At 43.7% G+C, this 246,183-nt stretch overlaps 4 protein-coding genes across 6 annotated transcripts; 2 read left to right on the top strand and 2 right to left on the bottom strand.

The window, feature by feature from the left end:
• Positions 1-10,518: 10,518 nt before the first annotated feature.
• Positions 10,519-14,681, bottom strand: cldn15la (claudin 15-like a). Its single transcript, XM_021612642.3, has 5 exons — positions 13,752-14,681; positions 12,193-12,357; positions 11,555-11,636; positions 11,278-11,391; positions 10,519-10,857 (listed from the first exon to the last, which is right to left on the bottom strand). Exons 1-5 carry the CDS (start codon positions 13,966-13,968, stop codon positions 10,773-10,775), a joined length of 663 nt encoding a protein of 220 aa, XP_021468317.1. The 5' UTR covers positions 13,969-14,681; the 3' UTR covers positions 10,519-10,772.
• A 25,823-nt stretch (positions 14,682-40,504) lies between these two features.
• il20rb (interleukin 20 receptor subunit beta) lies at positions 40,505-56,465 on the top strand. Its single transcript, XM_021612641.3, has 7 exons — positions 40,505-41,111; positions 42,236-42,359; positions 43,201-43,391; positions 44,264-44,388; positions 51,198-51,351; positions 54,818-54,969; positions 55,136-56,465. The coding sequence occupies exons 1-7, from the start codon at positions 41,048-41,050 to the stop codon at positions 55,313-55,315; spliced, it is 990 nt and encodes a 329-aa protein (XP_021468316.3). The 5' UTR covers positions 40,505-41,047; the 3' UTR covers positions 55,316-56,465.
• Positions 56,466-73,690: 17,225 nt separating this feature from the next.
• Positions 73,691-238,576, bottom strand: slc39a6 (solute carrier family 39 member 6). Of its 2 annotated transcripts, none has more exons than XM_090181750.1 (12): positions 238,410-238,576; positions 94,655-94,862; positions 91,425-92,061; positions 90,931-91,087; positions 89,222-89,329; positions 88,761-88,930; positions 88,243-88,431; positions 80,780-80,864; positions 79,836-80,231; positions 79,320-79,400; positions 78,611-78,801; positions 73,691-75,203 (listed from the first exon to the last, which is right to left on the bottom strand). In XM_090181750.1, the coding sequence occupies exons 1-12, from the start codon at positions 238,459-238,461 to the stop codon at positions 75,051-75,053; spliced, it is 2,427 nt and encodes an 808-aa protein (XP_090037876.1). In that variant the 5' UTR covers positions 238,462-238,576; the 3' UTR covers positions 73,691-75,050. The 2 variants fall into 2 exon arrangements, with proteins under 2 accessions (XP_090037876.1, XP_021468315.3); XM_021612640.3 differs by lacking the exon at positions 238,410-238,576 and adding an exon at positions 102,553-102,738.
• tmeff1a (transmembrane protein with EGF-like and two follistatin-like domains 1a) lies at positions 125,810-204,213 on the top strand. Of its 2 annotated transcripts, none has more exons than XM_021612636.3 (10): positions 125,810-126,631; positions 185,336-185,445; positions 190,279-190,408; positions 192,789-192,815; positions 196,382-196,478; positions 196,818-196,966; positions 200,723-200,776; positions 201,531-201,648; positions 201,898-202,059; positions 202,584-204,213. In XM_021612636.3, the coding sequence occupies exons 1-10, from the start codon at positions 126,478-126,480 to the stop codon at positions 202,666-202,668; spliced, it is 1,086 nt and encodes a 361-aa protein (XP_021468311.1). In that variant the 5' UTR covers positions 125,810-126,477; the 3' UTR covers positions 202,669-204,213. The 2 variants fall into 2 exon arrangements, with proteins under 2 accessions (XP_021468311.1, XP_021468312.1); XM_021612637.3 differs by having other exon boundaries at positions 125,891-126,631; positions 200,726-200,776.
• Positions 238,577-246,183: the final 7,607 nt, after the last annotated feature.

Below are 246,183 nucleotides of genomic sequence, written 5' to 3'. Positions count from 1 at the left end.
CTCGTTTCCAAAATCCCAAACTATCCCTGTAAAAAATGGGTCAGTCCAATTTTTTTATTGAACGGTGGAGAGAAGAGGAAAGGTAGGAGAAGTTTGCGATTCAAACCCCTGCCAACTCTGGTTTAGGTACACCAGGTCAGCGGCATTAACCTCTGGGTTGTTTAATGGGCCTTGTCGATTCAAACAAGGATATTTTGACTCAATCAATGTGAAAGCTAAATTGTGAAAATGTAAAAAAAGGCTTTGTACACTGCAATATATTCCTGTTTGCTTCACTGACAACATTTCAACCCTTCGTCAGGTCTGAGATGACACAGAGGCAGACTGACACACAGAAAGAAAGCTGTAATCCTGTGTTCTCTCTGTCTGCAGACTGAGGGCTAAGGTCTACGGGGAGGCAAAGGGGATTAGTGCCTGCAGAGGAAAATAATTATTGTTATTACACTGGGGATTACATTCACACACCTACACCTAGACACACCTACGCCAAGATGGCCCCCTTGTCATACTTTCACTTGCATAATCAGAAGCACACAAACAAACGACACACATATAAACACACTTCTCCACCTTAATGCCTCTAAAGCCCAGTTCAGATAGAACAGCTGACATGAGACGAGACAAAACTAGCTCGTTTTAGAATGTTGTGTTGTACAACAGCTGACTAAGAGCCAATTTATGCTTGATCCGAAAATGTGGTCGGAGGCGCCTTATGGATGGTGTGACATAATTGCGTAGCCTCCGCATCGCCGTGGGCCTCCCAAATGTTTTAACAATGCGGAAGGCTCCGTATAGATCCTCATTACGTGATTGGTTGACGATATGCGGGGGGTCCTGTATAAACACACTTCCTTGACAACTTCCTTCTCAACAGCTCTGCTCCACGAAGAGCAAGAAGTATGAATGTCCTGACTTCTGCAGAGGCCATATCACTGTAAATGCTGCACGGCCAATGCAGAACTCGGATTGACCATGCAGAGCCTTTAAAGACGGGTCATTCAGATCAAGAAGGGGCATTCAGATTAAAAAAAAGATGAGAAGTGCAGTTGAGACCGTTTCCATGGTTATGGTGCCTCTTTAAAATGACTGATGAAACAAAGTTGCCACTTGCTGTAGTGAAGTGTTATAGCAAACGAGTGTCCTGAAATAAATGCAACAGAAACAGGGCACACTTTGTGACTTGTCAGATAAATATCAGCAAGCTAGGCTAGCTGTGTGCAGCAAAATAGCTAGCTTGACTAGCTAGCTGCACACAGAACATTAGCGCACTGTTCTCTGATTGATCCATTTAGCCGGTCTTGTCGCAAGACTTTAAGCCCAAGCCTCTGCTATGCACTGTACATTCCACAAGCATTGCCTTTTTCACCTCGTAGCTGTGTAACCCAAAACCTAAGTTGCATTGTGATTGGACAAAAGCAATGACTGTACAGCCCCTCCCTAGAACGTATTACTATTATAAGGATTTGATGTTTGATGTTGAATCTTGGAAACTCCAGCCGACAACATGAGAGGTTCCTAAACTAGACCTTCAGATTAAGCAAACTTTGTTCTAAAACTCCTGAAGACCATCCCGTGGCGTCTTGTTTACGTATCTGAACTTGGCTTCAGACGCAAAATCTTTTGCACACGCACATAATGCATACAGGCCTAGAGAGGATCAGCTCACACTTAAACGGTCTCTCTATATCTTGCATGTACTGTGTGGTAAATACTTAAAGCGCCAATCAGAAGTAGAAACAATAACAAAGCGTACTCCCCATCCCTATTTCAGTAACATGCAAAGGGGTGGGGCTGGGGAAATGTAACCACTCAAATTCATAGAACTGTGGATGCAAAGACTGACCATCCATGATATCAAAATGATAGTTTTAATCATGTTTTGAGCCTATATGGTGTTTGTTTGTAAGTCTTTAGCTAAAAACATGTTGATTCTTGGAAACTCCAGCAGCCAACATGAGATGTTCTAAAACTAAAACCAAACGGCTCTAAAACTGTTCTAAAACCGTTCAGATCAAACAAACGTTGTTGTAAAACTCCTTAAAGGGACATTTCACTGCTACTCTATTTCACTGGATATGTTCTTAACATAAGGGTTTCTGCATCACAGCAGTAGAAACAGGCCATCTACATTGCCTGGTTGTAAGCAAACCACAATATCCTAAATTCATAGCGATTTCAGGACATAGTACCGGAAGGTGGATCCAGTTGATGTGGAGAAATATCAAAATGTCTGTATTTGTAGCCAGCACTTTCAGCAAGAGGATTTTCGAAACGGAACTGAATCTCAACTGATGGGGTTGCAAGGTCGAACATTGTAATGTGATGCTATTCCATCGATTTTCCCTTTTGTTTCAAGGTGGGGCGGCAGCGTGGCCTAGTGGTTAGAGCGGTGGACCTAATGGTTAGAGCCATGTCAACATCGCCACTGCGCAAAAGTCTTCTAAACCAGCTGCCATTACACAACACAATAAGACTAGATTCACCAGCTGAACTATTCTGAAACCTGCTTTGAACAAACAACTAACACAACATCCAAATGCAGTTAGACTTACTGTATGTTGTAGTACAATATAGAATGCCTAGTATGCTCACAACTGCATTGTGGTATAGATATTGATAACTCTTGTACATATGTTTTATATAATCTATTTTATATGTGTACTGACAAGTGACTAATTTCCTCCAGCTGCATCAGAAACCAATGAAGTTGACTTCAACCTCTGGATCAATTTATTGCGATATTCACTAAATGTATTTGGATAAACTAGCTACAATCTTACTGCTAAAATAAATGTTGCAGGGTATCACTTAAACTTTAATTTGTTGGCAAGTAAACTTGTTTCAATAAAACAGTAGATTTGTCATGTATTGTCATGTTGTGTGTTTCTGTCCTTTCCCTTCACCCTGTCTCCCTCTGCTGGTCGTTGTTAGGTTACCTTTTCTCCCCCTCTTTCCCCCAGCTGTGCCTTGTCTCCTCCTAACTACCCATTCACCCCGTTTCCCACCTGTTCCCTTTTTCCCTCTGATTAGGTCCCTATATCTCTCTCTGTTTTTGTTCCTGTCCTTGTCGGATTCTTGTTTGTTGTGTTTCATGCCTGAACCAGACTATCGTCATGTTTGCTGTAACCTTGTCCTGTCCTGTCGGAATCTGCCGGTCTATCTGAGCCTACCTATGTTTGGTTATTAAAGAAGCTCTGTTTAAGTTAATTCGCTTTTGGGTCCTCATTCACTCACCGTAACAGAAGAATCCGACCAAGAATGGACCCAGCGACTTCGGATCCTCTCCACTCAGCCGTCGAGATCCAGGGAGCGATGCTAGGCAGACACGAGCAGGAATTGTCTGCTGCTCGACATGCCGTTGAGACCCTGGCCACCCAAGTCTCCAACCTCACAGAACAGGTTCACCATCTCCGCCTCGATCCACCGGCCACTTCCAGGGCTTTCGAATCTCCGGAGCCCAGAATCAATAACCCGCCGTGTTACTCTGGGGAGCCCACTGAATGCCGCTCGTTCCTCACCCAGTGTGATATTGTGTTTTCTCTCCAGCCCAACACTTACTCCAGGAGCACTGCTCGTGTCGCCTACGTCATATCTCTCCTTATTGGACGGGCTCGTGAGTGGGGCACGGCAATCTGGGAGGCAAGGGCTGAGTGTACTAACCAGTATCAGGACTTTAAGGAGGAGATGATACGGGTTTTTGATCGATCTGTTTTTGGGGAGGAGGCTTCCAGGGCCCTGTCTTCCCTATGTCAAGGCAATCGATCCATAACAGACTACTCTATTGAGTTTCGCACTCTTGCTGCCTCCAGTGGCTGGAACGAGCCGGCTTTGCTCGCTCGTCTTCTGGAGGGTCTCCGCGCAGAGGTAAAGGATGAGATTCTCTCCCGGGAGGTTCCTTCCAGCGTGGATTCCTTGATTGAACTCGCTATTCGCATTGAGCGACGGGTTGATCTTCGTCACCGAGCTCGTGGAAAGGAGCTCGCGTTCTCCGTTGCCCCCCTCTCCGCATCACTACCATCTTCCTCTGCCGGCTCGGGAGCTGAGCCTATGCAGCTGGGAGGTATCCGCATCTCGACTAAGGAGAGGGAACGGAGAATCACCAACCGCCTCTGTCTCTATTGCGGTTCTGCTGGTCATTTTGTCACTTCATGTCCAGTAAAAGCCAGAGCTCATCAGTAAGCGGAGGGCTACTGGTGAGCGCTACTACTCCTGTCTCTCCTTCAAGATCCTGCACTACCTTGTCGGTCCATCTACGCTGGACCGGTTCGTCAGCTTCCTGCAGTGCCTTAATAGACTCTGGGGCGGAGGGCTGTTTTATGGACGAGACCTGGGCTCGGGAACATGACATTCCTCTCAGACAGTTAAGGGAGTCCACGGCCTTGTTCGCCCTGGATGGTAGTCCTCTCCCCAGGATTCAGCGTGAGACGCTACCTTTAACCCTCACTGTTTCTGGTAATCATAGCGAAACCATTTCTTTTTTGATTTTTCGTTCACCTTTTACACCTGTTGTTTTGGGCCATCCCTGGCTAGTTTGTCATAATCCTTCCATTAATTGGTCTAGTAATTCTATCCTCTCCTGGAACGTCTCTTGTCATGTGAAATGTTTAATGTCTGCTATCCCTCCTGTTTCCTCTGTCTCTTCTTCACAGGAGGAGCCTGGTGATTTGACAGGGGTGCCGGAGGAATATCACGATCTGCGCACGGTGTTCAGTCGGTCCAGGGCCACCTCTCTTCCTCCACACCGGTCGTATGATTGTAGTATTGATCTCCTTCCGGGAACCACTCCCCCCCGGGGTAGACTATACTCTCTGTCGGCTCCCGAACGTAAGGCTCTCGAGGATTATTTGTCTGTAGCTCTTGACGCCGGTACCATAGTCCCCTCCTCCTCTCCCGCCGGAGCGGGGTTTTTTTTTGTCAAGAAGAAGGACGGGTCTCTGCGCCCCTGCATAGATTATCGAGGGCTGAATGACATAACAGTTAAGAATCGTTATCCGCTTCCTCTTATGTCCTCAGCCTTCGAGATCCTGCAGGGAGCCAGGTTTTTCACTAAGTTGGACCTTCGTAACGCTTACCATCTCGTGCGCATCAGGGAGGGGGACGAGTGGAAGACGGCGTTTAACACTCCGTTAGGGCACTTTGAATACCGGGTTCTTCCTTTCGGCCTCGCTAATGCTCCAGCTGTCTTTCAGGCATTAGTCAATGATGTCCTGAGAGACATGCTGAACATCTTTGTTTTCGTTTACCTTGACGATATCCAGATTTTTTCACCGTCACTCCAGATTCATGTTCAGCACGTTCGACGTGTCCTCCAGCGCCTTTTAGAGAATTGTCTTTTTTTGAAGGCTGAGAAGTGCACTTTTCATGCCTCCTCCGTCACATTTCTCGGTTCTGTTATTTCCGCTGAAGGCATTAAGATGGATCCCGCTAAGGTCCAGGCTGTCATTGATTGGCCCGTCCCTAAGTCACGCGTCGAGCTGCAGCGCTTTCTCGGCTTCGCGAACTTCTATCGTCGTTTCATCCGTAATTTCGGTCAGGTGGCAGCTCCTCTCACAGCCCTTACTTCTGTCAAGACGTGCTTTAAGTGGTCCGTTTCCGCCCAGGGAGCTTTTGATCTCCTCAAGAATCGTTTTACATCCGCTCCTATCCTTGTTACACCTGACGTCTCTAGACAGTTCGTGGTCGAGGTTGACGCGTCAGAGGTGGGCGTGGGAGCCATTCTTTCTCAGCGCTCCCTCTCTGACGACAAGGTCCACCCTTGCGCGTATTTTTCTCATCGCCTGTCGCCGTCGGGACGTAATTATGATGTGGGAAACCGCGAACTGCTCGCCATCCGGTTAGCCCTAGGCGAATGGCGACAGTGGTTGGAGGGGGCGACCGTTCCTTTTGTCGTTTGGACTGACCATAGGAACCTTGAGTACATCCGTTCTGCCAAACGACTTAATGCGCGTCAGGCGCGTTGGGCGCTGTTTTTCGCTCGTTTCGAGTTCGTGATTTCTTATCGTCCGGGCTCTAAGAACACCAAGCCTGATGCTTTATCTCGTCTCTTCAGTTCTTCAGTAGCCTCCACTGACCCCGAGGGGATTCTCCCTGAGGGGCGTGTTGTCGGGTTGACTGTCTGGGGAATTGAGAGGCAGGTAAAGCAAGCGCTCACTCACACTCCGTCGCCGCGCGCTTGTCCTAGGAACCTTCTTTTCGTTCCCGTTCCTACTCGTCTGGCCGTTCTTCAGTGGGCTCACTCTGCCAAGTTAGCCGGCCACCCTGGCGTTCGGGGTACGCTTGCTTCCATTCGCCAGCGTTTTTGGTGGCCCACCCGGGAGCATGACACGCGTCGTTTCGTGGCTGCTTGTTCGGTCTGCGCGCAGACTAAGTCCGGTAACTCCCCTCCTGCCGGCCGTCTCAGGCCGCTTCCCATTCCCTCTCAACCGTGGTCTCACATCGCCTTAGATTTTGTCACCGGACTGCCTTCGTCAGCGGGGAAGACTGTTATTCTTACGGTTGTCGATAGGTTCTCTAAGGCGGCTCATTTCATTCCCCTTGCTAAGCTTCCTTCTGCTAAAGAGACGGCACAAATCATCATCGAGAATGTTTTCAGAATTCATGGCCTTCCGTCAGACGTCGTTTCGGACAGAGGTCCGCAATTCACGTCTCAATTTTGGAGGGAGTTTTGCCGTTTGATTGGGGCTTCCGTCAGTCTCTCTTCCGGCTTTCACCCCCAGTCTAACGGTCAAGCAGAACGGGCCAATCAGACTATTGGTCGCATCTTACGCAGTCTTTCTTTTCGCAACCCTGCGTCTTGGTCAGAACAGCTCCCCTGGGCAGAATACGCCCACAACTCGCTTCCTTCGTCTGCGACCGGGCTATCTCCTTTTCAGAGTAGCCTCGGGTACCAGCCTCCGCTGTTCTCATCTCAGTTCGCCGAGTCCAGCGTCCCCTCCGCTCAGGCTTTTGTCCAACGTTGCGAGCGCACCTGGAAGAGGGTCAGGTCTGCACTTTGCCGTTATAGGACGCAGACTGTGAGGGCTGCTAATAAGCGTAGAACTAAGAGTCCTAGATATTGTCGCGGTCAGAGAGTTTGGCTCTCCACTCAGAACCTTCCCCTTAAGACGGCTTCTCGCAAGTTGACCCCGCGGTTCATTGGTCCGTTCCGTATTTCTCGGGTCATTAATCCTGTCGCAGTTCGACTTCTTCTTCCGCGATACCTTCGTCGCGTCCACCCGGTCTTCCATGTCTCCTGTATTAAGCCCGTTCTTCGCGCCCCCGCTCGTCTTCCCCCCCCCCCCCCCCATCCTTGTCGAGGGCGCACCCATCTACAGGGTCCGCAGGATTTTGGACATGCGTCCTCGGGGCCGTGGTCACCAGTACCTCGTTGATTGGGAGGGGTACGGTCCTGAGGAGAGGAGTTGGGTTCCCTCTCGGGACGTGCTGGACCGTGCGCTGATCGAGGATTTCCTCCGTTGCCGCCAGGTTTCCTCCTCGAGTGCGCCAGGAGGCGCTCGGTGAGTGGGGGGGTACTGTCATGTATTGTCATGTTGTGTGTTTCTGTCCTTTCCCTTCACCCTGTCTCCCTCTGCTGGTCGTTGTTAGGTTACCTTTTCTCCCCCTCTTTCCCCCAGCTGTGCCTTGTCTCCTCCTAACTACCCATTCACCCCGTTTCCCACCTGTTTTTTCCCTCTGATTAGGTCCCTATATCTCTCTCTGTTTTTGTTCCTGTCCTTGTCGGATTCTTGTTTGTTGTGTTTCATGCCTGAACCAGACTATCGTCATGTTTGCTGTAACCTTGTCCTGTCCTGTCGGAATCTGCCGGTCTATCTGAGCCTACCTATGTTTGGTTATTAAAGAAGCTCTGTTTAAGTTAATTCGCTTTTGGGTCCTCATTCACTCACCGTAACAAGATTAGTCTGTTGATATAGCAAAGAAGTAGACATGGCTTGTATTCAAGACAAAGTATTTGCTCTGGAGACTGAGGTGAGTTTACACAGCAGTATGCAGGAACAGTTACGGCAATGTATGACATATATACAGTAGCGGAAAAAAATACTACTAACGCCTATAATAAATACTACAGTTATGCAAAGGGAATACTGATATTTGGTGTTTTTGGGTGGTGCAGTGAGGTGTGCAGAGTCATTTTTATTGTGGTTATGGGACCTTTCTCATCTCCTCTTGAGACTCATCAACTTCTTTGTATCCAAGCTGCACTGTCTGTGAGAGAAAGACTGGTACCAATTATATTCATATCCTGGCTTCTGGGCCTGATCATCAGGCAGTTTACTTTGGGCACGTCATTCAGACAGGAAGAGGAGAAAAAGGGGCCTAGCCCTAAGAAGTTATGGGACCTTTCACATCTCTTGAGAGTCATCTTCTTTGTATCCAAGCTGTATTGTCTGTGAGAGAAAGACAAAAAAACTATTAGACATTCATGGGCAATCATTGTGTACTGTCTGTATTCCTACTGTATCAGCATGATGTAGAATATGAGACATCCTGCACCTGTGTGTTCTCATAATTGAGAGAACCTTTGAAAGAGATGCCACGTTCTCCTGTTTCATCATTTATCCTGTGTTACAAAAACTATTATCTGCTGCACCAGTCCCAAAACTGGGACCTGTGACACTAGCTATAACACACAGGTATAGTCACTCCAAGACTAATATGAGTCATAAAGCCAAAGTCATTCCTTTATTCTTTGTCATCGTCATTAAAACATTTCTCCAGTTTCGCTTCTAATGAGATGTACTGAGGCTAGCTAGTCTAGTTAGCTAGCTAGCTATTCCAGTAGATTACATTTTAGGTATAGCAAACAAAGCTAGCTAGCTAAACTTAGCTAGCTTAGCTTGAAGTGGTACTAGCAAGCCCCGTTACGGCCAAACCGATCATAAAATTGTACTGTACTGAACAATACTGCCCCGTGTAAAAAAAATAGCTTATATTGCTAGTAGTGCTAAGCAGTTAGTGATTTTTGAGGTCGGTTCGGTTTCGTTACGATTGTTCAAAAAATATATCAAGGTTTTCAATTTAGGTTTCAATTATTATCTTCTACATTAAATGCTCTACGCATCATGTGGGTTGAATGCTGTAATAGCACAGAACATAACAACTAATAAAAGTCCCATGATGGTAGTTACTGTCCATTACAGCTTATCACTTATTAACTATCATCTATTCACAATCATTTACTTTAATAAAACATTTAAGTTATTGTGTATATTACATTTGTTTTCTTTGATTACTTTATTATATAATTACAAGTAATCACCCCCTTTCTATTGAGTTGCTGGCTATGATTGACAAAATCCCTATTTTAGTAGTTCTTCAAAGTAAATAAGGCATACTTTTATGACTACTAAATACTAACTCTCAGTCATTTAGAGCACGTATTTTCAGGTAACTGCTCCCCTCTCCATCGAGTATTATTCTGTCTCTTTTACATTGCAGGCATAAACTAAAATGGAAAGAGGAATCCTCAGAAGCAGCCATTGTGATTATTTAGCAATCTCGGATAAACAGTGCATGGTAACAAAGCTCCCGTTAACCTGTAAACTAGTACCACCCCATTTTGAAAAGCCTGCCTTCGAGGGTGGAAAGGGGAAGTAGGTCTCCGGTCAGGATGTAGTCTTTACAAAGCCAGGGAAAATGAGTCAACCTAGATAACATGCAATGTCCTGGAAGATAGGAACATCATTGAAATGTCCAATGGCTCTATTGAATAAGGACAACCATATCCATTAGCCGCTAGCGTTGTCCAGCCAACCTTTTGATACAAGACGCAGTATCAAAACTGTCACCTGTAACAAAATGAAACGCACTGTGGTAGAGGGCAATCCAAGGTTTAAGAGTAGTAGCAGAGGCACTTTGAGAAATAATATTACCATAGTCAAGAACAGATAAAAAGGTTGATTGAATAATCTGCTTAGAGAAAGACACGATCTGTTTCTGTAGAAAAAGACGACTTTAAATCTTAGCTTCTTAACCCCATCAATCACGATGGCCTGAGTTCTGTCACTAAGATAATCATGAAACCATGAGCAGGTCTATCAGAGCTCAGGCCTTATTCAATTAAATAGCATGATGAACAGTATCAAAAGCTTTTGACAGGTCCATAAACAAAGCAGTACATTTCAGTTTAGTGTCTAGAGCATCGACAAGATCATTAACCACTAATGTGGTTGCTGTAATAGTGTTGTGCCCAGGCCTAAACCCTGATTGGTTTACATTCAAAATACATTTCTCAGATAAAAAAAGAGCAAAGTTGTACATTTACCAAGGATTCAAGAATCTTAGCTAGACAAGGAAGCCTTGAAATGGGGTGATTATTATTAAAATCACTACTGTTATTAAGATCACTACTACTATGTAGTGAAACTGGAAAAACAGCCCAAATGGATTTCAAGCAGTGAAGTTTCCCTTTAAGACCGTTGCAGTGTGTCTCATCTTTTGTATCTGAAGTGGGCTTTATGCATTAACACATTCTATAGTAAGGCAGTTTAGTTGCATAAAATGACGACAAACACCAAAACATATATCAAATGAATGTTTATTCAGAGGATAGCAAATTCCACACAAACAGATCCCATTACCAATAGTTAAACTCCAAATTATTCCAGTTTTTTTTTGTTTGTTGCATCAACCTCAAAATCCTTCAAAAACAATTAGCAAAATTCATGGTGAAAGAGAAAAAGATAAACATGGGTAACAACAGTCAAATATGTGCTCTTAAATGTGAGCGTCACAAAAGTGGGAGAGGGGAGGTGAGGTGGTACGGGAGGGACGTCTTAGACGTAGGCTTTGGTGGAATCCGGCTCAGACCTGGCAGCAGGTGCGTAGATTGTTTTAGGCTGACTCGTTGCGTAGTACCCTCTGGATTACATCAAAGACAGAACAGAAAGTCAGAGAGGGGGCAGACAAACTAAACAACAGGTGAAAAAGCAAAAGGTGGCTGGCACAAAATGTAAATGAGACAAAACAAGTGGAATATACCAAAGTCAAAGTGAAGCTTAAGGAAAAACAAGGTAGGCAGACAAAACACATGAAACAAGTGAGACACAGAAGTAGAAGAAAGAAAAATAAAATGTGACAGTGAGGTAGGTTACAGTAGTGTTTTTCAACTCCGGTCCTCATGTACCCCACAGTTGAGTTTAATGAGGTATGTTTGAATGGGTCTAGAACAAAACATTTGTAACACGGGGGGGTAATCAGGAAGTGGAGTTTAAGAACACTGAACTACAGGGTATGTGAAGGTACTGATGAGAGGTGAAGGAAGTCGAATGAAAGACCTACGCTTTAGGCTTTTCACTTTTTGCCCTCTTGCAGGCACAGCAGAGAAGAGATCCTCCCAGCATGGACAGAGAGGCTGCGCCCCAGCCCAGGAAGAGACCAGTCCCCAACTCAAACCTGCACACAACAAAAATCAGTAAGGAACAAAACAATATGTATACAGTATGTAGTTATGTCTTATTATGTGCATCAAAGGGTGTGTCACATCTTCTATGTGTCTGAATTTAATTTATTTTTGTGGTTACTGAAAAAAATGGTTTTGTTTGGTCTTTCCACTTACTTCACCCCACCAAAGAATGGGTTGTTAAAGTCCTCTACAACTCGGGTGGCGTACCAAGAACAGCAGATCAGCTCGCAGAGACCTGTAGAAGAGAAAGACACTTTCTATGAGAGCGATGAAGAGCAGAAGAGACATGTGAGGTTAGGGAAGGAAAGAAAGAAAGAAAGAAAGAAAGAAAGAAAGAAAGAAAGAAAGAAAGAAAGAAAGAACGAAAGAACGAAAGAAAGAAAGAAAGAAAGAAAGAAAGAAAGAAAGAAAGAGGAAGGTAGACAGAAAAAGGAAAATGGAAGAGAGAACAGGGAAAGCTGAAACGAAACAGAATGAAGAAACAAGAGGTAAAGCTGAAAAGGGGGAAGGAAGGAAAAAAATGGGATGATAGTAAGATGAGAGAGAAGTGAACCACGGTGAACAAAATAAAGACGTGAAAAAGGGACTCAATGACAAAACAAGAAAAAGATTGTCAGATATCTTTCACCTCTTACTCTGACGCTATCACCATGAATGTGTAACGTACATCAGAACAGTTAGGGATATCAAATTATGTTAACTTTTCCAAACGTAACGAGTTTTTCAGAAAAACAGGAACCATAGGAAAGCTTCTGCAACTTTGCAACAATAGGTAGTAAATCTGAACTCACCAGCGAGTATAAAGAGGCATCCACCAGTGACGGCAATCTTGGCCTTTGCCTGCTCCGTGGCACTGCCAATCTTAATGCACTTTAGCCCCAGCAGAGACACGATCATAGACACCAGCCCTAAGAGCAGACTGATGACCATCAGGGCACGGCTCGCCTGTACATGGCCTGAGGGGAGGGGAAGGAAGGGAAGAGAGAGATGAGAGGAAGAGTTGCATATTAAAACACAGCTAGACATCAGCTACACAACATTAAGTTGGAGAGTAATTTGTTAATTTGGAAACTGTATACATATACATACATAATTACTGGTTTGTTGGTGGACTAGACTAAGACAATGGTAGACATTTTCAAAGGAATACTATCAAATGTCCCAAGAAATAGGCACAATGCAGAGAACATGTCCTTTATAGATGGCAAGGAACTGTATTCTGAACATGAAAAAATAGCATACTTATGCTAATGGTGAAACTTAACAAAACATCCCAGGATATGTCCATAGTGGTATTGTAATAACATTATTTTTTTTAAATCCCAGCCCATCACATTTCTAAATTGAATTTAATCTGACCAGTTTTCAGCAGTTAATCATAAGGTTGTTATTAGCTAGTTGATATTTTTGCAATTCAACAAAATACTGTAAACTGTATCAATCTACAAATAACCCTTTAGATTGCAGATAACTGCTATCAAAGCCAAAGACCTAATAACCCAGATTCATTTCTGCCTATAATTAGAACTGCTACTTTGACACTGGCCAAGGTGCAGTAGCTTCCTTGTCATAGGAGCACAAAATGTCCACCATTATGACCCACATCACTGGCCTTAGGAAGGAGAGAAAGATAGAAGAAAAAAACAAGAAGAAAAATAGAGATTCAATTCTTGAAGAGAGTTCAAATGTGACCAAGCGGTTAAAGCGTTGGGCCAGTAACTGAAAAGTTGCTGGTTCGAATACCCGACACGACAACATCTGTCGATGTGCCTTTGAGCAAGGCAGTTAACCCTAATTTGGACCAGGGGTGCTGTACTACTATGGCTGACCCTGTAAACTGCACCTTATCTGAAACTTTCATAAAGAGTTAACATTCTTTTTAAGTTGTAATATTAAAAACGCCTACATTTGAAGTTACATTTAGGCGGGAAAGAAGTGGGTCCGAAATGCACCCAAAGGATGTTCATATTAGCCTTTTTCATGGAAGCTCACAGAAAACAATGCAAAGATACATTTATCTTCTTTCCATGGTAGAAAGTAATTGGACATAATCATTGTTAATAGTTACATTATCTTAATTTAACCATATCAGATATAGCCACAGGTGTGCCCTGACCTCTCCCCACCAAAGATGCCAGTCACTCTAAGACTGGCAATGCTGGGTCTTGTTCAGTAAAGCACACCAACAGAAAAACATTTTAAAACATTTTGCAATTGACAACGAGAATTAGTGTCATTTGACCAATTCAGGTTGTACCTCCCATTACACTCCGTTTCAAAGCGTTTTCTCCCTGATTGAGGTGTCTGAGTTGGTGGTGACGGTTAGAACGGTTAGACTACAGTTTCTTACCGGGGAGGCCGAGCAGGGACTCGAAGTCGCGGCACTCAGCGATTCCAGAGCTGTCTTCGGCACAGGAGTGCCACAGGTTCTCATACTGTCGGGTGGAGATGATAACACTGCCAGAGACGGAGGACACCTTCCAGTAGTCGTTGGCGAGAGCCGTACCAGTGATCAGCCAGCCTGCGATACACATGAAGAATCCGGTTGCCTCCACAGCGGTTGACATGGTCGAAACCTTTCACAACACACGAGATGGAAAGGATTCCCAAAATACAGAGAAAATACAGAACTACAGGGCCAAATAGGTTAAAAAAATCCCAGAAAAATGTAATGACGCAAAAAACGACACTACAGACAGGGTATGACCTAAAAACAACCTTTTAAAATTTTCCAATGTATGCACAGAGGACAGAAGGTGATGTGTGGGGTGGATGTTAGCTAGTGTCTCTATTTGTTCGTTGTGCTTCCTATATCTCAGGTCCCTGGCTATGACATGAGGACTTTACACCCTACCAGGGGCCATAAAGTTAGTGGAGCCGCACCCATATGGGCCCTCTCTACCACCTCCCCCACTTCTCTCCAACCCTACTGATTATGATGACGTGATAAGGATGGAAGACCTTAGTGGCCACACCCAAACCAGGCCCTCGATACTCTTGCCTCCTGCTCTGCTCCATTCTCCTAAGTTTGTGTTGACAATGATGATGATGAAGATGATGATGAAGGGAATAGTCACTTCTTCTGTTGTGGTGACAGAGTTACAACATGCAGTCTATTTCCTGTCGTAAAGGGAAGACATATCTGGCACTTCCTCGTCATCTTTTGGTGTTCTGTAATTTAACCCCCAAATCAAAACTTTGGTGCTGTCACAATAAGTCTAGAAGTCTAAATACACGTTTAGTAAAAATGTTTTTAATCAATTATTGGACTTAGACATAAAACACTACTGAAATATCCTTGCTAATGATTGCCAAGAAACGAAGATAATGATTTTATGACCATATGAATTTCCCTCCTGTCGCTAAGCCACAAAAATGCTATGTGAAACAGCTACTCATTGTTGTGTGTGTGCTTGTGATTCCAACTGTGGGTGACCATATAATGAATTAATCAATTCTACTACACAGATGAAAAATTGTTTGGTGACCAATGAAATATGTTGCTGCACTGTAGTACATTGTTCTGATATTTAATACATGTACGGTTAAACTGTAACATAGTCAATCCGTCTTCAACTGCTCCTGCTCTGATAGCTTTCAATGTCAACTATCAATATTAGTTTGCCCTCTCTTATAACTCAAAGAAATAGTTGGACATGATCCAATATTTATTTTTTCGCACAATATGTGCATGCTTAATGGTGTCATTCTACATCAACGGGTGTTATTATCATTTGACCTTCCGCTGTTCATGTTTGGTATTAAAGAGGTTTCTCTTTTTTAAACCGTGGGTGTGCCCACTGTGGTTTCTGCTTGCAAAACTGATTAGACCTACATCAAGTTTACAACATAGGTTTCCACAACATAGGCTCAGAACAGGCATGGTGAATTAAATATTTGATACCACATACAATATTTGTTTTAAAAAAAATAGTTGAACCCTTCAACCGAAGAACCATGGTGACATGGTATATTTCTAGTTGTATAGTGAACATAAATCATCCATAGTCTTGATATTCAGACTATAAATATACAAATTGTACAGTACAATACATGTCCATGTCTGTTGAGGGAACTTAAAATGAGATCAGTAATCAGCTGAAAATGAAAAACGCACATATTTGGTTCTTCAGTTGAATGATTCAGTTTTTTGGAGTGTGTACCATCTTTGTAGATAATTGAGGAATGTTTTTTTTGCTTTTTGGGGGTGGCACCAATGCATTTGCAGTTGTTCCACAGGTCTCCATAAACACCCTTTCAGTGGTTCTTGGGAAACTCAGTATTGCTTGTCTTGCACATATACATGTGTACAGAAAAACAGGAAGTTACAAGATCATGTACTCTAAATATGAAGTTGGATTAATCACCTGAGCAATAAACATGATTATGTTCAGTCTCAGGTAAATAACTTGACTGAGTCTGAAAACATGTGGTCTAACCTAGAGCTATTCAAAATCCTTGAGCCTGTAATTGTTTCAGAAGAGACGATTTCTCTCTTAAGAACAACTTTTGAAGAAACGCATCTGTAAAAATGTATGTTGGACAATTTAAATTAGAACCATAGGGTGGTGGAGTTTAAAGTGTCCACTTTGGTTTAGGATATACAGTGCCTAGTGAAAGTCTGCACACCTCTTGCACTGCCTTCACATTTTACTGCATTTAAATGAAATAAAAAGGGACTCCATGTGTTTTTTTCCCTACAGAACTACACAACATACTCCCCATTTTCAACATTAAATAATAATTATATACATTTTCCCAAATAAAAAAAACAGCAACCTGAAAATATCTTGATTGTGTATGTCTTCATGTGACAGGAGTAACATTCACGCCCCTTGAGTTGATACTTGGTGGATGTAACAAGATTCTTCCTGGGAAGGATAGGAGGACCAAAATGCAGCGTGGTTGTAATTCATGTTTTTTTTTCAATAAGAAAAACTATACATGAATAGACTACCAAAAAAACCAAGAACCGTGAAACCCAAACCAGTCCCATGTGGTACAAAGACTGACACAGGAGACAACCACCCACAAAACACCCAAAGAATATGGCTGCCTAAATATGGTTCCCAATCAGAGACAACAATAAACACCTGCCTCTGATTGGGAACCACTCCAGGCAACCATAGACTTTTCTAGACAACTCTACTAAACACAACTCCATACATCTAATAAACCCCTAGACAAGACAAGACACATAAATCACCCATGTCACCCCCTGACCTAACCAAAATAATAAAGAAAACACAGAAGACTAAGGCCAGGGCGTGACAGTGGAAGTACCTTTGGCAGTCATTCAAACAATGTCTACTGAATTGCACAAGGCAAAGATTCAACTAAGACTTCGGACAAAACTTGTTCAATACCTGGTTTGCATAACCATTGCTGCCTTAGTTAGCATTTACTGCTAGATATCATAAGTTTAAATATCTTACCAACCCTACCGTCAACCGATGTTCAATTCTGTGAGCTGCTCCATGCTACAACCAGTGCTCTTGCTGCCTGATATTCTGCTGAAACTAGCTATGTGTGCGGCGCACATGTAAACATATTTAATGTGCTTTGCAATTGTGTACTTTATGCATGGTTTCTCTACTGCACTACATAATTGATACGGCATATACTGTACCACCACTATACTACTTTTATATGCATTGGGGGCATTAAGAAGTGAGTATATGCAATGCCCACAACAAAATGTGAGTATATGGGATGTACAGTGCCTTGCAAAGGTATTCGGCCCCCTTGAACTTTGCAACCTTTTGCCACATTTCAGGCTTCAAACATAAAGATATAAAACTGTATTTTTTTGTGAAGAATCAACAACATGTGGGACACAATCATGAAGTGGAACGACATTTATTAGATATTTCAAACTTTTTTAACAAATCAAAAACTGAAAAATTGGGCTTGCAAAATTATTCAGCCCCCTTAAGTTAATACTTTGTAGCGCCACCTTTTGCTGCGATTAAAGCTGTAAGTTGCTTGGGGTATGTCTCTATCAGTTTGACTTGGCCATTCTAACACCTGGATATGTTTATTTTTGAACCATTCCATTGTAGATTTTGCTTTATGTTTTGGATCATTGTCTTGTTGGAAGACAAATATCTGTCCCAGTCTCAGGTCTTTTGCAGACTCCATCAGGTTTTCTTCCAGAATGGTCCTGTATTTGGCTCCATCCATCTTCCCATCAATTTTAACCATCTTCCCTGTCCCTGCTGAAGAAAAGCAGGCCCAAACCATGATGCTGCCACCACCATGTTTGACAGTGGGGATGGTGTGTTCAGGGTGATGAGCTGTATTGCTTTTACGCCAAACATAACATTTTGCATTGTTGCCAAAAAGTTCAATTTTGGTTTCATCTGACCAGAGCACCTTCTTCCACATGTTTGGTGTGTCTCCCAGGTGGCTTGTGGCAAACTTTAAACAACACTTTTTATGGATATCTTTAAGAAATGGCTTTCTTCTTGCCACTCTTCCATAAAGGCCAGATTTGTGCAATATACGACTGATTGTTGTCCTATGGACAGAGTCTCCCACCTCAGCTGTAGATCTCTGCAGTTCATCCAGAGTGATCATGGGCCTCTTGGCTGCATCTCTGATCAGTCTTCTCCTTGTATGAGCTGAAAGTTTAGAGGGACGGCCAGGTCTTGGTAGATTTGCAGTGGTCTGATACTCCTTCCATTTCAATATTATCACTTGCACAGTGCTCCTTGGGATGTTCAAAGCTTGGGAAATCTTTTTGTATCCAAATCCGGCTTTAAACTTCTTCACAACAGTATCTCAGACCTGCCTGGTGTGTTCCTTGTTCTTCATGATGCTCTCTGCGCTTTTGACGGACCTCTGAGACTATCACAGTGCAGGTGCATTTATACAAAGACTTGATTACACACAGGTGGATTGTATTTATCATCATTAGTCATTTAGGTCAACATTGGATCATTCAGAGATCCTCACTGAACTTCTGGAGAGAGTTTGAAAGTAACACTGAAAGTAAAAGGGGCTGAATAATTTTGCACGCCCAATTTTTCAGTTTTTGATTTGTTAAAAAAGTTTGAAATATCCAATAAATGTCGTTCCACTTCATGATTGTGTCCCACTTGTTGTTGATTCTTCACAAAAAAATACAGTTTTATATCTTTATGTTTGAAGCCTGAAATGTGGCAAAAGGTCGCAAAGTTCAAGGGGGCCGAATACTTTCGCAAGGCACTGTACCTGTGCAAGTATTCCCAAACTGGGGTACCCCCAGGAGTACGCGCAATGCCGTCGGCATTGACCCCAGCGGGGCTATACATTTGGGTGAGTTTTTTTGCTGTTGCCTGAGTAATCTCGTTTCACTGCCAAAAATAAAATTAAAACATCTAGTGTTCAGCGAAATAACAACACAATGTCAAATCCAGGTAGCCTAGTCAAATAATGAACAACCAATCACATTAACTATTACTCTCTCAATGGGAATTCAACTAATGGTCCGTATGAAGCCAAACATAGCTTCTGTTCATTCTGTTTGCTCGAAAATTGATAAAAGATCCACGTCCATAGAGACACATACCAGCTCTACTGGTAGTACTGCTACTACCAGCAGTACTACATCGGCACCTTTCGATGACACAAGCTGTTCTGCTTCCATGAGCACATCCAATGCTAGCATCAGTAATTCTACATTTGTTGTTAGCCCAGCTAGCATGGACACTGACAGTTGTGAATCTGATGCAGCCGAAGAGCTACTGCCCCCTTACCCGGGAAAGCACCAAACAACAGACAGGGATGTTGGACCATCGAAGAGGTGCAAATATGATGAACTACATTGATTTGGGGTTCACTTATATTGGGAGTATTGCCTTTCCTCAGCCACAGTGTGTTATATGTGCAAAAGTACTATCTCACAACTCGATGAAACCTTCACTCTTGCACAGACATTTAGAAACAAAACATACCAATTCGAAAAATAAGCCATGGGAGTTTTTGGAGCATGAATTAGGATGACTTTCAAGTAGTAAGACATGTATAAATCCAACAGATACCATTAATAAGAAGGGGCTAGAAGAGTCTTTTATTGTGAGCTACCGAGTGGCTAGGACAGGCAAGCCCCATACCATTGTGTAGGACTTAATTCTTCCTGATGCCGCATTCTGGTGTTTTTTGACAGCTCTTTGGTCTTGGCCATAGTGGAGTTTGGAGTGTGACTGTTTGAGGTTGTGGACAGGTGTCTTTTATACTGACAACAGGTTCAAACAGGTGCCATTAATACAGGTAACGAGTGGAGGACAGAGGAGCCTCTTAAAGAAGAGGTTACAAGTCTGTGAGAGCCAGAAATCTTGCTTGTTTGTAGGTGACCAAATACTTATTTTCCACCATAATTTGCAAATAAATTCATTAAAAATCCTACAATGTGATTTTCTGGATTTTTTTTTTCATTTTGTCTGTCATAGTTGAAGTGTAACTATGATGAAAATTACAGGCCTCTCTCATCTTTTTAAGTGGGAGAACTTGCACAATTGGTGGCTGACTAAATACTTTTTTGCCCCACTGTACATACTGCTTAAAGCTATCCAGATTAAATAAATTATGTTTGTAAATGATATGACAATGGTGGTAACTGTTTGGTTTATTATCAGAGGAATTCAATTGGTTTCAGAATAGTAGCTGTAGAGATTGGTAAGAAATGTCACTTCTGTTGCCAAATATTTTATTAAACCATTTTGTTACTTTTAAGCATTAAATTACCTGGAATGTTGATCAGTTATGCAATTTAAAGCCAATATTTTTGACTTTTTGCCCAAATTTGACCTTTAAAGTAATTGTCAAGTGTTTCCAGATTTCTATGAAATATGACCTCGAATTTATTACAACATGAGTGAAATAGTTTTCCTTCACAAAAACTGTTATTAAGTATTTTAAAAATAGCTTTTCTTCATGAGTTTTAGTTTAGAAAACGATCTCTTCGTAGAAGCTACAGTTATAGGGATGGTAAAAACAGCTCGATTGCCGTAGAAATATCAGGGAAACTGGGCAGAAGGGAGGAGTGCTTTAAATACAGCAGTTCTGAAACATATTTAATTGAGCCTCTTATTCTCTTTAATAGCTGGCCTCAACACATTACGGAAAGAGATTACCTGTATAGGAAGCTCTGGGACCAGGGCGTCTGGATACCATAAAACACGCATATTCAGACAAACAGAATGTGTAAACAGGGAGACCAGAAAAGCCACATCCTTGATTGGCAGATGAGTGGCATCCCTGATTAAAAGCACCTGCTGCTCATCGGTTGTTCCCTACAAACGCTGTTTTGAATTAAAATAAAATTTTACCTACACACAGAAGAAGGCTATGAAGCCGAAACATCTGGGTATGCTATCCCTGGTGAATTGAAAAGAATAACAAAATCAAAAGAGCTTTATGCAACATATTTTTGAGTGTGGACCCATTACATCTTTTGTTTGTCAGGATTAAAACAAACACAACCTTTATTTACGTTGTGATGTAGACACGACCACAAGTCTCACAAAACTCCGTTTTGGAAGAGACTGACTTTATGACCAAAATTATCCTATTTACACTTTGTAGTCAATTCTGACACTGAATAAATGTTTCTGAGTCATATCGATGCCACATAGGCTGTTTTCTAAATGACAAGTTCTACATTTTGACAAAAACCATGGATATAGTTTGCCTTAAGAGTTGTGCAAAGTTGGTAGAATCTTATAAAACATTGTTCACAGCCATAATGGCTGCCATAGGTTGTTTCACCAAGTATTTACTCTGGGGTGTGAAGACATACACAATCAAGACTGGTTTGTTTTTTATATTCATTTGGAAATATTTTCTATAATTTTTCCTTCGTTTTGAAAATCTAGAGTAGGTTGTGTAGATCGGTAGGAAGAAAATCGAATGTAATCTCTTTTGAGATGGACTTTTAAGGCAGAAAAATGTGAAAACTGTGCAAGGGTTGTATAGACTTTCACTAGACATTGTAGGTAACGTTAGGGCAACAGGTATTTTTAGGGTTTAGGTAAAATCAATGTACAAGTTTAAGACAAGGACTGAGGTTAAGAATAGAACAAGGTCAAATAGTTTTTTTAAGGCCACACTGAACCTGAGCACAAATAGTAGCCATTCTATGTTTATAATGCAATATGCATGCACACAGTAACTATAAGCACCCCATAGTGCATCATAAGACATGCTATAAGACTCCATAATAGCTCATGGCTCAAGATTAAGCCTAATACTGGACGAAAAAGCAAGCGAATGTCCATTGAAAATGCTTTTCAAATAAATTGTGACCAGACGCAGATGTTAGCCAGCAGCATGCCACTCTGCATCACACTGCTGGCTTGCTTCTGAAGCTAAGCAGGGTTGGTGCTGGTCAGTTCCTGGATGGGAGACCAGGTGCTGCTGGAAGTGGTGTTGGAGGGCCAGTCGCAGGAGGTTCCGGACCGTGGACCGTCTCAGGAGGCAGGAGGTTCCTGACCATGGACCGTCTCAGGAGGTTTCGTACCGTGGACCGTCGTTGGAGGTTCTGGACCGTGAAATGTCGTTGGAGGTTCCGGACTGTGAAACGTCACCAGAAGCTCTGGACTGGGAACTATCGGCGGAAGCTCTGGACTGGGAACTGTCGCAGGAAGCTCTGGAATGGGGATCGTCGCGGGAAGCCTGGTGCGTGGGGCAGGCACTGGTGGTACCAGACTGGTGACACGCTCCTCAGGGAGAGCGCAAGGAGCAGGCACAGGACGTACCGGACTGGGAAGGCGCACTTGAGGGAGAGTGCGAGGAGCAGGCACAGGACGTACCAGACTTGGGACACACACTTGAGGGAGAGTGCGAGGAGCAGGCCCAGGACGTACCGGACTGGGAAGGCGCACTTGAGGGAGAGTGCGAGGAGCAGGCACAGAACGTACTGGAGACCTATTGCGTATCAATGGTACCGGTTCGATGACCCACCTCACCTCGTAAGTGCGAGGAGCTGGGACAGGACGTACTGGGCTGTGGAGGCGCACTAGACACCTGGTTAGCATAGCCGGCATCAATTGTACCGGAACTTTAACACATTTCACACGGCAAGTGCGAGGAGCTGGCACAGGACGTACTGGGCTGTGAAGGCGCACTGGAGACCTGGTGCGTATAGCTGGCATCAATTGTTCTGGAACTTTAACACACTTCTCAGGACGAGCATGGGGAAATGACTCAGGTGGCATCGGATGGCTAACATGCTCCTCAGGGCGAATGCCGTGCATACTACGCCAAACCAACAGCTCTCTCGCTTCACTCCCCTCCAATTTATCCAATAACTCTGTGGTCTCTGACTCACCCCTCAACTTCGCCGACCACCCTGTGTTCCCACCCCCCCAAAAAAATTGTGGGGTTGCAATGTGGCCGCGAACCCTGTACTCGTCGCTGTCCTCCATTCTCTCCTTGCGTCTCCCGCCATGGAAGGCGATCCTGTCCTGCCTCGATTTCTTCCCAAGTCCAGGATCCCTTCCCATCCAGAATCTCTTCCCAAGTCCAGGATACTTCCTCCTCCTGGGCACGCTGCTTGGTCCTTTGTTGATGGGATATGCTGTCACGTTTGTTCGTAGAAACGGACCAAGTAGAAACAGACCAAGTATGTTGAGTTCCACATATTTTTTAAAGAAGTGAAACTTAGCAAAAACAAAAAACAAATAAACAACAAACAAACAAAAATTACCAGCTGCCTCTAATTGGGAATCATACCCAATCACCAACATAGAAAAACAAACCTAGAACCCCACATAGAAATAATAAACTAGACTAACCCCCCAGTCACGCCCTGACCTACTCTACCATAGAAAATAAGGAGTCTCTATGGTCAGGACATGACACCCCCCCCCTCTCCCCTGTAACTATTCCCCAGGTTGTTGCTGTAAATGAGAATGTGTTCTCAGTCAATTTACCTGGTAAAATAATGCTTTTAAAAAAGTTATTCTGGGTGTAGTGAAATGCTTGTGTTCCTAGCTCCAACAGTGCAGTAGTATCTAACAAATCTAAAACATTGGAATTAATAAATATATAAATATTAAGATGAGCAATGTTGGAGTGGCATTGACTAAAATAAAGTAGAATAGAATACAGTATATACATATGAGTAAAGCAGTATGTAAACATTATTAAAGTGACTAGTGTTCCATTATTAAAGTGTCCAGTGATTCAATGTTTGGATTGGTCCAGGATTGGACTTAATTGCTGTGCACAAAGCCGCTCCTATAATGCGTACATACCTATAATCTATTTATATTGTATTACAAATCATGTGTCTCAGAACTAACAAACTTACTTTTCTGAATGAGACACAGATATGATTCATTCAGGAGACCAGAAAACTGCTGCCTTACAGCAACAGCTCATACTTTCGTTCATCACTCATGTGATTGCACTTAGGTAACAGGGAGAAGGTGACTTATGACACTTTGGTCCACACATTCCACCCTCCTGTCTATGTCCCCCATGGCGCCCTGGTGCACTACGTAGGGAATAAGGTGCCCTTTGAGACGTAACCGGCCTCTCAAACTAGTTTCGCTGTAAAGATCTGCTGTAGGCAGACGGTGAATGTGTGTGTTTATGGGCTGTGAGTTTTTATGACTTTATAGATTCATGGCTCTAGTTAATGGTTGATAATCATCAGAGTCCAAAGTCTCCAGTGTTGTTTCTCTCTCTCTCTCTCTCTCTCTCTGTCTGTCTGTCTGTGTGTGTAACGGGATTCTTCCGTCGAAGGAGAGGAGGACCAAAATGCAGCGTGGTTGAAATTCATGTTTGTTTTTAATAAGAAAACTATACATGAATAAACTACAAAAACAACACACGTGTAAACCCGAACCAGTCCCGTGTGGAACAGAGACAGGAACAATCACCCACAAAACCCAACACCAAACAGGCTACCTAAATATGGTTCCCAATCAGAGACAATGACTAACACCTGCCTCTGATTGAGAACCATATCAGGCCCAAACACAGAAACAGACAAACAAGACATCCAACATAGAATGCCCACTCAGATCACACCCTGACCAAACAAAACATAGAACATACAAAGCAAACTATGGTCAGGGTGTGACACTCTCTCTGTCTCTCTCTCTCCCTCTCTCTATCTCTCTCTCTCCCTCTTTCTCTCTCTCTCTCGCTGTTTCTCTTTTAAATCAAAATTCAAACAGCTATAGGGTACTTTTCACTACTACAATCATGAGATGTGGGATTACAGATGTGAAATTACGTTCACACATATCATGTTAATGCTTTCAGCTAACTGTGTGAAACGTGCTGAAAATAATGTATTACTATTGGTATTGCGTACATTGGAACAATTAATTGAAACCAAAAATGTAAGGAGGAACTAAAATGTATGTGTTTGCAAATAATCACAACCCTTAATGTCCTACACATACATAATGTAGTGTAATAATTGACATCCATTGCCAATAATGTAACCAAATACTTCTACAATACCAAAAAACACCACCTATTTATCCATCTGTCCTTCTATCATCCTACATCCCACTCTTCCTAACTCTCTCAAAATGACTCTTATTACCGATCCAGTCCTTTTTTGTCCTTATCTGTGTGAAGGATATAATAACAAGGAGAGAGGAAAGGGTCTGAGTTTCATTCCTCCTATACCCCATGAAAGTCCCGTCTACTTCCTAGTGCAAGCTTCCAATTGATATAATCATTAAAATTATATAATATATAATTATATAATTATAATTCATTAAAACATGGTCGTTTAAAATATATGTAAAATTATCATTTATTTATTTTGAATTAATTTACTTCTTTCTACCTGACGTCTTTCATGAAGGTTTTTGATTGCATATAATTGTTTTCGGAATCGAAAGCCTTCATGAAAGGCATTGGGTAATATTAAATTAATCCACAAATACGAATATAATTTTACAATAACTGTAACTTAAATGACCCAATTTTCATGAATTTCATGTTATGAGCTTGACACCTATTCAAAAACGGTACGAGACTTGTACCAGGAAGTAGGCAGGACTTTCATAGGGTATTTTCTACATGTGTCTCACTGCCCACCTGTTGATACAGTGGTTCCTCCTTTAAAAGTTGCTTCATACTGCAGCACACCTTGCAGGCTGCCGCAGAATTCTATGGCACGTTATTGAAGTGTCACCCATTGTTGCTTTAATGCTAGTTAGTACTAGTTTGACCACCAGAGGGCATATTTGAGCAGCATTTGTCTCCTTTCACTATTTGCTGTACTAGATCATTTTAAACATTTTTTGGAAGAACATAGTATATGGGATTGATTTGAAGACATGTAGCTTCATTCATTTGATTAATATTATGGTGTTTCTATTCCAAGAAAAACAAAACCCTCAGGGTTTCCGCTAAGAAAATATGGTGCTGTACAGTACAACGTGACCGTTTCCACACCCTAATTGTAGACTAACCAATACCCAAACGGAGATTCAGTGAAAATAAAAAAATCTCATTATTTTATCAACACCAGTCTCCATGCTTGTCTCAGAGCAGCGCGAAGCGGTTGCTCCAAATCCTATTGTAACAATTGGATGACTTTGGGTGTTCCAGTAAGCAACCATTTGTTGCCTTCATTAGCCGACTTTATTCTTAAAAGAATTCCAGCACAGAGAAGAGAAAGGAGCCTTGAATAATTAAACATGTTGGTAAAATACTGTTAGACTTGGGGGATTATGGTTACGAACAGTGCTATTCGCCTGTGTTAAGCCAAATGCAAAAACCCAGGAAAATGAACAGGAACAGTAGGCTATAATACTGTAAAGTAGGCCTAAAATTGCTAAAAAATAATACTTAAATAAATCGACTGCTGGTCTTTACTGTATGCTGCACATTTTTACATTGTATTCCATTTCCAGCGAGACTATTCAAGCCATCGACTCACTTATGGTTGAAGGTGATGGGCGATCGGCAAATGTAGTCTGGAATCTGCTGGAATCACAGCACAACATCAGTATCGCTCTAATCACAGTCAGAAGACAGTTGAAAAACTTGAGTGGACTTACGGAAAATCTCTGTAAGACATACTTTATATATATATACAGTGCCTTGCGAAAGTATTCGGCCCCCTTGAACTTTGCGACCTTTTGCCACATTTCAGGCTTCAAACATAAAGATATAAAACTGTATTTTTTTGTGAAGAATCAACAACAAGTGGGACACAAATCATGAAGTGGAACGACATTTATTGGATATTTCAAACTTTTTTAACAAATCAAAAACTGAAAAATTGGGTGTGCAAAATTATTCAGCCCCCTTAAGTTAATACTTTGTAGCGCCACCTTTTGCTGCGATTACAGCTGTAAGTCGCTTGGGGTATGTCTCTATCAGTTTTGCACATCGAGAGACTGAAATTTTTTCCCATTCCTCCTTGCAAAACAGCTCGAGCTCAGTGAGGTTGGATGGAGAGCATTTGTGAACAGCAGTTTTCAGTTCTTTCCACAGATTCTCGATTGGATTCAGGTCTGGACTTTGACTTGGCCATTCTAACACCTGGATATGTTTATTTTTGAACCATTCCATTGTAGATTTTGCTTTATGTTTTGGATCATTGTCTTGTTGGAAGACAAATATCTGTCCCAGTCTCAGGTCTTTTGCAGACTCCATCAGGTTTTCTTCCAGAATGGTCCTGTATTTGGCTCCATCCATCTTCCCATCAATTTTAACCATCTTCCCTGTCCCTGCTGAAGAAAAGCAGGCCCAAACCATGATGCTGCCACCACCATGTTTGACAGTGGGGATGGTGTGTTCAGGGTAATGAGCTGTATTGCTTTTACGCCAAACATAACATTTTGCATTGTTGCCAAAAAGTTCAATTTTGGTTTCATCTGACCAGAGCACCTTCTTCCACATGTTTGGTGTGTCTCCCAGGTGGCTTGTGGCAAACTTTAAACAACACTTTTTATGGATATCTTTAAGAAATGGCTTTCTTCTTGCCACTCTTCCATAAAGGCCAGATTTGTGCAATATACGACTGATTGTTGTCCTATGGACAGAGTCTCCCACCTCAGCTGTAGATCTCTGCAGTTCATCCAGAGTGATCATGGGCCTCTTGGCTGCATCTCTGATCAGTCTTCTCCTTGTATGAGCTGAAAGTTTAGAGGGACGGCCAGGTCTTGGTAGATTTGCAGTGGTCTGATACTCCTTCCATTTCAATATTATCGCTTGCACAGTGCTCCTTGGGATGTTTAAAGCTTGGGAAATCTTTTTGTATCCAAATCCGGCTTTAAACTTCTTCACAACAGTATCTCGGACCTGCCTGGTGTGTTCCTTGTTCTTCATGATGCTCTCTGCGCTTTTAACGGACCTCTGAGACTATCACAGTGCAGGTGCATTTATACGGAGACTTGATTACACACAGGTGGATTGTATTTATCATCATTAGTCATTTAGGTCAACATTGGATCATTCAGAGATCCTCACTGAACTTCTGGAGAGAGTTTGCTGCACTGAAAGTAAAGGGGCGGAATAATTTTGCACGCCCAATTTTTCAGTTTTTGATTTGTTAAAAAAGTTTGAAATATCCAATAAATGTCGTTCCACTTCATGATTGTGTCCCACTTGTTGTTGATTCTTCACAAAAAAATACAGTTTTATATCTTTATGTTTGAAGCCTGAAATGTGGCAAAAGGTCGCAAAGTTCAAGGGGGCCGAATACTTTCGCAAGGCACTGTATATATATATATATATATATATATATATATATATATATATATATATATATATAAATGATTTGTGGGTAGTTATTTTCTGTTTAGTGTTTTTGTTGCACCTTGCAGAACTGTTCGTTTGTCGGTTTGTTGTTTTTGTTCCAGTATTCATCTTTATTAAAATCATTATGATTAAGTACCACGCTGCACTTTGGTCCTCTTCTCCTTCTCCCAATGACAACTACCCACCACAAACGGGCCAAGCAGCGTGGTAAGGAGGAGCAGCGCTATAAGGAGGAATGGATATGGGAGGACATTCTGGACGGCAAAGGATCCTACACATGGGAGGAGATCCTGGCTGGAAGGAATCACCTCCCATGGGAACAGGTGGAGGCAGCCAGGAGAGCGGAGGCAGCAGGAAAAGGGAGTCAGCGATATGAGGGAACACGGCTGGCAAGGAAGCCCGAGAGGCAGCCCCAAAAATGTATTGGGGGGTGGCACAAGGGGAGATTGGCAAAGTCAGGTAGGAGGCCTGAGCCAACTCCCCGTGCTTACCGTGGTGAGAACTTGACTGGGCAGGCACCGTGTTATGCGGTGAAGCGCACGGTGTCCCCAGTGCGCACGCATAGCCTGGAGCGCTACATCGCAGCTCCTCGAATCGGCCGGGCTAGAGTGGGCATCGAGCCAGGAGGGATGAAGCCGGCTCAGCGCATCTGGTCTCCAGTGCGCCTCCTCGGCCCGGGTTATATGGCACCAGCCCTACGCACGGTGTCCCCGGTTCGCCAGCACAGTCCAGTGCGGCCTGTTCCAACTCTCCGCACATGCCGGGCTACATGGGGGATCCAGCCAGGGTGAATGGTGTCAGCCCTGCTCTCCAGAGCCGCCCGTCAGTCAGGAGCTGCCAGAGCCGCCTGTCAGTCAGGAGCTGCCAGAGTCGCCCTTCACTCCGGCGCTGCTGGAGTCTCCAGCCTGTCCGGTGCTGCCGGAGTCTCCCGTCTATTCGGGGCCCGCTGCAAGGGTCCCCAGTCCGAGGTCGGTGGCGAGGGTTGCCGCTCCAAAGGTGCCACTTAAGTGGGACAAGATTATGGTGGCACCTAGTACCGAAGCTATTCCCTGAGGCCCACCTCCCGGCCTACTCAGCTGTTCACCCGAACCCCACTCATACACGGCTAGAGCCCAAGACTCCACCGGATCCTTGCTGTAAACTCTGAACTTTGGCACCGGATCACCGCTGCTACCGTTTGGATATAGTGGCTAACGATATAGTGGCTAACGCCACTGCCACAAAGCTAGCACCAGTTAGCCGTGAGCCAGGCACATCTCCCGGCTAGCAAACTAAATTCCACAATACCGCTTTCGCCATCTGGCTTGGATTCTCTGTCGACACGGCGCCCCGCCGCACCACCATGACTGGTCTGCCGACGAATACTCCATCCGCTGTGCCTTCATCCGGACTCCGTCGAAGCAGACGCTACTAACTTTAAACGCCGTGTCGCTAGCATAGTGGGGCTCCCCTGTTCCATCTACTGCTGCCCCCTGGACACTATGATCACTTGGCTACATAGCTGATGCCTACTGGACTGTCCATTAATCACGGTACTTCACTCTTTATTTATTTTTTATCTGTCAGCCCCAGCCGCGATTCAGGCTCTGTGTGAAGTTAATCCGACCCTCTCTGCCTAGTCATCGCCATTTTACCTGCTGTTGTTGTGTTAGCTGATTAGCTGTTGTTGTCTCACCTGTTGTTTTAGCTAGCTCTCCATATCAACACCTGTGATTACTTTATGCCTCGCTGTATGTCTCTCTCAAATGTCAATATGCCTTGTATACTGTTGTTCAGGTTAGTTATCATTGTTTTAGTTTACAATGGACCCACTAGTTCCACTCTTCATACCTCTGATACCTCGTTTGTCCCACCTCCCGAACCCTCATTCTACTCCTCCTCTGTTTCGCGGGTGATGTGGAGGTAAACCCAGGCCCTGCATGTCCCCAGGCACCCTCATTTGTTGACTTCTGTGGTCGAAAAAGCCTTGGTTTCATGCATGTCAACATCAGAAGCCTCCTCCCTAAGTTTGTTTTACTTACTGCTTTAGCACACTCTGCCAACCCTGATGTCCTTGCTGTGTCTGAATCCTGGTTTAGGAAGGCCACCAAAAATTCTGAGATTTCCATACCCAACTATAACATTTTCCGTCAAGATAGAACTGCCAAAGGGGGAGGAGTTGCAGTCTACTGCAGAGATAGCCTGCAAAGTAATGAAATAAAATAAAAATAAATAAATAAAATATTTTACAAGACATGACAGTGATGGGGAAAGGCCGTTGATAGAGAGCTGACGTTTTCCAGTAGTCCATCAGAGTTTTCAACTTCACGAGCCCCATGTAAATGACCATTGAAAAGTAGCAGAAAAGGTCTGACATGGAAATGGTCTTCCATGCCTCTTTCTTTCCTGCCTGCTTCTTAGCACCATACTTATTCTTCTTAGACACCAGGGAATCAATAATAGACGAGGTGAAAAACAGTTGAAAAAGTTGAAAGGGGCTGTATTTTGCAACCATGTCTAGTTGAGGTCCTGATGGCCTTTTTGGTCTAAATACTGGTGGAATTGGTTCCACATCATCTTCTAGCACAGAGTGCCAACGACCCTCTGCCCCTGTATCAAATCAGTAAGAATACTTTCACGTTTGAGCCATGTATCAACACGTAAAATAAACAGATATGTATTATGTATAGAGTACAGGGAACAGTGCTGTTCCATTCCATGTTTATATAAAATAAATGTAAAAAATATATCATCACACACACACACACACACACACACATACACACACACACACACGCCAGAGTTTACAACAAAGGCTGGTCTTCGAACGTACAGTGGGGCAAAAAAGTATTTAGTCAGCCAACAATTGTGCAAGTTCTCCCACTTAAAAAGATGAGAGAGGCCTGTCATTTTCATCATAGGTACACTTGTACTATGACAGACAAAATGAGAAAAAAAATCCAGAAAATCACATTGTAGGATTATTAATGAATTTATTTGCAAATTATGGTGGAAAATAAGTATTTGGTCACCTACAAACAAGCAAGATTTCTGGCTCTCACAGACCTGTAACTTCTTCTTTAAGAGGCTCCTCTGTCCTCCACTCGTTACCTGTATTAATGGCACCTGTTTAAACTTGTTATCAGTATAAAAGACACCTGTCCACAACCTCAAACAGTCACACTCCAAACTCCACTATGGTCAAGACCAAAGAGCTGTCAAAGGACACCAGAAACACAATTGTAGACCTGCACCAGGCTGGGAAGACTGAATCTGCAATAGGTAAGCAGCTTGGTTTAAAGAAATCAACTGTGGGAGCAATTATTAGGAAATGGAAGACATACAAGACCACTGATAATCTCCCTCGATCTGGGGCTCCGCACAAGATCTCACCCCGTGGGGTCAAAATGATCACAAGAACGGTGAGCAAAAATCCCAGAACCACACGAGGGGACCTAGTGAATGACCTGCAGAGAGCTGGGACCAAAGTAACAAAGCCTACCATCAGTAACACACTACGCCACCAGGGACTCAAATCCTGCAGTGCCAGACGTGTCCCCCTGCTTAAGCCAGTACATGTCCAGGCCCGTCTGAAGTTTGCTAAAGAGCATTTGGATGATCCAGAAGAAGATTGGGAGAATGTCATATGGTCAGATGAAACCAAAATATAACTTTTTGGTAAAAACTCAACTCGTCGTGTTTGGAGGACAAAGAATGCTGAGTTGCATCAAAAGAACACCATACCTACTGTGAAGCATGGGGGTGGAAACATCATCCTTTGGGCTGTTTTTCTGCAAAGGGACCAGGACGACTGATCCGTGTAAAGGAAAGAATGAATGGGGCCATGTATCGTGAGATCTTGAGTGAAAACATCCTTCCATCAGCAAGGGCATTGAAGATGAAACATGGCTGGGTCTTTCAGCATGACAATGATCCCAAACACACCGCCCGGGCAACAAAGGAGTGGCTTCGTAAGAAGCATTTCAAGGTCCTGGAGTGGCCCAGCCAGTCTCCAGATCTCAACCCCATAGAAAATCTTTGGAGGGAGTTGAAAGTCTGTGTTGCCCAGCAACAGCCCCAAAACATCACTGCTCTAGAGGAGATCTGCATGGAGGAATGGGCCAAAATACCAGCAACAGTGTGTGAAAACCTTGTGAAGACTTACAGAAAAAGTTTGACCTCTGTCATTGCCAACAAAGGGTATATAACAAAGTATTGAGATAAACTTTTGTTATTGACCAAATACTTATTTTCCACCATAATTTGCAAATAAATTCGTTAATAATCCTACAATGTGATTTTCTGGATTTTTTCTCTCATTTTGTCTGTCATAGTTGAAGTGTACCTATGATGAAAATTACAGGCCTCTCTCATCTTTTTAAGTGGGAGAACTTGCACAATTGGTGGCTGACTAAATACTTTTTTCCCCCACTGTATATACACTGAGATCATGTGACAGATCATGTGACACTTAGATTACACACAGGTGGACTTTATTTAACTAATTATGTGACTTCTGAAGGTAATTGGTTGCTTCCAGATCTTATTTGGGGCTTCATAGCAAAGGGGTGAATACATACCTACGCACCACATTTTATATAATTTTTTATTTTTTGTTCTTTTATGAAACAAGTAATTTGGACTATTTTGTGTATATCCATTACATGAAATCCAAATAACAATCCATTTAAATTACAGGTTGTAATGCAGCAAAATTTTAATAACGCCAAAGGGGGTGCAATACTTTTGCAAGTCACTGTATACACTGGATTTGCTTACCAAGATGACATTGAATGTTCCAAGTGACAGTTTTGACTTCAATCGGCTTGAAAATTCATGGCAAGACTTGAAAATGGCTGTCTGTCAATGATTAACAACTAACTTTACAGATCTTGAAGAATTTTTTAAGAATAATGTGCAAATATTGTACAATCCAGGTGTGAAAAGCTCTTAGAAACGTACCCATAAAGACTTACAGTTATAATCTCTGCCAAAGGCGATTCTAACATGTAGTGACTCAGGAGTGTGAATATTTATGTAAATTAGATGTGTGTTTTTATGTGAGAGACATATCAATTACATTTTATGATCCGTATCGTGTGGGTGTGAGTAAGTGGCTATGTAGGTAAAGCTGTTTATAAAAGTGCGTTAAAGATTGGAAGAGTGTGATGTGCTGATGCGAGTCTAAAAGAATGACTGGTATGGCTTGGCTGGATGCTGAATGTGAAATTATGGTTAAACCTGTCAGACTGGTTATGATCACTCCCTCCCATGACTGTACTGTGTGTGTGTGTGTGTGTGTGTGTGTGTGTGTGTGTGTGTGTGTGTGTGTGTGTGTGCGTGTGTGTGTGCGCGTGTGTGTGCGCGTGCGTGCGTGCGTGCGCAGGCGGGGCAGGGCTATAAAGTGTGGTCGCATATGCTTCTAAATATTTTGTTGGGCGACCTGGAATTCTAATTTGGGAGCGCCAGTGCACCTAGAAAAAAAATTGCCCAGATAATAATTGTTGTAATGAAAAAGCAACCGCAGATTCGCTAGCGTCATGGTTGCATCCTTACCACAGCTGAAACTCCTAGTTTCTAGCCCAAACAGTTAAAAATATATGTATGGAAGCTCATTCCTTCCATGTTTTGTATTTTTTTATTGTCGATACTACCTAAAATTGTCAAGATAATGTCTCAAAACATTTTGGTATACTAAGTCAAAATTTGGAGATGCTAACTTGACATTTCGAGACACTAACTCAACATTTTTAGATAGTAGAGCATACTTATAGGATACGTTTCTTAATTTGTAACATTGTGTGATTTCAGTGGTGGAACTACAGGTCCAAGATGTGGACCAAGATATCAGCTGTAAAACGGTTTTAGATGGGCTATAATGGTATCAGATTTTTTCTAATCAGGTCATATGGTAAAAAAAAAAAGTAGACTACTGCAATTGGACAATAAAAATAACAGGACTGAGTTTGCTTAATGCAGGGTTGCATGTAGGCCTTTGCATCAGTGATTGAAAATGTACTCACGCAGGATACCATCCCTTTTGTGTTAATACTTGCAGAATTGTTTACGTGCTGCTGTGCGTTTTGTTACTAACCTTACTTTGCTACCTGACAACTTTACGGTTTTTACTTTTTAATTACCTTTTATATTTTTAGTTTTTCCCTCATTCAACTTTTTATTTTATTTTATTTTTTTAAATTCTCTCCGGACGCTTTATCTGGATGTGGTTCGTCAGGACCTCCACCAGCCGAAGCTAAGTAGTAACATTAATATGATGCCTTCTAATTGCAGTCGCTGCACTCATAACATGCAGGAGAACGATTGCCTTACAGCGATGATAGCTGTGCTGCAAGCCCAGCTTCAGACGCAATCATTAGGCAAGGGTAATTTCAGTGTAGGAAAGGATGAAACAGCGTCTGTGCCACCAGTAAGTACAGATAGTAGTATAAATCCTCTCGCACGGTCCCCGCAGCCGGACAACTTTCTCATGGCTTCTGGAGGGAAATGCTGTAGGAATGCTCAACCGGTGTCGCTCATTCAGCCGACAGAAACTTTCAACCGGTTATCCCCATTAAGCAGTGAGTGGGAGTCAGAGGCCGAGCCTTCTCTGGTCTCTACTCCTCCCGTTATGGGGTCTGAGAGGCCGACGCTTCCCACCATTAGCTCTGACAAATTGAAAACCCTAGTCATTGGCGACTCCATTCCCCGCAGTTTTAGACTTAAAAAGAATCATGCAGCGATCATACACTGTTTACCAGGGGGCAGGGCTACCGACGTCAAGGCTAATCTGAAGTTGGTGCTGGCTTAAGCTACAACTGGCGAATGTAGAGAGTATAGGGATATTGTTATCCACATCGGCACCAACGATGTTAGGATGAAACAGTCAGAGGTCACCAACATAGATTCAGCGTGTAAATCAGCTAGAAAGATGTTTTGGCATCGAGTAATTGTCTCTGGCCCCCTCCCAGTTAGGGGGAGTGATGAGCTCTACAGCAGAGCCTCACAACTCAATCGCTGGTTGAAAACTGTTTTCTGCCCCTCCCAAAATATAGAATTTGTAGATAATTGGCCCTCTTTCTGGGACCAAGCCTGGCCTGTTGAGGAGTGACGGGCTCCATCCTAGCTGGAGGGGTGCTCTCATCTTATCTACGAACGTAGACAGGGCTCTAACTCCCCTAGCTCCACAATGAAAATGGGTGCAGGCCAGGCAGCAGGCTGTTGCCCAGCCTGCCAGCTTAGTGGAGTCTGCCACTAGCAAAGTTAGTATAGTCAGCTCAGCTATCCCCATTGAGACCGTGTCTGTGCCTCGACCTAGGTTGGGCAAAACTAAACATGGCGGTGTTCACCTTAGCTATCTCACTGGAATAAAGACCTGCATTCCTGCCATTATTGAAAGAGATTGTGATACCTCACATCTTAAAATAGGGCTACTTAATGTTAGATCCCTCAAATCCGAGGCAGTTTTAGTCAATGAACTCATTACTGATCATAATCTTGATGTGATTGGCCTGACTGAAACATGGCTTAAGCCTGATGAATTTACTGTGTTTAATGAGGCCTCACCCCCTGGTTACACTAGCAAAGGCGGAGGTGTTGCTAACATTTACGATAGCAAATTTCAATTTACAAAAAAAAAACAGATGTTTTCATCTTTTGAGCTTCTAGTCATGAAATCCATGCAGCCTACTCAATCACTTTCTTTTAGCTACTTTTTTATAGCTACTGTTTACAGGCCTCCTGGGCCATATACAGTGTTCCTCACTGAGATCCTCACTATCGGACCTTGTAACAGTATAACTTTAGACCGTCCCCTAGCCGGGTGCGAACCAGGGACCCTCTGCACACATCAACAGTCACCCACGAAGCATTGTTACCCATCGCTCCACAAAAGCTGCGACCCTTGCAGAGCAAGGGGAACCACCACTTCAAGGTCTCAGAGCAAGTGACATCACCGATTGAACCGCTATTTAGCGCGCACCACCGCTAACCAGCTAGCCATTTCACATTTCACAATAGCAGATAATATTATAATTTTTGGTGACTTTAATATTCACATGGAAAAGTCCACAGACCTACTACAAAAGGCTTTCGGAGCCATCATCGACTCAGTGGGTTTTGTCCAACATGTCTCCGGACCTACTCACTGCCACAGTCATACTCTGGACCTAGTTTTGTCTCATGGAATAAATGTTGTGGATCTTAATGTTTTTCCTCATAATCCTGGACAATCGGATCACCATTTTATTACGTTTGCAATCGCAACAAATAATCTGCTCAGACCCCAACCAAGGATCATCAAAAGTCATGCTATAAATTCTCAGACAACCCAAAGATTCCAAGATGCCCTTCCAGACTCCCTCCACCTACCCAAGGATGTCAGAGAATCACCTAACTGAGGAACTCAATTTATACTTGCGCAATACCCAAGATGCAGTCGCACACCTAATAACTAAAAACATTTGTCATAAGAAACTAGCTCCCTGGTATACAGAAAATACCCGAGCTCTGAAGCAAGCTTCCAGAAAATGTTAACGGAAATGGTGCCACACCAAACTGGAAGTCTTCTGACTAGCTTGAAAAGACAGTACCGTGTCGTTTCGAAGAGCCCTCACTGCTGCTCGATCATCCTATTTTTCCAACTTAATTGAGGAAAATAAGAACAATCCAAAATGTATTTTTGATGAGATTCCCCAAGAGAGGATGGCTTTCACGGTTTTGGCCTTTCTAGGGAGTTTTTCCTAGCCACCGTGCTTCTACACCTGCATTGCTTGCTGTTTGGGGTTTTAGGCTGGGTTTCTGTATAGCACTTTGGGATATCAGCTGATGTAAGAAGGGCTATATAAATACATTTGATTTGATATGGATTAATTTATAATTCCAGCCAATCTTTTTGGATTGATAAAGACTAGCTAGCCTCGCCACCTGAAGTTTTTTATATCACATTCACATTTAACACAAATAAAGAGGACTATTTTGCACTAAATACATAGCTTAGGCTATAAATACCGTGCCTTCAGAAAGTATTCACACCCCTTGACTTATTCCACATTTTGTTGTGTTACAGCCTGAATTTAAAATAGTTTAAATGGATGTTTTGTTTCACTAGCACATGCCATAATGTCAAAGTTGAATTATGTTTTTAGACATTTTTACAAAAAAAATTAAAAGCTGAAATGTCTGGAGTCAGTAAGTATTCAATCCCTTTGTTTAAATGTGCTTAACAAGTCACATAATCAGTTGCATTGACTCACTCTGTGTGCAATAATAGTGGTTAACATGATTTTCTAATGACTATCTATGTCACGCCCTGACCATAGAGAGCCTTTTTATTCTCTATTGTGGTTTGGTCGGGGTGTGACTAGGGTGGGTAATCTAGGTTGTTTATTTCTATGTTGGCCTGGTATGGTTCCCAATCAGAGGCAGCTGTTTCTCGTTGTCTCTGATTGGGGATCATGACTGGAATTGACTGGAATTAATCAATCAACACAATAGGGATGGCATACTGTGCGAGCAACTTTTCAATTACAGATGCAAAGGCCTACACGATGCAACCCTGCATTAAGAAAACTCAGTCCTGTTAGTTTTATTGTCCAACCGCAGTTGTCTACTTTTTTTTTACCATATCAAATCCAATTTTATTAGTCACATGCGCCGAATACAACAGGTGAAATGCTTACTTTACAAGCCAATGTGCGGGGACACCGGTTAGTTGAGGTAGTTGAGGTAGTATGTACATCTAGGTAGAGTTAATTAAAGTGACTCACCATAGATGACAAAAGACAGTGGCAGTGGTGTGGAGAGGGGGGGGGGGGCAATGCAAATAGTCTGGGTAGCCATTTGTCTAGATGTTCAGGAGTCTTATGGCTTGGAGGTAGAAGCTGTTTAGAAGACTCTTGGACCTAGACTTGGCGCTTCGGTACCGCTTGCCATGCGGTAGCAGAGACAACAATCTATGACTAGGGTGGCTAGAGTCTTTGACAATTTTTAGGGCCCTCCTCTGACACCGCCTGGTATAGAGGTACTGGATGGTAGGAAGCTTGGCCCCAGGGATGTACTGGGCTGTTCGCACTACCCTCTGTACTGCCTTGTGGTCGGAGGCTGAGCAATTGTCATACCAGGCAGTGATGCAACCAGTCAGGATGCTCTCGATGGTGCAGCTGTAGAACCTTTGGACCATACCAAATCTTTTCAGTTTCCTGAGGGGCCTGAGGGGTTCATCTGAGGGTATAGCGGGATTTCTTGTAAGCTTCCAGGTTAGAGTCCCGCTCCTTGAAAGCGGCAGCTCTAGCCTCTAGGTCAGTGCCAATGCTGCCTGTAATCCATGGCTTCTGGTTGGGGTATGTACGTACAGTCACTGTAGAGACGTCGTCATCAATGCACTTATTGATGAAGCCAATGACAGATGTGGTGTACTCCTCAATGCCATTGGAGGAATCCCGGAACATATTCCAGTCTGTGCTAGCAAAACAGTCCTGTAGCTTAGCAACTGCTTCATCTGACCACTTTTTTTATTCATTTCGTCACTGGTGCTTCCTGCATAAATGTTTGCTTGTATGCAGGAATCAGGAGGATGGAATTATGGTCAGATTTGCCAAATGGAGGGCAAGGGAGAGTTTTGTACGCATCTCTGTTTGTGGAGGATTGGTGGTCCAGAGTTATTTTCCCTCTGGTTTCACATTTAACACGATAGAAATTTGGTAAAACAGATTTAAGTTCCCCTGCATTAAAGTTCTCGACTACTAGGATCGCCACCACTGGGTAAGTGTTTTCTTGTTTGCTTATGGCGGAATATAGCTCAGTCAATGTTATCTTAGTGCCAGCCTCTGACTGTGGTGGCATGTAAACAGTTACAAAGAATATAGATGAAAACTCTCTCGGTAGGTAGTGTGGTCTGCAGCTTGTCATGAGAAACTCTACCTCAGGCGAGCAATAGCTCGAGACTTCCTTGCATATCGTGCACCAGCTGTTGTTTGCAAAAATACATAGACTGCCGCCCCTTGTCTTACCAGACGCTGCTGTTCTGTCCTGCCGGTACATCGTATAACCAGCCAGCTGTATGTTGATATTGTTGTCGTTCAGCCACGACTCCGAGAAGCATAAGATGTTAAAGTTTTTAATGTCCCGTTGGTAGTTTAATCTTGCCAGTAACTCGTCCATTTTATTGTCCAAAGATTGCATGCTTGATAGCAGAATTGAGGGAATTGGGGGTTTATTCGATCGCCTCTGACTTCTCAGAAGGCATCCCGCTCCCCGACCTCGCTTTCTCTGCCTCCTCTTCAAGCAGATCACTGCGGTCTGGGGGCCTGTTCCCGAGGGAGCTGTATATCCTCCGCCTCAGGCTCGTCAGAGTCATGAAAGAAGAAAAATTATTCTGCTAGTCCGTGGTGAGAAATCACAGTCCTGATGTCTAGAAGTTATTTTCGGTCATAAGAGATGGTAGCGGCAACATTATGTACAAAAAAAGTAACAAAAATAAGTTACAAACAACGCAGATAAACAAACAAAAAAAACACAATCTGCCTTCCGCTCCAGTGACATCTTGACCTGATTAGAAAAAAATCTGGTCCCATCATAGCCCATATAAAACCGTTTTCCAGCTGATTTATTAGTATGTCATACCTTCCTAGGAGGGTCCTCAGTTTTGCCTGTTTAGGTTATCCCAATGGTTCTCAAACCTCTCATCGGTGACCCCCAGATATTTCACAATTTTGTTTTAGCCCTGAAATATATTGTTTTAGCCCTAACCCTATGATATGTGAGATGATGTATCCATGACTGTTTATTGAAATAAACTTAGTATCTCCAAATTAGTATATTTTTATTACATTTATTTAACTAGGCAAGTCAGTTAAGAACAAATTGTTATTTTCAATGATGGCCTAGGAACAGTGTTCAGCCTCAGGAACAGAATGACAGATTTTTACCTTGTTAGCTCGGGGATTCAATCTTGCAACCTTTCAGTTACTAGTCCAACACTCTAACCACTAGGCTACCTGCCACCTCAAAATCAAAATGTTTTGATAGTATCTTGAAATATCGACTTAGTATCTCTGATTTTTTAAAACATTTTTAGATAGTAAAAAAAATGGTGCTAGAAACTAGATGTTTCCTCCATAGAAATGGTGCAACATTGACGCTAACAAATCTGCGTTCGTTTTTTCATTACAACAATCATTATCTGGGTGATTTTCTAGGTGCACTGGCTCCCCCAAATTAGAATTTCACGTCGCACCAAAAAAGTAATTAGGAGCATATGCGACCAAAATGGTCACACTTTATAGCCCTACGTGCACGCACACACGCACACGCACACACACACACACACAGTTATGGGAGGGAGTGATCATAACCAGTCTGACAGGCTTAACCATATTTTCACCCTCAGCATCCAGCCAAGCCATACCAGTCATTTTTTTAGACTCGCATCAGCACATCACACCTTTCCTCTCTCAAACACACACACTTTTATAAGCTTTACCTACATAACCACTCTCTCAGACGCACCATAAAATGCTATTGATATGTCTTTCACATAAAAACACACATTTATAACAAAACTATTTATGTATTCTCGCAAACACATTCTGAGGTCATATGACAAGCCTTTTACAGGAGACACAGTGGGACAGCAAAGGAAGTGTGGCAGAGGAACCATCACAAGGACAGAGAAGAGTGCTAGGATCACAGTCATAGGAGAGGTCCCACTCCGTCTGAGGAAAGTTTGAGTTACAGTTGGTATAACAGTCTGCAGTGATCATGTTACAGTCGCAACAAGAACGATCAATGGACAACGAGATGACTATATTGCAAACATAAAAGCAGTGATCACACTATTCCTGGGATTGTTTGTATTACGATCAAATTAGTGGTGAGAGACGGTCAACACAGTGATTGCACACTTGATCACAGCAGTGCTCCTACTCTTCTCCATACAGAGGGGCTATGAGACTGAGAAGGAGCTTTTTTGACAGCCAGTTAATACTTGTCCTCAACATCGTCACAAACTGTAAGTACTGCAGCAACACACACTGTCCTGCTGTTTAACAGCATAGGAAGAAGTTTCCCCAAACTGCTGATGTAGGATCAGATATTATTTTCATCCCCCAATGGTTAAGGTTAGCATTGGGGTAGTGTGATTTGATCCTAGAGCTGCAGTTAGGTGCAACTTCTACCTCAAGCCTATTTATCAGTCATCCTATTTACAGTATGTTAATTTCTAAATGTTATACTGTACATGGAACCAATGGAAAATAAAGTAACAGACAGCAGAAGCATAAGGTGTAGTGTGCTTGTATCCTGATAGGGGTATGTCATCCAAGGTGGTGGACGATGACCATTGGAATACATTTATGTTCTCATGTGCCAGATTCACGTGTGCCAGATCCACGTCCTCCCCAATTAAGGTGCCACCAACCTCCTGTGGTGCATATATATATATATATAACATGTCCATTAAAGGTAGATGACAATTAACAAGTTCTTGAAGGAGAAAAACAGAATTTTGCCTGAGGGAAAGGGTGCAACATACCGTTAATGCCCTGGCTGACATACTTGGAAACTTGAGACTCCTCTGTGTGTGTGTGTCACAGGATACATAACACTTTTTACCCTAGGCTAAACCGCTTGCAAGTGGGTTTAGAATGCTGTGAATGTGTTTACATGTGTGCTAAAGCATTTGTGCACTTAAATCTACAGTATGTGTTTGTGAACAAGACAACAGGGCTTCTGTGTGCTTAGAACATGTATTCATATAAAGACTGGATTCTGTCAAACTTGCACTGATCAAGGAAAGATAGACACATAGCACTCACTCATACCAAAGACTAAAAATGGGACCTGATGCATCTTTGCTTTGCACTCAGCATTCCCCTCCTGTCCAGGGGGTGTACTAGTACATCCAGCTGCCTCACGCTACAGAAACAGGAGATAGGCTTCTGCTACTACGAGCTGTTCCGGCTCGCACAAGCTAAAGCTTGACACTTAATCAGCTTGGAATATTGCAGTTATTTGTTTTTAGCAAGGGGCTATGTTTTAATAGTGAATTTGATCACTGTTGTAGGCATGTCTGTTTGTCAAACACCTAATCACATTGCATAGTTTTACATTGACTGTTTATCTGTTTAATTTCAGATGCCTGGCTGCTGCCATCGCCGTGGGGAATTTCCATGGAGTCTGTAAATATGAGGCACTTGCTCAAGTGGCGGCGTCAACAGTCTCCTTGCAGTTCTGTCATCTACTCTGTGCAGTTCCAGGGGTGAGTCAATCACTTCTGAAACATTACAGGAATGTTCACACACATTGACGAGAATACTGCTGTTCCCAATTCTGCTAAATGGACTTTCTCTGACTTTTTCACTTTCACTCATCCTTTTACTCTCGCTGATTGGCGGTGAACTGTACACTGAGAATGCAGCCCAGGCAGTGGGCTAAAAACCTGTAACAATTGAATTAGATGAGACACCCCCCCTTCTAAATTACTATCCCCTGTTGCTAAATAGCACCAGTTGTGACATTTGTCTCTTCTTAAACCAGACGCAATGTCCTCTAAAATAGTCATAAATCGTGTGATGTCTCAAAAATGTCAGTTTTATCAATACCCAAGAGAAGGAGGAAATTATACAAATATGAAGTAAACAGAGCAATGTTACACTTGCTAATTGCAAGCTGCAGTTTTTTAATTTACAAGACACTTTTATCCAGAGCGACTTATAGTTTAAGATAGCTAGGTGAGACAACCACATATCACAGTCATAGTGAGAAAACCTTTTCCTCAATAAAACACCTTTCTTACTATGACTGTGCTATGTGGTTATCTCACCTAGCTCTGGATAACAACATCTTCTAAATTACAAACATGTCAAATGTAAATAAAAAAATTTGAGACATCACACTATTTGTTTGTACGTTTTTAGGGGACATTGCGTCTGGTTTACGAAGGGGGTGGTAACTGAGAAGATGTAAAGGGTAGTTAACCACAAGCATGTGAAAATATGAAACATTCATGTCAAAAATATTTATCATGTAGACAATAAACATTGGCTCTGGGTATAATGTGTCAATATGAGCTGGCTAATGTATTTCCATGTGTTCTGTAGGGAATTTGAGCTGAGGATCTTGAATGGAAGTTGGGAGGACGCGGTTGGTTGTCAGCGGGTCACACGGACGGAGTGCGACCTGACCTTTGACCTTGGTTCTGACTCAGACTACAACATCCGCGTGCGGGCAGAGTGCGGAAGGCGTGTGTCACCGTGGGCTGAGCTCGGGAGGCCATTCAACAGGAGAGAGAGTGAGTCATTGTGGGATATCTACGTCCATATACTCTTTTTTGATGCCATGGCAATAGTTGTTTTTATGTTTTTTTATTTTTATGTTCATTTTATGTTTCCTTCATCCATCCAAGGAAAAAACGACCAACTGGAGATATTATAAACATGAATGAATCTATACAGCATTTGTACTAACATTAGCTGAAGACAAAACACTTACCCAAGTGCACAACAGCCATACAAAATGCCAAAACATTTAAACAAGCGGCCTTCTGGTCATCATTATGACAATACCGTGTCCGATTAGTATGTGAAAATAAAAAATAATTGTACATTTTAAATCCAGGATATAATACTTATTTTCAACCCTGTATCACAAAGAATTGTGAAATAGACACAAATTGCCTATTGGAAATGGGTGTAATGTACACAAATGCTTTATGAAGAAAGAAAATTGCGTTGTGATGAAAATCCTGTAATAGACATGAAAAAGTGGACTTTTTCATGTGCCTGTCACGAATTTCAATAAGTAATTTGTGTCTATTTGTGATAGTGTGTTGCTTATTTCGGCTTTAATCTAGGATGAATTTGCTGCACACTATTGAGGAAGAGAGTTGTCTTTTCAGACCCACATGTGTTTGACTACAGCTGATAATCAGACAAGAGAACGCTGACAGGCTGTACCAAAATTAACGAATGGCGTGGAACAGCCTAATTGCACATTAGATGAAGCTTTCTCAGTATGCATGAGCGTAGTATGTTTCTATTTCTTCCGTTTTTACTAAACAGTATGTTCTAGGTAACATGGTTAGCACACAGTATGTAGTAGGCAAGAATGATTTCAGACACAGCCTATGTTTGTAACTTACTATGACTTTCATCTTTCACACAGCAATCCTGACGGTGCCAGCTATAACTGTGACCACCATGGGTGATGCTCTTCAGGTGACTTTCAAAGGCCTTCCCCTGACCGTGGGAGTGACTGTGACTATCTGGAAGAGAGGCGAGTTGGTCAGGGTGAGGATATTACATGTACAGTATATTATAGTCTTGCAGGGATTTTTCTGCCATTGAAATCCTTGGGCGGGCCTCTAAGCGTTTTTTGGGGTCACCTAAGTTCAAACAGTGTAAAAAAAATAAAAAATAATAAGATACAAAATAAAAGCTAGACAGTCAGGGAGAATTGAAAATACAAAAAGCAATGAATTTAGCAGTTTTGATTTTGTTGTTATGTTTGTGCAAAATAACACAATATCAGCTATGGAAAAATGCATAGAATTGCAGGAAATTAGCTTTAAAACAGAAAAAAAAATGCTCTCCTCTCCATGGCAGAATATGTAGTATTACAGGAACTGTGCATTAAAACAAAACAAACCTTATCTCAGCTCCATAGAGAAATGTGTAGAGTTGCAGGAAATTGGCATAAAAATGTTAAAATGTATATCAAATCAAATCAAATGTTATTTGTCACAAACACATGGTTAGCAGATGTTAATGCGAGTGTAGCGAAATGCTTGTGCTTCTAGTTCTGACAGTGCAGTAATAACCAACGATTAATCTAATATAACAATTATACAATTACTACCTTATACACACAAGTGTAAAGTGATAAAGAATATGTACATAAAGATGAGTGAGTGATGGTACAGAACGGCATAATGGCATAAAAGTGGCATAGTTTAAAGTGGCTAGTGATACATGTATTACATAAAGATGGCAAGATGCAGTAGATGGTATAGAGTACAGTATATACATATACATACAGTGGGGCAAAAAAGTATTTAGTCAGCCACCAATTGTGCAAGTTCTCCCACTTAAAAAGATGAGAGAGGCCTGACATTTTCATCAAAGGTACACTTCAACTATGACAGACAAAATGAGAAAAAAAATCCAGAAAATCACATTGTAGGTGTCACGTTCTGACCTTTATTTCCTTTGTTTTGTCATTATTTAGTATGGTCAGGGCATGAGTTGGGGTGGGCAGTCTGTTTGTTTTTCTATGATTTTGGGATTTCTATGTTTCGGCCTAGTATGGTTCTCAATCAGAGGCAGGTGTCATTAGTTGTCTCTGATTGAGAATCATACTTAGGTAGGCTGGGTTTCACTGTTTGTTTGTGGGTGTTTGTTTCCGTGTCTGTGTTTTTCACCACACGGTACTGTCGTTCGTTTCACGTTTATTGTTTTTGTATCAGTTGTGTTCATGTTGAGTATTTCTTATTAAAAGAACCTTGGACACTTACCACGCCGCATATTGGCACTCCGATCCTTCTCGCCTCTCCTCTTCAGACGAAGAGGAGGAAAACCTTTACAGTAGGATTTTTAATGAATTTATTTGCAAATTATGGCAGAAAATAAGTATTTGGTCACCTACAAACAAGCAAGATTTCTGGCTCTCACAGACCTGTAACTTCTTCTTTAAGAGGCTCCTCTGTCCTCCACTCGTTATCTGTATTAATGGCACCTGTTTAACTTGTTATCAGTATAAAATACACCTGTCCACAACCTCAAACAGTCACGCTACAAACTCCACTATGGCCAAGACCAAAGAGCTGTCAAAGGACACCAGAAACAAAATTGTAGACCTGCACCAGGCTGGGAAGACTTAATCTGCAATAGGTAAGCAGCTTGGTTTGAAGAAATCAACTGTGGGAGCAATTATTAGGAAATGGAAGATATACAAGACCACTGATAATCTCCCTCGATCTGGGGCTCCATGCAAGATCTCACCCCGTGGGGTCAAAATGATCACAAGAACGGTGAGCAAAACTCCCAGAACCCCACGTGGGGACCTAGTGAATGACCTGCAGAGAGCTGGGACCAAAGTAACAAAGCCTACCATCAGTAACACACTACGCCGCCAGGGACTCAATTCCTGCAGTGCCAGACGTGTCCCCCTACTTAAGCCAGTACATGTCCAGGCCCGTCTGAGGTTTGCTAGAAAGCATTTGGATGATCCAGAAGAAGATTGGGAGAATGTCATATGGTCAGATGAAACCAAAATATAACTTTTTGGTAAAAACTCAACTCGTCGTGTTTGGAGGACAAAGAATGCTGAGTTGCATCCAAAGAACACCATTCCTACTGTGAAGCATGGGGGTGGAAACATCATGCTTTGGGACTGTTTTTCTGCAAAGGGACCAGGACGACTGATCCGTGTAAAGGAGAGAATGAATGGGGCCATGTATCATGAGATTTTGAGTGAAAACCTCCTTTCATCAGCAAGGGCATTGAAGATGAAACGTGGCTGGGTCTTTCAGCATGACAATGATCCCAAACACACCGCCCGGGCAACGAAGGAGTGCCTTCGTAAGAAGCATTTCAAGGTCCTGGAGTGGCCTAGCCAGTCTTCAGATATCAACCCCATAGAAATTCTTTGGAGGGAGTTGAAAGTCCGTGTTGCCCAGCAACAGCCCCAAAACATCACTGCTCTAGAGGAGATCTGCATGGAGGAATGGGCCAAAATACCAGCAACAGTGTGTGAAAACATTGTGAAGACTTACAGAAAACGTTTGGCCACTGTCATTGCCAACAAAGGGTATATAACAAAGTTTTCAGATAAACTTTTGTTATTGACCAAATGCTTATTTTCCACCATAATTTGCAAATAAATTCATAAAAAATCCTACAATATGATTTTCTTCTAATTTTGTCTGTCATAGTTGAAGTGTACTTATGATGAAAATTACAGGCCTCTCATCTTTTTAAGTGGGAGAATGTGCACAATTGGTGGCTGACTAAATACTTTTTTTGCCCCACTGTATAAGATGAGTAATGTATGGTGTGTAAACATTATATTAAGTGGCATTGTTTAAAGTGGCTAGTGATACATTTTTAACATCAATTTACATCAAAATACATTATTAAAGAGAGCTGGAGTTGAGTCAGTATGTTGGCAGCAGACACTCAATGTTAGTGGTGGCTGTTTAACATTCTGATGGCCTTGAGATAGAAGCTGTTTTTCAGTCTCTCGGTCCCTGTTTTGATGCACCAATACTGACCTCGCCTTCTGGATGGTAGTGGGGTGAACAGGCAGTGGCTCGGGTGGTTGTTGTCTTTGATGATCTTTATGGCCTTCCTGTGACATCGGGTGGTGTAGGTTTCCTGGAGGGCAGGTACTTTGCCCCCGGTGATGTGTTGTGCAGACCTCACTAACCTCTGGAGAGCATTACGGTTGTGGGCGGAGCCGTTGCCGTACCAGGCGTGGATACAGCCTGACAGGATGCTCTCGATTGTGCATCTGTAAAAATTTGTGAGTGCTTTTGGTGACAAGCCGAATTTCTTCAGCCTCCTGAGGTTGAAGAAGTGCTGCTGCGCCTTCTTCACAAAGCTGTCTGTGTGGGTGGACCAATTCAGTTTGTCCGTGATGTGTACGCCGAGGAACTTAAAACTTACTACCCTCTCCACTACTGTCCTGTCGATGTGGATGGGGGGGTGCTCCCTCTGCTGTTTCCTGAAGTCCACGATCATCTCCTTTGTTGACGTTGAGTGTGAGGTTATTTTCCTGACACCACACTCCGAGGGCCCTCACCTCCTCCCTGTAGGTCGTCTCGTCGTTGTTGGTAATCAAGCCTACCACTGTAGTGTCGTCCGCAAATTTGATGATTGAGTTGGAGGCGTGCATGGCCACGCAGTCATGGGTGAACAGGGAGTACAGGAGAGGGCTCAGAACGCACCCTTGTGGGGCCCCAGTGTTGAGGATCAGCGGGGTGGAGATGTTGTTACCTTCCCTCACCACCTGGGGGCGGCCCGTCAGGAAGTCCATTACCCAGTTGCACAGGGCGGGGTTGAGACCCAGGGTCTCGAGCTTGATGACGAGTTTGGAGGGTACTATGGTGTTAAATGCTGAGCTGTAGTCGATGAACAACATTCTCACATAGGTATTCCTCTTGTCCAGATGGGTTAGGGCAGTGTGCAGTGTGGTTGCGATTGCGTTGTCTGTGGACCTATTCGGGCGGTAAGCAAATTGGAGTGGGTCTAGGGTGTCAGGTAGGGTGGAGGTGATATGGTCCTTGACTAGTCTTTCAAAGCACTTCATGATGACGGAAGTGAGGGTAACGGGGTGGTAGTCGTTTAGCCCAGTTACCTTAGCTTTCTTGGGAACAGGAACAATGGTGGCCCTCTTGAAGCATGTGGGGACAGCAGACTGGGATAAGGATTGATTGAATATGTCCGTAAACACACCAGCCAGCTGGTCTGCGCATGCTCTGAGGACGTGGCTGGGGATGCCGTCTGGGCCTGCAGCCTTGCGATGGTTAATACGTTTAAATGTTTTACTCGCGTCGGCTGCAGTGAAGGAGAGTCCGCAGGTTTTTTGGTAGCGGGCCGTGTCAGTGGCACTGTATTGTCCTCAAAGCGAGCAAAGAAGTTATTTAGTCTGTCTGGGAGCAAGACATCCTGGTCCGCGACAGGGCTGGTTTGCTTTTTGTAACCCGTGATTACTGTAGGGCAGGGTCATACCGCTTGTGTCTGAGCCGTTGAATTGCAACTCTACTTTGTCTCTATACTGACGCTTAGCTTGTTTGAGTGCCTTGCGTAGGGAATAGCTACACTGTTTGTATTCGGTCATGTTTCTGGTCACCTTGCCCTTGTTAAAAGCAGTGGTTCTCGCTTTCAGTTTCGCGCGAATGCTGCCATCAATCCACGGTTTCTGGTTTGGGAATCTACACCGGCAATACAGAGACCTCAAAAATGTTCTCTAAAATTCAGCCGCACCTATGGGACAACAGCGGCCATTGCCACTCCCCCCAGCCACACCTAACATTCAAGCCCCTTTTTAATCTAGAGCAGGGGTTCCCAAACTTTTATAGTCCCGTATCTCTTTAAACAACCTCCATTGTGTATCCATCCCTTCAAACATTCAACCTCCAGCTCTGTACCTCCTCTAGCACCAGTGCACTCTAAAGTGTTATTTTTTGCCATCATTGTAAGCCTGCCACACACACACTATACGATACATTTATTAAACATAAGAATGAGTGTAATAATAAATAATAAATCATGTTGCTCTTTGTTTAACCATCTTACATATAAAAGGTGAGCCTGATTGGGCTTATTGGGTTCACCTGGTGTATGACTATTTAGGTCCTCTGTGGACTGGGCTGGTTGCTCAGGCCTCTTGTTTTGTTTAGTGATTCATGTGCCAGTGCGTTGGTTTTTAAATATTTTTTTATATATTTTTATTTATTTATTTTTTCTGTGTAAGCTTCAGTAAATGTTCTGGATTTATCCTCACCTCTGCCTGCTGTGTTTCTCTGGACCTGGGTCCAATTTTGTACGAGACTTATTGTCACAATTTCGATGAGGCGCTCTTGTTCAGATATCGGTAAGTGGACTGGAGGCAGGGCATGAAAAGGATAACGAATCCAGTTCTTTGGGTCATCCGTTATGGGGAAGTACCTGCGTAATTGCGCACCCAACTCACTCGGGTGCTTTGCTATATCACATTTGACATTGTCCGTAAGCTTGAGTTCATTTGCACACAAAAAAATCATACAATGATGGAAAGACCTGTGTGTTGTCCTTGCAGACAGAGAAGAGCTCCAACTTCTTAATCATAGCCTCAATTTTGTCCCGCACATTGAAAATAGTTGCGGAGAGACCCTGTAATCCTAAATTCAAATCATTCAGGTGAGAAAAAAACATCACCCAGAAAGGCCAGTCGTGTGAGAAACTCGTCATCATGCAAGCGATCAGACAAGTGAAAATTATGGTCAGTAAAGGAAACTTCAATTTAAAAAAAACGTGTCAATACTTTGCCCCTTTGAAAACTAGCGCATGTTGTAAAAGTGTTACATGGTCACTGCCCATATCATTGCATAGTGCAGAAAATACACAAGAGTTCAGGCCCTTGCTTTAACAAGGTTAACCATTTTCACTGTAGTGTCCAAAATGTATTTCAAGCTGTCAGGCATTCCCTTGGCAGCAACAGCCTCTCGGTGCATACTGCAGTGTACCCAAGTGGCGTCGGGAGCAATTGCTTGCACGCACGTTCGTGTTACCACTCCACTATGTCTCCCTGTCATGGATTTTGACCACCAAAGTCCATTTGATGTCACAAAACTGTCCAGTACTTTAAAAAATATATAATCTCCTGTTGTCCTGGTTTCCAGTGGTTTGCAGAGGTCTTCCTTAATTGACTCCCCATAAAAGTAACAGACTTATACCAGGAGCTGTGCCAGGCCCGCCACATCTGTTGACTCATCCAGCTGTAACGCATAGAATTCACTGGCTTGTATGCGAAGCAGTAATTGTTTCAAAACATCTCCTGCCATGTCACGGATGCGTCGTGAAACAGTGTTGTTTGATGAAGGCATTGTCTAATATAAATGTTTTTGGCCTTTTCACCCCAGCATTGTCCCAGCCATATCCGCGCAGCAGGAAGAATTAAGTCCTCCACAATAGTATGGGGCTTGCCTGTTCTAGCCACTTCTTATTAATGGTATCTGTTTGTTTTTTTATTCATGTCTTACTACTTGAAAGTCGTTTTATTCTCGCTCAAAAACTCCTGTGGCTTATAAATGGACTGTTTGAAAATGTGAAAAAAAAAGTTTTACGTGTGAATCACATTTTTATTTGGCGTACCCCCGACGGTGTTGCACATACCCCTGGGTTGGGAATACCTGGTCTAGACAACCCTGTCATGTATTGTGTGTTGGGAGAGATTGGAGCTTGATGTGTGGGGGATGCCTAGGGATTGGAGCAAGGGATTGGTTTGGAATTGGTCCTAAAGGTAGGTAGAACAATAATGATCTCCTCCCTATAGAATTCACTTCAAGCAGTGGTTGAGTTTTCTCTTCAGCAGCGTCTCACTGTGCTCTGTTTTCTAGGGCAAGTCCTCCTTGCGTGTGATCACAGTGCAACAGAATCCGCTCCACATCGACGCCCTGCAGGAGGGAGCAGTGTACTGCGTCAAAGCCCAGGCCCATCTGGACACCCACAGCAAAAGCAGCAGCACTGACACACAGTGTGTCTCCATCACAGGTGGGCTGCAAATGATAATACACACTCATAGACACACACATACAGTACATCTGCATGTGCTCACACGTTCTATTAAATATATTGATCATTTATTGATCCTTCAAACCAGATAGACCTTTGGCAATTGGTCCTTCGAGACAGATATGGCCTTTTTTTTAACACACACAATGATCAGGCAATGGCATACTTTACCATTATGTGTACCGTGGAAAGAGATCCAAAACATAACGTCTTGTATCTATTTCACGTGCGCATACATTTCAAACACACACCAACCACACACACATAGGGATTTTCAATCGTCTCTGTGCACTTTGTAACTGTTCTAGCTTTATACTGGAAGAGTAATGCATAAAAAAATCTGCAAATCATGGAAACCTTGCGATGGATACAGACGCCTTGACTTTTTCCACATTTTGTTACCTTAAAGCCTTGTTCTAAAATTGATTAAATAGTTTTTTTCCCTGATTAAAAATAAAGAAAATAAAAATAAAAACCTTATTTACTATTACTTTGCTATGAGACTCAAAATTGATTGCAGGTGCATCCTGTTTACATTGATCATCCTCAAGATGTTTCTACAACTTGATTGGAGTCAACCTTTGGTCAATTCAAATGATTGGACATGATTTGGAAAGGCACACACCTGTCGATATAAAGTCCCACAGTTGAAAGTGCATGGCAGAGCAAAAAAACAAGCCATGAGGTCGAAGGAATTGTCTGAGCCCTGAGGGTAAGGGTACCCAAAACATTTCTGCAGCATTGAAGGTCTCCACATTCCTGCAGTAAGCCTGAAAATTCAAATCAAATTGTATTAGTCACATGCGCTGAATACAACAGGTCAAATCAAATCAATGTTTATTTGTCACAAATACAACAGGTGTAGTAGGCCTTACAGTGAAATGCTTACTCACAGACTCTAACCAATAGTGCAAAAAAAGGTATTAGGTGAACAATAGGTAAGTAAAGAAATAAAAATCACAGTAAAAAGACAGTGAAAAATAACAGTTGTGAGGCTATATACAGTAGCGAGGCTATAACAGTAGCGAGACTACATACAAGCACCAGTTAGTCAGGCTGATTGAGGTAGTATAGAGTAGCTGTAGCGTAAAAGAGGGGTTGGCGGGTGGTGGGTGGCGGGACACAATGCAGATAGCCCGGTTAGCCAATGTGCGAGGGCACTGGTTGGTCGGGCCAATTGAGGTAGTATGTACATGAATGTATAGTTAAAGTGACTATGCATATATGATAAACAGAGAGTAGCAGCAGCTTAAAAGAGGGGTTAAGGGGGGGGCACACAATGCAAATAGTCCGGGTAGCCATTTGATTACCTGTTCAGGAGTCTTATGGCTTGGGGGTAAAAGCAGTTGAGAATACTTTTTGTCCTAGACTTGGCACTCAGGTACCACTTGCCATGCAGTAGTAGAGAGAACAGTCTATGACTGGGGTGGCTGGGGTCTTTGACCATTTTTAGGGCCTTCCTCTGACACCGCCTGGTGTAGAGGTCCTGGATGGCAGGCAGCTTGGCCCCAGTGATGTACTGGGCCGTACGCACTACCCTCTATAGTGCCTTGCAGTCGGAGGCCTAGCAATTACCATACCAGGCAGGGATGCAACCAGTCAGGATGCTCTCGATGTTGCAGCTGTAGAACCTTTTGAGGATCTCAGGACCCATGCCAAATATTTTTAGTTTCATGAGGGGGAATAGGCTTTGTTATGCCCTCTTCATGACTGTCTTGGTGTGTTTGGACCATTCTAGGTGTGTTTGGACCATTCTAGTTGTTGGTGATGTGGACACCAAGGAACTTGAAGCTCTCAACCTGCTCCACTACAGCCCCGCCGATGAGAATGGGGCCGTGCTCGGTCCTCCTTTTCCTGTAGTTCACAATCATCTCCTTAGTCTTGGTCACGTTGAGGGATAGGTTGTTATTCTGGCACCACCCGGCCAGGTCTTTGACCTCCTCCCTATAGGCTGTTGGTGATCAGGTCTACCACTGTTGCGTCATCTGCAAACTTAATGATGGTGTTGGAGTCGTGCCTGGCCTGGCCATGCAGTCGTGGGTGAACAGGGTGTACAGGGAGGCCCGTCAGGAAGTCCAGGATCCAGTTGCAGAGGGAGGTGTTTAGTCCCAGGATCCTTAGCTTAGTGATGAGCTTTGAGGGTACTATGATGTTTAACGCTGAGCTGTAGTCAATGAATTGCATTCTCACATAGGTGTTCCTTTTGTCCAGGTGGGAAAGGGCAGTGTGGAGTGAAATAGAGATTGCATCATCTCTGGATTTGTTTGGGTGGTATGAAAATTGGAGTGGGTCTAGGGTTTCTGGGATAATGGTGTTGATGTGAGCCATTACCAGCCTTTCATCCTCATTCTTAAATCCATCATCTGTCATTCTTAAATGGAAGAAGTCTGGAACCACCAAGACTCTTCCTAGAGCTGGCCACCTGGCCAAACTCAGCCAAGAACCTGATGGTCACTCTGACAGAGCTCCAGAGTTCCTCTGTGGAGATGGGAGAACCTTCCAGAAGGACAATTATCTCTGCAGCACTCCACCACACAGGCCTTTTTGGTAGAGTGGCCAGACGGAAGCCACTCCTCAGTAAAAGGCACATGATAGCCTGCTTGGAGTTTTCCAAAAAGCACCTAAAGGACTCTCAGACCATGAGAAACAAAATTCTCCGGTCTGATAAAACCCAGATGGAACTCTTGGGCCTGAATGCCAAGCGTCACATCTGGAGGAAACCTGGTGGTGGCAGCATCCTGCTGTGGGAGAGACTCGCACCGAGGATTGGGGGAAAGATGAACGGAGCAAAGTACAAAGAGATCCTTGATGAAATCCTGTTCCAGAGCGCTCAGGACCTCAGACTGGGGCTAAGGTTCACCTTCCATCATGACAATGACCCTAAGCACACAGCCAAGTCAACACGAGTGGCTTCTGGACAAGTCTCTGAATGTCTGAGTGGCCCAGCGAGAGCCCGGACTTGAACCCAATCTAACATCTCTGGAGAGACCTGAACATGGCTGTGCAGCAACACTCCCCATCCAACCTGACAGAGCTTGAAAGGATCTGCAGAAAATAATGTGAGAAACTCCACCAAATACAGATGTGCCAAGCTTGTAGCATCATACCCAAGAAGACTCGAGGCTGTAATTGCTGCTAAAGGTTCTTCAACAAAGGACTGAGTAAAGGGTCTGAATAGTTATGTAAATGTGATATCAGTTTTTTTTTTCCACAACTTTGCAAATATTTCTGTAAAGCTGATTTTCTTTGTCATTATGGGGTAGTGTGTGTAAATTGATGGAAAAAATGTTTTTAATCCATTTTAGAATAAGGCTGTAACGTAACAAAATGGGGGAAAAAGTCAAGGGGTCTGAATTCTTTCCAAATGCACTCTATTGCGCTCTCATGCTACTCTCATGCTATTACATTAATAACAGTAAGACAAATATTGTCATTGTGTTCAAAGGTCCTGGACCTACCTGGCTTAAGCCCACAACAGTGACTGTTATCGTGGTGATATTAGCCGGCCTGGTGTTTTGTCTCTCTTGGTCAGTAACCCACTGTAGGCCAGAGGCCTGCTACGCCTATTTCCGCAAGGAGCCACAGCCCACTGCACTGGTGAGTCCTGCAATGATTGGTCATTATCGCTCTCTCTCTCTGCCCGTGCAAGGCATTGTTGAGCATGAGTCCAGTGCCTGTAGACATATTGTAAACATTGATGTTTTCAAAGGAGACCAACATACAATTGCAATCTCTCTCTTTTCTCGGTTCCTGGTATCTGTAGCTCCTTGATTGGCCACTCACAAGAGTCAAGATCTATCCCCAAGATGAGCTTCGTGAGCCAATCCATGCAGTCCTTTTAAGTGAGCTGCAAAGAGAACTGAGAACTGAGCCATCCAGTCAATTGGATAAGTGGACACAATCTATATGTTCAGAAGGCACAGACAGACCATATCAAGTTTGATTGATACTGTAGGTTAATAAGAATGGTCAGAAGTGACGAGTCTGGATTGGAGAAGTCAGGAGGCCGGGAGTTGTTCGGAGGGAGACAGAAGGGTCTTGTGTGGCTCAGTTGGTTAGGGCAGTGATGCTTATAACTCCAGGGTTGTGGGTTTGATTCCCATGAGGGACCAGCATGAAAAGTGAATGCACTCACTTCTGTAAGTCTGCTAAATGACAAATGTCAATGTACAATTTAGTATTTGTGTTCTAGATAAGTCAGAGATGAATATGGGTGAGTCTCCAAATATAGGAACTTTATTTACATCATGATATGTTCTAATTCAATCTAAGACAATAACAAAGTCATTGTTTATATACTATTTCTATTAACAGCTGGCTATTCCAAACCATGACTCCGAAAATAAAGCAATGAATGATTTTAGTAATTTTTATTTCAGTAGAACATCTTGACTTGTTTTATCGAAAGATACTGATCTGATTATTAGTTTAGTTTATTTTTAAACTTCTTTAAAAAAAAAATGATTTCACTACCGTAATACACACACACTAAAAGCCTGTAGAATGAATGTACCTTAAGCCACACCCCTACAAATATCACCAGGTGATGGGATTGCACCCCTCTACGTGGCCACATGGTGAATAGTCTGTTTGCAAAGATTTTGGAGAAAATTAGTGAGCAAGTTGGTAAATGTATGTATTGTATGTATGTATTTTCAAGAAGAAGTGTCACTACCTATCTAATATATCAATAAATATGTAAAGTACGGTTTTGGGACAAAAATATACAGTATGATTGCTGGGATGTACATCTGTCCAAATGAAAGATCGCCCTCCATATGTTAGCTATGGGGATTCTTTATTAAAGTCCAAAATAAGTCTAAATTGTCACAACCCAAACAATTGACACCAGTAGTGATGCGTGCGTCAGCTGTTTGTTCACCTGCACCCGCCCACAAATGCTAATAACCCTTCTGCAACCGGCAGCCTATATGTGATAAATGTACCTTTTTAGATAGGCCTATGTTTCTGCTTATGTTAGACATTTTTGTATGCATTTTGTGAGTCAACTTGTCTATATGTAGATACATGCAGCTTCTCTTCTATCATTACTTGTTGCTCTAGAAGACTAAATAAACCCTTGCTCACCGGAAGTTCTCTTTCGTCTCTTCTCTCATGCAAAACGTCCCCAAAGATCTTTACGGACCAGGGAGTGCAAAATGTTCAAATGACATCAGTTTGACAGTTTTCAGGAATTAAAAGCTGTGAAAACTACCCAACATGTTTCTGATCAAATGACAGTTTTGCTTGGATGCATTTTTTTGTGGTTGAAACACTATCAGCTTTTATGATGCTGATTAAGATAGCACCTTTACAGACAGTGCCTAAGCATGTATTCATTCTCTCAAGACACTGAAATAAATCAATTATATTTCTTCACTCCATAGTCAAAATGTACATTTGGTGTATGGTTTTAATGCAAGAAATGCTTAATTGTGCAGGAGTTAATATTATATTAGGCTACGTGAGAGGTTATGAAACCTACAGTCAGTGCCCAGACTTCAGTTACTTCTATTGAACCCATTTGATACAGTAGCCTACAGTTCCCTTGATGTGCCATTTTGAAGTCCCGTCTTGTGACTGTCACATTTGTATAGCGCCTCACAATCATCACACACAACATAGCCGGCTGGCACTGCTTTCACCATCTTTTGCCACTTCACCAAATCTTTCCCAAACATCCGGCTACTGTTCCAGCCCTCCCTCCTATATATTTTAAATTCTCGATTTCGCAGCTTTTCTCTTATTGAATTAAACGCCAACATTGTCCTTATTGCCTCAGTGGATCGACCTTAAACTTTTCTGCCCAAGTTCCCAAAAGTATTAGGCAATTGGTGTTTATTTGGCGAGTGTACAGTTAGGCCCTGAGCTTAGGCTACACACTAGTGCAAGGGACTGAGGGTTTTAAGTCAACCTGCGCATCACTAGACACCATAGAGATATACAGAGGTCTCATCTTTGTATCTGTGCCATTATAGCCTCAATGGTGGTGCCCGTGCTGTCATAAATGCCATCTCCATTTTAAAATAGCATGCACCATGCTCTAGAGACTGAGCTACAGAGGACCACCATGTGGGTAGTGGATAAGTGCATACTTCAGAAAAAGGGTATTGAGATGCATACACAGTCAACTCGGGATAATGTTGAACATTTACAGTGAAATTCTCCCAGAAATCAAAATGTTAGAAAAACTATACATTTGTACATAAAATATATATTTTTCAAATTGGTAACAACATTAACATCACGTTAACAACAGACTTGGCAAGAACAGTTAACACATATGTAACCAAATAAGAGCATAATTACAACACTGATTCAGAGGGGTTTGGTTAAACGCAGAAGACACATTTCAGTTGAATGCATTCAGTTGTACAACAGACTAGGCATTCCCCTTTCCATTTAATTTTAAAACAATATTGTGTTCCTGTGTGTGTGGGGGGAGAGAGAGACAGACAAAGAAAGAAAAGGAAATGGAGTTAATATTGGGATCGTGTACAAACCTAGATCTATGATCAGGAGCAACACTCTTCAGGGTAAGGGGGTTCAGAGGAGTTGAAGCACACAACAGGACAGTTGGTGCAGGAGAGCACCCAGGAGAGAGATGTCAGCGTGGCATCAGCTGTTCCCCATGGGGCTCTGTAACAATCTTCCTCAGTTCTGATTTGTCAGCTTCTCTCACCCCAGGACAAGCATAGAAAAATAATGAATAGAATGAGAGACTGAGAGGACCAGGTCTGTTACTCTGTGGGTAAAAAGACAGGTGACTTATCAAGTTGGGACATATCAAGCTGGTGTCGTGTGTGTACTTGCCTCACTGGAGGTCTTCAATCTAACTTAATGAGAATGGGACAATGTAGGGGTTGAGAACAGCTGGCTTCCTCCGGGCCACCATGCCATCCACTTTGTCCCATCTTCAAGGGTTCATCATCTTGGGATGATTTGAACCAGGAATCTATACAGCTACAGTGGGGAGAACAAGTATTTGAGACACTGCCAATTTTGCAGGTTTTCCTACTTACAAAGCATGTCTTTAATTTTTTATCATAGGTACACTTCAACTGTGAGAAACGGAATCTAAACAAAAATCCAGAAAATCACATTGTATGATTTTTAAGTAATTCATTTGCATTTTATTGCATGACATTGTTAAGGGAATTTTTACCTATAATGACTAATGTATACATTTCAATCAGGCCTGACGAGTCAGAATACTATTATGTTACTGTATATGTACTAATCAGAATACTATTATGTTAATGTACATGTATGAATTTTCTTTCTTGATCCCAGTACTGAATATAATGTGGTGAATGTGGTCAAGAGTTTAGAACAAATACGGTCTGTTCCTTGGTACAAATGAATGAACTATATCTCCAGACTGACTAGAATGCTTATCTACACTAGCTGACCTTGGCTCTAGGCGAGGAGGGAAGGCTTGAGAACTATAGAGCCTTTTTACCAGTGTCAAGAAGAGACGGAACATTTAGAAAACGCTGACGTCATTTTCAGTTTATAACCTGTGGTAAAATGTGTAAGTACTCAGTACTCTCGAGAATAAACTCTGCTGTTTGATTTTGAGACTGGGTTCGGTCTATTATTATAGAATAAGGGTTTAATTAGATATTAAAACATAGAGTAATTTAATTCCTTTAACAGACATACAGTAGGGCAAAAAAGTATTTAGTCAGCCACCAATTGTGCAAGTTCGACTACTTAAAGATGAGGGAGGCCTGTAATTTTAATCATATGTACACTTCAACTATGACAGACAAAATGAGAAAAAAAATCCAGAAAATCACATTGTAGGATTTGTAATGAATTTATTTGCAAATTATGGTGGAAAATAAGTATTTGGTCAATAACAAAAGTTTATCTCAATACTTTGTTATATACCCTTTGTTGGCAATGACAGAGGTCAAACGTTTTCTGTAAGTCTACACAAGGTTTTCACACACTGTTGCTGGTATTTTGGCCCATTCCTCCATGCAGATCTCCTCTAGAGCAGTGATGTTTTGGGGCTGTTGATGGGCAACACCGACTTTCAACTCCCTCCAAAGACTTTCTATGGGGTTGAGATCTGGAGACTGGCTGGGCCACTCCAGGACCTTGAAATGCTTCTCACGAAGCCACTCCTTCATTGCCCGGGCGGTATGTTGCTGAAATCATTGTCATTGTCATCATTGTCATTGTCATCATTGTCATGCTGAAAGACCCAGCCACGTTTCATCTTCAATGCCCTTGCTGATGGAAGGATGTTTTCACTCAAAATCTCACGATACATGGCCCCATTCATTCTTTCCTTTACACGGATCAGTCTTCCTGGTCCCTTTGCAGAAAAACAGCCCCAAAGCATGATGTTTCCAGCCCCATGCTTCACAGTATGTATGGTGTTCTTTGGATGCAACTCAGCATTCTTTGTCCTCCAAACACGACGAGTTGAGTTTTTACCAAAAAGTTATATTTTGGTTTCATCTGACCATATGACATTCTCCCAATCTTCTTCTGGATCATCCAAATGCTCTCTAGAAAACTTCAGACGGGCCTGGACATGTACTGGCTTAAGGGACACGTCTGTCACTGCAGGATTTGAGTCCCTGGCGGCGTAGTGTGTTACTGATGGTAGGCTTTTTTTTACTTTGGTCCCAGCTCTCAGCAAGTCATTCACTAGGTCCCCTGTGTGGTTCTGGGATTTTTGCTCACCGTTCTTGTGATCATTTTGACCCCACGGGGTGAGATCTTGCGTGGAGCCCCAGATCGAGGGAGATTATCAGTGGTCTTGTATGTCTTCCATTTCCTAATAATTGCTCCCACAGTTGATTTCTTCAAACCAAGCTGCTTACCTATTGCAGATTCAGTCTTCCCAGCCTGGTGCAGGTCTACAATTTTGTTTCTGGTGTCTTTTGACAGCTCTTTGGTCTTGGCCATAGCGGAGTTTGGAGTGTGACTGTTTGAGGTTGTGGACAGGTGTCTTTTATACTGATAACAAGTTCAAACAGGTGCCATTAATACAGGTAACGAGTGGAGGACAGAGGAGCCTCTTAAAGAAGAAGTTACAGGTCTGTGAGAGCCAGAAATCTTGCTTGTTTGTAGGTGACCAAATACTTATTTTCCACCATAATTTGCAAATAAATTCATTTAAAATCCTACAATGTGATTTTCTTGATTTGTTTTCCTCATTTGGTCTGTCATAGTTGAAGAGTACCTATGATGAAAATTACAGGCCTCTCTCATCTTTTTAAGTGGGAGAACTTGCACAATTGGTGGCAGACTAAATACTTTTTTGCCCCACTGTAAGTATTTTATACATCAGAAAAGCAGAACTTAATATTTGGTACAGAAACCTTTGTTTGCAATTACAGAGATCATACGTTTCCTGTAGTTCTTCAGGTTTGCACACACTGCAGCAGGGATTTTTGCCCACTCCTCCATACAGACCTTCTCCAGATCATTCAGGTTACAGGGCTGTCGCTGGGCAATACAGACTTTCAGCTCCCTCCAAAGATTTTCTATTGGGTTCAGGTCTGGAGACTGGCTAGGCCACTCCAGGACCTTGAGATGCTTCTTACGGAGCCACTCCATAGTTGCCCTGGCTGTGTGTTTCGGGTCGTTGTCATGCTGGAAGACCCAGCCACAACCCATCTCCAATGCTCTTACTGAGGGAAGGAGGTTGTTGGCCAAGATCTCGCGATACATGGCCCCATTCATCCTCCCCTCAATACGGTGCAGTCGTCCTGTACCCTTTGCAGAAAAGCATCCCCAAAGAATGATGTTTCCACCTCCATGCTTCACGGTTGGGATTGTGTTCTTGGGGTTGTATTCATCCTTCTTCTTCCTCCAAACACGGCGAGTGGAGTTTAGACCAAAAAGCTATTTTTGTCTCATCAGACCACATGACCTTCTTCCATTCCTCCTCTGGATCATCCAGATGGTCATTGGCAAACTTCAGACGGGCCTGGACATGCGCTGGCTTGAGCAGGGGGACCTTGCGTGTGCTGCAGGATTTTAATCCATGATGGGTAGTGTGTTACTAATGGTTTTCTTTGAGACTGTGGTCCCAGCTCTCTTCAGGTCATTGACCAGGTCCTGCCGTGTAGTTCTGGGCTGATCCCTCACCTTCCTCATGATCATTGATGACCCACGATGTGAGATCTTGCATGGAGCCCCAGACCGAGGGTGATTGACCGTCATCTTGAACTTCTTCCATTTTCTAATAATTGTGCTAACAGTTATTGTCTTCTCACCAAGCTGCTTGCCTATTGTCCCGTAGCTCATCCCAGCCTTGTGCAGGTCTACAATTTAACTCTGGTGTCCTTACACAGCTCTCTGGTCTTGGCCTTTGTGGAGAGGTTTGATTGAGTGTGTGGACAAGTGTCTTTTATACAGGTAACAAGTTCAAACAGGTGCAGTTAATACAGGTAATGAGTGGAGAACAGGAGGGATTCTTAAAGAAAAACTAACAGGTCTGTGAGAGCCGGAATTCTTACTGGTTGGTAGGTGATCAAATACTTATGTCATGCAATAAAATGCTAATTAATTACTTCAAAATCATACAATGTGATTTTCTGGATTTTTGTTTTAGATTCCGTCTCTCACAGTTGAAGTGTACCTATGATAAAAATTACAGACCTCTACATGCTTTGTAAGTAGAAAACCTGCAAAATCGGCAGTGTATCAAATACTTGTTCTCCCCACTGTACATATCCAATATAGTTTATGAAATGAATTGAGGCATTGAACAAATACAAATAAAACAGCTAGATAGACCTACTTCAAAGCCTAGCTAACTAATAAAATATTGCAATTGCCCCCATTTTTCCTTTCAAAATGTTTTTTCTTCACATTGTTCACATTTCAAACAGTCCATTTATATTTTCCGATGGGCCTAAACATTTGGGTGAGTTTTTTTCTCACCTGAGTAGCCTCGTTTCACTACCAAAAATTTAATTAAACCATCTAGTGTTCAGTGAAATAACAACACAATGTCAAGTACAGGTAGCCTAGTCAAACAATGAAGAACCAATCACATTAACCGTTACTCTCAATAGGAATTCCACTAACAGTCCGTATATAGCCAAACGTAGCTGCTGCTCATTCCGTTTGCTCGAAAATTGATAAAAGGTCCACACCCATAGAGACACATACCAGGTCTACTGGTAGTACTGCTACTACCAGCAGTACTACACCTGCACCTGTCGACGACACAAGTTGTTCTGCTTCCACGAGCACATCCAATGCTAGCATCAGTAATTCTACATTTGTTGTTAGCCCAGCTATCATGGACACTGACAGTTGTGAATCTGATGCAGCCGAAGAGCTACTGCCCCCTTACCTGGGAAAGCACCGAACAGGGACGTTGGACCATCGAAGAGGCGCAAATATGATGAGAATTACATTGATTTGGGGTTCACTTATATTAGGAGTAGTGCCTTTCCTCAGCCACAGTGTGTTATATCTGCAAAAGTACCATCTCACAATTCAATGAAACCTCCACTCTTGCGCAGACATTTAGAAACAAAAACATACCAATTAGAAAAATAAGCCACGGGAGTTTTTTGAGACACTACACTTTCGAGTAGTAAGACATGTATAAAAGCAAAACATACCATTAATAAGTAGGGGCTAGAAGCAACTTATATGGTGAGCTACCGAGTGGCTAGGACAAGCAAGCCCCATACTGTATGGGAGGACTTATTCTTTCTGCTGCGCGGATATGGCTGGGACAATGATCGGGGAAAAGGCCAAAAATCTATACAGAGAATACCTTCATCAAACAACACTGCTTCACGACGCATCAGTGACATGTTTTGATGAGTCAACAGATGTGGCGGGCCTGGCACAGCTCCTGGTATATGTCCGTTACGTTTATGGGGGGTCAATTAAGGAAGACATCCTCTTCTGCAAACCACTGGACAACAGGAAAGGATATTTTTTAAATACTGGACAGCTTTGTGACATCAAATGGACTGGCGGTCAAGATGTGTTGGTATCTGTATTGATGGCGCAAAAGCCATGACAGGGAGACATAGTGGAGTGGTAACGCGCGCGCAAGCATTTGCTCCCGACGCCACTTGGGGACACTGCAGTATCCACCAAGAGGCTCTTGCTGCAAAGGGAATGCCTGACAGCTTGAAATACATTTTGGACACAACAGTGAAAATGGTTAACTTTGTAAAAGCAAGGCCCCTGAACTCTCATATTTTCTGCACTATGCAATGATACGGGCAGTGACCATGTAACGCTTTTACAACATACAGAAGTGCACTGGTCATCAAGGGGCAAGGTATGGACACGTTTTCTGGAATTGAGAGACAAGCTTAGTTTTTCTTTACTGACCATCATTTTCACTTGTCTGATCGCTTGCATGATGATGAGTTTCTCATACGACTAGCCTATCTGGGTGATGTTTTTCCTCGCCTGAATGATCTGAATCTAGGATTATAGAGACTCTCCGCAACTATATTCAATGTGCGGGACAAAGTTGAGGCTATGATTAAGAAGTTGGCGCTCTTTTCTGTCTGCATTAACAGGGACAACATATAGGTTTTTCCATCATTGTATGATTTTTTTCTGTGCAAATGAAGTCAAGCTTACAGACATTGTAAAATGTGATATAGAGATGCACCTGAGTGAGTTGGGTACGCAATTACGCAGGTACTTTCCCAAAACGGACAACACAAACAACAGGATTCGTTATCCCTTTCATGCCCTGCCTCCAGTCCACTTACCGATATCTGAACAAGAGAGCCTCATCGAAATTGCAACAAGCGGTTCTGTGAAAATTTAATTTAATCAGATGCCACTGCCAGATTTCTGGATTGGGCTGCGCTCAGAGTATCCTGCCTTGGTAAATCACACTGTTAAGACACTGATGCCCTTTGCAACCACGTACCTATGTGAGAGTGGATTCTCGGCCCTCACTGGCATGAAAACTAAATAGAGGCACAGACTGTGTGTGGGAAATTATTTAAGACTGAGACTCTCTCCAATACAACCCAACATTACAGAGTTATGAACATCCTTTCAAGCACACCCTTCTCATTAACCTGTGGTGAGTTATTCACCGTTACTGAACAAATAAAGTATTATATGTAAGATGTCTAAATAAAGAGCAAAATGATTGATTATTATTATAATTATTTGTGCCCTGGTCCAATAAGAGCTCTTTGTCACTTCCCACGGGCTGGGTTGTGACAAAAACTCACACTCATTCTTATGTTTAATAAATGTATCGTGTGTGGCAGGCTTACAATGAAGGCAAAAAACAACATTTGAGAGTGCGCTGACCCTATTGCTAGAGGGGGTACGCAGCTGGAGGTTGAATGTTTGAAGGGGTACGGGACTATAAAATGTTTGGGAACCACTGGCCTACTCAATACCACAGACTATTTCACCAGAATCACAACATTTTCCTTTCTTTCTGTGCCACCCTATGTTTGCATAATACTGGTACAGAGAGGAGGTTTATTTAATACTGTAGCATTTTGGAACAATGTTGTTTAAATTAAAGAAATGGTTAGCCGGGAGAAGCTATACGAACACAGACATACACTGAGTGTACCAAACATTAGGAACACCTTCCTAAAAGTGAATTGCACCTCCTTTTGCCCTCAGAACAGCCTCAATTCATGGACTCTACAAGGTGTCGAAAGCGTTCCACAGGGATGCCGGCCAATGTTCCAGCTCATTTTTTTCGGCACAACTTGTGAAAATTCTGTGCAACTTCCAGCTCATGTTTACTGTGAATACAGGCTGTACCCGATTTAAGTTACAGTTTCAGACAGTGGTCAAGTAGGCTACTGTGGCTATTTGATCATAATGTCGGCCTACCAGGGTGGCCCTATCATCAAAGACAATGGAGAAAATTAATTTCATAATATTTTAACATTTTAAAATAGCTGTTCAAACATTCAGCCTACAGTAGCAACCAATGTGTGGTGTTCAATGTAGGCTTACATCCCATGAGACCTTTGAAAAAAAACATGCAGGGATTAACATTAACCTGCTTATCCACTTGTCCTTCAGAAAAGGAGGTGACTGAAAATGTTATGTTGTTTGATGCAAGAACTTTCCAGTTCAAAGTGAATGGCACATATCCATGTACAGTAATGGTCTATTTGCATATAGGCCTACTGCAGCTCTAATTGGTTATGCCACACCGGTCTGTGTAGAGTATGGCCTGAGTTATGCATGTCAATGGAATGGAATCCTACTCAGATGCATTCTGCCTACAGCAAAATCTCTTGCATAGTTAGTTTAGCACACTAACTCTTGTATAGTTCGTTATGTTTTTGTAAAGTGGCTAATATTGTGTTGATTAGATCACAATTACCACAGTAAAGTTGACCTGTTAAGGATCGGACCCTTTCAAAAAATGTAGCCTAAAATGACATACCCAAATCTAACTTGAATACTTTGAAGTTTGTGGATATGTGAAATCAATGTGAAATGAATGTAGGAGAATATAACACATTAGATCTGGTAAAAGATAATACAAAGAAAAAAACATGCATTTTTTGTTGTTGTACCAGCATCTTTGAAATGCAAGAAAAAGGCCATAATGTCTTATTCCAGCCCAGGTGCAATTTAGATTGGCCACTAGGTGGCAGTGTATGTGCAAAGTTTTAGACTGAACAAATGAACCACTGCATTTCTGTTCAAAATGTTGTATCAAGACTGCCCAAATGTGCCTAATTGGTTTACTAATACATTTTGAAGTTCATAATTGTGCACTCTCCTCAAACAATAGCATGGTATTATTTTACTGTAATAGCTACTGTAAATTGGACAGTGCAGTTAGATTAACAAGAATTTACGCTTTCTGTCCATGTCAGATATGGCATGTGGCGTTAGCTCCACTGTCCCGCGGAGGGCAACCGATCCCGTAGAGGTTAACTGAGGGGGAAAACTCGAGAAAGTTTAGTGAAGTTCAACCTCGTGCATCTCAGTGCAGGTTAATATTTATTCTGCGCAGCAGTCCCAGGGGAGCTGCTTCCCACAAGTTATGTCAAGTTGGCTGGATGTCCTTTGGGTGGTGGACCATTCTTGATACTCACGGGAAACGGTTGAGCATGAAAAACTCAGCAGTGCTGCTCTTCTTGACACACTCAAACCGGTGCGCCTGGCACCTAGTACCATACCCCATTCAAAGGCACTTAAATATTTTGTTTTCCCCATCCACCCTCTGAATGGCAAACATTAAACTATGTCTCAATTGTCTAAAGGCTTAAAAATCCTTCTTTAACCTGTCTCCTCCCCTTCATCTACACTGATCGAAATGGATTTAACATGTGACATCAATAAGGGATTACAGCTTTCACCTGGTAGGGCTGTAATGGCAAGAGAAGGTGTTCCTAATGTTTTGTACACTCAGTGTATATTGGACATGCTATCCTTTATCACATGGCAGTATTTGTTTTATATCCAATTTATCTAGTTTACGTTAGGAGGAATTAGCCTGGGCCTTCTAATCTAGGTAGATTGCATCCTATCACCTTTCAATATTAGTTATCAACAAATATAAAACCATGTTATCTGGAACATCAGTGTAATTTAATAATATGCATGGGTGTGATAGTTGTGTGAATTAATCAACATGCAAGCCTACTCATTACAAGAAAGCGGCAGCTCTAATGCAATATTAGGTTAACAGTAAAACACCACTATTCTGCAATAAAGATACTTCTAAACAAGTCAAAGTACCTTAACCAGCAACTGCTGAAAATATCATTCCACTTCACAGCTGCGTCAAGAAGATATTTACTAAAATAGTCCGAGCTTCATGTGTCTCACCGGACAGCATGAGGTTGGCGATTGAAACAAATAACTTGAATATACAGTAGGCATAAGCTACAGTATGTCAGAGTAATTTTTACAAGAGGCTTCCAATTACAGTTAATAAGAGTATTTTCCAGAATTTTACCGACAATGCAGTGTAATCTACAGCATTAATGCTGTTAAACACATTTACAATTTTTTACTGTTGAAAATACAGAAATGTCTTACAGTGTAACCAGCATGGGGGCGCCAACCCTCCAAGAGCCCCAACATTGACATCTATTTGGCCAATAAAAATAAAGAAATAATGTTGCACCCTCTAATTATGCTCTCAAATGTTTCAGCACGCAGTGCTTTCTTCAGGGTAAGTCAACGCCTTTACAAGACATTTTTGGGTGCATCAGCTTCTGCCTTTTGTTAATATAGTTGGCCATAACATAGACAAATATAATGTGCTATGCTGTACTGTACTCTACTGTACTGTGCTCTACTGTACAATACTGTACCCTACTCTACTGTACATCTGTCAGCAATGGAATCCACTAATTTGAAGGGGTGTCCACATACTTCTGTCTATGCATGGTACTATTTAAAATGTTTCTGTTATCAATTCAAGTAAAATAGAGACATAAGTGTACAAGCATGTAATATATGATTGGCACATGTAAAATATGAGTTGCACTTGTATAATCAGCTTTGTAGTTGTGAAACAGTTGCAAACTTGTAACTTGATATGTGAATAAATTCAATAATATTTGCAACCCAATTTGAAAAAGAATACAACTCCTTGACCTAACTTGCGACTGGTGATTATTTTTCTGTGAATCAAAACTACATTTGCTGATGTCGAATGTGCACGCTCTGAGTTTAGTAACTCATTTAACAACTAACCACTGCCATAAGTTTTGTCAATTAGAGAGCAGGTGTTCAAAAGCGTTTTGTGCGATCAGTGTACGCTAGTGCTGATGTTACAGTTGGAACGCTGTAACGTTGCTGTAAAGCCCTTTGTGACTTGACCAAGGCTGTCCTGATTAACGTGAGACAATATTTTTCTAATGGAAAAAGTTTTCTATGGATTTCTAATTAATATTCCCTTTTGTCAATAACAGCTTCTACACATCATGGCAACATGCTTGATTAAAAAAAATCTTTAAACATGTCTTTATACTTTATAGAGGTTATGATGTTGCCCATCAGTTTTCATATTATGCCAATATGTCAACGTTATCAATTAGAAAGATGGTGCTGTTCAGAATGACAAGTTCATAACTGTTAATTTTCACAGGACTCTCCTAATGCTACGTTGAACGAGCACCATGGACGAAGAAGGGGGAGGAAAACAGATAGTTAAAGGCTAAAAAAAAGACCCAGATGCAGTTCGAATAACAGACATTTTTTTATATAAGCAGGGGTCAGGCAAAGGACAGGTTAAGGGCAGGCAGGGGTCGGTAGTTCAGGGCAGAGTCCGTAAGGTACAGAGTGACAGGCAGAGGTCAGTAATCCAGGGCAGTGGATAAAGGTACAGAATGGCAGGCAGGCAGAATGATCAAAACCTAGAAAACAGGGGCTCAAGGAAACAGGAGTACGAAAAAAAAACACTGGTAGGCTTGACAATACAAACTGGCAACAGACAAACAGTGAACACAGGTATAAATGCACAGGGGATAATGGGGAAGATGGGCGACACCTGGAGGTGGGTGGATACAAGCACAAAGACAGGTGAAACAGATCAGGTTGTGACAGATAGCTTCTCTTTACCACACCTTCACCAAGTCATCCAATGTTTGCTTTATGAATAACGGCTGCATCTTTTAAAATAAATAAATCATTATTTTTAAAAATGAATGCTAGATGTGAGTAATTTAGCAGGTCTGTAGTAGCATTTATTGTTTTTAAATGTTTATTAAATATATAAATATATGTTTGCTAAAATGATGAATGTTTTGAATTGTTACATTGCACATGCTGAAACAGTCTCATTAGTTTTGGGCTAAACTATGATCTGTAAAAGTCTACTACCCTTTTTAAAAAGTTGTTGAGAGAAATTAGCACTCGTCAACCTCAGACTTGTATTAAGTATGCGTATAAAGTGGTCTTGAGTGCTGAAAACCTAAACTAAAACGTAATTGACCTGGAAAGATGGTCGACAAACACAGACGCCCTTGTAAAGTACTGTGTGAGTTGTTTCTTGTTGAATATGTAATATGTAATATAAAACATTATGTTTAATTACTGTATATTATAGTTAAACAAAATGTTTTATATACACTGAGTTTACAAAACATCAAGAACACCTGCTCTTTCCATGACATACCAGGTGAAAGCTTTGAACCCTTATTGATGTCACTTGTTAAATCCACTTCAATCAGTGTAGATGAAGGGGAGGATACAGGTTTAAGAAGGATAATTTAAGCCTTGAGACAATTGAGACATGGACTGTGTATGTGTGCCAATCAGAGGGTGAATGGGCAAGACAATAGATTTAAGTGCCTTTGAACGGGGTATGATACTAGGTGCCAGGGCCACCGGTTTGTGCCAAAAACTGCAACGCTGCTGAGTTTTCACGCTCAACAGTTTCCCGTGTGTATGAAGAATGGTCCACCACCCAAAGGACATCCAGCCAACTTGACTCAACTGTGGAAAGCATTGTAGTCAATAAGGGCCAGAATCCCTGTGGAACACTATCGACAACTTGTAGGTATTCATGACCCGACAAATGTAGGTTATTCTGAGGGCAAAAGGGGGTGCAACTCAATATTAAGATGGTGTTCCTAATGTTTTGTGCACTCACTGTATGTCCTTGTCCGTATAGCCTTTCCCGGCTAACCGTTTGTTTAATTTAAACCACATTGTTCCATAATGCTATCAAATAAACCTGTTCACTGTACCAGTAGTATGCAAACATTGGGTGGCACAGAAAGAAAGGAAAATGTTGTGAGTGGTAAAACAGTTTGTGGTACTATGTAGGGTATAGCAATATTTCAATTAATAATGTTACTACAGATTGCTAGCTCTATCCATGCTTTTCCTGAACATGTCTATCGGATATTATAGCTAGCTAGTATATTCCAAAAGTATGGAAGGCTGCTTATGTGCTGCCACTCCATAAGGGTGGGCACGCTAGTATTCTTGATAATTATCGTCCCATTTCTAGGCTCTCTTGTCTAGCTAAGATTCTTTAATATTTGGTAAATGTACAATTTTGTTGTGAAACTTAATATTAGGAAGGGGTTGCTAATGTTTGGTGTACTCAGTGTATATGCTTCAAACTACAGATCTAAAGGCAGTGAAGTGGTAAACATACTGGCATAAAAAGGCAAAAAGCATTAAAGAGAAAATACTTTTACACACATCACACTTCATGGTTGTCTCCATGCTGCTGTGCTGCTTGTTTCTACTTGGCTACCTGTCAAACGTTTTTTTTTTTTTACTAATAACCGTTTAATCAAACTCTGCATTTAATAAATTTACTAACATCTTAGTTTTGTTCTTGTGCTACTTTTTTCATTAAACTTTTTCACCCTGGACGCTTTGTGTGGACATGTTCTACAGTCCCCACACCCGGACTATTTTCTCAATGCTTCTGGAAAGAAATGTCTGCATGCTCGTCCGGTGTCGCTCATTCAGCCGAACAGAAACTTTCAACTGGTTCTCCCCATTAAGCAGCGAGTCGGAGTCCTAGACATCTCAGGTCTCTCCTCCACCCGTTACGGGGTCTGAGACACCGAAGCTTCCCATCATTAGCTCTGATAAATTGAAACCCTAGTCATTGGTGACCCCATTACCCGCAATATTAGACTTAAAGAGAATCATCCAGCGATCATACACTGTTTACCAGGGGGCAGGGCTACCGACATTAAGGCTAATCTGAAGATGGTGCTGGCTAAGGCTAAAACTGCAGAGTGTAGAGTATATGGATATTGTTATCCACGTCGGCACCAACGATGTTATGTTAGGATGAACAGTCAGAGGACACCAAGCGCAACATAGCTTCAGCGTGTAAATTAGCTTGAAAGATGTGTCGTTATCGAATAATTGTCTCTGGCTCCCTCCCAGTTAGGGAGAGTGATGAGCTCTACAGCAGTCTCACAACTCGATCGCTGGTTGAAAATTGTTTTCTACCCCTCCCAAAAGATAGAATTTGTAGATATTTGGCCCTCTTTCTGGGACTCACTGGCCTTCATAGGTTGCACATCCGTCACTGGGTCGCGTTGTGCTGTTGTCAAGCCGCACTCTGCCGGCAGCGCCATAGTGGTGCCAAGAAGTCGTGATAGATAGAGGCTAACAACTGTTTTGTCTAAATGACACTATAGTGGCCTGGAAATATGATGACATTGCTGAAGTGGCAAATGTTTAGTAGGAAACAACTTAACAATTACGATCATGTCGTCAAATGGATGGTAGAACATATTGCATCCAACATGAAATCAAAAATAGCTAGCTAGCAATACTAAGGTCAACTGTTAAAATCCTGTGGTATTCCCTCTATCTTAACTAGCCTAGATAATGTTATACTGCTAAAATCAATATGGCAATATCAAAATGAGGACAAAAGTTTATACTAATTATTTGCCTCCTTTTGCAATGGCATTGTATGTCCAAGCCAATTTTGATTAAATCAGAGCTCATTGACAATGTATTGAGTAGAATGTTGAAGCAGTCGGGTATATGCTTCCCAGATGGGGTCTTACCGTTACTTGTTCTTACAAATAGCCATAGCGATCCCCAACGAGAGTAGCTCATTTTATTGTATCATTCATATAGCTTGCAAGCTAGCAGTTTGCTATGCTAGAAATTATATAATAATGATTCTTACTCTTCTTGGTTGTGAAGGTAATGTAACGTTAGCTAGCTAGTTGGCTATGCTAGAAATTATATAATCACGATTCGTAATGTTTCTCCATGTCCTCTTCTTGGTTGTGAAGGTAATGTAACGTTATCTATGCTAGAAATTATATAATCATGATTATTACTCGTTTCTCTGTGTCCTCTTCTTGGTTGTGAAGGTAATGTAACGTTAGCTAGCTAGTTGGCTATGCTAGAAATTATAGTGTAACGACCCTGGGTTTATAAGCACGGAAATCGACTCTGCCGCATGAGCATAATTTTGCTGCACACTCGATAGTGCGCCGGACCTAAGGCTAGAAGGTTGCGGGTTTGAAACCTGCTCCCTGCTGTTTCATTACAATATAATCATCATTCTTAATGTTTCTCCATGTCCTATTCTTGGTTGTGAAGGTAATGTAACATTAGTTAGCTATGCTAGAAAGTATATAATAATGATTCTTACTCTTCTTGGTTGTGAAGGTAATGTAACGTTAGCTAGCTAGTTGGCTATGCTAGAAATTATATAATCACGATTCGTAATGTTTCTCCATGTCCTCTTCTGGTTGTGAAGGTAATGTAACGTTATCTATGCTAGAAATTATATAATCATGATTATTACTCGTTTCTCTGTGTCCTCTTCTTGGTTGTGAAGGTAATGTAACGTTAGCTAGCTAGTTGGCTATGCTAGAAATTATAGTGTAACGACCCTGGGTTTATAAGCACGGAAATCGACTCTGCCGCATGAGCATAATTTTGCTGCACACTCGATAGTGCGCCGGACCTAAGGCTAGAAGGTTGCGGGTTTGAAACCTGCTCCCTGCTGTTTCATTACAATATAATCATGATTCTTAATGTTTCTCCATTTCCTCTTCTTGGTTGTGAAGGTAATGTAACGTTAGCTATGATATAATTTTCTTTCTCCGTGTGCTCTTCTTGGTTGTGAAGGTAATGGAACGTTAGCTAGCGACCAAACAGGCACTCCATGGGGGTCTAAAATATGAAGTAAACGCTTTTGCTTGAAGTCTGAACATGAATGATAAGAAAGAGGGTAACAAACAATACGTTACCCTACCTATGAGGATGTTAAAATGCTTGTTCAACTTATCAGTTGTATGAAGTAGCACCTACAATTCAAGTAGCTCATGTTGTATTTCAACAAGATACAATGACTTGATATGGTAGTGTTTACCTTACCAATACACACACCACCTGCTACCGGCAAATGGATTTAGAATGGTCATTTGACCACTGGATGGCAAACTCACATTTCTCTGGCAGCAATTGTCAGTGGTAGGCTTGGGCGATATACCAGGATATTCCAAATACCGACGGTGTGATTAAAAGTACAAGACATCTAAGATGTGTCAAATAAATTATATCCAGCTCAGGGCTCCAGCTAATGCATTTGTTTTGCTAACTTAAAAGATAGCTAAACTCGTAACACATTTCTTTTGGAAGCAAAGTGTCAAGATCAAGCTTCTTGGTTACAGCAGACATTCAAATTGTTTTGTGTAGTGTCCCCCCCCCCCCAGTATGAAAATCTGAATACTGCCCAACCCTATTCAGTGGTACTGTCAATTGAGTTCAATGTCAGAGGACCTGCCCGAGCAGCATAACTACTTTCAAGTTCCAGATCAAAAGTATTTTCAATGTTCACGTTACATTCTTGTGGGTGCAGTCATACTCTACTTATCCAGTGAGGCCAAAGAGGGGGTGGTAGGCAATAACTTTTATTTTCTTCTGGAATGTAAAGTAACACATATTACATCCAAAGCTGCCTGACGTACACAACAGTAAAATAATGGCACACAAACAAACAGGTTCTCTTCATGATATACCTCTTCCTAAACAGTGTGAAACGGATGAAAACATACATTTTTCCTAACCAAACCTTTGGTTATCTTCTCAATACACAGCGAGATGAGATATTGGCACGATAACTTAAAAACATAATACCACTTTGAGTGGCTTCATTCTGAACAGACATAGATCACACATTCATCATAGGACCTTTGAAAGAAGTTACCACTATAATCACTTAGTATTTATGTATCAGATTGATTGCTATCTATCTAGTCCCATGACTGGATATCCTACTGACACTGGCTAAATTAACAAACTTAGGGATAGAGATGGAGCCTTTTTTCTCTAATGGACTACTTTCATGGGAGAAAATGCTCCACACAGTGTTACTTGTGAGATACTGTACCTCTGAAATAGCTCTGCAAATCAAGGCTAATTTACAACACATTTACAACCAAGTGTTACCTCTGTGGACAATGTAACAGACTTAAAAGACTGATCTAAGTTCATTTAAATCGGGCATTTAAAGACTTGGTGCACTATTACCAAGGAGGTGGGATAGGTTGGGATTAAAACAGGCTCAAGCCGACTGGCACTTACAATGTTTAAAGTCACAACCTGTGGTACAGTGCCCTGAAATTGGGCATGGAGCCTCTTTGCCCAATCAATGAGCTTTCACTTGACCCTTGTGGATTTTAAATAAACACAAGATTTAAAGGATTGGCCCTTGTTCTGACGCCCACAAACAAAGCTTGTCCTTTCCAAACACCCAGTCAACAAAACAGTCCTCCATTTTGTTTTTTTACTGTAAATCTTGACCAGAAATAAAACATGAAGCACACTGAGGGAAGACAGACAACTATGCAACAAAGGTTTGACAGACATAAAAAACACATACAGAATACGTGCCAATTGACATTTTGCAACAGGTGAACCTTGACCAAAAAGAAATGTTCACACTATTCATTTCTTTTTCACTTCTTGGAGGAGATGAGAGGGAAAGACACAGTAATGGCTGACTCGTGATGTGGCCACTCGGCAGGTGAGACACAAGGCGCTTGGTCCTGTCAGTTTGAGGAGTGTTTCTTAACACTGCTGGTTTTCCAAGGATGCCTGTGAATGTAGGCTTACAATCGAACTTAAGGCTACATTCTGTTCTAATCAACTAACCATGTTCGATTAATCTATTCCTTCTCCCAGTACCAAGTTCGGTTTGGATTCAAACCTGCAAACACAGGGGTCCTTGGAGACCAGGTTTGAGATCCATCAGTTTAGAGGTCTATTTCCAGCTGGATTTTGTGTTCAAAGATTGCGATGAGCAACATGATGCAGAAGCCCAACAGGATGCCTGCGTTCTGGAGCAGGAAGAAGCCGCAGTGGCTGAAGCCGTGGTCCCCAGCATCGTTGTGGAGCATCTCCGGGACCTGTAAAACGTCAAACACTGGTTTGTACTGAATGGAAGTTCTGGGAAAGCAGCTTCTAATTCAAGGCATATAATCAAGTAAACAGGCCAAGCCTGCATCCCCATTCTCCACCCTTCCGCTAAATATGCAATTTTACACTTTCTTGAAAGGATTTAACAAAATGGTGGAAATGCTCTCCAACCAATAATTACACCAACCCTTTTGCTTTTAAATGCATGATGGATGCTTTATCAAATTTATATTGACATTGCGATATTGACATGTGCAATATCCATATCACAAGAGATCCATACTTTTACTATATTTTGAAATGCCACTAAACCGCTTGTAATGTAAATTTGTGGTAACAGAAGCCTCCAATCACAGACGCACCTTAAATGTATTCCTGGTCGAGAAATTGCTCTTATGCAGCTTTGGAAGACATCACATGCATTCAACATGGCCACAAGAGGTCAGACTTGAGGGGACTTAGCTGGGCTGTACAACAGCTGCCTGTGACAGCCCAGTCAGTCCCTACCTGCTTCTCTCACGGAGTGTGTGTGTGTGTGTGTGTGTGTGTGTGAGAAGAGGCCATATGGTTCAGAGGGCCACTTATCAGCAAGCTAAGCAAAAGGCTAAGCAAAAAGCTAAGCAACAGTACAATTCTGTTTGCCTTGATGGGATGGGTATTTTTTGACAAGTCCTGCTGAACCAGCATAACAGATGGTAATGACTGTTGGTAAAAAAAAAAAACTCAATGTTGCTCTGTTGGTGGGAGGACAACAGACTACTGCTAAAAACAGTTGCGTGGCCTGAAAATTAGGGGTGTAACAGTTCACCAACCCCATGTTTCGGTACATATTGCCGTTTTGGGTTCATGGTCTCCTTTTAGCAGGAAAATGAAATGTCAGTTACAAACTAAAATTTAGTACAGTAGGAAATTGCAAAGTGTTGGTATTCCTGATTCCATACATTGTCACGAGACATAATCAGAAACACCAACAACAATAAAAACACGATTACTCATCAACAACACTAAAATAAAGTGCAATATGCGTGTGAAATCAATATGTAAACATGGCTTAGACATTGTATGCTATAATGTTTTCTTACAAACAGAAAAATATGCTCACTTGTGTGACTTTCATAAAGGGTGTGTAGCACAGTACTTAATTTCCCACTCCGGTATGTGATGTTAGTGCCTTCGGAAAGTATTCAGACCCCTAGACTTTTTCCACATTTTGTTACAGCCTTATTCTAAAATGTTGTAAATAGTATTTTCCCCTCAATCTACACAAAATACCCCATAATGACAAAGCAAAACAGGCTTAGAAATGTTTGCAATTTTTTTGTTGCTAAAAACTGAAAAAAATCACATTGACATAAGTCTTCGGACCCTTTACTCAGTACTTTGTTGAAGCACCTTTGGCAGCCTCGAGATTACAGCCTCAAGTCTTTTTGGGTATGACGCTACAAGCTTGACACACCTGCATTTGGGGAGTTTCTCCCATTCTTCTCTGCAGATCCTCTCAAGCTCTGTCAGGTTTGATGGGGAGTGTCGCTGCACAGCTATTTTCAGGTCTCTCCAGAGATGCTAGATTGGGTTCAAGTCCAGGCTCTGGCTGGACCACTCAAGGACATTCAGAGACTACTCCGGCAATGTCTTGGCTGTGTGCTTAGGGTTGTTGTCCTATTGGAAGGTGAACCTTTATCCCAGTCTGAGGTCCTGTCTTCTGGAGCAGGTTTTCATCAAGGAGCCCTCTGTACTTTGCGCCATTCATCTTTCCCTCGATCCTGACTGACTCCCAGTCCCTGCCGCGGAAAAACATCCCCACAGCATGATGCTGCCACCACCGTGCTTCACCGTAGGGATGGCGCCAGGTTTCCTCCAGATGTGATGCATGGCGAGTTCAATATTGGTTAGACCAGAGAATCTTCTTTCACATCGTCTGCAAGTCTTTAGGTGCCTTTTGGTAAACCCCAAGCAAGCTGTCATGTGCCTTTTTACTGAGGAGTGGCTTCTGTCTGGGGAGACGAAGTTGTGCTATTTTTCACTGGTGGTAGGAATGTGTAAACATGAGGTGTTGGCTGCTGAATGGGCTATTCTCGTTGAGCATCGGCAACATACTCTCTGTCCATCATCACCATTGTAATCTACTGGGAAGCCAAAATGTTCCCAAACTGGACATAATGAGGATGGAGAATCCTCCAGGTTTATCAACCCCACCATTCACCATCGTACATAACTAGTCAGTGGTGTAAAGTGCTTAAGTAAAAATACTTTAAAGTACAACTTTTTATAAATTTATTTAACTAGGCAAGTCAGTTAAGAACAAATTCTTATTTACAACCCACTGTTCCCCGGTAGGCCATCATTAACTGCCTTGTTCAGGGGCAGAACGACACATTTTTACCTCGTCAGCTCAGGGATTCGATCCAGCAACCTTTCGGTTACTGGCCCAATGCTCTTAGGCACCCTGTTGCCCCAATATATCTGTAGTTTATTATTTATATTTTTGTCAACTTTTGCTTTTACTTCCCTACAGTCCTAGAGAAAATACTTGTACTTTTTACAACAAACATTTTCTGACACCCAAAAGTACTCGTTACATTTTTAATGCTTAGCAGGACAGAAAATGGTCCAATTAACACACTTATCAAGATAACATCCCTGGTCATTCCTACTGCCTCTGATCTGGCAGACTCAAACACAAATGCTTAGTTTGTCTGAGTGTACACCAGGCTATCCGTAAATAAATAAAAAACAGACAATTGTGCCATCTAGTCTGCGTAATTTAAGGAATTTGAAATGATTCTTACTTTTTATCTTGATATTTAAGTATATTTTTTACAGTTACATTTACCTTTCTATTGTTGTTTTTTATATTTAAAACCCAAATACTTTTACTCAAGTAGTATTTCACTGGGTGACTTTCACTTGAGACCTTATTAATAGAAAATGAATCTTTACTTTTACTTAAGTATGCCAGTTAGGTACTTTTTCCACCACTGTAACTAGTTCCCGGCTGCGCCTTACAAAAAAATAAAGTTTGAAACGCAGCAATTAAGATCCACATTTTCATTATGTGAGCATAGGCTCTAGTTGTTTTAACGGAATAGCCCGAAATGTTTGTTTTTTCAGCTCCGATTTACTCGAGGCACACAACGCAGTGTATATCTATAGCCTATAGACCTAAAGTTTTTATTAAAAATAATTTATGTACAGAGGTCCCTATATGAACAGTTCGGTACGAATATGTACCGTTACACCCTACTGAATATGACTATGGCCTGTGCAAAACACTGAAAAAGTATGGCCAAATAATGCTATCATTTACAAAGCTACACCATCTTCATTACAATGTCCTTTCAAGAACCTGCGAGTACACAGACATGCATGTTAATAATGTTCAAATCATGGGACTTACCATGTCCACCAGGGCAACATACATGAAGAGCCCGGCGGTGAGGGCGAAGATCCACATGCAGATGTTGTCAGCGTAGTGCCCAATGAGGATGCCCGTGATCATGCCCAGGTACGCCATCATGGCAGACAGCATGTTGTAGAGAATGGCCTGTCGCACTGTCATGCCAGCCTTCAACAGCACAGCGAAGTCACCTAAGGGGGAGGAAGGATGCAAGGCTTTAGGACACATGGACCGGAGAAAAAGATGCAACAATTCAATGAGCAGCGCACTAGGCAGTGTTATTTTCTAGATTCCTTTAGCAGCGGCACTGCACCAATGTTAAATTGTTGCCAAACCGCAAAAATATGGAAGATGGAAAAATATTTCTGAATAGGCACACTTTCAAGATGCTAAAGTTGTCCACATTTATGAAGACAATCCCATAGTAGCAAACTTGTCTATTGGTCAGCTTGTCGTTGTGCGTTCTGAGATAACAAAACATTCCTTGAAGTGCTTTCAAATTGCAAGTGCTACTGCCACAGGGAGAGAAACATGCAAAAGCCCAGTCATTGCACAACATTTTGATGCAATTGGGGAAAACCACACCTTTGAAAGCAGTTTTGACAGCTACTGTTTAAAAAAAAGAGAGGGGGTGTTCATTCAACATCAAAAGTGTCCGCCTCAAGTTAAAATGACAGCTGTAAGTATTGGCTAGGCTGTTTCGTCTTACCCAGCTCGTGAGGCAGTTCATGGCAGAACACGGCTACCGACGTACTGAGGCCACTGGACAGCCCTTCCGTGAACGCCGCCCCTGTCATAAGTCATTAAGAAACATGAAATAACCCTTGAGCAAGACCGTTAACCCAAAAACAACAACTGCTCCCCGGGCTCTGATGATGTGGACGTTGATTAAGGCAGCCCCCCGCACCTCTCTGACACAGAGGGATTGCGTTAAATGTGGAAGACATTTATGTTGCATGCATTCAGTTGTGCAACTGACTAGGTATCCCCTTTACAAAAACGTTAAGAAATAAAGTTTCTGTACAGCACTTTGAGATATCAGCTGATGTAAGAAGGGCTATATAAATACATTTGATTGATTCTGTAATAGCGCAAACTAATTTCTCTCCTCGTCAATTTATTTAGGTCATCCTCAAATAGCTGAAAAGAAAAACAAAACCTTAAACAGCATTATCAACCTGACGCTTTCCCCTTGTATTGAGGCCAAGTTAAAACGTGAACCCACCGATGGCCAGGCCGTCACTGAAGTTGTGCAGCCCGTCGCCCATGATAACCATCCAGGCCAGCGTGGCCACACCCGCCTGCTGGAAGTGCTGTTCCGAGTACGAATGCGAGTGGCTGTGTGGATGGTGGTTCTGAGAGTGGTGGTGGTGCAGGATGTGATGGTATTCGTGGTGGTGGTGGTGCAGGTTGTCTGCCTCGCCCACCGTGTCGTGGAAGTGGGAGTGACACTTGTTCTCACAGTCCCCTGCTGTGTAGGTGGCAGCAGCCGAGCCCGACATGGAGGCGTAGCCCTCGGGTGAGGTGGCGGGCGCCAGCATTACCTCCTCCTCCTCACTGACCCGGTGGAGCCCATCGCTGTGGTGGTCGCTGAAGTTGCCACCTCCGTTAGTATTCACATCTTTGGGGGAAATGGACACGACAGAAGGCAGGGTTAATTGTTTTGTGTGTTTTTTTAAAGAGTGGGAATTCTCACTAATTTCTGTATTTTTCATGTTTATTGGAAAGAGACAGCGAGAGAAACAAAGTTAGGTGGACAGTGTGTGTTAGAAATTGTATGGGTCGGATTCGAACTCACAAACACTAGCATCAATGTGCTCCGAAAGTAATTGCTAAACCACAACACATGGTCGTTTAAAATGTTAATCCTTTGGTCTTTTTGTCTGGGTTCCGACGCAAGGACAATGTCTTACTGGTGAAATTAACCTTTGAGCCAAATCTGGCACATGCATTACATAAATGCTGATTAATGTACATTATCCCTGTCAAATAGACGTCATAAAAATAAAGTAAGTAAAAGTTGGTTGCATGCATTGTCAATAAATGTTAGGATTATAAAACTAGGAAGTCAAACTTTGTCTCTGCATCTGTGTTTTAACACACTGAGACAGAGTGAATGTCACATTGTTAAATGTCTCCACAACCCTCGACGATCTCTTTCAGATTGACCTTCAATTGGCTTTAGGTCATTCTCCTCCAGGCCCGGTAGTTTCTCAGGATCCACCTTGTCATCATTCTGGTCATATTTCTTCACCTGTTTGGTTAATATGAGATTAATAGTGGTAAGAACAAAGATAATCATCACATTTATGTAACTGCAGATCACAACATACATGAAATGAAAATAAGAAATACAAGATGCTGAATGATGGAACCATGTAGTTGCAACGGTATTTCCCCTAGGATTGTTTTCAGCAGTGGTGAAAAGGGTGAGGGGGCATTGCTACTAGCATAAGAGCAATGAGAAGCTAGCTGCTCCCATTCATTGAATTGACTATCCATTTAAAATGTAGTCTCGGCAGAAATACTGTACACACACACGTCTTGTATAACTAACCTTGTGGGGACACACAATTCAGTCCCATTCAAAATCCTATTTTACCTAACCCCAACCCTAGCTCCTAACCCTAAACCCCCTAGAAATAGCATTTCACGGTGTGGAGACTAACAAAAGTTCCCCAGTTTGTAAAACGAGTATAGTACCACAAGTATAGTTAAAACACACAAACATTAAGAACACCTTCCTAATATTGAGTTGCACCCTTGGAACAGCCTCTACAATAGCCCGTTAAAGGGCACTTCAATCTTTTGTCTAGTAGCCCTTTTACCCTCTGAATGGCACACATAGACAAGCCATGTCTCAATTGTCTAAAGGCTTAACAATCCTTCATTAACCTGTCTCCTCCACCTCATCTATACCAGTGGCTCCCAAACTTTTTATAGAGTTTGAGAGTCTGTCTTAAATCATTTTCCACACAGTCTGTGCCTGGATTTAGTTCATGCAAGTGAGGGCCGAGAATCCACTCTCACATAGGTAGTGGTTGCAAAGGGCATCAGTGTCTTAACAGCATGATTTACCAAGGCAGGATACTCTGAGCGCAGCCCAATCCAGAAATCTGGCAGTGGCTTCTGATTAAATTCAATTTTCACAGAACCGCTTGTTGCAATTTCAATGAGGCTCTCTTGTTCAGATATAGGTAAGTGTACTGGAGGCAGAGCATGAAAGGGATAATGAATCCAGTTGTGTCATACTTTTCAGGAAAGTACCTGCGTAATTGCGCACCCAACTCACTCAGGTGCGTCGCTATATATCACATTTAACATTGTCCATAAGCTTGAGTTCATTTGCACACAAAAGTATCATACAATGCTGGAAAGACCTGTGTGTTGTTGTTAATGCAGACAGAGAAGAGCTCCAACTTCTTAAATCAGCCTCAACTTTGTCCCGCACAGAGTCCCTGTAATCCTAGATTCAGCTCATTCAGGCGAGAAAAAACATCACCCAGATAGGCCAGTCATGTGAGAAACTCGTCATCATGCAAGCGATCAGACAAGTGAAAATTATGGTCAGTAAAGAAATCTTTAAGCCCGTCTCTCAATATATATATATATTTTTTTTTTTTATGTCAATACCTTGCCCCTTGATGACCAGTGCACTTCTGTATGTTGTAAAAGCGTTACATGGTCACTGCCCATATCATTGCAAAGAGCAGAAAATACAGTTCAGGGGCCTTGCTTTACTAAAGTGAACCATTTTTCACTGTGTCCAAAACGTCTTTCAAGCGGTGAGGCATTCCCCTGGCAGCAAGAGCCTCTCGGTGGATACTGCAGTGTACCCAAGTGGCGCCGGGAGCAACTGCTTGCATGCGTGTTACCACGCCACTATGTCTCCCTGTCATTACAGATCCATAGAGATACCAACATGAGCAGCAGCAGCTACATTTGGCTAAATATGGACCGTTTGTGGAATTATCGAGAATCACATTTTTATTTGGGGTACTCCCAACGGCATCACGTATCCCCGTTTGGGAATATCTGATCGACACTGATTCAAGGGCATTTAATAAAGACACATCAGTAATCGATCATTGCTTACATACACCTAGTTGACTGTGCCTTTAAAGAGCTTGGAAAATTCCAGAAAATTATGTCATGGCTATAGAAGCTTCTGATAGGCTAATTGACATAATTTGAGTCAATTGGAGGTGTACCTGTGGATGTATTTCAAGGCCTACCTTCAAACTCAGTGCCTCTTTGCTTGACATCATGGGAAAATCAAACGAAATCAGCCAAGACCTCAGAAAAACAAGTCTAGACCTCCACAAGTCTGGTTCATCCTTGGGCGCAATTTCCAAACGCCTGAAGGTACGACGTTCATCTGTACAAACAATAGTACGCAAGTATAAACACCTTGGGACCACGCAGCCGTCATACCGCTCAGGAAGGAGACGCGTTCTGTCTCCTAGAGATGAATGTACTTTGGTGTGAAAAGGTGCAAATCAATCCCAGAACAAGCAGCAAAGGACCTTGTGAAGACGCTGGAGGAAACAGGTACAAAAGTATCTATATCCGCATAATCTGAAAGGCCACTCTGCAAGAAAGAATCCACTGCTCCAAAACCGCCATAAAAAAGCCAGACTACGGTTTTCAACTGCACATGGGGACAAAGATTGTACTTTTTGGAGAAATGTCCTCTGGTCTGATGAAACAAAAATAGAACTGTTTGGCCATAATTACCATCGTTATGTTTGGAGGAAAAAGGGGCAGGCTTGCAAGCCGAAGAACACCATCCCAACCGTGAAGCACGGGGGTGGCAGCATCATGTTGTGGGGGTGCTTTGCTGCAGGAGGGACTGGTGCACTTCACAAAATAAGTGGCATCATGAGGTAGGAAAATACTTCCAAAGTTGTGGCAAAATGGCTTAAGGACAACAAAGTCAAGGTATTGGAGTGGCCATCACAAAGCCCTGACCTCAATCCTATAGAAAAAGTGTGGGCGAGCAAGGAGGCCTACAAACCTGACTCAGTTACACCAGCTCGGTCAGGAGGAATGGGCCAAAATTCAACCAACTTATTGTGGAATGCTACCCGAAACGTTTGACCCAAATTTAACCATTTAAAGGCAATGCTACCAAATACTAACTGAGTATGTACACTTATGACCCATTGGGAATGTGACAAAATAAATAAAAGCTGAAATAAATCACTACTATTATTCTGACATTTCACATTCTTAAAATAAAGTGGTGAACCTAACTGACCTAAGACAGGGAATTTTTACTTTGATTAAATGTCAGGAATTGTGTAAAACTGAGTGCATGTATGTAAACTTCAACTGTATAGTTAAACACACACACTGAGTGTACTAAATATTAAGAACACCCGCTCGTTCCATGACACTGACCAGGTGAAAGCTATGATTCCTTATTGATGTCATTTGTTAAATCCATTTCAAATCAGTGTAGATGAAGGGGAGGAGACAGGTTAAAGAATAATTTAAGCCTCGAGACATGGATTGTGTATGTGCCATTCAGAGGGTGAATGGGCAAGACAAATTGAAGTGCCCTTGAGCGGGGTATGATAGTATGTGCCAGGCACACCGGTTTGTGTCAAGAACTGCAAAGGTGCTGGGTTTGTCACACAACAGTTTCCAGTGTGTATCAAGAAAGGTCCACCAACCAAAAGGACATCCAGCCAACTGTGGGAAGCATTGGAGTCAACATGGGCCAGAATCCCTGTGGAACACTTCCGACACCTTGTAGAGTCTATTGCCGGATGAATTGAAGTTGTCCTGAGTGCTAAAGCAGGGGTGCAACTCAATATTAGGAAGGTGTACCTAATGCTTTGTACACACACATTCAGAAAGTATTCAGACACCTAGACTTTTTTCACATTATTTTTTAACGTTACAACCTTATTCTAAAATGGATTACATAAAAAGCAAAAACCAAGCCATGAGGTCAAAGGAATTGCCCATAGATCTCGGTGATAGGATTGTGTCGAAGCACAGATCTGGGGATGTGTACCAAAAGATTTCTGCAGCATTGAAGGTCCCCAAGAACACAGCCTCCATCATTCTTAAAATGGAAGAAGTTTGGAACCACCATGACTCTTCCTGAAGCTGACCGCACATGCAAACTGAGCAGTCGGGGGGAGAAAGGCCTTGGTCAGTGACCAAAAATCCGATGGTCACTGACAGAGCTCCAGAGTTTCTTCTTTGGAGATGGGGGAACCTTCCAGATGGACAACCATCTCTGCAGCACTCCACCAATCAGGCCGTTATGGTAGAGTGGCCAGACTGAAGCCACACCTCAGTAAAAAGGCGCATGACAGCCCGCTTGGAGTTTGGCAAAAGGCACATAAAGGACTCTCAGACCATGAGAAACAAGACTCTGGTCTGGGAAAAAAACAAGATTGAACTTGGCCTGAATGCCAAGCGTCACTTCTAAAGGAAACCTGGCACCATCCCTACAATGAAGCATGGTGGTCATGCTGTGGGGATGATTTTCAGCGGCAGGGACTGGGAGACTAGTCAGGATCGAGGGAAAGATGAACAGAGCAAAAGTACAGAGTGATCCTTGATGAAAACTTGCTCCAGAGCGCTCAGGACCTCAGACTGGGGTGAAGGTTCACCTTCAACAGAACAACGACCCTAAGCACACCACCAATACAACGCAAGAGTGGCTTCGGGACAAGTCTCTGAATGTCCTTGAGTGGCCAAGCCAGAGCCCGGACTTGAACCTGAACGAACATCTCTGGAGAGACCTGAAAACAGATGTGCAGTGACTCACCCCATTCAACCTGACAGAGCTTAAGAGAATCTGCATAGAAGAATAGGAGAAAATCCCCAAATAAAATGTGTGCCAAGCTTGTAGTGACATACCCAAGAAGACTCTAGGCTGTAATCGCTGCCAAAAGTGCTTCAACAAAGTACTGAGTAAAGGGGTCTGAATATTTATGTAAATGTGAGTTGTTTTATTTATACATTTGCAACAATTAAATTGTTGTTGTTTTTTAAACTGTTTTTGCTTTTTAATTATGGGTTATTGTGTGTAGAATGAGGGAAAAAAATATATATATTCCATTATTGAATAAGGCTGTAACGTAACAAGATTTTGGAAAAAGTCGAGGGGTCTGAATACTTTCCAAATGCAAAAATATTGAAAATATTAAAAACATCCGTGCCATTGTGTTTTACTGCACATTTTAAATGGCCTTTTATTGTCCACAGCACAAGGTGCACCTGTGTAATGATGCTCACTTAGTGAGCATATATCCTTTGTCAGAATCATAGATGTGATTAATTAGAAGGATCATTACACAGGTCAAAGTCTCTGTTCATCAAGTATGTCTCTCTCAGTCAGTCGGTGTGTCAGTGTCAGTCAGTCAGTCGGTGTGTCAGTGTCAGTCAGTCAGTCAGTGTGTCAGTGTCAGTCAGTCAGTGTGTCAGTGTCAGTCAGTCAGTCAGTGTGTCAGTGTCAGTCAGTCAGTCAGTGTGTCAGTGTCAGTCAGTCAGTGTGTCAGTGTCAGTCAGTCAGTCAGTGTGTCAGTGTCAGTCAGTCAGTCAGTGTGTCAGTGTCAGTCAGTCAGTCAGTGTGTCAGTGTCAGTCAGTCAGTCAGTGTGTCAGTGTCAGTCAGTCAGTCAGTCAGTGTGTCAGAGTCAGTCAGTCAGTCAGTCAGTGTCTGTCAGTCTGTCAGTCTGTCAGTGTCTGTCAGTCAGTCAGTCAGTCAGTCAGTCAGTCAGTCAGGTGTCTCCCTCAGTCAGTCAGTCAGTCAGTCAGTCAGTCAGGTGTCTCCCTCAGTCAGTCAGTCAGTCAGGTGTCTCCCTCAGTCAGTCAGTCAGTCAGTGTCTCCCTCAGTCAGTCAGTCAGTCAGTCAGTGTCTCCCTCAGTCAGTCAGTCAGTCAGTGTCTCCCTCAGTCCGTCAGTCAGTCCGTCCGTCAGTCAGTGTCTCCCTCAGTCCGTCAGTCAGTCCGTCCGTCAGTCAGTGTCTCCCTCAGTCCGTCAGTCAGTCCGTCCGTCAGTCAGTGTCTCCCTCAGTCCGTCAGTCAGTGTCTCCCTCAGTCCGTCAGTCAGTGTCTCCCTCAGTCCGTCAGTCAGTCAGGTGTCTCCCTCAGTCAGTCAGTCAGTCAGGTGTCTCCCTCAGTCAGTCAGTCAGTCAGTGTCTCCCTCAGTCAGTCAGTCAGTCAGTCAGTGTCTCCCTCAGTCAGTCAGTCAGTCAGTGTCTCCCTCAGTCCGTCAGTCAGTCCGTCCGTCAGTCAGTGTCTCCCTCAGTCCGTCAGTCAGTCCGTCCGTCAGTCAGTGTCTCCCTCAGTCCGTCAGTCAGTCCGTCCGTCAGTCAGTGTCTCCCTCAGTCCGTCAGTCAGTGTCTCCCTCAGTCCGTCAGTCAGTCCGTCCGTCAGTCAGTGTCTCCCTCAGTCCGTCAGTCAGTCCGTCCGTCAGTCAGTGTCTCCCTCAGTCCGTCAGTCAGTCCGTCCGTCAGTCAGTGTCTCCCTCAGTCCGTCAGTCAGTGTCTCCCTCAGTCCGTCAGTCAGTGTCTCCCTCAGTCCGTCAGTCAGTGTCTCCCTCAGTCCGTCAGTCAGTCAGTCAGTCAGTCAGGTGTCTCCCTCAGTCAGTCAGTCAGTCAGGTGTCTCCCTCAGTCAGTCAGTCAGTGTCTCCCTCAGTCAGTCAGTCAGTCAGTCAGTGTCTCCCTCAGTCAGTCAGTCAGTCAGTGTCTCCCTCAGTCCGTCAGTCAGTCCGTCCGTCAGTCAGTGTCTCCCTCAGTCCGTCAGTCAGTCCGTCCGTCAGTCAGTGTCTCCCTCAGTCCGTCAGTCAGTGTCTCCCTCAGTCCGTCAGTCAGTGTCTCCCTCAGTCCGTCAGTCAGTGTCTCCCTCAGTCCGTCAGTCAGTGTCTCCCTCAGTCCGTCAGTCAGTGTCTCCCTCAGTCCGTCAGTCAGTGTCTCCCTCAGTCCGTCAGTCAGTGTCTCCCTCAGTCCGTCAGTCAGTGTCTCCCTCAGTCCGTCAGTCAGTGTCTCCCTCAGTCCGTCAGTCAGTGTCTCCCTCAGTCCGTCAGTCAGTGTCTCCCTCAGTCCGTCAGTCAGTGTCTCCCTCAGTCCGTCAGTCAGTGTCTCCCTCAGTCCGTCAGTCAGTGTCTCCCTCAGTCCGTCAGTCAGTGTCTCCCTCAGTCCGTCAGTCAGTGTCTCCCTCAGTCCGTCAGTCAGTGTCTCCCTCAGTCCGTCAGTCAGTGTCTCCCTCAGTCCGTCAGTCAGTGTCTCCCTCAGTCCGTCAGTCAGTGTCTCCCTCAGTCCGTCAGTCAGTGTCTCCCTCAGTCCGTCAGTCAGTGTCTCCCTCAGTCCGTCAGTCAGTGTCTCCCTCAGTCCGTCAGTCAGTGTCTCCCTCAGTCCGTCAGTCAGTGTCTCCCTCAGTCCGTCAGTCAGTGTCTCCCTCAGTCCGTCAGTCAGTGTCTCCCTCAGTCCGTCAGTCAGTGTCTCCCTCAGTCCGTCAGTCAGTGTCTCCCTCAGTCAGTCAGTGTCTCCCTCAGTCAGTCAGTGTCTCCCTCAAATAAATTCACACCTATGTTTCCAAACTGAATGATCAAAAATGAATAAAACTACATTCGACACAATAGAAGCCAATCCTCGAAGAAACCCCCGACCTTCTGTTTGTCCTTGTACATTTTGCCCAGTGTGAGGAAGTGCTCGATGAGGAACATGAAGTAGACTCCGCCCAGGGCCGTCAACCCCTTCCACACCCCGTCCAGGTTATGGTCCTCTTCCTCCTCCCCGTGGAGACCGTGCCCTGATGTCTTGTTCACAGAGTGCGGATGGTGGTGGCCCCCCTGAGACTGGTGGGGTAGAGGAGGATATGGGAATTTATGAGGGAGTGTGACTGAAGTATAGGAAGAAATAGGTGCATTTGTTTTAGCTCACCAGAGCACCGGGCGGGCAGTTTTTGTACAGACCATTCAAATTGGTCCTAAAGTGAAGGCAAGCTAAAACTAATGTAACCAATCATTGTGACTTTTTTCTGATTTATGGCAATCTTGACTTAAGTCCAGCTCACTATGATTAACTGGCCAGTCACTGACCAAGCGTCATGTTTAGCTTTTAGAAACAACCCCCATGTTCTGCCCTAATATGTAGTGCTCCAAAGCAGTCATCTAGTGTGACTCACGTGGGGTATGAGGTGCAGGAAGGCGTCTCCACTCAGCGTGCCCACAGCCAGCGCCACCAGGAAGCTGAGCAGGAACTTGAAGAAGACCCGGTTCATCAACGGGATGAGCACCACGCCAGCCAAGGACAGCAGGCTGATGATGGTGATGGAGACAAAGCCGCCGGCCCACGCTAGAACACACATACACACGTTCAAATACATGCACAGATCCAGTTTTTGATTAAAAAGGTTCATTGATGCAAGTGAAACGGTGACATTTTAGCACACTGCTAATTGCTCAAGCAAAATGTCCCCCAAAAGTATAATAGACAAACTGGTGTAATGGAATGAAATTAGCACAGTGAAAGACATTTAATGACAACTAATAGATTAATCTTATCTACCACAGAATTGGAGAGGCAGAATACGAAGGAGGACACAATACTGAAAATTTACCCGGCGCAAAATACGGTAGTTCTTACCTGCTTGAATTGAGCCTACTTTCTTGTTGTTTTCATTCACTTGATGGTCCTCGTGTGTGTGATCATGGTTGTGATGACCATGGTGATGGGGATTATTATGCTTGTGAACTGGAAGGCATAAAAAAAATAAACATGTGATTAATGCATATAAGGCATTGCTAAAAATGAATATGCTTAATAGTTTTTAATCATTTTTCTTTACATTATGCTGTAGTGAGTGACATATTCTTCAAAATGTCATTATTGTCCAGGCACAATCTGACTTCATTAACCAGTTCAGAAGAAGCACTTTGGCTGGATATAAAAGTAACAGATTGTGCCTTTAAGGCAAGCCAAGAGGAACCATACTCTTCAGACCAGAAAATGGAGCATGTGCAGATTACAGTATGCACTACTATCCTAATATCAATCTTGCAGTTAATATTTATCTAAATGTACCAACACACGTGAAACTCAAGGTCAAAATCAAGAGACCTCGGCCACTTGATTGGTACTTGAGTGTCCAACTGACTTGCCATGAAATTCAATCAAAGCAGCTATAATTACATTACATTTCATTGTTGTCTGCAAGCTGAATAAACCGAGGATAGTGTAAAAAAGAAAAAGGGGGAAAAAAGAAGAGATTCCTGCACACTGCTCGCTCACAGTTACCCTTTTGTTCTGACAAAGATTGGTTGACTCAAACATTGGCACTTCAAACAATTATTGCATTATGCGAGCACAGGTATCATATTATATATTCCAAAGCACCTACCAGAGACTCCCACTAGATTAGCAAGTGGATCTCATGTTTTTATTACTTTCTGGCTAGACAGTATAAGTTAACTACACTATCTGTAAGAGGAGATACAGGCTCTGTCGATATGGTTTTGAAATCCATCCTCTGCCCTTCAACAAGCACTGATTGGAAAAGACCTGACAGGTGAAATCAATACAGTACATAGTAAGGCTGGCTTTGACCTGGACCTGGTTTCCCAATAGCGATGGAACTTAGGCTTACAAGTGTTTTAACGATGCATATTTACTACAACAGCTGAAGATGTAACATGCGTTTCCCAAAACATCACACAGAGAGAGCGGTCACTAAGGGAGTCGTTTGTCGATACTGACGGGATCAGCTTTCTCCATTCAAATATTTCCTTCAAAATATAATTATTTCACAATACTGACGACGGATCAGCTCCAGAGATATCACCAACTACGGCTGCAAATATTGAGGGGTGGCTTATTCTAATGCTTAGCCAATAAAAATGCACAAAAAAAAAAAAATCATTGCGCACGTTAGGCTACACATCATGAAATATATTGAAAGAAATGACAGACAGTAGCATACATGTAGCAAAATAGAACTCTATTGAAAACACCTATAGCCTACTGTTTAGATGTTAATGCAGTCATCTCGGTTTCCATTTGAAGCATCTTTTTATACATCACTTCTCTGTATCAAATTGCAAAGACATTGTCAACTTCATATTTGTAGTCAACTTTTGTTCTGAAGTGGTCGGTGGTCAGAGACAGATCAACTATGTATTCTGTTTAGCGGAGCTCTTGTGTATTAAGTAATGTTTTAACCATGACATTAGCCTTAAGATGCTTTTGGGAAACCGGGTCCCTGGTCAGTTGTTTCAGATCAGCGCAATGAAATGAAGAGAAGAAGTGGGGAGAGGTCCGATCTTTTTCGATCAATTGCGAAAGAGCCATAATCATACCTTTGTTGACATGCTGGGGTGTTTGGTTGCCGTGCAGTATGCAGGACTTGGCATCGATCTGGTTGAGAAGGGCAGGACAGAGGTAGCTGAAGTCACTGAGAGACAGGGGCCCTTTGGCCATTCCATGGGACGACAGGATACTGGAGGCATTCAAACACTAAAATATACAACGACGATACAAATTATGCATGTGACCAAATACACAAACTAAATATGAAGCAAGCACATACAGTACATATATAGCTTGATGATTTGTTTTGACAAAGATATGAGAGAGAGAACCCAATTAAAAAAAAGTTCTGAATATGGGACAATGAATTAACGAAGACAGAATTGAGTTCAAGCACATCAGACACCTAAATATGGGAGAAACATTTGTCATATACAATGACAAATGTCGAAGTGGTACGTGCAATCGGAATTATGAGTATGAGAATGTTTGTGTGGTTTTAATATCAAACACCCCGAATGTCACATTGCTGCCCAAATCATACCTCTGCTTTCTCCTGTATGTGATCTTGGCTCTGGTTGTGGAGGCTGTCCTGACCATGGCTGTGGTCATCATGACTGTGTTCTTCATGACTGTGTTCATGATCATGGTTGTGATCATCATGGTCATTATCGTGGTCATATAAGTGCTGGTTATCCGAGCCCTCCTGCCTGACCATGGGTGGCTGCGTTTGGTTCTCAGCCCCCAGAGAGTTGCTGACCAGTATGACAGTGGTCAGACTAGCAGTGGGGGCTTCCCGCCTACTGCGCACTGCCTCAGTGGTGGTGCTAATCTCCTGCGCTGCAGTGGTTTTCTTCACATAGAGGTTATGGTGGGCATCTGAATTCTCCACTTTCTTCCCCAGGACAGGGTCATCTACTTTAGGCACCTTGGGGGTCTCGGGAACCTTTTTGGGCTCAATGGGGGGGCGGTGGGAGTGCTTTTGACGGTGTGTGCCATTGTGGCCGTCCTCGTGTTGGTGGTTACGTTGGTGGTTGTGGTGTCCATGCCGATGCCCCTCCGCTCCGTCGTCCACGGGTTGTTCATGGTGTTGCACCATGACCTTTCGTATTCGGTCGAGTCCCACGTTTTCCAACAGCCGCTTCAGGCCTGCCAGCGAAATGGTGCCATTCTCCCCGTACCTGTACAATTTCAAATAATGTATATTTAGGCATTATGCAGCTGATTCTCATCACCTTTGTACACAGTTCACACATTCAGAACGTGAATAAAACAAAATAGCTATATTATACCCTATTAAACACACTCAAGGTGTGCATATAGACCAGAAAAAGGTTTTGAGCAAATTTTATTTTTATTTTTTAACAACTGCAACCTTCAAGGAGTTGACCTTTAAACAGGTCAACATTCACAAGGCCGCAGGGCCAGACAGACTACCAGGACGCATACTCAGAATGCACTGACCAGCTTGGCAAGTGTCTTCACTGATTTTTTCAACCCCTCCCTGACCCAGTCTGTAATACCTACATGTTTCAAGCAGATCACCACAGTTCCTGTTCCCAAGAACTGAACCACAGGTCTTCTCAGATCCACCCGTACCCAAATATCTGAAACGCGAGCCGGATCCAGAATTCTAAGTAATGTCACAGTTCTGGGTCAGATCTGATTATAACAGGTTTTGGTGTGTGTAATTTCAACTGAGTGGTCCGGAAGGACCAGTACAGATCCAAACGTGACTGCTGCAGTAGAGAGAGAAATTGCACAATGTATGCTGCTGCTCTGGCTTTCCACAAGAGTAAAGTGTGCGCGTGTACCTTGTTGTCGTTGCTGGAAAATCATAAGTCAAAGCGGCAACAGGCTACAGTCATAGAGCCTCCGTGTGTGGCAAAAGTTAGGCCTAATCAATGGAAGATGGAATTAAAATGACATAATTAAAAGGAGAAGGATAGGCTACAAGGACCAAGAGCCAACAGGTAGACTGCTTGCTACTTACAATTCTGAATGGAGTGGTTGTTATTTGTAACTGTAGGATAAGAAAGTGCATGCACTGAAGCCTGAATTAGCCTAGCTAGCTAACGTTTATTAAACTAGGAGAAGCTAGTTTAATACAGTCAAGACAGGTACTACGTAATCATATTTTATGATAAATAACAGTAGACTAATAGCTGCCATGGCTATAGAGCAAGTCGGCTTGGTTGAAGTCTCACTTCTCGCCCTCCCTGCGTCACGGTACAGCCCCTCTCCCTCCTCTCATTCTGTATCAGCTACGGTTAATGAAGTAGCTTAAATATACTGTATATTTTCTGCTGCTTCCCTCACTTGGATTGGACCGGGTCTGGATCCGACCAGGTCTATACAGAACGGGTATAGTTGTCCTCGGGCACATTCGGAACCAGTCTTAATTAATTAATTAATTAAATATATATATATATATATATATAATAAATAAATAAAAAAATTGTGCATACCGGGTTTGGGTGGGAAAGCCCCAGGTCCATTTTGGAAGACCTCTAGACTGAACACCTCCCTTTGCAACTGGATCCTGGACTTCCTGACGGGCGACGTCCAGGCAGTGAAGGTAGGCAACAACACATCTGCCACGCTGACCCCTCAACATGGTTGGTGGGTTGGGTGCTTAGTCCCCTCCTGTACTCCCTGTTCACCCACAACTGCGTCGGCAGGCACGACTCCAACACCGTCATTAGGTTTGCTGATGACACGACGGTGGTAGGCCTGGACACCGAAAACGATGAGACTGCCTATAGCGAGGTCGTCAGAGACCTGTCAGTGTAGTACCAGGACGACAACCTCTACGTCAACAAGACAAAGGAGCTGATTGTGGACTACAGGAAACGGAGGGCCGAGCATGAGGGGTCAAGAGCACCAATTTCCTCTGTATCCACATCACTAAGGATCTATCATAGTCCACACACACACACACAGTTGTGAAGAGGGCACGACAATGTCTCTTCCCCTTCAGGACACTGACAAGTTTTAGCATAGGCCCTCAAATCCTCAAAATAATTCTACAGCTGCACCATTGACAGCATCTTGACTGGCTGCATCACCTCTTGGTATGGCAACCGCTTCGCATCCAATGCCAAGGCGCTACAGAAGGTAGTGTGTACAGCCCAGTACATCACTGGGGTTGGGCTCTCTGCCATCCAGGACCTCTATACCAGGCAGTGTCAGAGGAAGGCTCTAAAAATGTACTCCAGCCACCCAAGTCATAGACTGTTCTCTCTGCTACCGCATGGCATGCGGTACCGATGCACCAAGTCTGAAACCAACAGGATCCTTAACAGCTTCCACCCCCAAGCCATTAAGACGGCTAAATAGTAAGTTAAATAGTTATCCAAATAGCTACCTGGACTATCAGCATTGACCAGTTTTGCACTAACTTTGACTCATCACATACACTACTGTTTATAATCTCTTGTTGCCTAGTCACTTAATTACTAGTTATATGTACATATCTACCTCAAGTACTTCGTACCACTGCACAGTGATTCTGCATGTACCCTGTGTATATAGTCAAGTAATCGTTAGTGAGTGTATTTATTAGTTTTCCATTTTCTCTCTGCATTGTTGGGAAGGGCCAGTAAGTAAGCATTTCACTGTTCGTAAACAACCACTGTAGACTAAACATGTTTCAAATAAAAATTGTATTTGAGGTCATGACTTACCTGGACTACCTATTGAGATGTGCCTTAAGTTAAGTCAGGTGTTAAAAAAGGTGAAAAAGGAGACTGGAGCTCCACTTGAAGGATTTACCTGTCGAAGAGAGCTTCCAGGTGCTGCCGCTGGGTCTGTTCTGCCATCTGGGTGTCGATAGTGGACAGAAACTCACTGCCACTTTTACCAGTCTCCCCAGTGACACGAGTGCACTCTGGACCAGTGTCCCCAGTAGAGCAGGGCCAACACATAGCAAGACCCAGCACTGCCAGGGCAGCTGCTGCCCACCTCCTCGTTGCCATTCCCTCTACATGGAAAAGTGAATCAAATGGAACATGGTCATAGGTCAGTTGATTGCTCAAATAATCTTGCAAATGCAAGCCGTTTCGGTAGCTATGACCGATACCATGGTCGGCACGACAGTGTGCACCAAATTATGCAGGCTCAAATAAACTCAGCAAAAAAAAGAAACGTCCTCTCACTGTCAACTGTGTTTATTTTCAGCAAACTTAACATGTGTAAATATTTGTATGAACATAAGATTCAACAACAAGTTCCACAGATTAGTAACTAACAGAAATTGAATCATGTGTCCCTGAACAGGGGGGGGGGTCAAAATCAAAAGTAACAGTCAGTATCTGGTGTGGCCACCAGCTGCAATAAGTACTGCAGTGCATCTCCTCCTCATGGATTGCACCAGATTTGCTGTGAGATGTTACCCCACTCTTCCACCAAAGCCACTGCAAGTTCCCGGACAATTCTGGGGGGGAATGGCCCAAGCCCTCACCCTCCGATCCAACAGGTCCCGGACATGCTCAATGGGATTGAGTTCCGGGCACGTCGCTGGCCATGGCAGAACACTTGACATTCCTGTCTTGCAGGAAATCACGAACAGAACGAGCAGTATGGCTGGTGGCATTGTCATGCTGGAGGGTCATGTCAGGATGAGCCTGCAGGAAGGGTACCACGAGGGAGGAGGATGTCTTCCCTGTAACGCACAGCGTTGAGATTGCCTGCAATGACAACAAGCTCAGTCCAATGATGCTGTGACACACTGCCCAGACCATGACAGACCCTCCACCTCCCAAAAAAAAAAAATATGAAAAAAATAGATATAATTAAAAAATAATAAAAACATTTTTTTTTAAAATAATAATAATAAAAATTAATTTAAAAATAAATAAATATTGATCCTGCTCCAGAGTACAGGCCCCGGTGTAACGCTCATTCCTTCGACGATAAATGTGAATCTCACCACACCCTGGTGAGACAAAACCGCGACTTGTTAGTGAAGAGCACTTTTTGCCAGTCCTGTCTGGTCCAGCGAGTTGTGCCCATAGGCGACGTTGTTGCCGGTGATGTCTGCTAAGGTCCTGCCTTACAACAGGCCTACAAGCCCTCAGTCCAGCGTCTCCCAGCCTATTGCTGACAGTCTGAGCACTGATGGAGGGATTGTGCGTTCCTGGTGTAACTCGGGCAGTTCTTGTTGCCATCCTGTACCTGTCCCGCAAAGTGTGATGTTCAGATGTACCGATGTGTTACAGTGGTCTGCCACTGAGAGGACGATCAATTTTCCATCCTGTTTCCCTGTAGTGCTGTCTTAAGCGTCTCACAGTATGGACATTGCAATGTATTGCCCTGGCCACATCTGCAGTCCTCATGCCTCCTTGCAGCATGCCTAAGGCACGTTCACACAGATGAGCAGGGACCCTGGGCATCTTTCTTTTGGTGTTTTTCAGAGTCAGTAGAAAGGCCTCTTTAGTGTCCTAAGTTTTCATACATGTGACCTTAATTGCCTACCGTCTGTAAGCTGTTAGTGTCTTAACGACCATTCCACAGGTGCATGTTCATTAATTGTTTATAGTTTTGTTCAGTGTAGTTAACACCGCTAAAGGTTTCATTAAGGGACCGGGGAGAAAACACAACTCCAATACACTGGAAAGATTGGTCCTGTGCTAAATGTTATCAGTTTGACCAGTTTTAAGTAAACGAAAAGCTGAGAAAATTATTAAACACGTTTCTGAGAAAACTTCAGTACTTGCATAAGTGTCAAGAGACCACACATTACAAGCACATTCGCATTTTCTCAAGAGATGCTGAAATAAATATTTCTCCACTCCTGTCCCGAGACAAAATTATCATTAGTTGTATAATTTTACTGCAAGAAATGCATCATTCTGCAGCAGTTAATATTGTGCTACATGTGAGATGTTCTAGGCCTACAGTCAGTGTCCAGATATCACTTACTATTCCATTTGACCCATATGAGGAATATTCAGTGTATTTGTGGCTACAGGGATACTCGTGAGCGGGATATCAAAGATGGATGTAAAACAGCTTATCCCGAATAAGACCATAAGCGGGATATGAGCTACTATTCGGAATGCAGTGCGCATTTACGTGGTCATTGTGTTTTTTGGAACTTTTACCATTTAAGACCATAACACTGAAACCATTTCAACTGCTGCTGCCTAATGGTTTGCTTGTTCACTGGGATTGGTTTTACTAATCCAGACCTCTATTGAAGGGAATAAACCAGAGGCCATTTCCAGAACAAAGATTACAGTGCCTTCAGAAATTATTCTGAAAGTATTCAGACCCCACATTACAGCCTTATTCTAAAATGGATTAAATACAACAATAAAAACACACACAATAGCCTATAATGACAAACTGAAAACAGGTTTAGTAATGTTGGCAAGTGTAAAATGTAAACTTTATTTTTTATACATACCCTTTCCTATGACACTTGAAATTGAGCTCAGGTGCATCCTGTTTCCATTGATCATCCTTGAGACGTTTCTACAACTTAAATTGGACCTGTGGTATATTAAATTAATTGGTCTATATCAGTGGTTCCCATAGTTTGTTATAGTCCCGTACCCCTTCAAACATTCAACCTCCAGCTGCGTACCCCATCTAGCACCAGGGTCAGCACACTCTCAAAATGTTGTTTTGCCATCATTGTAAGCCTGCCACACAAACATGAGAACGAGTGTGAGTTTGTCACAACCCGGCTCGTGGGAAGTGACAGAGCTCTTATAGGACCAGGGCACAAAAAAATAATTTATGTTGCTGCTCTTTATTTAGCCATCTTACATATGAAACCTTATTTGTTAATTGAAAATTGGGAATAACTCACCACAGGTTAATGAGAAGGGTGTGCTTGAAAAGATGCACACAACTCTGCAATGTTGGGTTGTATTGGAGAGTCTCAGTCTTAATAAATAATTTCACACAGTTTGTGCCTGTATTTAGTTCAAGCTAGTGAGGGCAGAGAATCCACTCTTACATAGGTACATGGTTACAAAGTGCACCAGTGTCTTAACAGCGTGATTTACCAAGGCAGGATACTCTGAGCGCTGCCCAATCCAGAAATCTGGCAGTGGCTTCTGATTAAATTCAATTTTCACAGAACCGCTTGTTGCAATTTCAATGAGGCTCTCTTGTTCAGATATAGGTAAGTGTACTGGAGGCAGAGCATGAAAGGGATAATGAATCCAGTTGTGTCATACTTTTCAGGAAAGTACCTGCGTAATTGCGCACCCAACTCACTCAGGTGCATCGCTATATCACATTGGACATTGTCCGTAAGCTCGAGTTTATTTGCACACAAAAACAAAATCATATAATGATGGAAAGACCTGTGTGTTGTTGTTAATGCAGACAGAGAAGAGCTCCAACTTCTTAATATAGCCTCAATTTTGTCCCGCACGTTAAATATAGTTGCAGTGAGTCCCTGTAATCCTATATTCAGCTCATTCAGGCGAAGAAAAAAAAACATCACCCAGACAGGCCATTCATGTGAGAAACTCATCATCATGCAAGCTGTCAAACAAGTGAAAATTAGAGTCAGTAAAGAAAACTTTAAGCTCGTCTCTCAATTCAAAACAACGTGTCAATACTTTGCCCCTTGATAACCAGCCCACTTCTGTATGTTGTAAAAGCCTTACATGGTCACTGCCCATATCATTGCATAGTGCAGAAAATACACAAGAGTTCAAGGGCCTTGCTTTAACAAAGTTAACCATTTTCACTGGTGTCCAAAACGTATTTTTTTGTAATGACTTGGTGCTGCCTATCATGGCCAGGGCACTCTTGAAAAAATAGATTTTAACCTCAAGGAGCCCTTCCTGGTTAAATAAAAAATACATTTTAAAAATGACCGTATGCACAAGACAACGCAGGAGTGGCTTCAGGACAAGTCTGAATGTCCTTGAGTAGCCCAACCAGAGCCTGGACTTGAACCCAATCTAACATCTCTGGAGAGACCTGAAAATATCTGTGCTGCAAACCTTCTCATCAAACCTGATGATTGAGAGGATCTGCAGAGAAGAGTGGGAGAAACTCCCCAAATACAGGTGTGCCAAGCTTGTAGCGACATACCTAAGAATACTCAAGGCTGTAATCTCTGCCAAAGGTGCTTCAACAAAGTACTGAGTAAAGGGTCTGAATACTTGTGTAAATGTGATATCAGTTTTAGTTTTTTTTGCAAACCAGTTTTTACTTTGTCATTATGGGGTTGTGTGTGTAGATTGAGGAGTCAAGTTTTACTTAATCCATGTTAGAATAAGGCTGTAACGTAACAAAATGCAGAAAAAGTTCTGAGTACTTTCCGAATACACTGTACATATGTAATTACAGTATTGTAATAATTCATTGTTACACTGTAATAACATGTAACTGGTGTTAAATATAGTCTGTAATTACAGGGGTGTAACAACAATTGCTTGGTACCATGCTAGTTACAAATGTTAAAGTTTCCGATAGCATCCTAAAGCAATATTTTTTCAGCCTGCACCAACCACGTGATAAGTGTTATCCAATTGAAAACCGACCACCTCATTGACACAACTCTGCAATAAAGATCTGGAGTCTGATGCCTGGGCCCAAATTGCTTTAAAATGGTTAAATATTTAATGCTGCATTTGACAATGGGTCAACTACTTTAACCATCAATTAAACAGACACATGAATAAACAGTTAAAATTGTGAGACTAGCTTATAATTTGGCAAGCACGAAGGACTATTAAGCTTGGTTGAATAAGGGTTTCTAAATAGTCATAAGACAAACTCCATCATGTAACCTTACAAGGGTTTCACGGTTGATGAACATTCTCACTTTTGGATGGGATGCATTGGTGCAATTATTTACTTATAACAGGAAATAAGGCATTATGTCAAGATCTGCCCAACACTCAAAATAACTAAGGTCATGCAGCAGTGCACAAATAACTGGGTTGAGAAGGTCAGTGTGTGCAAATCCAGGCATGAAAGATTGCCTTGACTAGCTAGCTAGGTACCTTAAAGATGGCAAATATTCTATGGTCCCTACTCGCTAGCTAACGTTAGCTGGGCTCGATGGTCTCATCTTCCATTAACCTTTTTCTCAGGGTATCCGTACATCAAGGGTATTACATGAATCTGTAATGTAACAAAACATGGAAAAGGTCAAGGGGTCTAAATACTTTCCAAATGCACTGTAAGTCTAAGAGGTCAAACTGAATTACTCTCATAGAGGACCGACTTGACTTGTGAGGATGACCACACAATTTAGTTTCATCATGAGCAAAAGCTATTGGTTTTCTACCCAAAGTTGCAAAGACAATTGTTATAAATAAACACCAGCAAAATAGATAAAAGGGTGTGACAGGAACAGCTGCAAAACCTGGTACATTTACACTCATTTATGGGGAAAAGATAAGTGTGAAACAAGGGGGAAAAAAAACGTCACAAAATTTACTGAGAATACATTACATAGAACGAATAAACAATACATCAAGCTTTATACTACGTGTCAAACAGAGAACTGATACTGTTTACTGGCCGTTGGAGTGGGCAAGATTTGGTTGGGGAGGTCCCCACCTCGCAGGCAAAACATTTTTGTTCCCCCCTTCTTGACGGCAGAGATAACATTGTACATTTTAAAATTAATTTCCTGCAATTCTACACATTTGACCAAGATTTATACCATGTTAATACGATCTGAGTGAGTGTGACTAATAAAGTTGTTGTTTTTTATTTTTTAAACGGGATCCCCTGAAGGTCACGGCGCTGAGCACATGACCTGCGTGGCCTGTTGGTATTTGGCCATGCTTATTAAAAGTTTAGATAGATGGGCAAAACTAACTTACCAAACTAAAAATTGGTAGCGGACATGATTAATTGAGATGACTGACACGAGAGGAAAGACTGCTGATGCACAATCAAATTTCAAAATGACACCTTGTGCATTCTACTATTCTAACTGAACAGTAAATTGAGACTCTGAAGGACACTAAGCGACCGCTTATGTCTGGCTCCGGCCCTGCGGTTGTGGCCAGTCTGTGGGTGGCTTTTGGCAATTTCTCATGTCTTACTCATTGTTAGGAAGACCTTTTGTCCAAATAGGATGTTAGGTACTATATTTATTGAACTTTATAAATAAATAAAAAATGCCAATTTGATGCAATCAATTAGATATAATTTGTTCTGTGAGAAATGTATTTCAACTAAACAATGTTGCAGGAATGCTAACCCTATCAGTTTCTAACTACAGAAACGATTTCAGAATAATCTGAGATGGTGGATGGTGAATCAGGTGTGCTAGTTCAGATTTAGCTAGCTACAACAAGCCATTAACAAAGATTATTATTTCATCTGTGCTATTAGCCAATTAGCTAGCTGGCTAACTAGCATGAAGTGATGTATTGCAATTTCAAAACAGGAAAGCAAGGCAACAGTAAACATGTTTTCCCCCAGAAATGATGCAACCGCTCTTTATACTTATACTGGTCAATTTAAGATAGGACTCCGGTACACAGGCAAAAGGCGGGGGCGCTCCAGTAAACTAGGTGGGGGTAATGAACATAATGTTGGACACAAACTAACAAAAACAACTATATAAAAAGGGGTGGGGGTGGCAATGGTGTCCTTCGCCCCTGCCTGTCGGGCACCGCTTTATTGCGGGTCTGTTAATGACTGCGAGGACAGGTGTTCGGCAGGCTGGAGCGAAAGAAACGGTGTGCTAGCTAGTTAGGATTCCGGTACACAGCAGGTGGGATAGGTAGTTAGGACACTGGTAGACAGTGTCCTTTTCCCCTGCCTGTCGGGCACCGCTTTCCAGCAGTTTTGTTAAAGTCGAGGGCAAGTGTAAGCAAAGGACACTGTGCTGGGACTCCGTTAAACAGCAGGTGGGAGAGACACCGGTAGTTAATGTCCTTCTTCCGCGCCTGGCATGCTGGACAGGGGGGTGTTCCTGCAGATGCAGGAATGAAAACAAGCAAGAACGCCACGAATTGCAGGCCACAATCACACACTATTGTATCTTTATGGCAATATGGTCAATATTGCTATCCGGGATCCCTGCTACGTCCCTACACATTCCAAGTTGACATTTAAAATCGTTTCGGTAGGGGTTTAGGGTAGGGACGTCACAAAGAAATCGGATTGCACCAACCAGGACAAAACGCATCATTTACCGTGTTTGGTCAAAATGGGGCCGGTATATCTGAGAATAACTAATTAGGTAAATAGGAACGTCGACAGCTCCACACTCCTAGTTCGTGTAAGCATAACCACGACAAATCACTTATAACAAAAGGCCAACATGCAAGTACCCAGACTCATAGCTAGAGATTTCTTTCTCCTTTATCAACAGATGCGGCATTTCGAAGGAAGAACATATGGTGGTTGCTTGCGGGCCTTGCCAGGGCCTAGTCAGGGTGTAAATGATAGGCAATCATGCGCAAATGAAAAACGATACAATTGTGTTTTGTAACGACCACAGGAATCTCGGATACGAAATACACCGAGTTTACTATCAAAAGAGAGCGCCATGAGCTGAATTTATGCACTCTGCACTAGCAACATCTACGGTGCCGTGTGCAGAGAAAACGTCAAGCAGCATAGACCGGAAACTAAACAAACCCATTGAACAAAAACTCAAGGCGGGCGACATACTCCGCCGCTTGATACATGTTACAATCTAGCTAAACATAGCACAAGGAATCTCCTACCTGGAAACCGTAGTGCTTGTAGGATACACGTTTCTTCCAAACCTTCCTTCGAATGAAGTGTGTGTGGTACAGAATAGTGCTGACTATAGTATTTATCTCGGCAGGAGAGACGTCTGGTGACCAAAATGTGCAATAGGGTGCATACCAGTATTAGGTGCATTACCGCCACCTACCGGTATGGAGTGTGGTGAGACTGATGTTGTTCTAGATTCTGCGCTCTAGTCTACATGACTGGAAGAAGGAAGTTATTGATAAATGGATTACAGTGTGTTCTGGGCGGATTTTGAGCAAATTAGAGAAGGTTGAAGCTTATTCCCAGGGACGTAATCATTCTTCTGAGCGTTTGCCTTTGATGTCAAATCAAATTTGATTGGTTACATACACATGGTTCGCAGATGTTAATGCGAGTGTAGCAAAATGCTTGTTCATAAGTTTGACAGTGAAGGAGGATGTGATCTGTTTCTGCTCCTGGACAGTTAGGACATGAACCTGTGTGCAACTGCAGCCCTCAATTTGGGGCGTTCCTGCATGTGGGCATCTGCCTCCCACCCAAGCATCCCATTGGTTCCTTCATGAACACCCCCACTCGAGCATCCCATTGGTTCCTGCCCCCTCCACACCTACTGGAGTCCTCTTTGCTAGCTAGCGGTAGACGGTATCCTTCGATCCCGCCTGTCCTCACCGTCATTAACAAAACACACAGGAAAGCAGTGCCCGACAGGCGGGGATGAAGGAATTTGTCTATCGGTCGCCCCCGCGTGCTAGCTAGCTTGCTAGTTAGTGTCGCCACCCCACATCCCGCCTGCTGTATACCGGAGAAAACCAAGCCCGACGGGCAAGGGCGAAGGACACTGTCTACTGGTCGTCCCCACCTCCCGCTAGCACAACAGGAGGGAGGCTGGGGAAACACCATGTGCTAGCTTGCTAGCTAGCACACAGTGCCGCCTCCTGTGTACCGGAGAAAGACGTGCCCGACAGGCGGGAGCGAAGGACACTGTCTGTTCTCGCCTTCCTCTAGCACAGCAGGCAGGTGGCTGGGGCGACACCGAGTACTAGCTAGCTTGATAGTTAGCGACACAGAGTGCTTGGTAGATAGCACACAGTGTCGCTCCGGGCTGCTGGGTACCGGAGTCCTCCTTAGGACGAGCTGGTTAAACTAGCACCAAGTGTCCTTCGCTTCCGCCTGCCCTCGCCATCGTTAACAGAACTGCAGGAAAACAATGCCTGACAGGCAGTGGCGAAGGACAGTGTCTACCGGTGTACAGCTAGCTAGCTACCGTTGTCACCCATGCCCGTATTGTGTGGGGTTAGGACGAGCTGGTTAAACTAGCACCAAGTGTCCTTCGCTTCCGCCTGCCCTCGCCATCGTTAACAGAACTGCAGGAAAACAATGCCTGACAGGCAGTGGCGAAGGACAGTGTCTACCGGTGTACAGCTAGCTAGCTACCGTTGTCACCCATGCCCGTATTGTGTGGGGTTTATCGGCGGATGGCATCCAACGTTATTATGCACTACTGTACTGGAGGGCCCCCACCTCATGCCTGTCCTAACTTAAAAATGGACAAGAGTTTCCTGCCAATGCAGGGATGTCCATATGCAGGAATGCCCCGAATTGCAGGCCGCAACTGCACCCTTCTCGAAATGTATGATGTATGTCACACAGCAAGAGTTGAATGGGAAAGAACGAATTTGGTTCAGTCAGTTCAGTCAGTCATCCTAATGAGCCATCCTCAGCTAGCTAGTTTATGCTTGTGGCTAGAAACTTCAAAGAGAATTTGAAATTTGTCTGCCAAAGATGGGACTTGAGACTGGGAGAGTGTTCAGAATCATTCAGATTTTATCGGAGTAATTGTTGTTAAAAAATATATATTTTACTTTTATCCCGAAAATCACAACAAGAAATGTACTTTAGCTGTCACCCTGGCTTGATATTGCTACTTCCCTCCTTACTGCAGGACAGCAATGTTCACACTTTAGTCGGCAATCAGGAATGAAGGACACACTGTGCCCTGTGTTCTTGTGTCTCCCCATTGAGCAGTAGACTGTATCACGGTGACATCCAGATGCTTACTACCAATATTACAAGCTATTTCTCATTTATGCTGGTATCCTACTCAAAATATAATCAAGTGGGACAGAACCAATGATTTATCTATACACTAGATGAATCTTTGGGGGTGTTAAAGTCACTGTGCCTCCATCTTGGCACTCCTCCACCAATGCAAAAAATATTTTGGAAGCTATAGAAATGAATTTATTAAGGTCTGCATTCGTTTTTGCCACATTTATTATATTACAGACACCTTAATGCATAGTTTTAAATTATATTGCGAACTGAACATAAAAATGTTAATATATTAAAACATTTTACTTCAAGTATAATTTTATAGATTACTATTTTGTTACTATCCCCACTACAACAACAAAAATAGTTAAAAACATACATTGTTTTCCTTGAAACATTCCATTCATTTCTATGGCAGACGGCTCCTACTGGGGATTGCCCCCTTTGGGGAGTGCACCTACTGGGGGGTGCCAATACTTGGGAGTGCCCCTACTGAGGACTGCTCCTACTGGGGACTGCTCCTACTGGGGAGTGCTCCTACTGGGGAGTGCTCCTACTGGGGAGTGCCACTACTGGGGACTGCCCCTACTGGGGAGTGCCAATAGGACAGACTTGTGGCTTCACAGCCTAGTAATGGCCAATACATGCAATCCAGGGTTTGTACATCACTGGATGGAACACATTGGCCATGTTAGCTACCACCAGCAATGTGATACAGCTGCCCGGTGAAGGAAAACAGTGGGAAGCACTTTGCTACAACCTCGTTACGTTAGCTAATTGGCATGTCACAGTGACATCCAGATGGTGACTAATACTACAAGTTATTTCTCCTTCGCCCATCTGAACAAAAATATAAACGCAACATGCAACAATTTCAAAGATTGTTGCATGAGACAATCCCGCACGTGAAGAAGCCGAATGTGGAGGTCCTGGGCTGGCATGGTTACACGTGGTCTGCGGTTGTGAGGCCGGTTGGACATACTGCCAAATTTTGTAAAACAATGTTGGAGGCAGCTTATTGTAGAGAAATTAACATTCAATTCTCTGGCAACAGCTCTGGTGGACAATCCTGCAGTCAGAATGCCAATTGCACGCTCCCTCAAGACTTGAGACATCTGTGGCATTGTATTGTGTGACAAAACTACACATTTTAAAGTGGCCTTTTATTGTCATGCACCTATGTAATGATCATGCTGTTTAATCAGCTTATTGATATGCCATACCTGTCAGGCGGATGGATTATCTTGGTAAAGGAGAAATGCTCACTAACAGGGATGGAAACACATTAGAGCACAACATAGAGAGAAATAATATTTTTGGTACTTTTTATTTCAGCTCATGAAACAAGTGACCAACACTTTACATGTTGCGTTGATATTTTTGTTCAGTGTAAATAAACATCACTTTTACAAGTTTTAACTAGCGCAGTGCTGTTGTTGCAAGCTTGCCAGCATAAACTAGCTAGCTGGGAAAGGCACATTAGGACATGTCCACAGCCTCTCCCATTTATCTCTCGACTTACTTGAGCTTTGGTCAGCAGAGTAGACATGTGAGGAAGAAGAAGAGATTTTAGCAATAATTCTATGGGTTGACAACATCACAAAATTGGACTTCAATTTGAAAAGGGGAACGAATTATTAAGATGTTACCTTGTCTATAAAGCTGGCCATAGTCTTACTACTTATTGCATATTTTTGGTCTGTGTTACTTTACCTCCCCGAATGAGTATTTCTGGTTAGGAATGATTTAATGCATTTGACTTTGACATCCAATCTTTTCCATTTAGTTTTCCATTTTATCAGACTTTTTAGTTTAGTTTATCAATTTGACAATTTAATAAAAACAAGCAAACACAAAACTTGAAAAAGCCATACATGCACATGAGTAAAATCATTGAGGATAACACACAATAAAGTCTGGAACTTATTTCCATTGTGGTTCTCTTGAGACAAGATGGCTAGACAAGATCAAACACAGTATGGCAGTGAAATAATAAAACAAAAACAGACAAGAAGAACATCTACCTTATCATTCCAGTTACATCATAGGGGTTATTCATATGGGCACAGAAGACATCAAAAATATTTGAACTTTATTTTTGACCCATTGACCCCTTGGGCTGAATCTCAACTGCATCCTCATCGAGTCCTCTCTCCTCCCCTCCTTCTCAAAACCCATTGGACGATAAAAGCCAGAGGTCCCGCCCCTCTGACCTTCTCCTCCAATGGGGTTTGAGAAGGAGTCCAGGAGAGAAGACGAGAGTATGCAATTGAGATTCTCCCAGATCGTTTGCGCCACTGAGTCCAGAAAACAGCCCCGTTTGTGGAAAAACAAGAAGAGGGAAACAGTCATGGACATGGTGTAGAAATTTGAGGCCTTTACAAGTGAGGTTGAGTTGTTTGATTTGGACTTGTCATCTGGAAGGCTACTGCACTTCAGCACACTGAAGAAACGGCAGGCAGAGGGACCAGGCCGCAGCATTGTCACAGAGGTGAGGGAAGATTTCATCAAGCAGCTGAGGGACAACTTCTCCACCAGATTTGAAGAATACAGCATGCCCAAGGATATCATTGTGTTTGTAAGTGATCCTCTCACAGTCCGCCCAGGTGGGGAATTATCCTCCCTTGCTAAGAAAACAATACCCTCCATGGATGAGGTTTGTTACATTTAAATGTAACCGTTATTTAACTAAGCAAATCAGTTAAGAACAAATTCTTATTTACAATGATGGCCTACCCCGGCCAAATCCGGATGACGCTGGGCCAATTGTTAGCCGCCCTACGGGACTCCCAATCATGGTCAGATGTGAAACAGTAAGAGCAAAATATTCCTAACATTTCCACACCCTAATTGTAGTCTAACCAATACCCAAACGGAGATAAATAAAAATCTCATTGATTTATCAAGACCAGTCCCTATGCTTGTCTCAGAGCAGCACTGTCTTTTCCCCCTTCGACTTGCCTCTTAATAACAATTTGTTAGCCTACTTTGTTCCAATATTTCTGTCATTCAGTGATATTTATTCCCATAGTAATTCCTTATGGATCCATAACGAAATAAACATCTGCATTTTGAAAGAGTATTTTTTTAAATGTATTTTATTAACAAAAGTATAAAGATGCTGATGAAGAAAGACAGTACTGTACAGTATATGCTTTATCCAACATTTTGCAGTTCTTTGAGGTCGCCCACACGCACTTTAAACATTTTGATAATAAAGCATTTAAAGCATACTGAAGATAGAAGCAACCTGCATATGTTAATTAGGTCTTTACTGTATGCTGCACATTTTTACATTGTATTCCATTTCCAGCTAGACTATTCAAGCCATCGACTCACTTATGGTTGAAGGTGATGAGTGCTCGGCATCACGGCAAGCTTGTGGAAGGCTAAAAGTCAAACAATTTAAAGGCAACACTCCCAAATACTAATTGAGTGTATGTAAACTTCTGAACCACTGGGAATGTGTTGAAAGAAATAAAAGTTGAAATAAATCATTCTCTCTACTATTATTCTGACATTTCACGTTCTTAAAATAAAGTGGTGATCCTAACTGACCTAAGACAGGGATTTTTTACTGAGTTTAAATGTATTTGGCTAAGGTTTATGTAAACTTCCGACTTCAACTGTATGCTGAGCACTTTTCCTTCACTCTGTGGTCCGACACATCCCGAACCATCTCAATTTGGTTGAGGTCGGGGGATTGTGGAGGCCAGGTGATCTGATGCAGCACTCAATCACTCTCTTTCTTGGTAAAGTAGCCTTACACAGCCTGGAGATGTGTTGTTTCATTGTCCTGTGGAAAATCAAATGATATTCCCACTAAGCCTAAACCAGATGGGATGGCGTATCGCTGCAGAATGCTGTGGTAGCCATGCTGGTTAAGTGTGCCTTGAAGTCTAAATAAATCACAGACAGTGTCACCAGCAAAGCACCCCCACACCATAACACCTCCTCCTCCATGCTTTACAGTGGGAAATGCACATGCATCCGTTCACCCACACCACGTCTCACAAAGACACGGCGGTTGGAAACAAAAATCTCCATTTTGAAACCAAAGGACAAATTTCCACCTGTCTAATGTCCATTGCTCATGTTTATTAGCCCAAGAAAGTATCTTCTTCTTTGTGGTGTCTTTTAGTAGTGGTTTGTTTGCAGCAATTCGACCATAAAGGCCTGATTCACACAGTCTCCTCTGAACAGTTGATCGTGAGATGTGCCTGTTACTAGAACTCTTTGAAGCATTAAAATGGGCTGCTATTTCTGAGGCTGGGAACTCTAATGAACTTATCCTCTGCAGCAGAGGTAACTCTGGGTCTTCCATTGCTGTGGTGGTCCTCATGAGAGCCAGTTTCATCATAGCACTTGATGGTTTTTGCGACTGCACTTGAAGAAACTTTCAAAGTTCTTGAAATGTTCCTTATTGACTGACCTTCATGTCTTAAAGTAATGATGGGCTGTCATTTGTCTTTGCTTATTTGAGCTGTTTTTGCCATAACACAGACTTGGTCTTTTACCAAATATGGCTATCTTCTGTATAGACCCCCTACCTTGTCACAACACAACTGATTGGCTCAATTGCATTAAGAAGGAAATAAATTCCACAAATTCACTTTTAAGAAGGCACAACTGTTAATTGAAATGCATTCCAGGTGACTACCTCATGAAGCTGGTTGAGAGAATGCCAAGAATGTGCAAAGCTGTCATCAAGGCAAAGGGTGGCTATTTGAAGAATCTCAAATATTGTCACACCAGCCTTTGCTTTGGCTCCCCCTCCTGTCCAGCTCAGGCATTCAGTGTTGCAGGCCTTCTAGCTGCTGCCGAACCTACTGCTGGCAAACGCCCTTCACTCATCAACCCCGGACTTGTCTCGTCGTCATTACACACACCTGGTTCCAATCCCCACTCTATCACTGTATATATACTGCCTCTGCCATTTGTCATTGTCGGTCATTGTAAATGTTAATTGTTTTCCTGAGAGGAATCTCGCCTACTATTTCCTGAGTACTTTATATTTTCTACTTTGGGTTCGCCTGTGCCTTTTTGTTTATGAAGATATATTTTGAGCACAAACAGCGTTTGGTTTCGCTTTGATCTATGGTACTTAAATAAATTCATTCATTCTAAACCTGAGACTGCCTCCTGCCTACTCCTCTCTTTGTTTAACACTTTTTTGGTTACTACATGTGTCCATATGTGTTATTTCATAGTTTTGATGTCTTCACCATTATCCTACAATGTAGAAAATAGTAAAAATAGGTGTTCTAAAACTTTTGACCGGTAGTGTATGTTGTCTTGCCCATTCACCCTCTGAATGCCACACATTTTTAGATTAACTAACTTCAAAGTAATGACTTGGGACGTCGGGTTTGATACGAAAGCTTCTTTTAGTAAGAATACTTGTTTACGTTACATTTAACAACAATTGTTTGGTACAGAGCACTGCAGGTAAGATGCTGTCGGAAAATCAGCCACAATCCCTAGCACCTGCACATAATTGACGTGTTATCACTCATTCCTCTCGCAAGGCATTCTGGGACTTCCAGTCAAAAAGCGTAATTCAACACAACCCAATACAATTACATATGCAAATAAATCTAAAGAAATGCCTTAATGCATTTTGTTTATTTACATATCAAATTTGATTGTCCAACATCAGTTTCAGCGTTCTTAACTTCATGCCCCGACTAGAGTGGCCTCTTTCCACTGCTGTGGTTCTGAATACTTTTCTGGCTACCCGGATAAAGCACTAAATAAACTTCAGTTAGTGCTAAACACGGCTGCTAGAATCTTAACTAGAATCAAAAAATGGGATCATATTACTCCAGTGCAATCCTCTCTACACTGGCTTCCTGTTAAGGCTAGGGCTGATTTCAAGGTTTCAAGGCACAGCTGGGGATGACGGGGGTCTACAACAAGCGACAACAGTGAGAGACTTGTTTCTGGAAAGGTGGATTTTTAAAAGTAGACGCTTTAATTGGTTGGGCACAGACCTGGATAGTATGACAGAATTCTGCAGGCTACCTCTGCAGTAGATTGAAACTCCGCCCCCTTCGGCAGTTCTATCTTGTCGGAAAATGTTATAGTTAGGGATGGAAATTTCAGAATTTTTGGTGGACTTCCTAAGCCAGGATTCAGACACGGTTAGGACATCCGGGTTGGTGGAGCATGCTAGAGAAGGGAATAAAACAAACTTAGGGAGAATGTTAACATGCATGAAACCAAGGCTTTTATGGTTACTGAAGTCAACAAATGAGAGCGCCTGGGGAATGGGAGGGATTCTGGGGGCTGCAGGGCCTGGGTTAACCTCTACATCATCAGAGGAACAGAGGAGGAGTAGGATAAGGGTATGACTAAAGACTATAAGAACTGGTTTTCTAGTGAATTCGGAATGAAGAATAAAAGGAGCAGATTTCTGGGCACGGAAGAATAGATTCAAGGCATAATGTACAGACAAGGGATGTAGGATGTGAGTACAGTGGAGATAAACTTAGGCATTGAGTGACGAGAGAGGTTTTGTCTCTAGAGGCACCATTTAAGCCAGGTGAGGTCACCGCATATGTGGGGGTGGAACAAAAGGGCATATTGAGCAGGTCTGGAGGCTCTACAGTGAAATAAGACAATAATCACTGACCAAACCAGCAATGGACAAGGCATATTGACGTTAGAGAGAGGCATGTGTAGCCGAGTGGTCATAGGGTCCAGTGAGTATCTAGGCAAGCTGGAGACATGGCAATTCATACAGCTAGCAGGCCGGGGCTAGCAGGCTAGCAGATTGGTCTCAGGGGGACGTCACAACAGAAGAGTCTGTTGAAACCCCCTCGGACGATTACGTCGGCAGTCCAGTCACGATGGATCATTGGGGCTCCGTGTCGGCAGCAAAGGGTCTAGGCCAAATGGCAAAAGAGGTATTGAAGCCCAGGAATTGTCTGATGGATCTCTTCGGCTAGCCAGGAGATGGGCCTAGCTTGAGGCCAGCTCCAGGCTAACTAGTGCTTGCTTCGGGACAGAGACATTAGCCAGGAGTAACAACTCGGATAGCAGCGAGCTAGCTGCGATGATCCGGTGTAAAGGTTCAGAGCTTGTGGTAGGAATCCGTAGATGTGGTAGAGAAAGAGCAGTCCGATATGCTCTGGGTTTATATCGAGATGTGCAGACTGGCAGGAATTGACTGGGTTGAGGCTGGCTGATATCCGAGTTGATGGTGATGACTGCTAGCAGGGGCTAACTGACTACTAGCTAGGAGCTAGTTAGCTGGGTAGCTGCTGATGGGGGTTCCGGTTCTAAAGTATTAAAAAAATAGCAGATCCATACCACATTGGGTGAGGCGGGTTGCAGGAGAGTATGTTCAGACCGTAGATGGAAGTTGATATTAAAAATATATACTAAATACAGTGCCTTGCGAAAGTATTCGGACCCCTTGAACTTTGCGACCTTTTGCCACATTTCAGGCTTCAAACATAAAGATATAAAACTGTATTTTTTTGTGAAGAATCAACAACAAGTGGGACACAATCATGAAGTGGAACGACATTTATTGGATATTTCAAACTTTTTTAACAAATCAAAAACTGAAAAATTGGGCGTGCAAAATTATTCAGCCCCCTTAAGTTAATACTTTGTAGCGCCACCTTTTGCTGCGATTACAGCTGTAAGTCGCTTGGGATATGTCTCTATCAGTTTTGCACATCGAGAGACTGAAATTTTTTCCCATTCCTCCTTGCAAAACAGCTCGAGCTCAGTGAGGTTGGATGGAGAGCATTTGTGAACAGCAGTTTTCAGTTCTTTCCACAGATTCTCGATTGGATTCAGGTCTGGACTTTGACTTGGCCATTCTAACACCTGGATATGTTTATTTTTTAACCATTCCATTGTAGATTTTGCTTTATGTTTTGGATCATTGTCTTGTTGGAAGACAAATCTCCGTCCCAGTCTCAGGTCTTTTGCAGACACCATCAGGTTTTCTTCCAGAATGGTCCTGTATTTGGCTCCATCCATCTTACCATCACTTTTAACCATCTTCCCTGTCCCTGCTGAAGAAAAGCAGGCCCAAACCATGATGCTGCCACCACCATGTTTGACAGTGGGTATGGTGTGTTCAGGGTGATGAGCTGTGTTGCTTTTACGCCAAACATAACGTTTTGCATTGTTGCTAAAAAGTTCAATTTTGGTTTCATCTGACCAGAGCACCTTCTTCCACATGTTTGGTGTGTCTCCCAGGTGGCTTGTGGCAAACTTTAAATGACACTTTTTATGGATATCTTTAAGAAATGTCTTTCTTCTTGCCACTCTTCCATCAAGGCCAGATTTGTGCAATATACGACTGATTGTTGTCCTATGGACAGAGTCTCCCACCTCAGCTGTAGATCTCTGCAGTTCATCCAGAGTGATCATGGGCCTCTTGGCTGCATCTCTGATCAGTCTTCTCCTTGTATGAGCTGAACGTTTAGAGGGACGGCCAGGTCTTGGTAGATTTGCAGTGATCTGATACTCCTTCCATTTCAAAATTATCGCTTGCACAGTGCTCCTTGGGATGTTTAAAGCTTGGGAAATATTTTTGTATCCAAATCCGGCTTTAAACTTCTTCACAACAGTATCTCGGACCTGCCTGGTGTGTTCCTTGTTCTTCATGATGCTCTCTGCGCTTTTAACGGACCTCTGAGACTATCACAGTGCAGGTGCATTTATACGGAGACTTGATTACACACAGGTGGATTGTATTTATCATCATTAGTCATTTAGGTCAACATTGGATCATTCAGAGATCCTCACTGAACTTCTGGAGAGAGTTTGCTGCACTGAAAGTAAAGGGGCTGAATAATTTTGCACGCCCAATTTTTCAGTTTTTGATTTGTTAAAAAAGTTTGAAATATCCAATAAATGTTGTTCCACTTCATGATTGTGTCCCACTTGTTGTTGATTATTCACAAAAAAATACAGTTTTATATCTTTATGTTTGAAGCCTGAAATGTGGCAAAAGGTCGCAAAGTTCAAGGGGGCCGAATACTTTCGCAAGGCACTGTATGTTGTTTTTACAGGCAGTAAATGAGGCTGAATGAACTATTTCGCTGCCAGACAAGGCTCCTCTGATAGCCAGGTGTAGCAGTGGTAAGGTGTTCGGACTGCTGTTGGGACAGCTTTCTGTAGGCCATTTGTGGGTACCGTTTGTCACCGTTATAGTGCAATAATGTGTTGTGCAGTGGCTTTTCTGGCATACATCCCACCTGATTTTTTCCCCCACCAAGATTTACATGCTAAAATTGCCAGGGGTGGTGGGGTTGGGGGAAAATAATAAAGGAAAATATATTTAAAAATCTATATATTTTATACACAGTACCAGTCAAAAGTTTGGACACAACTACTCATTCAAGGGTTTTTCTTTAGTTTTACTATTTAATTTTTCATAGCGTATGCTGTCATTAAATGTGAAGACTGTTATATTATCAAATCAATTCCCTATGTGTAATTATTCTGTGATTAAATGAATCACGGAAGAGTAATAAATAGGAAGTCGAGGCACCACGGGAAAATGCTGTTTATAGAGTTGCAAGTCTAGAGTCTTCAGATATTTTATTATCTTATCGATTACAGTCTTATATTAATGTATTATTACCTCATCAGTCTCGTTCCTGAACGTTGCAAACCCTTGGATATCTGCACGAACCCTAGCATCATAAATCATGAATCAGCAATATGCAAATTGGCTTAATTATTTATTTTCTAACTAACTAATCAATCACAGAATTGCATAAACACAGACACAATAGTTATACATTGGTTACTGACATGATACACTGAAAGTCCCTAGTGGCCTAAGCCGATATGAATGCTTGGTAGACAAAGGAAAGGGGTGGGGCCAGCTCAAGAGCGGGAAACTCAGTGGACCTCCGTACATACAGTCAAATGCTACACTCATGGGAATGCTAATACTTTGCACATGAACAACCGCTCATTCAAAATATAATTGCAATTTACATATTCACGAGTTAATGCCTTTGTTGTCCCTCTCTACAATCGCCGGTCCGTCTGCTGGATAGATTGCCGACAGAAAGTCTTTGGTTGTCCACCAGAGATCAAAGTCTTTCGTAGTTGTATCTTGTTATAATCTATCACGGAGACGTGGCCACTGACTTATCTTAAGTTACTATGAAAAACAAGTCTCATTTAGAAGACTAAGATCACATTGTTATCTTTCCAAAAGTATTCTTATACTTAATCGTTTATTTTATACAACATTCAGATGCAAACCCCATAATTGAGAAGTGTATACAAACAAAGAAACAGTAATGTGTGTCTCCTGTCCTTCATGAGGTTACCAAACTCGACATGACTGTTCCTTATGTGTCCACAGACCACTCCAACTGCTTGGAATACAGAAATGCTGTTCAATTATTCAACCTTTGATGTCCAAGTGTCTCTCTGATTTCCACAGTCTCATTCCAATCTCAAATATTACAGAGCCCAGAAGCAGAGTATTTTATGACCACCATAAAGCAGCCCTCCACCTCTGCTTGAGAGAGAGGGAGCTGTAGTGCGGATCCACTGTAACCTGATCCTTAAGATCTTCACAGGAGAGTTATGACAAATACATTGTAAAATAGTAGTGAGGACATCAAAACTATGACATAATACATATGGAATCATGTACCGTAGTAAGCTCAACATCAACTGTTCAGAGGAGACTGTGAATCGGGCAAAGAAACCCCTACTAAAGGACACCAATAATAAGAAGAGACTTGTTTGGGCCAAGAAACAAGAGCAATGGACATTAGACCGGTGGAAATTTGTCCTTTGGTCTGATGAGTCCAAATGTGAGATTTGTGGGACTGCAGAGTAGGTGAACGGATGATCTCCGCATGTTTGGTTCCCACATGAGGGATGGAGGAGGAGGTGTGATGGTGTGGGGGTGCTGCATTCAGAGTGATGAGTGCTGCATTCAGATGACCTGGCCTCTACATTCACCTGACCTCAACCCAATTGAGATGGTTTGGGATGAGTTGGATAGCAGAGTGAAGAAAAAGCAGCAAACAAGTGCTCAGCATATGTGGAAACTTCTTCAAGAAAGGCATTCCAGGTGAAGCTGGTTGAGAGAATGCCAAGGGTGTGCAAAACTGTCATCAAGGCAAAGGGTGGTTACTTTGAAGAATCTAAAATATATTTTGATATGTTTAACACTTTTTGGTTACTACATGATTCCATATGTGTTATTTCATAGTTTCCACAATGTAGAAAATAATTCAAATAAAGAAAAACCCCTGAATGAGAAGGTGTGTCCAAACTTTTGACTAGTGCTTATATTTGTGGGATTGGAAATGATGCAGACAATTACATTGATCTAGCTGCAATATTAAAGCTGATATACCCCCCCCCCCCCCCCCCCCCAACCCCCACACACACAAAAAAAAAAAGAGTAGGGGTGTTAAATTCCCACCCTGGCCCCATTCCATCATGGCCACCTAATCATCCCCCTCATTTCTAATTGGCATATTCTACTTGATAGCTTATGTGTGGTGAGTGTTCTGGCACAAAGAGGGTTGCCGTGCATTACCCAGGTGCCACACATTGGTGAATGAGGTGAGTTTCCCCCTTACTATTTCAAGTGCTTTGAGTTGGTAGACAAGCGCTACATCAATGAATCAACATCCCTCACTGATAACACTATATAAAAGATTTCTCAGATTTCAACCAGAAATGACATCAATATGACATCCCATGCCAAAAATCTGTTATCTCCACTAGTGTGTCTCGTACACTTTCAATTTCCTTCTTGTTTACCTGATACCCCAAAGTGGGTCATTGATTTTATCTTTTTTTGCGATGAGATATTGAATGACTGGTCATACTGGATGAATCCATCTGTGGGTAATACAAGGCAAACATGCAGACAGGGGCTTGACCACACTGGGTTTTACCTAAGGTCTGTTACGATGAGCAACGGTCACCTTTGCCAGTCACAATAGAGAGACAGGGGATATGTTCAATCAAAACTGGCAACCAGCTGTCTGGGGTTACATTAAAATGCGTTTTTTAAATTTTCTTACGCTCAATTACCTAAGTTATTTTTTTTGTTGGGGTGATGGGAGGCAGGTTGACGTTTATTGCCGTAAATCATTCACCGAAGGCAGAACTGAGTGATATCCGCTAGATGGGCAGTTGCAAAGTCAAAATTGGCTGTATTGTCAAAATTCATGAAATCTAAAATTAGTTTAAATTAAATTTAAAAAAAAAAAAATTAAAATCAGATTTATGACTTTGTGGCTGTGCAAGCTAGTGACCACTCTGCATATTTTCGAATGTGAAATATTTAATGTAACAAAATTAACACTTTGTACAGACATTGGTAACTTGTCCTACTTTTACCCTAGTAGCCATAATGTCATAATTTTCTTACCTTGTACAATATATTTCAGTGCCAATGTCGTATCTGGGTAATTTAGCCTATGACACATTTATGTGCCAAAGATTTTGATGGGCAGATTAAATGGATTCATTAATAATTTATGTAGGTCTTCAATATTTTATGTTTTGTTATAGTGTATGAACTTGCACATCATTTTATAGTTAATTTTCATTTTATGTTTGGGGCTGTTATTGACTTATTAAAACATGGTTGGGTCATTACAGTTAGTCAGTGATGCAAAAACTTAACAGCAGTATCGGGCCAACTTCCACAACTACTAAGAGTGTGAGGCTAAACATCATTAACGCTTAGTCTCAATTTAATTAATTTCAGTAATCAAACATGCATGTAATCAGAACTTGAGGGTTTGTAAATATTGCTCTTCCTTTTCCTCTCATGGCCAACACATAATGACTCATAAAACTGTTATGAATCTAGCAAAACTGCCTTGAATCTTGAAATTGTAGGAAATCATATCTACCAGTGGCATCGTTAGGCCACGTTTTTTATCCAGCCCCGAACCTTTTTTTATATTTTATTTTTTTAAACATTTCAGTCTGATAAGAGTTTCCATAAACGCCCATCATTTGCACTATGCAGCATTACTGACATTTTGTTATGACAAAAATAAACAATACATTAGACTGTGCTGGGCACTAGCAGGCACTGCAAGAAGCCCCTGGAGCGACAGAGTGCCTGCTGTGATTGGTCTAGATTTCACAATGCACGTCTCTTGACCCCTCTCCCACCCCTACCTGTCTGATGACAGCAAAACGCCTGTCACTCAGTCATTGTCTGGATATTGGGAATTTATTCCAAAAGAGTGGCACAAAAAAGTGACCAGGTTGAGCAGGGTGAGGAAGCAGTGAATGAGGTGGAGAGGACAGAACAGCCAGAAAGTCAAAGTGCAGCAGAGTTAGCCACAGGTGTGTGCAGGGTTGGTGTTGGCAAACAAGCTAGTCTCCCATCAGCATAAGGGTTGGCTATTGCTAATAAGCTAGCGTTAGTGTTCAGCGTCCTTAAACTATTGGATGTCAGTCAGAGTAATTTAACAGTATATTTAGGGAATGGGCAAGCTAAGGATGCTAATATAAGCCATGATATTATGAAGTGTTTATTTCCAGCGAGTGAATTTGATGGGTTTCATTTCTGTAGCTAGCTTGGCTGGCTAGCCTCTTCGGTAGCTACTGGCTGGCTAGCTAGCTGAGACCAAAGAAAGGAGAGAACGTTATTCTGACTGAAGCATTATCTTCTGACAGTAACCCAGTGACACCCAGTGGACTGAAGCTGAATTTTACTCCAATATTATATTGAACCCTGTTTAAAATTAAAGGGACTATCAGCAGTTGCTACATCCATTTTTAGACTTACAGTAAGTATAAAGTAATGATATGTAACCATTGATTCTTATAGAATATTACTTATAAATGCCTCATGAGCTTATTTCAACAGTCGTACCCCATCAGAACCCAAAATATAAGCATTTGTTCCTCCAATGTTTGTTATAAAGAAAATGTAAACAAACACTATAGCCTCAAAACATGGTTAAACTATAGTGTTGATATCATGGATGGTCAATCCTTGTATCCATAGCCCAGTCTATGAATTTGAGAGTGAATACATTTATCCAAAGCCACCCCTCAGCTTTTTACAGAACCAGGGGTGGGGTGACTGCTTTGTTATTGTTTCTACTGCTGATTGCTGCTTTAAGGTCTTATAGCCTATTCCATTCTGCAAGTAAATATGTTTGACACCTGTATGTTATTTCCATATAGGCTATGTAACTATTTGTAAAAAAACAAAACGACCCATTGAGCTTTTGTTTTTATTCACTTGGCTACTTACTTTTTCTATTTCTGTTGCATTGTCGAGAGGTTAACCTTCAAGTAAGCATTTAATTGCACTGTGTCCTCCATGTAAATTATGTGTATATGACAAATAAACAAACTTGAACTTAGAAGGGAAGTGGGAGGGCAGCCAGAAAGAGAGGGAAAAAGTTGGCCAGCTTTGTGTAGGTGAACAAAACATTGAAAATACATTGGCCCTTAAGTTGTGTCCTCAAATGTTATGTCATCTAAAAAATCTCACATTATTTAATTTAGTCAGTTCTTCCAACTAATGTTTACATACTGCTTTACTCATCTCATATGTATATACTGTATTCTATTCTACTGTATTTTAGTCAATGCCACTCTGACATTGCTCATCCTAATATTGATATTTCTTAATTCCTTTCTTTACTTTTAGATTTGTGTGTATTGTTGTGAATTGTTAGATACTACTGCACTGTTGGAGCTAGGAACACAAGCATTTAGCTACGCCCCCAATAACATCTGCTAAATATGTGTATGTGACCAATAAAATTGGATTTGATTTTGATCAATAACTAGGTTTCCATCCAATTTACTTCAGATTTTCATGTGAATATTTTAAAATCTGCATAAAACAACATGCGTATTTTCCCACCAGAGATGTGTTTCCATCAAACTAACCTTTTGTTGATAAAAGCCTGTGCGTGGTGACATAATGCACATAAAAATAACTTTTGCCGTTAAATTCCTATGTGCCGAATGAAAAATACAAGTTAAATGGCTTTCCATCGCATTTCCAACTCTACTGATGGGTTTTGTCACAAAAACTGTTGCGTCATATAGCAAATGTTCCCACTCTAGTTTTGACACATGCGCTCTAGCTAACAGCTGGAAGATACATTGGGGGTAGGCTGTCTACATTGAGATTATTATTTATATTTGTCAAACAGCAGCCAAGCATGGTACATCATGTCACCAGAATAAGACCCTCAATATTTATTGGAAAGGAGTATCAAGCTCATCACCTTGCACTTTCACCACCCTGTGAAGTTCATCATCTATTTAATCTGTAGCCTAATAAACTGCTGAAGACTCTCCTCATCTCGTCTGTGAAGCTGGAGTAGGAGGAGCAGATGGAGGACTGTCTCTCCCACACCACCATGGCCCAGGAAAGTGCTGCTCCAGGAGGCTGCCGATCAGGAAGGAAATCTTGGCCCATTCTCGAGCATAAGCGTAGGGCTGTTGCTCGTATACTAGTGAGCATTGTACCAAAAAGGCTTTGCAAGCTCCGAGGTGGCCATTGTAATGCTCGGGGGCCAGAACAAATGACTCACAGGGTAGAGAAGAGGGACTCTGGGTTGGTTAAGAGCTCTGTGCAAAGGTTCGGCCCTGCAGGTCTGAAAGGCTCCATGAAATGTCCTTGAAGTGCGCCAGAAGGGTTTTCAGGGCGTGGTCATGTTCCTCGAGCTAGGAGCCTCGGCCGGCGAGGGTTTGGTGGAGAGGATCTGTGTCTGCTGGGTTCATATCTTTGGCCAGATCGTACTGTTACGCGGAGCAGGTTAACCCAAGAGCAGACTCATACGAGGAGACTGGGATAAGGTAAGCAAGGTATTTACAGTGCCTTGCGAAAGTATTCGGCCCCCTTGAACTTTGCGACCTTTTGCCACATTTCAGGCTTCAAACATAAAGATATAAAACTGTATTTTTTTGTGAAGAATCAACAACAAGTGGGACACAATCATGAAGTGGAACGACATTTATTGGATATTTCAAACTTTTTTAACAAATCAAAAACTGAAAAATTGGGCGTGCAAAATTATCTCTGTTCATAGGACAACAATCAGTCGTATATTGCAAATCTGGCCTTTATGGAAGAGTGGCAAGAAGAAAGCCATTTCTTAAAGATATCCATAAAAAGTGTTGTTTAAAGTTTGCCAAAAGCCACCTGGGAGACACACCAAACATGTGGAAGAAGGTGCTCTGGTCAGATGAAACCAAAATTGAACTTTTTGGCAACAATGCAAGACGTTATGTTTGGCGTAAAAGCAACACATCGCATCACCCTGAACACACCATCCCCACTGTCAAACATGGTGGTGGCATCATCATGGTTTGGGCCTGCTTTTCTTCAGCAGGGACAGGGAAGATGGTTAAAATTGATGGGAAGATGGATGGAGCCAAATACAGGACCATTCCATGAAGAAAACCTGATGGAGTCTGCAAAAGACCTGAGAATGGGACGGAGATTTGTCTTCCAACAAGACAATGATCCAAAACATAAAGCAAAATCTACAATGGAATGGTTCAAAAATAAACATATCCAGGTGTTAGAATGGCCAAGTCAAAGTCCAGACCTGAATCCAATCGAGAATCTTTGGAAAGAACTGAAAACTGCTGTTCACAAATGCTCTCCATCCAACCTCACTGAGCTCGAGGTGTTTTGCAAGGAGGAATGGGAAAAAATGTCAGTCTCTCGATGTGCAAAACTGATAGAGACATACCCCAAGTGACTTACAGCTGTAATCGCAGCAAAAGGTGGCGCTACAAAGTATTAACTTAAGGGGGCTGAATAATTTTGCACGCCCAATTTTTCAGTTTTTTATTTGTTAAAAAAGTTTGAAATATCCAATAAATGTCGTTCCACTTCATGATTGTGTCCCACTTGTTGTTGATGCTTCACAAAGAAATACAGTTTTATATCTTTATGTTTGAAGCCTGGAATGTGGCAAAAGGTCGCAAAGTTCAAGGGGGCCGAATACTTTCGCAAGGCACTGTATTTAAAAACGGGGAAAATGGGGTGCTTGCCAAGGAAAGCTCGGGCGGGTTGCAGGGAGCCAGGTGCTGAGGCTGGAGAGTTGTGGCTGGGTAAGCAGGTCTGGAGAGGAATCCAAGGAAGCAGTAGAGTGGGGGGGTTACGATATGGCAGTGTGGAAGTAGCTGGGCTAACAATTTGTAATGTTCTTGATTATGGAACAGGTTGCAGCTGATGGGGATCTGCTCTGCCTCCAGCACACCTGTCTCCACCCACACAATCACACACACAGACACGCACGCACACACACACACACACACACACACACACACACACACACACACACACACACACACACACACAGGGAATGAGCACCAGGGGAGTGGCAGCAGGTTAGGGAAACAGAATGAACAGTAGAGGGCCTGGCAGGCGCAGATGTAACAGCACCATTGAGAGCATCCTGACCATCACTGCCCGGTCGGGAATTGCTCCGGCTACGACCGCAAGGCCCTTCAGTGGGTGGTGAAGACAGCCCAGTACATCACTAGGACCGTGCTACCACCCATCCAGGACATCTACTCAAAACGGTGCCTGAGGAAGGCACGCAGCAGCATCAACGACCTATCCTTGTGCAGACGGTATCGAAGCATGAGATCTGATTCCAACAGGCTCAGATAAAGTTTCTATCTACAAGCCATCAGACTGCTGAACACTGGAACTGGCCTGACCACGTGCTCTGATTGTTTGCACCTTAGGACACATGCACACACTCATGCACACACATCACAACTGCTGCTACCAGACTCTTATTATACTGCTCAATTTATACACTTACCCCCCCACCCCCCATTCCCCAATACACATGTAAATATTGGACTATAAATTGTGTCTTCCTGTATTATCCTTGTGCTAAAAAATGTATTTACTTTATGTTCATATTCCTATCTTATATTATTTCTTATTGTTGCATTGTCGAAGGAACCTGTAAGTAAGCATTTCGTTGGACGATGTTACTATGCATACATACATACGACTAATAAAACTTGAAACTTCATCTGGGGACAAAATACCAATATACCTAAGATTTAGAATCTCTAAAAATAGTCCAAAGGATTTAGGGTTAACTCCTCTACTGCAAAGTATAGCCCCAGAATGGCTGCAATAGAGTATGCATTAGTGCTATCTTCCCATTGTTATCTGTATAAGCATAGCTGAAGTAGTCTTAACATAATGGTTCAAGTTGAAGCCTGAAGGGGGTGATTCCTATGTTACAGTATTGTAAGCATTAGGGGGTCCACCAGCGGGACACCTTTCAAGGGCTTGGGCTGATTAACTTGAGGGTTAAACTCCTACCACCGGTACTCCATGATGGCTCGGGATTATCCCAGCTCACTGGTGGTCTGCTGGGATTGGAAGAGGAAGGCCTGGTGGTGCAGATGGTGGGAGTGAATTAGACCTTGCACGCTAGGATGGATAAGGCCCACTGCCCACTTCAGATTCCCTATGCCCGGTAGTAGGGCCTCTAGTCTTACACAGTATGCTGCCATAATGCGTTGTCGCTAGAATCCTAGCAAAATTCTTGCATTGTGTACAGGAGTCTGGTATCCTCTGTCATAGGTCTTTTAGCACTTAATGTTGCTGGCACTTGTACTTTAATGGGGGAGATTTCACTGATGCTGGGATTTACCAATTATGTTGCTTGAGAATTGTGATATGATAATTAGGAGTCGTCAGTATTGTGTTGGGTGTTTGTCATGTCATTCATGTTACCATTCATGTTGTATAGCCCAACAAACCTCACCTCAATAGGATTTTACCTAAAACTTCTGAATAACATTGTGGACAGACAACATCTCTGCCAATCCTGCACAAATGTAGTAAGCCAATTAGTTGGATGTTAATGGTATTAGCATTGCTGATTTGCTGATGGCTTTATCCATTTAGCCCCTGCAATCCACACAGTATCCCCTTACGCTACATTAAAACCGTTATCCTGGGCAGAGAGGGACCCAGAGAATCTGCGGATTCCACGCTTCATTCATGGCCTTTTACACTCAGCACAATAAATGCCCGTCGCCAAGGATACACTGTATACCTTTGAGAGGTTCGCATAGCCTAATGTATCATTCTGCTGTTCAGCATGGTTGGATTGAGGCAGAGAGAATCGATGGGGGAAAACGGCAGCAGTACCGAGGAGCTGTAGGCTTTGAAAATGTAAAATGCTACCCAAGGATTGCAGGCAATGCCACTCACTGTTGTGGGATGGTGAAATATGGAGAAAAGCATTACTTTAAAGCTATTACACTGGAAAATAGACAAGGAAATGTGAAAATAGTATAAATTGGTGTTCACTTTTGAATTTGGAGAGAGGAATTGGGGAAAACAGTGAAGTACCGTGGAAAAATGTGAAAAATTGATGAAAAATGGATGAACAAAAATTGTGATAACTCAGGGAAAAACCCTACCAGCCATGACCAGTTCACTTACTGCTGTAGGGGTGGAGAGACAGTGAAATTATACTCTTAGAAAAAATGATTCCGAAGCGTTCTTTCGGCTGCCCCCATAGGAGAACCCTTTCTGGGTGTAGGTAAACAATTTTTGGTCTTGGGTAAAACAAAAATTGGGTTCAATGTAGAACCACCTGTGGAAAGGAACCATCTGTGGAAAGGATTCTACATGGAACCAAAAGAGTTTTACCTGGAACCAACAAGGATTCTTCAAAGGGTTCTCCTATGGGGACAGCCGAAGAACCCTTTTAAGTTCTAGATTATAAGGGCACAAGGTGAGACCCAAATGCAGACACAGGAGGTAGATGGTTGAGCTCCGATATTTATTATAACAAAAGGGGTAGGCAAAAGGCAGGTTGGGTACAGGCGAGAGTTCATAAACAAGGTCAGAGTCCAAACAGTACAGGACGATAGGCACGCTCGAGGTCAGGGGCAGACAGAGTGCTCAGGCAGGCGGGCTCAGAGTCAGGACAGGCAAGGGTCAAAACCCAGAGGGTGAGAAAAGAGAGATTGGGAAAAGCTGGCGCTGAGACACAAAAACGCTGGTTGACTTGACAAACAAGACGAACTGGCACAGAGAGACAGCAAACACAGGCATAAATACACCGGGGATAGTAAGCAACATCTGGAGGGGGTGGAGACAATCACAGGTGAAACAGATCAGGGCGTGACATAGATAGCACCTTTTTACCTAACACGGAACCCAAACCGGCTGCTCTCGTGCACCATCGCGCATAAATCTATTTTGTCCCCCCAAACCAAACAAGATCACGACACGCAGGTTAAAATATCAAAACTCTGAACCAATTGTATTATTTTGGGGACAGGCCGAAAAGCATAAAAAATGTATGGCAATTTAGCTAGTTAGCTTGCACTTGCAAGCTAATTTGTCCTATTTAGCTACCTTGCTGTTGCTAGCTAATTTGTCCTGGGATATAAACATTGAGGTGTTATTTTACCTGAAATGCACAAGGTCCTCTACTCCTCCAATTAATCCACACATAAAACAGTCAACCGAATCGTTTCTAGTCATCTCTCTTCCTTCCAGGCTTTTCTTCTCTTGACTTTATATTGCGATTGGCAACTTTCATAAATTAGGTGCATTACCGCCACTGACCTTGTTTGTCTTAAGGTCACCCACGTGGGTATAACCATTGAGGAGATGGCACGTGGGTACCTGCTTCTATAAACCAATGAGGAGATGGGAGAGGCAGGACTTGCAGTGAGATCTGCGTCAGAAATAGAACAGACTTCTATTTTAGCCCTTGGCAACGCAGACATTCGTTGGCGCTCGCGAGCTGTGTGGGTGCAATAATTGAATAACATAGATTTCTACATTTATTTTGCAACGCTCGCGCACGTGATGCAAGCGTTGTGGTCAGTCTGTTAGCCCTTGGCAACGCAGACGCTCGATGGCGTGTGCGAGCAGTGTGGGTGCAATAATTGTTTAACATAGATTTCTTAATTATTTTGCCATGCTCGCGCACGTGCCGTGGACCATGTAGTCAGCCTGTAAAAGTGTACTCTTACCCAAGACTGTCTTCAACACACTGTGAAAATCACCCTTCACTGCAAATGTGGTGTGGGAACAACATGAACAAACAGAAGAAAATAAGACTTGCAGCCCATCATTTTCTTCAAGTTGTTCACTGCAGGCACCCAATACGAAACAGTGAAAAATCCCTTCCCAGAGTAGAGATTTCACATCTGTTTTAGCTGTTCACTGCCAATGAGTAGGGACATACAGGAGAGCTATTAAAGGGATAGTTCACCCAAAAGGGCTAGGAAGGGGGGCATCCTCTCACGTGACTATTCTCTCAAAATCTCTTTGTTGTAGCTGCTGTGGCTGTTTCGCATCCGGCGCCTTTTCTCTTTAATTCCCGGTTATTGAAACCAGATTTGGTTTTATGAACGGAAACGTACCGGGAGTGTAGGACAGCTTACATTGATTCAAAGGAAGATTCAAGCGAGGTGTTGTTTTGAAAGGAGGGATTTGCCTCGGTGTTAAATCCGGGGCGTCAGATAAATCATAAAACGACCCAGAGCGTGTTGGAAGGACGGACTACGAGGATGCTGTTGCTGCTTCTGTTGTCGTCTTGGGGAATTTCGTCAGCCACCGAGGTTTCATAGATGACCACCTCGTTTATTTGGAGTAAAGAGCCTTCAGAATTGTGTGCTCTGCATCTAAGAATACCGCTATATTATTTTTGCATCGCGTCCCGTTGTCATTGTGCGTGTTCCTTCGTGCATGCATCCTTGCTTCTATGCTGTGTTCTTTCATTCAACACAATTTACCCATCAATATTTTCGTCAAGTTGTCGAACTGACTTAATTTTGGATACATTCTGTGACAGTAGCCTTGTTTGGTTATCGTCTCCATCCTTTTCATCATGGTTGGAAGCTTGCGACCTGGTAGGTTGCCCGGACCTTTGGCTGGTTATTCCTTGGCGTTCCTCTGCTTCGTGGCTATCGCTTCATTGCCTGGATCATTGGCATCCTACCTACAAAGTGGCGAATGCAAAGGGAAAGGAAAAGACTGCACAGGTAAGGGTGCTCAAAATATGATGCTGCCGTATATTTTGCTTATGTTTACGCACGGGTTGTGAATGGTGTCACACTGTTTAAATATCCTATTCAAACATGTCTCGGATAAGAAATACCTTGAGTTTCAATGCGCTCCCCTAGTAGGTTAGTAAATGTTGCTCTCTGTATACCTAGGAAGGGGCCATTGAATAGCTCATCTAAAAACGCGGAGATTATGTCCTATTTCAACTGTCAGATATGTAGCCTAATGCCTGTCACTCAGGTGTAGCATATTGGAAATAATCTAAGAATGGAACACCGCCCTGGCCAGCTTGTGTCCCTCTATCTCAATTCTGTCATCAACCTTTTCATGTAGAAAAAAAAAATGCACAGCAGCTCCTGCCGTTAGCCTATGCTGGAACATCCGTTCTGTTATATATTAACAATTTAAGAGGAAGATTGTCTTTTTCTTCTCGTGCATGGAGATTTAAAGAGGACTCTACTGTAGCTAACTCACTGGAGAGTGTTGGAATAACCTGGTATACATGTTTTATTCATGAACCTCAGAATTGCCTTTTCCCATCACATTAAACATTAAGCATTTTCATCATAGACCGATGAACTGTGAACCTAATTCTTCACTCTTTCCAAGCGACCACACATAAATGGAACAAAATGCCATATCAGTAAAGGCAAATGAGATGTTCTATTTCACTACCCAAACTAAACAACTTATTCATTGCGGCACATAATGCAGTTGCAGCTAGCCTATGCATAGTAATACACTCCCAGCTAACACCCTAGGCCTCGTGTCCAAATCAATTACATTTGTTTCAAAACTATATTTGTATTAATCGTAGAATTTCATTACAACAGAGTATTAACAGAGGTTTTAGCCCAAGCAATCTTCTGAGAGCAAAGCAGTGGTTTATAGACCAACATTATAATGGGAATTGTCCAGAAAAAGTAGGAAGAAAGCTCTGGAGGAACTAGTGCTATTAATGGAAGAGTTTAATATTTTGTAGTTTGTGCCACAGAATGTATGTCAGGATGTTTATTGTTGTCAGTAAGTACACAAGTAAAGGGAATTATGAGGAAAATGGACTGCTGGTGCTGATTGGTAGCATTTCAGGCAATTGAGAAATAGATGTACTTCCTCAATTAAGAAAGATAAATCAAGCTACTTTCTAGTTCTATCTCAGACTCTACTGGTGATCCGTCAACATTTTGGAAAGTTAATGCACTGAAGTGTGGAAATTCCTATACTTCCCTGCCTAAGCAAGTTGTCTCAGTCTCTGGCATCATTACTGAGAAAAAATTGATAAGTGATGCTTTTAATTAGCATTTAGCTCTGTAGGCTTTTTATTTGATAGCAATGGTGGTTTAATTGACCCCAGTCATTGAGTTTCCTCTCCCAGCCTCCATTTGGCTCAATGGAAATTCAGTCAACTTCTAGTGAATATTTGTGACCCATATTACCTAAATAACAATTGCCTCATTCCCAAGCTCTCTTACCGAGCAAATATTCTAAAATCATTGGTAAATACTCAACTTAGATCCCTTTTAACTACGAATTGTATTCTAAATGTACACCAGTCAGGTTTCAGACCAGGTCATAACGCCATCTCTGCTACTTCTTTGGTTTTAAATGAAACACTGTCCGGTCCTTTTTATTGAGACTGTGGATCACTCATTACTTATTCAGAGGCTTTCATTATTGTCCTGGACCAGGCTGTGTGTAGCTGGTTTCAAAATGATTTAAAGGACGGAACACAGTGTTACAAGTGTTGTTTACTGCTGGTGTTAAATCAGGATTTCTGGACATAACAAAGGGTGTCCCGCAGGGATCGATTATAGACCTGTTCCTACAGAAGAAGCCCATTTTAATTATTTATTAACTCATCAAAATTCTTTTTTAAATAGTTTTTTTGTCAATCCAGCAAGGACACAATCACTAAGGGCACCATCCAATGTACGTATGTATAACAGACCTGGGTTCAAATAGTATTTCAAATATATCAATTGTTATCACATATATTCAAAGTAAGTATTCCGATTATATTTGATTTGAAAAGACAAGTTGTTGAACATTTTAATACATTTGGAAATACAATTGGAAAGTATAGGTTTGTTTTAAAAATATACACAGACTCAAATACACAGGCAGTCGATTAGCTGACCAGGGTCAGTTCAACCACCATTTCTTTCAAATAAAAAAATACTTTTTCTCATTAATGATACCAGATTCTGACAACTTGCTTACGCAGGGAAGGAGAGGAATTTTCACACTTCAGTGCATTAACTGTTTTCCAAAATTGAAGGATCTCCAGCAGAGTCTAAGACATAAAGTAGCTAGATTTTGCTTTCTTGACTGAAGAAGTGCATCTATTTCTCTGCTTAGGCAAACTTGTTTCTCACAAGTGTAGCAGGTACTGAACTCTGCAAACAACGTTTCTCTGAGAATGGTAAATGACTAATTAATACATGCATTAACAGAAATGTATGTAACCAAATGACGGGGATTAACGGTACATTTACTTCTGGTGACATATCTAATGGGGGATTGACCAAAATAAAAAATCTAAGGGCAAACAATTCACACAATGAAACAACGAATCCATGGGCCTACCGAGTGGCGCAGCGGTTTAAGGCACGTTCATTCCTGGGCTGTGCCACAACCGTCCATGGCCGGGAGTCCCATAGGACGGCGCACAATTGGCCCAGCATCATCTGGGTTAGGGGAGGGTTTGGCCGGTGGGGCTTTACTTGGCTCACTGCACTCTAGTCACACCTTGTGGCAGGCTGGGTGCCTGCAGGCTGAATCTGGTCACCAGTTGAATGGTGTTTCCTACGACACATTCGTGCGGCTGGCTTACGTGTTTAGGTGGCGGGTGTTAAGGAGCGCGGTTAAGCGTGTCATGTTTGTCATGTTTCAGAGTTCAATCTTGTTTTCTTCAGACCAGAGAATCTTAATTATTTGCCTTTTGGCAAACTCCAAGCGTGTTGTCGTGTTCTCTTTTACTAAGGAGTGGCTTCCGTCTGGCCACTCTACCATAAAGGCCTGATTGGTGGAGTGCTGCACAGATGGTTGTCCTTCTGGAAGGTTCTTCCATCTCCACAGAGGAACGCTGGAGCTCCGTCAGAGTGACCATTGGCTTCTTGCTCACCTCCCTGAGTTTGGTGGGGTTTTTTTTTACCCTTCCCCAGATCTGTGCCCCGACACAATCCTGTGTCGGAGCTCTACGGACAATTCCTTTGACCTCATGGCTTGGTTTTTGCTTTTACATGCACTGTCAACTATGGGACCTTATATAGACAGGTGTGTGCCTTTCTAAATCATGTCCAATCAATTGAATTGACCACAGGTGGACTCCAATCAAAATGTAGAAACATCTCAAGGATGATCAATGGAAACAGGATGCACCTGAGCTCAATTTCGAGTCTCACAGCAAAGGGTCTGAATACTTATGTAAATAAGGTATTTCTGTGTTTTTTTTTATACATTTGCAAAACTTTCTCAACCTGTTTTCACATGATCATTATGGGTTATTGTGTGTAGATTGATGAGGGATCTGAATACAGTGTATGTGTGGGGTACAGGGACGAGTTATTTGTTCAAAAATCATGTTAAAGACAATTATTGCACACAGAGTGAGTCCATGCAACTTATTATTTGCCTTTTTAAGCAAATATTTACTCCTGAATTTATTTAGGCTTGCCATAACAAAGGGTTTGAATCCTTGACACGAAACCTCTTTTTAATTAATAAAAAAATGTAGGCTGTAACACAACAACATTTTTAAAAAGTCAAGGGGTGTGAATTCTTTCTGAAGGCACTGTATATGCGAGCATCCATGTAGTTGTGTGTGTGTGTGTGTGTGTGTGTGTGTGTGTGTGTTCAAGTCCTTCTGCCCAGTTCAGTTTTTTAAGGGTGCTGATCTTGTAAACCAGTTCAGAGCAGGATTGTGTAATTGTAGGGTTTACAGGGCTTCTTATTAGTGACATATGTTCACTGAAACAAAATAAGTTTTTGCAGTGGGAGTGTCCGCTTCATTCCCTCCATAATGAAACCCTTGCCTCTCAGAGGCTGCATCTAAAATGGCACTTTATTCCCTATGTAGTGCACTTATTTTGAACAGGGTCCGTAGGGTTAGGCAAAAGTAGTGCACTACATAGGGAATAGGGTGTCAGTTGGTACGTAACCCAAGTCTCCACCACTAACAGTTTGAGGTTGTGGTGGATGGAATCAGTTGCCTGGCTATCCAGACTCCTTGCTCCGTCAACCCGCTAAGCCACGCCAACGGACGTAAGTTGGAATGGGAGCAATGATTGTAATTTTGCTAAGCCCCTCTTTGTGGCACCTGACACCATGACTGAACAGTAGTCCAGTTGTGACAAAATTAGGGCCTGTAGGTCCTGCCTTGATGAGAATGCTGTTAAAGGGGAATGGAATCACTAGGATTTAGGACTCCAGCTAACTGTAAATCACCATATTGGCATTGTTACATCACTGGCAGGAGGGAAAAGTTTGGAACTCCCAAAAATGGCTGAATTTACTGAGTCGCTACGAGTCTGAAGATGAGTTTATAACAGCGAATGAAATAACATTAGATAGGGAGCCAATAAACTTACTGAAGCCGTTCCTGTTTGAGCCGATCATTGCCCCAGATCAAAGAGCTTGTTCTCGTTGCAGTAACAACACAGAAATGCCGCCTGAAACGCATCAGCTAGAGGGTCGGCGTAGTGGTGACAAAAACTGCTACGAGTGCAGATGCTGCCACATAATGGCTAGAGAGTATGAGTGTGTGTGTTGTAGAGAGATGTGGTGATACAGCACAAAATCCCAGCGGATGGTGGCTGTATTACATTGAGTCAGAGGTTCCTGTCAGTCTGGTTGGCGATGTATTGAACGTGTCACTAATCCTTATGAAAGGCGTCCTGTTAGAAGAGGTTACTCGACCAGTCAGCTGGCAGTATGCCAATTAAATATTTGCTGAAATGTTGCTTGATTATGAGTTGTCTAAAGTTAACATCAGTAGTGGATTGGTGCTCAATATATACACTACCAGTCCAAAGTTTTAGAACACCTACTCATTTAAGGGTTTTTCTTTTCTTTTGACTATTTTCTACATTGTAGAATTATAGTGAAGACATCAAAACAATGAAATAACACATATGGAATAATGTAGTAACCCAAAAAATAATTATACATATTAAAATATATTTTATATTTGAGATTCTTCAAATAGCCACCCTTTGCCTTGATGACAGCTTCACCCGGAATGCTTTTCCAACAGTCTTGAAGTAGTTCCTACATATGCTGAGCACTTGTTGGCTGCTGAAACGACAGTCCCTGGGTCTCAACCCCACCCTTTCTGACGGCGCGCCCCCTGGTGGTGGTAGGAAACAACATCTCCACTTCGCTGACCCTCAACCCTGGGGCCCCACAAGGTTGAGTGCTCAGCCCACTCCTGTACTCCCTGTTCACCCACGACTGCGTGGCCATGTACGCATCCAACTCAATCATCAAGTTGGCAGACGACACAACAGTAGTGGGCTTGATTACCAACAATGATGAGACAGCCAACAGGGAGGAGATGAGGGCACTCTGAGTGTGGTGTCTGGAAAACAACCTTTCACTCAACGTCAACAAAACTAAGGAGATGATTGTAGTCTTCAGGAAACAGCAGAGGGAGCACCCCCCTATCCACATCGAAGGAACAGTAGTGGAGAAGGTAGAAAGTTTGAAGTTCCTAGGCGTACACATCACAGACAAACTGAAATGGTCCACCCACACAGACAGTGTGGTGAAGAAGGCGCAACAGCGCCTCTTCAACCTCAGGAGGCTGAAGAAATGTGGCTTGTCACCCAAAACCCTGACAAACATTTAGAGATGCACAATCGAGAGCTTGTGGGCAACTGCTCTGCCCACAACTGCAAAGCTCTCCAGAGGGTGGTGTGGTCTGCACAACGCATCCCCGGGGGCAAACTACCTGCCCTCCATGACACCTACAGCACCCGATGTCACAAGAAGACCAAAAAGATCATCAAGGACGACAACCACCCGAGCCATTGCCTGTTCACACTGCTACCATCCAGAAGGCGAGGTCAGTACAGGTGCGTCAAAGCTGTGACCGAGAAAAACAGCTTCTATCTCAAAGCCATCAGACTGCTAAATAGCAATCACTAACTCAGAGAGGCTGCCACATACATTGAGACCCAATCACTGGCCACTTTAATAAATGGATTACTAGTCACTTTATACAATGCCACTTTAATAATGTTTACATATCTTACTTTACTCATATCACATGTATATACTGTATTTGATACCATCTATTGCACCAGGCCTGAGGGCACACACTTTCTAGTAGGCTTAAATTGAAGATATGGCAAGTAAGAGTGGCAATATTGTCCACTATCATCCTCAGTAATTTTCCATCCAAGTTATCAGACCATGGTGCATCATTGTTGATAGACAACATTAACTTTTTCACCTCTTCCACACTCATTTTACAGAATAAAAAAATGACAATGCTTGTCTTTTCATTATTTGGTCAGATATACTTGGATGTGTAGTGTCATGCCTAAATTTGCTAATCTTGCCATTTAAAAAAATCAATAAAGTAATTGGCAATATCAGTGGGTTTTGTGATGAATGAGACATCTGATTCTATGAATGATGGAGCAGAGTTTGCCTTTTTGAATTTAAGGTGGTCCAAAGCTTTTTACTATGAGTCTTTCTGTCATTTGTCTTTGTTTCATAGTGTAGTTTCATCATCTTTTTATTCAGTTTAGTCACATGATGTCTCAATTTGCAGTGCGTTTGTCAAACCGTTCTACAGCCAAACGTATTTGCCATTTATTTTGTCTCATCCCTCTCAACCATACAATTTTTAAATTCAAATTTTTACAGTCATTTTCTTAATGGTGGGTGCATTCTTATTAGTAACTGGGATAAGCAATTTCATAAATGTGTCAAGTGCAGTGTCTGGTTGCTTCTCATTACACACCACGGACCAACAAATATTCTTTACATCAACAACATAGGATTCACTACAAAATTACCTCTTATACACTAGATTAGGCCCAGATTTTGGAACTTTGGTTTTCCTAGATATGGCTACTATGTTGTGATCACTACATCCGATGGACTTGGATACTGCTTTCAAACAAATGTATGCATCATTAGTAAAGATGTGATCAATACATGTTGAAGATTTCATTCCTGTACTTTTTGTAACTACCCTGGTAGGTTGACTGATAACCTGAACCAGGTCGCAGGTACACAGTTTGAACCTTTCTCTTGAGTGGGCAGTCTGATGAAAGCCAGTCAATATTTAAATCACCCAGAAAATATACAGTGCCTTGCGAAAGTATTCGGCCCCCTTGAACTTTGCGACCTTTTGCCACATTTCAGGCTTCAAACATAAAGATATAAAACTGTATTTTTTTGTGAAGAATCAACAACAAGTGGGACACAATCATGAAGTGGAACGACATTTATTGGATATTTCAAACTTTTTTAACAAATCAAAAACTGAAAAATTGGGCGTGCAAAACTTGTTGTTGATTCTTCACAAAAAAAATACAGTTTTATATCTTTATGTTTGAAGCCTGAAATGTGGCAAAAGGTCGCAAAGTTCAAGGGGGCCAAATACTTTCGCAAGGCACTGTACCTCTGATATCACATACATTATCAAGCATTTCACACATATTATCCAGATACTGACTGTTAGCACTTGGTGGTCTATAGCAGCTTCCCACCAGAATGGGCTTTAGGTGAGGCAGGTGAACCTGTAGCCACATTACTTCAACAGTATTTGAAATTATATCCTTTTTAAGCTTTACAGGAATGTGGTTATGAATATAAACAGCCACACCGCCCCATTGGCATTTCTGTAGTTTCTATAAATCTTATAACCATGTATTGCTACCACTGTTACATCAAATGTATTATCTAAATGAGTTTCAGAGATTGTCAGTTTATGAATGTCATCTGTTACTAGCAAATTATTGATTTCATTAACCTTGTTTCTTAAGCTTCATATGTGGGATGCTTGATTATTTTTCTTGCTTTACTGGGAAGCTTAGCAGAGGTAGACATGCTCAGGTTTTTTATGTTAGTGCAGCGTGTACTGCACACAGTGGACATCTTTCTAGGGCACACCCCCTCAGTGCTAACAGTATAACTCTGGTTCATAGGCATATGATTACTGCATATGATAGCTGTAGGATCAGCAGAGGCATTCAGGGCAGTAAGGGACATTAATTAGGTTACTTACATTATCTTCCAACGCCACTGGGATAATGTACATTTGCTGAAGCATTATGACAACTCAGCGACACAATGGTAGAGATTAACTGAGTTGGGCTTGGGTCATTGATAAGTCATTGTCTCAACAATGCTATGAATAGTCTCGTAGGCAGTTATGGAGAGCCAAAAGTCTGTTGAACTGTTAAATGCCACGATTTAGGGAATGCAGAGTGCCAGATATTATGGGGCGTTTGTTGGTGTCAAGGAGTGAACAATCAGTTCTTTACAATCCGTCTTCAGCTGTTCTGAGCTGCCCTTCATAATGTCATTCGACCCCACGTGAACCATGACAGTTTCAGCCCCTGGTGACTGATGCACAGCCTCGGGAAGCAACCTGGTGATACCCTAAACTTTTGCCCCAGGAAAACACAAAGTCTTTGCCCCAGGTACAGATATATGCCTCACCATCGAACTCCCTATCACAATGGCCGGAATTATCAGGTCTCTGCCATGTCTCAAATTTTGAGGCCAGAGCCACAGATCTCACCTGAGAAGACAGCTGCTTAAACGCTGACTGCGTGCAGGCCACAACAACCAAAGGGACAGTACTCTGAATCAGAGAGCACGGCTCAGCGGAGGGGGGCCGCAGTGGTCCGGCTGTGACCAGGCAATTGATTGACCTGGACAGGGAGAGGTGGCTGGAGGGACATCCATACCGATGTGCAGGCCAGTCAAGTTCTCCCACACCGCTCTCAACAAACCATTTCTGTCTGGACCTCGCCTTAAGCACCAGGGCATTGTCATACTGAAGCAGAAAAGGGCCATTCCCAAACGGTTGCCACAAAGTTGTAAGCCCACACAATCGTCTAGAATGTCATTGTATGCTGTAGCCCGAACCATGAAAAATAGCCCCAGACCATTATTCCTCCTCCCCAAACTTTACAGTTGGCACTATGCATTGGGGCAGGTAGTGTTTTCCTGTCATCCTCCAAACCTAGTCTGTCGGACTGCCAGATGGTGAAGCGTGATTCATCACTCCTGAAAGCGCATTTCCAATGCTCCAGAGTCCTATGGCGGCGAGCTATACACCAGTAAGGCCATTCTATGGCCAATGTTTGACTATGGAGATTGCATGGCTGTGTGCTAATTTATTTTTTATTTTTATTTTATTGAAATACACCTGTCACCAGCGGGTGTGGCTGAAATAGCCAAATCCACTATTTCGAAGGGGTGTCCACATACCTTTTGTGTGTGTGTGTGTGTATGTATGTGTATATATATATATATATATATATATATATATATATATATATATATATATATATATATATATATATATATATATATATATATATATATATATATATAGTGTGTATATATATATATATATATATATATATATACACACACACAAAAGGTGTATATATATATATATATATAGTGTGTATATATATATATATATATATATATATATACACACACACAAAAGGTGTATATATATATATATATCTCTTCGATCACACATGCGGAACACATGCACTGTGGTACACACCGACAGAGAACATAAATCGGGAGTTGTTTCAAAGTCTCAAGTTTGAATCTTAATTTGACTGTCATTGATGGAGCATCACGGCTTCATCACCTCCCAACGTGCTACCTGATTGAGCGATTTTCACATGCCTTTATGATATTCGTAGAAGTGGTCCTATCACACTGGTGAATCTGATAGATTTGAACAGGAGCTCCAACATTAGCTTTGATGGATGAATATGAATATTTATTGTAATTTGTGTCTTGTTACATTTACAATTGTTTTTGCTGAAATCGTTATTAGACTTGCTTGGAATCCACTGATAGCTTATACTTGTATAGTTTACAAGTTCTAATTCCATGTGGGTTCAAGCTTGCCTTCCAGGCTGATCTAGAATCAGTGTCAAGTCCTGTAATGGCAGTATTTCACAAAATAGGCTAGTATGCATAGCAGGTCCTAATCTTAAATGGGGCATGCTCTTGTTGTGCCCTTGAGCAACAGCACACTTAGCTTGAATTGCCTCAGTGTGAAGCTACGACATGAATGACAATTCTAAAACCCCCAGACACATACACAATTCTAATGGAGAAGTCACCTATTCAATGTTTGGATGAACACAAAATTATTGCTTGAGAAATTGCTAAGAAGCTTTGTTTTTCTTCTGTTTTCAATACAAATTGTCATAAAGAAATCACAATACATAATTGGACCTTTTAACAAGAATGGTATTCTTGGTAATCAAGCATAAACAGTGGAATTTATATATTTTTTTATATCAGGCAATTGAAAGTTTTTGTGGAAAGGCTTTTTACAGAGTGATCACATTTCACTCTTTAATGAAGAAGGAAGACTCGAGAACTTGTGTTATTGCATTTATTGTCACAGTTAAAGGGAAAAGCAAAGCTGAGCCCGCATTGATACACTGTATATACAAAAGTATGTGGATACCCCTTCAAATGATCGGATTTGGCTATTTCAGCCACACCCATTGCTGACCGGTGTATAAAATTGACAACCATTGGCAGTAGAATGGCCTTACTGAAGAGCTCATTGACTTTCAACATGGCACCGTCATAGGATGGCACCTTTCCAAAAAGCCAGTTCGTCAAATTTCTTTCCTGCTAGAGCTGCCCCCATCAACTGCAAGTGCTGTTATTGTGAAGTGGAAACGTCTATGAGCAACAACCTCTCAGCCGCAAAATGGTAGGCCACACAAGCTCTCAGACCCAGACCGCCAAGTGCTGAAGTGCATAGCACGTAAAAATCGTCTGTCCTCAATTGCAACACTCGTTACCGAGTTCCAAACTGCCTCTGGAAGTAACTGTTCATTGGGCGCTTCATGAAATGGGTTTCCATTGCCATGCAGCTGCACACAAAGCTAAGATTGCCATGCGTAATGCCAAGCGTTGGCTGGAGTGGTGTAAAGCTCACCCCCATTGGACTCTGGAGCAGAGGAAATGCGTCTTCTGCAGTGATGAATTATGCTTCTCCATCTGGTAGTCCGACAGACAAGTCTGGGTTGGCGGATGCCAGGAGAACGCTATCTGCCCAAATGCATAGTACCAACTGTAAAGTTTGGTGGAGTAGGAATAATGGTTGGTGGATGTTTTTCATGGTTCGGGTTAGGCCCTTTACTCCCAGTAAAGGGAAACCTTAACATTTACTTAACGCTTTATCTTTATTTTTCAAGTAAGGCTAAACATACTGTATGTACATATAGGTAGGGGTAAAGTGACTAGGCAACAGGATAGATAATAAACTGTAGCAGCAGTGTATGTAATGAGTCAAAAGAGTTAATGCAAAAAGGGTGAATGCAGATAGCTATTTGTTTAACTATTATGGAGTCTTATGGCTTTGGGGTAGAAGCTGTTCAGGGTCCTGCTGGTTCCAGACTTGGTGCATCAGTGCTGCTTGCTTTGCGGTAGCAGAGAAAACAGTCCATGACTTGGGTGGCTAGTGTCTTTGACAATCCTTCGAGCCTTTCTCTGACACCGCCTGGTATAGAGGTCCTAGATGGTAGGGAGCTCGGCCCCAGTGATGTACAGGACCGTACACACTACTCTATGTAGCGTTTTGCTGTCGGATGCCAAGTTGTTGGCATATCAAGCGGTGATGCAGCCAGTCAAGATGCTCTCAATGGTGCAACTGTAGAACTGTTTGAGGATCTGAGGGCCCATGCCAAATCTTTTCAGCGTCCTGAGGGGGAAGAGGTGTTGTCGTGACTTTACGATTGTGTTGGTGTGTGTGGTTTGTGGACCATATGAATTCTTTAGTGATGTGGACCAAGGAACTTGAAACTCACCTGAGAGGGGCCCATCGGGAGGTCCAGGATGCAGTTGCAGAGAGGTTTAGTCCCAGGATTCTGAGCTTAAGGATGAGCTTGGAGGGCACTATGGTATTGAACGCTGAGCTGTAGTCGATGAACAGCATTCTCACATAGGTGTTCCTTCTGTCCAGGTGGGAGAGGGCAGTGTGGAGTGCAATAGAGATTGCATCATCTGTGGATCTGTTGGGGCAGAATGCGAAATGGAATTGGTCCAGGGTGTCTGGCATGATGGTGTTGATGTGATTCATGACCTGTCTTTCAAAGCATTTCATGGCTAAGATAGTCATGTTAGACATGTTACCTTGGCGTTCTTAGGCACAGGGATTATGTTGGTCTGCTTGAAACATGTAGGTATTACAGACTGGGTCGCAGATAGGTTGAAAATGTCAGGGAAGACACTTGCCGGCTGGTCAGCGCATGCTCTGAGTACGCGTCCTGGTAATCCGTCTGGCCCTGAGACCTTTAAACAGGTTAACATTTACAAGGCCAAACTCGCATAGGCTTCGGAGAGGGAGATCACACAGTCGTCTGGAAGAGCTGGTGCTTTCATGCATGGTTCAGTGTTGCTTGCCTCAAAGCAAGCATAGATGTCATTTAGCTCGTCTGGTAGGCTCCACTCACTGGGCAGTTCGTGGCTGGGTTTCCCTTTGTAATCTGTGATAGTTTGCAACCCCTATCACATCTGATGAGCATTAGAGCCGGCATAGTAGGATTAGATCTTGGTCCTTTATTGAAGCTTTGCCTGTTTGATGCCTTGTCTGAGGTCATAGTGGGATTTCTTATAAGCGTCCGGATTAGTGTCCCGCTTCTTGAAAGCAGCAGCTTTAGCCTTTAGCTCAGTGCGGATGTTGCCTGTAATCCATAGCTTTTGGTTTAGATATGTACATAAGGTCACTGGGGATGACGTCCTCAATGAACTTATTGATGAAGTTGGTGACTGATGTGGTAAACTCGGATGAATTCTGAAACATATTCCATTCTGCTAGTGAAACAGTCCTGTAGCTTAGCATCTGCTTAATCGGACCACTTCCGTCATTGAGCGCCACTGATACTTCATGTTTGAGTTTTTGATTGTAAGCAGGAATCAGTAGGATCGAGTTATGGTCACATTTGTCAGAAGGAGGGAGGGAGAGCCTAAGCTGCATTTTTGTTTATGGAGTAAAGATGATATAGAATTTTGTTGCCTCTAGTTGCGCAGGTGACATGCTGGTAAAAATGAGGTAAAACAGATTTCAGTTTCCTTGTATTTAAATCACCTGCCACGAGAAGTGCCACTTCTGGGTGTGCCTCTTCTTGTTTTCTTATACAGCTCGTTGACTGCAATCTTTGTGCCAGCATCGGTTTCTGGTGGTAAATAGACAGCTACGGAAAATAGATGAAAACACTCTTGGGAAGTAGTATGGTCTGCAGCTTATCATGAGGTATTCTAACTCAGGTGAGTTAAACCTCGAGACTTCCAGCTGTTGTTAACAGAGACCCCCCCCCATCTTACCTGAGGCTGCTGACCGGTCTTGCCGGTGCATGGAAAAGCCAGTGAGATGTGTATTATCCATGTCCTAGTTCAGCCATGACTCCGTGAAACAGAACATTACAGTTCTTCAGGTTTGATAGGATAGTCTCAAACAGAGCTCGTTCAGTTTGTTCTCTGGTGACTGTACTTTTGCCAACAGTGCGGAGGGTAGAAGCGGTTTATTTGCTCGCCAACATAGTCTCGTCAGCAAGCTTTCATAGTACCTTCACATTTCAGGTACTAGAGGGAGCACTGATTTCAGTCCTTGAAGAATGCATATTTTATATTTTATGAGCCTTTAGAATGATCTGTTAAAACCTCTAGAATACTATCTGATATGGCCTGGGAGGAAAAAACACCTCTGCTTTTGTTTGCAAAATGATGTCTGTTATGGCACTTCCATGGCTCAGAAGGAGCTTGTGCACCACATTAGGGCTGGGAATTGCTAGGGACCTCATGATATTATCTCGATACTTAGGTGCTGATACGATATGTATTGCAATTCTCACGATACTATTCAATACTGTGATTTAATTGCAATTCGATGTTCCAAACATATTGCACACCATATGTCTGCTGCAGAAGGACAAAAGAGAGCCATGAGAAAATAAGTTTTAATCAGTCATGGAAATAATTGCTGAAAACAAATTGGCTCCATATATAAAAATAAAAAACAAGCTACGAAGGAGAAATACTGGAGCTTTGGCACAGTTACAGCCAACAAATGCAAAAATAATTTTGTGATATTGTCAAAACGATAGAGGTCGACCGATTTATGATTTTTCAACGCCGATACTGATTATTGGAGGACCAAAAAAAGCAGATGCCGATTTTTATAGACACTGCTCAAAAAAAATAAAGGGAACACTAAAATAACACATCCTAGATCTGAATGAATGAAATATTCTTATTAAATACTTTTTTCTTTACATAGTTGAATGTGCTGACAACAAAATCACACACAAATTATAAATGGAAATCAAATTTGTTAACCCATGGAGGTCTGGATTTGGAGTCACACTCAAAATTAAAGTGGAAAACCACTCTACAGGCTGATCCAACTTTGATGTAATGTCCTTAAAACAAGTAAAAATGAGGCTCAGTAGTGTGTGTGGCCTCCACGTGCCTGTATGACCTCCCTACAACGCCTGGGCATGCTCCTGATGAGGTGGCAGATGGTCTCCTGAGGGATCTCCTCCCAGACCTGGACTAAAGCATCCGCCAACTCCTGGACTGTCTGTGGTGCAACGTGGCGTTGGTGGATGGAGCGAGACATGATGTCCCAGATGTGCTCAATTGGATTCAGGTCTGGGGAACGGGGCGGGCCAGTCCATAGCATCAATGCCTTCCTCTTGCCCCCCCCCCCCCCCCCCCCCAAAGAAATGCCACCCTACACCATGACTGACCCACTGCCAAACCGGTCATGCTGGAGGATGTTGCAGGTAGCAGAACGTTCTCCACGGCGTCTCCAGACTCTGTCACGTGCTCAGTGTGAACCTGCTTTCATCTGTGAAGAGCACAGGGCGCCAGTGGCGAATTTGCCAATCTTGGTGTTCTCTGGCAAATGCCAAACGTCCTGCACGGTGTTGGGCTGTAAGCACAACCCCCACATGTGGACGTCGGGCCCTCATACCACCCTCGTGGAGTCTGTTTCTGACCGTTTGAGCAGACACATGCACAGTTGTGGCTTGCTGGAGGTCATTTTGCAGGGCTCTGGCAGTGCTCCTCCTGCTCCTCCTTGCACAAAGGCGGGGGTAGCGGTCCTGCTGCTGGGTTGTTGCCCTCCTCCACATCTCCTGATGTACTGGCCTGTCTCCTGGTAGTGCCTCATGCTCTGGACACTACGCTGACAGACACAGCAAACCTTCTTGCCACAGCTCGCATTGATGTGCCATCCTGGATGAGCTGCACTACCTGAGCCACTTGTGTGGATTGTAGACTCCGTCTCATGCTACCACTAGAGTGAAAGCACCGCCAGCATTCAAAAGTGACCAAAACATCAGCCAGGAAGCATAGGAACTGAGAAGTGGTCTGTGGTCACCACCTGCAGAACCACTCCTTTATTGGGGGTGTCTTGCTAATTGCCTATAATTTCCACTTGTTGTCTATTCCATTTACACAACAGCATGTAACATTTATTGTCAATCAGTGTTGCTTCCTAAGTGGACAGTTTGATTACACAGAAGTGTGATTGACTTGGAGTTACATTGTGTTGTTTAAGTGTTCCCTTTTATTTTTTTGAGCAGTGTATATGTGTAATAATGACAATTACAACAATACTGAATGAACAATGAACACTTATTTTAAGTTAATATAATACATCAATAAAATCAATTTAGTCTCAAATAAATATTGAAACATGTTCAATTTGGTATAAATAACGCAAAAACAAAGTGTTTGAGAAGAAAGTAAAAGTGCAATATGTGCCATGTAAAAAAACTAACGTTAAAGTTCCTTGCTCAGAACATGAGAACATATGAAAACTGGTGGTTCCTTTTAACATGAGTCTTCAATATTCCCAGGTAAGAAGTTTTAGGTTTGAGTTATTATAGGACTATTTCTCTCTATACCATTTGTATTTCATATACCTTTGACTATTGGATGTTCTAATAGGTACTTTAGTATTGCCAGCCTGATCTCGGGAGTTGATAGGCTTGAAGTCATAAACAGCGCAATGCTTGAAGCATTGCGAAGAGCTGCTGGCAAACGCAGGAAAGTGCTGTTTGAATGAATGCTTACGAGCCTGCTGCTGCCTACCACCGCTCAGTCAGACTGCGCTATCAAATCATAGACTTAATTATAATATAATAACACACAAAAATACGAGCCTTAGGTCATTAAAATGATCAAATCCGGAAACTATAATTTCAAAAACGAAACGTTTATTCTTTCAGTGAAATACGGAACCGTTCCGTATTTTATGGCATCCATACGAGTGGCATCCATACGTTTAAATATTTCTGTTACATTACACAACCTTCAATGTTTTGTCATAATTATGTAACATTCTGGCAAATTTGTTTCTCAATGAGCCAGGTGGCCAAAACTGTTGCATATACCCTGACTCTGCGTGCAATGAAAGCAAGAGAAGTGACACAATTTGCCTAGATAATATTGCCTGCTAACATGAATTTCTTAACTAAATATGCAGGCCTAAAAAAATATACTTCTGTGTATTGATTTTAAGAAAGGCATTGATGTTTATGGTTAGGTACATTCTTGCAACTTTTTTTTCACAAATGCGCTTTTGTTAAATCATGCACCGTTTGGTGAAGTTGGGCTAGTGCAGTGTGATGGCGATTGCTTCGTTTGTGGACCTGTTGGGATGGTATGGAAGTGGGTCTATGGTGGTCGGTAAGGTGGAGGTGATATGATCCTTGACTAGTCTCTTAAAGCACTTCATGATGACAGAAGTGAGTGATACGGGTGGTAGTCATTTAGTTCAGTTATCTTTGCCTTCTTGGGTACAGGAACAATGGTAGCCATCTTGAAGCATGTGGGGACAACAGACCGGGATAGGGAGCGATTGAATATGTCTGTAAACACACCAGCTAGCAGGTCTGCGCATGCTCTGGGACAGCAGCCTTGCAAGGGTTAACACGTTTTTACAGCATCCACGGAGAAGGAAGGGGGGGGGGGGGGGGGGTTTGTCTGGAAGCGTGACGTCGCTGTCCGTGACGTGGCTGGCTTTCTTTTTGTAGTCAATGATTTTCCTGTAGACCCTGCCACATCCGCCTCGTGTCTGAGCCATTGAATTGCGACTACACCATGTCCCTGTACTGGCATTTCGCTTGTTTTATTGATTGCATTGCATTATATTCAGTCATATTCCCAGACCTCTTTCCATGGTTAAATGCTGTGAATCGTGCTTTCAGTTTTGCGCAAATCCGCCATCTATCCACGGTTTCTGGTGAGGGTAGGTTTTAATAGTCACAGTGTGTACAACATCTCCAATGCACTTCTTAATAAACACACACCGAGTCAGCGTATAGGTCGATGTTGTTCTCTGAGGCTGACCGGAACATATTCCAGTCCGCGTGACCAAAACAATCTTGAAGCGTGGCTTCCAATTGGTCAGACCAGCGTTGAAGGGTCTCGTCACTGGTACATCCTGTTTGAGTTTCAGACAAAGGACAGATTTCCACAGGTCTAATGTCCATTGCTCGTGTTTCTTGGACCAAAAAAGTATTCTTCTTATTAGTGTCCTTTCGTAGACGTTTCTTTCGACCACGAAGGCCTGATTCATGCAGTGTCCTCTCGACAGTTGATGTTGAAATGTTGAAATGTGTCTGTTACTTGAACTCTGAAGCATTAACTTGGTCTTTTACCAAATAAGGCTATCTCTGTATACCACCCCTACCTTGTTACAACACAATTGATTGTCTCAAACACATTGAGGAAAGAAATTCCACAAATTAACTTTTAACAAGGCACACTTGTTAATTGACGTACATTCCAGGTGACTACCTCCATGAAGCTGGTTGAGAGAATGCCAATAGTGTGCAAAGCTGCCATTAAGGCAAAGGGTGCCTACTTTGAAGAATGTCAAATATAACATTTTGATTTGTTTTAACACTTTTTTTGGTTATTACATGATTCCATATGTGTTATTTCATAATTTTGTTCTTCAATGTACAATGTAGAAAATAGTAATAATAAAGAAATACCCTTGATTGAGTCAATACATGTAAGAATCACCTTTCTCATTAATAACAGCCGTGAGTCTTTCTGGGTAAGTCTCAGAGCTTTGGCACACCTAGATTGTACAATATTTGCCCATTATTCTTTAAAAAAGTCTTCTGTCAAATTGGTTTTTGATCATTGCTAGACAACCATTTTCAAGTCTTGCCACAGATGTTCAAGTAGATTTATGTCAAAACTGTAACTCGGCCACTCAGGGACTTTCACTGTCTTCTTGGTAAACAACTCCAGTATAGATTTGGCATTTTTTTAGGTTATTGTCCTGCTGAAAGGTGAATTCATCTCCCAGTGTCTGTTGGAAAGCATACTGAACCAGGGTTTCCGCTAGGATTTTGCCGGTGCTTAGCTCCATCCTGTTTTTTTTATCCTGAAAAACTCCCCAGTCCTTAACGATTAAAAGCATACCCATAACATGAAGCCATTCTTGAAATATGGAGAGTGGTACTCAGTAATATTTTGTATTGGATTTGCCCCAAACATAACACTTTGTATTCAGGACCAAAAAAGTGAATTGCTTTGACACATTTTTTTGCAGTACTACTTTAGTGCCTTGTGCAAACAGGGTGCATGTTTTGAAATATTTTTTTTGATTCTGCACAGGCTTTATTTTCACTCTGTCAATTAGGTTAGTATTGCTGGGTACCTACAGTGTTATTGATCCATCCTCAGTTTTCTCCTATTACAGCCATTAAACTCAGTAACTGTTTTAAAGTCACCATTGGCCTCATGTTGAAATCCCTGAGCATTTTCCTTCCTCTCCGGCAACTGAGTTAGGAAGGACACCTGTATCTTTGTAGTGACAGGGTGTATTGATACACCATCCAGAGTGTAATTAATAGCTTCACTCAAATGGATATTCAATGTCAGCTTGTTGTTTTTACCCATCAACCCACAGGTGCCCTTCTTTGCGAGGCCTGGTCTTTGTGGTTGAATCTGTGTTTGACATTCACTGCTCAACTGAGGGACCATACAGATAATTGTATCTGTACCCCACACATACAAGGTAGTCCATGCAATTTATTATGTGACTTATTAAGCACATTTTAATTTTTGGATTTTAAATTAAATCCAGGTTTTATTTAAAAAATTGTTACATTTTTTTATTCTAAAACTTTGGTGAAATGGAAATTGGAACAAAATCATAATGGTATTCACTCGCCTTGTCAGTCATCAAGCATTTCTGTAGCCCCATAGTCTTACTTCCCATGTGTGTGTAAAGCGTGTTTTACTTGCCTGAGTTATAATACTCTACACCTCCATTCATTTTTCACATTGTGAATTTAACAAAAATTCAAATGAATTGTGTGTTTTTGGTGTAGGCTGACCTTGGCCTCGTGTTTTTAATAGCCGTGTGGTTCTCTCTAGGACAAGTTGTGAGTACCATGTAAAGAGGAGAGACTCGGAGGCCCGGTTGGCCTCCGTGGACATTAACAAATGCTTTCAACACTGCAGGAGCTGTTTATTTTGCTTAATTCCGGGACAATGTGGACTGCCCGGACTTTCAACGTAGCGACTGTTTTCTTGCAGAGGACTACAGTGACTACTCATAGCAAACAAGTAGCCAACCTACACAAGCTACTGGGTAATCCATGCCTGCCTACATTTTCTTTCTCTTCTACCCCAGTAGCCAGATGCCACTCTGGCCCGGTGGAAGTGTCGCCGCTGTGTTGGCTCTCCACAGCCGACTGGCCGGTACTCTGCAGGGATCCTCAAGGAAGAAAGGTGTTAGTAGGTCCTGGATGACTTGGTGGATGTTCTTGATCCTTCCAACCAGCCATGGAGATATGTCACTCGCTGTGGCACTCAAAAACAGTGTCCTCCTTTGTGATGTTAAGCCTGGACCGGACACAGACTAGCCCTGGATCCAGAAGTTCTGGAGCCTTCTTCTCTGGGGGTTTCCGATTCGAGATCGGATCAGGAGGTACCTGTGCCTTCGTCCTCAGTTCTGTCTCCCTCTCCGGTGGCTTCTACCTCGGGTTCAGATCCTCAGACCTCCCACCCTCATCAGACCGTGAGGCTGTCTGAAACTCCGGCCCATTTATCATCCATGGTTGATACTACAGCTGGCTAGGGTCCATCGGTTTGCGAAACCACTCGAGCAGTGTCGTGGTAATTCTAACAAAAGGAGAGAGACTATTCTTCAAAACAACTTTATTATAAGATTTGCAAAAATTAAGCAATCAATAACTACTCAACAGTGCATCATTAGGAAAGCCCAACGAACAGAGTTGTCTCTCTCGTCTTGTAGAAAACGTACAACATATTTTGTCTGTGGCATTTTATCAGATGGGTGGAAACAGGGAAAGAAAACATGGTGTGTAAAAGCTGATTTAGCTTGTCTGTGCAGATTAAGATAGCTGATGTTGCCACCATTGTCTGTTCCTTCCTGTGTGTTTCCACACATCTAAGTTCCTGTAGATTGTAAAAACAAGATGTCACATATTGCAGTCGGACCCAAACAGCTCTTATCTGTACGCCCAGACTTATGACTAAGTCACACAAGACAAGCCTGTGTCAGCAAAATACTAAAATATCAATGGACAATTCTCTCAGTAAAAACAGCATAGTATGTCTGTCTAATTAAACAACATAGTAGGTAATTACATTTCCTCTACAGGCGAAAGAACAGCTGGACCTCCTCAGCCATTGCACCAGCTGTTGTCATCGGCAGTTCTATGGTAAGAAACATCTGGTTCCCGGGGCAAAAACCCTGTGCTATTCTGGAGCATGAGTACAGGACATTACAAGGCTGCTTCCGACCATTCTACGACAGATGATGGGAGCTGACGCTGTTGTAGTCCATGTGGGGTCAAACTAAATTAGGAGGGCTAGCTCGGCACTTCTGAAAATGTATTTCAAAGAACAGATTCTAGCACTGAAAGATTCCAAAATGCGCCAATTATTTCAGATCCGGTACCATCGTTGGGCCGCGGTGTGAAAGATTCAGCAGGCTACTGGCATTACACACCTGGCTAAAGGATTACTGTAGCTCTGTTGGAATCACTTTTATAGAGAACTTTGACACCTTCTGGAAACAAAAGATGCTCTACAGGAATGACGGAGTCCATCCAAATCATCTTGGCTCCTGGACTCAGTCCACGCATTTCAAGGCTGTATTGAGACAATGACTTATCAATGACTCAAGCCCTGCTCCGTTAATTCCTACCATTGTGTTCCTGAATCAGCGCAAACATAAATATCATAACAATAACTTCTGATAAGCTTTCCTGTAAAGCAATAAAAACAATCTAGCATCCCAGAAAAGTGCTAGAAATAGTCCACATTAACATATGTAGCCTAAGAAACAATGTTCATGAAATCCTTAACTTGCTAGTAACAGATGACACTCATATTCCTACCATCTCTGAAACTCTCTTAGATAATGCCTTTGATAATACAGTGGTGGCGATACATGGTTATAACTACATCTACAGAAAAGACAAATGCCAATGTGTGGTGATCTATATTCAGAACGACATTCCTGTAAAGCTGAGAGAGGATCTTATGTTAAATACTGTTGAAGTAATATGGCTACAGGTTCATCTGCCTCACCTAAAGACCATTGTTGTGGGAAGCTCCTATAGACCACCAAGTGCTAACAGTCAGTAGCTGGATAATATGTGTGAAATGCTTGATAATGTATGTGATCTCAACAGAGAAGTATATTTTCTGGGGGATTTTAAATATTGTCTGGCTTTCATCAAGCTGCCCACTCAAGAAAAAGTTTCAAACTGTAACCAGTGCCTGCAACCTGGTTATCAGTCAACCTACGAGTTACAAACATCACAGGAATGAAATCATCAACATGTATTGATCACATCTTTACTAATGCTGCAGAAATTGCCTTAAGAAAAGATCTGTAAAAACTGTAAAATCCTCTCGAATTGATGAGGAATTGAAAATTGTATTGTATGGTTGAGAGGGATGGGGCAAAAGGAACAACAAATAAGTCTGTTTGCACAACCAATTGGCAAACGTACTGCAAATTGAGATATCATTTCCAGCTACTCACAGGAGGTTGGTGGCACTTTAATTGGGGAGAATGGGCTCTTGGTAATGACTGAAGCGGAATCAGTGGAATGGTATCAAATACATCAAACACATGGTTTCCAGGTGCCTGATGCCATTCCATTAGCTCCGTTCCGGCCATTATCATGAGCCATTCTCCCTTCTGCACTATAACTACTTTAAAGATTTTTGAATTGACAAGAATTTAGGCATGACATGCCAGCAACAAACGCCAACACTACACATCCAAGTATAACTGACCAAATTATGAAACATTTTGAATTCCGTAAAGTCAGTGTGGAAGAGATGACAACATTATTGTTGTCTATTATCAAGGACAAGCCACCGGGGTCTGACAACCTCGATGGAAAATTACTGAAAATAATAGCGGATGATATAGCCACACCTATTTGCAATATCTTCAATCTAAGCCTACTAGAGAGTGTGTGCCCTAAGGCCTGGAGGGAAGCAAAAGTCATTCCGCTACCCAAGAATCGTAAAGCCCCCTTTACTGGCTCAAATAGCCGACCAATCAGCCTGTTACCAACCTTTACTAAGCTTTTGAAAAAAAAAATAGTTGGACCAATTTTACAGTAAACAAATTAACAGACTTTCAACATGCTTATAGGGAAGGACATTCAACAAGCACAGCACTTACACAAATGGCTGATGATTGGCTGAGAGAAAGTGATGATAAAAAGATTTTGGGGGCTGTTTTGTTAGACTTCAGTGCAGCTTTTGACATTATCGATCATAGTCTGCTGTTGGAAAAAACACGTGTTATGGCTTTATACTCTCTGCTATATTGTGGATAAAGAGTTACCTTTCTAACAGAGCACAGAGGGTGATCTTTAATGGAAGCCTCCAACGTAATCCAGGTTGAATCAGGAATTCCCCATGGGCAGCTGTCATAGCCCCTTACTTTTTCAATCTTTACTACCGACTTGCGGATGACTCAACACTATACACGTCAGCTACTACACAAAAGATGCAGTTAGTTTCAGAATGGGTGGCAAGGAATAAGTCAGTCCATTCACTTTACAGCTCCATGTGAATTTGTTTTCACATTTGCATAGTTTCGTGCGGGTGCTGTCTATGATATCTTTAGAGATCTTCACAGAACAGCACAAACAGAGTTCCTTTGTCCAGTGTCTGTGTTCTTTTGCCCATCTTAATCTTTTGTTTTTATTGGCCAGTCTGAGAGATGGCTTTTTCTTTGCAACTCTTGCCTAGAAGGCCACCATCCCGGAGTCACTTCTTCACTGTTGACATTGGGACTGGTGTTTGCGGGTACTATTTAATGAAGCTGCCAACTTGATGCGTGCTTGGCCAAGCAGTCATGGGTGAATAGGGAGTACAGGAGGGGGCTGAGCAGCGAAGAGGTGTTGTTTCCTACCTTCACAACCTGTGGGCGACCCGCCAGGAAGTCCAGGACCCAATTGCACAGGGCGAGGTTCAGACCCAGGGCCTCGAGCTTGATGAAGAGCTTGGAGGGTACTATGGTGTTGAATGCTGAGCTATAGTCAATGATCAGCATTCTTATATAGGTATTCCTCTTGTCCAGATGGGACAGGGCAGTGTGCAGTGTGGTGGCGATTGCATCGTCTGTGGATCTATTGGAGCAATAAGCAAATTTACGTGGGTCTAGGGTGGCAGGTAAGGTGGAGGTGATATGATCCTTGACTAGTCTCTTAAAGCACTTCATGATGGCTGAGGTCAGTGCTATGTGGTTATAGTCATTTAGTTCAATTACCTTTGCTTTCTCAGGTACAGGGACAATGGTGGCCATCTTGAAGCATGTAGGGACAACAGACTGGGATAGAGAGCGATTTAATATATCTGAACACACCAGCCAGCTGGTCTGCGCATGCTTTGAGTACGCGGCTAGGGATACCATCTGGGCCCGGCAGTCTTGCGAGGGTTAACATGCTTAAATGTCTTGCTCACGTTGGTCACGGAGAAGGAGAGCCCACAGTCCATGATAGCGGGCCGCGTTAGTGGCACTGTATTATCCTCAAAGCGAGCGAAGAAGGTGTTCAGCCTGTCTGGAAGCAAGATGTTGGTGTCTTTGACGTGGCCGGTTTTCCTTTTATAATCCGTGATTGTCTGTAGACCCTACCACATACGTCTGGTGTCTGAGCCGTTGAACTGGGACTCAGCTTTGTCCCTATACTGACGTTTAGCGTGTTTTGCTGCTTTGTGGAGGGAATAACTACACTCTTTGTACTCTTCCATATTCCCAGTCTTCTTGCCCTGGTTAAATGCGGTGGTTCTGTGAGGACCGATGCCAGAGATGAGGAGCAGGTACGTGGTCAACATTTAATCAGGAACAGACAGGTAACAGAACAGGAACAGCGTCAGCACACGGGTAAACAAAGACAAACGACAATTAATGCTGAAGCAGGGAACAGAGCCGGTAACCAGACCTATATAGGGAAGGTAATGACAGAGGTGATTGAGTCCTGGTGAGTCCAATAATCACAGACGCATGTGACAAGGGGAAGGCAGGTCTGCGTAATGATGGTGGCAGGAGTGCGCATTGCTGGGGAGCCTGGTGCCCTCGACGCCAGGGGGGAAGAGCTGGAGCAGGTGTGACAGGTTCGCACTTTCTGTTTTTCTCAAATTCTCCCATCTATCCACTGTTTCTGGTTGGGGTAGATTTGAATTGTCACAGTGGATACAACATCTCCTATGCACTTCCTGATAAACTCATTCACCATATCAGTATATGTGTCAATATTATTTTCTGAAGCTACTCTGAACATATCCCAGTCCACGTGATCAAAACAATCTTGAAGCGTGGATTCCGATTGGTCAGTGCTGCAGAAATGTTTTGGCACCCTTCCCAAGATATGTGCCTCGACACAATCCTGTCTCAGAGCTCTACAGATAATTCCTTCAACCTCATGGCTTGGTTTTTGCTCTGACATGCACTTTCAACTGTGGGACCTTTTATATAGACAGGTGTGTGCCTTTCCAAATCACGGCCAATCAATTAAATTTACCACAGGTGGAATCCTATCAAGTTGTAGACACATCTCAAGGATAATCAGTGGAAACAGGATGCACCTGAGCTCAATTTCAAGTCCCATAGCAAAGGGTCTGAATACTTATGTAAATAAGGTATTTTAGTTTTTTACATTTAATACATTTGCTAAAATGTATAACCTGTTTTCGCTTAGTCATTATGGGTATTTGTAGATTGCTGAGGATTTTTTTATTTTTTATTTTTTTATCCATTTTAGAATACGGCTGTAATGTAAAAATAAAAAAAAAGTCATGGGATCTAAATACTTTCCAAAGGCACATCTTGATATCTTCATTTTGCATAGGGATGTCACTTGTTCATAAGAATCTCAATACATCTCTGTCCATTTTGTTTAGTGAGGTTTGCGGAAATGCTTTTGTGATGTCTGCCTTTAACGCTACTCTGTGCTGCCTGCACTTAATCAGAATACTCAACAGGTCCAGGTTTAAATTCGGTCCTCCTGTTAGTAAGCAGTCATTTAATGAACAACTATCTCTCTCAAGAAAGGATTCATCAAACACTACTCTGAGCTTGATAGTTGTCCTCTCCTCCTTGATCTCTGTGGGATCCGGTAAGTAGTATACAGGGTTATCTGAATGCTCACCAAGCAGCTGCTCTACCATACCTTAGCTTAGATCATCTTGAATGACGTCGTTGTATTTGTCATACAGAGAAACATTGTTTCTGAACATAATTATTATCATATTCTTTTCTACTTTTTAGCCCTTTTTTCTTGCCAATTTGGTGATATCCAATTGTTAGTTACAGTCTTGTCCCATCGCTGCGACTCCCGTATGGACTCGGGGGAGGTGAAGTTCGAGAGCCATGTGTCCTCCGAAACACGACCCTGCCAAGGTGCACTGCTTCTTGACACACGCTTCACCCGGTAGCCAGCTACACTAATGTGTCAGCGGAAACACCGTACAACTGGCGGCCGTGTCAGCGTACATGCACCCGGCCCACCACTGAAGTCGCTAGAGCGCGATGGGACAAGGACATCCCGTACAGCCAAACCCTCCCCTAACCCGGATGATGCTGGGCCAATTGTGCGATGCCTCATGCGTCTCCCGGTCGTGGCCGACTGCGACACAGCCCGGGATCAAACACGGGTCTGTAGTGACACTTCTAGCACTGAGATTCAGTGCTTTAGACCGCTGCGCCGCTCGGGAGGCTGTTACTGAACTTTCTTATCAGACTGTGAAATCCATTTTCTACCATTTACATAACTGGATGATAGATTTACCTGCTCTTCTCTCCATTGAAGCCTTACTTCATATATCCCGTCAATGTACTTCACATTCTCTGCAGTATGTCTTGATTCAACTGTCTTGTGCTTTGCTCTTCTTCCATGTGAATAACCGATAGATTCAGTTTCCCAAAACATGCCTAATTACTCAGAAAGAGCTTGCTCTTCTCCACCACTCGTGCATTACTTCGACGTCTTGAGGTTCAGTTGTGACTGATAACATTGAACTTTCTGTGTGCGCTCCAGCTATCTGAATGTGCTCTCCAGATTCACTAGGCCTTCGTTCAGTTTTTCAGTAATGATCACCTTTTAGAGTAGACAACTCTTCTGTGGCCATACTTCTGTTTGGAATGTCTGCCACTTGCAGTCTTCTACCCTCAAGGTTTCTTCTCGTCTGATCACTTGACACTTTCATATTTGACCTGCACACTTGGGGAGTCTCCAATAGCTCTCTACCCTAGGGGTGTGAACGTTTAAATGTTAAAGCGTTTACACGTAGTTGGGATCCTTCACATTAAGAATATTTGGCTTCCTATTTCGCAAACAAAGCATCCTTCACTCATGCTGCCAAACATACCCTTGTAAAACGGACTATCCTAATGATCCTTGACTTCGGCGATGAAATTTACAAAATAGCCTCCAACACTCTACTCAGCAAACTGGATGTAGTCTATCACAGTGCCATCCGTTTTGTCACCAAAGCCCCATATACTACCCACCACTGCGACCTGTATGCTCGCGTTGACTGGCCCTCACTACATATTCGTCGCCAAACCCACTAGCTCCAGGTCATCTATAAGTCTTTGCTAGGTAAAGCCCTGCCTTATCTCAGCTCACTGGTCACCAACACCCACCCGCAGCACACGCTCCAGCAGGTATATTTCACTGATCATCCCCAAAGTCAACACTTCCTTTGGCCCGCCTTTCCTTCCGTTCTCTGCTCCCAATGACTGGAACAAATTGCAAAATGACTGAAGCTGGAGTCTTATATCTCCCTCTCTAACTTTAAGCATCAGCGGTCTGAGCAGCTGCACCTGTACACAGCCAATCGGTAAATAGCACACCCAACTACCTCATCGCCATATTGTTATTTATCCTCTTGCTCTTTTGCACCCCAGTATCTCTACTTGCACATCGTCATCTACACATCTATCACTCCAGTGTTAATGCTAAGTTGTAATTATTTCGCCTCTATGGCCTATTTTTTTGTCTTTCCTCCCTACTCTTCTACATTTGCACACACTGTACATAGATTTTTCTATTGTGTTATTTCACTGTACGTTTGTTTGTGTAACTGTTTTTGTCGCACTGCTTTGCTTTATCTTTGCCAGGTCCCAGTTGTAAATGAGAACTTGGTCTCAACTGGCCTACCTGGTTAAATAAAGGTGAAAATTAAAAACCATTCCCTAACAGAAAAACAATGTGCAGTTAGCACAAAACATATTATTTTGCTTGTTATAACCTAGCTAGACAGTAGGCTATAAATGCCTGGGGGGAGCTGTGTAATTTTAAATAAAAATGGAGAGAAGGAGGTGAACTTTAGGTTACTCTGGTGAATTTGCGTGGCATGCAAGATGAGACATTGTGATCTGTATCAGACCCACTTATTACCAAGACATTATATCTGCCTGCCCCCTTTTCTCTCCCTCATGCTGGCTAGCCTGCTCTTGCTCTTCACTAGAGATATGAGATCCTCACGCCTTAATAATGCGAGTCCTCGTCCCAAAGGCGGGAAGGCAAGCTACAAGCTTAGGTCCAAATTAAGCCCATAACAACGCATTGGGCTTATGGACAGATTTTGGTGAGAGTGAGAGTTTTATCTCTTCATTCAAAGACTCAATCATGGACGCTCTTACAGTTGTGGCTGCTTCGTGTGATGTATTATTGTCTCTACCTTCTAGCCCTTTGTGTTGTTGACTGTGCCCAATAATGTTTGTACTATGTTTTGTGCTGCTACCATGTTGTCATGTTGTGTTGCTACCATGCTGTGTTGTTGTCTTAGGTCTCTCTCTCTATGTAGTGTAGTGTTGTCTCTCTTGTCATGATGTGTGTTTTGTCCTATATTTTTATTTTTATTTTTTTAATCCCAGCCCCTCACCCCTGCAGGAAGCCTTTTGGTAGCCGTCATTGTAAATAAGAATTTGTTCTCAACTGACGTGCCAAGTTAAATAAAGGTTAAATGAAAAAAGCTAAACAACAAGTGTGCGGGACGGGGCCTGTCTACCACGGCACACACTACTGCCGTGGTGCTGAAATAACTGCAACAAAGGCAATGAGAAACCAGTAGTGTATTGATAAGACATGGATACAGCATACTAATACTGTCCATGATATAGCACATTGGCTGTGCTGTCCTGTATGTACACAAGGTCTGTTATCGTATCACTCTAATGGTGTCCCTTAATCTCCAAGACTTTCCCACCCACCAGCGCTTCCTATGGGAGCCTTACTCACCCCTAAATCATCAAATCAAATGTATTTACAGTGCCTTGCGAAAGTATTCGGCCCCCTTGAACTTTGCGACCTTTTGCCACATTTCAGGCTTCAAACATAAAGATATAAAACTGTATTTTTTTGTGAAGAATCAACAACAAGTGGGACATATCATGAAGTGGAACGACATTTATTGGATATTTCAAACTTTTTTAACAAATCAAAAACTGAAAAATTGGGCGTGCAAAATTATTCAGCCCCCTTAAGTTAATACTTTGTAGCGCCACCTTTTGCTGCGAATACAGCTGTAAGTCCCTTGGGGTATGTCTCTATCAATTTTGCACATCGAGAGACTGAAATGTTTTCCCATTCCTCCTTGCAAAACAGCTCGAGCTCAGTGAGGTTGGATGGAGAGCATTTGTGAACAGCAGTTTTCAGTTCTTTCCACAGATTCTCGATTGGATTCAGGTCTGGACTTTGACTTGGCCATTCTAACACCTGGATATGTTTATTTTTGAACCATTCCATTGTAGATTTTGCTTTATGTTTTGGATCATTGTCTTGTTGGAAGACAAATCTCCGTCCCAGTCTCAGGTCTTATGCAGACTCCACCAGGTTTTCTTCCAGAATGGTCCTGTACTTGGCACCATCCATCTTCCCATCAATTTTAACCATCTTCCCTGTCCCTGCTGAAGAAAAGCAGGCCCAAACCATGATGCTGCCACCACCATGTTTGACAGTGGGGATGGTGTGTTCAGCTGTGTTGCTTTTACGCCAAACATAACGTTTTGCATTGTTGCCAAAAAGTTCAATTTTGGTGTCATCTGACCAGAGCACCTTCTTCCACATGTTTGGTGTGTCTCCCAGGTGGCTTGTGGCAAACTTTAAACAACACTTTTTATGGATATCTTTAAGAAATGGCTTTCTTCTTGCCACTCTTCCATAAAGGCCAGATTTGTGCAATATACGACTGATTGTTGTCCTATGGACAGAGTCTCCCACCTCAGCTGTAGATCTCTGCAGTTCATCCAGAGTGATCATGGGCCTCTTGGCTGCATCTCTGATCAGTCTTCTCCTTGTATGAGCTGAAAGTTTAGAGGGACGGCCAGGTCTTGGTAGATTTGCAGTGCTGATACTCCTTCCATTTCAATATTATCGCTTGCACAGTGCTCCTTGGGATGTTTAAAGCTTGGGAAATCTTTTTGTATTCAAATCCGGCTTTAAACTTCTTGACAACAGTATCTCGGACCTGCCTGGTGTGTTCCATGTTCTTCATGATGCTCTCTGCGCTTTTAACGGACCTCTGAGACTATCACAGTGCAGGTGCATTTATACGGAGACTTGATTACACACAGGTGGATTGTATTTATCATCATTAGTCATTTAGGTCAACATTGGATCATTCAGAGATCCTCATTGAACTTCTGGAGAGAGTTTGCTGCACTGAAAGTAAAGGGGCTGAATAATTTTGCACGCCCAATTTTTCAGTTTTTGATTTGTTAAAAAAGTTTGAAATATCCAATAAATGTCGTTCCACTTCATGATTGTGTCCCACTTGTTGTTGATTCTTCACAAAAAAATACAGTGTTATATCTTTATGTTTGAAGCCTGAAATGTGGCAAAAGGTCGCAAAGTTCAAGGGGGCCTAATACTTTCGCAAGGCACTGTATATAGCCCTTCGTACATCAGCTGATATCTCAAAGTGCTGTACAGAAACCCAGCCTAAAACCCCAAACAGCAAGCAATGCAGGTGTAGAAGCACAGTGGCTAGGAAAAACTCCCTAGAAAGGCCAAAACCTAGGAAGAAACCTAGAGAGGAACCAGGCTATGAGGTGTGGCCAGTCCTCTTCTGGCTGTGCCGGGTGGAGATTATAACAGAACATGGCCAAGATGTTCAAATGTTCATAAATGACCAGCATGGTCAAATAATAATAACCCAGACAGGAAGATCACATCAGTGACTCAACCCACTCAAGTGACGCACCCCTCCCAGGGACGGTATGAAAGAGCCCTAGTAAGCCAGTGACTCAGCCCCTGTAATAGGGTTAGAGGCAAAGAATCCCAGTGGAAAGAGGGGAACCGGCCAGGCAGAGACAGCAAGGGCGGTTCGTTGCTCCAGAGCCTTTCCGTTCACCTTCACACTCCTGGGCCAGACTACACTCAATCATATGACCCACTGTAGAGATGAGTCTTCAGTAAAGACTTAAAAGTTGAGACCGAGTTTGCGTCTCTCACATGGGTAGGCAGACCATTCCATAAAAATGGAGCTCTATAAAAGAAAGCCCTGCCTCCAGCTGTTTGCTTAGATATTCTAGGGACAATTAGGAGGCCTGCGTCTTGTGACCGAAGCGTACGTGTAGGTATGTACGGCAGGACCAAATCAGAGAGATAGGTAGGAGCAAACCCATGTAATGCTTTGTAGGTTAGCAGTAAAACCTTGAAATCAGCCCTTGCCTTGACAGGAAGCCAGTGTAGGGTGGCTAGCACTGGAGTAATATGATAATTTTTTGGGGTTCTAGTCAGGATTCTAGCAGCCGTATTTAGCACTAACTGAAGTTTATTTAGTGCTTTATCCGGGTAGCCGGAAAGTAGAGCATTGCAGTAGTCTAACCTAGAAGTGACAAAAGCATGGATTCATTTTTCTGCACCATTTTTGGACATAAAGTTTCTGATTTTTGCAATGTTACGTAGATGGAAAAAAAGCTGTCCTTGAAACAGTCTTGATATGTTCTTCAAAAGAGAGATCAGGGTCCAGAGGAACGCCGATGTCCTTCACAGTTTTATTTGAGACGACTGTACAACCATTAAGATTAATTGTCAGATTCAACAGAAGATCTCTTTGTTTCTTGGGACCTAGAACAAGAATCTCTGTTTTGTCCGAGTTTAAAAGTAGAAAGTTTGCAGCCATCCATGCTTCTAGCGAGGGCAATTTTGGGGCTTCACCATGTTTCATTGAAATGTACAGCTGTGTGTCAATCCGCATAGCAGTGAAAGTTAACATTATGTTTTCGAATGACACCCCCAAGAGGTAAAATATATAGTGAAAACAATAGTGGTCCTAAAATGGAACCTTGAGGAACACTGAAATTTACAGTTGATTTGTCAGAGGACAAACCATTCACAGAGACAAACTGATATCTTTCCGACAGATAAGATCTAAACCAGGCCAGAACTTGTCCGTGTAGACCAATTTGGGTTTCCAATCTCTCCAAAAGAATGTGGTGATCGATGGTATCAAAAGCAGCACTAAGGTCTAGGAGAGGACAGATGCAGAGCCTCGGTTGATGCCATTAAAAGGTAATTTACCACCTTCACAAGTGCAGTCTCAGTGCTATGATGGGGTCTAAAACCAGACTGAAGCATTTCGTATACATTGTTTGTCTTCGGGAAGGCAGTGAGTTGCTGCGCAACAGTCTTTTCTAACATTTTTGAGAGGAATGGAAGATTCGATATAGGCCGATTTAGTTTTTATATTTTCTGGGTCAAGGTTTGGCTTTTTCAAGGGAGGCTTTATTACTGCCACTTTTAGTGAGTTTGGTACACATCCGGTGGATAGAGAGACGTTTATTATGTTCAACATAGGAGGGCCAAGCACAGGAAGCAGCTCTTTCAGTCGTTTAGTTGGAATAAGGTCCAGTATGCAGCTTGAAGGTTTAGAGGCCATGATTATTTTCATCATTGTGTCAAGAGATATAGTACTAAAACACTTGAGTGTCTCTCTTGATCCTAGGTCCTGGCAGAGTTGTGCAGACACAGGACAACTGAGCTTTGAAGAAATACGCAGATTTAAAGAGGAGTCCGTAATTTGCTTTCTAATAAACATGATCTTTTCCTCAAAGAAGTTCATGAATTTATTACTGCTGAAGTGAAAGCCATCCTCTCTTGGGGAATGCTGCTTTTTAGTTTGCTTTGCGACAGTATCAAAAAGGAATTTCGGATTGTTCTTATTTTCCTCAATTAAGTTGGAAAAATAGGATGATCGAGCAGCAGTAAGGGCTCTTCGATACTGAACGGTACTGTCTTTCCAAGCTAGTCGGAAGACTTCCAGTTTGGTGTGGCGCCATTTCCGTTCCAATTTTCTGGAAGCTTGCTAAAACAGAAGCAAATTAAGATGTGGCGGCTAACCCCCACACTCTGAGAAAATGACATTACATTATAACATCAGCTTACTGTGTGGTCAGCATAAGAAAGCATGCTAACTAACCCTTTATACCATTCCAGAGCCGCCAGAAAAGGAATAGCGAGACAGCTTTTCCCCAGTACTTTTCAAAGCAGCAGCAGCGATCTTCTTTACCAGATATATTCAATAGTTCCCATCGTAGAAAAACGTTTCACAAGTCGACATATTACCTCCCCCAATTGCAGCCCGTTTGCCTGTTTTGTCTAGTGAATTCAACCCTGTTCATATTGTAAACTCCACACTCGCCGTGACAGGTGGATTCTAGCTACAGCCTACAGAACCTACATTTTACAATATAGCCCGTTTTGACTTTGTGGCTGTGGTAACTGCCTGCCTGGTTGCCTCACGAGAGAGCAAACACACATTTTCATGGAAAACAAGGTATGTGTTAATAACAGCAGGTTATAAAAGCAGTTTAACTACCTCTTAAACAAATCTAGAATGATCTGCGTTATCTATATTCTGATATATTCGGATATTCTGTACTTTCTTCTGGTCGGTTGTGCAATAGTAGTGTGTGTTGTGCTGGTGTCTATGAAGGAGCCCTGTAGCAAGAGGGTGTGTTTGGACAACTGGAGGAAATGGAGATGACTAATGCTCCTGGTATGATTCTGTTACAGATGTCCTTGAAGCCCAACAGAACACAGTGTTGATATTTTCTCATAACAGCCAAAGGATACACACTATAAACTGTGGTCCAATGCCCACACTGAGAGTAAAGGGTTTCAACCAAAACAGGCCCTCCCTTTAGGGAATGCAATGAATGCCGTTTGTGAAAAATGCCTTGCACTGAGATTCTGAATAAGAAATGAAACAGCTGCTTTTAAAGAGGGCCATTGCTCCAGCACTAAGAAAATGTACATTCAAATATGAACTAGACAAGCTCAGATCTGTTTGAGGCATTAGAGTTCATGCATTGTTTTATAGTGTTTAAAAATATATATATTAATGGAAAATAAAACACAGATATATTTTGATTAGATAAGTATTCAACCCACTGAGTCAATACTTTGTAGAATCACCTTTGGCAGTGATTACAGCTGTGAGTCTTTCTGGATAAGTCTCTAAGAGCTTTGCAAACCTGGATTGTACAGTATTTGCCCATTCTTTAAAGTATTTCCGCAGTTTTTCGAGCCGATTTATATCAAAACTTCAACTAGGCCACTAGTGAACATTCAATGTCGTCTTGGTAAGTACCTCCAGTATATATTTGGCCTTGCATTTTATGTGATTGTCCTGCTGAAAGGTGGATTTGACTCCCAGTGTCTGTTGGAAAGCAGACTTAACCATATTTTCCTATAGGAATTTGCCTATGCTTAGCTCTATTCCTTTTTTTTATAAAATGTCCTTTTTTCCTTTTTTTTCCAATGTCAAACATACCCATAACATGCTTGAAAATATGAAGTGTGGTACTCAGTGATGTGTGGATTTGCCCCAAACATTTTCCTTTCTGTATTCAGGACAAAACGTTAATCTATTTGCCACATTCCTTGCAGTTGTTTGCCGTATTGCATGTTTTGTAATATTTGTATTCTGTACAGGCTTCCTTCTTTTCACTCCGTCATTTAGGTTAGTATTGTGGAGCAACTACAATGTTGTTGATCCATCCTCATTTTTCTCCTGTCACAGCCATTTAACTCTGTAACTGGTATAAAATCACCATTGGCCTCATGGTGAAATCCCTGAGAGGTTTCCTTCCTCTCTGTCAACTGAGTTGGGAAGGAGGCCTGTATCTTTGTAGTGACTTGGTGTATTGATGAGGGGTTGGAACCGGTTCAGGGAACAGAACCGAAAACAGGAAAATAAGAAACATTTTCAAGGAACAGAAACGGAACCTGGAACGAAATTGATCCATTCTGTTCCGGAACAGAACCGTTATTTTAAAAGCATGGGAACCAACTGGTTAATACCTTATTTTACGTTCCAGGCATTTTTTTTCTAGTCCCACATCGAAAAACAACAAAGCGCTTATTCAAAACCCCCACTCTGTCAGCGTGCAAGCTGAAAATCTTTGCCTATGCTTGTGCGTGTTTAGGCTACTGCCCCTCCCCCCTACTTTCGGCGCTGTCAGAGATGGCCGCCTTGCTTCACGTTCCTAGGAAACTATGCAGTATTTTTTTTTTTACGTGTTATTTCTTACATTGGTACCCCAGGTAATCTTAGGTTTCATTACATACAGTCGGGAAGAACTACTGAACCATAAGAGCAACGTCAACTCACCATCAGCACGACCAGGAATATGACTTTCCCGAAGCGGATCCTGTGTTCTGCCTTCCACCCAGGACAACGACATCGTAAAAGAGGCAAACAAAGCGGTCTTCTGGTCAGGCTCCGGAAACGGGCACACCGTGCACAACAAGGGTAGCATTCCAGGGAGACATCAGAGACTGTAACGTTCTTTGCTTCACGGAAACATGGCTCACTCGAGAGACGCTAACGGAATCGGTGCAGCCAGCTGGTTTCTTCACGCATCGTGCCGACAGAAACAAACATCTTTCTGGTAAGAAGAGGGGCGGGGGTGTATGCCTTATGATTAACGTGGTGTGATCACAACAACATACAGGAACTCAAGTCCTTCTGTTCACCTGACTTAGAATTCCTCACAATCAAGTGTTGACCGCATTATCTGCCAAGGGATTTCTCTTCAATTATAATCACAACCGTATATATTCCCCCCAAGCAGACACATTGATGGCCCTGAACGAACTCTATTTGACTCTTTGCAAACTGGAAACCACATATCCGGAGGCTGCATTCATTGTAGCTGGGGATTTTAACAAGGCTAATCTGAAAACAAGTCTCCCTAAATTGTATCAGCATATCGATTGCGCAACCAGGGCTGGTAAAACCTTGGATCATTGCTATTCTAACTTCCGCGACGCATATAAGGCCCTCCCCCACCCTCCTTTCGGAAAAGCTGACCACGACTCCATTTTGTTGCTCCCTGCCTACAGACGGAAACTAAAACAAGAAGCTCCCGCACTCAGGACTGTTCAACGCTCGTCCGACCAATCTGATTCCACGCTTCAAGACTGCTTCGGTCACGTGGACTGGGATATGTTCCGCATTGCTTCCAACAACAACATTGACAAATACGCTGATTCGGTGAGCGAGTTCATTAGAAACTGCATTGACGATGTCGTTCCCATAGCAACGATTAAAACATTCCCAAATCAGAAACCGTGGATTGATGGCAGCATTTGCGTGAAACTGAAAGCGCGAACCACTGCTTTTAACCAGGGAAAGGTGACCGGAAACATGACCGAATACAAATAGTGTAGCTATTCCCTCCGCAAGGCAATCAAACAAGCTAAGTGTCAGTATAGAGACAAAGTAGAGTCACAATTCAACGGCTCAGACACAAGAGGTATGTGGCAGGGTCTACAGTCAATCACGGATTACAAAAAGAATACCAGCCCCGTCACGGACCAGGATGTCTTGCTCCCAGGCAGACTAAATAACTTTTTTGCCCGCTTTGAGGACAATACAGTGCCACTGACATGGCCCGCAACCAAAACCTGCGGACTCTGCTTCACTGCAGCCGACGTGAGTAAAACATTTAAACGTGTTAACCCTCGCAAGGCTGCAGGCTCAGGCGGCATCCCTAGCCGCGTCCTCAGAGCATGCGCAGACCAGCTGGCTGGTGTGTTTACGGACATATTCAATCAATCATTATCCCAGTCTGCTGTTCCCACATGCTTCAAGAGGGCCACCATTGTCCCTGTTCCCAAGAAAGCTAAGGTAACTGGGCTAAACGACTACCGCCCCGTAGCACTCACTTCCGTCATCATGAAGTGCTTTGAGAGACTAGTCAATGACCATATCACCTCCACCCTACCTGACACCCTAGACGACTCTTCGCTGGCCATGGCAGGACACTGACATTCCTGTCTTGCAGGAAATCACACACAGAATGAGCAGTATGGCTGGTGGCATTGTCATGCTGGAGGGTCATGTCAGGATGAGCCTGCAGGAAGGGTACCACATGAGGGAGGAGGATGTCTTCCCTGTAACGTACAGCGTTGAAATTGCCTGCAATGACAACAAGCTCAGTCCGATGATGCTGTGACACACCACCACTGACGGACCCTCCACCTCCAAATCGATCCCGCTCCAGAGTACAGGCTCATTCCTTCGATGATAAACGCGAATCCGACCATCACCCCTGGTGAGACAAAACCGCGACTCGTCAGTGAAGAGCACTTTTTGCCAGTCCTGTCTGGTCCAGCGACGGTGGGGGTAGGCAACGTTGTTGCTGGTGATGTTTGGTGAGGACCTGCCTTACAACAGGCCTACAAGCCCTCAGTCCAGCCTCTCTCAGCCTATTGCGAACAGTCTGAGCACTGATGGAGGGATTGTGCGTTCCTGGTGTAACTCGGGTAGTTCTTGTTGCCATCCTGTACCTGTCCCGCAGGTATGGTGTTCGGATGTACCGATTTTGTGCAGGTGTTGTTACTCTTGGTCTGCCACTGTGAGGACGATCAGATGTCCGTCCTGTCTCCCTGTAGCGCTGCCTTAGGCGTCTCACAGTACTGACATTGCAATTTTTTTGCCCTGGCCACATCTGCAGTCCTCATGCCTCTTGCAACATGCCTAAGGCATGTTCACGCAGATGAGCAGGGACCCCGGACATCTTTATTTTGATGTTTTTCAGAGTCAGTAGAAAGGCCTCTTTTAGTGTCCTAAGTTTTTATAACTGTGTCCTTAATTGTCTACCGTCTGTAAGCTGTTAGTGTCTTAACGACCTTCCACAGGTGCATGTTCATTAATTGTTTATGGTTCATTGAACATCCATGGAAAACACTGTTTAAAGCCTTTACAATGAAGATCTGTGAAGTTATTTGGATTTTTACCAATTGTATTTGAAAGACAGGGTCCTGAAAAGGGGAGTTTAGCTCAAAGGACTTTCAAAGTTCCTCCATAGAAACCGCTCCTCCTAGGTTTAATTCTGTGGATCTAATTCAGATAATGCATGTCAAAAAATCAAATCAAATCCTAGCTCTTCAAGCTTTTTCAACCCTCTCTCCCCACCCGCAAAATTTCAGTCGTATCTTGCGCCGTAGGCTACATTTTCATTTTAGTAGACACTCTTAACCATAATTGCGCCTGTATGTCGCTGTGGATAAGTGCCTTGCTTAAGGGCACATTTTCACCGACTTTTCGGTATCTGGCCCAATGCTCTTAACCTGCCTCCCCAACACCTGTCTGTCCATCAAACATGTAAACAACTAGCTTGATTGCTCTATCCACACTGATTTGTAGAAGTAATTTAATGAGCTAAATGTAAAATAAAAAATGTTGCTTTCACAGGTAAAAAAATAACAATAAGGAACTATATACACTGTTACTTGCTGATCGGAACAGTGGAACGAAACAAAAATTGTGGTTCTGTTCTCAATGAAACGATTGGAAAATAATTTTGGTTCCAACCCCTGGTATTGATACACCATCCAAAGTATAATTCATCATTTTATTTTAACTCTACCAATACAGTAGGTGCCCTTCTTTGTGAGCTATTGGAAAACCTCCCTGGGCTTTGTTGTTGAATCTGTGCTCGAAATTCACTTCTAGACTGAGGGACCAATTATCTGTATGTTTGGGGTAAAGAGATGGGGTAGTCATTCAAGACCATTATTGCACACAGAGTTACTTATTGTATGCAACTTATTCTCTGAGTTGTTAAGCACATTTTTACTCCTGAAGATATTTAGGCTTACGATAACAAAGTGATTGACTCGTTATTGACTGGAGACATTTCAGTAAGGATTGCAGGCATGTGCTTTGTCAGTGGCTGTGATGTATGGTTCAGCCAGGAGATGGACAGTCGGAAGAGCGAATTAAATGGTAGGAGGAACATTCCAGCTTCAAGTGGTTTCAGGTTTCACATTCTACGTCACACTGGCGTTGAATGTGTCTGTGGGAACCAGGGCTATCGCTCAATGCAAGCCATTTCGATCTACAGTGTCCACAGATCGATTTATAAGCGACAATGTTGGTTCGAACCTGTACCAGAACCACGCAGTTTCCTTAAACAGGGAATTGTTTACATCTAAGAGGCTAGTGTGAGTGGGTGCATGACACCTTGCTGCCTTGTTTTAATGACTTTTCCTTAATTGTAGAAAGACTGTCAACAAGTCTCCCCCCACTGCATTTGGACATTGAAGTTCATGGGACTCAATAAAAAAAGTGAATTTGAAATAGTGACCCATTGAGCAAGGCAGTTAACCCCAACAACAACTGCTCCCCGGGCACCAATGACGTGGATTCAAAGGGGTTGGGTTAAATGCGGAAGACACATTTCGGTTGAATGCGTTCAGTTGTGCAACTGACTCGGGTATCCCTTCTAATTTGTTCACACTGCATCTTGTCTTTGTTCCTCGGCTTCAAGTTACAGATGCATAACAAGGAAGTTATGGTCTATCAGGATGTATTTAGTAAGACCAAGTCAATCAAATTCAATGACATTTATTTTATGAAGCCCGTTTGACATCAGCAGTTGCCACAAAGTGCTTATACAGATACCCAGACTAAAACCCCAAAGAGCAAGCAAAGAGGATGTAGAAGTACAGTGGCTAGGAAAAACTCCCTAGAAAGGCAGGAACCTAGGAAGAAACCTAGAGTGGAGATTATAAGAGTACATGGCCATTAAGGCCAGATCGTTCTTCAATATGTTCAAATGTTCATAAATCACAGTGGTTATGGAGGGTTCAATATGTCAGCACCTCAGGACTAAATGTCAGTTGGCTTTTCATAACGAAGTCCATTACTTTAATGTACACATTCTTCATGCGAAGCACTGCTTTGTGCCAAAGCCATGGCAACAAAATACTTTCCGTGCCAGGTCGGCCCCCGTTTGCCGAATGTTGTGTCTGCATTGAATTTGAAGCGCTCTCCTCCTTTGTTTTTCTTCTCTTGTAGACACAAAAATGGTGAACGCTTGTTTAGCTATGCAAATTTTGATATTAAGCAAAACCATGTTTCGTGACGAGAGCACTTCCAGTGTCGACAAGGCTGCATTGAGGCCAGTGCACAAAATGTACATATGTCAAAAGAATGGGTAAATTTGTGGAAGATGGCATCCTGTCTTTTTGTCTATGCAGCCAGTTTGTTAACTGAGGGTACGGTCTAGCAAAATAACTATTATACATTCATTTATACCTGACAAGGTGATATTTTCAATGAGACGTGTTTCGTATTTTGATTCCATATATTCACATATTTCTTATTGATAGCAAACCTTATTGGTATGCATTTATATGCTTGGTTTGACCAAGGGGTCTGTAGAATAAGTTTAGACGTTGCTATACAATACAATGTAACATTAATCTACAATATAGGCTACTCTTATGTGCACACAGGGCCTGGGGGGCTCACAGGGATCCACAGTACTCAATCAATGATACAGTTTTCAACTCATTACTTTTAGTATACCTTAAAATGTTTACATCACGGCACTGTAATTGTAAGCTTTAAAAAAGTTAATTGATTACCTGCCATAAGGGAACATGTGTTGAATTACAGGAGATTACTTTAAAACTGCAAAATAGTCTCTCCAATTTGAAGATGGGGGGGCCTTTAAGATGTTGTTTCCCAGGGCCTGGGACTTGGGGCTCTATTCAGTCCGTATTGCGGAAGTCCAGCGTTACTGACATTTAAAGGGAATGGACACCTCATTCACCGTTAAACGCTGCACATGTCGGCTCAATTGGAGATTACCTTTATATTTCTGTCGCGCAATCTGTAATGCTTCAGCGATAGATTGAATAAAGCCCCTGGTTAGTCCAGCCAGGTGCTGTAGCTATTTTTAGCGCATTCTAAAGTCGAGTTGTATTTTAATTTTGATGAATGATGAATTTGCTATCACAAAAGGGGTCCCCGTACCCAAAAGGTTTTGTAACCCCTGATCTAGGGCAGGCTTTTGTTTCTTTCCTCTCTAATATTGAACTATCCAAAGCAGCTCATATTGGCTGTAGGGTCTCTTATGCAGTCATTTGAGGCATTGGGTTGGGGTTAGCTTTCCTTCCCATTGATTGTGGATAGACAAAAGAAGCACAAGAAGGATGCCTTGAACAGCAGCAGTAGGATCTGCCATCTCCTCTTACACAGATAAAGGAAGCAGAATTTAGAATATGCTAGATAGAATGGGCCTATGTTAAGTAGAATGCATCAAGTTGGGCATCCTCTTGTGTGTGTGCCCAGAATTGTAATGAGGGCCTGATTATTCTCGTATCACTGAGTCCTTGGCCAAATTCATTCAACAGCATTCTATGCACCAGCAGAGCAGAAAGGGTTTTGCCTCAAAAAGTGTCTCATGCTATAGACAGGTAGAAAATATCACATATTGCGCAAACATTCTGGCCATATTATCATTATATATTATTGTATTTTTTTCTGATTGTGATAATTGTGTGGTGTAGCCTAGCGGTTAAGAGCATTAGTCCAGTAACCGAAAGGTTGCTGGTTTGAATCCCTTAACTGACTTGGTGAAAAATCTGTTGATTTGCTCTTGAGCAAGGCACCTAACCCTAATTACCCCTGTAAGTTGCTCTGGATAAATCCTGATTTGTTTTATGGATGTATTTGTGATTCAGTGGTAGGCCTACATCACTGCATCGCAGAAATTGATGTACCTTTTAGAATTGAGTTTTACATCACCTACTTCATTGTTGTTTATCACTGGAACTCACTCGCAGATGCTGCCTTTCTTGTTCTGCTTTTCCGGCCCCCACTGCAGCAGCAAATTGTGCAGTCTTGTGGATCTGTGGAGTGGCGATACTCACCGCTAAATCTGTTTAGTGTTACAGAAGAGAGTGATGTTGCTTGTCAGAAGAAGTAGTAAAATCAAATCGAACAGCACTTGAATCGGTTGGGTCTCTGCTTTTAAATCAATACTGGGCGAGAATTTCCCTCCTCCGTAACACGCTCACTTTGAGATTTATGCGATTGCATGGATCGGGAGAAGGCTCGCTCAAGACTGCAGTAAGATGAAGGTGGTGGGATGTACAGACTGTGATAACTAGTTACATTTGAGGACAGACACAGGAAAATGAAATGAGTATGAAAACAATCTACTAGAGTTAGAGACTATTCACTAGGGTTAGAGGATGTGTGGCAAAATCTGCATTGCTTGTCATTTCATCTCCGGCATTCTGCGTGTTAGTGGTGATTGCTGTGCTCCCTTCCAGTCCCTCCCGTAAGGCTCCCATAAACAATAAGAACATGCAGAGAGGATATTAACACTCTTCATGAGGGACTGTGAGAACTGCCTGAGAGAAGACAAAAGCCCTTTCCATTGACTTTCAAAACAGACATTTATGAAGCCTCTTTGAGCTCCATGCCCCACTTTTAAGACAAAAGCCACTTCCAGAATGAACCACTATAAGGAAGGACAGTTTTGTGGAGATCTGTCATGTCCAATGGCAACTAGGAAGGCAGTGCAACATATAGATTGCAGTGTTCACTCAGTGGCTGGATGGCAGATATCATTGGGAGACCAAACAAACTGTATTGAATTGTAGTACAGTAATAATGCATATAGTTACACCAATGGCAGGGGGAAGGGATTATGGATGTTGACATGGGGTTGTTGACATGGGGCCGAAGATTGATAGTAGGCTGGTTGGTGTCCAATCTGTGGCCACGCCATTTGCCAGTTGTATTGGCCTCCCAGCTGCACCAAAGGCTACACTGCCAAGGCTGATGCCTCTGGAGGCGGAGGCTTTCTTACCCTGTCTTTAGGGTGTGCGTGTGTGTGAGAGAGAGGGGGCGAGAGAGCAAGGGTGTGTGTCTGTGAGAGAGAGAGAGCAAGAACAAATGTGATTGTCATATGTTTGTCCATCTCTATGTTTGCCCATTGTATAACTGTCCATGTCGACGTTTGAGTGTTTGCATGTCTGGCAGGGAGACAGAGGAGGCGGAGAGAGAGAGGGAGGCAGGGCAGGCTGCATTAGAGGATGTTGGCCATGTTGGCCGGTCCATAGGGAGAGGTTTGGGAGTCTCTGCCAGTAGGTCTCATTTCATCAGGAGCGGAACCAGCAGACACATCCAGGTAGGGAGGAGGTGAAATCCATCAGATTAATGGATAAATAAGGACATGGGATATCAGAGTGGTTTTGCTTGGCTGTTCCCTACATTTAGGTCTGCCGTTTCTGGCAGATGGATCCAGGGATAGGCTGAGAGGGTGTGAATACTAGGTACTTTCAGTAATCATTCAATTAACTCTCTTGTTCGATGTGTTGCAACTGAAATGGAGAATCTAACACGAGGCAGCAAACGTCACTGAATCTAGAAAACAAAAATAGCTATGATTGTATGGAGCCATTTCATTGTGATTTCAACCCACTGGGCACACCATACCATTTCGGCATGGACAATTGGGTAATATTTGTTTGAGATGTTGATCAATAAGATTACAACCAATACATCCACTCAAAAAGACAGATTACATTGATGACTTTTGCAAATCTGATGTATTTCACACATCTATTCCACGTCACAATGTGTTGACAAATGATGTTGAAACAATGTTGATTCAACCAGTTTTGGGCTGTGGGAAGAAATTCAATCTAAACTGCATATATGAACGCCTCAAAGATCTGAAGGCATCTCAAATACCTGAACAATGGACAAAACTTGGACAGTCTGAACAATGTCAGGGAACTAGACCATTTGAAGATACAAATGGTCTCAACAATACTTGTGTTGCCTTTTAGGATCGGACGTATACAGTACATTAGCCGGTAGTCACCTAGGAAAACTAGGGGGCCTGGGACCGACCCTGGGACACACACCATTTTTTGCTATTGCCATTTGTTTTCAATGTAGACCTATTCTACCATCACCATCACTAAGGTTATCTGCACTAGCTGGGGTCAGATGTTTGCCTTAACCCAGAACATGGCAGGGGGTTGGTGGACTGTAAAGTGAAGCAAAGACTGAACACAGTGTATTACTTGTGTTGATTGTGTGAGGAGACAAAACATTGGCTGAATGGAGGGGAATCGCGGTATGGAGTGGATCTTTGGTTGGCTCTCCCTGGTTGAGGGCCTCGTCCATGCAGGCTCTCCCAAACCCTGAGGTGGCAGATGGTCCTCCTCTAGAGGTCTTGTTGTGTTTCTGAAAAGGCCTTTTTTTTTGTCTTGTTTACACAGACAGATGGAAACCTCTGGAAAGAAGACCCATTGAGGGCACTGCATGCCTCGCTCTCTTTCGCTCTGTCTTCTTCTCCTCTAAGGGTTTGTGGAGGATGGTGGCTGTTTCAAATGTTTGTCTATTTGAGGACTGGAAAAGAAAACATTTTAGTCCTGAAGTGATTAGATTTTTTATGTTGAGTCAATTGCCGTCAAAAGTCGTGTTTCTCTCTCACTCTCTCTACATCTACGTCTCTTTCCATCTCTCTTGCTCTCCCTCTACCCCCCTGTCTCACCCCTCCCTCTTTCTCTCTCTCCTCTTCTCTCTCACACTCACACCAAAAGCGCCTGCGTGCAGCTTACAGGCTGAAAGGCCTGGGGTCACTCAGCCTTTGAATTCCCCCAGCACTTAAATCTTTCATCGCGTCAGGCTCTTCATCCCCCTGTTCCTTCGCCGCCTGCTGAGAAGATCCTGCTCTTTCTCTGTGGTTTTAGTGAGTTATTTCATCCCTCTCCCTGTAAGATTTCTGTCCCCTCCTCCTTTGTAACCATGTGCTGGGATAGATATTCATGCCTCTTTGAAGCAAGAGGACACAACCACAATATAGTTTTTCCCTTCAGGAGTGTGGAGTTTGCTGTCCACCAAAGGAAGAAAGTATACTGTAGTTTAGTGTGAAACACAGATTGCAATGTCAGTTTTCTATTTGGAATGTTTTCTGAATGTTGAATTCTTACGGCTGGAGTGCAATACGTTTATTTAAGGCACGGACAGACCAGTAGGATTGCAGGCTGAGAGTACTTAGCACCTCTAAACCGAGTGCAAACCGATTCTACATGTAGAAACGGGCGACAATGACATCCGTCAGTCAGACAATCGGCCTGGTGAGTTCTCCTTTAAAGTTTAGAAATGTCAACTTTGGATGAGGGTTAAGTTAGGTACAGTAGGTTAAGGTTGGAAGGTTAAAAAGGCTCTGCTATTTTGACCCAAACTATGAACATGCACTTATCAAATTAATAATGACTTCTTAGTCATTACAAAAGTTTACAGTTGCCAATTTATATTGCAAGCATATACAGTTTCTCTTTCTTTTGTGTCCTCTAGTTACTCGCTGGCATTATATTTAAATTATATTTGTTTCAAAATAGAAAATAGATCCACCTTTGGTAAGCAGGAAATTGTAACATTTACTGTATCTGCACTGTATCCTCTCAGGTTGCATAAGCCTTCAGTTGACATAGCAAAAGTCATTTGGTTGGGCTTTTTAGTTGTAAACCAGGCGGTGGGTTAGGAATTTGGATTTGTTTTGACACCACCCTGTTTTGAGGCACCACCCTGGCTTTGGTGTTTGAAGCTGAAGCTGAACTTATTTGACTGTGCCCAAACTAAAGTCCCATTGCATTGTCTTTGACTAAAGCTTAGGTTTCTGATGCCTGTGGTTTCATGTTGTGTTATTTAGGCAACTGTCATGTTATGAGACTGTAAACAAAGTATGTATTGCTTCAAATCAAGTAATATTGCTCACGTCATTCCTTGAGCACTCCAGATGTATCTTAGAAATCAAGTGCTATTTGAATGTGAACACTTTTTGGAATGGATTTGCATGGTTGTTTGTAAAAAAAAAAAAAAGATTGGTGGTCCACACTTTGATGGCATGTAGGCTACATCTTACAGTGTGTTGCTTTAAATTGGGCATTTGACATTTCAAAGCTGTTTTGACTGAAAGAGTATTGTTTTCTTGGTATTTGACGTTGATTCGACCGAGGTCTGTGCCACACAAGCCAATCTTTTAGCATCCCACGTTTGTGCTCACCTCATAGAAAGCCAGACACGTTCTCCTACACCTGTGCTGTTTGCACACTTAGTATAGAAAGAGACACACTCATTTAGACACCTCCGCAGGAGTCGCGGATCACTGGGATGACTTGGCAAACAGGCCCGCACTGTAATAAGCAAAGCCTTCTGTCTGCAGGAGAGGGGGTTCTTCCTGAGGGAGCCATCTTGGATTTGTTCAATATTTATTCATCTAGCCTAATGAATTCCAAGGTGGATGAATCTATTGCGTTGCTCTATTCCTATTCCTTGAAATTACATGGCATAAAATGTTGATTTACCATATATCAACACTGTATGATATTAAACATTTATGAATAGGTAAATTCATATTACACTAATTGTCCGAGGGTGATTGTAGACATTTCAGAGTGCATTGTAATACACTGATGCCGTAAATGTTCTTATCAAGCCAAAGTACCATGTAAAGCTCTTGGAAGCATTATAACACAATATTTGTAGTACCTATTTACCTTAAAGTCTCCAAGATTATGATTTGTCACACAGAGACTAGAGAAAAAAAGGCTACAGACAATACGAGTCTAATTTTACCATATAGATTTTCGTTTTTTTCATGGTTGATGCATTTTTCTGTGTTGCCTGTAGCAAATGGGCACAAAAAAATGGGCACAAGAAAAGAAAAATGGAAAATATCATGTTTTATTCAAAAACCAAAAGCAGGCACTTTTGCTCATGGTGTGAAGAGAACAGTGAAAGGCTTTTTAGAGAATGGTAAAAAAAAAAAAAAAAAAAGGTGCTAACTAATCTTTCTTTTGAGGTCAAGCTTTTCTTGGTCTCAAAAAACAACAATGGACAATCACATTTCACTCCTCATTGTTCATCAATTTGCAAAGCAGCTTCTCTAAGGTGGCACTGTGTTGATTTGGTTAAAGACAACGGTTTCCTCATATAAACATTTTTTTTTTTGGGGGGGGGGGCATGTTTTGCAGAAGAAGATCTAAAGTCCTTGTAAATATTCACACCCCTGCAAGTGAGTCAATGTCTGTCGTTGACAATGGAAGTAGAAATAAAGGTTTTGTGAGTCTACACTTCCAGTATAACAATCTTGGTTATTGAGGATAAATTACAACATACCTGTGTTCTACACTAGTGTTTACACCTTAAAACAACTACTCTATGTGGACTTCCTTGCTCAAGACCTAAGCAGACCAAAGCATTTGCAAAGGGCGTGCGTGCGTGCGTGGAGGGGATGAAGTGGGTTTAAGCCCTCAAGGAAGTCATCCAGGAAGTCAACTAATCAACCCAGCAGTGAATAGCAATGAAAGATTGTGTGGGTGTCTGTCTGCACTCTGCATGGTGGGTGTGCTTTGTGTGTGCATCTACACACTGCATGTGAGCGTGTGTGTGTCTGTTTTACATGTTCGTGTGTGTTAGTGGGGGATGAGATGTGTCCCTCTATAAATCTCGGGTTAAGGGTCTGAAAAGAGACCGGCGATCACTCAGCCACCCGGGTGGCAGGTGGAGGATGTGCTTCCGAGCCAGAGCCTGTTATTTAAATGAAGTAATTAGACAAACCCATCAGTCGTCCTGCTGCACTTACATTTAAATAGTGAAAGACCGTAGTAGGATAGCAGTTTAAAGTGGTTCTACTGATTATGTGATTGGGAAAGCCTCTTTTTGCTGTGTTTCACAAAAAACGAATATAACAAAACCATTAAATATATATATATATATATATATATATATATATATATATATATATATATATATATATATATATATATATATATATATATATATATATATATATATATATTTATATTATACAATTTCTATATTGTATAATAATATTGAAGACATCAACATGATGAACTAACACATGGAATCATGTATTAACCAAAACAATTATCTAAATATATTTTATATTTCAGATTCTTCAAATAGCCACCCTTGGCCTTGATGACAACTTTGCACACTCTTGGCATTCTCTCAACCAGCTTCACCTGGAATGCTTTTCCAACAGTCTTGAATGAGTTCTCACATATGCTGAGCACTTGCTGGCTGCTTTTCCTTCACTCTGCGGTCCGACTCATCCCAAACCATCTCAATTTGGTTGAGGTCGGGGGATTGTGAAAGCCAGATCTGATGCAGCACTCCATCACTCTCCTTGGTCAAATAGCCCTTACACAGCCTGGAGGTGTGTTGGGTCATTGTCCTGTTGAAAAACAAATGTTAATCCCACTAAGCCCAAACCAGATGGGATGGTGTATCGCTGCAGAATGCTGTGTGCCTTGAATTCTAAATAAATCACAGACAGTGTCACCAGCAAAGCACCCCCACACCATAACACCTCCTCTTCCATGCTTTACAGTGGGAAATACACATGCGGGGGTCATCTGTTCACCCACACCGCGTCTCACAAAGACACTGTGGTTGGAACCAAACATCTCCAATTTGGACTCTAGACCAAAGGACAAATATCTACCGGTCTAATGTCCATTGCTCGTGTTTCTTGGCCCAAGCAAGTCTCTTCTTACTATTGGTGTCCTTTAGTAGTGTTTTCTTTGCAGCAATTCAACCATGATTCACGCAGTCTCCTCTGAACAGTTGATATTGAGATGTGTCTGTTACTTGAACTCTGTGAAGCATTTATTTGAGCTTTAATTTCTGAGGCTGGTAACTCTAATGAACTTATCCTCTGCAGCAGAGGTAACTCTGAGTCTTCCTTTCCTGTTGCAGTCCTAATGCCAAGAGGGTGCAAAGCTGTCATGACGGCAAAAGGTGGCTATTTGAAGAATCCCATATATAAAATATATTTAGATAATTTTTTGGGTTAATACATGATTCAATATGGGTGATTTCATAGTTTTGATGTCTTCACTATTATTCTACAATGCATAAATGATAAAAATAAAGAAAAACCCTTGACTGAGGAGGTGTTCTATAACTTGACCCGTAGTGTATATTTATTATTTATGAAATCAATAGCTGTTTGGGTATTAAGTCCCTATAATGTATTTCTGATGGTGACATTTTACATGAATTGCTCAGCCCCCCTCTCATGTTTCTTTTCGGAGAATGGCATCGCAGACGCTTCCTACAGTCTCTCGTTGCGTTTAGACAATATCAATATGATACAATCGTCCTTCAAAAGGTTGTTTTGCTATGAAATGAAAACGTTTGACTTCTGCCATGAGTTGTGTGTGTTTGTGTGTGTTTCTATGTGTACATGCTCACGTGATTGTTTGTAGTTGAGGGCAGCACATATCTCTTTTTCACAAGTACGAATGCTACTCAACTGTCAAGTTGTGTACAATCTCAAACATCCAAGGTTCTCCTTTGAAATGTGTTGGCTTGCAAGGAGTGAAGGGGAATGGAGGTTTGTCCATGATTAAACTGTAAAGAGAAGAGGTGAGGCTCGCTACACAATATTCCATTTGATCTGACAATGTTCAACACAACAGGGAGGAATCCATAGACACTTTGAGCAAAGTCTTGAGCAAAGTCTAAATATACATTCAAAACATATTTATGTCCAACTATGAATGGCGATGAATAAGAATGTTCTCAATTCAATATCATATGTGCCATTAAGAAGACGCTTTTATCCAAAGCAACTTAGTCATCTGTGCATACATTTTCATATGGGTGGCCACAGCTGGAATCGAACCTTTTAATCCTGGTGTATCAAGCCGAAAAACAGTTTCAAGCTGAAAGGGTTAAAAGCTAAAAGACCCTTTCTGTCTGAGCCGAGGAAAACCAGTGAAGTGTAGACCCCAGTCTACCAGACAGGAGTTGAAGTATTGACGTCTACTAGCCTGGAGTCAGGGGGGCTCGGCATAGATAACGACCCAGGAGACAGACCGCTAGGTGGGCATGACGACTCAGGCAAGCGGGGGGGATTTGAGACAGAGGTTGATCTGCGCTCGGCCCAGACAGCCACGGACCACTGAGTTCTCTCCAGTTCTGTCTGAATAAGGAATTATGTTGCATTTCTAGTCTGGCTGGGAATTGCCAGGGACCTCACTGTACGATATTATCATTATACTTAGGTGCCAATACGATATGCATTGCGATTCTCACAATTAAAAAAATCTAACGATTCTATATGTATTATGATTAGATTCTGCAATTGTATTGCGATTTGATACTCCAAACATATTGATCACTATATTTCTTCTGCAGAAATACGATAGAACGTGAGAATGAATTTTGATCCGTCAGAGAAATAAAAGTGCTGTAAAACACTATTTTAAAAATATTTTTTAAAAGATGGAGGACAAGCAATAGGATGAAAAATACAGAAGTTTGGCGCAGGTACAAATCGATACTTGGAGTCAAATATAGATCTAATATCGTCCAAAAATAATATTGTGATATATAACTGTATATAAAAAATATATTAAAAAATCACAAATTTCTGGTGAGTTTGTTGGAATATATAGCCTATATTCCAGGGAACATATAAAATAGATAGACTGCTCTGTTGTAAACAAGCACTCACACAGATATACACAGAAATCTCTGTTAATAGATACATTTGGTGTCTATGTATATTAAGTTAAGCACAGAAATGCCTGCAACTGAAATGTTTACTCCCAAATACACTCAAACTCAGACACACATGCTTCATCCTCAACCGCACCAGGCACAATCTACCCTGATGGATGGGGCAATGGCTTGGCTTAATTAGCCATGAAAGGCACACTAGCCAGCGGAAGGAAGGAAACAATAAGAGATTGAAGCCAGCCAGCAGTGGACAGCTGCCGTAAACAGCTGTTGTTGACAGCCCCTCCCCGGAACACATTAAACTACACAGACGGTTCAGGGTTCTGGCCACCTCAACACACTCCTCTCTCTGCTCCTCTGCTCTGCTATGACGTCGACAGCCAGTCAGAAGGAACATCGCCTAGTCAAATGAGAAAAGATACAAATCAGCCAATTTTGTGCTGGTCGGGAGAGATTCGCTTAAGCAACATTGTATCTCTTTGATGCTCTATGAAATTGTCTAATTTGACTCATTCTGGAAAGATAAGTGTGGCTAAGTAACAATATTTATAGTACAGGAGACAAGGCCTATACACTGAGTGTTCAAAACATTGACATAGACTGACCAGGTGAATCCAGGTGAAAGCTATGATCTCTTGTTGATGTCACTTGTTAAATTCACTTCAATCAGTGTAGACAAAGGGGAGGAGACAGGTTAAGTAAGGATTTTTAAGCCTGGAGACATGGATTGTATATGTGCCATTCAGAGGGTGAATGGGAAAGATAAAATATTCAGGAACTGCAACGCTGAGACAAAGATAAACAATTTAGATATGCAAACATCTAGAAAGTTCTGGAACAAGACATTTGTACAATATATGCAAGGCGTTATCCATTGCAATGGGTTTAACATTGGAATAGCTTACATGGTTCTCTGTCCAAGTGGTCGGTAAGCCCAGAGAGCAGCTTCTCCAACTTAGGACTCATCCCAAATGGTATCCTATTCCCTATAAAGTGCAATACGTTTGACCAGGGCAAATACGTTTCTGGTCAAAAGTACTGCAATATGTTGGGAAAAAGTTTGCTATTTGAGATGAAGCGTTAGACTCTGCGAGATTAACAAATAAAATGGGGACAGGTTTTACATTACGTGTGCATTACATATACACCAGTTTACTTACACACCAGCTTGTAGTTCCTGGAAAGCGGAGTTTACTTTGCACATCTAAGGCTGTCGTCATTCTGATTTCTAAATCAACCCTAAGCCCCTACTACACTCTTATAAAAAGGGTTCCAAAATAATTATTTGGCTGTACCCATAGGATAACCCTTTTTGGTTCCAGGTAGAAAACCTCTGTGGAAAGGGTTCTACATGGAACCCAAAAAGGTTCTACCTTGATCCAAAAGGGTTCTACCTAGTTCCAAAAATGGTTATTCAAAGGGTTCCCTTATGTGCACAGCAGAATAACCCTTTTAGGTTCTAGATAGAACCTTTTCTTCTAAGAGTGTACCTAGGCCCTCCTGTAGATTTCAAACAATTGGATAGGTATAAGCAATAAGGGAAAACATTCCACCCAGTCTAGGGCAAGGTAATCTTGGAAACCCATAAGTAAAATCTTGTGTAATTGTGTCAGATTCTCAATTAAGTTCTGTGGGAGATGTGTTAGAAAATATACTACGGACGCTGGGTGGTAGCTCCACTCCCTTCTCTTTCCAGGTTTCGGGAAAGTCTTTTGGCTACATTTGAAAGATGCAAGCACCTGTGAAATCGCAATTGTTTTTTCTCTCCAAATGATCATTGACAAGAAGTCAGGGCACAGGAACAAAGTTCATTGTTAGCCGCCGCATCCCACAGTCTGTTGACAGATGCTACGATACCTTTTATATTACGTGCGTCTGTCCCAGAGATTATGGGCAAGGTGACACAAATATTGCTTAATAAATGTATCAAATAATTTTAGATCTACATGAGTGGCTAGGCATGGCATAGGGTCTAGGCCTTTGGGTCGACTCAATGTAGAAATGGTGTAGTCTTACTCACTAACACAGTAGCACTGTGTTTTTGTGTCTCGTTCTGGGAGCAACATTGAAATCCTGGTCTGGTTAGCGCAGATAGTCGTTAGCTAGTCTAGGCTGGTCCAAAAGTGGTAATTACAGACCATAACACGGCTCTTCAAAGACCACTCAGGCATGGTGTGTGACACATACAGAGGCATGACTGAGTAATACGCTGCTACCGCTACATCATTTTGTGCAGATTTCCTCCCTTTGATCTCTGCTGAGTCTGTTGCTAAACGTCGCTAATTTAGGTACTCTGCACATTTTGGTAGTCAGCAGCCCTATCATTACTATAGAAGTAATGGTGCCTGGAGAAGTGTGTATCCTCTCCTTTTGACAAACATTTCCCAAACGCCCCGCCTTCTAAAGGAAATTCTATGAGAAACACGAACCACTTTTACATCCACAGTTTTTATGCGTGTAAGGTCATACCATATATATATTTTTTAAGCACGAAAGCTATGATGGAAACCGGTCGTTTCGGTACAATTTTATAAATGCAGACAGATATTTGTTCGTTCGACATGGTGGGGTCTTTTGGTGTCTGTAAAATGAATTCAGTGAAAAATGGTGGTGGAAATATCTTTATGCACAAATATTGATATAATAACCATCATGTCCAAGTAAACTTGGAGTCACGCGATGATAAGGTGTGTGGGCCTCTCATTATGGCTCTGGAAACCATGCAGTTTATTAGGCTACAGATGAAATAAATGATGATGAACTTCACAGGGTGGTGAAAGTGCATGGCGATTGATGCTCCTTTCCAAAAAAATATTGAGGGTCTTATTCTGGTGACATGATGATTTGATAATTAACTGCTGTTTGACAAATACAAATATTCAGACTTATCCATAATATTCTCACTATGTAGACTAGTTTACCAACACAGCCTGCCTGCACTGTATCTGCGAGCTGTTGGCTAGAGCGCAAGTGCCAAGACTAGAGTCAGCACATTTGCTATTTAATGCAACAGAGACAAAACTATCGGTAGAGTTGAAAATGCGACGCACACACATTGTGTGATGACCCTCCCACTCTGTCTGCCGTATTATCTCTTTGTTCTTGTTTCCTTATTAGGATGTCAGTGGGCGGAGTTGGGAGGGTCGTTAGCTACATGGGAAACACCTGGGCCCGGTGTGTCCCAGGATAAATACACCACTTCCCCATTCATGGAGGAGACTCTCTCCATGCAGACACCTTTACAGATTTTGTTGTGTATCTTGGTGGCCTTTTGGTTGTTTGCTTTGGCACCTTTCAACACCCTGCATTATCACATTCATGCATGCAAAACACTCACTTACATTACTGATTCCACACACCATTGTATATCGTATTTAGTTTACTTTATTTAATAAATATATATTTTGTTACTCCTTATCTCCACGTTGTCTCCCTTTTTGTTATGGGCTTTGAGTCGGTTTGTGACAATTGAACTTTAGATTTTTATTCAGTACATGAAAACTTAAGTGAAAAAGTACATTTTGAGTGCACTAGGTCATCACGCACTGATTTTTAACCGCAAGAAGTCCATTTGGTGGAGACACCGCTGGTGGGTATCTGAGCATATTTTTGTCATGCTGATTTTTGAATATTCGCATGATTGCACGGATACCCAGCTTGTGACACACTCTTGAATGATCTAAAATTATGAATCCCATATTGGGTCTTTCACAGTCAAGCTAACCCAAGCTGTACTGGGCAAGTAGGATAATAGTAGGCCTACTATTTAAACAGATAAATTAGGCTGTCAAACTGAGTCAGAAATTCACAGCTTTCAGATTTTTCCCCTTTTAAGTCACACTTTTAAATAGAACATCCAATTCTATTGTTTTTCTAAGTCAACAACAATGCTTAAACCACATCAGGAGACTTTTGAGGTCTAGACGAATGTTGTTCAATATTTAGTTTATCATTAGATAATTGGGTTTATACACTATATATACACAAGTATGTGGACAACTCTTTGAATTAGTGGATTCAGCTATTTCAGCCACACCCGTTGCCGACAGGTGTATAAAATCGAGCACATTAGCCATAGACAAACACTGTCATAGGAAGCCACCTTTCCAACAAGTCAATTTGTCAAATTCTTCCCTGCTAGAGCTGCCCTGGTCAACTGTAAGTGCTGTTATTGTGAAGTGGAAACATCTAGGAGCGACAACGGCCAAAAGTGGTAGGCCACACAAGCTTACAGAAAGGGACCACCAAGTGCTGAAGTGCATAGCGAGTAAAACTCGTCTGTCCTCGTTTGCAACACTCACTACCGAGTTCCAAACAGCCTCTGGAAGCAACGTCAGCACAATAACTGTTCGTCGGGAACTTCATGGAATGGGTTTCCATGGCCGAGCAGCTGCACACAAGCCTAAGATCACCATTCGCAATGCCAGGCGTCGGCTGCAGTGGTGTAAAACTAGCCGCCATTGGACTCTGGAGCAGTGGAAACGCTTTCTCTGAAGTGATGAATCATGCTTTACCATCTGGCAGTCCGACAGATGAATCCAGGTTTGGCAGATGCCAGGAAAACGGTACCTGCCCCAATGCATAGTGCCAACTGTAATGTGTGGTGGTGGAGGAATAATGGTTGGAGCTGTTTTTCATTGGTTCGGGTTAGGCCCCTTAGTTCCAGTGAAGGGAAATCTTAATCCTACAGCATACAGCGACGTTCTAGACAATTCTGTGCTTCCAACATTGTGGCAAAAGATTGGCGGATGGCCCTTTCCTGTTTCACCCTGGCAATGCCCAGGTGCACAAAGGGAGGTCAATACAGAAATGGTTTGTTGAGATCGGTGTGGAAGAACTTGATCTGCCTCCACACAGCCCTGACCGCAACCCCAATCGAACATCTTTTGGATGAATTGAAATGCCGACTGTGAGCCAGGCCTAATCGCCTAACATCAGTGCTCGACCTCACTAATGCTCTTGTGGCTGAATGGAAGTCCCCACAGCAATGTTCCAACATCTAGTGGAAAGCCTTCCCAGAAAAGTGGAGGCTATTATATTAGCAAAAGGGGGGACAAACTCCATATTAATGCCCATGATTTTGGAATGAGGTGTTTGACAAGGTGTCCACATTCTTTTGGTAATGTAGTGTATGTCCTCCCTTGCTATAGGTTCTGAGATTAAATGGGCCATGATGTCGCACTCCTATCGCACAGCAATACTTTAACCTACCCATACTGTTGGCAGAATGTTTTAATCTTTAGCAGTAATTTATGCTGTATCTGGAAAAGGACTGTCCGTTTCTGAACAAGAAAACAATGTCAAATTGTCGTGGACCTGTCAGCAGAACCTTTTATATCGACTTTTCCACCAACCGAAATAAGAAGGACTGCCCGTGAATTCTGTAACATTGTAGAGCAGGCTACTAAATAAAATCCAATTACAGTACGTGTGTTTTTTGTTCTGCTAAGAGGTTTTTTTCTAATTTTTTATAGTACTACTGATGTTAATTACTGCAATGTTCGGAAAGAGCAAGCAAGAAAGGCATTTCACTGTACTTGTGCACGTGACAATAAATACTTAAAACTCGATGCATAGGCCGACATAAATGTCAAAGATAAGCTGTTAAATTCGACTGTATGCCGGTATTATAAACCATGCTGCTAATGATCTTGCAAAACCAGAGATACATATGGCCTATTTGCTAGGCCACTAGGCTGAGAGATGCACATGGTCATTTGTTGTATGGCTCCTTCGGGAAAATGAACCCATCACAGCCAGAAAAAGTGAGGAATATATTCTGCAATGGTTATGAAAATAAAATAAATAGAAAACAAATTCCTATGTCTAATTTTAAGATGCCTATTTCAAGGAAAATACTATTCTAACAAACATATTTTCACTCTTCCCAGTAATGGAAAAAATGAAAATCAGCTTGAAAAGTGCCCTTTAAATACCCGGTCGGTAACACCAGCAGAGTACGCTACGTACTGTTAGTATGTTTTTTTTGTTTTTTATTAATAAGATTTTCATCATATCCCCGATTTGTACAAAATACTTGCCAGCTTGCAACACAATATTTCAACCACTAGCAGATGTGCGTCCACATGGTATAATGTTTGCGGGAGGTTAGTCCATCTCACGTCAAGTAAAATTGTTTTAAATACCAACTTTTGCGTGAACTGGTGCACGCACATTTTGGGGTATATTTTATACGTACATACGGTTTATAAATGTCCCCATGCACCTAGCACGGTTGTTTGGTTAGTGGTGTTTCTGTAACACATGAGATGGAGTTTGCAAAACAAATGGCCACTGGATTGATGCAAATAATCATTCAATCATAATCATTCTGCTAGGTAGGCAAATGCTACTTTGTAACTAGATAACATTTAATTGAGAAGGTTTCTGGGAAAGCCTTTCCATCTACCAGAAGACAGTTATCATTAGCATCGCCATAATTAGCCTCACTATATTTTCCCTGTTCCTTAATTGTTTGGAACCTGGACATTTACTTGATATTATGAATCATTTCGTACCTTTTTTCTTGTCTAGCAGCCAAAGTCATTATCCCAGTCATATTAGCAATGGTAATTGTTGCATCTTTAGATCTACCTTCCCTCTCTAAATTTCAAATAAATACTTCCATCTCTGTCTCTGTCCTTGAAACCCCTTACAGGTGCGGGGTGAATTTTAGAACAGTGTTTTCCCACAAAATGTTTAACATTCGCACCATTCTAGGCCTACCACATTGCTGTGCTAAAATGTGAAGAAATAATAGTTTATCAACAGTTTAAGCTAAACATACTGATCAGCCTTATTCATTGAAACGGCGTATACTTCCACTTCACTAATTTGCTACACATCCTGGGGATTAAGAAGTGAGTAAACGCAATGCTCACTGAAAAATACGTGGGTATACCGCGTATGCCTGCATATACCCTCCATTACACCTGTATAGACCTGGGAAGGGAGTCCAAGGGACAAATTAACTCCTTACCAGAACCAACAAAAGCAATGTACTTGGCTTACCATGTGTTACTGTGTTGCTTTGAAGTGGCTGTGGTATTGTTAATGTGAACCGTAACAACTACAGGACCCAGAATCGACCCGTGTGGGACACCTTTCGTAATATCCAGGAAATCTTATTTAACAGCGTCAGCAGATACACATTGAGTTGTATCTGTCAATGAATTACATGCAGCCTGGTCTATGACAACGCCTCTGAATTAGGGGTGAGTAATCAACAGTATCGAAAGCCTTTGACAGGTCAATGAAGATTCATACAGGAAACTACATAATTTATAACTAATGTAAGATGCAACAGAGATAGACCAGGTCATAGCACTAAAACCCGACTGATTTAAATGTATAATACATTTCTAAGATAAAATAGGGCGATTAATTATTTAGGTCACAAGGGTCACCACCTTTGTGAAGGGGGAGTACATGGGCCGCCTTCCAAACCTTGGGGATAGTACCAGATTTAATCATCAGGTAAAAGGATTCAGCTGTTAGGGTGGCAGAGAGCTGCAGTAAAAGTGGATCAAGCATATCAGCCCCAGTGGATTTATTTTCACATCAATCTTAAGCAAAGCATATAGAACATCACAGATAGTAAATTGTTGAAATGAAAACAAAGATTCACTACATGTTGGGTAGTAGTGAACACATGTTGGGTAGTAGTGAACACATGTTGGGTTATTTACGCAGCCCAACTGACTGGGTCAAAATAACCCAGCATGTGTTCTGTCCAGTATTTACCCAGGGATGGGTTACCAAATAACCCAACATGTTTTCTGTCCAGAATTTACCCGGGGCTGGGTTACCAAATAACCCAACATGTGTTCTGTCCAGTATTTACCCAGGGCTGGGTTACCAAATAACCCAACATGTGTTCTGTCCAGTATTTACCCAGGGCTGGGTTACCAAATAACCCAACATGTGTTCTGTCCAGTATTTACCCAGGACTGGGTTACCAAATAACCCAACATGTGTTCTGTCCAGTATTTACCCAGGGGCCATTTGGAATGCACAAGATGTGTAGCCTACATTCAAAATTAATGAATGACCTCTTTTTTTCTTTGTCTTACTAGATCTGTCGGAGAAGAAGAGCGACCTACGAGTGTGTGACGACTCCAGCTGCCGTTTTGGAGGTGTCTGCAGAGATGACGGAGCCACGCTGAAGTGTGTGTGCCAGTTTCAGGTATGTGGTGTAGTTTCTACCAGATTTTGTGTGTGTACATGTTTACCTACGTTATCAGGTTCAGAATGTCGCCCTCTTAAGAAACTACTCAAGTAAGAGTAAAAAGGATCCGGTCAGAAAACTACCTAAATACTAGTTACACATTTAGTTTGTTAATTTTTTACACCTTATGGTAAAATGTGACAGCAAACAAAGATAACAACAACTTAGTGCAATTGATTTGAAATGCGTTATTTAAGCCTGCTAGCACCATCTTGCAGATGTCCTCCAGCATAGTTACTCCCTTCACAGAACAGCGCAAACTGGCTCTAAGCAGAATAGAAAGAGGAGTGGGAGGCCCCGGTGCACAACTGAGCAAGAGGACAAGTACAGTAGTGTCTACTTTGAGAAACAGACACCTCACAAGTCCTCAACTGGCAGCTTCAATAAATAGTACCCGCAAAACACTAGTGTCAACGTCAACGTCAAAAAAATCTCCTTAGTGGTGAACACATGTGCTTCACTTCAAGAGCTGTGGTGGAGATACAGGGTTTGATGGACAACTTAGAGCCAATAAATGTATAATCACAGAGTAAAATAAATGTATATTCACAACAGTCACTACGTTTTCATCTGACAGCGACAATAGAGTAAAATAAATCTATGTACAGTGCCTTGCGAAAGTATTCGGCCCCCTTGAACTTTGCGACCTTTTGCCACATTTCAGGCTTCAAACATAAAGATATAAAACTGTATTTTTTTGTGAAGAATCAACAACAAGTGGGACACAATCATGAAGTGGAACGACATTTATTGGATATTTCAAACTTTTTTAACAAATCAAAAACTGAAAAATTGGGCGTGCAAAATTATTCAGCCCCCTTAAGTTAATATTTTGTAGCGCCACCTTTTGCTGCGATTACAGCTGTAAGTCGCTTGGGGTATGTCTCTATCAGTTTTGCACATCGAGAGACTGAAATTTTTTCCCATTCCTCCTTGCAAAACAGCTCGAGCTCAGTGAGGTTGGATGGAGAGCATTTGTGAACAGCAGTTTTCAGTTCTTTCCACAGATTCTCGATTGGATTCAGGTCTGGACTTTGACTTGGCCATTCTAACACCTGGATATGTTTATTTTTGAACCATTCCATTGTAGATTTTGCTTTATGTTTTGGATCATTGTCTTGTTGGAAGACAAATCTCCGTCCCAGTCTCAGGTCTTTTGCAGACTCCATCAGGTTTTCTTCCAGAATGGTCCTGTATTTGGCTCCATCCATCTTCCCATCAATTTTAACCATCTTCCCTGTCCCTGCTGAAGAAAAGCAGGCCCAAACCATGATGCTGCCACCACCATGTTTAACAGTGGGGATGGTGTGTTCAGCTCTGTTGCTTTTACGCCAAACATAACGTTTTGCATTGTTGCCAAAAAGTTCAATTTTGGTTTCATCTGACCAGAGCACCTTCTTCCACATGTTTGGTGTGTCTCCCAGGTGGCTTGTGGCAAACTTTAAACAACACTTTTTATGGATATCTTTAAGAAATGGCTTTCTTCTTGCCACTCTTCCAGAAAGGCCAGATTTGTGCAATATACGTCTGATTGTTGTCCTATGGACAGAGTCTCCCACCTCAGCTGTAGATCTCTGCAGTTCATCCAGAGTGATCATGGGCCTCTTGGCTGCATCTCTGATCAGTCTTCTCCTTGTATGAGCTGAAAGTTTAGAGGGACGGCCAGGTCTTGGTAGATTTGCAGTGGTCTGATACTCCTTCCATTTCAATGTTATCGCTTGCACAGTGCTCCTTGGGATGTTTAAAGCTTGGGAAATATTTTTTGTATCCAAATCCGGCTTTAAACTTCTTCACAACAGTATCTCGGACCTGCTTGGTGTGTTCCTTGTTCTTCATGATGCTCTCTGCGCTTTTAACGGACCTCTAAGACTATCACAGTGCAGGTGCATTTATACGGAGACTTGATTACACACAGGTGGATTGTATTTATCATCATTAGTCATTTAGGTCAACATTGGATCATTCAGAGATCCTCACTGAACTTCTGGAGAGAGTTTGCTGCACTGAAAGTAAAGGGGCTGAATAATTTTGCACGCCCAATTTTTCAGTTTTTGATTTGTTAAAAAAGTTTGAAATATCCAATAAATGTCGTTCCACTTCATGATTGTGTCCCACTTGTTGTTGATTCTTCACAAAAAAATACAGTTTTATATCTTTATGTTTGAAGCCTGAAATGTGGCAAAAGGTCGCAAAGTTCAAGGGGGCCGAATACTTTCGCAAGGCACTGTAACTGAAGTGATTTTGTAAAATGTAACAGAGTAAAAGGTGAGTTACTTTCTTCAGAAAATACTTGAGTAAGAGTACAAGTACAGCCCACAGAGAGTAACTAGAAAAGTACTAGTTCTTCCACAAACAGACTTAAGTACATGTAAAGCGTTACTTGTTGTGCGTTACTACCCACCCCCGGGGGTGCTTGGTATAGCTTCGGAGGGGAGTGCTGTTGTTTTCGCCCTCTAGTCTAGGTTGCTTTCTGTAGTCTGAGGTGCTGAATGAGATGGCCACCATATTTCTCTCTAATATGACTGTAATTGCAACAGAAGGAGGACAGGTGTGTGTGTGAAGAAACCAGAATACCTTAGAGACATAGTTTAATTGGGAGACTGAGCAATAGCCTACAGTATAGTATGTCTTCAATCAGTCCTTGCCTGCAAAGCCTTTATGAAGCTTCCTAGATGCGACATGACATAGGTTATAACCATTCATGACATTCCCTCATAATGAACGATAGATGACTAGAATGTACAGTGCATTAGGGGAAGTATTCAGACCCCTTGACTTTTTCCACATTTTGTTACATTACAGCCTTATTCTAAAATTGATTAAATTGTTTATTCCCCTCATCAATCTTGACACAATACCCCATAATGACAACGTAAAAACAGTTTTTTAGAAATGTGTAACAAAACTGATATCACATTTACATACGTTTTCAGACTCTTTACTCAGTACTTTGTTTAAGCACCTTTGGCAACGATTACTGCCTCGAGTCTAGTATATGACGCTACAAGCTTGGCACACCTGTATTTGTGGAGTTTCTCCCATTTCTTCTCTGCAGATCCTCTCAAGCTCTGTCAGATTGGATGGGGAGCGTTGCTGCACAGAAATGTTCAGGTCTCTCCAGAGATGTTCGATCGGGTTCAAGTCCGGGCTTCCCTCAATCATGACTAGTCTCCCAGTCCCTGCCACCACTATGCTTTGCTGTAGGGATGGGGCCAGGATTCCTCCAGACGTGAAAAAGTTCAATCTTGGTTTCATCAGACCAAAGAATCTTGTTTCTCATGATCCTTTATGTGCCTTTTGGCAAACTCCAAGCAGGCTGTCATGTGCCTTTTACTGAGGAGTTGCTTCCGTCTGGCCACTCTACCATAAAGGCCTGATTGGTGGAGTGCTGCGGTGTGACTAGGGTGGGCATTCTAGTTTCTTTGTTTCTATGTTTACTGTTTCTATGTTTTGGCCGGATATGGTTGTTATTTTGTTGCGGTGTTCAGTTTAATAAATATCTTGAACGCCTACCACGCTGCACCTTGGTCTCCTTCAACCCACGAGAGCCGTGACAGCTGCAGAGATGGTTGTTTTGCACTGACTATCATCTGTGGGACATTATGTAGACAGGTGTGTGCTTTTCCAAATCATGTCCAATCAATTGAATTTACCACAGGTGAAACATCTCAAGAATGATCAATGGAAACAGGATGCACCTGAGCTCAATTTCAAGTCTCATAGCAAATGGTCTGAATACTTATGTAAATAAGGTATTTCTGTTTTTTATTTTATAAGGCGCTAACGTAACAAAATATGGAAAGGGGAAGGGGTCTGAATACTTTCCGAAGGCACTGCATATTTAAATTATGGCTTTGGCTACTCAATGACAGCTTTTGCATTAGCTAGCTTACTACTATTTCACAACTACCTATCACATTTTCTTGTTGTGAAAGTATCTGCACTCTCAAATCAAAATCAAATCAAATTTTATTTGTCACATACACATGGTTAGCAGATGTTAATGCGAGTGTAGCGAAATGCTTGTGCTTCTAGTAGTTCCGACACTGCAGTAATAACCAACAAGTAATCTAACCTAATAATTCCACAACTACCTTGTATACACAGTGTAAAGGAATGAATAAGAATATGTACATAAAAATATATAGATGAGTGATGGTACAGAACGGCATAGGCAAGATGAAGTAGATGGTATAGGGTACAGTATATACTTATGAGATGAGTAATGTAGGGTATGTAAACATTTTATGAAGTGGCATTGGTTAAAGTGGCTAGTGATACATTTTTTACATCCATTTTTCCATTATTAAAGTGGCTAGAGATTTGAGTCAGTATGTTGGCAGCAGCCACTCAATGTTAGTGGTGGCTGTTTAACAGTCTGATGGCCTTGAGATAGAAGCTGTTTTTCAGTCTCTCGGTCCCTGCTTTGATGCACCTGTACTGACTGCGCCTTCTGGATGGTAGCGGGGTGAACAGGCAGTGGCCCGGGTGGTTGTTGTCCTTGATGATCTTTTTGGCCTTCCTGTGACATCGGGTGGTGTAGGTGTCCTGGAGGGCAGGTAGTTTGCCCCCAGTGATGCGTTGTGCAGACCTCACTAGCCTCTGGAGAGCCTTATGGTTGTGGGCGGAGCAGTTGCCGTTACCAGGCGGTGATTGTGCATCTGTCAAAGTTTGAGTGCTTTTGGTGACAAGCCAAATTTCTTCAACCTTCTGAGGTTGTATATTGCCTCTTTGCATTATGTAGACGCACTCACCTTTTTGTTTTTTGTTGTTTTCTGCTTTTAATTTCAGTGCCACAAAAACTACATCCCTGTGTGTGGCTCCAATGGCGATACCTACCAGAATGAATGCTACCGAAGACAGGCCTCCTGCAAACAGCAGAGGCTCATATCACGCTCATCTGATGGGCCATGCTCTGCAGGTGAGTGTTTCCACTTCTACGTTACAATCAGAGAAATATCATTTCTTAAAGGATTTTTTTATTTTTATTCCCTCAGACCACAGCAATTTGACTCATATGTCCACAACCCATCACAGCCCAGAACAGAACATTCACTTGAATGGAAATGTCTGTTCAAATAATTGTATTTATATTATTACAATAACGTTCAATGGATGTAGACTTGTTCAGGGCTGCAGTCTGTTTGTCTACCTTTCACCCCTGTGTGTGCACTCCTTCACTCCCCTGGTGGATTTAAAAGGAACAGAGTGGTGGACGAAATATGGTAGAAACTCTTTCAGCACTAGTTCTAGCTGATGCCAATCCAATGAGCTTTGACGTCCATGTGGGGGAGTGAGCAAGTCCATACTTCAGGGAGAAGTGTGGGAATTAGAACGCAGCCCCAGGTTCTCTCAATCCCAGTCCTCAAGGGCTGGCGTGTCTACAGGGTTTCTACTCTCCTCAATATTTTATTGATTACACTGATTGGTTTGAGATTCCGCTCACCTCGTTTCTTAGGTTAACATCAATTAGCAATTAAAGAAAAATATGGAAAGCAGCTGGCTCTGTTGGGGATACCTGTTGTCGAAATCACAATTTCAGAATAGGTGTATTTGGAAGTGTTAGTTATTTTCTTGTCATTCATCAGGGTATGGCTTTGAATAGGAAATATCTGACTGGTTCACCAGGTCTAACCCAGAAGCCAATTCTGAGGCAGAAACAAAAGCCCTGCACAGATTGCCCACAGACACACAAACACACACTCACATCACTTGTTCACCTGTGCCTACACTAAGACAGACAGGTTTTCTCTTCGAGTATCACAGACATCCCAGGGGTCACATTGTCATGACACATAGCAAACGTGTGAGAAACTTTGAGCAACAGTTTCCAGCTCGTGTCGTGAAACCAATCTCTCGGGGCGGTGGCCTGATTTCCCTGGTGACGCATCACAGCAGTGCACTCTTTTTACGACTTACCCGAGCGTTCTTGCGCCGCAATATGCCCTCTGCTTCCTTCCCCTCTCTCCTTGCTTAGTCCCATTTCCTCTTGCCTATATTTAGGCTTTCTGTCATTGAAGCGTTTGGCGGCTATGAGCCGACTGCCGAGGCAACACCATGAATACTAAGGACCCTGATAAGGGCACCCTATTCACTATTTAGTGCACTACTTTTGACCAGAGCCCTATGGGCCCTGGTCAGAAGTAGTGCTCTATAAAGGGAAAAGGTTGCCATTTAGGATGCAGCAATAGGGCTAAGCATTTTTTGCAGTAGTGAGTGGGAGTAGTTACAGGAGTGTCCGTGTAGGTGGATGCTCTCCACTGTCCAAGAACACATTAAAAGGGGCATGGAGAGAGGAGACATCATACATCGTTTATGATAAGCAATCAGCATTTGCTGGGATCAGGGGGTCAAAATTGGTAACAAAATTGGTCAGAGTCAAGGGTGTGTCAGAATTCAGATAGGAAAAACGTATTGTTTGGATTACATAATAGAATTAGCATTCGGTATAAGAGTTGTTACATTTTTTATCAAACCCACACCAAGAAGTGTGTCAATGTTACTTACTTACAAGTTTTTCACTCTGTAAATGTTAGCTACCTACAGTGGAACAGTATTTTTTCTGCAGTATGGATTTGATCAAATCAAAGTTTATTTGTCACGTGCGCCGAATACAACAGGCTCCATCCAATAGTGAAAAAAGGTATTAGGTGAACAATAGGTAAGTAAAGAAATAAGATAACGGTAAAAAGACAGTGAAAAATAACAGTAGCGAGGCTACATACAGACACTGGGTAGTCAGGCTGATTGAGGTAGTATATACATGTAGATATGGTTAAAGTGACTATGCATATATGATGAACAGAGGGTAGCAGTAGCGTAAAAGAGGGGTGGCGGGACACAATGCAGATAGCCCGGTTAGCCAATGTGCGGGAGCACAGGTTGGTCGGCCCAATTGAGGTAGATTGAACTACAGTCAATGTTTTTGCAGTCAAGACTGGGCTGTGGTTTTGGGTTGAGTAAACCTTGAAGCTGATCTTTGGTAGTTTCTAGAGAATTTACGTCTGGTCCCTCTGTTAAAAGTTTTCGTGAACTATGAATTTGGATAGAGGTGCTGTAAAAGAAAGCTGTAGGGAACTTTAATTAAACGATGCAGCCAATATTCATCTCCTAATGCAACAAAAATCTTGGAAGCATGTGTCCATTTCTTAATTCAAGCACACTGTGCCAAGATTTGTGTTGCCAGGGTCCATTTCTTAATGCAACGACACTATGCCAAGAAATATAGGGAAGCAGTGTTTTTGAAGGGCATACACCATATGTGGATTAGAATTGTGACAACGTCTTTCCTGTCTTCACAGATACTGGCTCCGGCTCTGGAGACGGAGGTACGTGGTATACTCTATGGTTAATCCTGTGTTAAGCATATACATCCAATATGGTTTTCGAACTACACATGTACTAGATGATAACGCATTGAAATAATCTGCACTTACAGTCATTTGTTCTGTGACTTCTGAGGCGAATATATCAGTGAAACATACTTACATACCTCAAAGGCCCCAAAATGACTACATTGGACAAGAAAGGGGCACACCTGAAACCACGGATTGTGCGGTTTCACAAGTTAAGAATGACGGTCGTATGTGTATATGTGAACCATTTAGGTAAAATGTGAGGTAAACAATTAGCAAATAAACCTCCGAACTGCCTCTAACTTTTAACCCTTTTTGAAGATTTTTCCTCGTGCGACATGGAATGGTGTACCAACTCCTAGGAAGTACACAGGCTTGATACACCAAGCACTTATTTCCTATTCTGTTCATGCTGAATGCTAATGCAGTCCCTTGACTGTGACAATTGGTATGTCGGTCATTTCTGGAAATGCCTATTTAGATTGCAGTTTAACTTTACATCCCCCTGCTTATTCACTACTTCTGAAAGCTTCCAACTCTTGAGTTTGTCTCGGGAATACATTTCAGACAATACACAACAAATTCCTTTAATGAATACTCAAGCTGGCTTTTTGGATGATTTGTGAATGGGGGTTACACAAGCCAGTGAACCGCATGGCTTTGTACACAGTCTGTAAGCGAGCTGGAATATTAAGTCCCTGATAATGGTCTGAGAGACAATGGCCGTTCGTTCGTCCCAGTAACTTCTCCTGATGGAGGCATTGATATTTCAGTAACACTATTTGGATAGTCCATCTACAGACTATCGGTAACATTTCAATTGCATGTCTTTAGCATCCCAACAGCATATCTGTAGCCTGTCAGTAATATTTGAACAGTGTATTCTCTCACTTGCACAAATGCCAAGCCCATCGAGACATTTTGTGACCATCTGCATGTGGCGACCGCAGCGTTTGTTGTTTAATGTGGTTTTAATTGGAAAGCAGTGACTGGGGACCCAATATCTCTACCATCTGCACAGGACTGGATAGACGTGCATAATCCCCTACAGGCGATTGGCTGAGCTGTTTATGATATAAATTATTAAAGTGCAATTGAGCTCTGATGCTTGTGTATCTGTCTGTGTGCTTTGGATGTGTTTTGCTGTCCCCTTTGAACACTGTTGGGTGTTCACAGTGGTTCTCTGTAGGGATTGTGTGTGTGTGTGTGATTGCTGTGTCTGGTTTGTTTTGAGGATTGTCTGGTGTGTTTGAGGATTGTCTGGTGTGTGTACCGAATATGTTGTGTATCAGAGGTGGTTGGATGGGAGGACAGGCTCATGGTAATGGCTGGAACGGAATTATGGACTGGAACTTTGTGTTCGATACCATTCCATTTACTCCATTCCAGCCATTGTTGTGAGCCATCCTCCCCAGACCAGCATTCGCGCGCGTGTGTGTGTGTGTGTGTGTGAGATGGAGAGAGAGAGAGCGAGGGAGAACTGAGAACAGAATGTTTCTTTGGTACACTCAGCCTTTGTGTGTGCCTCTGTGGATGGCTCATGGCTGTTGTGTGTTTGCGCCCAGGCGTAGGCGTGTTGTAATAATGTAAAAAGATGGATAGAAGGTAACACGTACACCGTCATTGATTGAGTGGGGATGCACAGTGAGGTACTGTATAGCCGTTTCCATGGAGTGGTAGGTTGCTAGCAATGTGAAAGGGTTGTTGTGGGGTGGTAGGGTTGTGTTCACTTCAGGTGTATAATATCCTGCTGTTAGTTTGGGCGGACTGCTGGATGTGGGCTTACATCCGTTAAACCCATTTGATAAAAGGATACTGTCACGTTCTGACCATAGTTCTTGTGTGTTTTCCTTGATTTAGTGTTGGTCAGGACGTGAGCTGGATGGGCATTCTATGTTGTGTGTCTAATTTGTCTATTTCTATGTTTGGCCTGATATGGTTCTCAATCAGAGGCAGGTGTTGGTCATTGTCTCTGATTGGGAACCATATTTAGGTAGCTTGTTTTGTGTTGGGGTTTGTGGGTGATTGTTTCCTGTCTTTGTGTTCTCTGCACCAGATAGGACTGTTTTCGGGTTTTGCCACATTTATTGTTTTGTAGTGTGTTCATGTTGCGTTTCTGTTATTAAAGAACCATGGACACTTACCACGCTGCGCATTGGTCCTCCGATCCTTCTCGCTTCTCCTCAGACGAAGAGGAGGAGGAAAACCCTTACAGATACAAATAATATTCACGTCTCTGTTTTATCACACAAGTAATGTATATCAATCGAATCTGTAATAACATGCTACAATTTAAGGGGAAATAATCTGGGATGTGACTGTATCTAAAGCCATTTATTCTTGGAGAATATAACGTATAAATGCCTCATGAGATTTTAATGTGGTACATATAGTTTCTTGGGTAATGCTGACAACATCTGGTGACACAGGTCAGCCTAGCAGCGACAACAAAGCCTTAGCAGATCTTTATCTATTGATCCTGTGTCATCCCGACTAAACACAACTGAGCACCACAGGCAATACAAGCATAAGCAGCGGGCCAATCTGTCAGTACAGCGGCGATAACCCATATTCCCCCCACGACGGCCGCCCTGGTTTATTGCGTTTGATCAAATATGGGTTAATTGTAATCTGCTTTGACAGTGGTGGGCGTGTTTTACATTAGGAAATTACACCGGATGAATCCCTAAACGGCCCTCGATGAATACAGCCCCAATCATTTGCACACAGATGATAATGATACCTCACCTCGTTGATATCTGCATTTGGGTGTTGTTTGGGTGTTATTGCCTTGTCCGTAGTGAATGCTCTGCTCCACTGAAAAAATCACCACTCCACTGCCAGATAATAGTAATGCATCGCTATAGTTCCAAAATACCATGGTTTCTTTTCACTGTCATTATATAAATCCCTTTACTCATTCAACCTGGTGTAATAGAATGTGTGAGTCACTAGTGTCTTTCCCCCCCCCCCCCCCCCCTTATCCGCCTCCTGTAAATGAGAGTGATGGAAACAGGACGTTTCGGTACAATGACGGCAGATAATTTGTTCGTTCGACATGGTGGGATCTTTTTGTGTCTGTAAAATGTATTATGCGAGAGATGGCAGTGGAAACGCCTTTATGTGCAAATATATGATATATTCACCATCACATGGAAGTAAACCTGGAGTCACATAATGATATGGTGTGTGTCGCCAATTGATTTGAAACCTAGTGAATGATAGTCATGAAAAAGCCCTAGGCCTTAACCCTTAGGCCTTAACCCTTAGGCGCTGAAAAGATTTGATTAGGAATATGGCAAAACATCCTACTTGCCTATCAGAAGGCAAGGTGAAGCTACTACCACGCCTAGTTATCTTGGTTCTACATAAAGTGACAAGGGGCTAGAGCTTTCTCCTATACTGAGCCATTGCCTGAGCAAGAGAGAGTAGAATAGGAATAAGTAAAGCCATGGTTCAGGATGCTGTGAAACAAACTATGGATGAAACCCAAATAGCTGGTAACAGTGTTTTGGATGTTGTCCACCCTGCTCTCCCAGAATACGAAGGCTCAGGCACAGACGCGGGGAAGAAGTTCACTAAGTGCGGCACGTGCAAGTATGGAGCGGAATGCGACGAGGACTCTGAGGACGTCTGGTGAGTGTCTAAAATAGTAACTATCTAATATCTTTTTCATATCATACAATAGGTCATAGAATATTGAACTTAAGCGTTGATGAGTTGTCTCTGGCCTCATTGTAGTGCCAACAATATTAAACACATTGTCATTAGAATCTAAAATACATTTTACATTTCAATACTATATCATACTGCATCAATATACAGTATTAGTATCATGGAGTATAATCCTACATAATCACTCTCTGAACGTACACGTCCAAGAGATCTTCCTAATATACTGTAGTCGACGCTGATGGAAGTAGACCAGGAGTTTGGAGTGAAACAATAAGGGTTAAACATGTTCCTCTCTGTCAGGTGCATATGTAACATTGACTGCAGTGGACACAACGAGAACCCTGTGTGTGCCACGGACGGAAACTCCTACAACAACCCCTGTCTGGTCCGAGAAGCCTCGTGCATGAAGCAGGAGCAGATCGACGTCAAGCATCTTGGGAGATGCCCAGGTGAGACTGAGCACTACGCTCTCTGCAACTAGTAAAACTGGTTTACTGCTTGTAAAATGGGTTGGGTTTTTTTTAACGTTTTTTTTTCATTTGGTCACACAAACAACCTACTGTACACAACTGGGTTGAATCGGTGTACTTTTGTAATTCGCAAAGGTTATGGCGCAGCTTTTCAAAGCCCAGCAAGACCAGATTTGGGGATTTTCCCATTTTGACGTAGTCATCTACTGAAATTCCTAAATTTGTCCCTTTTGAACTCGCTCTTCCCCTCTGCTGAGCACACTAGACCACAACCCGAGAATTGACAATCACCCTGAGCACCACAGAAGAGAGATGAGATACGGAGCTTCCCCAAAACCTACAATAACTCAACCCTAGTCTTCGTGCGGATTTGCGGTGGGAATTTACGCACTGTAGCCCGCTGGCAAGGAAAAAAACTCCCCAGCATGCTGGCAAATTCCACCAAGCCACGGATGTGCCCCCGAGACAACTGCTCAGTCCACAGACACCACACAAAAATAACAAACAATAACCATGCCCAAACACAATGCCCGTGTTTGTGTTAGCATTATTCTAGTGTCAGTCTCTTACTTACACTGGAAACAAACTGGGAACTGGCCCCAGTCTATTTGGGCCAAACCTACAGTATACAGCTAGCCTCCATAATCATGGTAGATGCCATAGGAAGCTAGCCATATTAGGGCTAGGCCAATGCCTCACTTTAAGCAGTATGTTCACATTTTAGTCAACCGTTTTGAGTCTCTCGGGGAAGTGTAATTACACTAGTTCCAGGAACAATAACGTTAGCTTCACTCATCTCACCTGGAGACTTTCTTACGCTAACCCTATGCTACTACAAATGCTAGCTAACCATATGCTATCTTACCCCAAAAGCTGTCGTCCCATTGTAGCCTCATCGCACAAGTTATACAAAGTCACACTTGACACAAAGCTGTGGTAATGCTAGGCCCCGTTTCCACTCGTAGAGTCCTTCATGCTCGCCTGACTGAAGCTGCTCGCAGCCAGATAAGCGTCACCAAGCAGACACCTGTCGCCAGCACTGAGCCGATCGATCAGTCACTGAAATCAATGAGCACTAGGCAAGCGTATCAAAGCCTCAGAAGTCTGTAAACAAGCACACAAGCCCTGACCAGCGCCTCAAAAGGAATAACATTTATTTATACTCCCCCGCTGCCATTCCAAACCCCTGTCACGTCGAAACCTTCCCAGAATTCAATTTACTCAGCCGTGATTGAAGCTCGCTACGCCTTGTGTGTTTCAGAGGCATCTTTTGAGGGAAAAAGCTCAAATTAGTTCTGTTATCCCAGGTCACAGTATGAGAAGTTTTGATCTAGCCAATGCTGGATGACTTTTTTGGGGGGCGGTAGTGGAGAGGGGCTCATTTGTAGTCCTGTGTTGTTGTCTGATGTTTCCAGACTCTGGGGTTGACAGTGCCAACACCCCAAGCTATTTCAGAAAACCATCCTCAGAGTATATCTTCTTAGACTTGATTTACTCAATAACCCCCCCCCCCCTACTTATTTTTTACACAAAACTTGGCCGATAGCCTAAAACGAGTGTTCCCACAGGTCCTAATAGAAAAAATGCAGGACCTTTTATGGATTTCTTGTTGGTTGTTTAAGGCAGTCAAATGTCCAGACTTGGGATCAAGCAGTATTTGTTTTCTTTCAGATACGTTGAGCATCTGATTGAGCCTGTCTGTATTGCCAGGTGGGAGGGGTTTGCATTTGGGGTTTGCATTCCATGGGTTCTGTTGTGCCAGATATGCTCAATCAATCCCAGGTCAATTATTTGAATGAAAGCATAATATTATTTGGAATCTGGTTTGCAAATGTCAGGAGCGGATATGACAAAGCTACTGATTGCCTCTGTGGGAGAGAAGTCTAAGCGACAGTGTGCCTTGCAGGATCTGGGAGGAGGAGCACCTGCCTCATTATGTAGAGCAACAGACCAACTTGCCAGGATTGCACCGGTTTCCTTGACACAAACCGGGATTAAGATATTTTGTGACGCTCGAAAGCCCATATGCCAAATGTTATCGCAGTTTCAATTAATACTTTCCCCATGATTTTATTTTAGCAGATTAATTCGTTCAACCACAGTGTCATTGATTAGAGTCGATACATATTTGATCATATTTAAATTCCTTTAGGTTGTGCTCTAACTCGAGGGTTGGTAAACTCGACAGCTTCAAAATAAAGCCCAAGCATTTGTTTGCAGGTGGCACTACATATTTAACCACTGTTGCATGTTAGATTTTTACACATCAAAGCAACAGCAAGGTAAATCTGTAGCTATCTCAGTAATGCTACATCTCACAGAAATTCTCTCATAATCAGGCACACTTTTTTTTTAGGTTAAAACAACCAGGATTATCCCTCTAGAATTTTCAACTATCACTGACTTCCCACTGTGGCTGCATTGTGAGCCGTTACACAGTGCAACATCAAAAACAAACACAAAAGAAAGAGGCACTGTCAATATTTCTAGAGGAAGGATAGAATCTAAAAAATGGATGAGTATGTGCTGCCGTGTTTACTTATTCACAGCCTCACTCTATTCCTCTTTTCCTCTCATCTTCCAGTTTAACATGCACCCCACCAACCGCTCTCGTCCGCGAGCCATCGCAACAAGACAAGAGCGGCGTTGTGTCAAGCCAGCGTTAGCTGTCGACTTTTGTATGATAGGAAGACTACAAACACAGAAACACAGATTGACACACAGACACACCACAATCACAGCAACAGGCACTGGCACAACTCCCTGCACTTGTTGTTACATACCGGACTCACCTCACATCGAAAGGCCCGTAAACACATAGATAGACCTCTTTTACGCCTCCGTTCTGACAGATAGATATCCCCCTTCAGACAGAGAGCAAACATCCCCCACTTCCTTCGAAACCCTGGGAAATAATTATCCTCCAAACATCCATGAAGAGAAACATTCTCAGCCAGTTTGTTTGTTTGTTTGAGACCGATCTGTAGCCAGACAGATGGACAGGACCTGCGTCCAGCGGTCTCTCGTGTAGACAGACTGACAGACATGCAGACAAGATAAACAGGCAGGCAGAGACAGGCAGGCTGACTGACGGGCAAACACAGGCAGGCTGACTGACGGGCAGACACAGGCAGGCTGACTGACGGGCAGACACAGGCAGGCTGACTGACGGGCAGACACAGGCAGGCTGACTGACGGGCAGACACAGGCAGGCTGACTGACGGGCAGACACAGGCAGGCTGACTGACGGGCAGACACAGGCAGGCTGACTGACGGGCAGACACAGGCAGACTGACTGACGGGCAACTCCAAGTCCTCACAGGCAGACATAGGGCCCAATCCCAAACCCATTAGTCCCCCCTCGTAGATCTAAGGGGACTAAACAGACAGAGGCCATCCAGCATACCAGATGGGTGATGGCTATATATCCAATCCTGATAAGATCAGGAGGTAGGCACCAGCACAGACCGAACAGTAGCATAGGCTACATTTACCAACTCTTAAAAAGACCTCAGGAGGAATGTGTATCTAAAACCTTGGTCGTATTCTGATGACTGTATTCATGATGAACAACATAATTGAATGAGTGTGTGTGTGTGCAATCATATTATTCATTATCATTTGGTGGGTGCTTATGTCTGTCCTATTTCACACACATACTATATACACATGTGTATTATATGAATATGTGTGTGTGAGAGAAAGCTTCAACTTATCTTCTCTCATTTCCACCAGCAGATAAAGAGAAAATGGGGAAGAAAGATGACGGCAGTTCGTACAATCTTTTAGGCAAGCATTTTTTTCAATTGACTCTATTTAATCTACCTGTCATTGTATTGCAATTGTTGATTTATGTAGTGGCATTGAAGTCATAATCCCACCATAAAGCTACAGTATATATATTTTTTTTTTTGTTAAACGCTCGGCGAACATATTGTAATACAGCGTACCAATACACCACTTCACCTACTTACTGTAGCGTAGAAGCAGATCAAAAGAAGAACAGATACAACAGAATTCAAAAAGCACCCAGGACTGTATTTTGCATCTTTTCATTTTGTGCATTGCTATTATAATCAACTCAATCTCTCGTCATTCCCATACATCTCTGAGCATTTTGAATCGATGGCTTCAGTGCCGATGCAATTCATAATACTGTGCAATCAAATGCTACCGACAAAAAGGTTACCATAACAATGCCTAACATACACATGACATACAGCTATTCCTAACGAGAGAGGGAATCAAATCAAAACGTGCATGTGATGTCGTCACATATCATTACCGCAAATGTCATTCTCTCCTTATTTTTTGGGAATGTTTGTTTTCATTTTAAGATTTAGTAGTTTACTTGATTTTGATGTACACATTCGCAGCTGACAGCTATATTGCTGTAGACACAGTAGTTCACGTGTCCTAGGCCAAAATAAATAAACAGTTGCGCTCAAAAGAAGTCTTTGAAATAATTAGGGATCTGGCGATTGCTAGGAATAGTTTGCAAAGTTGCTTGGGTTATGTCTTTTCTTCTAAAATTCCATTTCAGACACCGCAGACCCAGGGGATGGCTTCTACGCCGGGATGCACATCCCCTGTGCGGAGAGCTACGCTGGCTTCTGTGTACACGGGAAATGCGAGATCAAGTACAACATGGCCACCTGCAGGTCTGTCTCATATCTGTCGTGGCTCCTCCTTTCCTTTCTTCTTTCCCGTTCACGTGCTGCAGGCAGATCGCTGACAGGCGAGACGCCCCACTGTTTGGATAGAGCATGAAGCGGTCTGATAATCTGTATGTCATGTGTCTGTCATAAATGGAAGGGTCGGAACATTTTGTTCATAATAGAAATGGAGCATTGTGACATTGTACAGCTGTCATTTTTTTTTTCATCGTCTCCTTGCGATGGCGCCAACAGGTGTGACTCGGGCTACAAGGGGGCACAGTGCGAGGAGCCCCAGGACTTCAACGTCCTGTATGTGGTGCCCAGCGGCCAGAAGCTCCACTACGTCCTCATCGCCGCCATCATTGGCGCCGTACAGATCGCCGTCATCGTTGCCGTGGTGATGTGCATCATGAGGTAAGCGGCTAGGTGTCGCAACTCTCACGGAGGGTGTGACGTTTCGGTCTTCCACATTGTCGTCAAGTTCAGCGACTGAGAGGATTGAAAATAACCCTAGGCGTGAGGTGTGTACGCCTTTACAGCCAAGGAAGCCAACCGTATGTGTGACTGACGAGGGTTTAAACCTAGGTCTCCGGCGTGGCACAGGACTGTTAGTCCGCTGAGCTAAAGCCTAGCTGTTCAAATCTTAGGCAAGGTTACTCATCGCATGATAGTAATTACGTAGAGTAGGTGTATGGATGCTGAGAAATAACATCTGGATCAAAGGCAATCAATTAACTTGCTGTCGAGTTTTATTAAGTTATTCAGTGCTTAGAAGAGAATACAATATTAATGTGTGTGGGGAAAGTTAATCTTCCCTAGCCGACAGTTAAACAAACCATCCATCATTTAACAAAACCACATAAATCTCTCATAGCTTAGTTTTAAGCACCGACTTAGAATCTGAGGCTCAAAACTAATTTCCTTTTTTGTACTTACAGGAAATGCCCGAAAAACAACCGTGGCCGTCGACAAAAGCAAAACCTCGGACACTTCTCATCAGACACTAACTCCAGGATGGTATAGCTCGTGTTTTTTAATATTTTTTTCTTACAACGTGGAACACAATTTTTTTTATGTAAAGATGTGTCATTTTATTATTTTATTCTTCCAAAAATATAGAAGAATGAGGATATTTATTTCAGGGACCTTACTTTTCTGTTTCTCTGGTGGATATGTAGCGTATATTGCAGCGCTATTTTTTACATTTTCCAGCCACATACTGGTAGGAGGAACCGTCGACCATGCCGCTCGTCGCTTACCCTTATATCGGCATTTTTGTTTAGTTCTTTTTTTATTCCTGTTTGTTTACTTTTTGCTTTTTTCGAAAATACGGTACCTTCGGCGAACTGGAAAATGAATCCCAAGGAAACATATACAGCGTCTGCCTATATGGAATGTGCTACGTATTGGAAACAATTATCTCCAAGACTCTCTCTCGCTCTGTCTTTTTACAAATGATGTGCAGCTGATCACCAAAATGACGTTTTTATTTATTGGGTGAGGGGTCAGCCAGCAAGGTGGATAATATGTTTACACTTATTCTTTGATATGTAATTACAATTTTAAAGAATACACTGTGTTTTAACTAGCTAATCATTTATTTTGTCATTTTATTCATGGTGACATTTTTTACGTTTACATTATTATTATGAGGATTCTTTTTCTAATTCTAGTTACTGTACGGTATATTGCATGACTTGTGAAACTGTGTTCTGTGGTGTAGTTTTAACTTAAAGAAAAGATGACAAGTCCTCAAAGCTTTCATCTCAGCAGCTCTACCAGTCCGATTATGCCAGCACATTATGATAGGCCTCCATGTAAAATAGAATGGATGGTAGATTGATTGATTTGTCAGTGGGGGAAAAAAGGAATGTGTAATGTTTAAAATAAGTCTCCTGTCAGTCTTCTCAAACCAATCATACTGGGTTACATCAAAGTATCTATGACTGGAGTTTGACTTTGATGGCGGAGACATGAAAGTGGATTGTAATGCGTTGGGGCAGCATTTTTGGGGGGGGGGTCTTTTAACTGTCTTACAATCACAGGATTGTAATGAAAGAGCTGTTGACTTTGGGGGAGCAGTGGTATTTAATTTAATGATACAAAATGAAGGACTACACATTGAGATAATAAAAACTTAAAAACGTATTGGTTGCCGAAATGGATGTAATCAAGGGTTTTCTTTGAATGTGAGGATGTAATGCTGTTGTTGTTTCTCCACAAAACGTTACTTACATTTGCTCCTCAGCAAGACATTCCAAATACAGAGAAAATGTTGAATGGACGAATGAATAGGATGAAAAAGAACACTTCCGAGGTCCAAAGTGTAATGCTTAACCGCCAGTTTAAGTAGTTATTTATTTCATCACTGGGGCCTTTATGTAAATGTCTTTAGTCTGCCTACATCTGGTCGTAGGTCTTTGAGCAAAGTGTTTCTACTTGTTCTTTACCATCTCAGCCGTGACTATAAATGTGACTAGAATGTGTTTGACATGTCGTTGATCTTCTGCATGTAGGACTTCATAGGCAATTTTTGTCCCCAAAAAATAAAATGGAAATGTTTTTTAATGTGTCATGGTTTGGAATGCATCAATAGGAATAATAGGAATGAATGTCCTGTTTTAGTACACTGTCATCCCTCAACAGAGAGGGAAGGGTAACCACACCACTCGTGTTCTGTTTGACGCTTGATGCGCTGCAAGTCCCGCCTTTCCCACCTCATTGGTTTTTAGGAGAATTTACCCAGTGGGTGATTGACAGATGAACTGAGGTCCGTACTCCAGTCCAGTTGGTGGTAATAATGCGCCTTAAAGTTGGTTGCCAACCGCCATATAAAGTCCAAAGAAGAAGCCTGAAGGAGGAGAGATTACTAAAAATGAACTACATTTACACTTTTCTGTGGATTAATTGTCTGAGTAGAGGACCTTTTGCCTTTCAGGTAAAATAACACAATGTTTATATCCCAGGACAAATTAGCTAGATAGCTAGTTAAATAGGACAAATTAGCTAGCAGCAGCACGCTAGCTAGCTAAATTTCCATAAATGTTTATTGCTTTTTGACCTGTCCCCAAATTAATATAGTTGGTTCAGAGTTTGTTTTGATATTTCAAATTGGGTGTCCTGATCACGTCTGGTATGGGGGGACAAAAATCAACATGCGGGGCACACGGACGAATGCTCGCGAGCGGTCTGGTCAGCAAGATGAAACATAATTGAGTAAGCAAACACTGAGTTGAGAGCGCAGAGGATGGGTCCCGCGAGCAGACAGGCCAAACTTGAGAGCTTACAAGTGTGACGTTGGGCGAGCAGAACATCATCACTGCAGAGGCAGATGCGTGTCTAGAAATCTTAGATTGGTCACATTCACCGGAGTGATGGACGATTTAACAAATTCTAATCAACACAATTATCCCAGAAACCCTAGACCCACTACAATTTCCATACCGCCCCAACAGATCCACAGATGATGCAGTCTCTATTGCACTCCACACTGCCCTTTCCCACCTGGACAAAGGGAACACCTATGTGAGAATGCTATTCATTGACTACAGCTCAGTGTTCATCACCATAGTGCCCTCAAAGCTCATCAATAAGCTAAGGACCCTGGGACTAAACGCCTCCCTCTGCAACTGGATACTGAACTTCCTGACAGGCCGCCCCGAGGTGGTAAGGGTACAGTTGAAGTCGGAAGTTTACATACACTTAGGTTGGAGTCATTAAAACTCGTTTTTCAACCACTCCACAAATTTCTTGTTAACAAACTATAGTCGGATAGGACATCTACTTTGTGCATGACAAGTAATTTTTTCACTTATAATTCACTATCACAATTCCAGTGGGTCAGAGGCTTACATACACTAAGTTGACTGTGCCTTTAAACAGCTTGGAAATTCCAGAAAATTATGTCAATTGGAGGTGTACCTGTGGATGTATTTCAAGGCCTACCTTCAAACTCAGTGCCTCTTTGCTTGACATCATGGGAAAATCAAAAGAAATCAGCCAAGACCTCAGAAAAGTAATTGTAGACCTCCACAAGTCTGGTTCATCCTTGGGAGCAATTTCCAAATGCCAGAAGGCACCACGTTCATCTGTACAAACAATAGTACGCAAGTATAAACACCATAGTACCACGCAGCCGTCCTACTGCTCAGGAAGGAAACGCGTTCTGTCTCCTAGAGATGAACGTACTTTGATGCGAAATGTGCAAATCAATCCCAGAACAACAGCAAAGGACCTTGTGAAGATGCTGGAGGAAACAGGTGCAAAGTATCTATATCCACAGTAAAACGAGTCCTACATCGACATAACCTGATAGGCCACTCAGCATGAAAGAAGCTACCATAAAAAAAACGCCATAAAAAAGCCAGACTACAGTTTGCAACTACACATAGGGACAAAGATCATACTTTTTGGAGAAATATCCTCTAGTCTGATGAAACAAAAATAAAACTGTTTGGCCATAATCACCATCTGGAGGAAAAAGGGGGAGGTATGGAGGAAAAAGGGGGAGGCTTGCAAGCCGAAGAACACCCATCCCAACCGTGAAGCACGGGGGTGGCAGCATCATGTTGTGGGGTGCTTTGCTGCAAGAAGGATTGGTGCAATTCACAAATAGATGGCTTCATGAGGAAGGAAAATTATGTGGATATATTGACGCAACATCTCAAGACATCAGTCAGGAAGTTAAAGCTTGGTCGCAAATGGGTCTTCCAAGCATACTTCCAAAGTTGTGACAAAATGGCTTAAGGACAACAAAGGTATTGGAGTGGCCATCACAAAGCCCTGACCTCAAACCTATAGAAAAATTTTGGGCCGAACTGAAAAAGCGTTTTCGAGCAGGGAGGACTACAAACCTGACTCAGCTACACCAGCTCTGTCAGGAGGAATGGGCCAAAATTCACCCAACTTATTGTGGGAAGCTTGTGGAAGGCTACCCGAAAAACGTTTGATCCAAGTTAAACAATTTAAAGGCAATGCTACCAAATACTAATTGAGTGTATGTACACTTCTGAGCCACTGGGAATGTAATGAAAGAAATCAAATCTGAAATAAGTAATTCTCTCTACTATTATTCTGACAGTTCACATTCTTAAAATAAAGTGGTGATCCTAACATACCTAAGACAGGGAATGTTTTACTAGGATTAAATGTCCGGAATTGTGAAAAACTAAGTTTAAATGTATTTGGCTAAGGTGTGTGTCACGCCCTGACCTTAGTGAGCCTTTTTAATGTCTCTATTTGGTTTGGTCAGGGTGTGATTTGGGTGGGCATTCTATGTTCTGTTTTCTATGATTTTGTATTTCTATGTTTTGGCCGGGTATGGTTCAGCCTTTTCCCCTTTTGTCATTTGTGGGACGTTATCTTTGTTAGTGGCACTTAGCCCTGTAAGCTTCACGGTTGTTTTCTTCGTTTGTTGGTGTCATTTTCTAAAATAAAAGGAATATGTACCTTCACCACGCTGCACTTTGGTCCACTTCTTTTGACGGCCGTGACAGAATGTAAACTTCTGACTTCAACTGTAGGTAACACATCCGCCACGCTGATCCTCAACACAGGGGCCCCTCAGGGGTATGTGCTCAACCTCCTCCTGTACTCCCTGTTCACTCATGACTGCACAGCCAGGCACGACTCCAAAACCATAATTAAATTTGCAGATGACACAACATTGGTAGTGTAACGTCATCGTTGCATGAAGGATTGGACCAAAGCGCAGCGTGGTAAGTGTTCATGATTTTTATTAACACTGAACACTAGAACAAAGTGAGAAACGAAACCGAAACAGTCCTGTCAGGTGCAGAACACTAAACAGAAAACAACTACCCACAAAATACAGGTGGGAAAAGGCTACCTAAGTATGGTTCCCAATCAGAGACAATGATAGACAGCTGTTCCTGATTGAGAACCATACCCGGCCAAAACAAAGAAATACAAAACATAGAAAACTGAACATAGAATGCCCACCCAAATCACACCCTGACCAAACCAAAATAGAGACATAAAAAGCTCTCTAAGTCAGGGCGTGACAGGTAGGCCTGATCACTGACAACAACAAGACAGCCTACAGGTCAGAGACCTGGCCGTGTGGTGCCAGGACAACAACCTCTCCCTCAACATGATCAAGCCAAAGGAGATGATTGTGGACTACAGGAAAAAGAGGACCAAGCACTCCCCCATTCTCATCGACGGTGCTGCAGTGTAGCAGGTTGAGAGCTTCAAGTTCCTTGGTGTCCACATCACCAACAAACTAACATGGTCCAGGCACACTATGACAGTCGTGAAGCGGACAAAACCTATTCCCCCTCAGGAGACTGAAAAGATTTGGCATGGGTCCTCAGATCCTCAAAAAGGTTCTACAGCTGTACCATCGAGAGCATCTTGACTGGTTGCATCACTGTCTGTTATGGCAACTTCTAGGCCTCCGACCGCAAGGCACTACAGAGGGTAGTGCGAACGGCCCAGTACATCACTGGGGCCAAACTTCCTGCCATCCAGGACCTCTATAAAATTGTCAAAGACTCCAGCCACCCTAGTCATAGACTGTTCTCCCTCCTACCACATGGCAAGCAGTACCGGAGTTCCAAGTCTAGGTCCAAGAGGCTTCTAAACAGCTTCTACCCCCAAGCCATAAGACTCCTGAACATCTAGTGGATGATAGCGGGGTGTACAGGCAGTGGCTCAGATGGTTAATGTGCTTGGCCACACAGTCATGGGTGAACAGGGAGTACAGGAGGGACACATGAAAGGAAGAACCTGCTACACTAACAGTACATAGCCAGTGCCAAATAATAGAATGTAATCTGACATTAATATGATTAACCTGCTAAACTCAGGTTAACATGCCATCATGTTACACACAGCATTCAAAGGAGGACTGAGGACAAAGCAACACCATGCATCCACCAAACATTTAACTGAGAAAAACAAGTTTTACTGGGAGGGAGGGAGGGAGGGAGGGAGGGAGGGAGGGAGGGAGGGAGGGAGGGAGGGAGAGAGAGATCACAAAACACTGTTCTGGGGGGATGGAGGGAGGGAGGGATGGAGAGAGAGATCACAAAACACTGTTCTGGGGGGAGGGGAGGGAGGGAGGGATGGAGAGAGAGATCACAAAACACTGTTCTGGGGGGAGGGAGGGAGGGAGGGAGGGATCACAAAACAAAACACTGTTCTGGGGGATGGAGGGAGGGAGGTAGGGAGAGAGAGATCACAAAACAAAACACTCTTCTGGGGAGGGAGGGAGGGATTACAAAACACTGTCCTGGGGGGAGGGAGGGAGGGATCACAAAACACTGTTCTGGGGGATGGAGGGATGGAGGGAGGGAGGGAGGGATGGAGTTAGGGAGAGAGAGAGAGATCACAAAACACTGTTCTTGGGGGATGGAGGGATGGAGGGAGAGAGATCACAAAACACTGTTCTGGGGGGATGGAGGGAGGGAGGGAGGTATGGAGAGAGAGATCACAAAAAAACTGTTCTAGGGGGATGAAGGGAGGGAGGGAGGTAGGGAGAGAGAGAGAGATCACAAAACACTGTTCTGGGGGGATGGAGGGAGGTAGGGAGAGAGAGAGAGAGATCACAATACACTGTTCTGGGGGGAGGGAGGGAGGGAGGGATCACAAAACCCTGTTCTGAGGAATGGAGGGAGGGAGGGAGGGAGGGAGAGATCACAAAATAAAACACTGTTCTGGGGGGACGGAGGGAGGGATGGAGGGAGGTAAGGAGAGAGAGATCACAAAACAAAACACTGTTCTGGGGGAGGGAGGGAAGTAGGGAGAGAGCGGTCACAAAACACAGTTCTGGGGAGATGGAGGGAAGGAGGGAGGGAGGGAGGGAGAGATCACAAAACAAAACACTGTTCTGGGGGGATGGAGGGAGGGAGGGAGGTAGGGAGAGAGATCACAAAACACTGTTCTGCGGGGATGGATGGAGGGAGGGAGGGAGGGAGGTAGGGAGAGAGAGAGATCACAAAACACTGTTCTTGGGGGATGGAGGGATGGAGGGAGGTAGGGAGAGAGAGATCACAATACACTGTTCTGGAGGGAGGGAGGGAGGGATTACAAAACAAAACACTGTTTTGGGGGGATGGAGGGAGGGAGGTAGGGAGAGAGAGATCACAAAACACTGTTCTGCGGGGATGGATGGAGGGAGGGAGGGAGGGAGGGAGGTAGGGAGAGAGAGAGATCACAAAACACTGTTCTTGGGGGATGGAGGGATGGAGGGAGGTAGGGAGAGAGAGATCACAATACACTGTTCTGGAGGGAGGGAGGGAGGGAGGGAGGGAGGGATCACAAAACAAAACACTGTTCTGGGGGGAGGGAGGGAGGGAGGGAGGTCACAAAACAAAACACTTTTCTCGGGGGAGGGAGGGGTAGAGAGATCAAAACTCTGTTCTTTGGGGAGGGAGGGAGGGATGGAGGGAGTGAGGGAGGGAGGGATCACAAAACCCTGTTCTGGGGGGATGGAGGGAGGGAGGTAGATAGAGAGAGATCACAAAACAAAACACTGTTTTGGGGGGATGGAGGGAGGGAGGGAGGTAGGGACAGAGAGATCACAAAACAAAACACTGTTCTGGTGGGATGGAGGGAGGGAGGGAGGTAGGGAGAGAGATCACAAAACACTGTTCTGGATGGAGGTAGGGAGAGAGAGAGATCACAAAACACTGTTCTTGGTGGATGGAGGGATGGAGGGAGGTAGGGAGAGAGAGATCACAAAACACTGTTCTGGGGGGATGGAGGGAGGGAGGGAGGTATGGAGAGAGAGATCATAAAAAACTGTTCTAGGGGGATGGAGGGAGGGAGGGAGAGAGAGATCACAAAACACTGTTCTGGAGGGATGGAGGGAGGGAGGGAGGTAGGGAGAGAGAGAGAGATCACAATACACTGTTCTGGGGGGAGGGAGGGAGGGAGGGAGGGAGGACAAAACCCTGTTCTGAGGAATGGAGGGAGGGAGGGAGGGAGAGAGAGATCACAAAATAAAACACTGTTCTGGGTGGACGGAGGGAGGGATGGCGGGAGGTAAGGAGAGATCACCAAACAAAACAATGTTCTGGGTGGAGGGAGGTAGGGAGAGAGAGGTCACAAAACACTGTTCTGGAGGGAGGGAGGGAGGGAGGGAGAGAGAGATCACAAAATAAAACACTGTTCTGGGGGGACGGATGGAGGGATGGAGGGAGGTAAGGAGAGAGAGATCACAAAACAAAACACTGTTCTGGGGGAGGGGGGGAGGGAGGTAGGGAGAGAGAGATCACAAAACAAAACACTGTTCTGGGGGAGGGAGGGAAGTAGGGAGAGAGAGGTCACAAAACACTGTTCTGGGGGGGATGGAGGGAAGGAGGGAGGGAGGGAGGGAGAGAGATCACAAAACACTGTTCTGGGGGGGATGGAGGGAGGGAGGGAGGGAGGTAGGGAGAGAGATCACAAAACACTGTTCTGGGGGGATGGAGTGAGGGAAGGAGGGAAGTAGGGAGAGAGAGAGATCACAAAACACTGTTTTGGGGGGACGGAGGGAGGGAGGGAGGTAGGGAGAGAGAGATCACAAAACAAAACACTGTTCTGGTGGGATGGAGGGAGGGAGGTAGGGAGAGAGAGATCACAAAACACTGTTCTGGGAGGATGGATGGGGGAGGGAGGGAGGGAGGTAGGGAGAGAGAGAGATCACAAAACGCTGTTCTTGGAGATGGAGGGATGGAGGGAGGTAGGGAGAGAGAGATCACAAAACACTGTTCTGGGGGGAGGGAAGGAGGGAAGGAGGGAAGTAGGGAGAGAGAGAGATCACAAAACACTGTTCTGGAGGGAGGGAGGGAGGGGGGAGGGAGGGATTACTAAACAAAACACTGTTTTGGGGGGATGGAGGGAGGGAGGGAGGTAGGGAGAGAGAGATCACAAAACGCTGTTCTTGGGGGATGGAAGGATGGAGGGAGGTAGGGAGAGAGAGATCACAAAACACTGTTCTGAGGGGATGGAGGGAGGGAGGGAGGGAGGGAGGGAGGGAGGGAGGGATCACAAAACCCTGTTCTGGGGAATGGAGGGAGGGAGGGAGGGAGGGAGGGAGGGAGGGAGGGAGGGAGGGAGGGAGGGAGGGAGGGATCACAAAACCCTGTTCTGTGGAATGGAGGGAGGGAGGTAGGGAGAGAGAGTTCACAAAATAAAACACTGTTCTGGGGGGACGGATGGAGGGATGGAGGGAGGTAAGGAGAGAGAGATCACAAAACAAAACAATGTTCTGGGTGGAGGGAGGGAGGGAGGTAGGGAGAGAGAGAGAGATCACAAAACAAAACACTGTTCTGGGGGGAGGGAGGGAGGGAGGGAGGGAGGGAGGGAGGGAGGGAGGGAGGGAGGGAGGGAGGGAGAGAGAGATCACAAAACACTGTTCTGGGGGGATGGAGGGAGGGAGGGATGGAGAGAGAGATCACAAAACACTGTTCTGGGGGGAGGGGAGGGAGGGAGGGATGGAGAGAGAGATCACAAAACACTGTTCTGGGGGGAGGGAGGGAGGGAGGGAGGGATCACAAAACAAAACACTGTTCTGGGGGATGGAGGGAGGGAGGTAGGGAGAGAGAGATCACAAAACAAAACACTCTTCTGGGGAGGGAGGGAGGGATTACAAAACACTGTCCTGGGGGGAGGGAGGGAGGGATCACAAAACACTGTTCTGGGGGATGGAGGGATGGAGGGAGGGAGGGAGGGATGGAGTTAGGGAGAGAGAGAGAGATCACAAAACACTGTTCTTGGGGGATGGAGGGATGGAGGGAGAGAGATCACAAAACACTGTTCTGGGGGGATGGAGGGAGGGAGGGAGGTATGGAGAGAGAGATCACAAAAAAACTGTTCTAGGGGGATGAAGGGAGGGAGGGAGGTAGGGAGAGAGAGAGAGATCACAAAACACTGTTCTGGGGGGATGGAGGGAGGTAGGGAGAGAGAGAGAGAGATCACAATACACTGTTCTGGGGGGAGGGAGGGAGGGAGGGATCACAAAACCCTGTTCTGAGGAATGGAGGGAGGGAGGGAGGGAGGGAGAGATCACAAAATAAAACACTGTTCTGGGGGGACGGAGGGAGGGATGGAGGGAGGTAAGGAGAGAGAGATCACAAAACAAAACACTGTTCTGGGGGAGGGAGGGAAGTAGGGAGAGAGCGGTCACAAAACACAGTTCTGGGGAGATGGAGGGAAGGAGGGAGGGAGGGAGGGAGAGATCACAAAACAAAACACTGTTCTGGGGGGATGGAGGGAGGGAGGGAGGTAGGGAGAGAGATCACAAAACACTGTTCTGCGGGGATGGATGGAGGGAGGGAGGGAGGGAGGTAGGGAGAGAGAGAGATCACAAAACACTGTTCTTGGGGGATGGAGGGAGGTAGGGAGAGAGAGATCACAATACACTGTTCTGGAGGGAGGGAGGGAGGGATTACAAAACAAAACACTGTTTTGGGGGGATGGAGGGAGGGAGGTAGGGAGAGAGAGATCACAAAACACTGTTCTGCGGGGATGGATGGAGGGAGGGAGGGAGGGAGGGAGGTAGGGAGAGAGAGAGATCACAAAACACTGTTCTTGGGGGATGGAGGGATGGAGGGAGGTAGGGAGAGAGAGATCACAATACACTGTTCTGGAGGGAGGGAGGGAGGGAGGGAGGGAGGGATCACAAAACAAAACACTGTTCTGGGGGGAGGGAGGGAGGGAGGGAGGTCACAAAACAAAACACTTTTCTCGGGGGAGGGAGGGGTAGAGAGATCAAAACTCTGTTCTTTGGGGAGGGAGGGAGGGATGGAGGGAGTGAGGGAGGGAGGGATCACAAAACCCTGTTCTGGGGGGATGGAGGGAGGGAGGTAGATAGAGAGAGATCACAAAACAAAACACTGTTTTGGGGGGATGGAGGGAGGGAGGGAGGTAGGGACAGAGAGATCACAAAACAAAACACTGTTCTGGTGGGATGGAGGGAGGGAGGGAGGTAGGGAGAGAGATCACAAAACACTGTTCTGGATGGAGGTAGGGAGAGAGAGAGATCACAAAACACTGTTCTTGGTGGATGGAGGGATGGAGGGAGGTAGGGAGAGAGAGATCACAAAACACTGTTCTGGGGGGATGGAGGGAGGGAGGGAGGTATGGAGAGAGAGATCATAAAAAACTGTTCTAGGGGGATGGAGGGAGGGAGGGAGAGAGAGATCACAAAACACTGTTCTGGAGGGATGGAGGGAGGGAGGGAGGTAGGGAGAGAGAGAGAGATCACAATACACTGTTCTGGGGGGAGGGAGGGAGGGAGGGAGGGAGGACAAAACCCTGTTCTGAGGAATGGAGGGAGGGAGGGAGGGAGAGAGAGATCACAAAATAAAACACTGTTCTGGGTGGACGGAGGGAGGGATGGCGGGAGGTAAGGAGAGATCACCAAACAAAACAATGTTCTGGGTGGAGGGAGGTAGGGAGAGAGAGGTCACAAAACACTGTTCTGGAGGGAGGGAGGGAGGGAGGGAGAGAGAGATCACAAAATAAAACACTGTTCTGGGGGGACGGATGGAGGGATGGAGGGAGGTAAGGAGAGAGAGATCACAAAACAAAACACTGTTCTGGGGGAGGGGGGGAGGGAGGTAGGGAGAGAGAGATCACAAAACAAAACACTGTTCTGGGGGAGGGAGGGAAGTAGGGAGAGAGAGGTCACAAAACACTGTTCTGGGGGGGATGGAGGGAAGGAGGGAGGGAGGGAGGGAGAGAGATCACAAAACACTGTTCTGGGGGGGATGGAGGGAGGGAGGGAGGGAGGTAGGGAGAGAGATCACAAAACACTGTTCTGGGGGGATGGAGTGAGGGAAGGAGGGAAGTAGGGAGAGAGAGAGATCACAAAACACTGTTTTGGGGGGACGGAGGGAGGGAGGGAGGTAGGGAGAGAGAGATCACAAAACAAAACACTGTTCTGGTGGGATGGAGGGAGGGAGGTAGGGAGAGAGAGATCACAAAACACTGTTCTGGGAGGATGGATGGGGGAGGGAGGGAGGGAGGTAGGGAGAGAGAGAGATCACAAAACGCTGTTCTTGGAGATGGAGGGATGGAGGGAGGTAGGGAGAGAGAGATCACAAAACACTGTTCTGGGGGGAGGGAAGGAGGGAAGGAGGGAAGTAGGGAGAGAGAGAGATCACAAAACACTGTTCTGGAGGGAGGGAGGGAGGGGGGAGGGAGGGATTACTAAACAAAACACTGTTTTGGGGGGATGGAGGGAGGGAGGGAGGTAGGGAGAGAGAGATCACAAAACACTGTTCTGGGGGGATGGAGTGAGGGAATGAGGGAAGGAGGGAAGTAGGGAGAGAGAGAGAGAGATCACAAAACACTGTTCTGGAGTGAGGGAGGGAGTGAGGGAGGGAGGGGAGGGAGGGAGGGAGGGATTACAAAACAAAACACTGTTTTGGGGGGATGGAGGGAGGTAGGGAGGGAGGGAGCTAGGGAGAGACATCACAAAACACTGTTCTGGGGGTAATGGAGTGAGGGAAGGAGGGAAGGAGGGAAGTAGGGAGAGAGAGATCACAAAACACTGTTCTGGAGGGAGGGAGGGAGGGGGGAGGGAGGGATTACTAAACAAAACACTGTTTTGGGGGGATGGAGGGAGGGAGGGAGGGGAGGGAGGGAGGGATTACAAAACAAAACACTGTTTTGGGGGGATGGAGGGAGGTAGGGAGAGAGAGATCACAAAACACTGTTCTGTGGGGATGGAGTGAGGGAAGGAGGGAAGGAGGGAAGTAGGGAGAGAGAGAGATCACAAAACACTGTTCTGTAGGGAGGGAGGGAGGGGGGAGGGAGGGATTAAAAAACAAAACACTGTTTTGGGGGGATGGAGGGAGGGAGGGAGGTAGGGAGAGAGAGATCACAAAACACTGTTCTGGGGGGATGGAGTGAGGGAAGGAGGGAAGGAGGGAAGTAGGGAGAGAGAGAGATCACAAAACACTGTTCTGAAGGGAGGGAGGGAGGGAGGGAGGGAGGGAGGGAGGGAGGGAGGGAGGGAGGGGAAGGGAGGGATTACAAAACAAAACACTGTTTTGGGGGGATGGAGGGAGGGAGGGAGGAAGGGAGAGAGAGATCACAAAACAAAACACTGTTCTGGTGGTATGGAGGGAGGGAGGTAGGGAGAGAGAGATCACAAAACAAAACACTGTTCTAGGGGGATGGAGGGAGAGAGGTAGGAGAGAGATCACAAAACACTGTTCTGGGGGATGGAGTGAGGGAAGGAGTGAAGTAGGGAGAGAGAGATCACAAAACAAAAGACTGTTCTAGGGGGAGTGAGGGAGGGAGATCACAAAACACTGTTCTGGGGGGATGGAGTGAGGGAAGGTGGGAAGGAGGGAAGTAGGGAGAGAGAGAGATCACAAAACACTGTTCTGGAATGAGGGAGGGAGGGAGGGAGGGAGGGAGGTAGGGAGAGAGAGATCACAAAACACTGTTCTGGGAGGATGGATGGGGGGAGGGAGGGAGGGAGGGAGGTAGGGAGAGAGAGAGATCACAAAACGCTGTTCTTGGGGGATGGAAGGATGGAGGGAGGTAGGGAGAGAGAGATCACAAAACACTGTTCTGAGGGGATGGAGGGAGGGAGGGAGGGAGGGAGGGAGGGAGGGAGGGATCACAAAACCCTGTTCTGGGGAATGGAGGGAGGGAGGGAGGGAGGGAGGGAGGGAGGGAGGGAGGGAGGGAGGGAGGGAGGGAGGGAGGGAGGGATCACAAAACCCTGTTCTGTGGAATGGAGGGAGGGAGGTAGGGAGAGAGAGTTCACAAAATAAAACACTGTTCTGGGGGGACGGATGGAGGGATGGAGGGAGGTAAGGAGAGAGAGATCACAAAACAAAACAATGTTCTGGGTGGAGGGAGGGAGGGAGGTAGGGAGAGAGAGAGAGATCACAAAACAAAACACTGTTCTGGGGGGAGGGAGGGAGGGAGGGAGGGAGGGAGGGAGGGAGGGAGGGAGGGAGGGAGAGAGAGATCACAAAACACTGTTCTGGGGGGATGGAGGGAGGGAGGGATGGAGAGAGAGATCACAAAACACTGTTCTGGGGGGAGGGGAGGGAGGGAGGGATGGAGAGAGAGATCACAAAACACTGTTCTGGGGGGAGGGAGGGAGGGAGGGAGGGATCACAAAACAAAACACTGTTCTGGGGGATGGAGGGAGGGAGGTAGGGAGAGAGAGATCACAAAACAAAACACTCTTCTGGGGAGGGAGGGAGGGATTACAAAACACTGTCCTGGGGGGAGGGAGGGAGGGATCACAAAACACTGTTCTGGGGGATGGAGGGATGGAGGGAGGGAGGGAGGGATGGAGTTAGGGAGAGAGAGAGAGATCACAAAACACTGTTCTTGGGGGATGGAGGGATGGAGGGAGAGAGATCACAAAACACTGTTCTGGGGGGATGGAGGGAGGGAGGGAGGTATGGAGAGAGAGATCACAAAAAAACTGTTCTAGGGGGATGAAGGGAGGGAGGGAGGTAGGGAGAGAGAGAGAGATCACAAAACACTGTTCTGGGGGGATGGAGGGAGGTAGGGAGAGAGAGAGAGAGATCACAATACACTGTTCTGGGGGGAGGGAGGGAGGGAGGGATCACAAAACCCTGTTCTGAGGAATGGAGGGAGGGAGGGAGGGAGGGAGAGATCACAAAATAAAACACTGTTCTGGGGGGACGGAGGGAGGGATGGAGGGAGGTAAGGAGAGAGAGATCACAAAACAAAACACTGTTCTGGGGGAGGGAGGGAAGTAGGGAGAGAGCGGTCACAAAACACAGTTCTGGGGAGATGGAGGGAAGGAGGGAGGGAGGGAGGGAGAGATCACAAAACAAAACACTGTTCTGGGGGGATGGAGGGAGGGAGGGAGGTAGGGAGAGAGATCACAAAACACTGTTCTGCGGGGATGGATGGAGGGAGGGAGGGAGGGAGGTAGGGAGAGAGAGAGATCACAAAACACTGTTCTTGGGGGATGGAGGGATGGAGGGAGGTAGGGAGAGAGAGATCACAATACACTGTTCTGGAGGGAGGGAGGGAGGGATTACAAAACAAAACACTGTTTTGGGGGGATGGAGGGAGGGAGGTAGGGAGAGAGAGATCACAAAACACTGTTCTGCGGGGATGGATGGAGGGAGGGAGGGAGGGAGGGAGGTAGGGAGAGAGAGAGATCACAAAACACTGTTCTTGGGGGATGGAGGGATGGAGGGAGGTAGGGAGAGAGAGATCACAATACACTGTTCTGGAGGGAGGGAGGGAGGGAGGGAGGGAGGGATCACAAAACAAAACACTGTTCTGGGGGGAGGGAGGGAGGGAGGGAGGTCACAAAACAAAACACTTTTCTCGGGGGAGGGAGGGGTAGAGAGATCAAAACTCTGTTCTTTGGGGAGGGAGGGAGGGATGGAGGGAGTGAGGGAGGGAGGGATCACAAAACCCTGTTCTGGGGGGATGGAGGGAGGGAGGTAGATAGAGAGAGATCACAAAACAAAACACTGTTTTGGGGGGATGGAGGGAGGGAGGGAGGTAGGGACAGAGAGATCACAAAACAAAACACTGTTCTGGTGGGATGGAGGGAGGGAGGGAGGTAGGGAGAGAGATCACAAAACACTGTTCTGGGTGGAGGTAGGGAGAGAGAGAGATCACAAAACACTGTTCTTGGTGGATGGAGGGATGGAGGGAGGTAGGGAGAGAGAGATCACAAAACACTGTTCTGGGGGGATGGAGGGAGGGAGGGAGGTATGGAGAGAGAGATCATAAAAAACTGTTCTAGGGGGATGGAGGGAGGGAGGGAGAGAGAGATCACAAAACACTGTTCTGGAGGGATGGAGGGAGGGAGGGAGGTAGGGAGAGAGAGAGAGATCACAATACACTGTTCTGGGGGGAGGGAGGGAGGGAGGGAGGGAGGACAAAACCCTGTTCTGAGGAATGGAGGGAGGGAGGGAGGGAGAGAGAGATCACAAAATAAAACACTGTTCTGGGTGGACGGAGGGAGGGATGGCGGGAGGTAAGGAGAGATCACCAAACAAAACAATGTTCTGGGTGGAGGGAGGTAGGGAGAGAGAGGTCACAAAACACTGTTCTGGAGGGAGGGAGGGAGGGAGGGAGAGAGAGATCACAAAATAAAACACTGTTCTGGGGGGACGGATGGAGGGATGGAGGGAGGTAAGGAGAGAGAGATCACAAAACAAAACACTGTTCTGGGGGAGGGGGGGAGGGAGGTAGGGAGAGAGAGATCACAAAACAAAACACTGTTCTGGGGGAGGGAGGGAAGTAGGGAGAGAGAGGTCACAAAACACTGTTCTGGGGGGGATGGAGGGAAGGAGGGAGGGAGGGAGGGAGAGAGATCACAAAACACTGTTCTGGGGGGGATGGAGGGAGGGAGGGAGGGAGGTAGGGAGAGAGATCACAAAACACTGTTCTGGGGGGATGGAGTGAGGGAAGGAGGGAAGTAGGGAGAGAGAGAGATCACAAAACACTGTTTTGGGGGGACGGAGGGAGGGAGGGAGGTAGGGAGAGAGAGATCACAAAACAAAACACTGTTCTGGTGGGATGGAGGGAGGGAGGTAGGGAGAGAGAGATCACAAAACACTGTTCTGGGAGGATGGATGGGGGAGGGAGGGAGGGAGGTAGGGAGAGAGAGAGATCACAAAACGCTGTTCTTGGAGATGGAGGGATGGAGGGAGGTAGGGAGAGAGAGATCACAAAACACTGTTCTGGGGGGAGGGAAGGAGGGAAGGAGGGAAGTAGGGAGAGAGAGAGATCACAAAACACTGTTCTGGAGGGAGGGAGGGAGGGGGGAGGGAGGGATTACTAAACAAAACACTGTTTTGGGGGGATGGAGGGAGGGAGGGAGGTAGGGAGAGAGAGATCACAAAACACTGTTCTGGGGGGATGGAGTGAGGGAATGAGGGAAGGAGGGAAGTAGGGAGAGAGAGAGAGAGATCACAAAACACTGTTCTGGAGTGAGGGAGGGAGTGAGGGAGGGAGGGGAGGGAGGGAGGGAGGGATTACAAAACAAAACACTGTTTTGGGGGGATGGAGGGAGGTAGGGAGGGAGGGAGCTAGGGAGAGACATCACAAAACACTGTTCTGGGGGTAATGGAGTGAGGGAAGGAGGGAAGGAGGGAAGTAGGGAGAGAGAGATCACAAAACACTGTTCTGGAGGGAGGGAGGGAGGGGGGAGGGAGGGATTACTAAACAAAACACTGTTTTGGGGGGATGGAGGGAGGGAGGGAGGGGAGGGAGGGAGGGATTACAAAACAAAACACTGTTTTGGGGGGATGGAGGGAGGTAGGGAGAGAGAGATCACAAAACACTGTTCTGTGGGGATGGAGTGAGGGAAGGAGGGAAGGAGGGAAGTAGGGAGAGAGAGAGATCACAAAACACTGTTCTGTAGGGAGGGAGGGAGGGGGGAGGGAGGGATTACAAAACAAAACACTGTTTTGGGGGGATGGAGGGAGGGAGGGAGGTAGGGAGAGAGAGATCACAAAACACTGTTCTGGGGGGATGGAGTGAGGGAAGGAGGGAAGGAGGGAAGTAGGGAGAGAGAGAGATCACAAAACACTGTTCTGAAGGGAGGGAGGGAGGGAGGGAGGGAGGGAGGGAGGGAGGGAGGGAGGGAGGGAGGGAGGGAGGGAGGGAGGGAGGGAGGGAGGGAGGGAGGGGAAGGGAGGGATTACAAAACAAAACACTGTTTTGGGGGGATGGAGGGAGGGAGGGAGGAAGGGAGAGAGAGATCACAAAACAAAACACTGTTCTGGTGGTATGGAGGGAGGGAGGTAGGGAGAGAGAGATCACAAAACAAAACACTGTTCTAGGGGGATGGAGGGAGAGAGGTAGGAGAGAGATCACAAAACACTGTTCTGGGGGATGGAGTGAGGGAAGGAGTGAAGTAGGGAGAGAGAGATCACAAAACAAAAGACTGTTCTAGGGGGAGTGAGGGAGGGAGATCACAAAACACTGTTCTGGGGGGATGGAGTGAGGGAAGGTGGGAAGGAGGGAAGTAGGGAGAGAGAGAGATCACAAAACACTGTTCTGGAATGAGGGAGGGAGGGAGGGAGGGAGGGAGGGAGGTAGGGAGAGAGAGATCACAAAACACTGTTCTGGGAGGATGGATGGGGGGAGGGAGGGAGGGAGGTAGGGAGAGAGAGAGATCACAAAACGCTGTTCTTGGGGGATGGAAGGATGGAGGGAGGTAGGGAGAGAGAGATCACAAAACACTGTTCTGAGGGGATGGAGGGAGGGAGGGAGGGAGGGAGGGAGGGAGGGAGGGATCACAAAACCCTGTTCTGGGGAATGGAGGGAGGGAGGGAGGGAGGGAGGGAGGGAGGGAGGGAGGGAGGGAGGGAGGGAGGGATCACAAAACCCTGTTCTGTGGAATGGAGGGAGGGAGGTAGGGAGAGAGAGTTCACAAAATAAAACACTGTTCTGGGGGGACGGATGGAGGGATGGAGGGAGGTAAGGAGAGAGAGATCACAAAACAAAACAATGTTCTGGGTGGAGGGAGGGAGGGAGGTAGGGAGAGAGAGAGAGATCACAAAACAAAACACTGTTCTGGGGGGAGGGAGGGAGGGAGGGAGGGAGGGAGGGAGGGAGGGAGAGATCACAAAACAAAACACTGTTCTGGTGGGATGGAGGGAGGGAGGTAGGGAGAGAGAGATCACAAAACACTGTTTTGGGGGGATGGAGGGAGAGAGGTAGGAGAGAGATCACAAAACACTGTTCTGGGGGATGGAGTGAGGGAAGGAGTGAAGTAGGGAGAGAGAGATCACAAAACAAAAGACTGTTCTAGGGGGAGTGAGGGAGGGAGATCACAAAACACTGTTCTGGGGGGATGGAGTGAGGGAAGGTGGGAAGGAGGGAAGTAGGGAGAGAGAGAGATCACAAAACACTGTTCTGGAATGAGGGAGGGAGGGAGGGAGGGAGGGAGGGAGGGAGGGAGGTAGGGAGAGAGAGATCACAAAACACTGTTCTGGGAGGATGGATGGGGGGAGGGAGGGAGGGAGGTAGGGAGAGAGAGAGATCACAAAACGCTGTTCTTGGGGGATGGAAGGATGGAGGGAGGTAGGGAGAGAGAGATCACAAAACACTGTTCTGAGGGGAGGGAGGGAGGGAGGGAGGGAGGGAGGGAGGGAGGGAGGGAGGGAGGGAGGGAGGGAGGGAGGGAGGGAGGGAGGGAGGGAGGGAGGGAGGGAGGGAGGGAGGGATCACAAAACCCTGTTCTGTGGAATGGAGGGAGGGAGGTAGGGAGAGAGAGTTCACAAAATAAAACACTGTTCTGGGGGGACGGATGGAGGGATGGAGGGAGGTAAGGAGAGAGAGATCACAAAACAAAACAATGTTCTGGGTGGAGGGAGGGAGGTAGGGAGGTAGGGAGAGAGAGAGAGATCACAAAACAAAACACTGTTCTGGGGGGAGGGAGGGAGGGAGGGAGGGAGGGAGGGAGGGAGGGAGGGAGGGAGGGAGGGAGGGAGGGAGGGAGGGAGGGAGGGAGAGATCACAAAACAAAACACTGTTCTGGTGGGATGGAGGGAGGGAGGTAGGGAGAGAGAGATCACAAAACACTGTTTTGGGGGGATGGAGGGAGGGAGGGAGGGAGGGAGAGAGAGAGATCACAAAACACTATTCTGGTGTGATGGAGGGAGGGAGGGAGGGAGGGAGGGAGGGAGGGAGGGAGGGAGGGAGGGGTCACAAAACAAAACACTGTTCTGGGGGAGGGAGGGAGGGAGGGAGGGAGGGAGGGAGGGAGGGAGGGAGGGAGGGGTCACAAAACAAAACACTGTTCTGGGGTAGGGAGGGAGGGAGGGAGGGAGGGAGGGAGGGAGGGAGGGAGGGAGGGAGGGAGGGAGGGAGGGATCACAAAACAAAACACTGTTCTGGTGGGATGGAGGGAGGGAGGTAGGGAGAGAGAGAGAGATCCCAAAACACTGTTCTGGGGGGATGGAGGGAGGGAGATTACAAAACACTGTTCTGGGGGAGGGAGGTAGGGAGAGAGAGATCACAAAACACTGTTCAGGGGGGGATGGATGGAGGGAGGGAGGGAGGGAGGGAAGGAAGGGGGGTGATCACAAAACACTGTTCTGGGTCGATGGAGGGAGGGAGGGAGGTAGGGAGAGAGAGATAACAATACACTGTTCTGGGGGAGGGAGGGAGGGAGGGAGGGAGGGAGGGAGGGAGGGAGGGAGGGAGGGATCACAAAACAAAATACTATTCTGGTGTGATGGAGGGAGGGTGGTAGGTAGAGAGAGATCACAAAACACTGTTCTGTGGGAGGGAGGGAGGGTGGTAGGTAGAGAGAGATCACAAAACACTGTTCTGTGGGAGGGAGGGAGGGAGGGAGGGAGGGAGGGAGGGAGGGAGGGAGGGAGGGAGGGAGGGAGGGAGGGAGGGAGGGAGGGAGGGAGGGAGGGAGGGAGGGAGGGAGGGAGGATGGATGGATGGAGGGAGGGAGGATGGAGGGAGGGAGGGAGGTTTATTTATTTTTTATTTTACCTTTATTTAACCAGGTAGGCAAGTTGAGAACAAGTTCTCATTTACAATTGCGACCTGGCCAAGATAAAGCAAAGCAGTTCGACAGATACAACAACACAGAGTTACACATGGAGTAAAACAAACATACAGTCAATAATAAAGTATAAACAAGTCTATATACAATGTGAGCAAATGAGGTGAGAAGGGAGGTAAAGGCAAAAAGGGCCTTGGTGGCAAGGTAAATACAATATAGCAAGTAAAACACTGGAATGGTAGTTTTGCAATGGAAGAATGTGCAAAGTAGAAATAAAAATAATGGGGTGCAAAGGAGCAAAATAAATAAATAAATTAAATACAGTTGGGAAAGAGGTAGTTGATAGGGCTAAATTATAGGTGGGCTATGTACAGGTGCAGTAATCTGTGAGCTGCTCTGACAGTTGGTGCTTAAAGCTAGTGAGGGAGATAAGTGTTTCCAGTTTCAGAGATTTTTGTAGTTCGTTCCAGTCATTGGCAGCAGAGAACTGGAAAGAGAGGCGGCCAAAGAAAGAATTGGTTTTGGGGGTGACTAGAGAGATATACCTGCTGGAGCGTGTGCTACAGGTGGGAGATGCTATGGTGACCAGTGAGCTGAGATAAGGGGGAACTTTACCTAGCAGGGTCTTGTAGATGACATGGAGCCAGTGGGTTTGGCGACGAGTATGAAGCGAGGGCCAGCCAACGAGAGCGTACAGGTCGCAATGGTGGGTAGTATATGGGGCTTTGGTGACAAAACGGATTGCACTGTGATAGACTGCATCCAATTTGTTGAGTAGGGTATTGGAGGCTATTTTGTAAATTACATCGCCAAAGTCGAGGATTGGTAGGATGGTCAGTTTTACAAGGGTATGTTTGGCAGCATGAGTAAAGGATGCTTTGTTGTGAAATAGGAAGCCAATTCTAGATTTAACTTTGGATTGGAGATGTTTGATATGGGTCTGGAAGGAGAGTTTACAGTCTAACCAGACACCTAAGTATTTGTAGTTGTCCACGTATTCTAAGTCAGAGCCGTCCAGAGTAGTGATGTTGGACAGGCGGGTAGGTGCAGGTAGCGATCGGTTGAAGAGCATGCATTTAGTTTTACTTGTATTTAAGAGCAATTGGAGGCCACGGAAGGAGAGTTGTATGGCATTGAAGCTTGCCTGGAGGGTTGTTAACACAGTGTCCAAAGAAGGGCCGGAAGTATACAGAATGGTGTCGTCTGCGTAGAGGTGGATCAGAGACTCACCAGCAGCAAGAGCGACCTCATTGATGTATACAGAGAAGAGAGTCGGTCCAAGAATTGAACCCTGTGGCACCCCCATAGAGACTGCCAGAGGTCCGAACAACAGACTCTCCGATTTGACACACTGAACTCTATCAGAGAAGTAGTTGGTGAACCAGGCGAGGCAATCATTTGAGAAACCAAGGCTGTTGAGTCTGCCGATGAGGATGTGGTGATTGACAGAGTCGAAAGCCTTGGCCAGATCAATGAATACGGCTGCACAGTAATGTTTCTTATCGATGGCGGTTAAGATATCGTTTAGGACCTTGAGCGTGGCTGAGGTGCACCCATGACCAGCTCTGAAACCCGATTGCATAGCAGAGAAGGTATGGTGAGATTCAAAATGGTCGGTAATCTGTTTGTTGACTTGGCTTTCGAAGACCTTAGAAAGGCATGGTAGGATAGATATAGGTCTGTAGCAGTTTGGGTCAAGAGTGTCCCCCCCTTTGAAGAGGGGGATGACCGCAGCTGCTTTCCAATCTTTGGGAATCTCAGACGACACGAAAGAGAGGTTGAACAGGCTAGTAATAGGGGTGGCAACAATTTCGGCAGATAATTTTAGAAAGAAAGGGTCCAGATTGTCTAGCCCGGCTGATTTGTAGGGGTCCAGATTTTGCAGCTCTTTCAGAACATCAGCTGAATGGATTTGGGAGAAGGAGAAATGGGGAAGGCTTGGGCGAGTTGCTGTTGGGGGTGCAGTGCTGTTGACAGGGGTAGGAGTAGCCAGGTGGAAAGCATGGCCAGCAGTAGAAAAATGCTTATTGAAATTTTCAATTATGGTGGATTTATCAGTGGTGACAGTGTTTCCTATCTTCAGTGCAGTGGGCAGCTGGGAGGAGGTGTTCTTATTCTCCATGGACTTTACAGTGTCCCAGAACTTTTTTGAGTTAGTGTTACAAGAAGCAAATTTCTGCTTGAAAAAGCTAGCCTTGGCTTTTCTAACTGCCTGTGTATAATGGTTTCTAGCTTCCCTGAAGAGCTGCATATCACGGGGGCTGTTCGATGCTAATGCAGAACGCCATAGGATGTTTTTGTGTTGGTTAAGGGCAGTCAGGTCTGGGGAGAACCAAGGGCTAAATCTGTTCCTGGTTCTAAATTTCTTGAATGGGGCATGTTTATTTAAGATGGTTAGGAAGGCATTTTAAAAAAATATCCAGGCATCCTCTACTGACGGGATGAGGTCAATATCCTTCCAGGATACCCCGGCCAGGTCGATTAGAAAGGCCTGCTCGCTGAAGTGTTTCAGGGAGCGTTTTACAGTGATGAGAGGAGGTTGTTTGACCGCTGACCCATTACGGATGCAGGCAATGAGGCAGTGATCGCTGAGATCTTGGTTAAAGACAGCAGAGGTGTATTTAGAGGGGAAGTTGGTTAGGATGATATCTATGAGGGTGCCCGTGTTTAAGGCTTTGGGGAGGTACCTGGTAGGTTCATTGATAATTTGTGTGAGATTGAGGGCATCAAGTTTAGATTGTAGGATGGCTGGGGTGTTAAGCATGTTCCAGTTTAGGTCGCCTAGCAGCACGAGCTCTGAAGATAGATGGGGGGCAATCAGTTCACATATGGTGTCCAGAGCACAGCTGGGGGCAGAGGGTGGTCTATAGCAGGCGGCAACAGTGAGAGACTTGTTTTTAGAGAGGTGGATTTTTAAAAGTAGAAGTTCAAATTGTTTGGGTACAGACCTGGATAGTAGGACAGAACTCTGCAGGCTATCTTTGCAGTAGATTGCAACACCGCCCCCTTTGGCAGTTCTATCTTGTCTGAAAATGTTGTAGTTTGGAATTAAAATGTCTGAATTTTTGGTGGTCTTCCTAAGCCAGGATTCAGACACAGCTAGAACATCCGGGTTGGCAGAGTGTGCTAAAGCAGTGAATAGAACAAACTTAGGGAGGAGGCTTCTAATGTTAACATGCATGAAACCAAGGCTATTACGGTTACAGAAGTCGTCAAAAGAGAGCGCCTGGGGAATAGGAGTGGAGCTAGGCACTGCAGGGCCTGGATTCACCTCTACATCGCCAGAGGAACATAGGAGGAGTAGAATAAGGGTGCGGCTAAAAGCAATAAGAATTGGTCGTCTAGAACGTCTGGAACAGAGAGTAAAAGGAGGTTTCTGGGGGCGATAAAATAGCATCAAGGTATAATGTACAGACAAAGGTAAGGTAGGATGTGAATACAGTGGAGGTAAACCTAAGTATTGAGTGATGAAGAGAGAGATATTGTCTCTAGAAACATCATTGAGACCAGGAGATGTCATTGCATGTGTGGGTGGTGGAACTAATAGGTTGGATAAGGTATAGTGAGCAGGACTAGAGGCTCTACAGTGAAATAAGCCAATAAACACTAACCAGAACAGCAATGGACAAGACATATTGACATTAAGGAGAGGCATGCTTAGTCGAGTGATCAAAAGGGTCCAGTGAGTGGAGAGGTTGGTTGAGGCTCACGGCGATTTAGACAGCTAGCCGGGCCATCGGTAGCAAGCTAGCATAGGATGGAGTCTGTTGTTAGCCACCTCTTGCGTTCGGTCAGTAGATTAGTGGGGTTCCGTGTGGTAGAGGGGATTAATCCAAATCACACAACAACAACAAAAATAAGAACAATAGATATAGTTATAGAGGCCAGAGAAGAAAACATAATAATAATAAAAATAAATAAATTGTCCGATTGTCTATTCAGATAGCAGCCGGTAAGACAGCTAACGGTTAGCGGGCCGCAGATAGGGAGAGAGAGATCACAAAACAAAACACTGTTCTGGTGGGATGGAGGGAGGGAGGTAGGGAGAGAGAGATCACAAAACACTGTTCTGGGGGGATGGATGGGGGGAGGTAGGGAGAGAGAGATCACAAAACACTGTTCTGGGAGGATGGATGGGGGGAGGGAGGGAGGTAGGGAGAGAGAGAGATCACAAAACACTGTTCTTGGGGGATGGAGGGAGGTTGGGAGAGAGATCACAAAACACTGTTCTGGGGGGATTTAGGGAGGTAAGGAGGGAAGTAGGGAGAGAGAGATCGCAAAACATAACACTGTTCTCGAGGGAGGGAGGGATCACAAAACAAAAAACTATTCTGGTAGGATGGGGGGAGGGTGGTAGGTAGAGAGAGATCACAAAACACTGTTCTGGGGGGAGGGAGGGAGGGATGGAGAGATCACAAAACACTGTTTTGGGGGGATGGAGGGATGGAGGGAGGTTGGGAGAGAGAGAGATCACAAAACACTATTCTGGTGTGATGGAGGGAGGGAGGGAGGGAGGGAGGGAGGGAGGGAGGGAGGGAGGGAGGGAGGGAGGGGTCACAAAACAAAACACTGTTCTGGGGGAGGGAGGGAGGGAGGGAGGGAGGGAGGGAGGGAGGGAGGGAGGGAGGGAGGGAGGGAGGGAGGGAGGGAGGGAGGGGTCACAAAACAAAACACTGTTCTGGTGGGATGGAGGGAGGGAGGTAGGGAGAGAGAGAGAGATCACAAAACACTGTTCTGGGGGGATGGAGGGAGGGAGAGAGAGATCACAAAACACTGTTCAGGGGGGGATGGATGGAGGGAGGGAGGGAGGGAGGGAAGGAAGGGGGGTGATCACAAAACACTGTTCTGGGTCGATGGAGGGAGGGAGGGAGGTAGGGAGAGAGAGATAACAATACACTGTTCTGGGGGAGGGAGGGAGGGAGGGAGAGAGAGATCACAAAACAAAATACTATTCTGGTGTGATGGAGGGAGGGTGGTAGGTAGAGAGAGATCACAAAACACTGTTCTGTGGGAGGGAGGGAGGGAGGGAGGGAGGGAGGGAGGGAGGGAGGGAGGGAGGGAGGGAGGGAGGGAGGGAGGGGGGATGGAGGGAGGGAGGGAGGTAGGGAGAGAGAGATCACAAAGCAAAACACTGTTCTGGTGGGATGGAGGGAGGGAGGTAGGGAGAGAGAGATCACAAAACACTGTTCTGGGGGGATGGATGGGGGGAGGTAGGGAGAGAGAGATCACAAAACACTGTTCTGGGAGGATGGATGGGGGGAGGGAGGGAGGTAGGGAGAGAGAGAGATCACAAAACACTGTTCTTGGGGGATGGAGGGATGGAGGGAGGTTGGGAGAGAGATCACAAAACACTGTTCTGGGGGGAGGGAGGGAGGGAGGGAGGGAGGGAGGGAGGGAGGGAGGGAGGGAGGGAGGGAGGGAGGGAGGGAGGGAGGGAGGGATCACAAAACAAAACACTTTTCTGGTGGGATGGAGGGAGGGAGGTAGGGAGAGAGAGATCACAAAACACTGTTCTGGTGGAGGGAGGGAGGGAGGGAGGGAGATCACAAAACACTGTTCTGGGTCGATGGAGGGAGGGAGGGAGGTATGGAGAGAGAGATCACAAAACTCTGTTCTGGGGGATGGAGGGAGGGAGGGAGGGAGATAGAGATCACAATACACTGTTCTTTGTGGAGGGAGGGAGGTTGGGAGGGAGGGAGGTTGGGAGGGAGGGAGGGAGGGATCACAAAACAAAACACTGTTCTGGTGGGATGGAGGGAGGGAGGGAGGGAGGGAGGGAGGGAGGGAGGGAGGGAGGGCTGACAAAACAAGAGATCACAAAACACTGTTCTAGGGGAGGGAGGGAGGGAGGGAGGGAGGGAGGGAGGGAGGGAGGGAGGGAGGGAGGGAGGGAGGGAGGGAGGGAGGGAGGGAGGGAGGGCTGACAAAACAAAACACTGTTCTGGGGGAGGGAGGGAGGGAGGGAGGGAGGGAGGGAGGGAGGGAGGGAGGGAGGGAGGGATCACAAAACAAAACACTGTTCTGGGGGAGGGAGGGAGGGAGGGAGGGCTGACAAAACAAAACACTGTTCTGGGGGAGGGAGGGAGGGAGGGAGGGAGGGAGGGAGGGAGGGAGGGAGGGAGGGAGGGAGGGAGGACAAAACAAAACACTGTTCTGGGGGATGGAGGGAGGGAGGGAGGGAGAGAGATCACAAAACACTGTTCTGGAGGGAGGGAGGGAGGGAGGGAGGGAGGGAGGGAGGGAGGGAGGGAGGGAGGATGGATGGAGGGAGGGAGGATGGAGGGAGGGAGGGAGGTTTATTTATTTTTTATTTTACCTTTATTTAACCAGGTAGGCAAGTTGAGAACAAGTTCTCATTTACAATTGCGACCTGGCCAAGATAAAGCAAAGCAGTTCGACAGATACAACAACACAGAGTTACACATGGAGTAAAACAAACATACAGTCAATAATAAAGTATAAACAAGTCTATATACAATGTGAGCAAATGAGGTGAGAAGGGAGGTAAAGGCAAAAAGGGCCTTGGTGGCAAGGTAAATACAATATAGCAAGTAAAACACTGGAATGGTAGTTTTGCAATGGAAGAATGTGCAAAGTAGAAATAAAAATAATGGGGTGCAAAGGAGCAAAATAAATAAATAAATTAAATACAGTTGGGAAAGAGGTAGTTGATAGGGCTAAATTATAGGTGGGCTATGTACAGGTGCAGTAATCTGTGAGCTGCTCTGACAGTTGGTGCTTAAAGCTAGTGAGGGAGATAAGTGTTTCCAGTTTCAGAGATTTTTGTAGTTCGTTCCAGTCATTGGCAGCAGAGAACTGGAAAGAGAGGCGGCCAAAGAAAGAATTGGTTTTGGGGGTGACTAGAGAGATATACCTGCTGGAGCGTGTGCTACAGGTGGGAGATGCTATGGTGACCAGTGAGCTGAGATAAGGGGGAACTTTACCTAGCAGGGTCTTGTAGATGACATGGAGCCAGTGGGTTTGGCGACGAGTATGAAGCGAGGGCCAGCCAACGAGAGCGTACAGGTCGCAATGGTGGGTAGTATATGGGGCTTTGGTGACAAAACGGATTGCACTGTGATAGACTGCATCCAATTTGTTGAGTAGGGTATTGGAGGCTATTTTGTAAATTACATCGCCAAAGTCGAGGATTGGTAGGATGGTCAGTTTTACAAGGGTATGTTTGGCAGCATGAGTAAAGGATGCTTTGTTGTGAAATAGGAAGCCAATTCTAGATTTAACTTTGGATTGGAGATGTTTGATATGGGTCTGGAAGGAGAGTTTACAGTCTAACCAGACACCTAAGTATTTGTAGTTGTCCACGTATTCTAAGTCAGAGCCGTCCAGAGTAGTGATGTTGGACAGGCGGGTAGGTGCAGGTAGCGATCGGTTGAAGAGCATGCATTTAGTTTTACTTGTATTTAAGAGCAATTGGAGGCCACGGAAGGAGAGTTGTATGGCATTGAAGCTTGCCTGGAGGGTTGTTAACACAGTGTCCAAAGAAGGGCCGGAAGTATACAGAATGGTGTCGTCTGCGTAGAGGTGGATCAGAGACTCACCAGCAGCAAGAGCGACCTCATTGATGTATACAGAGAAGAGAGTCGGTCCAAGAATTGAACCCTGTGGCACCCCCATAGAGACTGCCAGAGGTCCGAACAACAGACTCTCCGATTTGACACACTGAACTCTATCAGAGAAGTAGTTGGTGAACCAGGCGAGGCAATCATTTGAGAAACCAAGGCTGTTGAGTCTGCCGATGAGGATGTGGTGATTGACAGAGTCGAAAGCCTTGGCCAGATCAATGAATACGGCTGCACAGTAATGTTTCTTATCGATGGCGGTTAAGATATCGTTTAGGACCTTGAGCGTGGCTGAGGTGCACCCATGACCAGCTCTGAAACCCGATTGCATAGCAGAGAAGGTATGGTGAGATTCAAAATGGTCGGTAATCTGTTTGTTGACTTGGCTTTCGAAGACCTTAGAAAGGCATGGTAGGATAGATATAGGTCTGTAGCAGTTTGGGTCAAGAGTGTCCCCCCCTTTGAAGAGGGGGATGACCGCAGCTGCTTTCCAATCTTTGGGAATCTCAGACGACACGAAAGAGAGGTTGAACAGGCTAGTAATAGGGGTGGCAACAATTTCGGCAGATAATTTTAGAAAGAAAGGGTCCAGATTGTCTAGCCCGGCTGATTTGTAGGGGTCCAGATTTTGCAGCTCTTTCAGAACATCAGCTGAATGGATTTGGGAGAAGGAGAAATGGGGAAGGCTTGGGCGAGTTGCTGTTGGGGGTGCAGTGCTGTTGACAGGGGTAGGAGTAGCCAGGTGGAAAGCATGGCCAGCAGTAGAAAAATGCTTATTGAAATTTTCAATTATGGTGGATTTATCAGTGGTGACAGTGTTTCCTATCTTCAGTGCAGTGGGCAGCTGGGAGGAGGTGTTCTTATTCTCCATGGACTTTACAGTGTCCCAGAACTTTTTTGAGTTAGTGTTACAAGAAGCAAATTTCTGCTTGAAAAAGCTAGCCTTGGCTTTTCTAACTGCCTGTGTATAATGGTTTCTAGCTTCCCTGAAGAGCTGCATATCACGGGGGCTGTTCGATGCTAATGCAGAACGCCATAGGATGTTTTTGTGTTGGTTAAGGGCAGTCAGGTCTGGGGAGAACCAAGGGCTAAATCTGTTCCTGGTTCTAAATTTCTTGAATGGGGCATGTTTATTTAAGATGGTTAGGAAGGCATTTAAAAAAAATATCCAGGCATCCTCTACTGACGGGATGAGGTCAATATCCTTCCAGGATACCCCGGCCAGGTCGATTAGAAAGGCCTGCTCGCTGAAGTGTTTCAGGGAGCGTTTTACAGTGATGAGAGGAGGTTGTTTGACCGCTGACCCATTACGGATGCAGGCAATGAGGCAGTGATCGCTGAGATCTTGGTTAAAGACAGCAGAGGTGTATTTAGAGGGGAAGTTGGTTAGGATGATATCTATGAGGGTGCCCGTGTTTAAGGCTTTGGGGAGGTACCTGGTAGGTTCATTGATAATTTGTGTGAGATTGAGGGCATCAAGTTTAGATTGTAGGATGGCTGGGGTGTTAAGCATGTTCCAGTTTAGGTCGCCTAGCAGCACGAGCTCTGAAGATAGATGGGGGGCAATCAGTTCACATATGGTGTCCAGAGCACAGCTGGGGGCAGAGGGTGGTCTATAGCAGGCGGCAACAGTGAGAGACTTGTTTTTAGAGAGGTGGATTTTTAAAAGTAGAAGTTCAAATTGTTTGGGTACAGACCTGGATAGTAGGACAGAACTCTGCAGGCTATCTTTGCAGTAGATTGCAACACCGCCCCCTTTGGCAGTTCTATCTTGTCTGAAAATGTTGTAGTTTGGAATTAAAATGTCTGAATTTTTGGTGGTCTTCCTAAGCCAGGATTCAGACACAGCTAGAACATCCGGGTTGGCAGAGTGTGCTAAAGCAGTGAATAGAACAAACTTAGGGAGGAGGCTTCTAATGTTAACATGCATGAAACCAAGGCTATTACGGTTACAGAAGTCGTCAAAAGAGAGCGCCTGGGGAATAGGAGTGGAGCTAGGCACTGCAGGGCCTGGATTCACCTCTACATCGCCAGAGGAACATAGGAGGAGTAGAATAAGGGTGCGGCTAAAAGCAATAAGAATTGGTCGTCTAGAACGTCTGGAACAGAGAGTAAAAGGAGGTTTCTGGGGGCGATAAAATAGCATCAAGGTATAATGTACAGACAAAGGTAAGGTAGGATGTGAATACAGTGGAGGTAAACCTAAGTATTGAGTGATGAAGAGAGAGATATTGTCTCTAGAAACATCATTGAGACCAGGAGATGTCATTGCATGTGTGGGTGGTGGAACTAATAGGTTGGATAAGGTATAGTGAGCAGGACTAGAGGCTCTACAGTGAAATAAGCCAATAAACACTAACCAGAACAGCAATGGACAAGACATATTGACATTAAGGAGAGGCATGCTTAGTCGAGTGATCAAAAGGGTCCAGTGAGTGGAGAGGTTGGTTGAGGCTCACGGCGATTTAGACAGCTAGCCGGGCCATCGGTAGCAAGCTAGCATAGGATGGAGTCTGTTGTTAGCCACCTCTTGCGTTCGGTCAGTAGATTAGTGGGGTTCCGTGTGGTAGAGGGGATTAATCCAAATCACACAACAACAACAAAAATAAGAACAATAGATATAGTTATAGAGGCCAGAGAAGAAAACATAATAATAATAAAAATAAATAAATTGTCCGATTGTCTATTCAGATAGCAGCCGGTAAGACAGCTAACGGTTAGCGGGCCGCAGATAGGGAGAGAGAGATCACAAAACAAAACACTGTTCTGGTGGGATGGAGGGAGGGAGGTAGGGAGAGAGAGATCACAAAACACTGTTCTGGGGGGATGGATGGGGGGAGGTAGGGAGAGAGAGATCACAAAACACTGTTCTGGGAGGATGGATGGGGGGAGGGAGGGAGGTAGGGAGAGAGAGAGATCACAAAACACTGTTCTTGGGGGATGGAGGGAGGTTGGGAGAGAGATCACAAAACACTGTTCTGGGGGGATTTAGGGAGGTAAGGAGGGAAGTAGGGAGAGAGAGATCGCAAAACATAACACTGTTCTCGAGGGAGGGAGGGATCACAAAACAAAAAACTATTCTGGTAGGATGGGGGGAGGGTGGTAGGTAGAGAGAGATCACAAAACACTGTTCTGGGGGGAGGGAGGGAGGGATGGAGAGATCACAAAACACTGTTTTGGGGGGATGGAGGGATGGAGGGAGGTTGGGAGAGAGAGAGATCACAAAACACTATTCTGGTGTGATGGAGGGAGGGAGGGAGGGAGGGAGGGAGGGAGGGAGGGAGGGAGGGGTCACAAAACAAAACACTGTTCTGGGGGAGGGAGGGAGGGAGGTAGGGAGGGAGGGAGGGAGGGAGGGAGGGAGGGAGGGAGGGAGGGAGGGAGGGAGGGAGGGAGGGAGGGAGGGAGGGAGGGAGGGAGGGAGGGAGGGGTCACAAAACAAAACACTGTTCTGGGGGAGGGAGGGAGGGATCACAAAACAAAACACTGTTCTGGTGGGATGGAGGGAGGGAGGTAGGGAGAGAGAGAGAGATCACAAAACACTGTTCTGGGGGGATGGAGGGAGGGAGAGAGAGATCACAAAACACTGTTCAGGGGGGGATGGATGGAGGGAGGGAGGGAGGGAGGGAAGGAAGGGGGGTGATCACAAAACACTGTTCTGGGTCGATGGAGGGAGGGAGGGAGGTAGGGAGAGAGAGATAACAATACACTGTTCTGGGGGAGGGAGGGAGGGAGGGAGAGAGAGATCACAAAACAAAATACTATTCTGGTGTGATGGAGGGAGGGTGGTAGGTAGAGAGAGATCACAAAACACTGTTCTGTGGGAGGGAGGGAGGGAGGGAGGGAGGGAGGGAGGGAGGGAGGGAGGGAGGGAGGGAGGGAGGGAGGGGGGATGGAGGGAGGGAGGGAGGTAGGGAGAGAGAGATCACAAAGCAAAACACTGTTCTGGTGGGATGGAGGGAGGGAGGTAGGGAGAGAGAGATCACAAAACACTGTTCTGGGGGGATGGATGGGGGGAGGTAGGGAGAGAGAGATCACAAAACACTGTTCTGGGAGGATGGATGGGGGAGGGAGGGAGGTAGGGAGAGAGAGAGATCACAAAACACTGTTCTTGGGGGATGGAGGGATGGAGGGAGGTTGGGAGAGAGATCACAAAACACTGTTCTGGGGGGAGGGAGGGAGGGAGGGAGGGAGGGAGGGAGGGAGGGAGGGAGGGAGGGAGGGAGGGATCACAAAACAAAACACTTTTCTGGTGGGATGGAGGGAGGGAGGTAGGGAGAGAGAGATCACAAAACACTGTTCTGGTGGAGGGAGGGAGGGAGGGAGGGAGATCACAAAACACTGTTCTGGGTCGATGGAGGGAGGGAGGGAGGTATGGAGAGAGAGATCACAAAACTCTGTTCTGGGGGATGGAGGGAGGGAGGGAGGGAGATAGAGATCACAATACACTGTTCTTTGTGGAGGGAGGGAGGTTGGGAGGGAGGGAGGGAGGGAGGGAGGGATCACAAAACAAAACACTGTTCTGGTGGGATGGAGGGAGGGAGGGAGGGAGGGAGGGAGGGAGGGAGGGAGGGAGGGAGGGAGGGAGGGAGGGAGGGAGGGAGGGAGGGAGGGAGGGAGGGAGGGCTGACAAAACAAGAGATCACAAAACACTGTTCTAGGGGAGGGAGGGAGGGAGGGAGGGAGGGAGGGAGGGAGGGAGGGAGGGAGGGAGGGAGGGAGGGAGGGAGGGAGGGAGGGAGGGAGGGCTGACAAAACAAAACACTGTTCTGGGGGAGGGAGGGAGGGAGGGAGGGAGGGAGGGAGGGAGGGAGGGAGGGAGGGAGGGAGGGATCACAAAACAAAACACTGTTCTGGGGGAGGGAGGGAGGGAGGGAGGGAGGGCTGACAAAACAAAACACTGTTCTGGGGGAGGGAGGGAGGGAGGGAGGGAGGGAGGGAGGGAGGGAGGGAGGGAGGGAGGGAGGGAGGGAGGGAGGGAGGGAGGGAGGGAGGGAGGGAGGGAGGGAGGACAAAACAAAACACTGTTCTGGGGGATGGAGGGAGGGAGGGAGGGAGAGAGATCACAAAACACTGTTCTGGAGGGAGGGAGGGAGGGAGGGAGGGAGGGAGGGAGGGAGGGAGGGAGGGAGGGAGGGAGCGAGGGAGCGAGGGATCACAAAACAAAACACTGTTCTGGTGGGATGGAGGGAGGGAGGTAGGGAGAGAGAGATCACAAAACACTGTTCTGGGGGAGGGAGGGAGGGAGGGAGGTCACAAAACACTGTTCTGGGTCGATGGAGGGAGGGAGGGAGGTATGGAGAGAGAGATCACAAAACTCTGTTCTGGGGGGATGGAGGGAGGGAGGGAGGGAGATAGAGATCACAATACATTGTTCTTTGGGGAGGGAGGGAGGGAGGGAGGGAGGGAGGGAGGGAGGGAGGGAGGGAGGGAGAGATGACAAAACAAAACACTGTTCTGGGGGATGGAGGGAGGGAGGGAGGGAGAGAGATCACAAAACACTGTTCTGGAGGGAGGGAGGGAGGGAGGGAGGGAGGGAGGGAGGGAGGGAGGGAGGGAGGGATCACAAAACAAAACACTGTTCTGGTGGGATGGAGGGAGGGAGGTAGGGAGAGAGAGAGATCACAAAACACTGTTCTGGGGGAGGGAGGGAGGGAGGGAGGGAGGGAGGGAGGGAGGGAGGGAGGGAGGGAGGGAGGGAGAGATCACAAAACACTTTTCTGGGTCTATGGAGGGAGGGAGGGAGGTATGGAGAGAGAGATCACAAAACTCTGTTCTGGAGGGAGGGAGGGAGGGAGGGAGGGAGGGAGGGAGGGAGGGAGGGAGGGAGGGAGGGAGGGAGGGAGGGAGGGAGGGAGGGCTGACAAAACAAAACACTGTTCTGGGGGGAGGGAGGGAGGGAGGGAGGGATAACAAAACAAAACACTGTTCTGGTGGGATGGAGGGAGGGAGGTAGGGAGAGAGAGATCAAAAAACACTGTTCTGGGGGAGAGAGGGAGGGAGGTATGAAGAGAGAGAGATCACAAAACACTGTTCTGGGAGGGAGGGAGGGAGGGATCACAAAACACTGTTCTGAGGGAGGGAGGGAGGGAGGGAGGGAGGGAGGGAGGGAGGGAGGGAGGGAGGGAGGGAGGGAGGGAGGGAGGGAGATCACAAAACACTTTTCTGGGGGGATGGAGGGAGGGAGGGAGGTATGGAGAGAGAGATCACAAAACTCTGTTCTGGAGGGAGGGAGGGAGGGAGGGAGGGAGGGAGGGAGGGAGGGAGGGCTGACAAAACAAAACACTGTTCTGGGGGGAGGGAGGGAGGGAGGGATCACAAAACAAAACACTGTTCTGGTGGGATGGAGGGAGGGAGGTAGGGAGAGAGAGATCAAAAAACACTGTTCTGGGGGAGGGAGGGAGGGAGGTATGAAGAGAGAGAGATCACAAAACACTGTTCTGGGAGGGAGGGAGGGATCACAAAACACTGTTCTGAGGGAGGGAGGGAGGGAGGGAGGGAGGGAGGGAGGGAGGGAGGGAGGGAGGGAGGGAGGGAGGGAGGGAGGGAGGGAGGGAGGGAGGGAGATCACAAAACACTCTTCTGGGGGGATGGAGGGAGGGAGTTAGGGAGAGAGAGATCACAAAACAAAACACTGTTCTGGGGGGATGGAGGGAGGGAAGTAGGGAGAGAGAGATCACAAAACAAAACACTGTTCTGGGGGATGGAGGGAGGGAGGTAGGGAGAGAGAGATCACAAAACACTGTTTTGGGGGGATGGAGGGAGGGAGGTAGGGAGAGAGAGATCACAAAACACTGTTCTGGAGGGATGGAGGGAGGGAGAGATCACAAAACCAAACACTTCAATAAATAAGACAAGAAAAGTGTGTGCAAACAAAGCACAGGCATGTCATACAAGGTGTATACCAGTGGCAGTCAGTGATGTTTAAGATGTGGGAGGATTTAAAACAAAAAAAAATGATGAGCTTGGCCTTATTTCTATTACAGCATATTGGATGACTGTCATTCATTTTCCATTCACCCAGCTCAATGTAACATTGATAGGTTTAAGCTACTACATGATACAAACATTTTCACTCTAACCAACATAAGGCCTATGAATGAACGTTTACAAAGTAGGTGCACAGGTCAAGAGACAATTTTTTATATTCAAGGTGACACACTCTTGCCTGCATCTAGCTGATCTAGTGATGTAATCATTTAGTCCAACAGTTGCAAACGAGTGTTTCTATTGTAAAAATTCAGGTATGTTTATCCTCGTTTCATTCCATTTGCTTCCGTTTTAAGAAACGTTTTTTTCAACAGAATCATCGGAATGAATACATGACACATAAACATAGTTCGCTTTCATAGCAGCCACATACAAACAGCATGAACATTTTGCTTGTTGTATAATGTCTTCTCACATCTACATTTAGCTCCCTGCTGTCCTCCTCTCACCTTTTCCCTTCACTTGTGGACTTCAGCACAACACATCAGCTGTCTGTGACCAGGCGAAAAAACCTTTCCAAGTCAAACCTTCATATCATAACTGCTAACCGCTACACACAGCCTACATTGCTGTCCCTATATTAGCTTAAGACGTTAGTAACTTCATAGTCAACATAGATACTAGAACTAACGCATAAGTAAACCAGCTACAGTCATGCATTGCAGTGTACAGTCACAAGCAGTTTAGCAGTTACACCGGCAGGCCCTGGTGGCAATACATTAGTAAAACCAAAAGCTTACCTTGACTTGGAAGAGTTCCCGTGTTGGATGGCCATACACAGCTAGCTAACATAGCATCCCTCTCTGTTTGAGCCGGGTGTTTGAGTAGGCTAAACTAGCATGCTGCATTCACTAGCTAAGTGAAAGTAAAGGAAATACAACTATACCTCTGTCTCTCTATCTCTTGCTTCTCTTTAATTTTTTTAGAAATACATTTGTTAAAAACTGTTCAATCGTTGTCTTTCTCTCTCTTTGAGTCAACTACTCACCGCATTTTATGCACTACAGTGCTAGCTAGCTGTAGCTTATGCTTTCAGTACTAGATTCATTCTCTGATCCTTTGATTGGGTGGATAAAATGTCAGTTCATGCTGCAAGAGTTCTGATAGGTTGGAGGACATTGACTTTTACTGTGTAAGTCAATGAAAAGGGGTGAGAACCATAAGAATCCTAGGTTTTGAATTGAAGTCAATGTACCCAGAGGAGGACAGAAACTATCTGTGCCCAGGATACATCAAGGTGCTACCCTACATTGGAAAACAGTGTGTTTTAATCAGTTATAATGTGACGTGAATATATTTAGTATAGTTTTATCCTTAAAGGATCACTTTTTTAATGTTTCACTATTTACATTTTTATGAAATTCATGGTCCTCCCATTCCTCCTCTGAAGAGCCTCTACTGGTGTATACAAACTGAAAGTAGACTCATGTGCTGAGTTCTGTTTCTTCTAAGCCCTCAGTGTTTCAGGAATATAGGTTTATGTTACGATTTGTGATCAAAATGCATTTTTTTGGCAGAAATGCCTTCTGGAACATTTGAACTTTCATGTGCCTTGAAAAACAAACTTGTATGGCATCTGTAAATCTGAATAAAATTGTTACATTACGAGCCTAGTTGGTTTAGCCATGGAAAAAGACAGGAACCTTCCCGCTAGCCGTGATTGGTTGCGAAAATTCAGCCGTTTGATTGCAAATGCGGAAGGAGTCGAAAAGAGAACACAGAAGGTTGTTGTATAAAACATCTGTCTGGATTACATCTTCAAACTAAGGGCAACCATGGCAACTGTGACAGAGAAGGAGAAGCGTTCATCCATGTATACGGGTAAGAGAGTCTAACTAGATACATTTTCAGATTGTATACGTTTTGTCAGAAAGTCGTTTTCACTGCAAGTTAAAGTGTACTGTTAGCTAGCTATCTAATGTTAGCTCGCTGGCTGGCTCGCTAGCTAACGTTACGTGTATGATCTGTGTAGTAATGTTTTAGTAATCTGTGTAGTAATGTTTTTCATATCTCAGAACCATTATAGCCTAATGTTATGGCCTAATGTTAGCTAGCTATTTAACATTGAACCTAGCTAGTTGGTTAGCTTTAGCTACCTGTAGCTTCATGCAGGGTAATAACATTATGAGTTGAGATAATGGTTCATTGTTTAGCTAGCTAGATAGTTACATGTCTAAACAAAAGACTCCACTATGCAAGTAACAATTTCACTCTACCGTTTACACCTAATAATCTAGAAATGAACCAAAAACATTGTTTAGAAAGTTGCTTTTAGTTGGCTTGTTTGCTAGATTGACAAACACTAAATTCATTTTTAAACTGATGGATTTATTGGTATTAAAATGCACCAGTTATGCTATTTTGGATACCCTGTCGTTTTTGTGTTTATACTTTTTCATAACGAGAACGTCTGTATACAATTGTCACTGCGACAATGCGACATGTCGATAGAAATAGTATGAACCAATCTTTGGTTGTACACTACCATACTCACTGCTTAGCACATGGCCTCACATGTGAATCCTTAAAGAGATGGGTGTGGCTAAGGCTTAAGAGAGGCTTAAGAGAGTGTGAACGATGCTGAATGGGTGTAGACAAAGAATAGCTCTCCAGTAAGTTTCCCAAAACATTCATGGCCCATTTCCTCAAAAGTGTATCAACTTTCAAAGCAGAATTACTTTCCCATTTGTATCTTAACTGAAGTGTATGATATACAATTTTCTAGCCCTGAGTCTCTACTTTTATCCAAAGTAAAAAACACATTTTCAAATTTTGCTACATAAGACCGAATCAAGGTGGTCGATCACATATACACAAAACGTATATCCTACACAACACACACTTGCATATATAGACTCACCCTCTCAAGCAGAGCAAACATACACCAGGAGATAGACTAAGTGTGTGTTTACCGGGGTGGAGGAATATCATCTGGTTGTCGTCATCAGGAATAGTGTTGACACAACAGTTGTTTGTTTAGATCACACTGGGATGCATCACTGTCATCAACACCTCCCACTGGTCCAGTAACTTTACCAACACAACATACATTGGAGTTTGATAACCTAGCCAGAACTCCACTGAGGAAGGTGGAGGGATATGTATACTGAGTGTACAAAACATTAAGAACACCTTCTCTTTCCATGACATAGACTGGCCAGGTGAATCCAGGTGAAAGCTATGATCCCTTATTGCTGTCACTTGTTAAATCCACTTCAATCAGTGTGGATGAATGGGATGAATCAGGTTAAAGGAGTTTTAAGCCTTGAGACATGGATTGAGTATGTGTGCCATTCAGAGGGTGAATGGGCAAGACAAAAGATTTTAGTGCCTGTGAACGAGGTATGGTAGTAGGTGCCAGGCACACTGGTTTGTGTCAAGAACTGCAATTGTGTATCAAGAATGATCCACCATGCAATGGACATCCAGCCAACTTGACACAACTATGGGAAGTATTGGAGTCAACATGGGCCAGCATCTCTGTGAAACGTTTTCGACACCTTTTGAGGTGTCTTTTGAGGCTGTTCTGAGGGAAAAAGGGGGTCCAACTCAATATTACTATTAGTGTCAGTGTTCTTAATGTTTTGTACACTCAGTGAATGTGCTGAGTTCTGTAAGGCACAAGATAAGTCAGGGAACACCCATGACTCCAAAGGGCTTAGAAGAAAGTTATGTCAAGGTCAAAGGTGACTCACAGGTCCAAACTCGGTGTCCTCAGCCTCGTCGGTGTAGTGGTCCAGGATGATGAAGTGGAAGCCTGACTTTGTCAGACATGTGTTCCCTTCACCCGTCTCCTGAGAACAACTGCAATGTGAGACAGTAAAAATAGGATGTCAGGAAATTGGTTTTAACTTTAGAAAAAGTTTCAACATCTTAGTGTATACAGAAATGCATTGAACTATGGATAATCATTTAGCCAAATAAGTGATCACATACTATGTGGATCTGAGCTGTACCAATCCACACCAATCCTCAGTCATTATGCTCAGTATTGAACAGCCTGCTGTCATTTCATGCCCAATCCTCATCGTGGAGAGCTATCCTCCTATACAGTGCCTTGCGAAAGTATTCGGCCCCCTTGAACTTTGCGACCTTTTGCCACATTTCAGGCTTCAAACATAAAGATATAAAACTGTATTTTTTGTGAAGAATCAACAACAAGTGGGACACAATCATGAAGTGGAACGACATTTATTGGATATTTCAAACTTTTTTAACAAATCAAAAACTGAAAAATTGGGCGTGCAAAATTATTCAGCCCCCTTAAGTTAATACTTTGTAGCGCCACCTTTTGCTGCGATTACAGCTGTAAGTCGCTTGGGGTATGTCTGTTTTGCACATCGAGAGACTGACATTTTTTCCCATTCCTCCTTGCAAAACAGCTCGAGCTCAGTGAGGTTGGATGGAGAGCATTTGTGAACAGCAGTTTTCAGTTCTTTCCACAGATTCTCGTTTGGATTCAGGTCTGGACTTTGACTTGGCCATTCTAACACCTGGATATGTTTATTTTTGAACCATTCCATTGTAGATTTTGCTTTTTGTTTTGGATCATTGTCTTGTTGGAAGACAAATCTCCGTCCCAGTCTCAGGTCTTTTGCAAACTCCATCAGGTTTTCTTCCAGAATGGTCCTGTATTTGGCTCCATCCATCTTCCCATCAATTTCAACCATCTTCTCTGTCCCTGCTGAAGAAAAGCAGGCCCAAACCATGATGCTGCCACCACCATGTTTGACAGTGGGGATGGTGTGTTCAGCTGTGTTGCTTTTACGCCAAACATAACGTTTTGCATTGTTGCCAAAAAGTTCAATTTTGGTTTCATCTGACCAGAGCACCTTCTTCCACATGTTTGGTGTGTCTCCCAGGTGGCTTGTGGCAAACTTTAAACAACACTTTTTATGGATATCTTTAAGAAATGGCTTTCTTCTTGCCACTCTTCCATAAAGGCCAGATTTGTGCAATATACAACTGATTGTTGTCCTATGGACAGAGTCTCCCACCTCAGCTGTAGATCTCTGCAGTTCATCCAGAGTGATCATGGGCCTCTTGGCTGCATCTCTGATCAGTCTTCTCCTTGTATGAGCTGAAAGTTTAGAGGGACTGCCAGGTCTTGGTAGATTTGCAGTGGTCTGATACTCCTTCCATTTCAATATTATCGCTTGCACAGTGCTCCTTGGGATGTTTAAAGCTTGGGAAATCTTTTTGTATCCAAATCCGGCTTTAAACTTCTTCACAACAATATATCGGACCTGCCTGGTGTGTTCCTTGTTCTTCATGATGCTCTCTGCACTTTTAACGGACCTCTGAGACTATCACAGTGCAGGTGCATTTATACGGAGACTTGATTACACACAGGTGGATTGTATTTATCATCATTAGTCATTTAGGTCAACATTGGATCATTCAGAGATCCTCACTGAACTTCTGGAGAGAGTTTGCTGCACTGAAAGTAAAGGGGCTGAATAATTTTGCACGCCCAATTTTTCAGTTTTTGATTTGTTAAAAAAGTTTGAAATATCCAATAAATGTCGTTCCACTTCATGATTGTGTCCCTCTTGTTGTTGATTCTTCACAAAAAAATACAGTTTTATATCTTTATGTTTGAAGCCTGAAATGTGGCAAAAGGTCGCAAAGTTCAAGGGGGCCGAATACTTCCGCAAGGCACTGTAGGTTTTCACTTCATCCCTTACCTAACCTACTTGTACACATTCTGTATAGAACCATCCTCTGCATAGAAGCAGCATTCTAACCAAATAAATAGCAGTTAGTCACAGTCAATAACAAGTCATCCTCTCTACGTGACAAATGTCCTAATAACAACGCTTCGATACAGTGTCAAAGCAATTAGAGGAGCTCTCAGTACCACTAATGATTCAGTTCCTGGGGTGTTTGACAAAAGTTATGGTTACCTGCAGGAAGTTCCCAGAGTGCTTTGAATAGAGGAGGACCAAGGTACTTGGAACAGAGTGGACTCCTGTATCTCCTATCTCTGTCAGCTAAGCAGAGAACAACTTCCCTACCACATAGTAAAAGTGGGCCTGCATGAAGAGAGGGACGGAGAGAGAGAAACGGTTAGAGGTCATTCTCTTTTATTGTAACTGCACAAAAACTGCCAGAGTTAAAGTAATCAAATATTTATTTCAAATAGACTGTATCTAAAGGTATGCAGTTAGAGGTTTACAATATTGGCTATTTTGTTCTGAGTTTAATCTCTCTTGGCCCCCCTCATCTAATCTCAATCAAGAGCCTCTTCCCCAGTGAGGGCCTTCCCTGTCTGTTCTCACTCTGCCTCTCCCTCCTCTTTCATTACCTCCCAGTCATAATGGTCTTTCAACTCCTCCTTCTCTACTAACCCTTCCCCACTGGGCACAGACATCAATTCAACATCTATTCCACGTTGGTTTGATTTGGAAACAACATTGTTTCAACTAGTGTGCACAGTAGGTCGTTAACTTAGCTAGCTAGCTACAATGCTCTTGGTTAAACCAAAGATACTGGTAACTTTTATATGTGGTTAAACGTAATTAGCTTCCTAGCTAGCTACTAGCTGACACTAACCTAGATTGCCTAATCAATAGCCAGCTCTAATAACAGAATACCAAATAACTACCTACTTCAATTTCAGTTTTGAAATCATAGTTGATTAGTTGGTTGGTTAGGTTCTTCCTGAAAAACTATAGAGCTTACTTTTTTATCCTTGGCCATCGTCCCTACTTCACTACCACCGTTAAAATCTGGTTTCCACTAGATAACATCCACATCCAGTCAAAATCGGTTGTATCATAAAAATGAATGAAAACACGATTTAAGGTTAGGGTTAGGCATAAGGTCTGCAGTGTGGTTAAGGTTAGGGTGAGGTTTAAAATCTGATTTTAATCAGATAAATGGTAGAAATAGACAGGGTTTAGACATAAATTATGACTTTGTGGCTGTGTTAACTACTGACGACCATAATCATTGAATTTTCACCTTTAATAAAATTATAGTTGTAGATTGAAGTTTGCGAGACTAAGATTTTTTGTTGTGTGAGGAGAAATCTATGTGGAGATGTGGTGTATTTGTGAGAGCGCAGTAACTTCTGAGTCTTGACATGTAATATCTATAGCTATCTATAGCATATTGGACTGTTAGCTGATCCATCGGCCAGTTTCTTGGACAACTATACCCATTTTGCCAATTGGACTTGGACCCCTCTGCTACTTGGAACCGTATTAATTCCACGACTGGTCTATCGACGTCACCGCACGAGGAGGCAAAAACATACTTTTCCCCATCGCGCCGTCCCCCTAAGGCCCTTATGTTAGCTTGCTAGCCCCAGCCTGCTAACTGCTAGCTTGCTATCCCCGGCCTGCTAACTGTCTGAATCGCCGTGTCCCCAGCCAGTCAAACCACTCACTGGACCCATACGATCACTTGGCTACGCATGCCTCTCTCTAATATCAATATGCCTTGTCCATTACTGTCCTGGTTAGTGATTATTGTCTTATTTCACTGTAGAGCCTCTAGCCCTGCTCAATATGCCTTAACCAACCATGTTGTTCCACCTCCCACATATGCGATGACATCACCTGGTTTAAACGTTTCTAGACACAATACGTATCTCTCTTCATTACTCAATGCCTAGGTTTACCTCCAATGTACTCTCTTCCTACCATACCTTTGTATGTATGTTAAGCCTTGAATCTATGCTATCGTGCCCAGAAACCAGCTCCCTTTACTCTCTGTTCCTAACGTGCTAGACGGCCAGTTCTTATTGCCTTTAGCCGTACCCTTATCCTACTTCTCCTCTGTTCCTCTGGTGATGTAGAGGTTAATCCAGGACCTGCAGTGCCTAGCTCCAATCCTACTCCCGAGGTGCTCTCATTTGTTGACTTCTGTAACCGTAAAAGCCTTGATTTCATGCATGTTAATTAGAAGCCTACTCCCTAAGTTTGCTTTATTCACTGCTTTAGCACATTCTGCCATGTCTTAGCCGTGTATGAATCCGGGTTTAGGAAAACCACCAAAAACCCTGAAATTTCCATCCCTAACATTTTCCGCCAAGATAGAACTGTTAAAGGGGGCGGTGTTGCAATCTACTGCAGAGATAGCCTGCAGAGTTCTGTCTTACTATCCAGGTCCATACCAAAACAATTCGAGCTTCTACTTCTAAAAATTACCCTTTCCAGAAACAAGTCTTTCACCATCGCCGCTTGCTATAGACCACCCTCTGCCCTCAGCTGTGCCCTGGACACCATATGTGAATTGATTGCCCCCATCTATCTTCTGAACTCGTGCTGCTAGGTGACATCTAACCTGGGACATGCTTAACACAAAGGCCATCCTACAATCCAAGCTTGATGCCCTCTATCTCACACAAATTATCAATGAACCTACCAGGTACAACCCCAAATCCGTAAACACGGGCACCCTCATAGATATCATCCTAAATAACTCACCATCCAAATACACCTCTACTGTTTTCAACCAAGATCTCAGCGATCACTGCCTCATTGCCTGCGTCCGTAATGGGTCTGC

Source organism: Oncorhynchus mykiss, chromosome 8, assembly GCF_057628025.1.
Source record: "Oncorhynchus mykiss isolate SJ-2025 chromosome 8, ASM5762802v1, whole genome shotgun sequence".
Classification (NCBI taxonomy): Eukaryota; Metazoa; Chordata; class Actinopteri; order Salmoniformes; family Salmonidae; genus Oncorhynchus; species Oncorhynchus mykiss.
This window is presented reverse-complemented; position numbering and strand designations above follow the sequence as displayed.

Excerpts from the sequence above, each read along its gene's own strand:
- cldn15la (XM_021612642.3), bottom strand. The coding sequence starts at position 13,968 with ATGTCAACCGCTGTGGAGGCAACCGGATTCTTCATGTGTATCGCAGGC. Across the intron at positions 12,358-13,751 it reads GTCCCTGCTCGGCCTCCCCG|GCCATGTACAGGCGAGCCGT; the intron begins GTAAGAAACTGT and ends CCCTCCCCTCAG. Across the intron at positions 11,392-11,554 it reads CCATTCTTTGGTGGGGTGAA|GTTTGAGTTGGGGACTGGTC; the intron begins GTAAGTGGAAAG and ends TGTTGTGTGCAG.
- il20rb (XM_021612641.3), top strand. The coding sequence starts at position 41,048 with ATGAGACTGAGAAGGAGCTTTTTTGACAGCCAGTTAATACTTGTCCTC. Across the intron at positions 44,389-51,197 it reads AGAGAGGCGAGTTGGTCAGG|GGCAAGTCCTCCTTGCGTGT; the intron begins GTGAGGATATTA and ends TCTGTTTTCTAG. Across the intron at positions 51,352-54,817 it reads ACAGTGTGTCTCCATCACAG|GTCCTGGACCTACCTGGCTT; the intron begins GTGGGCTGCAAA and ends TTGTGTTCAAAG.
- slc39a6 (XM_021612640.3), bottom strand. The coding sequence starts at position 102,712 with ATGCACCTAATACTGGTATGCACCCTATTGCACATTTTGGTCACCAGA. Across the intron at positions 89,330-90,930 it reads ACCCCAGCATGTCAACAAAG|TTCACAAGCATAATAATCCC; the intron begins GTATGATTATGG and ends TATGCCTTCCAG. Across the intron at positions 79,401-79,835 it reads CAGTGACGGCCTGGCCATCG|GGGCGGCGTTCACGGAAGGG; the intron begins GTGGGTTCACGT and ends GACTTATGACAG.
- tmeff1a (XM_021612636.3), top strand. The coding sequence starts at position 126,478 with ATGGTTGGAAGCTTGCGACCTGGTAGGTTGCCCGGACCTTTGGCTGGT. Across the intron at positions 126,632-185,335 it reads GAAAGGAAAAGACTGCACAG|ATCTGTCGGAGAAGAAGAGC; the intron begins GTAAGGGTGCTC and ends TTGTCTTACTAG. Across the intron at positions 196,479-196,817 it reads GAGGACTCTGAGGACGTCTG|GTGCATATGTAACATTGACT; the intron begins GTGAGTGTCTAA and ends CCTCTCTGTCAG.